At 40.1% G+C, this 288,358-nt stretch overlaps 1 protein-coding gene and 1 pseudogene across 1 annotated transcript; both read right to left on the reverse strand.

Moving 5' to 3' along the window:
* Window positions 1-16,987: 16,987 nt before the first annotated feature.
* LOC149263044 (uncharacterized) lies at window positions 16,988-18,084 on the reverse strand. Its single transcript, XM_089386999.1, has one exon. The coding sequence runs from the start codon at window positions 17,831-17,833 to the stop codon at window positions 17,180-17,182; it is 654 nt and encodes a 217-aa protein (XP_089243125.1). The 5' UTR covers window positions 17,834-18,084; the 3' UTR covers window positions 16,988-17,179.
* Window positions 18,085-18,277: 193 nt separating this feature from the next.
* LOC149263045 (uncharacterized) lies at window positions 18,278-213,593 on the reverse strand (annotated as a pseudogene).
* Window positions 213,594-288,358: the final 74,765 nt, after the last annotated feature.

Consider the following 288,358-nt stretch of genomic DNA (forward strand, 5'->3'; position numbering starts at 1 on the left):
TAATTTCATTTCTGCAAAGTACTTTCTTGCTAAAAAAAATCTTCCAAAAACCAACCCAAAAACATTTCATTTCATGCCTCATAGGAGTAGGGACAATTTAGGAAAATTCTTGCCAGATACCCCCACTGCATCCAACAGCCAACCTTCTCTCTTCTTCGGTGGCTGTGAACTCGAGGAACCTCTAGGTGAAAAACCTGACATATTTGAAGAACTTATAGGGGAAGAAGAAGAGGAAGAACCCATTCCTACTAAACCAATGGCTGAAAACCGAAATGACAGAGGAAATAGAGAGAGAATTGAGGGTGCCTTCCCCATCAGGGAAACCACGGGGACACTGAGATGAAGAATATAAGCCCCTCTGCTCTACCTCATTTCCATGGCCTAACCATAGAGGACCCTGACACTTTCCTATTTGAGTTTGCTATTATATGCCAAACCTATGACTACACAGATGATGAACAAAAGTTAAAACTGTTTCCATCTACCCTCAAGGATGCAACATTACGCTAGTTCATGGGTTTACCTGGAGATAACATCACAACTTGGGCTCAAATGTAGCGGTATTTTAAGAACAAATATAGGGACTACTGTAGGTCAAAGGATACTAAAGAAGATGTTTTAAGGATGACCATGGGCCAGGATGAATCCTTAGAAGACTACAAAGAAAGATTCCAGCTCAGTTACAAAAGGGCCAGGTGCACACTTGACCTTGAGTCACTAAATCTGGTCTTGCTTAGAGGAGTAAGGGAAGATCTTCTGGTTACCTTACATATGTTAGCAGGAGGAGATATCCACCAATTACCCTATGAGGATATCAAGATTGTATTTAGAAACCATTCTTGGACAACCAGAAAAAAGGGTATGAGTAGTCAACCTATGGCTAGTACATCATCTTCCAAGTCATCCATCAAGGGTGAAATTGGAAATATGCTGGAATATTTCAAATGTGAGATGCTACAAACCCTTGCCTTGCAATTGGATACCATGAACATAAAAAGGAAGCAAGAGGAAGAAGAGAGAGCCTTGGACATATTTTTTCCTAGATGCACCAGGAGGCATCTTAGGAACGAATGTCCATTGAACTGTATTGAGATTTTCTTGGTCTGTGAAGAAAACCACTCCACAGATAAGTGCTCTTCTTTACTCGGACTCAAAGCTGTATATCAAGGAGTTGAAGGGGTCACTGAACAGCTTTGTTACATCAACCAAAGGAGACCTCCTGGGCCTAGGCCATACCAACGGGGTATGCAAGGGTCATCCCATGCATATTAAAACCCCAACCAAACCACAACTATACCTTCTTGGGGACCCCCTACTCATCCTTCCTATTCTACATCCCCTCCTTGGTCCTATGCATATCAGTATCATTCCCAGCCAACCAACCAATAATTTCAACCTTATGTTCCACCACAACCTCAGTGGAATACCCCACAACAGGGGTAGAGGGCCCAATACAACAATGCTCCAGCTCTATTGCCTCCACCACCTTCCCAACCAAAACTTCTACAATCTGCTCCACTCAAGCAACCCCAAATGCCTGCGCAGCCAAATCCGAACCCGAGCAATAGGCAGGCTCAACAAGTATACAGTGGAGAGACATCATACCCAGCTTATGCTATATAAATCTAGGAGATCAACCTAAGATCTGGGAGAATTCTCCCGATAACCAACCTCCCTCTCCACATAGGGAGGTTGAGGAAGAAAGAGAGAAAGCAATCTTAAAGTAAATCCACCCTTTCCTGAGAGATTAGCCCAACCAATCTAGCCTACCCTAGAAGAACTTGAACTTCTGGGAGAATTGAAAAATCTATGTGTAAAGATCCCCCTTCTCCAAGCAATAAAAGATGTTCCCATTTACAATAAGTTGATTAAGGAGAAGTGATTCAAGCATCCAGAAAGAAGAAAAATGGATTCCCCTACCATTAATGTCATTGGGCAGTTGTTTGACTTAATGTCGGGGCAGGTAATATGTTTGAAATATTTGGACCTTGGAAGCCCTGTAGTATACATGCACATCAATGGCACCATTGTTCCACACACTCTGATTGATCTTGGTGTTATAGGCATTTTTGTGCCTCGCAGCATGGAGCATGAAATGTCAATAATTACAGGGATCCTCAGTCCCTAAACATGTTGTTCTTACCCCTAAAAGAACAAGGTCATCAAACAACAGCACTTCCAATCAGTTCTCCACCTGAAAACACTTCAAAACAGGCTAATTTTGGATCATGTCAGCTGCTCCACTGAGCATCTGCGCTGGAATGCAACTGCTCCTCCTTGTACCTGCGCTGGAAGTCAAATCTAATGAAGGCTACCTGCGCTGGGCGAGATTGGCCAAGTGGCACAGTCATTCTGCAAGGTGTCAACTGCCCAGGAAGCTTCCAAACTGACACTTGGTTCATGAGATTCGCCCTGTGATGAGTAAGAGGTACTTGATCACCATGTGTAAGCAAGGATCTCCAAGTGGACTTAAGAACTGAAGATTAACTGAAGAGGGAGAGGACACTAGTCAGCTCTATGCCAGCCTCAAGCTGACTCATCCTCTCTTCTTCTCTCCTATATATAGAGCTCTTCTATGAGGTCTAAGGAGGCTGGAATTTTGTGTAAAGCAAGGAGGTGCTGTTGGTTTACAGTTAGAGCCATTGGGTGATTGTTTTACTAGAGGTGAAGAGGAGAGTTCTTGCTGTTGGGGAGGTGCTGCTGGATTGGAGCCATCATTGGTTGTAACCTTCTCAGAACCCTGTTACTTCTATCAATAAAGTTTTGCATGTTCTCCTATATACTTGTATTGCATTGATGTATTGTATTTACATGTATATTTGATTCACTCTAATCCATGTATCAATTATGAGTACTTGTATCTTGTAGTTTCCTCTCTTGTTTTGTGCAGGATCTGTGTGTAGCTGGACCGGCAAAGAGAGCAAGGAGCTGGGAACAAGAGACAAAGAGAGAGGACAAGGATCGACTAAGCGAAAGACACCAGGTTGGTTAATCTTTCTTCATTCTCTCTGTACTTTCATAAAGGAAATCATCAAAACTTTACTTTCAGTTGTTGCTAAAGACTGTCACCTTTAGAGTAGGGATAGGGTCATCCGCATCGGATACTTTTCCCCACAACAAACTGGCGACTCCGCTGGGGAGCCTAGTATCTTGTTGGTGTTTGTAGTATTTTGCTATTCATTTCTTGAAGAAAAGAGTACCAAATCGAAAAGCTTTTGACTATATCAAAAGCGAAGTAGAGGGACTGCTACTCTTGCTCATTTGCTGAGCAAATTCAAGATTTAAAGAGCTAATCTACAAAAGACTCTTTACTCTTTGTGATAGATCTTCATCCTCTTGATCATCCCTTAGCCTGTATTTGACCTATAGTTTTTTATTTCAGCAAAAACAATGCATTTTTGAGCTTTTTATGACCCGGAATTCTTTGTAGACGAAACTCTCGTGAGTCAGTGCAGGCTGTCCACAGGCAGTCTGCATTACAGCGCAGGTGCTCCCTTCGGGAACTGCGCTGAGAGTCAAACTGGCAGACTAGAACCTGCGCTGGTCCAGTTAGCCATTGTCTTGCTCAGTTTTCCCATTGTGTCTTGGCCCTGTTTTCACTGATTTTTTGCTGATTGCTTGCTGGTCATTGTACTTGCTGTAGACCACTTCTCCTTGACATTATTCCGCCTCAGTTGTGTGATGGAACTGTGAATGTTCTTTCAGTATTTCTTGTTTCAATTACAGTTTCCCATTGTGAAAAGCGAACCAGTATAGCTGTGACCTCTTAGATCCTGAACTGTAAAAGTGTCTGTGTGATCTTATGAGCTAGTTTTATTACTGTTCATGGCTGTTTGAGTTTGTTTGTTTTTCACTTTATGGTTTGAATTCATATATTTTGAATGTTGAAACAAGTACTTGTAAAGCGTCTTTTCATTTAGACAAAGCTTGTTTGTTTACGCTTCAAATTGAATTCGAAATTCATACAACAGTTTTCCTTTTGTCTACATCAACATTAAAGGAAAAGAAAAGAAATACATGCATCTTGCATTTGCATTTTTGATAAGTTTGTGTGTCTGATCTAGAAGAAAGTGCATTAGTTTGTGCTTTGTGCTCTGTGTGGAAAGATATTGTTTTTCTCTCCCCTCAGTAGTTAGGATTTTCAAAGCTAAAAAGATTGTGAAAGCTTGCTTATCATTTTAGCTGCATTTAGGAATTTGTACCAATACATCTCGTGGTGATCCTGAAAGACAAACTGATAAACAAGATCAACTTAAAATATATTGAATGAATCTAAAAACGCATTGTAACATAACGCTCACAGTAGAGGTCTAGGTAGAGACGTGTTCCGACGTCGTTAAACATAGTGACTGTCGATCTCTACGAAGGTGGGTGATTCCTCCTGAGAGTCGATGGCACTAATACGGACTTGAGCTCCCGCGTACCGTCGCGTATATTGGGAGACCCCTATAGGCTTTTATCCTTTATCCTTAGGAAGCCGTGTCGACCGCCCTACTGATCGCGATGCAGTGAACACAACATTCACGAAGATCGACCACCCGTACCGTAAAACGTATTCTGTGGTTTCGCGAAAGGTTTGGCACACCCTCTGCCTAGATCTCCAGAGCAGTTTCTTTTGGCCTTTTTCAAACTCTATAACTGAAAAAGTCCGACCGAGCATTTGTCACTTCGGGCTCGTTAATACATCGAAGGCGACTAGAGTCATCTTTAGCTTTTTCTCGACTCTTAAAACATGAAAAAGCAAAGTTGTGTCTAAAAGCGTCTAATAAAATTCATTCAATACGGAAACATAATTCCCCTTTTTGTATTTTAGTTGATCAAGTAATCCGCAACCGTGGAGGAAAGTCAATTAAAACCCCGTCGTTCAGGGAGGCTTGCGAGTCAACCGCCTTTGTCTCCGGAACCGAGAGTAGTACGGACGAAGCGAACTCGCTTGACCAGGTCAAAATCTCCTTTTAAAGTTAGAACGGAAGTTCCAACAACATCTGAGATTCTGGTCACTCCCAATATTTCTGGAATCCCTGCCTCTATTGAAGAAGTTCAACAGCAACAGAAGGACAGTGGTACTGATCCTAGTCTGAAGACAAGTACTTGCATAACTGAACCAGTTCCATCTGAAACCGGTCCACAGAGTCTTGTTGTTCAAACAACTGTCGTTGTCGAAGCAACCCCTTCTTCGGCACCAGAAATCTTTTACGGACCTGACGGTCTTCCTCTTCCTCCTGGTCTGATTGCAATAGAGGAAATCGTAGAGGACCAGCAAGCAAATACTCCAATTCATTTTGGAGTAGGTACCCCTCTTTTCCCTTCTGCATCAGAAGTTTGTCTATCACCACCAGAAGTTCCTGAAGAATCGTTAGGAAGTTTATTGGATAGACTTAAAATGTCTGAACAACCGTCGACATCTAGGACTGTGCCAAATGACACAGCGATGGCAGAAGCTCCTGCTGTCACTCCAACGATGTTTGCCGGCATACCATCTGTCCCAACTAGTTCTCATCAACTAGAAGGAGTCCACCCAGGGACTATTATGACAACTTGGTCTGTTCCAGTTTGTTCTTCCGGTATAATACCCGGTAATTCTTATGTTGAAACTAGACAAATTGATCCCTTTGGGAATCATTTTGGGCCATCCAGTCCTCAAAGGCCATCTATACCCTTGAGCTCCGGATTGTTACCGTATGGGGGGCAATATGCCCTTTCACTTCCCCTTTCGGGGGGATACCCATACGGCAGTTTTCAACCACATTCAGGTTTGACTCAAGTAACGACGAGTGGTTGGGTACCTATGTTACCCCAACAACCAAGAGTTGTATATTCCATGCAACAATGTGTACCTATGTCTAGTATCCCGACGACGCCAGCAATTGTAACCGTGTCGCAAGTTCAATCGATGCCTGTTGTATGTCAACCCCAAGTTGTAATGCAACAGCCTATTGACCCTGCAACACAACCACAATCACCAACTGCCGGGATGACACAGATACAAACGGGAACCATAACCCCGCATCTTGGTCCGTCGGTTAGTGTCGCACAACAAAACATGGCTTCACAACCATGGATGGTGCAATACCAACAACCTCAGTTTCAACAGGTGTACCAGGGGTCTGAGCAACAGATCTTTGCAAATAGTGGGCAACCCTATATTCAGAATGGGTTAAACCAACCACTTTACAGTGGCCAAGCCCACCAACCATATCAGTCATATCAACATCAGTTGCATTATACTGGTGTGCAAAGACCTACTGCTCAGGCGATTCCATCATATCCTGGGTACGCCTCGCCAAACCTGAATCAGCAGTTGCCATTTGTGGCGACCTTAGAATTACCAGATTTACATCGATTGACAAACGATCCAATCGCCTATGCCCATTGGTGGCCAGCGATTCCTCACAAACTTCCTTCGGACATTCCTAAATTCAATGGAAATCCGGGCGAAGACCCGTCGAATCATGTGATGACATTCCATCTGTGGTGTTCGTCGAATACCTTGAATGATGATTCGATAAGGCTTCGTCTTTTCCAGAGGACATTGACTGGTCCGGCGGCCAAATGGTATATTGAATTACCTAGAGCCTCTTTCGAAAATTTTAGTTCCCTAGCCACGACTTTCTTAACACACTTTCAGTTACCCATAAGGTACGAAACTGGGACAGAGATCTTGACCAATTTCAAGCAGACAACAGCCACACATATATCTGATCATATACATGAGTGGCGTTGTCGTCGCAGAATGGTAAAAACCTATGTTCCAGATCAGCTATTAGCTGAGTGGTTTATAAAGTCACTTCTGCCGGCAATAACAGAAGATGTGGCCAAGGGAGGTGTCGTAACAGAAGAGCAAGTGATTGCTCGTGCTCAATATTTGGACTTAGTGTATACTCAGTCGGGCACGCTCTATGATAAGATACCTGATGCCCCCAGACCGGAATTTTCAATCCCTCCTCCTCCCGGATCGAATAGTGACTCTCATGGCGGTGATGGCGTGATTGGAACTGCAAACGCTAAGTCGACAAGGGATTCAAATAAGAAAGCCCGTAAGACTTCGAATCAAAAAGCAAATCAAGAGATTCTTGCTTCGGAGGTAAATGCTATATCTACGGATAAAGACAAAAACTCCAATCAACCAGGAAGCAAGAAGAAACAAAACAAAGGGAAGAAGAAGAAACAAGGTGGGTCATCTCCTCAAAAAACTTCTTCAAACCCTCCTGGGCAAGGGAAACAATTTCCTCCATGTCAAATATGCGATGAAAATCATTCAACAAAGAACTGTCCGTTCAACGCTGAGTTAAAGAGGTTCTTCAAAAGTTCCCAAACTTCAGCTGTGTTGACTGATCCATTTCCCACCCCAGGTCAAAATATGGTTGATAGTGGAAATGCTTCTCCGTCTCAAGTGCTTATGTTGTCGGTTTCTAAGCAAAATGATGCTTTGATCTCGACTAGGAATAAAGATTATGGGAATCCGCCGGTGTCGAACGACAAAGGGAAAGATCAACCCAGTAGTTCGACAACAACTTCGGCAGAAGTTGTACCCCCCCTCACGCATGAATTAACAATAAAGCCGCCTAAGGGAGTAGTCCACAAGTCGACATTCAATCCTCGCGCCAGAGCGGCGCAACACTATAATATAGTGGAGGATTTGGCCCAATCGCCTTCTGCTATGTCGACTCTTGAGGTACTACAAAATTGCCCATCCCAAAGACAGGCATTGTTATCAGCAATTGGTGGAGTGGATCCTAAAGATTCCAATCTTGTATCCTTTGATCACAAAGGATATGATCCTCAGTTACCAGCACAATTAGCTTTCCTTATTCAAGTGAAAGCACTCAACAAAACTGTTCATAGAACAATTATTGATGAGGGCGCATCAACATGTATCATGTCGATGAGTTGCTGGAAAACTCTTGGATCTCCAACCTTGTCGCGATCTTCGACGACATTGAAAGCATTTGACGGTAGGTCGTACACTCCGTACGGTATCCTAAATAACTTTAAGGTTGAACTAGGAGGAAAAACAGTAGAGATTGATGTTGAAGTCATTGATGGCAATCTTGACTATAACATCCTACTGGGAAGACCATGGATATATGCCATGGCAGCTGTAGTGTCGACATATTTTAGGAAGATCGCATTCCCGTTTGAAGGAGGGATTACGATCGTCGACCAACAGAATTTCCTCCTTAATGGTTCACAAGTTACTGGAAGCATTCCCCTGATCCATGGGAGCGACCATTCAATAAAAGATATAGGAGTAGGCTTGCTAAAAGATCCCACAATGATGGGAACTTTCACGTTGCCACCTCCTTTCCATGAAGGGAATATCCCGTTTGTAGCAACATGCAACATGGTATCTTCATCGAAGGTCGCAGAAGACAAAGTCATCATGGATCATCAAGTGGTATTGCCACCTAGCCCTATTGAAATATTGTAGCAATCAATGTTTCAGGCATGGGAGGCGAGCCCAAATGAACGCTCGTCAAGCGTTTGGGTAGATAGGTCCGAAGAATATGGTACCCCATTAGATCCATGGTCAAAAGTTCATGGGACTGACGAAGGAATCTTACAATCAATGATGATTGAGGGGGCACCATGGAATGATCACCACCATCGTTCCCTTCTTCCAGAATGTGAAGAAGAAACTCATCACGACCTATACCACCCTTCAGTGTTTGAATTCCTAACAAATACTGTAAATACGGTGGATTCAGAGAGAAACCTATCCAATATTGAAGAAACCATAGCCATAAAGTTCAGAAGTTGCCATGCATGTCAGATCTTTGATAGCAAAACCAGAAGACCGCCCGCACCCTTACAGCCGATAGTTGCTGTTGGGCCCTTCGCCAAGTGGGGCATCGATTTCATGCAATGTAACCCCACCTCGACCGGGGGGCATGGGTATATTATAGTCGCTGTTGACTATTTTACCAAATGGGCCGAGGCGATGCCTACATTGGATAACACTGGTGAAACAGCTGCCCTTTTCTTTTTTAATCATGTAGTCGCCAGGTTCGGCGTTCCGCAAGCTATAGTGACAGATCATGGATCGCATTTTCGCAATCACATGATGGTTGAATTAGCTGCCAAACTAGGGCTATCTCACGACAGCTCTACCCCATATTATCCACAAGCCAACGGACAAGTTGAGGCAATCAACAAAGTCCTGAAGCGTATGTTGCAAAGGATGATCGGGGTTCACAAAAGAAGATGGCATCTAATCCTGTACTCAGCATTATGGGCTTACCGAACCTCGGTAAAGAACGCCACTGGGTTCACACCATTCCAATTGGTGTATGGCCTGGAGGCAGTCTTACCGATCCAGTGCGAAATTTCGTCTCTTAAACTCGCAATTGACCTCCTCCCCAGAACCTCAGAAGAAGAGGCTCGTTTCCTGGAATTGATTCAGTTGGATGAAAACCGTCGTGACGCCGCTTTGGCGAACGAGGCCCATAAGAAACGAGTCAAAGCACAGTTCGACAAAAGTGTCAAACCTCGCAACTTCTCTGAGGGTGACTTGGTTTTGCTTTACAACCAAGAATCCGATAAATTAGGAGCAGGAAAATTTCAGTCCTTATGGATGGGTCCCTATATTGTTAAAAGGGTGTTAGCAAAAGGAGCCTACGAGTTAATGGATTATGACGGAATACCACTGGCGCAACCCCGTAACGGGTTGTTCCTCAAGCGTTACTATGCCTAAATAGTAACCTGAGTGCTTTTGTTGTATTTTGTTTTCGCTAAAATGTTTGTTTCGGTTAAGTAATCCACCCTTCTCGTTTGTTGCAGATGTCGAATTATTCTGATACATATGTGGGATATGCCGACGGAGCGAGTCGTAGTACGCGGAATTTGTCCTCCGCAGCCTGGGCCATTTTTGATCCAAGCGGCGAGTTAGTGAGTTTCAGAGGTGTGTGTATTGGACAATCAACGAACAATATCGCTGAGTATAGTGCGTTGATTGAGCTCCTCTCTGATACCATTGCTCATGGTATACGCCGACTAATTGTCAGGCTAGACTCACAACTTGTGATACTACAACTCACTGGTATATATTCAGTCCGCAATCCAGCTATTTATCGTATGTTTTTAAGAGTTAAGATTTTGGAAAGAGAGTTTGATTCAATTCAATACCAACATATTTCCAGAAACTTGAACACATTAACAGATTCATTAGCAAACTATGTATTAGATAGACATTTACAACATATATAAAAAGAGATGCATCGGTGCTATGTAAGTGGATCACAAATAAACTGAAATAAACTCCGAAAATCAAAATATATAAAGCTGTTTATAGTTTGTACATAATGTGCTGTAATCAAAACAAAATTGGTCATATGACCTAAAACTCAAAAAGATGCTAGGGGGCACCCTAGCCTAGTGGTGCTCATGAAAGTACGTCACGGTCTGTGCGATCATGCGCAAGAGACGAGTCCATCGTCTAGGCACGCCAATAGTGTGCCGCTGCAACTGTAAAGGTAACTCGTCAATCTGTACATCCGGAAGACCACGAGTAAGGCTCTCAACCTACTCCTGCACAGCTGCAAGTATCTCAGTATCACCAAGGTCGCGAATAACAACTCTCCTAGCAGGCTCTGCTGCTGGGGCAGCAACTGGCGATCGTGGACGAGCTACTAGACGAACAGGACCAACATCTGCATGCACCCAAGAGTTTGATCAGTTTTGGACAGTAAACATCATGGATAAAAACAATAAACAGTGATATGGTCAGAGATTTTACCAATAGCACCCCATTGCTCGCCATCCGGAAGCACCAAGTCCGGATCACCTCGGTAGTCCATACCCACATATGGATACTCAGAAAATGCCATCTCCTGACGCTCGAACCACCTAAAGAAGGACTCAGTGAATGTAATATGAGGTTGACCAGCATGCCGGGACATATGGTCAACCCACCTCTGCATGCGTGGCTCGGTCGGAGAAGGCACATCAAGCAAGATGTACTGAGGTTGCATCAATGGGATTTTCTCCAAGACAAAGGCAGTCAGTATAGAACCAAATCCAAAGTTCTTCAGCCCCCCGTCCTTTACCTTGGTCAATTGACTTTTCATCTGAACAAGTACTGCATCGCACCAGTTAAACACTTTCGGTTGGAGACACTCCAAGGCGTGCTGCATATAAGATCTGTTGGCAACATGTAAAGCTGCGCTACCGGCCATCCTACCAATAGTAAACAGAATGGACCTGAGAGACCTGTCAGTGATGTCACGGATGTTGATCTTGCCGTCTTTGCTCGACTGTGAACCTTCCCGGTAATACTGACGGATATAGTCTCTGGTGGAAGTAGTCCCTCGAGCCGTACCTGACAAAGAAATGGGGGCACCCCGCCTTGACAACCCAGTCAAGAAGTACATGTCCTCTATGGTCAAGGGGAAAGACTTCCCCCTAATCTGGAATACTTGGTTAACAGGATCCCAAGCATCAAGCATATACTGCAGTAAAGAAATCTGTGCTCTCATGCTAGAGATACGGAAGAACTTCAGCAGGCCACAGTTCCGAAGCGCGTTCACCGTGACTGGGTCATGGAGTGCAACCATGTCCTCTGCTTCATGTTCTCGTTCTCGCCATGTAAGGGACATTTTGTTCAAAGTTCCCTGCAAGCAAACAAGAGAAGGAGTAAGTTCCTGATTTTGATGAAAATCTGGCGAAAAAATCATCAAAAAACACATGCAAGGTCGGCTTTTCTAGGCCCAGCGCAGGCAGAGAGGCTTCCCCTCGCGCTGTAAGGCAGTCTGCCTTAAGGCTTCCTGAAATACAGCGCAATTTTCGAAAGGGGAACCTGCGCTGATGCCAGGGCGCCCTGATGAAACCCCTGGGGCTCAGAAACCCTGAAAAACATGCATGAAACTGAAAAAGGAAACCATGAAAATGAAGGGCTAAGGTTTAGCTCCTACCTGGTCCAAACGGCACCGAAAATCGTCCACAGAATCTCCCGGAATCAGCTGGTGAAAATCAAGGAAAAAGAGGCACCTCCAGAGCTCCAACAAGCAAAATGCAAATGAAATGGTAAATGAGAGGTAAAAACCCTTTTTATGACTTTTACACAGTTTAAAGTTAAATATTAGGGTTATAATCTCGTTTTCATGCAAATATTGTCCATTTCTAACAAAATTTGTTGCAGCAATTGAAGATGAAGTACTACATTTGAAAAGAGAAAAGCTAGTAAAAGTAAAAAATTAAATTTGACCATGAATCGAGCAGTTTTACCACGGAATTTATGCTCGTTAAAAAATAGAAAAGTGTGAGCAGAGTTTTTCCGCCAAAGTTCAAGCTCATTAAAAAATGAACCTATCTCGGTAAATAACCATTGCGATCGTAAAATTATAAGCCTTAAAAGCCTTGGTCGTGCTTTCATCCATCACCTCCATTTCATTTGGCCGATCGTTCACCCCCATATGTGTGTTTACCTATTTTGAGGAACAGCTGCGAAAAGTGATCTCACCTAGCCATCCTTGTGACACTACCGTGATTGGAAAAGTCCAATTTGTACCTGGAATCAGTTGCTATCCCTGTTTATCACTCGTTCCTCAAAAGACGAGTCTTCTTTGAGCTCTTTTCACTGACTCGTAAAATATGAAAAGTTTGCCGAGTTTTTGGCCTTCTAGCTCGTTAAACGACCAAAAGCTATCCCTCCTCTAGATTTTAATCTTTTTGGACCTGAGGGATTATTGCACAAAAAGATCGAGCGCTTGTCTTGGTCGGCTCGTAAAAGTACCGAATAGCCATCCCTTCTGTATTGTTTTATACTTTTTCGGACTTAGGGGATTAGATGACGAAAAAGGAATCATGGAGTTGACTTTCTGTACCTTTTCAGACTCTCTAAAAATGAAAAGGACCGAGTTTTCCTTGTCGTTAGACTCGTTAAAATGATTAAATAGCGACAAACTTGTCTTTAGACGAGAACGAGTTTCCCTATCGCTAGGCTCGTTAAATCATAGCGATGGGCTTGCCCGAAGGGTAGGTTATAGAACAAGCATATGTTATCCTCCTCAAGCTTGACAAAAATAAAGAGGTACTGGTCAGAAATGACTGGGGAAAAATTGGGAGAACATCAAAGTTTAATGGTAGCAAGTCACTCTTGAACATGACACTTTTCCTCCGTACCACATCGGGTTGGGTTGTCTCATTCACCGGTCTCATCACCATGGTCCTCGCCAAACCATCCACATTTGGGGTAATGCTACCAATCCATCGCATCGGTGTCGTTATATGTTCAAGAGGGGTCATTCTGAAAGTGTCAACCGTGTCCCATCCACTGCCATACATTATCCTTCATCCATTCATGATCGCCACCCTGAATCATATGTCACAGTTTGTTTTCACCTCCACTAAAATCATTAGCTCCGTTCCGTGTCATTGATGTGGGATTCAATAAGGCCCTCCTTTGACAGATCGCTTCTTGTCGACTTCAGCTCATTATCCAAGAAGTTGATCTAGGAACAACCCCATCAGTACTTTGAAGCTTGCATGCCTCAATGGCAAGTTTCTCACTTCCGGCGACAGGTATACATCAATGACCTTCGACCAGAAGATTTTGCGTGGCGTTCGACGCCAAGTCCTTTATTCACGCCACGTGAATTGTACTGCAGTACCTTGAGGGTCATCGTCATTATTGGTGATTCCTCTCGTGCTTGTTAACGGTTTTCATTATTGACCGGTAATCAAGCGATGTCTTTCCATGTTCGACTTCAGTGCAATTCTCACATGGATCGACTTGTACTTAGAGTGAAGATCGAACGAGTTTGAAGACCCCGGATCTAGTTTCATCCATCCGGGCTGCGATATATATTCGGGAAATATAAAAGCATTTGTCATGTACATCATTGCAACAGATGATCATCCTAGTCAAAGGATGATAATTTCAGCAGAAAATTATCAGTCTACCTTCAGACGATCGTCTGTCATATGTACCAAAATGTATTTATAAAAGCTGAGCATGGGAATGCCCGCCTCAGCTAGATCATGAAAATAGAATGAAAAATAATGTATTGTATTGTATTGTATTACAGGGCGCCTCCTCAGCACTGGAATGAACTTCGGACCCTCTAGATAAAGCATTTCACCCGATAAACGACCTCATACTTTAGGGGGCAACTGTTATAGGCATTTCTGTGCCTCGCAGCATGGAGCATGAAATGTCAATAATTACAGGGATCCTCAGTCCCTAAACATGTTGTTCTTACCCCTAAAAGAACAAGGTCATCAAACAACAGCACTTCCAATCAGTTCTCCACCTGAAAACACTTCAAAACAGGCTAATTTTGGATCATGTCAGCTGCTCCACTGAGCATCTGCGCTGGAATGCAACTGCTCCTCCTTGTACCTGCGCTGGAAGTCAAATCTAATGAAGGCTACCTGCGCTGGGCGAGATTGGCCAAGTGGCACAGTCATTCTGCAAGGTGTCAACTGCCCAGGAAGCTTCCAAACTGACACTTGGTTCATGAGATTCGCCCTGTGATGAGTAAGAGGTACTTGATCACCATGTGTAAGCAAGGATCTCCAAGTGGACTTAAGAACTGAAGATTAACTGAAGAGGGAGAGGACACTAGTCAGCTCTATGCCAGCCTCAAGCTGACTCATCCTCTCTTCTTCTCTCCTATATATAGAGCTCTTCTATGAGGTCTAAGGAGGCTGGAATTTTGTGTAAAGCAAGGAGGTGTTGTTGGTTTACAGTTAGAGCCATTGGGTGATTGTTTTACTAGAGGTGAAGAGGAGAGTTCTTGCTGCTGGGGAGGTGCTGCTGGATTGGAGCCATCATTGGTTGTAACCTTCTCAGAACCCTGTTACTTCTATCAATAAAGTTTTGCATGTTCTCCTATATACTTGTATTGCATTGATGTATTGTATTTACATGTATATTTGATTCACTCTAATCCATGTATCAATTATGAGTACTTGTATCTTGTAGTTTCCTCTCTTGTTTTGTGCAGGATCTGTGTGTAGCTGGACCGGCAAAGAGAGCAAGGAGCTGGGAACAAGAGACAAAGAGAGAGGACAAGGATCGACTAAGCGAAAGACACCAGGTTGGTTAATCTTTCTTCATTCTCTCTGTACTTTCATAAAGGAAATCATCAAAACTTTACTTTCAGTTGTTGCTAAAGACTGTCACCTTTAGAGTAGGGATAGGGTCATCCGCATCGGATACTTTTCCCCACAACACTTGGGGCTGCCATTAATGTGATGACCAATGAAACCATGCTCAAGCTCATCCTCCAAGGGTCATTGAGGAAGACCACAACAATTCTGCAACCTGCAGACCGTTCCACAGTCACCCCTGAGGGAATTGTGGAGGATGTGACGGTCTCCATTAACTCTTGGGAGTACCCTACAAATTTCCTAGTTGTCTAGCCTAAGGCTAAGATTACTTGTTACCCTCTCATCCTTGGGAGGCCATGGTTGGCCACATGTTATCTCAAAATCAGGCCCTGATAGGCTGCTATGATCAGGTAGACTTTAAGTAACTATTTCAAACCTACTTTAGGCTGAGGCTTAGCCTCCCCAACCTGAGAGGGCTCTCTCAAAGAATTAATGATATTTGATTATGATAAAGATGGCTAACTCTTGTGAAACAAAGGTAAAATGTGAGTGGTGGAAACACAATTAGCAACTATCCATTGGGCTTATGGAGTCAACATCATTTCAGTATAACAATGTTATCAACCTTACATAGAAGTCAGGGCATTCAGGATTCAACACATTTAGAACATACTAGAAACATATAGGACCACACAGTCTATGAATGTATACAGGAAATTAGAGCACCATGAGTGAGTTCTAAGTGATTACACATTCATACCACTGCAAATATTGGGAAAAGAACAATACAACACATTCTGAACATCGAATCCCTCCTGAGTCCTAAGAAGCAAAGCAAATTTTGTATTACTAAAAAAGAGTCTTTACATAAAGCCAAATATTAGAGCTTTTCTGAATAATTTTCCCCACCCTTATTACCTTGCTCTTTCTCCTATATATAGAGCTCTTCTACCTAACTGAGATTCCTCCTCAAGCATGAGGGGAACTCGAATTCTCCTTATCATGACACCTATTGACATATTAAACTAACTATTAAAAGCAACTTACTACTAATTGACAACTCTAGAAACCTAAAACAATTAGGATTCTAACTCTATATCATGCTGGTAATGGCATTAATTACAATCAAATCTCGTTCCCTGACAAGTGGTTTCCTTCAATTTAGCTGTGGTGGATGTTCGAAGCTCCTTACTGGTCCTTAATGTCTTATCCTTTTACCACTGCTGAGAAATAGGAAACTGCCCCTGTTTTTATGCTTTTGGTTTCCTCAAAGATATTCAGAAGTAATTAACCATGTTGATCTTCTTGAATTAGTCAACAATCTATTGGAGTGCCATGTCCTTCATGTGTTGTAAGCCTTTCCCATGTATATGTGTGATGACAAAAACTTCTTTAACGCTGATTGAAAAGTCTTCAAAATTTTGTCGACTGAACTTTAATTATGCAGCTACAGCAGTTTCGTAGTGCGCTACGAAACTGCTGTGTAATCACAAAACACAGTTTAACACCAAAATTTGACTGTCTTGAGCTTCATTATCTTGAAATGTCTCTTTTCATGTGCCCTGAAGCTTTTCAAACTGAATATATATATGGACCCCATTCTTCAAGGTATGTATGCAATATGCAACCTTGGCATTTGTGAAAGAATCTTCAAGTAACAAGGAAGAAGAGATGTATGCCAATCATTGGCAATGAAGACAACATCCTCCCCATAAGGTCCACTAAAGTGTTCACTGCTTGAGAGATTAAGAATCCTTGGAGCTTCAATAGCTGCCTGACATAAGAGGCTAAAACGAAGTTCATTGTCTTGGTAGTCCACCCCAGTATGTCAGATTTTTAGCATTAAAGAAAAATATATCAGGGCCCTTTTCAGTATAATGTTTCAGACTTCATGGGTAAGCCCTTTTCACTAAGGAAAATCACAATAAAAATCTCTAATATGTCATATTTGTTGTATTAAAGAAAAATATAAGGGCCAGGGCACTCGAAGGCCTTCTCAAAGGGTTGGGAAGAGACCCTTTTCAGTATATGTTTCGGACTTCATGGTAAGACCTGTAAACATAATTCAAATAAAGATTTGTTGTTGTCTCTAGCCATGAATTGACCATCAGCATGTTGCTTATAGTATTCATCTCTGACCATCAACATGTTGCTTATAGTATTCATCTCTGCGTCGATGTTGCTTACTGTACACAACCCAAAAGATAATTGAAAGCATTATACCAGTTGAGACGAGTGTTAAGCCAATGTAGACCCAGCGAAGATGTTGTCGAAGGCCAGGGCAATAATCCTCAATTATGGTACCAAAAGTTTCCCTCACAAACGTACAGTCCTGCAAACTCACGAGGAAAGAAGTGTAGTGATACAAACCATAGCTGATATTAATTGCTAGTACTAACTGTTTGTAAATATTTGGGGTTATCCAACCAGTTGTTGCACATATTCCAGATGATGAAACTGTGCATGTATAGTTTTTCCAGACCTGTGGTGCATTTGTGAGATTAACTTCTCCAGCATTGCATTTCCAATCATCCAGTTGGCCAGTGTAAGGGTTGCAAAGTGTAGGCACTAGAGGACCAGATTGATTATAATAAAGAGGGCCAACATTTGGCGGAAAGTTACTATTAGCAACAGTACCTAGCACCTTGTTCACAACTGTTACCACTTTACTGGTTACTGTTTTGCTCTGATTTAAAGATTGTTCAGCTGTTACCACATCTACACAAGGTAGAATGCGGTCAAGGGTGGTATCTTCATAAGGATGTGCAACCCACTCTTTCATGGCGACGCAGGCATCTCCAACCGCACTGTTTAATAAAACGAACACTCCACAAAGAATAAATGTTACCGCCACAAGAAACCATGCACCAAGTACCAAAAGTTAAACCAGAGTCTTGAGTCCAAGAATAGAAAATAAAAGTCCAAGAAATGCCAAAACCAACATTGCTGCAGCCACCACAATTAAGGTAAACCGCACATTCTCCAATACATCCTTTATTGTCCGAGAATTGTCTTTGGTTTTGGACTCCAGATCATTTGCTGCCCTTAATGATCTGCTCTCACTGGCCGTGCGTTGATGTCCACTGCTCATTGGACTACAAGGAAGCTTCTGCTCTGGCATTTGAGAACACAGAAGTGGAGCAATTACTCCTCTTATTTTCTCAATCCAATCCATACGATCTATTGCACTCTTGGCTTGGCGGTGATCGATTTTATTTGCCAGCTGTCATCTGTAAGGGGTGCCATTTAACCCAGCAATACCAATTTTGTCCATATCTTGAGAAATATAAGCCCAAAAGCCCAATCTTGAAAGAAAAATAAACTCGGACTAACACTAAACCTTTACAATCAAAATGATGTGAACAATTTTGAAATTGTTTCTTAGGTGATAACACCACAAATGCTGCTTACATTAGTTGCAGAGCTGGGAATATGACCATCAAGAATGGGCATATGTCCAAGTAGTTAGTCCTATACCCTCCTGCTCAACCTTCTCTAGAGCATGATTTACCTTTATGGTTGGAGGAGGAGGAAGAAGATGAGGCTTATTCAGCCCAACTTTATGCTTTGGAAGCAACCATAGGAGGAGGAAAACAAGATGAGGATGACTTAATTGAACACTTGCTCCAAAGTCCAACTCCTAGTTCATTACCATTAGAAGAAGAAGTAAGGGAAACCCAGAACAATCATCCAATTGACTTATGCTTGGCCAATTCCAACCCACTCCATGTCAAAACCATAGAATTTGGCCCAGAGAAAACTTTGAAAATTAATCCATCTCTTTCTGCTCTTGAAGAGGAAAAGCTATGCAACATGTTGAGAGAAAAATTATAAGCCTTCACTTGGAGTTACATGGAAATGAAGGGAGTACACCCCTCAGTGTGTACTCACCACATATACATCAAAGAAGGTTGCAATCCAGTTCGGAAACCACAAAGGATGACAAATCTAGCTCTTAAAGATATAGTCAAAGAAGAACTGCAAAAACTGCTAGATGTAAGATTCATTTACCCTATCTCTGACAGTGAGTGGGTCTCTCCTTTAGTGTTAGTTCCCCAAAAAAATGGTAAGTGGAGGATTTGTGTCGATTACAGGGAATTGAACAAAGCCACAAAGAAGGATCATTTTCCCTTACCCTTCATTGACCAAGTGCTAGATGGCCTAGCAGGGAAGACATTTTTTTCTTTCCTAGATGCATTCAATGGGTACAACCAAATCCAAATCTGCCCAGAAGACCAGCATAAGACCATATTCACCTATCCTTGGGGTACTTTTTCCTATAGGGTCCTTCCTTTTGACCTATGCAATGCTCCTGCCACTTTCTAGAGAGCAGTCTTGAGTATTTTTCTGAATTAGTACATGATGCGGTGGAAATTTATATGGATGATTTTACACCTTATGGATGTGATTTTCAAGAAGCCCTGACTAACCTAGGAAAAGTATTGCACAAATGCATTGAAATGAACCTGTCTCTTAGTCCAGAAAAATGTGAATTCTTAATGACTGAAGGGACCGTGCTAGGTCATTCAATATCTCAGCAAGGATTGCAGGTGGACCCAAACAAAATAGCAATCATCCAAAAGGTCCCACCTCCTCAAAAGCAAAGGGATGTCAGGAGTTTCTTGGGGTTAGATGGATACTACCGAAGGTTCATAAAGGACTTCAACAAGTTGGCCTCTCCTTTATTTTGGTTTTTGGCCAAAGATTTTGAGTTTATATGGTCAAAAAGCTATCAAGAGGCCTTAGACATTTTAAAGGGTAAGTTAACCACTACACCAATTCTTTGAGGCCCAAACTGGGCCCTCCCTTTTCATATTCATGTTGATGCCTCACACAAAGCCATAGGAGCAACCTTAGGTTAGGTAGAGGAGAAATTGCCCTATTCCATTTATTTTATTAGTAAAAACCTGTCAAAGGCTGAGCTAAATTATACTGTGACCGAAAAGGAACTCCTGGCTATTATGCATTCATTACAAAAATTTAGGCATTACATTACAGGCTATCAAACATTTGTGCATACTGACCATGCTGCAATCAAATATTTAATGGAAAAACCAGACGTGAATGCTATAATTATAAGATGGTTACTTTTATTACGGCAATTTGAGCTAACTATTGTTGATAAGCCTGGTAAGGAAAATGTCGTTGTAGAAGTTCTATCTAGGATGAATCTTCCTACAAGTGAAGAAGGAATGGTGGATGACCAGTTACTAGATGAGCATTTTTTTGCTATTTCAGTTCTCTCCCCATGGTTTGCTAATATAGCAAACTATTTGGTATTAGCATAGTTCCCACCTAACTTGCCCTCCAAAGAAAAGAGCATGATAGTTAGGAAAAGTGCCCCCTTCATGTGGATTGGTTTTCAATCTTGGCCCAGATCAAATATTGAGAAGGTGTGTAAGGGAAGAGGAAGTTTTTGACATCCTTCTGACTTGTCATGATGGGCCTTGTGTAGGTCACTTTGCAGCAAAGAGGACAACATTCAAAGTGTTACAAGTAGGATATTATTGGCCCAGTCTTCATCAGGATGTGAAAAAGTACATTAGTCAATGTGATCGATGCCAGAGGATGAGAAAGCCTACTCCAAGAGATGAAATGCCCCTATAGCCTCAAGTGACTTTTGAGCCATTTGACAAGTGGGGCATGGACTTAATTGGGCCTATCAACCCTCCTTCAAAGCAAAAGCAATAAATTATTGTCTTCACCGATTATTTGACTAAGTGGGCTGAAACTAAGGTGATTAAGGCAACAACAGAAGAGAAGGTGGCTGAGTTCCTAAGGGAGAATGTATTCTACAAATTCAGGTACCCTAGAGAGCTAGTCATAGGCCAAGGCAACTAGTTTACCTCCAACATGATTGAAGAATTGCTCAACCATCACAAAATCAAGCATTATTAGGACCTCCACTCCTTATCATACACAAGCTAATGGGCAAGTGGAGGTGACCAACAGGGCACTGGAAAGCATCTTAACCAAGGTAGTGAGCAACAACAGGAAGGATTGGGCAGAGAGACTAGCTGAGGCCACCTGGGCCTATAATACAACATGGAAGACCACCACTGGATTTAAACCCTATGAGCTAGTCTATGGGAAAAAGGCTTTGTTGTCCATTGAGTTTGAATATAACACATTGAGCATGGTAGCCCAACTGGATTTGGATCTCAGTCATGCACAAAAAGAAATATTGTTCCATTTGAATGGCTTGGATGAATTTAGAATGTAGGCCCTCCTACATACAAAGATATTTCAACTTCATAGGAAGATCTGGAATGATAGACATATTAAGGAGAAGCAATTTCAAGAGGGTAATTGGGCATTGTTATATGATTCTAGGTATAAATACTTCAAGAGCAAGCTAAGGACAAGATGGCTCAGACCTTATGTGGTGGAAAGATGCAATGATAATGGTTCAGCGCAAATTAGAACTATAGATGAAGAAGCCATTCCATTGCTTGTTAATGGACACCAATTGAAAATGTACAAGAGGCCTTTATCAAAGCAAGAGTTCGTTGACAATATCAGTAAAACAATGATGATGGTGGAGCAAGTTCCAGCTCCTCCCTCATCAAGTCACTGAAAAAAGAAAAAAAAAAAGAAAAAAAAATAAGGATTCAAGTGAAAACCTCCATGAGGAGCCTGAGTCCCATCTTTGGGTCGAAAACCTTCCTTGAGGCACCCAGGGAAAACATCTAGGGTGAAATCCTCTCTGAGGCAGCCTAGGTGTTTTTCAAAAAAAAGAAAAGAAAAAGAGATAAAAATATGTAATTGTTATTTGTAGGTGGATGAGAAAGACAGTCAAGGAGAAAAAAGAGGATCCAAAGGGAACCCTGCCTCACACATATCCATTTCCTCCACTCCTTACCATACATCACTCCATCATTTCTATCGTTTTCCACTCCATTGCTTCTATTTAGGCGAAGACTGTGTTTTATACAATCATCAGCTACAGGTCTTCACTAGGATGATCTAGGAGCTCCAGACAATAGACAACAAACAATAGACTCTAGACAGCAGACAACAAATAATAGACAGTAGACAACAGCCAACAAAGGAGGATTAAGAATGACCATGCAGCAAATAAACAATGCAGCACATTTGATCTTCAACAACTGTAGCATGGCATCGAGACCATAGGTAAGTATCCCACTCACTTGCTCATGTGCATAATTTGATCAAAAGTTGTAAAGGTTACGAGGTAGTTGGTTTATAAGTGAAAATGTGGCTAGTTAACTTCGCCACCTTCATTCAGTCATCACATACAAAACCGGGTGTCCTCTCACACGTGGCCGCAATCAACTCAAAGGCAGAGAAGGAGTAGGACAAGAAGTGGTTAACTACATATCTACGAGGTGGGAGATGATTACGAGGAGTGGAAAACAAAACATTATTTGCATTCATTCATGCATTCCACCTCCTCGAAACTCCCTCACTCAGGTCGCACTTATAACTCAGGCCACCCACCGGAAGCAAGGATCCATTGTTCTGCAAGAGAATTCCTACAGGAGCATGCAAAGGAACAGTCTATAGGAGCAGTCTACATGATACACAGAGGTAGTCTACAAGTTAGTTAGAGAGGGGTTCAATAGGGAATATCAAGAGAGTGTCCATTGCCACCATTCTAAAGAGGTAGGATCTAAAAATCCATTTCCATTTACAAGAAAATGGACTAGAAATGCTCTAAAAGCTAGTGGATATAACAACTGTGGGAGGTGAAATACATACACAGGAAACTTTGTTTCCTCCTGAATTTAAAATTCTCGTGTCATACCTCTCATTTCCTCTTCAAGCCTCACAAGCAAGATGACAGGAAGGTTTAACAAGATAGAACCCACAAACACTATGAGGATACACCAACACCCCCAAGGGATTAAAATCTTTATAAGACACCAATGGATGGGGTTTTTTGAAAAATTCACAGGGTATGATGATGAGGTGGCTCAAGAATTTTCTCATTCCCTCACTCCACATAGCAGAATCCATGCCACTATTATAGTTAGAGGGCTCACTATAGATCTCACCCTAGAGCTCATCAGTAGGGTCATCACACTTCCCCTAGGAATTCCATGGAGAAAAGAAGACAAAGCAGATAGTCAGGTGGCAAAAAGGAAATTCTTTTTAGAAGGTGAAGAACCCACAGAGGATAAAAATGGAGTAAGGAAAGATAGTTTGCTATACCTATGGAGTGAGGTAGGTTACCAACTCATCAAATATATCTCATGTGAGGGTAGATATAATGTTGTTTATGGATACCATTTTAGAATGCTTGAAGAATTAAGATTTGGGGTAGAAACACCAGTTCACCAAAGACTCAACATACCCTATTTCTTGATGCAATTACTCATAGGCTCCAACAACAAAGTAAAGGAATGGAATTCCCAATAATTGGCTCACCATGGGTTGATAAGGATCCTCATTGAGGATTCCTTCCAAAACCTCAGGATCCCTATAACATGGTCAGTCTTCAGAGACTTACCAGCAGAGGATGACATCAAAACCTTCACCTATGATGTTAGTCCTTCTGTCAGTGAGGAGGAGGCAAAACAGAAAGAAGAAGCTACAGATCTAGATGGGGATGAGATGGATGAAGAAGAAACTAATGCAGAGGAACATGATGAAGGAGAAGAGAAGGGGGATGATGATGAAACAGAGGAGGAAATCAAGGAAGAAACTGATGGAGATGAGAAAGAACATCAAGAGGAAGAAGATAAGAAAAATAGAGAGGAAGAAGGCATTGAAACGAAGCTCAAGGAAATGGGAAAAGAGATAAGTGGCTTAAGGGACAGAGAAGCAATAATGAGAGATCAAATAGAGAGGGAAAATGCATGGCTGAGAGGATAGCTGTAGGAAAGGGAAAAACAACTAGCATGTATGGCCAACCTCTCCTTGGAGGCCATCCAGTGTAGGATGCAAGCTAAATTCTATGCTCTTTACCTCAGATAGCAATGGCTTCAATTTTAGATTAAAACATTAGCACAAAGGGGCACCATGCCATTTCAGGAATACAGGCAGTTTATTGATCTTTGTGATCAAAGTACACTAGAGAATAGGGCCAAAATGGCTTAATTTTACTTGCACAACATGGCCCTCACAGACATGAATGTTTGGGATCCTAATGCTGAGCTAGGAGATCTGCAATTAATGTCTTTGGCATCATGGATGAACCATGAGGAGTCAAGGGCTACAGAGATGAAAATAATATTGGCTAGAGAGTAGAATGAACCTCTTTTTATCAGATCTGAACAATAAAATCCCAAGGCCCTAATCATCACCCATAATCTAATTGCAAATGATACTTAGCCGACACATAGATATCTTGCTGCCCAAGAGCAAGCAATTTCACATTTTGAGGATATGTTTAGGTTGCTAGGAGATGATAGTATGCATGCCTTCTCAAGGAGATGGAACACACTACCACACAACTTGAATATTAGAGAATATCACTCCCCTCAAAGGTTGAGAGAGGCACTCAACAGGACACCTATGCATAAGAAATCAATGCAAAGGTTGAAGGTCAATTGGATAGGCCTAAAACTTAGTCCACCACTACTACTAGGAATGATATAAGGAATAAAAGGAAAAGAGGCAGTGGGAAATAGTAGAAAGAAAAGCAAGCTTCTATTCACAAGAAGAAGAGACCACAGCAGAGGCATGGGATGTTAAAGAGGCTGCCAGAGCCATGAAGGACATGGAGATTGACTAAGTTGCTCAGAGGATGAGAAACACTTTCAGTAGGGGGGTGATGATGAGCCTCATCATTGGGTAATTATATTGGCCTTAAGTCACATCCTAGCTTAGTAAAACCAACTATTCTCACAACTTATTGCATACTTTTGATTATATTTTGTTTATGAGATGAGTTAGAGTTGGATATTTTGCTTTGTGGTCTAATGTGCATGTAATGCAAGATTAAAGGATAAAAGCAAGGAATTTTAGCAAAGACCTTGGTCAAAACTCGATCAGGACAAGGGAGAGGAATTATAGGAGGGAAATCCTCCTCATTTAATACCCCCCCATTCGAATATTCCTCCATCAGCTCGGAGTGCAACTAGCCAAATCATGAAGACTAGAAGGCAACCGAGCAAGTGGAAGTTAAAGAACCAATTTATCTCTAGTTTGGGAGCCGAGCCTCCCTAATTTTAAGGAATTCATTAGAGACTTCAGTCGTATAAGTAGAGAGGCCTAGGACCTCAGCAGGATTTAAATTTTATTCAGATTTTATTCAGACTTTCAATTGTAAAACTCTACTTTATTTTCGAGCTATAAGACTTGTGACAATTTTTGATTCTATTGTTTTGATAATAAGAATGAGTTTTGTTTTGAGCCAGAATTGAGTTAACTTAGAGGGCTGAAGCTCTTAGGTTAGGGCCCAACCCTAGCAGCTAAGGCTCCTCTTTATTGTACATGTATGTTAGCGTAGATTCATGGTTTAATCGTTCATTTGCTTAAGTAGTTGCATTTCCATTACAACAGTGTAACACATATATTCATGGTTTAATCGTTCATTTGCTTAAGTAGCTGCATTTCCATTACAACAGTGTAGCGTAGATTGGTTGTGTTTTAGTTTGCTTTCATTTGTGCCTTTTTCTTCAGTTAGCAGGTTATTAAGGATTATACCTGTAGATTTCATTTCACAACAACCCTGACCAACCACCATCAACCATGTGTCGCATAGCTTCTTCGTATTCATTTCAATGTTTAACTTTATGTGCTCCAAATCTCCACCATTGATATGTCTAGCTTGATCCGACAACTATCGCATCATCTCAATACTTTATGCACTCCAAATCTCCACTATCGATCTGTCTAGCTTGATCCAACGGCTATCATGCAATCTTACACGGATTCTTGCACGACCAATATCCCCCTAAGAGCACGCGAGAAAAGTGGTTTTCCCATGCTACATGTCATTCACTTAGGCTAATCGCGTGAAATTCAGAAGTACAACTTACAGCTCTTAGGGCGCGTGAGAAACTGCTTACCACATTTATTCATTTCAATGTTTGACTTTAGGTTCTCCACATCTCCATCGTCGATCTGTCTTTCTTGATCCAATGGTTGCCGCGTCACCTGATATCCAACTAACTTAGCCGATCTCCACCATTGATCAACCCCGCATGATCCAAAGGCTATCGTGTCATCTCGCGCGAATTCTTGCACGATAGATATCCGCCTGAGAGCACGCGAGAAAATTGGTTTTCTCGTGCTACATGTCACTCCCTTAGGCTAATCGCACAAAATTTTGGAATTCTACTTACAACCTTGAGGGCGTGTGAAAAACTACTTACCGCCTATGAAAACCCGCTCCATCATTCTGCACATTTTTCCCGCGCTAAAATCTCGCTGATCATCCTCCGTTAATCCTGTTCATCCATCTATTACTTAATCTCATGCGATAAGATCTCCACCGCTCATCTTCCAATTAATCTTGTTCGTCCATCTCTCGACTTAATCTCTCACGATAAGATCTCTGCCATTCATCTTCAGATTAGTCCTGTTCGCCCATCTATTCACTTAATCCCTTGCGATAAGATCTCCACCACTCATCCTCTATTAATCTTATTCGTCCATCTCTTCACTCAACCCCCTGTGATAATATCTCTGCCATTCGTCTTCTGTTAACCCTGTTCATCCATCTATTCATGTAATCTTCTGCGATAAGATCTCCGCCGCTCATCTCCCGTTAATACTGTTCCCAATCGATCCAATAGTTATTATGAACTTATACTTCATTATGTCCTCCTTTCACTGATTTCGATCTTCGCTTGCTCTTCCGCTTGACTCCTCGCATGCTTGATTTTGCCAAAACACCAAAAATGGGAAAACAGACTTAGTTTAGTTTCCTTGCTTACACATTAGTTTGGTTTGATGCTCTTTACTTTTGTAACTTAGATAACAACATTAAGTTAGTGTTGATTTAACAATTCTAATTAGTTTAGATGTTTAAATGGTTAATTAGGATATGGTGTGATTTAGCATTACATGTTGTTTTCTTCATTACTGCAGTAGAGTAGCTCTCTTAGAATATATTTGCTCTTCTTCCATCAAAGAATCAGGCTTCTTCTAACTCTATAGAAGTCTGGCTTGGTACCCTTGGGGTCTCTAGCCAGATGAATAAGTGACAATAGGCATGTTACAGATCCATTTGGGCACATCAAATACCAACATTCAGATAAGTGTTTTAGGGCTCATCAAACCCTAAATTCAATTGTTACATTCCCTAAACAAGTCACCCCTTTGAATGCCTCCTTCCTAGACAGTTTCACGACTTGAAGACATCCAGAAATTGCCTCTAAAGGGAACAACACAAGTAAGCCCTTGTGAAGGTGCACTGTAGAGCAGTTAAGTCCACTACCAAGGTGCTTTGCAGAGCACTTAAGCTTCCTTTCACCTGCGCTGGGCGAGAATGAGCAAAATTCACATAGGGTTTGGGGAATATTCTTATCTTTTGGAGTCATCTAGAAGTTTCCCTGTCTTATCAACTCCTATGAGCTTGAAAATGGATGAGGAATGAGTTAAGGAGCATCTTATACTCTCATTCCTTCCTCCATGGAACTAATTCTAAGTATGGAAGGCCATTCAATGTCACCATTAATGACAAAACCTCCTTCATCTTCCTATAAATTGACCACTCATCTAAGTGATCAGGGGCTGGATTATGTTGAATTGTAAGGAGATAATGCTGCTATGAGACTTGACTTTGGAGCAAATGATGTGATGCCACAAGCTTGTCTTGCTTTTGATGTGATGTGGATGGGATCCAAGCTGGAGGAATGACTTTGAATCAGACACTGATGGTTGTAATTCCTTCTTCTATCTAATAAAGTGTTTGAACCTTTTTCCATATGATGTGTTCTTTCATAATGCTTATATGTATGAATTTCTTTTGATTCCTTTCATTTATATTCAATGGATTGTATGCTTTGATCGGTTTTTGTCTTCTGTTGTGTTTACAGGGTAGTTCTCAAGCGGATTAAGTACGGGAAGGAGCGATAGAATCGATTCAAGGGAGACAAGAGGAAAGCGAAACTACAGGTAGGCCTTCTATCTTCTCTTCTTATCTATTGTTTATAGGAAAAGTCTAAAACACTTTAAACTGTTGTTTTAGGCACAACTAATTGTCTAGTGAATTAGTGTTTATTCGTAGATGCTAAATTCTCCAAAATAAATTGGCGACTCCACTGGGGAAACTATCACCTTTCCTAATTGCTTATTCACCACCTAAGACATCCTTGTAGACCCTACTTGTATTCATTGACTGTATTTCAACCCTTTTGCATTGAATTTTTGTGAAAAATAGAGGTTAGATGACTCTTGAGTGGCCTCTCAGAAATCAGCGCAGGCTTGGTCAGGGGACAGTGCTCTGTAGAGCACACTTGAGTGAGAGGCAGTGCTCTGTAGTGAAGTTAGGCCCTCTTTTACCTATGATGATCAACCTTATGTCAATTTCCCACCTTTGGAAAGTGTTTTTGCCAACTTTTCTTTGCTTCTTTGCTTGTTGATTGATCAATGAATGTCATGTCTCAGAGAACAAATTTCTGTCTCCTTGTCTAGCCTACTTTTACTTGATTGATTAATGTTTCTTAAATGTTTTCTTTGTCATTATTAGTCTATAGTCAAAGTTAGATATAGTTGATTAATCTTTGTTTGAAAGAAAGTTTCATAAAGTCTTCTCTTCCTTCGAATTTGAACTATCGTAAAAGTCTTCGTTCATATGAAAGATTGATTGATTGAATGTGCATATTTCCTTTTTGTTCATATTCACATTAAGGTAATTGAAAAGAAATACATGAATGTTGTATTTAAAATTTTTTTGAATGCTTGAAAGGAATAGCTAGGGAAATTTCATTAGTTGTGCGGTTTGATCTTTGTCAAAGATCTGATTGCTCTATCCCTACTAGCTAAGGATTTTCATTGCTAAATTGAATGAGAATAATGCTTATCATATTAGTTTCATTTTAGGAATTGCAAACATAAATCACGTGGTGAGTCTTGAAAGGAAAATTCTAAAGAAGATCAACTTAAAATTTATCAGAATTTACCTAATGGAGCATTGTCACCTAACGAAAAACATTTAGAGGTCTAGGCTAGAGACGAGTTTTGGCATCGTAAACCAAAGCAGCTATTGTTAACTTGTCTGCAATACATCCCGAGTGTGATACCTCATTCCACGTACGTGAGTATATCATAGCTTGTCCACATACCTTCGGGTATATAGGGCGGTGTTACAGTATGTAAAGTATATGGGAATGCTCTCACTATGCGGTTTTGCATTAGACAGTGGTTATACGGACTGGGCCTCCATGTACCTTCGGGTATATATGGGAGGAAAACTCTAGGTTGCTATCCATCCTTAGGTAACCAAGTCGGCCGCCTTGTACACTGGTTGAATCACTTACACATTATGATCAATAAGGAGAATTTACAATGCAAGATCTAAAGACCTATCTTTCCACAACGCCTGTGTTAGCTATTTTATGCGTCAGTTTTTTAGGTTAGAAGTAGAAACAAATACCGATCAGGGAAGGGCTAAAACAGAAGATCTATAAGATTCCATGCCATTTGAGAATGATCAAAACCCCAAGCCTGTTCGATCGAAGCCACTGCATAGAAGCCCTATCTATACGTGCGCCCTAAGCCCTCTGCCCTGCCAAAGCTCATATCTCTGGACCTAGACTATTATTTCCCGTTGACTCCATCCTCCCTAATGAATGAAAAGTCTTTCTCAATTAACGACGAGATTTCTTATCGTTTCTTGCATGTCCCTGAAAAAGTAAAAAGATTTCTCCAAATTTGATCGAATCGATCGAGGATATCATCATCTGTTAGACTCGTCCAAGACAATTTACTAATTGGCCGCCCTGATATGTCACAGAATTTTTCAGTAGCCAATAATTCAATTATTGGTATGGAAGCTTTAACTATTTATGGACTAGTTGTGGCCCTAGCGCTTCTATTTTTGAATCCCTTTGTTTAATCCTGAAAAAAAAAAGATCCTGTACTTTCCTTTTTCTTAGAGTGGATTGATGAAGAAGTTCCAAATCCATCCGAGGTAGAGCCCCACCCGAAACCTATAAATCTATCACTGATCCAACTAGGACACTTTTACAGGACGAACCCCAAAGGGAAACTGAGGATAAATGATAGCAGGTGATTGGATTCAAAAATTGTTCATATCGGATCATTGGTTCCGAAGATATAATAATATGGAGATGACATGATTGTTTGTCCGAAGCATGAACTAGTAATTGTTGTTTCTGATACATCATATTCATCTACTGGTACCAGTTCTATTTTAACTTATTGTTTTTTCTATATTACCTCTTTCTATACTATTTCATAAAAAACCCACATCTACCGGGCTATCTAATCCTGTTGACCAGACCATGCTCTTAGATGTTCAAGTTGACATAGAGAGAGCTTATTGCTTTAATAAAAATAAAGCATTTCTTCTCCTCCACTAGCCATGCCGTCTGTCTGGCAATTTGAAAAAGCTTCTGAGATGCCGCTCCGCTCCTCTATCAAACCTTCGTGTTAAGAGGGTTTTAGGCATAATAACCATCAAATTATTTACGACCTCAAAGGTATATTATAGGTAAGGTTAGGAAATATGGATACAGATCGAGCAGTATGCGCACACTCACTCTTCACCGCCCCTCACTCATCATAGCAAGGTATTATTCTTTCTTCCCATTCTTTATCACACTGCAATGAGACGATAGAGCCAACCCCCCATATCTGGTTTGGAGATATCCTCGGACACCTTCGGGTCCTTGGAGCCGCTCATATATCTTCCCGAGAGAGAGACAAGATTTATGGATGGAATAGTGGCTCGCCCACCCCCCTTCCCCGTAGCTCGGGAAAGGTATAACCTTCTCTATCTAATAGTAATAGTAGCTTCCTGGCCAAGGTGATAAATTTGTTATGGCCCTTAATTCATTTGTGTAGGTTATCCCTTACCTTCGAGCTCAGGTAATACCTTTCAGGACCAACCCGCCCCTAAAAAGGTGAGGGCCGCCATCAACTTTAGTTGCTCGCTTCCTCATTTAAGGGTGAGGGTGAGCCAGCCGAACTCTCGACTAAAAGGATAGGCCTCAAGGTCTAAGATGCCTACCCCCTCCTTATTTTCAGGCAGAGTAAGGCAGGCTTATGGTCGAGCCCCGTTGCCGGTCCTTTGGTCGAGCGGCTTCGCTCCTTTTCATCATGTCTCTTTCCATTTTAGGCAGGATGGACGGGTGCTCGATGAAATGAAGGGAGGTCCCCTAGTCATAGTCCCCATAATAACCAGCTGGTCATAGCCAATAGCCAAAGCCATAAGGTTATAGCGAGTCGTAGCCACTTGTAATAGCCAATGATAGACGGTAGTCCTTGTGAGTAGCTGTAGTAACTCCTGCTCTGTATCAATTGGTAAGGCTGCCACCGCTCAAGCTGTTGTCATTCGTCCGTACGTTGGACCATTTTTTGTGGGTTGGTCCGGTCTATTGCTCTTTCCTTGTGCATATTTTGCCTTAGGTGGATGGTTCACGGGTACAAACTTTGTGACTTCATCGTATTCTACTGGTCCTTATCATTCGAGCCCCTTTGCCGGTCCTTATCAGTCAAGCCTTCCCTAGCCCATTGAGTGCTCTACCCCGGGCCATATTATACGCACGCTCTATTGAAATATATTTCGAGGAAAACCAACTATATCCGATCTTGGTGGGGCTCGACTGATAAGGAGAGGAACTTTAGTTGCTCTTTAGTTACTTATTTGAGAGGGGCCACCCAATAATTTACTAATTATCCGCCCTGATATGTCACAAAATTTTTCTGTAGCCAATAATCCAATTATTGGTACAATCAGAACTATTGGTTCTCGGTTCACTAGGAGGTATTTTGTAGTTCACAGTTGCTTGGTAAACCTTTTGCCTAGATTATCCCTCTTTTGTTTTGTTCTGTTACTATAGAAATTCCCACTATAGATCACCTGATAATGCAATATACTAAAACAAAATACTAGATCTACTTCTACAATCAAACTTTGCAGAAGATTAATCAATTTGAGCTAGATCAATTAGAACAAATATAATAGAGAAGAAGAAATCATACACATGAAACACATAAGAATAACCTGGGGAAAGCCTTAGCCTAAAACCTCAACTCTGTATTATCATACAAGTGGAAAATAATCACAGAATTACACAAAGCCTTCGCTTGGAAGCCAACCAGATCTCAGTATAATCCCTCTGCTACTCATGGATAGTCAAAGGCCTCTCACAAACCTTCTCCTCTGCCCTCCAAGCCTCCTATTTTCTTTCACATTTTTTCTTGGGGTCCAGTGCTTCGACACATGTGAATTCCTACCTCACACTACTCACTTGGCCCAATAGTAACTGCGCAATCCTGAAAGAGATAAATCCTTTTGCATAGATGAGTTTCCTTTATAGGAAACTCATCTGATCCCTCCTCTGATCTCAACTGGGTCTCTGTCTGAACTGACATGCATGAGTTATTTATGAGAGAATACTCAGTTATCTGAAGTGCAACAGTTACATGCATGCAAGCATTAACTAACTGAACTCACATTAATTCAAAAAACTGTTTGAATTAATCTAACTGGACTTGACTCAGTTAACTGAGACAACTAATTACAACTCAATATTACAAATCATCCTTATCTCTTTAGCTGATGGATAAATTCCTCAATTAACAGAGAAATTGTTGTATGTCCCCACATAGACTTCATGTTTGATTTTCCTTAACTAATTAACTCAAGATGAATTAATTAATTAATTTACAAATAGCTGCTAAGATCAAATTCAAATTTTACTTCACTATTTTAGTTCAGGGACTAACTAAAATAGGAATCTATCCTGAACTCCTAAAAATAGCAATGCTATTTTTAGCACTTCCATTTTTCATTCCTTGTTGCTTAGTCCAGCAATGGTACATGAACTGCTATTTATAGCAATGCTATTTATAACACTTCTATTTTTAGCATTTCTTGTTGCCATTTTTAACACTCCCTCTCAATAAGAAAGGCATTCAACTCAAACCCAATCCTAAACCTTTGGAATGTTCTGCATGCAACACTTCTTCCAAGTGTGGACGCTCCAACAACTCTAGAAACAAAAAAACTCCCAACTGACCTCTCTGTTGGGATAGAACATACTCTGATGCTGAAGCTCCCTCTACCACTGACAAGTGCTCCCTCTATGAACTCTGAGCTCCTGCAACATCTCCATGCATCTCGCACCATTTCACACCCCTCTGTGCCATCCTGCATTGGTGCAACACTCTTTTGCATCTCGCATTGCTGCAGCCTGCTAGCTCTACACAGTCTTAAGACTTCTGTACTGTAGCTCTCTCTGTTGCTCCATCCGCATCTGTCTCTACCCAGTCATCCAGTCCTACTACTCCTCATCGGGGCTTCCGTAGCAAAGTTGAATCAAAGAGGTTGGGTACCTCAAGGATCCTGCCCCTATTCTAGCCTTCTTAGGACTGTCACTCCACATCGCCCCACCTCCGACCTGCAGGTATGGATGCATGTGATCCCTCTGCCCACCTGGCTCAAAATTTCCCCCTACTGGAGGCCTCTGCATGAATGGATGTCTCCAATCGATCTCCTCTTAGCTTCTCTAGTTGTGGCTACTCCACAAACTCCTGAAGCTGCTTCACCAATTGTGGCTCCTCCATAATTGTCTGAGACTTCTTCTGGCACTGCATGTTGAGAGGTAATGTACTCTCCCTCTCAACCACCAAGTATCTAACCTTTGCCTTGCTCCTCAAGGCTTTGCATGCTTCTTGTACCTCATGTGAATATAGGTTCTTGGATAGCATACCAACCTGTTTCATCTTTCCCGCTGTCACGAAATTTTCTGGAAAAAGAGTTGATTTTAAATTAGCGATATCTCCCTCGTCCAAACTCCGATTTAGCCGATTTTTTTTTTTGAATTTGAGTATTTTTCCACAAGGAATCCAGATATTCTATTTGTTTCTAAAAATTTTGCACAAATTTTTTTAGATATGCTCTGATAAACTTGGATTTGATACCATGTAGAAATTCCCACTGTAGATCGCCTGATAATGCAATTTACTAAAGCAAAATACTAGATCTACTTCTACAATCAAACTTTGTGGAAGCTTAATAAATTTGAGCTAGATCAATCAGAACACATATAACAGAGAAGAAGAAATCATACACATGAAACACAGAAGAATAACCCAGGGAAAGCCTCAGCCTAAAACCCCAACTCTGTATTATCATACAAGTGGAAAATAGTCACAGAATTACACAAAACCTTAGCTTGGAAGCTAACCAGCTCTCAGTATAATCCCTCTGCTGCTCATAGACAGTCAAAGGCCTCTCACAAACCTTCTCCTTTTCCCTCCAAGCCTCTTATTTACTTGCGCAGTTTTTCTTGGGGTCCAGTGCTTCCACACATGTGAATTCCCACCTCACACTGCTCACTTGGCCCAGTAGTAACTGCGCAATCTTGAAGGAGATAAATCCTTCTGCATAGATGAGTTTCCTTTATAGGAAAAATCCATCCAACTGATAGTACACTATCCCTCCTCTGATCTCAACTGGGTCTCTGTCTGAACTGACATGCATGAGTTATTTATGAGAGAATACTTAGTTATCTGAAGTGCAACAGTGACATGCATGCAAGCATTAACTAACTGAACTCACATTAATTCAACAAACTGTTTGAATTAATCTAACTGGAGTTGACTTAGTTAACTGATCCAACTAGTTACAACTCAATATTATAACTCATCCTTATCTCTTTAATTGATGGATAAATTCCTCAATTAATGGAGAAACTGTTGCATGTCCCCACATGGACTTCATGTTTGATTTTCCTTAACTAATTAAATCAAGATGAATTAATTAATTAATTTACAAAGAGATGCTATTCGAATTTTACTTCACTATTTTAGTTCAGGGACTAACTAAAACAGGAATCTATCCCGAACTGCTAAAAATAGAAATGCTATTTTTAGCACTTTCATTTTTAATTCCTTGTTGCTTAGTCCAGCATTGGTACTTGAACTGCTATTTATAGCAGTGATATTTTTAGCACTTCTATTTTTAGCATTTCTTGTTTCCATTTTCAACAGTTACTTTGATTAAAATAAATTTAATTGACCACGGATAACATCCTCCACACTCGCTCCTTAGTTGCTATTAGGTTGAAACATATGGTGACAAATCTAAAGTCTACTGATCAAGGAATTCCTTTTGATGGGAATCCTAGTCATTTTCCTCCTTTGGCTTGCCAGTATGGTTGTTTTCAACCTCCTTGGTTCAAAATGTCGTGATTTCTCCGCAATCGAGTACACCTCCAACTGGAAAAAATCAACCTCCAGTTGATCCTAAAGTTGACCCTTTGCCTTCTTCTTCAGTTGTTTCTTCCTCCCCTTCTTCGTCTTCGTCTGGTGAAAATATTGGTACAAGTAACCAGGTGGCTAAGAAGAAGAAGAAAGGGAAGAAGAAGAAGAAGAAGCAAATTCAGCAGAGGGGCAAACAAACAACCATTGCTTTGAATGCAACATTTGATGAGAAACCATTCGTCAAGCCTCATAAAGTCTGATATCCATGCAAACTTTGTGTGGGAGACCATCTTCTTCGAAATTGTCTTGATATCCCTCAGATCTTAGAAGAATGGTCTTCTCATTCACAACATCCTGTGTCATCAATTTCTCGAGATCATGTTGGTGACACACCATCAACTAGTGGTAGTAAAGTTCATGGAATGAAGGGAAAAATCAAGTTTCCCTGTAGGTTGTGTGAAGGGAATCACCCCATTCACCTTTGTCCCTATCTAGATGAAGCCAAAAAAGTGTTGGATAACCGTCTTGCTTCACCGTAGCGACTTCCATCTGGTTACAAGAGACTTTCCCTTAATTCTTCACTAGTTGATGAATTGACTGACCAAAATCAATCGTCGGTCAAACCCACTCTCTCTAAAAAGTGAATCCTATGAGTCCATACCTGACCCAAATCAACAAGTCGAGGTAAGAGTTGACCCGATTTCACCTTCAACTAATCGTACCTTTCCAGAAGAGAGTGAATATGATACCACTCAGGTTCTTTTGGTTTCTTCATATTCTAATGAGCTTGGGGGTAGTCCTCTTATTCCATCAAGACAGGAGGAAAATCTTACCGCTCTTGTAACTCAAGGGGTTAATTCTCCCGTTCTTACGATACCTCCTCTAAATAGTCTGGTCACTTCCTTTGATTGGAATCGACTGGCAGGATTCTATCTTCCTTCTTATGTGCCTTTTCAGATCATAGTACAGGTTTGTAATATGATTGTATCGGGCACTATTATAGATGAAGGTGCATCTGTGAGTATCCTTTCCTCAACTACTTGGCAAGCGCTCAGTTCGCCGCCACTTGTGCTTGTTACCCAGAATCTGTTGGATTTTAACAGAGGAACCAATTAACCATTAGGGATCCTTCCTCAGTTTCCTATTACTTTGGGAGGAAAAATCATTTATTTAAATGTGATGGTAGTCCCAGGCCCTTTAGATTACAATTTACTTCTTGGGCGCAACTATGTTTATGACATGGGAGATATTGTTTCAACACTCTTTTGAGTGATTTGTTTCCTGCATGAAGGCATAATTGTCACCATTGACCAGCTTTCATTTCCCGGTCCAAATATGGCTTCCAGTCAACCATCTTCCCTAAGTGGTCCTTTTGTACCAATGGTATCATCCCTGCCACGGGTCAATTATGTGGCAACCTGTTCCATACCTACATCAATTGATGATCAATTCAGTGATGCTGTACATCATGTATTGGGGGAATTGGAACCAGATCTCTCCTTCATGACCACTCATGAGTTGTGATCGAAAGGAATATGAGGATAGTTCCTTGTCTTGTGTCAACCTCCTTAAAAATGAAACCAAGGATATGAGGAGAGTTCCTTGTCTTGTTTCAACCTCGTTAAAAAATGAAACCAAGGAGTATGAAGAGATTTCCTTGTCTTGTGTCAAACTCGTTAAAAAATGAAACCAAGGAGTATGAGGTAGTTCCTCGCCTTGTGTCAACCTCATTAAAAAATGAAACAAGGAATATGAGGATAGTTCTTTTACTATGTCAACCTCATTAAAAAATGAAACAACTCCCATGAGCATAGTTCCTTGTCTTGTGTCAAGCTTGTTAAAAAATGAAACAAGGAATATGAGCATAGTTCCTTTTCTTGTGTCAAGCTCATTCAAAAATGAAACAAGGTCCTCTGGAGCAAAGTTCCAAGTCGAGTCTTTGATTAGATCTCATAAAATCCCAGTCAAGTCTTTCACTTGATCTCGTAAATGAACCTTCATTCCATCCACCTGATAGCCACAAGTAGTCTACTTAGGTGAATGTAATGAAGCTTGGGGGGCATGCATCTAGTGGTAAAATTAAGTTTCCCTGTAGGTTATGTGAAGCGAATCACCCCATTCACCTTTGTTCCTATCTGGACGAAGCCAAAAAGGTGTTGGATAACTGTCCTGCTTCATCGCAGCGACTTCCATCTAGTTAGAGGAGACTCTCCCTTTCATCATGCTAGGGGCATGTAAACCAATCTCAAGCATAGTTCTTTGTTTCAAGCTTGTGTAAAAATGAGAATGAATTCAAGCATAGTTCTTCATTTTAAGCTTGTGTAAAAACGAAACTAAATCCAAGCATAGTTTTCATTTCAAGCTTATGTAAACATGAAACTGAATCCAAAAACATTTCCCTATGGTTCAAGATTTTCTAAAAATGAATCCATTTCTATTTTAACCCTCATGATTGCCATTCTATCAGCCTCTTTCGTCAGATGAGCCTTGGTTGTTTTCATCCCATTTCCACCATCCCTTTGGTCAATCATATGCTTTCACTTGGTTGTTTTACCCTTTTTGAGGAATAGTTGCAATGAGTGGTATTATTAGCCAACCTCTTCACATAAATCAACATGTTTTGAGAAGTTCCCAAATCACCGGAACCAGTTGCTACCCTAGACACCACTCGTTCCTCAAAGTGGAGTCATCTTTAAGCTCTTTTTCGATTCTATAAACATGAAAAGATTGCCAACACTAAAGGTTTGGGTTTTGGGTCAATGCTACCAATTCACTTTAGTGTTGCCGACATGTTCAAGAGAATCAATCCAGTTAAAATCCATCTTTTGCAATACCATAAACCTTCATTTTCATGACCGCCATTCCTGAACTTTGTGTCGTCAGTCAAATTCCATCTCTAAAATCACTACACTCGTTTCATGTCGTTGATTTTGGATACATCAAGGCCCTCCTGTGACGAGTCACTTCTTGTCAACATCAACTTATTATCCAAGAAGTTGACTTAGAAACACCCATTCAATACCTTGAGGCTTGCATGCATCAATGGCAAGTTTCTCACTTTCGGCGATAGGCATACATCAATGGCCTTTGACCAAAAGACTTAGTATGGTGTTCGACATCAAATCATCCATTCTCGCCATGCAGAATGTACTGCAGTACCTTAAGGATCATTATCATTATCAGTGATTTCTCTCGCATCTGTTAACAACTTACATCATTGGCTGGTAATCACATGGTGTCTTCCCATGTTCGACTTCAGATCACATATGCACATGGTTAGACTCATACTTGAGTGAATGGTTGAATGAGATTGAAGACCCTGGATCTAGTTTCATCCATACGGGCTGCGATATTAGGAGTACTAAATCATATGTACAATGGCTTTACATTGATAGTCATTCCGATCATGGGTCTATATTTGTAGACGACTGTTTATGTACATGTAATGAAAGTTTATAAGATGAGCACGGGTATGCCTTCCCTCAACAATTCATGTAAAATAAAATATCATGATATATGTATTGTACTTGATGCAGGTCACCTTCCACTTCGATACCTCCTCATCACATCGTAAAGCATTTCATTTGACATTGGCATTTTTCTGACTTCATGCTTTAGGTGGTAGCTGTTATAGATCCATTTGGGCACATCAAATCCCAACATTCAGATCAATGTTTTAGGGCTCATCAAACCCTAAATTCAGTTGTTACATGCCCTAAACAAGTCACCCCTTTGAATGCCTCCTTCCCAGATAGTTTCATGACTTGAAGACATCCAGAAATTTCCTCTAGAGAGACCAACGTAGGTAAGCCCTTATGAAGGTGAGCTACAGAGCAGTTAAGTCCATTGCCAGGGTGCTCTGCAGAGCACTTAGGCTTCCTTTCATCTGCGCTAGGTGAGAATGAGAAAAATTCACACAGGGTTTGGGGAATATACTTATCTTTTGGAGTCATCTAGAAGTTTCCCTGTCTTATCAACTCCTATGAGCTCAAAAATGTATGAGGAATGAGTTAAGGAGCATCCTGTCCTCTCATCCCTTCCTCCACGGAACTAATTCTAAGTATGGAAGGCCATTCAATGTCACCATTAATGACAAAACCTCCATCATCTTCCTATAAATTGACCACTCATCTAAGTGATCAGGGGCTGGACTATGTTGAATTGTAAGGAGATAATGCTGCTATGAGACTTGACTTTGGAGCAACTGATGTGATGCCACAAGCTTGTCTTGCTTTTGATGTGATGTGGATGGGATCCAAGCTGGAGGAATGAATTTGAATCAGACACTGATGGTTGTAATTCCTTCTTCTATCTAATAAAGTGTTTGAACCTTTTTCCATATGTTGTGTTATTTCATAATGCTTATATGTATGAATTGCTTCTGATTCCTTTCATTTATATTCAATGGATCGTATGCTTTGATTGGTTTTTGTCTTCTGTTGTGTTTACAGGGTAATTCTCAAGAAGATTAAGTATGGGAAGGAGCGACATAATCAATACAAGGGAGACGAGAGGAAAGCGGAACTACAGGTAGGCCTTCTATCTTCTCTTCTTATCTATTGTTTATAGGAAAAGTCTAAAATACTTTAAACTGTTGTTCTAGGCACAACTACTTGTCTAGTGAATTAGTGTTTATCCATAGATGCTAAATTCTCCAAAACAAGGCAAGACCTTCACTTACTTGTGCATATAGCACTATCACCTCCAAGTTTGTACAAACCCTGGTTTGATAAGTAAAGCTGGTAGCCCAAGAGTTGCATCATCCTTGTTGTAATACTGGCGCTCATTAAGTTGCAGCAAGAACATGAACAATAGGGGGCGCAACATGCACTCACGGATGAAACTACGCCCGTACAAGTTATATATCCATTCCAAAAGTTGGCACAGAGAAGTTATGTTGAGCATTGTTGTTGATCGCATGCAAGGGATTCAACAACATGCATGTCATTGTGCACACACATGTGATCCAACCCATTCAACACTCACCAAGGCGAAGACAAGAAGAAAGTTCGACTGGAGCTGAGCATGTAGTTGACAGTTGATGTGCATGACCACCAACACACACTGGAAGACCAACATGGACACTATGCATCAGTGTGTTGCCGGTTTGGTTGCACCAAGAAGACCATGTGCATGCTAGTAGACGAGTTGGATGAAGGAGCCACACCAATGCACCCGGATGAAACAGAGGTAGGAGTTTGCTTCAACAAGATGTCACCATGGGGTGCATGCACACCAACAAAAACGACCAATCTTGGCATGAGCTCACCACCTTCACCATCACAAGCATGTTAAACAGTCGGTCTCACCACAACAGACCAAGCGTAAGTGATGTCTTGCATGGCTTGCTCAAGCCATTTTGTCTCACATGAGCACACGCGCATTGTAATGTAACGCTGTATCAAGTGGAAGTTCAAGTGTCAATAGTTGGATGTAACAGTCATAGAGTAGATGAAGAGTCATGAGGGTAAATGAACTGTCACAAAGGGGAATTTCAATGGTCACCCCACCCTTTGCTATAAATAGAACCTCATAACTCATTGTAGAGGCTTTTGGTCAGCCAAGCTTCTGATAAGACTATCTTGGGGAAAGCTTGGATAATATTGTAATGAGCCTTGGCTTATCCACTACTCAGAGCTAGTACATCTCTTTGGAGGAGCAGGTAGTTGTGGTTGTAACGTTCCACTATCAGAACTACTGGTTGGACATGGGTGTATTGTATGACTAGAACTTACACTTCTTAATATAACAAGAGCCAACATGTTTCATGCATATGTTGTATTGTATTCTATGCTATCTGGTTTACTCTAAATGATATATGTATTGGTTTTATTATGCATGCATGCATAGCTATCTGTGTATGTATGTATGAATCTTTCTAAAATGTGCTGTTGGTTTAACCATCACTTTAGATTGCTTGTTAACTTGCTTTCTAGCTTGTGATGCATATTCGCTCGTGTTTTCCCTTCCAACCCGCGTACTATTACAATTTTCCAAGGGGCACACTCATCTCAACCCCCGTGTGTTAGAATCTCTCATGCACCTTCCTTGGCTTGTTGTAGCTGTCACACCCTTGCTACCAACAGAGAAATCTTACTTGCCTCTGTGCAAAATCGTGATCAAGGCATTACCGTATGACCCACTGCTAGGACTCCTACACCAAACGGTCTGAGGTCTAATTGGGACTTCTTACTAGGGAGATCCCCTGACATTTCAGCAGGTCCAACATTATCAATAGGTATCAAAGCCCCTACAATCACATTATAACTAGTATTTCAAATTTGTCCCTCAGGAATTTAAAATTTGCGGCTTTAGTGTAGCAGTTTTTCTTTCAACGGTTTGAGATTGGAGTATGCTCTGGAGGGTAGCTCAAATTTCATAGCTTAGAAGGACTGGATGGAAGAAATGCTTAATGATAATGGAGTGCTTGAATACACTCATACTGACATTAAAAATACAACAACATCATATGCACAACACTTAGCTCAGTGGAAGAAGGACACTACAAGAGCCAGGAGGATCATCTTGGAAGGTGTGAGAGACCACGCGGTATCAAATCTCTATGGAAAAGAAACACCATATGCTATGTGGAAGACCCTCACTGAGCTATTAAAAAATAACAGTTATGCCAGAAAACTTGGTTTGATGAACAAATTGATGCTTGCAGACAAAGGGTATGAGGTAGTATTTAGAAATGGGAAGGCCTACCTTAAGCATTTTTCTTTAGGTCAGATCAAACAAATTAGTGTTAGGATTGAGAGCCTCTAGAAATTGGACGAAGATGCATGTACAACCTTGAGGAGCAAGGGAGAGATTCCTTAGAGTAGAGATATGATGGTTGAGCGAGAGCATGATAGAGCTCTCAAGATGGCACCTTCTAGTTTAGTGGGAGCAATTGCATCCATACCCCCAGGAGTGAGGTGGGGAAATCTAGAGCCTTAGGTCTGGAGTTGGAAATATTTGGGTAGGGTCTATATGAGAGCATCCATATTTGCAGTATACTTTCCTCATGGATCATTACCTTGCCACAGGGGTCCACAATATTCAGTAGCAAGATGATCAGTGTTAGTTGGAGCAGTGAAATATTGAGGAACAAAATGTAGTGTTGACAGTAAAGTAGGAGGCTCTGCAGTAGAGTCAGTAGCAAAGCAGATTTTCCAGTAGATAGTTGAAAAGACACAATTTATTCAATATGTTTTGGATGCTTCTTAGTTGCAATTTTTGTAGTAGTAGCAACAATAGCGAGAGGTAGTTCTAGAGTACATTCCACAGGAGCGAGATTAGGGTTATTCAAAGCCCTTTTGTTGCTAAGAGGGAGTGCTAGAAATTGTAGCAAGAAAAAAATTCAATTTTGACTTATGCCTTAGTGAAATTGAATAATTTTAATTCCCACATCAACAGGACAACTTGGTGGCAACTAACTTGTGTGACATGGCCCTTGTCTACTAGTTAGTTAAGTAAATTTGATTTATAGGCTAGAATTAAAGTTGTGCATGTAAAGATTTCTAGGATTTAGAAATCTAGTTAAGTTATTGTTAGTCGAACTTAGTTAACTAAGCTCAAGTATCTAGTTGAGTTAGTTGAAGGTCAATTGAGTAGTCGAATGGTTGTTAAACTGAATGATCTCTCAGTTAACTAGTCAATCAACTAAAAATAGACACAATCATGTATGGAATTAGAATTGCCTAGTTGGACTGGAGGAAAAGGCATGTTTGTATTTATATTTGTATACTGTTGAGTGTATAGTTATTTTTCATTGAGAAGGTGATCAATTCCTCAAGCTATTGCGGAAGGAAATAAGGAATTTCTCCTATTTTTTAGGGGATAATTCCTCCAGGATTGCACAAGGAAATAGGAGGTTGGATGAGGGTTGAATTGGCTAAGTGTTGGCCAAATAAAGTCAAGAAGTGAGAGAACAAGATTGTAGTGCAGGGTGTGCTTCAGAATTGAAGCAGGACAAAAGGGTTTTTCCCAGTTGGGTGCCCCTAGAAATCAGTATGTACTTGTGCTTTTACTTGTTGCATGTCAATCTAATTTGTGATTTCCATTCTACAGAATTGTAGAGTAGAATTGTGTCTCTTGTTTTTTTAGTTTGAAATCTTGAGCAGTTGCAATTTGTATCAGATTTCTACAATTTGTTTTCTTTTTATAGCTGAGGTAATTTTAAAAGTAAGGAGTCATTGGTAAATGACTAGGAGTTTTGTAGGTCGGCGAAACAAAAATCCTTATCAATTAGGTTAGTTGTAACCTAGAGAATGTTTTCTCCTTTAGATGAAACAACATTTCTTTGAGAAATGTATGTAGATGCTAACCAATTTATGAACTCAAAAAATTGATAAGTAGCAGGCGTTATAATATAATATAGACCAGACCTAATAAACCTGAAATAATCTTCCTTATTCAGAAAATGACCAAAATACTAAAATATAAACTCTTCAAAATCAAGGGGATCAAAAGAATCATGGATTTCACCATCAATATCCATCAATGTCTCTTTAGTGGATGGGTTGGGGTTTGTTGACCTTGGGGCTGACTTAGGGATATTATTTAATTTAACCATGTTGACAATGGAGGTTTAGAACATGGTCTAAATACTTAGTGCTAGTGTGAATGGATGAGGAGCTGAGGTGTGCAGGCTAGTAGATGACCTCAACATTGGCTATAAAGCTCTGAGATTTGAAAACGACAAGAAAATGATAGGGACAACCATTGAACAAACCCTTTTAACTCCCTTTCTCGAGCAAGAAAACTAATTAACCAATGGGTACGTGTGATAGGAAGATGATGTGATGAGTGACTGCCATGGAATGTGATGTGAGAAGATGAGGTTGTGGACAAAGAATTGACTAAATGTTTCACTTGGTAGGCTTTCCCGAGAGGTAGGAGGAACATGTGCTGCAAATTGGGGTCGGTTTCATGAAACCATAAACCACCTTGTGCCTCCCTCACTGGTGGTTTCTGAAAAATGCATTGGGGTTAGTGCAATAGATCGTGGCCATTGATTTCTTTATCAATAGGATTACAACCTCGCTTTGCATTGCCCCTCAATATTCTTAAAATGTGCGCAATTTGGTTGGGCGCAATCGCGTGTGGTGTGACTGCTAGAGAGGGTTGCACTTCACCAAAAAGCACTTCCTCAACATTTTCAAGGCCAAAGGACATCCAAAAAGTGATTCCAAGCAACCATATTGCGTTTTCAGTAGCTATGCTGCACTTTCAGTAGCCATGCTGCACTTTCAGTAGCCATGCTGCGTTTTCACTCCAAAATCCCTAAAACTTGTTTTCGAGGGTTCTCAAAGGCAATTGAAGTTTTCATTAGCGGTCTACAGGTAAGCTAAGTTCCCTTGATACCTCCTTTCAACTTTATTTCCTTGTTTCCATGGTGCATAGCCTCTGTTTACCCCCATGCCTTGTTTTTGGTAGTTTTCCTAGCTAGGACTGTATAAAAATTCCCTAGGCTAAATCCTTCCCAAATCTTGGCAACTCTGGGCCTAAGGATCTAGATCACCCCACCTCACTCCTAGGGTTATGGCTTCAATTTCTCCCTCTGCTTATGTTAATTCCCATTTTTCATCATCAAAATTTGGTAAAATAATTATATCATCAAGGTAAATCACCACAAGCTTATCCTTTTCCCCAATGAAGGCTATGTCAGTTTCCCTCTAAAATGTGGCACAAACATTCATGGAGCCAAAGGGCACTTTAGCATACATGAAAATGCCCCAAGGTGTTGTAAAAGTTGTCTTATTCTAGTCACATGGATACACTGCAATCTGGTTGTAACCATAAAATCCATCTATAATTGATAGCCTTGAAAACCCCACCACCTTTTTAAATCCATCTTGGTAAGGGATAATTGTCTTTCAGAGATGCCTTGTTAAGGTTTCTAAAATCCACACACAATCTTATGTCTCCTTTTTTTTCCTAACTGGGACAAGATTTTCAACCTAGTCTGAATATCTTAAAGGAACAATAATTTTGGTGTGAAGTAACTTCTTGATTTCTTTTTCTATTAAAGGAAGTAACAGGGGATTGATTTTTATAAGTCTATGCTTATATGGCTCCACTCTTGGTTTCAGTGGAATTTTAGGCTGAATAATATTTGTATTGTATGTGTTCAAATTTTCATACAACTAGGAAAAAATATTAGAATATTCTTTGAATAAATCTACATACCTTTGTGTATAATCCTTTGTAACCCCCTTGGCTAACTTGATCAATTTGGATTGTTGCTTTGTACCAATGTTATAGTCTTCAATATCTTCTTCCCAACTTTGATTACTCACCCTAGCTGGAACATTATTCACATCAAACAACCTTTCCAGTGGCACCATTCCTCTTGTAATTACATTACATTTCAATTGCATGATATTATAATCTGCTGTAAAATCTTTCCAAGGCAAATCTTCTTCGACTTCTTCCTGTTCATTCTCAGCCTCTTCTTCTTGGTCAATTCTTGAAGCAAAAAATTCACCAACTACCTCCATAAAATGTTTGATCTGTTCTTCATCTTCAAACACTTGCCAATACTTTATATTATTAGGTACAAAGAGTCTATACCTAACTTCAATCTCATATGTCAAGCGTGGATTTTGTGGAGGCTTAAATGTGTTTACTGCCACTACTAAGGAGTCTTCCAGTCTATTCTTCTCTCTCGGAAAGAACTGTATGTTGAAAGATAAGAAGAAATTGTCAATCAAATCTAAAAATTTGTTGCTATATGATCTCAGCCTTAGATGTTTGGTTTGACATTTCCCCTTTATTTGCTTTATGACCAACTCATAATCCCCATACACTGACAAGCATTCTATTTTCAAATTCTTTGCAGCTTGTAGTCCCAAAACTAATACTTCATATTCTATAATATTTTTTATTGTGTCAAACTCTAATTTATAAGAGAGAGGGATTACTACACCCTAGGGAGACACCAAAAAATGGCTGGACCATTTCCTTCCCTATAGTATGCTCCATCAAAAAACAATTTCCAAATGGGAACTCTGCATTGCTTCTGGTTTTGGTACTACTACTGGAATCTCCACATGAGTATATTCAACTATCTCATCATCTACTTCTAAAAAAAAAACAAGAAAAAACCATTTCCTGGCCATACAATGGGGAGTTATTTGGGTTACCTTCTTTGGTAATAGTTTTGATAAACCTTGATTATCTGTACAACCTTCGTTCTTCTCCACCAAAGACTGAAATTGTTGCATATGTGAGATCTAATTTGATGGATCCTCCAAATTTCATTCCCCAAGACTTTGACAGAAACATACCAAACCTTGTTGGAATATCAATGCTTATAATGTCCATCACTATACTTCTGACAGGAATCTGTGCCAAAATGACCACCAAATCTTTAATCACACCAAGACACTTTACTCTCTTGGAATCAAAAGAGTACAAATATTTATATGGTTTAGTGATTTGTAAACCAAGATGCTCCATGACGGTTAGAGGCATGGGATTGTAAGAATCCCTAAGTCCAACATACAATTGGGTAACATGAAATCATGAATCAACAATGTGATATAGAAAGGAGGAGCGATAGATCCTTGTTCTTCTACATGCGGTATAAACATCACAACAACTTTTCCTTCTTGTAAATTCACACTATCTTGAGTGGAAATTACTTGTGTTAAGTTCATAAAATCAACAATATGCTTTTTGTAAGCAGACTATCTTGCTATTTCTTCCAATGGAACAAATATCTTTACTTTCTCTAATTCCTTTTCAAGGCTAAAAGTATGCATGTGTTTTTTCCATTTTTATTTGTTCATCTACCTCCTTATTCTCCTGATTTTCCTGCTTTGACTTCATATGCTTCTTAGCTAGATGTGTTTGGCTAGACTTGGTTTGCTAGGATTGTGATTATTCTACTCTAGTTAATGGAATGGTATGGATGGGCTCCTTTCCTTTATCATTATCTCTTTGTGTATTTAGCTGGATTTGATCATCATTTGGTCCTGAATCCTGGAACTTTTCCTATATCTCATATCATATCTTTTATGTAATTCATCCTACATAAAATATGGAAAATTCTTACAATAAGCATCAATTTCTTCTTCATCTAATGGGGTATCGAGATTCACACCTTCTTCCTATGCTTCTACTCCTTCTTCTTCTTCTGACAATGTAGAATATTAGTTCTCCTGAAACTTAAGTGCTTCTTCTAAATTCTCCTTTGGTTCATCCTCTAGTATAAAGGTGGCTGGATTTGATCTTGTTGATCTTTCCTCTCCCTCTGTAAAATCTGCAGATGAGGCCTCCTAAATTGGGAATTGAAATTCCTATTTGGGCCCTGTTGGATTTCTCTAAGAGTTTCTAGTTATAACTTTACTAGCTTATTAGAAACATTTCTATTTTATTTAGTCATTTCATCCAACAACTTCTCTTGCATATCTTTCTGCTATTTTAAAGGACCAATTTATTCTTTCCCTTTTCTTCTGTCAACATGCTCTATTTTTGTTTTTAGCTTTCCAGCTATTGCTAGATTTACTTCCACCTCCAAATCATCAGTTTGAATTTGATCCAGGGTGGGAGATTTTCTTTCCCTCAAAGTAAAGCCAAAATCAGAATCAAAAGCCCTTGGAAATACTACCTTTGGAGCTACTGGTGGAGACTTGATTTCTGCTGGTAGACTATTGTAAATCTTGTTAAATATTTTTATAAACCCAATAACATCCTAATTGGCCCTTTTCTTTATTCCATTAAAATCCGTTAAGAAATACCCATGATATTTCTTCTCTCCCTGTTTTTGCATAATTTTTTTCTTCTAATTCCTCCATCTAGAGATTGTACAAACAAACTCATGACCATGTCAAGATAATCAACATTAATATTCTCAATGAATGGAAAAAATGTTTGGACATGGTTTTGAGCAGTTATTCCATCTCCTCTAGTGAAATGAGGTAAGAGCTTCAAATAATCTTCCGGCATGGGATTCATTAGCTATGGAATATTCAGAGGGGCATATCGATTAAGAAAAAACCTTGGGATTGCCATGTTCATATTCATTGAGCATAAAATAACTTACATTATAATATATTATCCATTAATTCATAAAAATTAATTAATTAAAATTAAATAGAAAAACATAAAAGATTTATAATCAAATTAAAATATAACTGATTAGGGAAAATAATAAAAAAATGTATTATAATAAAAATTATGTGATTATTCACCTTGAGCTGGTCGGCTCCCCACTTTGACAACATATCATATTTATAACCCCATTTCGCTTCTTTGTAGAATCAGTCATGAGGATGAGTCTTGTTCTAGACTCAAAACGTAGACATAAAAATGCATACTGTGGAATATCTGAGCCCACAATATCAAAAACCAAACCACAAAGATCTCAAAAACATTAAAGTCTAATACTGAGAAACATATGGGAGTAAGCTCAAAATCTGGTCTTACAAATTACTTCAGGTAGTGAGAATTGTTTCTATAAGAAGATTTGTGATCCATATTAAATGACTAAGAAGTCGAGATTCAGGTGAAGTCAAGATCCTAGATCTCCTGGAAAGGAATGGTCTCACTGAAAGTTCAAAGACTTGAAGTTACCATAAAGCTCAAGAACAACCACATCTTCTATGCCAGGAAGGCCATATCAAAAAGCACAGCCTTGTGCAGTTAAATCTTCTTAGTTACCTCATAGGTAGCATCAATACCTCTATGCATAGTATATCAACAGGTATGCTATCTCCTATACAACTCTGCATCTCTTTTGGCTTCCTTTCAGTTTAATATTGTATGATCCGTAAGCAGTGATTATATTGCAGCACTCATAAATTGATGACAGATGTATAGTCTTTTTCACAAACAGAGTTGTGAACAAGACAAACATTAGATTTTCTTGATTAATGATTTTTCCTTTATATTATCTATTAGTTAAAGATATTGGAGCTATTTTGTCCTTGGATTCCTAGATAAGGGTTATGGCATACTTGAAGTATTCAAAGAACAATTATTCTATTTTATCAAGCCTCTCCTGGATAAGGGTTATGGCATACTTGAAGTATTCAAAGAACAATTATTCTATTTTCTCAAGCCTCTGTCGTAAAGGAAGAGGAGCCAAAGAAACCTGAGAAATGGACTATTACCCTGCTCTCAATTGAAGTATCTATTCATTCTATTATGATAAGAATATGTGCTGACCAATGAAGTCAATGTAATTAAATTCATAGCTTGAACAGTGATGCAGTGAAAGCATAGATAACAAGGAAAATTCCCTTCCACTATGAGGAGAAACAATTTTCTTATCTTCAATGTCTTATCTTGAAGACCTATAGTAGAGCAGGGACACTACTATCAATTCTTGCAAAATCTCTCTGGATATCATGAAGCAAGTCAATATTTCTGAACCCAAGAAAGAAAATGATGATGAAGGTTGTAGTATGAGCAACCTTGAAAGTTTAAAAGAACCAGGACCAGACCCTTGCAATAGAATCCTCATTGAAGAAGGAAACTGAGAGGACACTGATATTGAATCTTTGGAGAAGGATGGTTGTACTTAGATACCTTAGGCATTTACATCATAGGTTAATAGCTATCATGAAGTAATTGGATGAAGGAAAGGATTTCTCTAGGACCATGAAGATGATTTTCTCTCTGATCTGAAGAAGAGAATTTCTGAATTTTTTTTACTCAATTGAAAAGTCTCATTTTTAAAATGACGAAGATCAGATTGATGAAGTCTGCATATCTACCTGAAGCAAAGCTTCATAGGGAGCCATTGAATCCTTGGTAAACTGTATAAAAGACTATGGCACTTAGACTAAAAGAAGAATTACAGGAAACGTAGCTATGACTTGGGCAAGGCCACTTTCTCAATATTTAAAGGGAGCAATGATTGAAAACACAGTTTTAATGATGTATGTCAATATAAGATATTCAGAACCAAGATGAAAATCTTTGATACACTATTTCCTGCACATAAAAGGCTGGTGAGATGGAGAATCTATTGATTTTTGGTTTTCTTGATAATCACCTATCACATGCCTCTAAGTCAAGATTATGGAGGTGCCTCATATATTAGATAGAAAGAAATTATCTACCAGAATATAAGACTCCATGAATATTCTGATACTGTCTCAGATAGTAGGATGCTGAGTAATACACCCAGTATTTCTTGAAGCTGAATGCATGGCTTATTATGAAGCCATTTGGTTGTTTAATCTCTTGCATAAGCTATTTGAACACATGCTGGAATCCACCGTTGTAGATTGCAGAATGGGATTCACCTTTTAGAGAATCATATTGTCCGCTATCACTTTATTCAGGATATGTTATAGCAAGGGACATTCTTGTTTATGGAAGAACACTACTAGGATTATGACATGTTAAATTACAAAATGGCTGGGTTTTATGATAAGTAGGCTTCCAGATGGACACTTTGCACCCTAAAAAGACAAGCTTAGGCTGTGATCTCCCTGGGTAAAGAGGGAATAAGATCACTCAATTATTTTCTTCATCAAGATATACAAGAAGCAGAGGATTTCTAAGTGCTGTCAAGATATCTGTTATATATACATCTATATACTGCTGAATAGAGTTATGAGTCTCCTATTGATCTAGTCCTGAATTTTAGAAAGAAACTTGGCACTATTCCTTATATGAAGGGATCCTTGATTAATATTGAATATTGAGCTCTAAGAACTCTTGGGGGTTTGGGGTACTTATTGAGTTATGAGCAACCATAGGGTGAGTCGTTGACCTTCCCCTATTGGTGCACTGTGTGCAAGGTGAGTGGTTCACCTTCCCCTTGTTGGAAATAATACTGAGAGGGGGGGTGAATCAGTATTATCAGATCAATCAATCTTTTCAATTTCATACTCAGAAACATATACGCTACTTCAATTAAGTGAACCCGCGTGTACACGCTACTGTGTCTAATGAAACTCGCGTATATCCAGAGATCTTATAATTCAGTTAGCTTAATCTTCAGTAAATGCATCAGATCATTATTAAGCATATTAACAGTAAACAGGTGCAGAATAACAGAACAGAACATCACACAAGAGCCACACACATGAACACAAAGATATAAGGTGGAAACCCAATGTGGGTGAAAACCACCTGCTGCAAGTCATCTCAATCTTCTTCTTAATAAGAAAATCCTTTTACAATATTTGTACTGGTGCAGTCTTATACCAGTACGGGAGCTACAACCCCCTTTGCTCTTGTACTAGCCGATCCATTTACTAGTACGCAGGCTGCTACCTGCTACAATGCTCCAAAGATCTCCTTTAGCTTTTGTACTAGCTTAGATACTAGTACGTAGGTGCTTGCCTACAATCTTCTCACCTCCAGGTACCACGTTTCATCAATTTTCAGACTGGATACACTGAAGCACAACACATAATCTGAAAGGCCACTTTTCATCCAATTTTCATACTGGACCCATAACTATCATTGAAGCTCAAAACAATCATCAAACTCTGAATCACTGAAACCCTGTTAACAACAGTCACCAGAACACAGAGCAGACACAGAACTCTGTAATAACCATCAGATCCATCTGCAACTTCAAATATCAAGCTTTACAATGTATACGCTACTTCGATGAATAAAACCCGCGTGTATACGCGCTTTTGCCAAAGTCAACCCGCGTACAGATCTAAAAATAATTTCTCATATCTTGCAGCTGTACCAGACATCAGTCATACTCATAACACTTATAGAATAATACATGCGTCAGTATGTAGATCTAGAATAAGCATCATAAAGATAGTTCATTTCAAACCATTTGATCCCGATCTCTCCTTAGATCTAGTTCTCCATCAACCGATGAGATCTCTCCTTAGCTCAGATTAAGCAATGCATCATCAACCCATAACCTGCATACTGGATCTCATACTTCTTCAGATATTCAAGACATTTCGGATGCACTTGCCTAATGATTTCCTTCTCCTTATATAGCCTTAGGCCTTGTTCAATACCAAGAGCCAAAACCATAGTAACACAATACCATCAACTTCAATACTAGGGATCGACACGCCCGTCGAGACACAATGGTCCGAAACCATAGGCACAACTTCCAAGGACTAACCGCCATGGACCAAAAGTACGTTTCCACATACACGCGCTTTTGCTGAAGCCAACCTGCGTGTACACGCGACTTGGGCTTAATGAACCTGCGTGTATGAACTTTTCTCTTCTTCTTATAGTCTGATCATCAATTCCTTGCTGCTGACCTTCTGTACTATGATTTGTCATCAGTGAGGTTTGCCATCAAGGACAACACTTATCTCATAATGCCAACAATCTCCCCCTTTGGACTTGATGGCAAAGCTAACTTTGTCATACTTAGAACTATCATCTGATTCCTTTGAGCTGTCCTCCATCAGTCACATCTGATATCTCTTCTGAAGATTCATCATCTGATTCCTTTGAGCTGTCCTCCATCAGTCATATCTGATATCTCTTCTGAAGATTCACCCAGTTATACTTAAGTGAGATATTCTTCTATGAGAGGGTTGCCATCAAGTACAATACATGCATCATAATGCCAACAATCTCCCCCTTTGGACTTGATGGCAACAACACCAAATCACTCTCCCCCTTTGACATCAAGGGCAAAGGGTGGACCAAGATATTCTCTTCCTTTGCTGAATCATTCCTCTGTCCATACTCCCCCTGAGTACCTGCTGAAATCTCTGAATAATCTCCCCCTTTGTATATGCCAAGGTGTACCAATCTGTCCATGCTCCCTCTGAGTACATGCTGAATCTCTGTGCCGCTGAAGTGTGCTATTCATGTTCTTCCTGACTGTAGGCAAGATCTACAAAAGATGTTCTTCAAGAAGAACATGACTCTATGCATCATGAAAGACCTTCCTATCACCAAAGACTCATACATACATCCATCTCTCAACTAAGTGAGGATATACAAACATTGACTCATCCACCCAACCAAGTGGGAATACATCAAAAGTTTACATATGACAACCAATCATATTGCATCAATCATCCCAGGCATAGTGGGGAAACCAAAATAGGCCGTTACATGACCTTGACACCATGAAAGAGATACCACAAAAGAGATATATGACATAGAGACATAAGAACTAGACCAAGACTTATGAAAGTCACAAATAACTGATATCGCCAGCATCTTGTCAATCACCATTCAGATCAGCAACCAAGAGATCCTTTTGTTCTTCCTCTGACTTTGATTCACCTGAAATCAACAACAACTTGTGAACTAGAACCAAAGGCTTCTAAGATAATGCCAACAATGCATCATTGGAAGATTATCTGCTCCCCCTGAACCTGTGCCAGATGATCTCTGTCAGACCTATATCAGACTTTCTGCAACCAACATCTGTCCCTGCTGATTTCCTTCAAATCTCCATATACGCGTTTGTATACACATAAACAAGCATATATACGCAGATATACCTTATGCAACACGCGTACACCATATACGCGACTATCCCCTTGTAAAACGGCGTATGCACGCGGATATCCTTTAAACAATACGCGTACACAAATTTCCATATCATCACCCTGTAAATGTCCTGTAGAGAATAGGTCATCAACCTATAACAAGGTATGTCTGCATCAATTCATCCCCTTGAACGGAATTCAGAATCATTCACATTGTATCATGTGTGAAACCACCATAGCCATTTCATCAAGCTCTACATGATCCAAGTATCATTACTTGGGAACATCTGCATCAATTAACATATGTAAGGATCAACCTATCATCATATAGATAAGAACTCATCACCATGTCTTCAATAAAGCAACTTTGAGTAGTCATCCATGTATCAGCGCTATGTATCTTGAGCTCAAGTTCTTTTGACAAAGATTCTTGATATCATCATCAGCAACAATCCTTATCCGCATGAGTGCCTGCATCATAACTGTATGATATTTATGCATATGACAACAGCAGTATATAAGTGACTCATCATCAAGTGAGGAAGATGTGTATTCAAGCTTTGTACTTCTCCTTGTTCTTATGAAGATCACCATGTAAGCACCATATATGCATCATCAAAGAATCAACCATAAATCTGATCTGAACATCTTCTATGTAATTCCAAGAATCATATGAGAGTTTATCATAGACAACTCACAATAGCAAGATATATCATTTAGCCATATAAGAATCATCACCAAGGATTATTAACCATAATGCCAACATTGAATTGCTAAAGGCATATGGTCCTCAACCTGTGCCATCTGTTAGATCTGATCAGCAATAAGCATCAAAACATCATCATCCTCAAGTTAGGATCAAAAACACTTCTAGACATCATACAAGTAACAAAACATTTCCACACATCCTCAGCAGACTGTAACCAATAGAGCAAATAATAGACTGAATCATATCAGATCTTTTTTTTTTGATCCTGTCCCCACTGCTTTTCCTCAGACTGACATATACGCGACTTTGCAGTGTCTAACTCGCGTATACACGCGACTTCCATTTAAGGAACTTGTGTATGAGATTCAGAACACTGAAGTTTTACATCTTCAGCTCCCCCTGAGTCTGATATGTCTGTGCTGTGTTGTGTCTCAGTACATTGTGCTGACTGTACTTCCTTCTTCCTCCATATCTTCAAGTGTGATGAGGTTTTCTTCTTTTGGTGTGATGTCCATCCTTTGTTCCTGCATTCCTTTGCTATATGTCCAGGCTTGTTACATGTATAACATCTTACATGTTTCATATTCCTCCTATAGCAATCAGCAGCTTTGTGACCATACATATTGCACGCAAAGCAATATCCATTAAAGTACCTTGATTGAGATGACCTGTCCGCATAATGGTCTTGAACTCTTCTTCTTCTACATCTAGCTGCAACATGTCCAAGATTATGACATACATAACATTCAACATTATTCATAGGAGGAGTAAAAGATTTTCTTTGAGGAGTTTCTTTCCTTGATTGTTGATGGGGTTGACCTTTCATCTCCTTGTTGGTCATCTTAGATTTCTCTTTAGAGTTCCTTGCCTCACCTTGTGAACTAGATTCACCTTCAACAGATTCATGGAAACCAAGACCAGTCTTGATAGCAGGGGACCTTTGACTACTAAGAATATCATCCAAGACTTTAGAACTATCTTGAAATTGTAAAAGCTTATCCTTTTCTTCTATTTTACCTTTCAAGATATTTACCTCAACTTGAAGTTGTTCCTCTTTTTCTAGACATTGCTTCTTTATGTCTTCTCCATCTTTCCTTCCTTCTTCCAACTGATGCCTTAGTTTGAGAATCTCCTTTTCTTGTTCTTCATTCAGATCCTGCTGCATTTGACGAACTCGGAAGGCACATTCTAGTTGAGATTTTAAGCTGGTGACTTCGTTTTCTTGTTTTGCAATAGCTTGGAGTAGATCTGTATTCTGTTTCTTTGATTCTTCAAGATCTCCTTTTAGTGAGGGGATTGTAGCTTCAAGATTTTCATAGTAGCTGGATCTATCTTTGAGTTTCTTGATGCTTGTGCTTCTTTCGTTGACTTCTTTTCTTAATGATGTCACTTCATGCTGCAATTTTTGACATTGGTCTTCCTTGTCCTTGAGTAGCTTTCTTACCTTGTTTCCTTCTTCTATTTGGGCCTTTAGTTTGGTAACTTCTTCTTTGAAAGCACATTCCCTTTTGTTCAATAGATCTTGTTGATCTTTAACTTTGTCTGCAAGCCTTCTAAACACTGCCTCTATTTGACACTTTTCTTGCTCACCCATAAAAGCATGTTCAGTAGTTTCACTATCACTTCCATCACTTTCACAAGGAAATATAGCAGGAACATCAGAGGATAACACATTCATACCTGATAATGATTCTGAATCTGATTCTGAATCTGAAGAGCTTCTTATACCTAATCCCCAATCGACTCTCCCACTGTCATAGATCTCTTGAGATGTCTTCTTCTTCTTATGAGCTTTCTTCTTAAGTTTCTTTCCCATTGATCCACGGATCTCCTTCAAGCGATCAAGCTTCTATCAAAGGACCTGCTCTGATACCAATTGTTGGAAATAATACTGAGAGGGGGGGTGAATCAGTATTATCAGATCAATCAATCTTTTCAATTTCATACTCAGAAACATATACGCTACTTCAATTAAGTGAACCCGCGTGTACACGCTACTGTGTCTAATGAAACTCGCGTATATCCAGAGATCTTATAATTCAGTTAGCTTAATCTTCAGTAAATGCATCAGATCATTATTAAGCATATTAACAGTAAACAGGTGCAGAATAACAGAACAGAACATCACACAAGAGCCACACACATGAACACAAAGATATAAGGTGGAAACCCAATGTGGGTGAAAACCACCTGCTGCAAGTCATCTCAATCTTCTTCTTAATAAGAAAATCCTTTTACAATATTTGTACTGGTGCAGTCTTATACCAGTACGGGAGCTACAACCCCCTTTGCTCTTGTACTAGCCGATCCATTTACTAGTACGCAGGCTGCTACCTGCTACAATGCTCCAAAGATCTCCTTTAGCTTTTGTACTAGCTTAGATACTAGTACGTAGGTGCTTGCCTACAATCTTCTCACCTCCAGGTACCACGTTTCATCAATTTTCAGACTGGATACACTGAAGCACAACACATAATCTGAAAGGCCAATTTTCATCCAATTTTCATACTGGACCCATAACTATCATTGAAGCTCAAAACAATCATCAAACTCTGAATCACTGAAACCCTGTTAACAACAGTCACCAGAACACAGAGCAGACACAGAACTCTGTAATAACCATCAGATCCATCTGCAACTTCAAATATCAAGCTTTACAATGTATACGCTACTTCGATGAATAAAACCCGCGTGTATACGCGCTTTTGCCAAAGTCAACCCGCGTACAGATCTAAAAATAATTTCTCATATCTTGCAGCTGTACCAGACATCAGTCATACTCATAACACTTATAGAATAATACATGCGTCAGTATGTAGATCTAGAATAAGCATCATAAAGATAGTTCATTTCAAACCATTTGATCCCGATCTCTCCTTAGATCTAGTTCTCCATCAACCGATGAGATCTCTCCTTAGCTCAGATTAAGCAATGCATCATCAACCCATAACCTGCATACTGGATCTCATACTTCTTCAGATATTCAAGACATTTCGGATGCACTTGCCTAATGATTTCCTTCTCCTTATATAGCCTTAGGCCTTGTTCAATACCAAGAGCCAAAACCATAGTAACACAATACCATCAACTTCAATACTAGGGATCGACACGCCCGTCGAGACACAATGGTCCGAAACCATAGGCACAACTTCCAAGGACTAACCGCCATGGACCAAAAGTACGTTTCCACATACACGCGCTTTTGCTGAAGCCAACCTGCGTGTACACGCGACTTGGGCTTAATGAACCTGCGTGTATGAACTTTTCTCTTCTTCTTATAGTCTGATCATCAATTCCTTGCTGCTGACCTTCTGTACTATGATTTGTCATCAGTGAGGTTTGCCATCAAGGACAACACTTATCTCATAATGCCAACACCCCTGTGATACCCCATGGTGGTTGACATGTGTGTAGGGTGAGTGGTTCACCATTCCCTATGATTGTGGACACATTTATGTAGGGTGAGTGGTTCATCTTCCCCTACTGATGACATATGCATAGGATGAGTGGTTCACCTTCTCCTGTGGGATATTAACATGATGAGTGGTTCAAATTCTCCTGTGGATACCCCAGCGAGAGATGCATATAGGCATCTATTGACATGTCAGCGGTATGTGGTTCATCCTTTCCCCACATGTAGGATGCTCATTCCCTGCGATTATTGGTTGACATGTCAGTGGGATGTGGTTCATCCTTTCCCCATGATTGATTGTTGTGCCTTGTGATTGCAGGACGTGGTTCTTCCTTTCCCTACATATGATTGTGATTTTTTATCGTAGGATGTGGTTTTTCCTTTCCCTACGTGTGATTGTGATGTGTGATTATAGGATGTGGTTCATCCTTTCCCTAGGTATGGTTGTGAGCAGGATGTGATACATTCTTTCCCTGCTATTTATTTAGTATCATCCTACCCATGTATTCTAGGACACATGGGAAGTACCTCTCATCTGGCCAATGAGTTGGTTAAAATGGGTAGGGACCATATCACTACTGACAGATGCATCGGGTACTGTTGTACTCCCTATGACTAGGATGCATGATGTTCTTCAACTTGATCTGGGATCAAGTCTGATTGAGGTTTTACCTCTAGACTGACTTTTCTCAATAGAGAGTGGTAAAGTCTTGTGACTCACTCTCGATAAATTATTCTTCATTCATTATTACATCAATGTTTAGCATAGTAGAGCAGAGATGGGATTTACAGATGGTTCATGGTGTCAGGATGGATTTATGATCAGTGACAGTGGTTGATGGTTTGATAGGTGGAATTATCTCTAGTTGAGAGGGAGTGTTAAAATTGGAAACTAGGGCCAAATTCCACTTTGGTCTTCTCCTTTGAGGAATATTGTTGTGGAATTGAATTCCTCTTTTTAGGAGGTCCAAAATCAACCTTAAGATCACCAAATTTGGATAAGGAAAAATATTTATTTACTTAAAAGAATTTCTACAAGTCATGACCTTATTAAGGCGGGAAAAAAGAAAATTTGAAATTCAAATTTGCCTCCAAAATGTTAAGGTCGGCTTCACCTCCATAAGGAAAAATTGTTATATATATAGGTGTCCTCCATTCTGATTAGACACATCAACTTGCTTGGATAAGGTCTAAGGAAGTCGAGGTCTTGATGGAGGTTGATGGACTATTTGTTTTTGGGTTAAGGGCTGAGATTCTTCATGATAGTTAGTCGCAGGTTTGGATGGATTAGTATGGGAACTTTGCTAGCTCAAGTTCTGTAGCAAAAAGGGAAGCCGAGGTTGTTTGGAGTAAGTGTGGGTCTATTTGAGAATGGTTCTGGGCTCAAGACTGCAACTTTGAATGAGGATTGATCTCACAATAAACCTTGAAGCAAGCCACACTTATCTAGGCCACTTCCAGCCAGACCAATCTCTATTTAGAAGGTCGAGTATCTTCTAAAGGAAGGTCATAGTCTGTTATGTTTGATCAACAAGCTGTATGGTCTGTTTTTGAATCTTAGGAGGTTAAGGGGCATCTAATTGTTGCAAGATTTGTTTGAAGGAAGGTCGCAGTTCATGGAAGGTCTATCGAGTATGAAAAGGGTGTTGTAGTTGATTGTGCTTGTGCCCTAACTAGTATTCAGAACTGCAGAGTAGAAGACTCCAACCCTTGGTGCCAAAGTTTCCATTTGATTGAGTCATCTTTGTGTTTAAGGGCTTTGATATAGGATCTTCATCTTGGCAAGTCAGTATTGACTTTAAATCATTGTACTCTTTCTCTCTCTCTACTGAACATTTGATGGTTAATAACAAGAATATTTGATCAAGTGTTTCCCCATCTTGGGGTTTTTCCCTGGCTTGTGCCATATTCTTGTGTTCTTCTGTCTTGGCTTGTCTTCAGCATTTATCATGTATGTTCTTTCATCAGTTACTATATGTGATTGTTAATGGATTAATGGGCAAATGGATGGATGAAGTAACTAACTGAAGAAAAGAACATGTTAACTCAAAATTAACACTTCTGTATTCCTTGAAAACATCCCAAAAATGGGTGGGGATACTGTCTAGGACCCAAGCACTTTTAGGGGACCATCCCCACATTCATGGTGAAATTTAAGGGACTTTTTGGGTACCCAATCAACCCATCCAAGAAGTTTAGGATCTGACCTTAGTCATGTCTAGCCAAAGATAATAACTATTTTGCTATGTTGCACAAGTATGTGTCCCTACATTTAAACCTTGGGTCCCAACTAAGCCAACATTGCACGAACTTTGGTACCCATTGCAAACATCTTGAAATAGGCAGGGATGCTATCATGGAGTCAAAGAATTTTTGGGGACTATCCCAACATCCCTTAATTTTTCAACTCATAGATATCCCTCCTGTTGTAGCTTTCTAATTGGGTTAAAAACTGGAAAAAAATTAAATAATGCCACTTGTATAACATGGATCCCATTCACTAAGAAAGAAGACTTATGTAATAAATCCTAACCTAAGTTAATTCTCTCATTTCATGCTTCATTTTACTCTCATTGAGAATCTCAAGTATACCTATGCACAAATTCATAGACATCCCTCATGTTGTAGCTTTCTAATTGGGTTAAAAAATGGCAAAATAAATAAATAATGCCACTTGTATAACATGGATCCCATTCATATAAGAAATAAGACCCAAGTAATAATGACCTGAAATTGGGCAGTAAAGGCTTCTTGTCAATCAACAAGAACCTCTCCCACTCCAAAGCTTATATATATTCACCAGATCTATGCTTATGATCGATAATTGCAGAATTAAAGTGCTTGAAAGAGGTGTATGTCTGTATTTGTTTTAAACTGTTCAAGTGCTTATGTATATTTTCTTATGCTGATATTTAAACACGCATAACAGTAAATAAAGCAATAAATTAACAAACACATAAGACAACAATATAATTAGGAGTTCACCCAAACCTCTTGGGCTACGTCTCTGTGAGATTTAGTCAACTCGACTAGGCTCTTTGGGATTATGGTAATCTTTCTTTTACAAGTTCCACACTCAACTCGATTGGTTTACGACTAAACCTATGGGTTTACAAAACCATTTTTATCCCTGGCCATTTGGCTCCCTGGCTCTCGGCTCTTGCCTCTAGCTCTCTGCTCTAGCTCTCGGCTCTGGCTCTAGCTCTGGCTCTGGCTCTCGGCTCTGGCTCTGGCTCTGGCTCTCAGCTCTGGCTCTGGCTCTCAGCTCCAGTTCTGGCTCTTCGCTCTGGCTCTTTGCTCTCATGAGCTTCTGGTTTCACTTGACCTCCAAGCGACCCTCTACTTTTGAGTCACCCTGACTTCGCAGACTACCTCCTATGGGCTTACACTCAGCATTCAAGAATCTTTGAGCCTCTTGGGCTTCTTAGCGCTTCTCTTGAGCATAAATCTGCCTCTCTGTGTTATTAGTGGTTCGCTCGACCTCTAAGCAAATCTCAGCAACCTTCAGCAGCCTTGTCAATTGAGCTCCCTATGCTTTTTTTAATTTGTCAGTTACAGTCACCTCCATCATTGAAGACCGATTGTTTCATTACAAGAATCTGTTTACAAATGGAAAGGAACCGGTGGGCATGGCCACCCGATTGTTTTGCCTTCCTCTGGCCCAAATAGCCAAATATCGCAATACACAGGAAAACGCATGCAAAACACATCATGGGCCTTAAGCTCGGATTTCAAATAATATGAAATCGTGTTTATAATCCTTATCGGGTCTGTGCCTTGATCGCATCTCGCAATTGCACGTCGCATGGTGCATTGGCCCCTTTGTATCATCACGATCTGATTTACCAACCTCCGATCACTCCGATCGGCACCTCATTGGCTATCGCCATTATCACTATATCGCTTATCAACGTATCGCAAATCACATTGTGTATGGTTAAACCCGAAGAAAACCCAAATAATGGAATACACGGGAAATATAAAGAAATCCAACGAAAATCTGCAAAGCCAGATTTTAAATGGAATTTAATCGCCCCTTTAATCCTATTGGGCCCATCCTCTAATCGCTTATCGCAATTGCAACAGGCAGGAGCCCCTTTGTATTGTGGCATCCCGATTCACCGATCACCGATCGCCAATCAACGCTATCAGCGCATCGCACATCGGCACTATCGCATATCGACGAGTCACATGGTCACGAGTCTTGGTCCTTCAAACTTCTTGATTACCAATCCATTTCAAAGGTCCTTCATTTGTCTGCACATCAGCATCAACATGTGAATCATCCTGAAACACATTAATCATGGAACCTTTCTTTCCATTCCTGCCATTTTCCCTTTCCACTTTCTTCAAGTTTCGTGGAAGCATTGTTGGATTCAAAGTCCAACATTTTTTAGCAGTATGTCCTTGCTTATGGTAGTAAGTGCAACACATGTGCATCTTCTCAACAACATTATTTGCCTTGTCCAATGGACCTTTGGCTTCTTGCTTCCTTTCCTTCAAAAGTTTCTTGTATGTGGCCATTCTCTTCCAACATCTAGAAACATTATGGTTTTCCAAACCACAAAAGGAACATGCAATTCTCTTCCCATGCTTATATGGAAATTTATCATTCTTAACATAATAAAAAGGAATATGGTTAAAACCAGATTTATACCTTTGTTTTTCACCTTGATTGCCTTCATGAGGAGGTGAATTAAATGAAAAAGTAGCTCCCTTTGGAACACCATCAACCTCTTCAATGGTTTCAGAGTTTCCACAACTCTCTAGTTCAAGTGTATGCTTATGAACACCTTCTTCCTGAAAATGATGTTTCAAGCTATTGCATTCTCCAAAAATACAATCTTCACACTCTTGAGGTAGAAGACCTGAAATGAAACTCCTTCTTGGAACTGTTTCAATTGTCTTCATGGCAACTTTGGAACTTTCTCCATAAGCTTGTCCATAGCCAAGATCCAAATAATTAGTCCTTTCCTCAACTATTATTGGCTCAACAATACCTTGTACATGTTTGCCCAAGACTTTTCCTTCATAGCCCATCTTGGACATTAACTTGGACCCTATGCCTCTTGTATGTTTCTCAAAAGAACCAAAATAAACATTCTTAGAAGAATTTGAAGACAAACAAGAATTTTTTACCTCTTCTTCAAGCTGATACTTGACCAAAGGCTTCTTTGGAAACAAGGAGCTGTGTCTCCGACTCATGCACCCTTTTCAGGTTCATATTTGCAATATGAAGTTGCCTCTCCATTTCCTACAATTTTTCAGAAAGCAACTACTTCTCTTCCTTCATGGAATTCAACTGCTCTCTAAGTATGATGCTCTTCCTTCCATCCTCATACATATCTCTCACCATATCCATCATGGTGAACAAGTCTTGTTTCTTGTCTTCACCAAAGACACTTGTGAAGAAAGAAGAATTTGAGGACTCACTTATAGAATTTGTCATTATTAGAATGAACAAAAGAACTTCAAACAAGATTAACAAAGAGATTATTCAAGAAACCTTTTGCAACAAACCTCTTGTGCTTCAAGGATTGCTTTGAGGTCCTTTGGGATAAGAAGAACGCCTTCAGCCCTTCTTCCTTCTTGTCCTCTCCTAGGCTTAGATATCAATAGATTTCCCTTCACCTCTGCAAACTCAAACAACAAACAGTTTACAAACAATCAAACAGAAAAATCCTTGCTACTGTTTGAAAACCTTTCAAGTCAAACAAGCATATAGATTTCTCTGTCAATCGAGCATCCTGATCTGATATCACCTACTCTAGTATATCTTGCTTTGATATAACCAATTATGGTATAACCTTCTTTGAAGGTGGGGTTTATCAACCTCGTGCTCTGATACTACCTGATCTGAAATGGGGCACTAAAGGCTTCTTGTCAATCAAAAAGAACCTCTCCCATGCCAAAGCTTATATATATTCACCAGATCTATGCTTATGATTGATAATTGCAGAATTAAAGTGCTTGAAAGAGGTGTATGTCTGTGTTTGTTTCTAAACTATTCAAGTGCTTATGTATATTTTCTTATGCTGATATTTAGACACACATAACAGTAAATAAAGCAACAAATCAACAAACACATAAGACAACAATATAATTAGGAGTTCACCCAAACCTCTTGAGCTACGTCTTCGTGAGCTCTAGTCAACTCGACTAGACTCTCTGGGATTATGGTAATATTTCTTTTACAAGTTCCACACTCAACTCCATTGGTTTACAACTGAGCATATGGGTTTAGAATACTATTTTTATCCCTGGGTGTTCGACTCTCTGGCTCTCAGCTCTTGGCTCTGGCTCTGGGCTTTGGCTCTCAGCTCTGGCTCTGGATCTGGCTCTAGCTCTGGCTCTAGCTCTCAGCTTTGGCTCTGGCTCTCAGCTTCGATTGGCTCTTGGCTCTAGCTCTAACTCTGGCTCTAGCTCTGACTCTGGCTCTAGCTCTGACTCTGGCTCTTTGCTCTCACGGGCTTCTGGTTTTGCTTGACCTCCAAGTGACCCTCTGCTTCTGAGTCACCCCGACTCCGTAGACTGCCTCCTCTGGGCTTACACTCAACATTCAAGCATCTCTAAGCCTCTTTGGTTTCTCCGCGCTTCTCCTGATCATAACTCTGCCTCTCTGTGTTATTAGTGGTTTGCTCAACCTCCAAGCGAATCTTAGCAACCTTCAACAACCCTGTTAATTGAGCTCCATGTGCTTTTTGTAATATGTCAGTTACAGTCACCTCCATCATTGAAGACTGACTATTTCATTACAAGTCTATTTACAAATGGAAAGGAATCGTGGGCATGGCCACCCAATCATTTTTCCTTCCTTTGGCCAAAAGAGCCAAATAACGAAAATACACAGGAAAACACACGCAAAACACATCATGGGCCTTAAGCCCAGATTTCAAATAATATGAAATCGTGTATAATCCTTATCAGGTTCATGCCTCGATCGAATCTTGCAATCACACGTCGCATGGTGCATTGGCCCCTTTGTATCACCGCGATTTGATTTATCGACCTCCGATCACTCCGATCGGCGCCTCATCGGCTATCGGCATTATCGCTATATCGTTTATCGGCGTACCACAAATCACATTGCGTATGGCTAAGCCTGAACAAAACCAAAATAATGGAATACATGGGAAATACAAATAAATCCAATGAAAATACACAAAGCCAGATTTCAAACGGAATTCAACCACCCCTTTAATCCTATTGGGTTCGTCCTCTGATTGCTTATCTCAATCGCAACAGGCAAGAGCCCCTTTGTATTGTGGCATCCCGATTCACCAATCGCCGATCGTTGATTAGCACTATCAGCGCATCACACATCGGCGCTATTGCATATCAATGAGTCACATGGTCATGGGTCTTGGTCCTTCGATCTTCCTAATTAGCGATCTCTGATCAGATCCTGACCATTGATCCCCGATCTCCAATCCGACGACTGATAGTCATTTTGGTTGCACAACTTGCACGGGGATTAAACGCCTGAAAAAGCAGTTTCCTCTCTCCTCCTCACTGCTACATGTCGGTTGGTGTATGGATTCGGGTGTAACCCTTCCAATACCATTTACCACTTGAAGCCTATCCGAAATACCATTTACTGCCCTCCTTCCGAAACTCAAAGGTTTAGCTTATTTTTCATAAACTCTTCAGATTCGCCTGGCTGAGAGTGCCCACGTACTTTTCAATGTAAAACATGCTTTATAAAGGTTTAGCACTTAACAAAGGTTTTTAGCGCATAAGGCTAATATTAACCCTTAGGCCAAATTTAATAAGAAATGCCTCCTTTTCTAAGGACATTGGGCAAATCTTCTTTTTACAATAACTCCTTCTTTCGGAGTCCGTTTTGGCCCGTTCAAATTGCATTGGATTCAGAATGAAACAATCTACGAAATGAGACTATTTTCAAAAGCATCCTTTGACTTTCATTTTTCCTCTATGAGGAAAATTCATAGACTTAGAAGTCTATGTTAGATCCATTTTGGATCAAATAAATCCTAACCTAAGTTAATTGTCTCATTTCATGCTTCATTTCACTCTCATTGAGAATCTCAAGTATACCTATGCACAAATTCCTTTGGTGATGCCATTCTTCCCTAATTCTCAGAGTCTCACATCTTACATCACTTGGCACATTATTATTTCTAAAAGTTCATATCTATTTAGTAGCCTAGTTCTATTTCATCATTCATGTGTATGTGTAAGCCCAAGGCATCTGCTCAACCAGTTGTTGCCAGAATTGATCATTTGGTTACTTCCCTGCCAACAAGTGTTCGCATAGAATTCCCTTCAGTAAGGTGGACTAGTCTATGCCAATGACTTTACTAAGGATACCATGTGTAAAGGTGGGGAAGCATCCCTTGGATTTCCCCATGAGATTTTCCTTGGGAATAAAGATAGATAGATATATGACATACCATGTTAATTGGGTTCATCTCGGGTGGTTGGGAGGAATGATTATTATCTTCCCCACCACCAATTCAATTCCTACAATTGACATCTCTCTCTCTCTCTCTCTCTCTCTCTCTCTCTCTCTCTCTCTCTCTTTCTCTCTCTCTCTCTCTCTCTCTCTCTCTCTCTCTCTCTCTCTCTCTCTCTCTCTCTCTCTCTCTCTCTCTCTCTCTCTATATATATATATATATATATATATATATATATATATATATATGACATAAAATGTCAATTGGGTTTATCTTGGGTGGTTCGGATGAATGATTGTTATCTTCCTCACCCCATGTTCAATTCCTGCAAGTGACATGCTGAAATTCACTGAGGGTGGGGTGCTTTGTTACATGGTAAAAAAATATACATATACATATATATGTATATATATGTGTGTGTGTTTGTATACACATGCATATCTTTCCTACAAAATTAGTTACAAAACAAAATCATGTACCCTAGGGCCTAGATCACCACAAGTGTTATTTTTAATATAATTCTTGTAAGATAATTTTTTACTAAGTTTTAGGGCTCAAATTCCAAATGCAAGCCCTATATTAATATGGGTTTTTTGGGGGCTAAGCACAAGGCACAGAAGTAACTCCATGCTTGTTAGGCACCCGCATTCTCACTGCAGCTAGGGAGGTCAACATCAGATGCTTACAATTTTTTGAAATCTAGCATAGATCCTTCTTAAACTCAAATCTATTTGAACCGCAAGGGATAAAAATAAAAACATGTGATAACCTCTCAACACTTATAGATCCGAGATTAAGATGGATCTACACTAGTTTATCTTTACACTAGCATTTATTTTACATTAGAGACTGGGCATCATCTTTTTTTTGTTTTAATTTATTCGACCCACACTTCCTCCCAAAAAAAGTTTTTAAAAAAGGAGTGATTGACCCTTCCTAAACCTTAATCCTAACCTATTTATGAACAACCGTGCCTTTTAGTTTGCATCACAGCCTTTTGGATTCTCATAGAACATTTGTGAGCTTATGAAAAATTTGTAGTTATGGCAAATACTTGAGAGTTTTTAACAGGAGCTCTTCTAATGGAAATTAGGAGCTCTGATTTGAAGTGTTTCTTGGGCTGATTTGGGGTGTTTCTTGACTGATTGGGATCTAGAATGCTTCTTGAATTGATTTTTTAAGCTGATCTTGGGATTAATTTAAAGTGCTTCTTAAAGCTGATTTGAATGTGTTCCTTAGTAGATCAGAGTGTTGATTCAAAGTTGTTATAAGGTTGAATTGGAGTGCTAATTCACAGATTCAAAATTGCTTTTGGACTTCCACTGCCAGAGTGTTAGTTTAGCTGTATGTAGCTTACAAAACCTTTCTTGTTCCAGCAGAGTATTGTACAATAGTACAACAACCATCATTTTGGCAGTCCGTAGAGCATTTACGAAGGCACACTAGCAATTATAGAGGAGATAGAGAGATGGAGGGCGCATGCATTGTTTTGGCATGAACACACCATCCTTTTTTAATTTCCAGATTATATGTTTTCCTAAATCATCAATTCATTCCTAATTCTGAGTTTTTGCTTTAATTAGTTTTGCATGCACTGTTAAAGGGGATAGTTCCCTAGACACTCATGCATGAGGATTTCAATCTAAGTTAAGCCAGGCAGATCTCTAGAAGGATGCATGCTTAGGAATAATTGCAAGTGTTGATAATTACCCAAGGATAATTGCAAGGATAATTTTTTAGAAAACTTCTGGCAATAGCTACTTAGTACATGTTTTCTTTTCTGACGGTCGCCCTGCAAATTAAACAAATGATCCCGTTGCAAAAGGAGATTGGCCTGGAAATGATTCTTTACACATCAAACTTCCATAAAATGCTCAACCCATCGAAAAAGGGAGACAAACGAGCTCAGAGAAATCCTAAATTTAATTTTTAAAACTCGCAAAACCCTAAATTTAATTTAAAGAACTCAACAAAACCTTATTATTTTTCTAAATGGAATAAATGGACCCGTATAGAGGAGGGGAAAACCTTGTATCGAATGAGGAATGAGATCAAAATGGTACCTTTGCTTGACCGTCGTGGTGGCTCTGGGATTCGAACCCACATCCGGCGTAACCTTGAAATCCTCTGTAACTTTCGAGGATATATCATTTGTCATACTGTGAATCTTGCAGACCTGAAAGTAGCAATGGAGAAGAAAAACAAGAAGGGTGCCACTGCTTTGTTGGAGAATGGAAAAATTCAAGGAGAAATTCATGTATGAAATACTCTGTAACTTTCAAAGATATATCATCTGTCATACTGTGAATCTTGCGGACCTGAAAGTAGCCATGGAGAAGAAAAACAAGAAGGGCACCACTGCTTTGTTGGAAAATGGAAAAATTCAAGTACATTCATGTATGAAGACATATTTGAAATTTTAGGGATATGCATTTTTTATCGAGTTTGTGTGAATGGTTGCATATGCTTGATGAAGCCCCACATTACTATTGAGGAGACAACTTTGGAGCATGGCCATCACGTGGTTTATGAGCAAATATTTTTTTGGGAAGCCTATAATAGAAGTATACAGTGTATTTAGTTTGTAGTAGAATTATATTAGTTGTATTTAGTTTGTAGTAGAATTATATTAGTTGTACTCAAAAGAAAGGATAGGATTTTGAGAGATTGGTGAATATAAATTTTATAAGGATAAAAATGTTGTTGGTGAAGGAAAAGTTGTTTCTTACTAACTCACTGAGTATGGTGGTGTAAAACCTTGCATTAAGGAGTGGGTTACAATGGGGTTAGCAAATATGAGAGTTCAAAGGACCAAATGATCTTCGAGGACATAGAGAAATTTGAACAATATTTGAGGAAGTAGAGATAACTAATTAGTAGTGATTGAACTAGATGTGAGCAAATGAAGAAGGCAATAAGGAGTTGCAAAAGGAGATTAGAGAGGAGGGAAGTAGTGAAGTGAGGGTGAGAGAGTTGGAGAATTTGAATGGGAAAGGTGAGTTGGCCAGCTGTTACACAACATTTTGTTACTATCCTTGTACTCCCCTTTCCTTGATGCTGGAGGACCTCTACAGTGAACCCTACATGCTTACCCTTCATGAAGAAACTCCCATTGTTTCCCTCTTCATGATAAGATCAATTCCCTTTTGTACCATTTCCCCTGAAACTTCTATTTTTCCTAGTTTACAAGACCGATGCTAATGACCCTTGTCCTCCTCGCACCGATATGCAGGGATTAGCACTATCCCTAGCACCAAATGGAGCATATATGGGACAAAAAACAACATTTTTATCTTTTTGTATAGATGTCCTAGGCACTGACCTCTTCTTAGCCAGAGGTTGTCTCTAGGGTTACAACATAGTGCATCCATGCTTGTATAAGGATGAGTACTACCATATGCAAGAGTCAAACATTATGAGAAAAATATCATATTTATGAAATTTGATTCCTATGTGAATCAAGTTTGGAAAAGAAAAGAAAAATGAAATAATTTGATCTAAATTATTATGATTAATCTCATGGAAATTGTATTCTTGTGATACAGGTGATGAGATGATGATCTATCTAGGAAGGGAAGGATGGATGTGAAGTTGAAATTCCTAGGACAAGGCCATTGTGGTGATACTGGAACCCTATGACTTACATTGATCACCATGAGTCATGTTATGACAAATGTGTTGTGTTATTTTGAGAAATATAGAGGGATGCCTTGGCTATAACACTGTTGGCTTGTGGGGGCCTGACCCAGGTTCAACGTTAGTTAGCCAAAAAAATCCCTACACTACTGGCCCTTTTGGCATCAGCTCGCGGAGCGTGGACTGAAGTCTCACCCGAAGCAGTATGGGGGGATATTGAAACCAAGTTTCTGCACGCTTGAGATGGATGTGATGTTGTTTTATTCTAGCTATACCTACCTTTGCACAGGTTGCTTAACCCTCTGTTCCACCCTACAGTACCTTCGCAAAAGGGTACAATCGTCTTCTGTGCATCCCTAACCAGGGGCTGAAGTCCTTTCGCGTTGCTAGGGTAGCGAACTGTGATATCTTCCTAACTAGGATAAGTGTTTATTATTAGATCTTAGTTAGCATTGCATAAACAGATGTTCCTACTTGTGGTCACTTATCCAACACAATTACATACATTCATGCATCATAAGTGAAATTTATACCCAATATAATAGATGCATAAACAGGAAATAAAGGTACAAAAATTGTAGAATACTTCTCTTTATTGATAATTCCAAATTATTATAGACTTGACCCACCCCGCGCACTCAGCTACAGGGGTCTGTACACTCAACTATGGAATTATAGGCCTCTGCACACTCAGTTGCAGAGCCTCTACCTATGCTATGACCCAAAACGTAGACTCTACTTAGAGCTATCTCTCATACATCATATCTTATTTCATTCTTCAATCTTAATCTGCTTTAAATACTTAGAGCTTAGCTCTATTTATACAATCCCATGGTCCACGGACCATGGGTAGATCTTCTACAGCCGACATTACATTTTCAAAATAAGGGAAAACAACCCTATGACTCTTTAACATCTACACGCTTCGTGACCACAAAATGCAGAGTCTTTACATTTGGATTACAAAATTGGATCAAAATCTGGGCTTTTAGCCCTAAAATTGTACTTGATGGATCCCATTCCCAACAGGCCCCCAACACAAACATCATGACTTGCTTTCGAGTCACTCTGTAGGTGAGGAGATCACAGCATGAATACCTCCAAGATTTGTTTGGTTCACCGCAACGTCGACAGTGCATTGAGCAGCCACCTGTTGGACTTCTTCCACTCGTTGTTCGGTGACTGCTTCTGAACTGATGCTCTGAATCTTTTGCTGAGCTACTTGCAGTTTCACAAGCCTCCCTTCAATGGAGGCTATGATCGCATAAGCCTCATCTATTCATGGATGTAGGCGTGCTTTTAAGACTGATTCCTTATGCCGAGCGACATCCACCTGTTCCTTGAGCGCCTTTGCCTCCTGCATCTGTACGAGCCTCTGTGTAAGGGAAAATGTCTACGCGGTCCCTTTTGCCTCATCATACCTTTGATGTAGCTCGCACACCTCTGTCTCCAGGCATTCTACATTCGGGTCCTCCTATAGGGTGGTTAGGACCTAGAATGACTGTTCAAATAGCTGCATGCAGTCTGCCACTGCACTGTCAACCACCGCCATTGCTGTTGTAATAATGGTGGTACGTTGTTCCCTGACTTCCAGCAGAGTTGAAGGCTGAGCCTTCAATTGCAGTTCTGCAATCTACAGGCTCAGCTCCAGCTGAACCCTGGCCATCTTTGCTCGAGCATCACACACCCCTGTGGCCAACTTGTGGACGCGCACCTCCACTGGTTCTTCTTCATGAATGTCCAACTTTGGGACCATCCGAGAGGGTTCCTCTACTACCTGCATAATTTTCTTATTCTTCTCCATTGCCTCATTACGCTGTAGGCCCAATTGCTCAATTTTGATGCACTACTCTCTCATCACCTATAGGGTGTGACTCTCCCGGGCCCTGAGTTCTGTGGTGACTCCATCCTATAAGAGGTAGAGCGTCTCCCAAGGGAGCGCAGACATGTTCAATCCTACCCCTTTCAAACTGCTAACTGTGGGCCTGTCGGCCTCTATCTCTGTAGTAAGTGCCCCATTTGGTAGCATTATCATGTTGGTCACCCTTGTCTGCAACATCTCCTCGGCAGCTGAAGTGCCGATAACAAGGCTGGTGGGCACTGTGCCAGCCTGTGGAGTGTGTACCTGCAACTCCTGCAACTCTGTCCAGAGAGCCTCGAATACCAACTGCTACTACTCTTTGAACTATTGGAGGGCCTCCACGGTGACATCCCTCACCATTTCTCCGATATCATGCAAATCCCCCTCAGTGAGGGTGATTGGGTCGAAAGATGTCTTTGATGCCTTTGTTTTCTTTCGTGGCATTGCTTACTCTCACGGTCGCAGATGCTTGAGTTGGGTGGATGTCATTTGCAGGTCCATTCCACCTTGTTCTATCTCTATTTCTACCTCAGTGCCGGGCGAAGGTGACTTCTGTCCTTCGCGCTCTTCTCCTCTTATGTTAGGGTCCCACCCTAACCCCCTTATTTATGTCATGGGATCACGTCATATTCAAGAGTCAATAAAGCCCATATTAATATTTGTAAGTGGTTAACCCGCAATTAATGACGGGACCACAGTTAGTTGCAAATGGGCGGTAGTATTAGATAGATGGTAAATGGGCGGTAGTATTAGATAGATGGTATTAATAAAACCCATGGTATTGGCCCATGGTATTGCATGTATGAGTCATATATAAAGGATAGAGACTCCCTGCGAGGAGTATCGTGTCTTGTTTTGTAATCGAGCTCTGCTCTATTGGAGGTTGCCCCCTCGAAGAGGCCTGTGAACATTTCTCTCTGAATAATAAAATCATTGCTATTCTATGCTCTGGGTATATTTTCTTCGCATATTCTATGTTCTCGGTATCTTTTCTTCACAAATTCTATGTTTGGGTATTACTTTGCAGGTTAAGAGCATAACAAGTGGTATCAGAGCACTTTCCAGGGCTCGGTGGGATCTCCAAATTTTAGCAAATTTTTTTTTGGCTAGAGACGTGTTCCGGCGTATTTAAACCACGGGATCTGTCGTTAAGCGCATAAACCTGTAGATTTGGGGAGGCATGCACGCAGGAAATAAAAGAGGTGGTCACGTCTGTTGGACTCCCTTGTAATCCCTGTGGGTACCCCTTCGAGTAGTAGCACATTAGACAGAACCGCGCACGGATTGTCTTCCACGTACCCTCTGGGTATATAGGAAGCCCCCTAGCTCCCTTGAAACCTCACCATAGATAAACCTTCGGCCGCCTTGTGGCTACAGTACACCAAGAATAGCACTCGGAGAGATTACTCGCTCGTACGATAGGGTAGTCGGGTTGTACGACTAAGGGTACGGTCGATCCTCCTTAGTTAGAGCCCTGAAACATTGGGCGAAGTACTACTGTCAGACCCTTATGTATATTGCGATCTGTAGCACCTGACACTCCTCAAGACCATAGTTCCCTTTCTATCGATGGATCACACATCACCTATTCCAGATCAGCAAGTGCAGCAGCAGCCGACATCAGTCCCGCAGCTCCATCAGATCAGCAGCAGCAGTTGTTCCACCATTCAGATCTCTCAGATCCACCAGATCAGAGTAGTTGTGAGGGTTCCTGTCCCTGGATATAATTTTCGCAGGACTTTTGGTGGCATTGACATTCTGAGGATTTGGCGACGGCAGTATTGATCAGGGAGTAAAACTCCGTTTCCGGGGCGCTTATTGGTGACCTAGCCCATCAGAATCAGGACGACGAGCTGAGCAAGGTGGTACCATTCAATTTCTTAGTAAAACTTTTTTAGGCGGTCCCAATTTTTCATCAGGTTGGTGTATGGTAGAAACTCGTGCTCAAGCGATGGCCAATGAAAGGATCGACAAAATTGAAGACCATGTGAACTCCCTCCAAACTGCGGTGAAGAATATCGAACTTGAGCTTAAAGGAATAAGTCACCAGATACATGATGCACTCCCAAAGGGCAAGGAGCCAGCCCACGAGGAGGTGTATAATGGTCATGAATACCATGAGGGTGAGTCTAGCCACTCTCATCACGTCTGGCACACCCATCCACCACCTAGTCAGTGACCTCCCAAGTTGGATATGCATAAATTTGACGGTTCTCACACGTCCGCATGGCTAGCACAAATGGAGCAGTATTTCCAATTGAATCATATCATAGATGAGGGGACTAAGCTTATGGTGGGCACCATGTACTTGGACAATGAACGATGGCAATGGAAGGAATGGCATCAGCGTTGCAATGGACATTTTTAGAATTGGGCCCAATTTGCCAAAACTCTTCGCAGTCGCTTTGAACAGGAATACTCTTTTTTGGGGCGTCTCACTAAGCTCCGACAGACGGGTACAGTGGAGGAATATATTACTGCTTTTGAAGCCTTAGCCTTCCGCACTAGGGGTCTCACAGATGAGTTCTACATGGAATGCTTTATCAGCGGTCTTAAAGAAGCCATCAAAGCTCACGTTCTACTCCACCACCCTCCCACATGGACAGAGGCTTGCCAGGTAGCCTGTAAGGTGGAACGTGCATTAACAGCCCAATCCAGCTGCCCCAACTTCCCCGCTAAAGGTCGTCCCTCACAGGCTCCCAATACGACTCAGACACTTAAGATTCAAAAGGTGTCACCTGCGGAAATGGCAGAAAGAAGTAAGCAAGGACTATGTTACTACTGTGATGAAAAATATTCCCCGGGTCATAAATGCAAAGAGCACAAGTTTTTTCAAATAGATGCCACTGGCTACAGCTCCATCGAGGAAGATCCACCACTTGAGGAACCGGAGGCGATCGAAGAAGATAACCAAAAGGAGATTGTATCTGATGAACCAATTATTTCGCTAAATGCATTGGTAGGAATTTCTTCCCCTCAAACTCTCAAAATCAGGGGTTTTCTTAAACATCGCCCAGTAGTAGTCTTGATTAATAGTGGAAGTACCCATAATTTCATCCATCAAAAGATCGCTGAAGCAGCACATTGTTTCATCCGGGCAGTTTCTAACTTCCAAGTCTAGATTGCAGATGGGGGCACAATGAAATGTGAAGGTCGCTGTGAAAATGTCAAAATTCAAATGGGGGATTATCAATTGAAAACCCACATGTTTGCAATACACATGGGGGGTTGCGACATTGTCCTAGGCGCGGAATGGCTCCGCACTCTTGGGCCAATCACAATGGATTTGCAGGAGTTATATATGAGTTTTAAGCAGAACAACTCCACACATAACCTCCGTGGACTACAGGCGGGAGCCCCCTCTATCATCAGCTCGCATAGGATGGAAAAATTGTTAAAAAAGGGCCATCATGGAGTGGTAGCTCAATTTAATGCCATCCAGGTAGTAGACACCATGTCTCTGCCAATTCATCCTGAGATGCAACAGATTTTAAATAAACATCGGACGATCTTTGACAAGCCTCATGAGCTTCCACCCTCGCGAGGGGAACATGATCATAGCATCACATTGGTTCCAGGGGCCCAACCCCCAAATGTGCGGCCATACAGATATCCGTTCACCCAAAAGAATGAAATAGAAAAAATCATCAAGGAATTGTTGGAAGCAGGTGTCATTCGTCCCAACATTAGTCCTTATTCATCCCGAGTAGTCATGGTCCTCAAGAAAGATGGGGAGTGGCGGATGTGTCCCGACTTCAGGGCCCTCAATAAGTTAACAGTCAAAGATAAATTTCCCATCCCGGTGGTTGACGATTTGCTGGACGAACTCAATGGGGCTCAGTTCTTCACTAAGTTGGATCTTCGCTCAGGCTACCACCAAATTCGCATGAAGGAAGTCGACATTCCCAAGACAGCTTTCAAAACTCATGAAGGCCATTATGAGTTCCTGGTCATGCCATTTGGTCTCTGTAATGCCCCCTCTACTTTTCAGAGCCTTATGAATCACCTCCTCAAACCATATCTCAGAAAATTTGTCCTTGTCTTCTTCGATGACATCCTCATCTATAGTGGCACTTGGGCGGCACATCTTCAGCATGTAGATCTACTCTTGCAACTGCTCCGCAGGCATAAATTATTTGTCAAGATGTCTAAGTGTTCGTTTGGCATGGAAGAAGTTGAGTATTTGGGCCACATTGTGGGGTGTGAAGGTGTCAAGGTGGACCCCAAAAAGATCCAGGCAATGCAAGAATGGCCTCAACCTAAGACCTTGAAAAGCTTGAGAGGATTTTTGGGTCTCACAGGCTATTATAGTAAATTTGTCCGCAACTATGGCCACATAGCGAAGCCCCTAACGCAACTCCTAAAGAAAAATTCCTTCTTCTGGAACGAGGAAGCACAACAGGCATTTACCGCTCTCAAAACCGCCATGTGTTCCACTCCCGTCTTAGCACTACCGGACTTCACCAAATCATTTGTCATTGAATGTGATGCTTCGGGAACAGGTATTGGAGCGGTCTTAATGCAGGAAGGGCGACCATTGGCCTTCACCAGCCAAAAACTAAGTGGGAGGAATCTGGGCCAATCTACCTACGAGAAGGAAATGATGGCCATCTTATATGCAGTCGAGACCTGGCGACCTTACTTGTTGGGGCGACGTTTCCAAATCCGCACAGATCATCACAGTCTTAAATATTTTTTGGAGCAACGCCCATCTTCCCCACAACAAAATAAATGGTTAGCAAAAATGCTGGGATATGATTATGAGATCATTTACAAGAAAGGGAAAGACAACAGGGTAGTAGATGCATTGTCACGCCAATTTGAGGAGGAAAGTACTTTGCTCGCAATTTCCCTCCCCATTCCAGACTGGATTGAAGAGGCTCGCAGGGAATGGTTTTCACATCCCGGGTTCTCCCAACTCATTTCTCAATTGCAGGTAGATCCTAATTCCAGCAAGGGCTACTCGTGGCAGAATGATATTCTTCGCTACAAGGACAGAGTCGTAATATCACCAACATCCACCCTCAAAAGTTGCATTTTGGCAGAATTGCACTCATCTCCCATTGCAGGACATTCGGGCTTTCAGAAGACGTATGCTCGCACCAGAAGATCATTTTTTTGGGCCGGCATGAAATAGGACATCCTTACTTTCGTAGCAGAATGTGATGTCTGTCAATGCCACAAAGGGGAAACCGTCAACACACCAGGCACATTACAACCATTGCCCATTCCGGCGTCAATTTGGATGGAGGTCTCCATGGATTTCATTACAGGTCTTCCAAAGTCTGGGAACAAGTCAGTCATCATGGTGGTTGTGGACCGACTGCCGAAATATGCTCATTTCTGCGCACTACCCCAACCATTTACACCAACTTTGGTTGCTCAAACTTTCATGGATCAGATCTTCAAATTGCATGGCATGCCCACTTCTATTGTGTCCGACTGCGACCCAATCTTCACCAGTAATTTTTGGCAGGAGCTCTTCAGAATACAAGGCACTCAACTCAAACTCAGTACTTCATATCATCCGCAAACAGATGGTCAAACCGAAGCCGTCAACAAATGTCTAGAAACCTACCTTAGGTGTTTCACTTCAGAAAAGCAACACCTTTGGGTACAGTGGTTACCTCTAGCGGAATGGTGGTATAACACCAACTATCATGCCACCACCAAAATGACTCCCTATGAAGCAGTCTATGGACAACTTCCGCCTTCCCCTACTTCTTATCTCACGGGGTGATCTAAAGTACAAGCCGTGGATCAACTCCTACAACACCGCGCAACCATGCTTGCCCATCTGCGCGAGAATCTTCATCAAGCTCAGAACCGTATGAAGCAATAGGCTGACCAACATCGCTCAGAGCGCCAATTTCAAGAAGGGGATTAGGTCTTTTTGAGGCTGCAACCATATAAGCAAACATCACTCAAAGACAAGGGTTGTCAAAAGCTCTCTCCAAAATTCTACGGACCATACCAAGTACTTCAGCACATTGGAGAAGTGGCTTACAAGTTGGCTTTGCCAACTACAGCAAAAATCCACCCAGTTTTCCATGTATCATGCCTTATGAAAGTGATTGGGAACAATTGCCGAGTTCAAACCAGTCTACCTGAATTGGACAAAGAAGGGTCAATCTGGCTTCAACCTGAACAGGTTCTATACACACGAGACAAGCACCTGTGCGGCCGCATGATTAAGGAGGTCCTCGTCAAATGGAAAGACACCTCTCCGGAAGATGCAACTTGGGAACCAGCCACTATTCTTCAGCAGTTTCCGCAGCTTCAGCCTTGAGGACAAGGCTAGTCTTAAGGGGGAGGGCATGTTAGGGTCCCACCCTAACCCCCTTATTTATGTCATGGGATCACGTCATAGTCAAGAGTCAATAAAGCCCATATTAATATTTGTAAGTGGTTAACCCGCAATTAATGACGGGACCACAGTTAGTTGCAAATGGGTGGTAGTATTAGATAGATGGTAAATGGGCAGTAGTATTAGATAGATGGTATTAATAAAACCCATGGTATTGGCCCGTGGTATTGCATGTATGAGTCATATATAAAGGATAGAGACTCCCTGCGAGGAGTATCGTGTCTTGTTTTGTAATCGAGCTCTGCTCTATTGGAGGTTGCCCCCTTGAAGAGGCCTGTGAACATTTCTCTCTGAATAATAAAATCATTGCTATTCTGTGCTCTGGGTATATTTTCTTCGCATATTCTGTGTTCTCGGTATCTTTTCTTCGCAGATTCTATGTTTGGGTATTACTTTGCAAGTTAAGAGCATAACATCTTATCTTCTGCTGCTTCGCCAATTTCGTGGTGTTGCATGCTTCTTGGGCCTTAGCCGTTGCTTCCTCCTTTCTGTGCTTCTTCGCCAGCTGCGCCATTCGGAGCTTTGTCTCTTCCTTCTTGTGCTGCGTGGTGGACCTATCCGTTTTCCACCACCAAGCCTGCTGGAGCATGCCACTCTGGTGGCCAAGACTCGAGGACTACAAAGATCACATCATCTGTCGCCAGATATGGGAGGTTATTCCATGTCTTTGTAGGGTCTTTCCACGCCCTGATAAAAACATGGTTGAAATCTGCTTTGAAATCTACAAAGCTCTTCAAACTGGCGTATACTATGGGCGACAACAATGACTTGCAATTGATCCCTATCAAGATATTCATCTCCATTAATACCCAAAATATATTGCTTTCTTTTATCCAATGTGTGTCCTTGGTCGTCCACAGCGAAGCGTACTTCATTGCCTCTGGAAGATTCTGTGCGACTGAAGGGAATTGGCTGTCTTTAGGTAGCTCCCATGCCATTAGTACGATCAACAACAGGAGCCACACGTAGTGAAACGTTTTGCCATGCTCATGTGCCTCGTGATAGTTCACAAGGAACTCACTGCATAAATAGTTTGCCCAGTTGAACTCGACTCCTTCTGCGCATTGGGCCACTAGTGCAATCATAGGCGCGGGAACCTCATCCGTGCGACACTTCCACATCACTTTCCCTGTTAGTATTTGTGTTGCGACCTTGACTATGGGGTTGTTAATGCTGGAGATGGAATATCCTCGCTTCTTCTTCTCCAACTTGAACTTCTTCTTCATTGCTTCTGCGAGGGAAAACTCGCCACCTTTTCCTTTTGAAATATTGGTTGGATCCTCCCCTGAGTAAGGTAGCCGTGTGATTCAGTGAATCAAGTGGTCTGTGATGGGAATGGGCTCCTACAGCCACAAACACCCATCATGCACCAAGTAGAGCAGCTGCCTGATGACAAAGACAGTCACTGGGGCATGGTGGTAATGCGACACCCAAAGTAGGTTTAACAACCCGACTTTTTCTACACCCCTGAGGCATTTGCATGGCTCCAATTCAATCATTCCAGCCATCGCATAAATCCATCGGTGCATTAGCTGCTCAGTCACTAAATGCGGGAATTTCTAATGATCCGCAAGTCCCAATCTTCAAACTTCAATATAGGAACTCACCCTAAGTGTGGTCCCTCAAAAATAATATCATCAGGGAGCAACGAAGTTTGTATAAAGCTCTTGCTCTCATCTATGTCCTTCGGAACTTTGGCTTTGCCCTTGCATGTAGGAACGTATTCTGGCAGCCTGGTAATAGGGTTCGCACCTTGGGTTTCAACTTCCATTTCTTCATCCTCCTCCTCCACCAGGATTTCTTTAGATTCATCCTCGTCAGCCTCCAAATTAATGGCCTTACCCTTTTCCTACAAGGTGAGCTTGGTCCTTTGTGGTTTTCATGGTGAGACGCGCATCGGGATAATAACCTACTTATCCTTCTTAGGTATCGGTGTTCTAGGTGATTTAGGTACCTCAACTATTATTCTGACACTCTTCAGGGCTTCTACTACCACAATTTCCTGTGCAGCTTCTTCGGCTGTCATGACTCTTGTGTCCATGGATTTTGCGGGTGCTGACATAGAATTATTCCATAATTATTGCAGTGTCTCTAGTAGTTGCTGAAATAATGAATTCACTTTCAGAGTCTCTAATAGGTCTCGGTTCATGTATACTTGAGCACGCAACAACTCAGTTCTCAACATGCCAAGTGTTTTTCGCTGGGTAGCCACTTGTAATTTATAGGGCCTTTTGAATCCAAATTTGACCGTTCCCCCCACATTCGGCCCATTAATGCTAGATTGGTGGTATATTTCCAAGAATCTAATCTGTAAAGTTTACCTTAAATTCCTTCCGCCCTCTCCATTTAGCCTCAAACCGGCCATCAAATTGTGAATAGTGACTTTAATGGTCACTTATCGACATACCTGCGCACGAGCACAATTGTCATCGTGTTGTTGTAGACCTTGTGACACTTTGCTACATCTCGAAGTCTTGAAATTGCGTAGCTCTCCAAACTAGGTAGTGTATTTTATAGTCCCGTGCTTCCTTCTAGCTACTTCGAGTGCTAAGACTATTCTTCTATCGACTATTTAGATGGTCAGGCCACCTGTGTATGGCTTCAAATGACTGCCATTCACTTTTCCCAGAAAGGGATCTCCATTCAACTTAACCAACTGGACCACGCCACCTTCAGTAATCTCCTTAATAACATATGGCCCTAGCCAGTGCATCCTAAATTTTCTAGGGAATTTATCAGACTTACTATCATACAATAGCAACAAGTCATTCACCTTAAAGGTGCACAACTTAATATGTCGGTCGTGCCATGCCTTTTCGCGTTGCTTTTGGACCTGCTGGTGAAATCCAGCCAAAAATATCTCTCCTTCGAGCTCATCCAACTGTGCGAGCCTCTCTTCCAGGGCTCCGCGATCTATCATACCTGTGAGCACTGCTATGTGTAGACTAGGCACAATTTATTCCATAAGCATCACCGCCTCAACCCCGTATACCAACTTAAAGGGTGTCTGTCCTATTAACTTCTTACATGTCGTCCGATAAGCCCACAATACTATAGGTAGATGTAGGTCCTAATCACTTTGCTGAGCATTGCATACCTTGGTCAACGCGGTCTCCAGTACTTTGTTGAACACCTCCATTATCCCATTAGCTTGTGGGTGATAAGGTGTGCTCTTTTGGTGATACACCTGAAATTCCTTTGTTAGTGTGCTAATTGTCTCATTCAGTAAGTGCGTACCTCGATCGCTCATCAAGATCTTTTGACATCCAAATCACTTCAGTACATTCTCAAATAGAAACTTTGCGACCATCACACTTGTGCAATCCTTCACTGGCTGCGCTTCTGCCCAATGAGTTAAGTACTCTGTCGTAGTGATATTGTACCTCGTGCCTGCCTTTCCTTGTGGTTGAACACCTCCATTATCCCATTAGCATGTGGGTGATAAGGTGTTCTCTTTTGGTGATACACATAAAATTCCTTTGTTAGTGCGCTAATTGTCTCATTCAGGAAGTGCGTACCTCGATCGCTCATCAAGATCTTTTGACATCCAAATCACTTCAGTACATTCTCAAATAGAAACTTTGCGACCATCACACTTGTGCAATCCTTCATCGACTGCGCTTCTGCCCAATGAGTTAAGTACTCTGTCGTAGTGATATTGTACCTCGTGCCTACCTTTCCTTGTGGTTGAATCAGTCCTACAAAATCTATTGCCCACTTCTCAAAAGGTTGCACGTCATTTGGTGATTCATAGGCATTTCATCCCTCTGCGATGGCCTGCCTGTTCCCTGACATACATCATACACCTTGCAATAATCTTTTGAATCCTGATGAAGGTTTGGCCACCACAAACTTGCGCGTAGAATCTTCTACACAGTTTCTATTCCTACATAATGTCCTCCTGCAACACCCCCATGAGTGTCCGCGAGGATGCTGATTTGTTCAAATTCAAGTACATACCTTCGTAGTATTTCATCATTCCTCATTTTGTATAGATTCCCAGCAATGATAGAGAAGTTTTCCACACACGCCACTAATTCCTTATTTTGTTGGACAGAGTATCCTTTCAGCGTAGTTCCAGTTGTTAAGAAGTGTATTATATCCTCGAAATGCCCATTCACAATGCGCACAACAAAGAGCTACATGTCAGGTAATCCTTCCTCCAAATTAGTATGTTTCTCCCTTGTCTCGATGGGTAATAGGCGGTCATGTCCCCCGTTCAATCGTTCAGGCTTCACAACAACTTCAAAATTGTACTCTTGGAACAATAAGAGCCATCTACAGATGCACCCCCCCAACATAGGATTATTGACTAGGTACTTCAACGTGGAGTGATCCGTATACATATTAGAGTGACCCCCTAGCAAGTAGTGTCGATACTTATGGAGTATATGGAATAGTTCTTCTCTGCTTTGGATAATTTGTGGCTCGCGAATGCGATAGGGTGGTCCAAGCCTTCTCCTCCATCCTGTGTTAGTACTTCCCCCAACGCTATACATGACGCATCAACATGTACATGAAATTATTTCTTCCAGTCCGGGAAGACTAGAATCAGTGTAGTAACCATCTTCTCTTTCAATATATCCAATCTTTTCTTACAGTCATCATTCCAATAGAAAGAGACATCCTTCTTCAAAAAAGTTTCCATTGACATGGTGATCTGGGCATAGCCTTTGATAAAATTTTTGTAATATGCCATATGCCCCAAGGTAGTGCACAACTGTTTCACACTACTCAACACTTCCAAGTTCAAAATCACAACGATCTTCGCGGGGTCTACCATGAACCCTTGTTTGTAAACCACATGCCCCAATAGGTTCCCAAAAGGAATGCAAAACAGACACTTCTTGAGTTTGAGTGCGATTTGGTATCTTCGACAGGTATTCAACATCAAGCGCAAGCTCGCTACATGGTGCTTAACTAGCCCAAATTCAGTCCAGGCATCAAAGTATACCTCCAGGAACTTATGAATAAATTCCTTGAATGCCGCAACAACCACACGTGAAAATATAGCAGGCACATTCTTCAACCTAAACAACATTACAATATATTGAAAGCAACCCCACTTAGTCACGAAGGTTGTCTTGCTGCTATTCTCCAGCGAAATTTTGATTTGGTGGTACCCCGAGAACCCATTAGTGAAGGAGTATGCTTCTTGGCCACCTACATTGTCCAACACTTCATCTGTGAACAGAATTGGGAAAGGATCATGAACGTAGGCTTTATTCAACTTTCTAAGATACATGCATATCCTTATCTCATCCTTCTTCTTCTTTTCTTTCACCACCATTGGGCTTACCCAATCAGACTCTTCCACAAGCTCAATGATGTCTGCTAATAGAATTTTTTCTAGTTCTAAGTAGACCTTCTCTTTGTATTTCGGATTTGGGCAGTAAGGCCTCTTCTTAATTGGCTTTGTGTCAGGTTTTAATATGATCTTCATCACTTCTAGATCTCTGATTATTCCTTTCAAATGCATAAACTTTGCAGGGAATAAGTCTTGGTATTCATGGAGAAATTCAACGACCTTATCCACCGTCGCGTTGTCCCAATCTTCGCGAACTTGGGTTCTGCCTCCGTACCAATGTTCACATGTCTAGTTTTCACTGGCACGGTTATATTAGGGTTCTCAATCTATGGCCCCTGAACATCGTGGTGGCCTTCTGTCTCTGGAATGTTAATCTTCTGTGGATCCTCGTCCTCTTCTTTAGTAGTTACATTATAACATTCCAGCGCGCGACTCAACTGAGTAGCCCATTCAGGCTGCGTCAAGTCTAAAGGATCCTGCGATATCCTAAAGATGGCTGCTTTCACCTCTTGTAGCACTTCATCAATACCATCAAACCCGTACTCAAAAGTAAATGTCATCATGAATCCTTCCTATAGGATATCACATTCACCTGTCCCATGGAGAAGATCTATTTCTACATACCAATTCATTGGTATAACATCCAGGGTATGACAGAATAGGTGAACCCACTCAGGTTGTGGCTTTTCTCCATAAGCCTGCGTCCATTTGGCCAGATGCATGCACGGATCATTCTGCCCATCATACTTGTTTGTCAGTTGCATCTTAGGCTTCCCAAATCATGTTCACATCGTTTTCCTACATTCATGCTAATCATCAAAACTCCATTTTCCTGGCACTTCCATTTTGAATGCATCCAAAAAGATATCTACCTCATTCAGTCCATCATATGTAGGTAGATTTCTTACCTCTGACGACACACAATGCAGTGACCTGGTCATCATATTGCAATTCATCGTAGTTACTTCATGTAACCGATTCTACCAATGTTCTATATACTCATCAAAATCCGAAGTGTAGGAGCTCTTGTGCTCCCATGTAATCCTCCCATCTGTGGTAGGATTCACCCAGTCTTGATCTTGTGCTGTTATCTTATAGATGCAGTCCAAATCATCATCACTGTCATAATTGTGGACTGCGTCTATATAACATGATCCTTCAACAGAATCCAGGGGTATTATTACGCACAATGATTTCCTCTCAAAGATCATCTTTCGCTTCTTCAGATTGACTACCCCATTCATATCAGTAGCCCAGTCAATTCCCAAGAGCACAGGGTAGGGATTGCTGTCATCAACAATATCTATTACTTCAAAATCTACCAGCACGCTCGCTCCCTCAATATCCACGGTCACTCCCTGCAGCTGCCCCATGGGTATTATTTTCTTTTGATTCACCATCCTTAGCTGAATTGGATACCATTGTAGCACAGGTCTCCCCATTCGCTCCCATGTTTTCTTTGGTAGAACGTTCGCATCTGATCCCAAATCTAGAATGACTTGATCCATTTAGTATTCTCCGATCTGCGTGGTGAGTCTCATTTCACGCCCCGTCCTTATTTTATGCTTTCCGATCTTGTGGACTACATGTGGTTCACCTAACGTAGTCCCAACACATCTATTGATAAGTTCTTGTAACCATTTCACATCCTTACTATTGCGCAGTAACTTCATATAGGTTTATAGGAAAGTTGTGAGCATAGAGGGGTCCATCTCCTGCTCAGGCTTATCCTTGCTTCCTGAAGTGGAGGCCTCAGTAAAGCTCTTCTTAGCTTCCATGAATGCTTCATGAGTGTGCTCCAAATCTAACTCAACCTCTTTCGCCAGGGCTTTGCGAACTCATGTATTGTCTTCCGGCTATTTCCCCTTGTCATCCCCTATCACAATTCCACTCCGTAGCACTATATTTACGTTTGGGTCTTCCTCACATGGCTCAAACCTCATCATCTATAGGTTCTGAGTTGGGGGAGAAGGTAGCGCCCCTTTGTCACGTATCCTAGCTATTAGCATAGGACAATCTTCTGTTTCATGATCAAACAACTTGCAATACTTGCACGACGGGCGCGTTGGATTAGTGAAATCATGGGCATAGTGTCCTGGCCCTCCACAATTGTAGCAAATCAACTGTCTAAGACCTATAACAGGTCCTCCTTCACCTTGGCCTCGTCCATGCCCCTGGAATCTTGTCCGTGCCATCCTGCATTCTGGTCAAGGGGACACGTTTTGGCTTGAACCCTATAGGTGGGAGTTCTATCCATCATCAATTCATAGCTCCTACAGGTATGCTCATCATGTCCTATCGATCTACAAAAGTTGCAGAACAACTGTTGCAATGTTTGCACATACTTCTATAGCAAGTGATAGTTATCCATGGCATGTTTTCCGGTTACCTGATAGATAGCACACCATAAAGCAGGTGTCGCGCTAGGTCCTGCTTGAGATTCTAGCCTTAAAGGCATTGGTCCTCCTCCTACAAGGTAATTTGTAAAGACCAGGTAGTGGTCTTTGTCATGACCTTGACTCTTGCATTTCAAACACCATACCTCCTCACGCACCTCTGGCCGAACCGTCCTATCCTGCTTCAAGCTTTGCATATCTAGGCACAGATTCTGCAGCTGCACATGTATCTGCTGAACTCCTAGATTAGGATCTTGCATCGGAGTCTCATGTAGTCTCATGGAAATCTCCAAGGCCTCTGCCTAAGTTGTTAGCTTCTGCTGTGACAACACGCTCCTTAATTGGGGTAGTAGCGAAGCCACAAACCACTGCGATGTTGTCCATCTGTCAAATTCATATTGGCTTCGTGGATTTGACACTTTAATCTTTGATCTAATTCCCACAGTGTCTCGCTTGGTTGCATCATGATTTCTTTGAATCCCACAATCGACAACGAATCAGACTTAGGCTTGCTAAATTCCCTTTTTAGTGCTACTTGGATGTCTGTTACTCTCGCATTCGGGTTATCGTTGGAGTACTTAATATACCAAGTTAGTGCACGATCCTACAGAGTGCTAACCAGTGTCGCTTTGTTTATGTGGTCATTTGTAACACCTTGAGCTTCCCATATAGCCCTTACAACAAACCAGAATTGGTTCAGATCCTCATTTCCCAAACCTTTGAACAAAGGAAACTTCACTGTGTTTTCCATACTAAATTGCAGTGGTAGTGGAGGTGGTATGGGTGAAGTTGGAGGTGATGGTGATGAAGATGGAGGTGGTGTGGGTGGAGACGGTATTCGCGAAAATCCTTGTCTTATCAACTGAATAGCACTTCGCAAAGAGACCTTCACTATCCCTTCTTCATCCCCTCGCGGAGGTGAAATCAAGGGGCTATACTTCGGACCCTTATTTCCTTCGTTTCTGTAACTTTTTCTGCTTCGCGTAGTCCCAAACATCAAGGTAGTTGTATAACCCATTTTTCCCACAACAACATTGTAATCCAAGTATTCAAAGATTTTACGTACTTACCTCAAGGTCCTTTGAAAAATCGTCACTTTGCCTCACTATAGCTGATTGAGGTGTCCATTGTGAATTCAGTAAAAAATCCTCGTATGATGTGATCGAGCCAATGATCGACAACACGCGTGATCTTATCCCCTGATGCTTCCAACCTTCGCACTAGCTTCGGGGTCCAAGCAATAGGACCGTCAAGTTTCCACCTTCCTTAGCTATTTGCTAGCTTTGCGATCCACTCGTATAGCTCAGTGGGAAAGGATGTGAAATTTTTTTGTGGATCTCCATATACAGGTATTGGTCCAACCACTATTCTTTTGACAGTCGCGGGTTTATGCTCTCTTGCGCCACAAACTCGTGAATCATTCTGTCCAACCAGCCTTCGATTTCTTTGTTAGTTGGATTCTAGTGATACAAAATCACACATCTCTCATGCAGATTCCTGTCTTGACAAAAGAACCATTTGTTGGTTTGTGGGGGCCTGACCCAGGTTCAACATTAGTTAGCCAAAAAAATCACTACACTACTAGCCCTTTTGACATTAGCTCACGGAGCGCAGATTAAAGTCTCACCTGAAGCAGTATGGGGGGACGCTGGAACCAAGTTTCCGCACCCTTGAGATGGATGTGATGTTGTTTTATTCCATCTTGTTACAGGGAAAAGTGTCTATGTAGAACTGCTAATCCCACTAAGGTGTGGTAGCTACCTTAGAAACAAACAAAGTAAAGCTACTTTCATTTTTCCTTTATGAAAGATAGATGAGAGAAGAATAAAGGAGACCAACCTCTGTCTTGTGCTTGGCTCCTAGTTCGATTCATCTCTCTTCTGATAGTCCTTTGCTACTTGCTTCCTTGTACACCCAGCTTCACAGAGTACCTGTAGAATCAAAGTAGCATAACACTATACAAGAACATGGTCAGTTTACATCTAATCCTAGATTGTTTATGATAATAGATCCATATTTTGTTACAGGGAAAAGTGTCTATGCAGAACTGCTAATCCCACTAAGGTGTGGTAGCTACCTTAGAAACAAACAAAGTAAAGCTACTTTCGTTTTTCCTTTATGAAAGATAGATGAGAGAAGAATAAAGGAGACCAACCTCTGTCTTGCGCTTGGCTCCTAGTTCGATTCCTCTCTCTTCTGATAGTCCTTTGCTACTTGCTTCCTTGTACACCCAGCTTCACAGAGTACCTGTAGAATCAAAGTAGCATAACACTAAACAAGAACATGGATCTATTATCATAAACAATCTAGGATCAGATGTAAATTGACCATACAAATGCATAAAACATAAATGACACAAGAGTATGGAGGAAAACTTGAACAACTTTTATTGATAATCAAGAAAGGGCCAAGAGAGTTACAACCAATTGCTCTGACCCAGCATCATCCTCTCAGCAAGTAAGCCCTTCTTCACCTCATGCAAAGCTTAGATCACCCAACACTATGATGTTGCCTCAAGAAACCAACAACAATTCCTTACAAGATGCAAAATTCCAGCCTCTGGATCTCTGGGATGAGGGATCCATATATAGATATCTGTAAGGGAGATGAGTCAGCTTGTGATTTGATTAGTGTCGTCCCTCTGATAGTTCTTGCTTCCACTTGGAGATTTATGATCTCTTACTCATCCTTGGTCGAATTCAGAGAGGCAAGTGTCATAGGAGAAGTTTCTGGAAGATTCCATGCCTCTCCACCTCGCGGATTGACACTGCCATTTGTCACCTCTCACCCATCGCACCCCATAGAAGGGCTTTTTGAAATGCAACGCACCCACAGAGTGTACTTAGGTGAGATGCAACGCACTTTGCCTATGGAGCAGGTGAAATGATCCTGTTTTGACCAGTTCTGAGTAGTTTTTCATGGAGAACTTCTAGGAGAAGCTGTAATCAGTTGACCTTGTTCCTTTAGGGGTTAGAACAACACTTTTAGGGACTTAGGAGCCCTTGGTTTATGGACATTTTATGCTTGGGGTTGCAGTGCCAAAAAATGTCTATAACAGTTTCCCCCTAAAGCATGAGGTCGTTAATCTTTTTGATGTCGGGTGAAATGCTTTATCATGAGGATCCAAAGTTCTTTCAAGCTGGGAGGAGACCTGTAATAAGATACAATACAATACATTATCTTAATAATATTTTCATGATATAGCTGAGGCAGGCATTCCCATGCTCAGCTTTATAAATTCATTTTCATGTACATAGGACAGACAATCGTCTGAGTGTAGACTGATGATTCTGGTAGAGACATCATCCCTTTGATTGGATGATTATCTGTGTAGCAATGATGTACATTTGATGTCTTTATTTCCCTGAATATATATCGCAGCCCGGATGGATGAAACTAGATTCGGGGTCTTCAATCTCGTTCGATCTTCACTCGAAGTACAAGTCGATCCATGTGAGAGATGTTTTGGAGTCGAACATGGAAAGACATTGCCTGATTACCAGCAAATGATGTAAGCTGTTAACAGGCGCGAGAGGAATCACTGATAATGATAATGACCCTCAAGGTACTGCAGTACAATTCATGTGGTGTGAATAAAGGACTTGGGGTCGAACACCACGCAAAGTCTTTCGGTCGAAGCCATTGATGTAAACCTGTCACCAGAAGTGAGAAACTTGCCATTGAGGCATGCAAGCTTCAAAGTACTGAAAGGGGTGTCCCTAGATCGACTTCTTGGATAATGAGCTGATGTCGACAAGAAGCGATAAGTCATAGGAAGGCCTTAATGAATCCCACATCAATGACACAAAATGGAGCAAATGATTTTAATGGAGGTGAAAACGATCTGGTGATATAATGTTCAGGGTGGCGGTCATGAAAGAATGGAGCGTAAATGTATTGCAGCGGGTGAGACACAGGTGAATCCTCTGAGTGACTTCTCTTGAACATATCGGCGATACTGACATGATGGATTGGTAGCATTAACCCCAAATGTGGATGGTGTGATGGGACCATGGTGATGTGACCGGTGAATGAAACAACCCAACCCGACTTGGATGCGGAGTGAAAGTGTCATGTTCAAGAGCGACTTGCTACCAACAAAGTTTCTTCAAGTTTTCTTCCCAATTTTTCCCCAGTCATTGCTGACCAGTACCTATTTATTTTTGTCAAGCTTGAGGAGGATAACATATGCTTGTTCTATAATTTTCCCTTCGGGAAAACCCATCGCTATGTTTTAACGAGCCTAGCGATAGTGAAACTTGTTCTTGTCTGCTATGGACAAGTTTGTCGCTATTAGGTTTTAACGAGTTTAACGACAAAGATAACTCAGTCCTTTTCAATTTTAGAGAGTCTGAAAAGGGACGTAAAGGAAACTCCAAAATCCCTTTTTCGTCATCTAATCCCTTAAGTCCGAAAAAGTATAAAACAATACAGAAGGGATGAATTTTCGATACTTTTAACGAGCTGAACAAAACAAGCGCTTGATCTTTTTGTGTAATAATCCCTCAGGTCCAAAAAGATTAAAATCTAAAGGAGGGATAGCACTTCCGGTCCCTTTAACGAGCTGGAGAGGCCAATGGCTCGGAAATCTTTTCATATTTTACGAGTCAGTTGAAAAGAGCTTAAAGGAGACTCGTCTTTTGAGGAACGAGTGATAAAATTGGGTAGCAGCTGATTCCAGGTAAGGTTTGGAATTTTCCAATCACGACAGTGTTACAAGGATGGCTAGTGGGATCACTCTTCGCAGTTGTTCCTCAAAAGGGGTAAACAATCAAATGGAGGTGAATGATCGGCCAATACAGAGTGGAGTTGATGATGGGAACATGACCAAGGCTTTAAAGGCTGAAGTACTACATTCACGATGATTATTTACCAGGAATTGGTTCATTTTTTATTGAGCTTAAATGCTGGGGAAAACATTTGCTCATTGCTTACGTTTATTTTTTAACAAGCATGAAGTCCGTATTAAAACTACTCGATTAATCCAATCGTATAATAAGAATGTCTCATATATGAAAAAGACAATTTTTAGAGTTTTGCCCCACATCCTTTCTTTATGCAAGTTAGGAAACGACCAATCCTACGAGTTTAAAGGGTTAGAGGACCTACAAATTTAAAAAAATAAATGGTCGCTCTTCGCTTGCACGCCAAAAGGTTTGCATGCCCCCAGGTATCAAATAAAGCTTCAAGGTCACCTTTTATTCTACTGACAATACATTTGTTTTATCAGGAAAGGTCTACCTCTTTCAGGTTACCAAAGATTGTTCTATTCACAGCGCAAACAAAACACTTCTTCGGCGATGTCTACCGAAATAGACAAAGGCGAGCGGTGCAGACGCCTCCACCCACATAACTTTGACGAGGGAATCTTATTCCAGTCTAACCCCCTTTTCCAATCATGGATGGGAGTACAGACTAGTCATATATCTCTCGCGGAAACCTACCCTATACCCAAAGTTTTCCTGCTGAAGCAGACCAGGGTGCATGCCCCCTGGGTTTCAGTCATGTCCCCCGAATCACTCGCACTCATCAGGTGGACGAACTGGAGATTGATGAGACATTCCTTGTGTGAAAAGACCATTCAGGGATGGTATATGACTATTTGCTATGCGTGATCTGGGAAATGAAAGCTGGTCTACGATCTTGACCACTCTTCCTTCGTGCGGAAAACACATTACTCTAAAGAGTGATGAGACAATGGCTCCCATGCAATAAATATAGTCTCTTCCAAGGAGTAGATTATAATCGAGGGGTCCTTGGACTACCATTACGTTCATATGAACGGTTTTCCCTCTCAATGTTATGGGCACATTGGGAAGGATCCCTAACAGTCGACTGGTTCCTTTGTCAAAGCCTGTTAGATTTCTCATCTCAAGAAAAAGCGATGGCGAACCAAGCGCTTTCCAAGCAGTCAAGGAAAGGATACTCACAGAAGCCCCTTCATCTATGATGGTACCAACCACAACCATTATATATATTTGAGCAATGATTCGGAATGGTACACTAGCCGGTAAACGGGGTTTGCCTAGTTGATTCCAGTCAAAGGAAACAACTAGGTTGCTTGGAGGTGGGACCGAATAGACGATCGGGTACAACTCTGACAAACTTCCTTCCCGCGGTAAAGGAATGGGTAAATTGCCCCCATGTTCATCGGAGTCTGTGCTTACAAAAAGAATTTGGACGGTGTCTGTAGGGGCCTGATTCCTATTATTAGAGTCTCAATCTATAATACACTAACAAATCTATTTTCCTACTGTTCTAAAAGTAAAAAAAGAACTTGCTGACCTTCTTACATAGATTTAAACATTCAACATCTTATCACTTTATCATAAGTAACATAATTTAAGGTGAGCATTCCATTGATATCAACTTAACAAGAGTGGTCCATGGAAAATACCTGTTCCGGCGGTTGATGATGATACCTTTGTCTTATAGCTCCTGCTGAACGTTCCTTCTCACCGACCCAATTGGATTTACCTCCCAGCCAACTAGGAAATAAATTCCTAGCCCAGGAAACCTCCACAAATTCCCTAGCCCTCCGTGCCCAAGTCCAACCAGATATAGTGTGTCCTTAAGAAGAATGTGCAAAACTAGATAATGATACTTTCCTCCTCTCAAACCCAAGAAACCTCCACAGGTTTCCAAGGTCTCCCAAAATCATAACAAGGCCAAACAATCACAACCAACCCCCCCACAATCCTAAGCAAGACTCCAACCCCCCCACAATCCTAAGCAAGACTCCAACCCCCCTTTTCTTCCTTCCCTCTTCCCTTTTTATACCCTCTTTCCTCAACCACCTCTCATTAATGTCATTAAATTCTCATCCATCCTTAGTTGAATTCTCTTCTCCCAAGTAAGCTAGGAGTACAATTGGAATTGTGACATGAATATAAAATTGAGAATTTAATGGGAAAGGATCATGTCTTCTCCCAAGTAAATCTAAAAAGTACATTTGGGAATGTGAAGTGTAATTACATGGAGAGGACCATGTATTCTCCTTAGTAAATGTGAGGGTACATTGGGGAATGTGAAATGAATAAATATATATTGATGATAAGATGGAGAGGACTATGTCTTCTCCCAAGAAAATGTGAGGGTACATTGGGGAATGTGAAATGAATACATATATTTTGAAATAATGGAAGAAGACCATATCCTACATAATATTCAATTTGAGAAGGTAAGTGGGGAATTTGAATAATGGAAATCATAAATTTATATTAGACCAATATTTCTCAATATTTTCAGATAATGAAAATATTAACAAAATTTGTAGGATAAGATTCAAGTGGGGCATTACATACACCCCTCCTTCAGAAAACTTCGTCCCGAAGTCAGAATGAAAAGGTACAAGGAGTTTGAAAGCATAGCAAACCAGAGAGAGTTATAGCATTAAAATTCGATAAGTCAGACAATGACATTACTTCCCATCAAGAGTCTCCAACTGATCTATATCTTCCTATCCACCCTGGCCTACTTCCGTTCCCGCCCTATCCGTCCTCTGCTGCCTTATCAGTGGCAAAGGCCATACTGACCACTGATAAAACCGACATGGTGGGAGCGTCGAATGCCTCGACCAAACTTTCCCCAGCAGGAATCTGGCAATCGTCATCACACGTCTAGGGGGAGCATTCAGCTGTCCTCCCCACGATTCCAGGTTTCGGAGGATACACGGTGGGAAACCCCTCCACCCCTCCTTCAGAGCACAGAACACACTACAGAGCTGGTTGGACTTGTCATCGAATAATCCAGTCAGGTCATCTTGCCACCTGTCATTTGCATTTTACTCATGTCATAAGAGTGCATATCAAGTAGATACCAAATGTAATAGAACAATGTACATCATACCTTTCCTCATTGGTCGTCTCGACCTCCCCCAATGGAATGTTAGATCTTGGTTATCATACGGTTCTTTCCAATCTGTAGTTTAGTTCTCATCCATGCATATATATAACCGCAAAATAGATATAGATACATGATCTTAAACACCATGTTTATTAAACCCAGTGTCCATGTGTCAATTTTTGTTGTTCATACTGGAATTAAATCTTACATCAGATAAATCATAATTTCACTAAGTCATTGATTAGATAAATCATATATATATAAGCCTATATGATGCAATAATAACTCTGACAAGTCATGCACTAAATAAATTATAACCAAGTAAGTCATACATTTGGTCATACATCCAACATTTCCATCATCAATACCAAATCCATCAATTGATTTTCATGTGTCCAACCAGATGTATATAATGTTCACAAATAACAACATGGAACTGCAAAAGAGAACCTTAACATAGGTGGCTATCTACGTTAAAATGGGCATCATAAATGCTCATGTGACATCCTTGTGGAACCCCTCAATAACAATTAGAGTTGAAACAGATTCAACTGTCCATCATGGAAAATAGAATTTGAACCCGTATATGCTATAAGGTGGTACCAAAACCAAAATAATAGCAAGCAACAGATTAGTGCACTATCAATTCCACTAGGAGGTGCTAGTATAAGTTTTATGCATATAATTCCTTTAAAACCTTAATGAAAGTTTTATGCATATAATTCCTTTAAAACCTTAGTGAATATAAAATTCCCACTCTTCCAATTTGATGGTTTTTTTTTTTTTTTTCATCTTCCAACCCATTTAGTTAATCTTGAAAATAAAAGACTCCAAACTTCAGAAACTGTTTCCCAACATGATTTTCATACTTTTTTTTTTTTGTAAATTGAGAGGAATGTCCTCTAAATGTCAAAAGGTTCAAATTTATTATATATTTAATCACTGTTTACTAGTACTAAAACAATCTCATGATATATATTGCAGCTCACAATATGATCAGACAAATGAGAAATAATTAAATGAACGGAATAATTGCCTTTGCCCTGTTGCTATTAGTATTTCCCCTCTAAATGGCATCGCATTTCTAAAGATTCCTACTCCTTTCATAAGTGGCTAGCGACCACAAAAGTTGCAAAGAAATTTGAGGGTCCTTTTATCCAAAACTAGAGACACATTATTTTTCACGACATTTTTATTCAACACTAGAATAAGGGTAAAAGTGTATCCTAATATTTTCACTAGTCTTTTATTGACTAAATAAGCTTCCATTCTAAAATCCCAAATTCTCTATGAATTGATCTTCTCATTTAATTTAAGATCATAAAAAACAACTGTCAGAGTAAGCCTTACACAAGCCCATAGTATTCAATCTATATTTTCACTAGAAAATTCTACCCCACTAGACTATCTTTGTCAGGCATCCATCTGTTATGCACCATGAAATAATTGTTGGCATCCTCTTTTCCTCAACCTTAGGTTATATCATGTCAACCCATTTTTCTTTGGATTGTTTGCTTGCTGGTTTTATTGTTTTTCTCTGTTACCTGTACCTATTAATTATTAACTAATTTCTTGATTACTTTCTAGATTTCTCCGTCTTAGTAAACAAAAAACATGACAAAGCATACTTAGTTACAAGACTAGGCTTAATATGTATGGATTAGAAGCAACCATTACATTGAATCTCACCATGCTAGATTGATGCATTCTAGTGAAAATCGATTTTTGGAGAAGTTCAATTCAATTAAGAACACTTTAACCAATTAATCATGCCTGAACTATCAAATGGTAAGGATAGTACTGGATCACTTAGGGAAAACTCTTGGCATGTTTTGGGCTTCGTAGTAACTCAAACCACTCTATACTATATCCCTATGTTTAAAGTAGAGGGTATTTAAATGACACATGCTAGTCAACAGAATTCATGAGCATTACAACCATAAACTAAATTTCTATAATTAGGTCTTCGTTGTGACATCGTCACTATATTGCAGATCTGGTGTCTCCATTTATAGGTTATAATAAGCTTAACAAACTCATCTACTTATAGGTTCCAAGAAGCTTAACAACCTCATCTGCTTATTTCTATAATCATTCATCTATAGAAAGCATGCAATGTTTAAAATTTGTACAAAGATAAAACTTATAATGGCCTTGGTGGGCTTAATGGTTAAGAACATGTATTTCCTTGTAAGAGGTCATAGATTCAAATCTAGAGGGAAGTAGAAAAGGTAAACCTCCACAGACTTTAGTAGTCAAATCACTGCAAGGAGGTGGATCGCTTGTCCCATAAACAAGGGGTCTCATAAACCAATTTCGTGTCTGGCTTGGCCATGACCTATTATTATTATTATTATTATTATTATTCAAAGGGAGACTCTAGCTCTATTTGTAAAATTTATTTGACGCATGCATAACATCAACATAGAACCAACTTGTAGTAGAAGTATGTTGAAGATCTGTTTTAATATAAAGCCTCTTTCTCACTTTTGAAGCCATGAAGGTACGAGGGAAACAATCTTCAAATGTAATGACGCTGGGATAATCACAAAGGACTCCTAGCTTCTTTGGAGATGAGCCTAAGCGCGTTGGGTCAACAAGTCATGCTATATATGGGAGCCTTTAAATGTAAAGAAGCTGGAAAAAATACGAAAGACTCCCTAACTTCTTTGAAGATTGGCCTTAGACGATTGGGTCAATATAACATACCATATACAGGAGACTCCTCGGATCCGAAGATGTGTCCAAGCCTAGTTGATATCCCTTAACTGTAGTCATCTTAGTCTAGCCAACAAAAGACCAAATTATTTTCATGACATGAAGACGGTTAATCACTTGAAGATGGTTGTTTGGAGAACAACTTGAAGATAAATATAATCTTGTAAGGATATTGTCACCGTGCAAGACTGTCAAATGAGGAGATTAATTAACTGGAAGACAACTGATCCCATGGTGATGGAGGTTTGAACTAGAATTTGTCAAAACAATCAATAAAAATCAATAATATTCAAAATTGCAAGAATGCGAGCTAGCTCCTATAGATAGCAACACTTAACAGAGTCCAGTAGAAATTTAACTACTTTTAGCTCCAGTTTCCTTAGACCTAGAAAATCATAACTAGCTACTAGATTCTTAAGTGATAATATATGACTGGAAATGCTAGAAAGTCTTCTTCCCTAAACATCAAATCCAAGTTGTTTAATGGCTGCAAACCCCTGAACCCTTCCTAATATACCAACTCTGCCAGCTGCCCATTGACTTCTTTTTTTTAATCTTAAAAATTTATTTCAGGACTGAATTTATTCTTATTTAAAGATGTTTGAGAGGTCTTTTGTTTTTCAAATCATTTTTTTTTTCTAAGAGGGAATGCCCATGTCTTCTCTAGGGTTCCATTAGTGCCTTCTAATGTTTGACTACTAATAATCATGGTTCTTTATTAGTGGAATCTTCAAATTTACTAGATAAAACATTTACTGATGATAGTCATCTGAGCTTGAAACATAGGTTTCTGGATAGACCTAAGACAGTGACAATCATTAATAGGGTTAAACCCTTTAGATATCCATGGCTCCAACATTCTCCAAATTTATCTACATATCCTATCTTTTCTAGAGGATTTGCAGGTTTTCATGGAAATACATACTCTGTGTTATCAGTGCTTCAGGATATTAGACGTGATCAAGAATATTCAAATTGTTATCCCTTGAACCATGTGACATTAAAGATCTGGATGAAACTAGATCCTCTCCATTGACCCAATCATGATGAAGGACATCTAATTATTTGATTGAAATTGTACAAGATTTCTCTTCCACATATGAAGAAAAATCTGTTTGCGTCAACTTCCAATGTCACTCCTTCAAAGCAATCATGCATGGCTACACATTCAACTCAAGTGCATGGCTACACATTCAACTCAAGTAAAAGGCATTATGTCTGACTTCTTGTCAACATAGTTGTGAGACCTTGGGTATTCCATCAAAGAACCCTAAGAAGAGATACTAAAGAGGTGATCGCTATAATTCCACCATCAAGTTTCACTTGTTTTGTAAGTGGAATTGTTATGCCCATAGAAAGAGTGGTCATCATCTATTGCTACCCTTGCTTTCCAATCAAGTACCAAATCAAGGATTTCTTTATCAATGTAATTTGTAATGTTTGTAACGTCTTAATCAACAAGGTCAATTTCAGCAACAATTTTGCAAGCAAAACTCATGGTTGTATCCTCTTCCACATAAAAAAAGAAATATATATATATATATATATATATATATATGCAGATGCTAGTTGATAGAAGTAGAAAAGATAAATAGTCTTAAAATGCAATGTGCTAGTCGGGTTAGGATTTAAGATCTGCTGGCAGGTCCATGGTTTACCAGTGCAATATAAAATTCATCACCTTTTGTGCCCATAATTCATATTTTAAGAACATTGTGTTATGTTCTCCCTTCTTGCCTTTGATAGTGGAATTTATGTTGTGAGACATATTATCCCATCTAAAGCATGAGAGCACATGTACAACATTTTGGTGTTTCTAATTTTCATAGGGGGCAGAAATCCCATTCTTGTTATACACTTGCACAAAACATTAGATTTGGCGTGCTTTATGATGAACATTTTGAAAAGCTTCAATGTTAGGCTCTCTTAATAATGGGCCGAGTTCCCCCACATCACCTCTGTAGAAATCTAATACAGAAAAGGAATATTCTAAGCCATGCTCATCAGTTTGGAGAAATGGGTCCATTAAGAGCTCCATTACAAGAAGGCTTCTAGAAATAGTGGCCAAGCATTTCTGAATAAATTTTCTCACTTCAAGATCCTTCACTTTGTATAGAGCTGCTAGTTTTTACTCCTTAGTATCGATTCAAGAACTCCAATTTAATCCCAAAATTCTTGTATAAACAATAGCTAAACCAGGTAGTTTCTAAGCTGAAACTATAAATGATGAAAACTTCTCAATTTCTCATTTGATAGAAAACTGGGAAAAATTATTAATCAAAATATTATCATCTTATACATTATGCTCTAAAATGTTGGACATAGAAAAAGGTGACAATGAAGAAGCTCAATTCAGGGCTACAATGGAGTAACTGAAGAATGGATTAAACATGTTACATGATGGCATTGTAAGTCCTATGTTAAGGAAAATTACCTCACATTTAATTCAGCTATGAAAATGTCTCCAAAATAATCTTGAATTCGATCCAACCAGAAAGCTGAAGTTCCTGCTTGGCTGCAGATACCAGGAGGACCTGTCCTCAGCAAAGATACTGACACTTGCTCTCAACTAGCAGTTGAATAGTCACATGAGAAGAAACCATGAAATTACAATATTGTAATAGTGCATGAATGGAAACAGCTTATTTGGCGAGAGCCACAGCAAGAACAGAGACCCGCGAACAGTCTGCTCCGCTCGCTTCAAGTTATGCACATAAAAGAGTGTAGTAGTGGCTGACTTTAGGCCGAAAGTAATCACAAAAAACAGAAAGCCAAGGGCTCATTTCCTCTTGAACATATTACAATTATCCGTCAATGGGTCCTGATAACTTGATAATTAGCATTCGTGTTGTTGAGCTTGAAGCACTTCAGTTCCTCGGTCACCAATCCAAGAAGTAGAATATGACACCATCTCTGGTATTTGAACCCCCATTTATACACCTCCAGATCCAAACCATTTCAATGGAGAATATCACATGTCCCATGTTTCACAGACACTGGCATTCATAAGTGCCTATATTCGAGTCTTGTGGGTTGCAGAACATGTCCAAAGAGAGATGCCAAAAAAACAAACACTTTGTGTAAAAGCATTGGAAATTCTCCATGGAGGTTTACACATTGGAAATTCTCCATGGGGGAGGTGATGAAGGAGCTCAAATTCAGACACACTAAGACTAAAAGCTACATAAGAGTGAAAGCCCTAATGACAATGTCAAACCCCAAATTCGCTAAATCAATGTCCCTCTCAATGCTTTTTGAATCCAGAACAAAACCTATACTTTTTAATTCCTAGCGTGGTTGAAAACACCCACGATAGCCACTCAGCCACTCAAAACAAGTCTCTCATGAAGCTCCTTAATCTAAATTTTAAGTGGAAAAATCCCTTTCTAGAAGGCCTCAGCATATCTCATCATTCATCCATCTCCCAATTAGAACTGATCAGCCAACATCCTGCACAACCCATTTAACCTTAAAATGCACATTGTCCAATTCATGGAGCAGAGCAGAGCAGAGGAGGACCCTGTTAACTTCCTCTTATCAATCACTTCGTCTTAAAAACAAAATTGGTCTGCAAAGTGAGCATTGAAGCAAAACCCCACAGACAAAAATAGCAACAACGTTGCTTCCATATATATGGCAGCCAACGGGAAACCAAAATTCTCCTCGTTTACCCAAATGATAGAACTACAATTCCCTAGCCTGTCTCTCTATTGCCCTCGTCTATTTAGCGTCTATTTAGTTGTTCATCTTTCTCCATTATGGCTTCAAAGTTCAATGCATTCGCAACGAATGTTTTGGGACCTGATTAAATTGTTCTTGTCGATGCATTCCTTGGTAGCGCCACCCAACTCCTTAATATGAACTTAACGTGTAAACATCCCGTTCTACTAACGTGTAAACATCCCTTTCTCTAACAAGGCAGACTTTACAGTCGCTGTGAATACTGTAATATGATTTAATCTTAAACATAAAAGGAGGTAATGAGCTATTTATATGAATGATCACTGATATCCCTCATGTCAGAAAGTTGCAAAAAGGGACTATAAAGAGGAACAAATGTGGCCCCCTGAGCTTGATAACAAGCCAAGGAAAAAAGATAGAACTGTGCTCCCACTCTAAATCTCGGCAGTTCTTTAGCAAAGGATAAGCATATTACATATTTAGCCACAAGATTCCTTTCTATTTTACAATTGGCTTTTCCTGTTGTAATGTCCAGACTCATTACCTGTCTTTTGTTATTTGAAGATGTGACTGTATGTATTTCTTTATTTTTTTAACATGTCATGCACCAGCATCTTAGACTATTATTCAATTAAGCCTAATATAGATACTCATAATGAGATCATACCTGCCAGTAAGTAGAAGCCACAAGGGTGTTTTTCATAGCCAAACATTTCTCTAAGTTCTTCACCATAAAATTTGTATACAAGAATGCCTAGGAGTGCAACAACCACTTGAACGACAATGAAAATGGCTGTGTGATCTCTTATAACAAGAAGTTGAAACTTCAACCTTGACCACCATCGATCAGGTGGTACATTTGCACACAAATAGAACATTTCCCTGCATTCAGTATAGTGGGAAAAAGCAAATCCCTCCTTGGCCACCTTCGAGTAGTAAAGACATGATCTATGCACAACTTATGGGTGCCTCTACAACAGCATGGTGCAATCAAATATTCACCTCCAGTATCAAGGAAAATCCGACATTGTGGTTGGTCTACATTTATTGATTCATTGTCTTCGTCACTACTTCCAGTAATTTTAAGACCCGTATGTACAAGGGATATATCACCTAATAATAATTCGTCCTCACTTGTGAAGTTGTCCCTATTATCACTATAAGAAACAGTTTCCCGAGATAAAATGGGCTCAGTATCCCTTAAATCTTCATTTTCATTTTAAATTCCTCTAGTCATCATAAGAGGACATCCCAGAGGAGTATGATTATCTGAAGATATGCTTAACTTTGGAATGGTGATCTTTTAGAATCCATCAAAGATCAAGTACATGAAGCACAGGGTAAATAGTTCAGGAAATAAAGGACCTGAATCTCGTAGGCATTTAACTTTTATGTGCATATGTAGTTCTGGTTTGTTAGAATTAAAATGATAAAGGGAAAGGAATGGAAAAAACTAGTGTCGAAACCGGCTTAGACAACCATATTTGACTGCGATCTGGGCAAGGCAGGGAACTATGCCTTATAAAATGCATTTAGACGAATTGCAGCGGGGCACGGATTCTGTCCCACAAAAAAGCTTCAAATGGCTTCATTAATTGACATGGATCCCCTCCCCTCATTTTTTAATTGATCCTCCAGTGATTACTTCCTGTGCATGTGTTTTTGCTCGAATTTTAGCCCGATGCAAATACTTCGTGTGGAGATTGGGAAACCATTTTAAGTAGTCGCTCAATATTACTACTAGGTCCCTGAAATTAATGAGATCCAGGTAATTCGCCTTAATTCGCTTGTACGGAGCCGTAATGGTGCTCATTTGCTTCGTCTTAGATTTGTCTTCATTTCAACCTTCTCTGCTAAGAGAACTAAAGCAGTGCTTGCTTCAGCTTGCCAACTTTTATGCAATCAGAAAAGCTGATGAGCGGGTTGAGACTCGCAGCTACAATCCCATCGGTCTATGTTGTATTCAGAAAAATAACCTCTCCGGTTCAAATGAGCTCAGGGTTGCGTACCATCTGAAAGGGACATTCAATCTCAGAGAATTCCACCACGCTGTCAATAGCTTGTGCGCAGATCATTTTATTCCAAGAGCTAAGGCCTTTGAATGCTCACAAATTTATGACCAAGGTATACTTTTGATAAGTGAGGGATTGTATTCTTGGGGTCCTGAAACTATCAGCAGGAAGATAATTATGATCAGCGACTTTTTCATGGAAAGTGTTGCATCCTTCTGAAAAACAGTGACAGATGTGTGACACGAGTAGATGATCTGAGTGTGCTGGATATAGAAGATTGAAAGGCACTTAATTTATTTGTAAGCCTAATTTGATTCTGTTGTATGGTCTTAAAAACGACAACACAAACAGGCATCGCGCTCCCATTGGTGCTGGGTAGATATTGCAATTGGGATTGGGACGTCATCAGCGTTATGTTCTGTATTTTTTTTTTTTTAGTCTTGTATTTTGTTTGAAGTCGTAGCCTCATGTAATTGCAATGACACAATTCTTTTAAGCTGCCGGTAGACCGAGAACCCAATTGCGAGCTATGATACCATTCAAACTTACTTTCTATAGACTGTAACAACGACCATAATGGAAGGGATCCACTCAACTGAGGAGCATATGGCAACGTATCAGCAGATGAAATGGGAGAATCAATGAAAATGACACAATTCTTTTAAGCTGCCGGAAGACCACAGTGATGTCAGGAGAGGATACATGCAAATGCACAATGGATTAGATAGCTATGGAGTCAAACATATAGTAGCAAATCGATCTTTGCAGCATTGGAGTTGAAAATAACTGAATCGGGAAAAAGAACATAAGTATACATGCAAGTGGATTCTCGTTTGGGTTGGGTAAGTATATCGGGCCAGTTCTGTTAGGCTTCTCTGCGGTCACGCAGTGAGCCAGTGTCAGCAGTAAACAACTTCCTATGAATGCCAAATTTAGCTTTCAAAAGAAATAATATCATAGTCTGCCCCTTTTACTTGGAATCCATTCAATTAGCAGATAAGCCAAGCCCTTGTAGCAACGCAATCAACAAGCATCAGTAGGATCAAAAAACAACAAGCATTGACAGCACCCTGGTACCACACATTTTGAGGGGAATAAAAACACACTGAAAAGAATGATAAAGACAAAGCAATCTGGAAAGTATAAACTTACAAGATGACTACTAGCACCAGGATATAAGGATTCAAGCACAAACTCCAACATATTCAAAATCGGTTCATGTACTAATCCCATTACCATGCAAGTGTGTTCAACCGATTGTACTATGCTTCTCTCGATTCATTTTATAATTGTATAGTAATATTTAGTTCATAGGAAAATTGTACCCAAAAATAAGCAGGTGTACACCCTCAACAAGTTGTCTTCCATTAAAAAAAAACGTTATGAATGTTTATATTTATTGTTTCTCAGACATCACATTTCATAAAATAAGTCATAATTGTATTAAACACACTCATGGTATTAAACACATTTTACTAAATGCAAGAGTTCATTTGTTTTGCGAGACAGATTGACACCTCAACAAGTTTGATTTCTTGATTTCCAAAAACATGTGTTGTCATATCCCTAGGTACTATGCCATTGGACTGCTGTTGAAACATTTTGACATTCTAATTTTCTGGATTTTCAACCATTTAGTAAGAAATTTGATTATGGAACAACTATTTAGTGGGCTTTGGGTCCAGATTTTGAACCAAAGCTTTGATACCATGTGTAGGGGCCTGATTCCTATTATTAGAGTCTCAATCTATAATACACTAACAGATCTATTTTCCTACTGTTCTAAAAGTAAAAAAAGAACTTGCTGACCTTCTTACATAGATTTAAACATTCAACATCTTATCACTTTATCATAAGTAACATAATTTAAGGTGAGCATTCCATTGATATCAACTTAACAAGAGTGGTCCATGGAAAATACCTATTCCGGTGGTTGATGATGATACCTTTGTCTTATAGCTCCTGCTGAACGCTCATTCTCACCGACCCAACCGGATTTACCTCCCAGCCAATTAGGAAATAAATTCCTAGCCTAGGAAACCTCCACAGGTTCCCTAGCCCTCCGTGCCCAAGTCCAACCAGATATAGTGTTTCCTCAAGAAGAATGTGCAAAACTAGATAATGATACTTTCCTCCTCTCAAACCCAAGAAACCTCCACAGGTTTCCAAGGTTTCCCAAAATCATAACAAGGCCAAACAATCACAACCAACCCCCCCACAATCCTAAGTAAGACTCCAACCCCCCCACAATCCTAAGCAAGATTCCAACCCCCCTTTTCTTCCTTCCCTCTTCCCTTTTTATACCCTCTTTCCTCAACCACCTCTCATTAATGTCATTAACTTCTCATCCATCCTTAGTTGACTTCTCTTCTCCCAAGTAAGCTAGGAGTACATTTGGAATTGTGACATGAATATAAAATTGAGAATTTAATGGGAAAGGATCATGTCTTCTCCCAAGTAAATCTAAAAAGTACATTTGGGAATGTGAAGTGTAATTACATGGAGAGGACCATGTCTTCTCCTTAGTAAATGTGAGGGTACATTGGGGAATGTGAAATGAATAAATATATATTGATGATAAGATGGAGAGGACTATGTCTTCTCCCAAGAAAATGTGAGGGTACATTGGGGAATGTGAAATGAATACATATATTTTGAAATAATGGAAGGAGACCATATCCTACATAATATTCAATTTGAGAAGGTAAGTGGGGAATTTGAATAATGGAAATCATAAATTTATATTAGACCAATATTTCTCAATATTTTCAGATAATGTAAATATTAACAAAATTTGTAGGATAAGATTCAAGTGGGGCATTACAGTGTCATCCTTGTTCTCTTCAGTGACTGTATCATTTGAAGATGGAACCTCTGAAGGCAAGACCGGGTCAACTGCCGCCTCGACCTTTTGACTTTCTTCTGGTATGGGTTCAGATGGTTTGTCTTCAATGATAGACACTTCGGCCGACCACCTAGGCGGGTTAGCCGGATTTTCAACTAGTGACGGACTCGACAAGAGTTTTTTATATCCAAGAGGAAGTTGTAACGGTGAAACCGGACGATCGTCCAAAACTCTTTTAGCCTCATCTAAGAAGGAACAACGGTGGACAGCATGGTCGCCTTCGCACAGTTTACAAGGAAATCTATATTTTCCTTTTTGTCCTGGGGCTTCACTTTCACTAGTCGACGGTGTGTTTTCAACATGATCATCAGAGGTTGACGACATCGGGTTGTGCAAACGAGGAGACCAGTACCTTAAGATCCGAGGGATGTAGGGAAAATCTCTATGATAGTGGTCTCCTTTTCAAATGACACCTGGCGATTTAGGCCTGGTCGGTGCAATGTGTGGATTTTCGCTAGACGACGCTTGGTTGCCCCTTCTCGCCTTTGGCTCCTTCTTCTTCTTCTCTTTCTTCTTCTTTTCCTTCTTCTTCTTTGGTACTTGATTTTTGGCTTTATCAGCCCCATCAAGTGAAGAGGAAGGAGGAGAGGAAGAATTGGAGGAAGTAGAGGGTTGGGGGGTAACTCTGGAATCGTCTAATTGCTGACTCGATTGTTCAGGAATTGTGGTGTTCTGAACGATAGAGGTTGAGAAGAGCCATACGGGCAAGCTGATCGTCAATCCTGGAAGTGACAATGTGGCCATATGGGGTGCACCAACATCTCCCTAAGAGGAGAAGGGACTAGGATTTCCTCCAAGGGGAATTCCTTGGTTGGTGGATTCCATTTTCTCAACCTAAGATCAACGTAGGAAAGGTGATGATTATTCCATTTAAAATAAATTTTAGACGCTTTGACACAACTTGTTTTTTCAATTTTTAAGAGTCAAGAAAAAACAAAAGATGACTCTAGTCGCCTTCGATTTTTAATGAGCCTGAAGTGACAAGTGCTCAGATGGACCTTTTCCGTTAAGGAGTCTGAAAAGGAACGAAAGGGAATGCTATGGAAATCTAGGTAGAGGGATTACCAAACCAATCACAAAACTACAGAATACGTTTTATGGTACGACAATCAATATTCCCGAATGCTGTGTTCAGTGCATTGCGATCGATAGGGCGGTAGATACGACTTCCTATGGATAAAGGATTAAGCCTATTGTGGTCTCCCAAAATATACTCGACGGTACGTGGGAGCACAGGTCCGTACTGGCACTTATCGTCTCAAAGTGGAGGAATCACCCAACCAACAGTGAGAACAATAGTTACCAGGCTTTACAACGCTGGAATACGTCTCTAGCGTAGACTTCTAGATGTTGTGCATTAGGTTCCAAAGCGTTGTTAGATTCATTAAATTTATTTTATAGTTGATCTTGCTTAAGAAATTTTCCTTTCAGGTTCACCGCGTGATGTAGATGTACAATTCCTAGAATGCAATCTAAGATGATAAACAGCCTTTTATCTTCTTTGTGCAATGAAAATCCTAGCTACTAAGGAAAGAAAGACAGAATTCTTTCAACAAAGAGCAAAGAGCACATATTATATGCACTGTCCTAAATCAAACCAATCAAACAGTCTAAATGAAAATGCACATGCATGTATTTGTTTTCAGCCTTCTTAATATGTGAATGATAAAAAGAAAGCTAATGCGCCAATCTGAATTACTTTTCAAGCGACAATTACTAACAAGTTTCTTTTCAAAATAAAAAATGAAGATAATGACAACACTTTGCGATTTGGAAATGAATACTTGCTTTCGACACTAGAAAAACTACAAATTCAGATCAAATACAATAGTAACAGGGTAATCGACTATCAAGAGCAATCAAACTCTCTTCTATGACTGAAAACGAAACTTGCGACACTTTCAAATCAAGAAACGACAATACAATTACGTTACCTTTTGCAAAGGAGAACTGAAAATGACTCAACAAATACACAAAAACATTTATAGTTCTTTGCACAATGGAGGCGAAATAACAACAAGGAAAGGGGTTTCAAACAGAGATGTACTGACCATAGGTAGAAAAACTCATGAATAGAACTGAAAAGAATGAACAGAAACCAACATTCAGGAACAATGTCTAGTCTCATCAGCGCACCTGTAACACAGTGAATTTGAAATGCAGCGCACCTGTTACACTAGGGAAGTGCGCTGAAGTTCAGATTCACAGAACAGAGACTACGCTGGGCCAGAGACGAGACTTTGCTTGGGTTTTGGGTCACAGTTTGCAGTTCAGTTCAGGGATTTTGGTCGAGCAAGTGGTAATCATTAAATCAACAATAGGGGTAGATCTAAAGAGGTTACTAGAGCCACCACAAGGGCAATTAGAGAGCTTGTAAATCAGTTGTTTAATTCATAAACAAAACCCAGAGATTGACTGAAGCGGCATTTATCTACTTTGCATTTGCATAGCAAGTGCAGTTCGAAAGCTACCTGGCTCAACTTCAGGCTCCGTCTGTAAGTTTATAAAGTAAACAACAAGATAGATAAACAAACAACCTAGTCTTTCCCCAGTGGAGTCGCTATTTTGTTACAGGGAAAAGTGTTTATGCAGAAATGCTAATCCCACTAAGGTGTGGTAGCTACCTTAGAAACAAACAAACAAAGTAAAGCTACTTTCATTTTTCCTTTATGAAATATAGATGAGAGAAGAATAAAGGAGACCAACCTCTGTCTTGCGCTTGGCTCCTAGTTCGATTCCTCTCTCTTCTGATAGTCCTTTGCTACTTGCTTCCTTGTACACCCAGCTTCACAGAGTACCTGTAGAATCAAAGTTGCATAACACTAAACAAGAACATGGATCTATTATCATAAACAATCTAGGATCAGATGTAAATTGACCATACAAATGAATAAAACATAAATGACACAAGAGTATGGAGGAAAACTTGAATAGCTTTTATTGATAATCAAGAAAGAGCCAAGAGAGTTACAACTAGTTGTTCTGACCCAGCAACATCCTCTCAGCAAGTAAGCCCTTCTTCACCTCATGCAAAGCTTAGATCACCCAACACTATGATGTTGCCTCAAGAAACCAACAACAATTCCTTACAAGATGCAAAATTCCAGCCTCTGGATCTCTGGGATGAGGGATCCATATATAGATATTTGTAAGGGAGATGAGTCAGCTTGTGATTTGATTAGTATCTTCCCTATGATAGTTCTTTCTTCCACTTGGAGATTGATGATCTCTTACTCATCCTTGGTCGAATTCAGAGAGGCAAGTGTCACGGGAGAAGTTTCTGGAAGATTCCATGCCTCTCCACCTCGTGAATTGACACTGCCATTTGTCAATTCTCGCCCATCGCACCCCATAGAAGGGCTTTTTGAAATGCAACGCACCCACAGAGTGTACTTAGGTGAGATGCAACGCACTTTGCCTATGGAGCAGGTGAAATGATCCTGTTTTGACCAGTTCTGAGCAGTTTTTCATGGAGAACTTCTGGGAGAAGCTGTAATCAGTTGACCTTATTCCTTTAGGGATTAGAACAACACTTTTAGGGACTTAGGAGCCCTTGGTTTATGGACATTTTATGCTTGGGGTTGCAGTGCCCAAAAATGTCTATAACACATCTATACCTGCATTCGCACAGGTTTCTTAACCCTTTGTTCCACCCTACAATACCTTTGTGAAAGGGTACAATCGTCTTTTGCGCAACCCTAACCAGGGACTGAAGTCCTTTCGCGCTGCTAGGGTAGTGAACTGGAATATCTTCCTAACTAGGCTAAGTGTTTATTATTAGATCTTAGTTAGCTTCATGTAAATAGATATTCCTACTTGCAGTCACTTATCCAACACAATTACATACATTCATGCATCATATAAGCATTATAAGTGAAATTTATACCCAATATAACAGATGCATAAATAGGAAATAAAGGCGCAAAAATTGTAGAATACTTCTCTTTATTGATAATTCCAAATGATTACAGACTCGACCTGCCCTGCGCACTCAGCCTCAAGGGTCCGAACACTCAACTGTGGACTTCTAGGCCTCTGCGCACTCAACCGCAGAGCCTCTACCTACGTTATGACCCCAAACCTAGAATTCTACTCAGAGCTATCTCTCATACATCATATCTGATTCCATTCCTCAATCTTAATCTTCTCTAACTACTTAGAGCTTAACTCTATTTATACAATCCCATGGTTCATGGACCATGGGCAGATCTTCTACAACTGACATTACATTTTCAAAATAAGGGTGGACTACCTTATGACTCTTTAACATCTACGCGCTCCATGACCACAAAATGCAGAGTATTTACATTTGGATTACAAAATTGGACCAAAGTTTGGGCCTTTAGCCCCAAAACTATCCTTGGGGGATCCCACACCCAAAAAAGACTCCATAATTTTCAAGGCTCTTCTTGTGCAAAGAATCCTTACAAAGAAATTTATCACCTAAGGGACTAAGGAGGTTGAGAAGGGGATGGTTGAACTGGAAGGTGTATGATTGGAAGGAAGGAGAGAATTGAATGAATTGGTTTTAAAATATTCACGTACATACTCATTAGGATCATGAATGCATTGGTTGTGTCCAAGAAAAAAATGAGCTAAACTTGTTCCCGTGTGGAAGCCTTGTGAAGAAATAGAAAACCATGCAAGATTGTGCTGGAATGCTAGGAGGTCTAGGGGTAACTAGACAATGAAAAATGAATGACATTGAATGAAGAATAAACTAAGGACATCATGATTGTTGCTAATATGAAAGTGGCAGATCCTTATTTATTTTATGCATATAATGGTTCTACAGGTAATAGAACAATAAGGACTATGTTTTAAAGGGGGATGGGATTGTTACACCCCTTTCATTACCCCAGATTTTGTAATGTAATTAAGAACATATAATTCTAGGGTGGAAACATTGATGCTATAATGTAAAGCTCTACTATATGATGTAATGTTTATTTTTATTAATAAAAATGTTAGAGATGAATAAAGGGGATGGCCAATAGATTATGATGCCTTGGGGAGGGGGAAAACTTGACTTAAGAGGAAAATATACCCTGGGTGAATATTTCTATTTGATGTGATGGTAGTCTTCCCAGGAAGTTGAAAGGTTTGGAAGATAAAAGGTCAAGGTGTAATTATAAACATAAGAGGGTGGAGAAATCAAGGGGTTCTTCTTGGTTCTTAAGCTTCTAATTTTTCTCTCTTTTATTACTCTCTCATAAATCTCTTTCTCACTTAGAAATATCAAATTTAAAAAAAGGATTGGTGATAGAAACCATATAGGTTAATACCTTATGACTAGTTAAGAGATGTGAGTGAAAAATTATGTGGAAGGAAATGAATGTGTTGCAACACTTTTTCTTTGGACTAGGTAGCTCTGAGGACCAGGAATGGTCTTGGTTGTGTGTGGAACATAGAGCACTGAAGAGGGGAGGGCCAAGGGACTACATATATCAGAGAAGGAATCCCTTGTGTTATATATACTTTCATGCTATTTTTGTTAATGTGAGTATGGTCAAAGATGGAATGGGTAGCTGTTGAGTTTTCCTGAATGTATGTGTGTGAAGGAGAATGATCATCACATATGGTGTTAAAATCTGGTCTGAATTTGAGTGTGTGAAACACACATGACTTCTCCTCAAGGAATCAATATTTGGTAGGGGGTGGAAAGCTATGAGAAATACTGCAGCGTAGCTGAGCCTATGGTTGGGTGGAGAGTGGCTTGACCTTCTTTAGTTCCATATTGCAACATGTTTAACTCAAGATAAGTATATCTCATGTATGATTATTTAATTACTCTTTTTAGAAAGTCTATATGTACATGAATTTACCCTTCAACAAATTTATCATAGATGTAGCAATTATACTATTTGGCTGCAACTTTTTATATGTAATAAATTTGGTAATAACATTGGTTGAGGAAAATAGGTTTCCTAAATTCTTATTTAAACAAGTAATGTTGGAATTTCTACTATAAATTTTCTTCTAGGAGGTTCCAAAAATTGAAACTTGGACCATAGTGAGGGGAAATCCCATTAATCCTTTGGTATAATTTTCAAATATTGGATCACAAAATTTTAGGAAATATGATCAAAGGAAGTTGAACTTCCTTAATGCTCCTAAACTCATGCATTAAATAAATCATGTTGAAATTTCTTGTATAACTTTTCTTCTCGAAGGTTTTAGAAGCTAAAACTTGGAAAACAGTGAGGGGAAATCCATTTGATCATCTGGTTCAACTTTCATATCTTGGGTTATGATATTTTAAGAGATATTATCATAGGAAGTTGAGCTTCCTAGATGATCATAAAATCATGCATCAAGTAGGTCATGTTAGAATTTCTACTCTAACTTTTCTTCTAGAAGGTTCCAAAAACTGAAACTTAGACCACAGTGAGGGAAAATCCAATTAATCATCTAGTTTAGTTTTCAGAACTTGGACTATTATATTAGGATATATTGCCTAAGGAAGTTTATACATTGGTTTGCATACAAAGTATTTGAAGAAATGCCTAAATGGTTTACTGATTCATTGCATACAAGATGTTTGATGAAATGCCCTGATGAAAATGCTATTTTGTGGATGGGGATAGTATTTCTATATATTAACATTGTTGTATGATAATACTATTGTAGCTAATATATTCTTATTTTCATGCAAATCATTTGAATAAATATGTTAAATATGTTTTATTACAGTTTGCATACAAACTATTTGATAAAATGCCTTAAAGACAAAAATCAAAAGTTGCATGATTGAGTGGCATATTTTAGTTAGTATGTTATAAGTGGAAGCAAAACAATGTTTATTATTTGATTTCATACAAAAATTTTGACAAAATTTGTATAAGAAAAAGACCACTTAATTGGTTGTATACAAAGTATTTGAAGAAAGGTTTACTTGTAAAGTGTTTGACAAAATGTATGAGAGATGAAAATAAAGTTTTTGCAAGTATGGTTAGGATAAATTTAGTAGAGGTATATGAAAAAGTGGTATACGAGTTGATTTTTAAGCTCATGAAGAAGAAAACGTTTGATACCTCGTATCCTTAGCGGAGCATTAAGTTATCAGGTATGTTATAATATAAAGTTTCAAAAATAGAAAAAATATAGTGATTGCATAAATAACTTAAACTACAAATTACACTACAACTATGATATGAGTATAGGAAGTACATGGCTAAGTAGGAGGCCATACCTCCTTTGTTAGAAATTGTAGCAAGAAAGGCTAAATTTAACTTGTGCATTAGTCAAATTTAGTAATTTGATTTTCCACATCAGCAGGATGACATGGATGGTAGTTATCTAGAGTGACATGGCCTTGTTTACTAGTTATTTCAGTAAATTCAAGTTATGGGCTAGAAGTAGAGTTGTGCATGTAGTGATTGCTAAAATTTAGCAATTCAGTTCAGTTATTTTCGGTTGAACTTAGTTAACTGAGCTTAAGTACTTAGTTGAGTCAGTCGAAGGTCAGTTGAGTAGTAGAACTGTTGTTAACTTAGTGATCTCTTAGTTAAACTAGTCAATTACCTAAAAATAGCCTAGACATACATGGCATTCGAATTGCCTAGCTGAAGTGGAGGAAAAGGCACATTGTAATTATCAATTGTATGCTAGTTGAGTGCACATGCTTGGTAGTTAAGCAGGTGAATCCTTCCTTGGAAATTACACAAGAAAATAGGAGGAAATTCATATATTTTAGGAGATAATTTTCGCAAGGAAGTAGGAGAAAGTGCAAGCCTTGAATTAGCTAAGTGTTGGCTAGAGTAGGATAGTCAGCAGGAGAACAGGTTTTCAGTGCATGGTGTACTTAAGATTCGAAGCAAGACATTGTAATAGTTTCTCATTGTCATCTGTTTAATGAAAAAAAATGGAGGGGTTTTTCCCAGTTGGGTTCTGATGAGCCTCATAAATGGGTAATTATATGGGCTCATTTTACCTCCTAACTTAGTCAAATCAACCATTCTCTTAGCTTATTGTATGTTTTTCTGATTATATTTATGCTTATAGGGTGAGTTGAGTTAGTTATGATGCCATGTGGTCTAACATGTATTTAATGCAGATTATTGATGGATTTCGAGGTCAAAGTCAAGGATCCAGTGGTCAAATTGCAACAATAACTTGAAGTAGACAGAGGATAGGACTTATAGGAAGGAATCCCCCTCATTTACTACTCCTCACTTTGAATTCCCCTTCATTCAGCTCGGAGTACAAGCAGCCGAATCATGCACTAGAAGGCATCCAAGCAAGTGGAGGATGACTGATAGTTATCTTGATCTTTGGAAGCCAAACCTCCCTGATTTTAAGGAAGCTGTTGGTAGCTTTAGATGTATAAGTAGAGAGGCCTAGGGCCTCACTAGGGTTGGCTTTTTTTCTTGTGTAAACTCTACTCAAATTTCAAGCTTATTATTTTGTGATAGCTTCATGTAATCTTGCTATTGTTTTTATAATGAAGATGGAATCCTTTTTGAGCTAGCTTTGAGTTACCTCAGAGGGCTAAATCTCTTGGGTTAGGGCCCAATCCAAGCAGCCAAGCCTCTCTTTACTTGTATTTGTATGCTTTACTTCAGTTTGTAGATTAATTTGCCGTTAGATATATTTCTTTTATGGTTAAGAATAGGTAGCTTTTGATGATTTAGTAGTTTGCTTCCATTTGTGCTTTCTATAGTAGGTTAAGCAGTGATCAGAGTAGATTCAAAAGGCTAGCAACAATGCCTTGGCTTCTCTTCCTCCCTCTGGGACCATGATTTGAGGGAAAGACTCTCTTGCTACCCAAAAAACATAGATTTTCCTCATTCCTAGGACTGCTAGTGTTTGTAGCTCTCTAGTAGATTGATAGTCTAGTTTTTCTTTGCTTTAGATCTCCTTTATCATGTTCACTTCCTGATTTACAATAGTCCTTTTGCATGCTTTCCTTTCTTACAACATTTCCTAGCATTTCCTTCTATACATCATAGTTTAGGCCATTAATATGTCTGGTTGTTCACCTAAGGGTTCTTCTTGATTGCAGCCACCAAAGAAGAGAGAAGGTTGGCTGTGTGAAGCAGTGGGGGTGTTGGGCAAAATTTTTCTTGAGTTATCTCTATTCCTACGAGGCATGAAAGGAAATATTTTTAGTTGGTTTTTGTTTCTTTTTCCCCACACTGAAAGTACTTGCAAAAACTAAAATTGTGTTTCAACAAAACAAATTGCAACTAGCTGAAATGAACTTGTTGAATGGAAATTTTCAAAATTGAAAAGGAAAGCAAGGAAATGCAGAACTAAAAGAAAAGAAATGACTAGTCTACTTTTTCCAAAATAAACTATTAGCAGAATGTTGCAATAGGAAATAGAAGAAAGCAGTAATCACATAATACTCTAACGCTTCCCTGGCAATGGCGCCAAAAAGTGGTGAGAACTAGTGTTGCAGCAAGAATGCTGCAGCTCCTGGGCTACCAACTTTACTTTTATCAACTCGATAGTTCATAACAAACTTGGAAGCGTCGGTGTTGTATGCACAAGTACTAGTTCTCACTGCAGGTTGTCACTTGATCAGCCAGTGCAAGATCACTAGGAGCTCAAGCCAACTTTTATAGATTTCAGAAGAAGCTCTATGTGTGATGAAAGGAAAGAAATATTACTCTATAGATGTTATTCTACTGTAGAAAGGAGAAAGACTGGAATGTAAAGCAAAACCTAGTAAACCCTAATTAACAAGCTAATTCTACTTTTTCCAAAAACACTATGAAAACCATGAAAGAAATGCCATTACCTACTCAAGGAAGTAAACAACATATAACCATGCTATTTATGGAAGTAAATAAGCAAAAAAATATATTTGGATTTTTATGTGTTTTTATGTGAATTGAACATGAATCTAATTTATTATGTGTAAGTGTGGCAGCGAATAGGTGGCATTAGAGGGCAGTTTTGGAGCTTGGGAGGATATAGGATGGTGTGGATGGGTCCTAGAAGGTATTAGGTGGCCTTCTGGAGGCTTTTCCCACACTCAGCCTTCAAAAGAAAGCCTACAGGAAAAACTACAGGAGGATACATGAAAACTACAGGAGGAAATAGAGAGATAATAGAGGGTACTTTCTCCATTCGGGAGACCAATGGGGACACCAAAATGAAGAATATAAGTGCTTCAGCCCTACCTCACTTCCATGGTCTAACTACAGAAGATCCTGACACCTTCTTGTTCGAGTTTTTTGTCATCTGTCAAACTTATGACTATGCAGAAGATGAGCAAAATTTGAAATTGTTCCCTTCTACTCTCAGGGATGGAGCACTGTGTTGGTTCATGGGATTATCTGGCAATAGCATCACAACTTGGGCTCAGATGTAGTAAGCCTTTAACAACAAGTATCGAGACTATTGTAGGTCAAAAGATACTAAAGAATAAATCTTCCAAATGACCATGTGAAGTGATGAGTCCCTGGAAGACTATGAAGAGAGGTTCCAACTCAATTACAAAAGGGCCGGGTGTATACTTGACCTTGAATCTATGAAGTTGGTCTTGCTCAGGGGAATTTGGGAAGACCTTTTAGACACCCTCCATCTATTGTCCAGGGGAGACATCTACCAACTATCCTATGAGGACATAAAGATGGTTTTTAGAAACCATTCTAGAGCAACTAGAAAGAAAGGTAGGGGAGTCAACCCATAGCCAGTGCCTCTTCTTCCAATTCATCCATTAAAGGTGAAATTGGAAACATGCTGGAAGACTTCAAGAGTGAGATGCTGCAGAATCTTGCCATGCAAATGGATACCTTACATATCAAAAGAAAACAGACTTCAAGAGTGAGATGCTGCAGAATCTTGCCATGCAAATGGATACCTTACATATCAAAAGAAAACAAGAGGAAGCAGAGAGGGCTTTGGCCATTTTTTGCCCTAGATGCACTAGGAGGCATCCTAGGAATGAATTCCCATTGAACTATATAGAGGTTTGTTCAGTCTGTGAAGAAAATCATTCTACAGATAAGTGCCCTTCCTTGCTCGGATTTAAAGCTGTATACCAAGGGGCTAAAGGAGTCACTGAACAGATCTATTACATAAACCAAAGGAGGCTGCCTGGACCTAGACCATACCATCAGGGGATGCAAGGGACATCTCAGGTATACTACAACCCCAACCAAGTCACCTCCATACCTTCTTGGGGCCCCTCTGCTCATCCTTCCTGGTCCACGCCTCCTCCTTGGTCCTTTACATCTCAATATCATTCCCAACCAGCCACCCATTCATTTCAATCCTATGCTCAACCACAAACTCAATGGAATGCATCTCATCGGGGGTGGAGGCCCCAATACAACTCTTTTCCTGCTCTTCTGCCTCCACAACCATTACCTTCTACTCCACCAAGGCAACCCCAAATTCTTGCCCAGCCAAATCCGAACCTAAACAACAGACAAGCTCAACAAGTGTATAGTGGGGAACCATCATGCCCAACTTATGCTGTGGAGATTCAAGAAATTAACTTGCGATCTGGGAAAGTTCTCCCATATAGCTAGCCTCCACCAAGGGAGGTTGAGGAAGATAAAGAGGAAAGCGAACCTAAAGCAAATCCACCCTTTCTTGAGAGACTATCCATGACAATCCAGCCTACCCCAGAAGAGACTGAAATCCTGGGAGAATTGAAACATTTATGTGTGAAGATACCACTTCTCCAAGCCATAAAAGATGTGCCCATCTACAATAAGTTGATCAAAGAGAAGTGCTTTAGGAATCCAGGAAGGTGCAAGAGAGATTCCCCAACCATCAATGTCATAGGACAACTGTCCGACCTGATATTGGGGTAGATAATCTGTCCAAAATATCTGGACCCTGGAAGCCCAATAGTTGATGTCCACATCAATGGCACAATGGTCCCACATACCTTGATTGATTTGGGAGCTGCCATTATTGTGATGACAAAGGACACAATGCTCAAACTTAACCTCCAAGGCTCCTTGAAGAAGAGCACGATAGTGCTGCAGCTAGCAGATCGCTCCACAGTGACCCCTACTGGGATTGTGGAAGATGTGATGGTCTCCATTGATTCTTAGGAGTACCCTATTGATTTCTTAGTTCTCCAGCCAAAGGCAAAGCTCACTGGGTATCCTCTCATTCTAGGAAGACCTTGGTTAGCTACAGTCGATGCCTACATCAGCTGCCGAGCTGGTAACATGACCATAAAGAACGAGCACATGTCCAAGAAGTTAATCCTATATCCTCCTACCCAACCCTTGCTAGAACATGATCTACCTCTCTGGTTGGAGGAGGAGGATAAGGATGAAGTTTATTCTACACCATTGTGTACATTAGAAACCGCTATGGGGGGAAACCGCAAGATGAGGATGATATGATTGAAAATTTGATTCAGAATCCACCTCCTAGTGCATCACCATTAGAAGACATAGTAAGAGAAACCCAAAACAACCCCTCAACTGATCTCTGTGTGGCCAAACCCACTCCTCTCCATGTTAAAAATATAGAGTTCATCCTAGGAAGAACATTGAAAATCAATCCATCCCTATCTACTTCCCAGGAGAAGGAGCTATGCAACATACTGAGAAAACATCTAGATGCCTTCGCTTGGAGTTATAAGGAGATGAAGGGAGTGCACCCTTCAGTATGTACTCATCATATATACATCAAGGAAAACTGCAAGCTAGTCAGGTGTTTCTGGGAAAACTAGTCTCTTTTCGATCTGCTAGTCCCACTAGGATTGGTAGCTATCCTAGAAACAAACAATGAAAGCAATTTGCAATTTCCTTTATGTGTGATAGATAAGAGAGGAACAAAGGGACCAACCTGGATCTTCTGCTTGACTCCTTTCTTGATCTCTCTCTCCCTTGATAGAGCTTGCACCTCTTCTCCCACTTATCTCGCTCAATGAATACCTGTGGAGACAAAGTGACAAAACACCATCAAAGCATCTCGATCTATTATATCATAAACAATGTAGAATCAGAAATACATTGATCATATAATGGCATTCACAAATAACAACATTCACAAATACACGATTGTATGGAGGAAAACTCAAAGAACTTTATTAATAGTAGAAGGGAGAATTACAACCCAGTTTTCTGATCCAGCATCATCCTCCCAACATCAAAGCCCTCTTCACCTCATGAAAAGAAAGATCACCCAACAATACAATGTCTTTTCTCAAAGATAAACTTTCAGCACTTCCTTACAAATTAAAAAATTCCAGCCTCTAGATCTCTCAGATGAGGGATCCATTTATAGATGTTTGCAAGGGTATGAGTCATCTCTGGGTTTTTGATTAGTGTCATTCCACTTGTTGTTCTTGGTTCCACTTGGAAATTTCTTGTATCTCTTACTCATCTCTGGGCGAATTCAGAGAGGCAAGTGTCATAGGGGAAGTTTCTAGAAGATTCCATGAGCATCCACTTAGCAAACAGTCTCTGACATTTGTCCATTCTCGCTCATCGCACCCCACAGAAGGCCTCTTCAGTATGCATCGCACCTGGCTAGTGGAGTAGTCAGTATGGTCCAGTTTTGGCCAGTCCTGAGTGGTTTTTTAGGTGGAACTTTTGGGGAATGATGTAGTCAGTTGACCATGATACTTTAGGGTATGAAACAAAACTTTTAGAGGTTAAATAGCCCTTGGTTTATCGACATATAAGATTTGGGGTTGCAGTTCCCAAATATGTCTATAATAGTTGCCCCCTAAAGCATGAAGTCGTAAATCTTTTGATGTCGGGTGAAATGCTTTAACACGAGGATCCGAGGTATTGGAACAGGAAGGTGACCTGTCTAAGATACAATACAATACATCATCATCATATTATTTTCATGATCTGGCTGAGGTGGGCATTCCCATGCTCAGCTTTATAAATTCATTTTCATGTACATAGGACAGATAATTGTCTGCAGTTGCAGACTGGTTCTTCTTATGAAGAGTCATCTTCCCTGGCTTAGATGACTATCTGTGCAGCTTCTGTGTACATTTGATGTCTTTATATCCCTGAATATATCACATCCTAGATGGATGAAACTAGATCCGGGGTCTTCAAACTCGTTCAATCTTCGCCCGATGTACAAGTTGATCCATGTGAAAAGATGTCCTAAAGTCGAACATGGAAAGACATCGCCTGATTACCAGCCAATAATGTAAGCTGTTAATAGGCGTGAGAGGATTCATCGATAATGATAATGACCCTCAAGGTACTACAGTACAATTCATGTGGTGTGAATATATGATCCGATGTCAAACACCACACAAATTCTTTCGGTCGAAGGCCATTAATGTAAACCCGTTGCCGGAAGTGAGAAACTTTCCATTAAGGCATGCAAGCTTCAAAGTACTGAAAGGGTTGTTTCTAAGTAAACCTCTTGGATAATGAGTTGCTGTCGACAATAAGTGACCTGTCGTAGGAGGGCCTTAATGAATCCCACATCTACGACAGGAAATGAAGAAAATGATTTTCTGGAGGTGAAAAACGATCTGACGATACAAGGTTCAGGAATGGCAGTCATGAAAAATGGAGGGTGAAGATATTGCAGTGGATGAGACATTAACTGGATGGTGAATTATATGAATGAATTCCCTTGAACATATCGGCGACAGTGAGATGGATTGGTGTGTTAACCCTGAAAATGGATGGTGTGGAGGACCAATGGTGATATGACCAGTGAACGGAATAACCCAACCCGACTCAATCATGGTGATGGAGTGAAAGTGTCATGTTTAAGAGTGACCTGCTACCATAAAATTCTTCAAGTTTTCTTCCCCCTTTCCCCAGTCATTGCTGACCAATACCTCTTTATTTTTGTCAAGCTTGAGGAGGATAACATTTTCTTGTTCTATAATTTTCCCTTCAGGCAAACCTGTCGCTATGTTTTAGCGAGTCTAGCGACAGTGAAACCCGTTCTTGTTTGGGTGGACAAGTTTTTTGCTATTATTTTAACGAGTTTAATGACAAAGACAACTCGGTCCTTTTCATGTTTAGAGAGTTTGAAAAGGGATGAAAAGAAAACTCCAGTAGTTCTTTTTCGTAGCATAATCCCTTAAGTTCGAAAAAGATTAAAATAATACAAAAGGGATGACTTTTCCGATCACTTTAGCGAGCTGGATAGGCCAATTGCTCGACAATCTTTTCATATTTAGCAAGTCTGAAAGGGGTTTAAAGTGGACTCGTTTTTTCGAGGAACGAGTGGCATTTCAGGGTAGCAATTGGTTCTGGGTGAGCTTGGAAATTCTCAAAACATGGTGATGTGAAGAGGGTGGCTAACAAGACCACTCGTCGTAGCTGTACCTCAAAATGGTAAACAATCAAGTGGAAGTGTATGATCAGCCAAACGGATGAAGGTGATGGAGGGAACACAACCAAGGTTCAAAAGGCTGATATAATTGCAATCACAAGGGTTATTTACTGAAGATGGGTTCATTTTTTAACGAGCTTGAACTCTGGGGGAACATATGCTTAGTGGTAGGTTTATTTTTGAATGATCTTGAACCATACGATAACATTTCTCATCGCCTTTTTATGTAGGCTAGAAACGACCAAATTACAAAGCTAAAAAAAAACACTAAAAAGCTAAAGGAACTACTGAGGTTAGGTAGGATGGTTTCATCAGCTCGTTTAGACAAAATCCTTCCTTTGCTTTGTCCGCAGAATAGACGAAGGTGAACGGTGTGTTGGACCAATCACCTGACGTCAGGAGCTAAAAAACTAAAAAGCTAAAAAATCTAAAAAGATAAAAATGAAATTGGTCATTTTTCGCTTGCCTAAAAAGGTTTGCATGCCCCTAGGCATCAAAAGAGAGTCTCCAGGTAACCATATGGAAACTCACTGTGGTTAAGCAGGATGATTTTCTGTCAGTGTTTAGACAAAACACTTCTTGCACTTTGTCTACAAAATAGACGAAGGTGAAAGGTGTCAAAGATCAATCACATAACTCACAGGGAAACTTATTTTTTTGGCTGGGTTCGTCTGCCAAATAGACAAGGGTGCATGAACCCTAAGAATTTTTTCTTTCACCAGACTACTCGCGGTAATTAGGTGGACGAAATGAAGGTTGAAGAGACACTCTTGATGCAAGAGGACCATTTAGAGATGATGTTTGACCTGAAGCTATGTTTGAACTGGGGAACGAAAGCTGATCAACAATGACAACTTTTCCTTCATGCGGGAAACACATCACTTCAAAGAGTGTTGAAATAGTAGCTTCCATGTTGTAAACATAGTCACACCCAAGGAGTAGATTGAAATATAATGCTCCTTGGACTACCATCACGTTCAAGTGAACGATTTTCCTTCTCAAAGTTATTGGAAACTTGGGAAGGATCCCTAATGGTCAAGTGGTTCCTTTATTAAAGCTTGAAAAATTCTGTGTAACATGCATAAGTGATGGAGAACCAAGCGCTTTCCAAGCATTTGAGGAAAGGATACTCACTGAAGCTCATTCATCTATGATAGTACCAAACACAATCATTTTGTAAACTTGTACTATGATTCAGAATGGTACATTATAAGGAAGGTGAGATCTTGCTAGTCGATTCCAATCAAAGGAAGCAATTAGACTGCTTGGAGGGGGTACTGAATAAACGGGTGAAATGAACCCTTGAGTAGCGGGAATTGGGGGATTCTCTTCTTATTGTGAAGGAATGGGTGGATTGCCCCCAAGTTCATCGGACTCTAAATTGACAACAAGAATTTGAACAGTATCGTTCTCACTCTCTTTGGGAATGATATCATCTGAAGGTGGATCTTCTGAAGGCAAGACTAGGTCGATTGCCATCTTGACCTGTTGACTTTGGTCTGGTGTGGACTCAGAAGATTTACTTTCAACGATAGGTGTTTCGACCAACGGTTCAGTTAAGTTAGTTGGATTTTCAACTAGTAAAGGACTAGGGGAAAGTTTCTTGTATCCAGGTGGAAGTCGTTGCGATGAAGCATGATGGTTATGCAAGACTCTTTTGGCCTCATCCAAAAAAGGACAACGGGGAAGACGATGGTCCCTTTCACATATTCCACATGGAGTTCTGACCTTTCATTTTTGTCCATGAATTTCATTTTCACTAGTTGATGGTGTGCTGTCAACATGATCACTAGAGGTTGATGACATTGGATGGTGCGAATGAGTAGACCATTCTCTCAAGATCCGCGGAATTCAAGGACAATCTTGTTGAAAATGGTTTCCTTCGCAAATTAGACAAGGATATTTTGGAGATTTAGTGTGCGGATTGTCACCAGATGATTCGTGGTTGCCCCCTTGCTTAACTGACTTCTTTTTTTTCTTCTCCTTTCTTTCTTCTTCTCAGGCACTTGGTTACTAGCATCACTATTTTCACCAAGCGAAGATGAAGAAGGGGAGGGAGAAATAAATGAAGAGGAAGGTGAAGGGCCAACTTCAGTATCAATTGGATGCTGATTCGATTGCTGAGGAATCACGTTATTTTGAACCACAGATGTTGAGAACAACCACACTGGTAGGCCGATAGTTAGACCTGGCAAAGACAATGTGGCCATATGAGGTGCACCAATATTTCCCCAAGATGTAAAAGGGCTAGGAATCCCCTCAAGAGGGATTCCATGATTAGTAGACTCCATTAACTCAACCTAAGGTAAACGAAGGAGCAGGGATGTTATTCTGAATGAAATAAATTTTAATGACGCTTTGACACAACTTTGCTTTTTCAAATTTTAAGAGTCGAGAAAAAGCTAAAGATGACTCTAGTCCCCTTCGATTTTTAATGAGCCTGAAGTGACAAGTGCTAAGATGGACCTTTTCTTTTAAGGAGTTGAAAAGGAACAAAAGTGACTACTCTGGAAATCTAGACAGAAGGATTACCAAACCAATCGCAAAACTATAAAATACACCTTGGTGATAAATTAAAGAGAAATTACGAAGGACTTATATATGGTAGTCAATCTTCCCGAATGTTGTGTTCAATGCATTGCAATCGATAGGGCGGCAGACACGGCTTCCTATGGATAAAGGATATAAGCCTATTGTGGTCTCCCAATATATACTCGATGGTACAGGGAGCACAAGTCCGTGCTAGCACTTGTTGTATATAAGAGGAGGAATGACCCAACCTTTGATGAAAATGATAGTTACTAGATTTTACGACGCTGGAACACGTCTCTAGCCTATACCTCTAGATGTGTTGCGTTAGGTTCCAAAGCGTTGTTAAGTTCATTGAAATTTATTTTAGAGTTGATCTTGCTTAGAAGTTTGTCTTTCAAGGTTCACTACATGATGTAGATGTAAAATTCGTAAATATGCAATCTAAAATGATAAACAATCGTTGTTTATTTTTAGTAAGAAAATCCTAGATACTAAGGAAAGAAGGTTACGATTCTCTCAAACAGAGAGCAAAGAGCACACACTAAATGCACTTTTCCTAAATCATTTTTCGCACACAGTCTAAATGAAAATGAAAATGCCTGTATTTTTTTTTTCCCTTTAATGTGAGTAATTCGAAAAAAGGAAAACTAAGTATAGATCTGAAATATTTTCTTCAAAGCGAAAATTCGATAATTTCTCTTCAAAATGAAAGGAAGACTAAATGACACTTTTCGATTTTGAATAGAAGATGCTTTTGACACTTCAAAATATCAACAAATCAAATCAAATACATGACAAAAAGTTCAATCGACTATCCAAGGAAGGAAGACTCAATGACACTTCTCTTTTTGATACAAAACGATAGTTATGACACTTTTTTGCACGAAAACCATAGTTCGATTTAAGCAACTTTTTGACAAAGGATTGAAAATGATGGCCAAATACATAAAAAAATTTGCTAATCCTAATCAATGGAGGTTGAACTATGTAAAGCAAGGAGGCTTCAACAATGAGATATTGTTCATAAGCAGCAAAAAAATTGAACAAAGCTGAAAACAAGGAAAAAAAACCCAAATTTCAAGGAGAGAAATAGGACTACTCAGTCATCGCACCTGTGCTTCACAGAAACAGGGATGCATCTCACCTGCTACACTCAGGAAGTGCGATGCATAATGGCTTCTAGTGATAGACAGTGCGATGTTCCAAGGGAGCGCAATTGAGGTGGGTTTTGGTTCAAATTTGCAGTTGAATTCAGTGAGTTAGGCTGAGCTATTATGGAAAGCAAAGAAAAAAGTACAGGGGTATGATCTTGGGAGGTTATTGAGCTACCAACAGGGCATCTAGAATGTTTTTAAGTCAGATGTTCAAATCATAAACTAAACCGGAGATAGACTGAAGCAGCATTCATCTACTTTGCAATTGCAGAGTAAGAGTAGTTCAAAGGCTATCTGGCTAACTTCAGGCTCCGTCTGTAGTTTATAAAACAAAAAATCAACAGCAAAAAAACAAAATATTCGATCCCCAGCAGAGCCACCATTTTGCTTCTGGGAAAAATAGTGTCTTTTCAATCTGCTAGTGCCACTAGGATTGGTAACTATCCTAGAAACAAACAATGAAAGCAATTTGTGATTTCCTTTATGTATGATAGATAAGAGAGGAACAAAGGGACCAACCTGGATCTTTCGCTTGACTCCTTGCTTGATCTCTCTCTCCCTTGATAGAGCTTGCACCTCTTCTCCCACTTATCTCGCTCAATGAATACCTGTGGAGACAAAGTGACAAAACACCATCAAAGCATATCGATCTATTATATCATAAACAATGCAGAATGAGAAATACATTGATCATATAATGGCATTCACAAATAACAAAATTCACAAATACACGATCGTATGGAGGAAAACTCAAAGAACTTTATTAATAGTATAAGGGAGAATTACAACCCAGCTGTCTGATCCAACATCATCCTCTCAACATCAAAGCCCTCTTCACCTCATGAAAAGCAAGATCGCCCAACAATACAATGTCTTTTCTCAAAGATAAACTATTAGCACTTCCTTACAAATTAAAAAATTCCAGCCTTTAGATCTCTCAAATGAGGGATCCATTTATAAATGTCTGCAAGGGTGTGAGTCATCTCTGGGTTTTTATTAGTGTCATTCCACTTGTTGTTTTTGGTTCCACTCAGAGATTTCTTGGATCTCTTACTCATCTCTGGGTGAATTCAGAGAGGCAAGTGTCATAGGAGAAGTTTTTGGAAGCTTCCATGAGCATCCACTTAGCAAACAGTCTTTGACATTTGTCCATTCTTGCTCATCACACCCCACAGAAGGCCTCTTCAGTATGCATCACACCTAGCTAGTGGAGCAGGCAGTATGGTCCAGTTTTGGCAAGTTCTGAGTGGTTTTCAGGTGGAACTTTTGGGGAATGATGTAATCACTTGACCATGATACTTTAGGGTCTGAAACAAAAATTTTAGGGGTTAAATAGCCCTTGGTTTATTGACATATAAGATTGGGGCTGCAGTGCCCAAATATTTCTGTAACATCAAGCAACCTAAAAGGAGGATGAACCCAACACTTAAAGATATTGTTAAGGAAGAATTGCAGAAATTGCTTGAGGTAGGATTCATATATCCCATCTCTGATAGTGGATGGGTCTCTCCTTTGGTGCTAGTGCTAAAGAAAAATGGTAAGTGGAGAATCTGTGTTGACTATCGGGAATTGAACGAAGCCACTAAAAAGGACCATTTTCCTTTACCTTTCATAGATCAAGTGTTAGATGGTCTGGCAAGGAAAAAGTTTTTCTCCTTCCTAGATGGGTTTAGCAGGTACAATCAGATTCAAATCATCCCAGAAGACCAAGATAATACCACCTTCACTTGTCCTTGGGGTACCTTTGCATACCGGGTCCTTCCTTTTGGTTTGTGCAATGCTCCAACCACTTTCCAAAGAGTGGTATTGAGTATATTTTCTAAACTAGTTCATGATGCAGTAGAAATATACATGGATGATTTTACTCCTTATGGCTTTGACTTTCAGGAAGATTTATCTAACCTAGGAAAAGTTCTAGATAAGTGTATTGAGATGAACTTGTCCCTCAGTTTGGAAAAATGTGAATTTTTGATGACTGAAGGGACCGTGCTAGGTCATGCAATATCTCAACAAGGACTGCAGGTGGACCCCAACAAAATTGCCATCATTGAAAGGGTCCCACTTCCTCAAAAGGTGAGAGACGTCAGAAGTTTCCTAGGCTTAGCTGGATATTGCAGGAGATTCATTAAAGACTTCATCAAGATAGCCTCTCCTTTGTTTTGCCTCCTAGGCAAAGATGTTGAGTTCATATGGTTAGAAAACTGTGAAGAAGCCGTAGATATCTTGAAGAGCAAGCTAGTGACTGCCCCAATTCTCAGAGGCTCAAATTGGGCCCTACCCTTTCACATTCACACTGATGCCTCGAACAAAGCAATAGGAGTAGCCTTAGGACAAGTTGATGAAAAGTTACTTTATGCCATATACTTTATAAGCAAAAACTTGTCAAAGGCAGAGCTAAACTATATAGTGACCGAGAAGGATCTCCTAGCTGCCGTTCATTCCTTAAACAAATTCAAACATTATATCACAGGCAATCAAACCTTTGTGCACACTGATCATTTTTCCATTAGATATCTAATGAACAAACTGGACGTAAATGCTCGCATTATTAGATGGTTTCTTTTACTGCAACGGTTTGATTTGACAGTTATTGATAAGACTGGTAAAGAGAATGTTGTTGCTGACTTTTTGTCTAGATTAAATTTGCTTGCAGGTGAAGAAGGAATGGTGGATGACCAAATTCCAGATGAACACCTATTTTCTATATCAGTACTCTCTCCATGGTTCACTGATATAGAAAACTACTTTGTTTTAGCACAGTTCCCACCACACCTATCCTCAAAAGAGAAGAGTAAGATAGTAAGGAAAAGCGCCCCTTTCACTTGGATTGGAGGAAATCTCTTCAAACTTGGCCCAGATCAGATCTTGAGAAGATGTGTCAGGGAGGAGGAAGTCTTTGACATCCTCCTGACCTGTCATTATGGGCCTTGTGGAGGTCATTTTGCAACAAAAAGAAATGCCTTGAAGAAATTGCAAGTAGGCTACTACTGGCCCACTATTCATTAGGATGTGAGGAGATACACGAGCCAGTGTGATCGGTGTCAGAGGATGGGGAAACCCACTCCAAAGGATGAAATTCCCATGCAACCTCAAGTGACCTTTGAGCCATTTGAGAAGTGGGGCATGGAATTTGTGGGGCCTATCAACCCCCCTTCAAAGCAGAAGCAATACATCATTGTGTGCACTGACTACATGATAAAGTGGGTAGAGTCAAAAGCAATCAAAGCAGTGATAGAGGAAAAAGTAGTTGAGTTTTTGAGAGAAAACATATTCTACAAGTTCGGGTATCCAAGAGAGTTGGTCAGAGACCAAGGCAGTCAGTTTACTTCCAGCTTGATTGAAGACCTACTCACACATCATAAGATCAAGCACAGGACTTCCACCCCTTACCATCCAAAAGCCAATGGGCAAGTGGAGGTCACTAACAGAGCATTGGAAGGGATCCTAACCAAGGTAGTGAGCAACAGGAGAAAAGATTGGGCAAATAGATTAGTTGAGGCCACTTGGGCTTACAAAACAACATGGAAGACCACCATCGGGTTCACACCCCATGAACTGGTCTATGGGAAGAAGGCTTTGCTGTTAATAGAGTTTGAATTCAATACCTTAGGATGGTAGCTCAGCTGGACCTAGACCTCATCCATGCACAGAAGGAGAGATTACTTCAGCTCAATGGAGTTGGATGAATACAGATTACAAGCCCTTCTCCATACAAAGGTAGTTCAGCTTCAGAGAAAGATATGGCATGACAGAAATATCACAGAGAATAAATTCCAAGAGGGATATTGGGCACTACTCTATGATTCAGGATACAAGGATTTCAAAGGCAAGTTGAGGACAAGATGGCTGGGACCCTACACTGCGGAGAAATGTAATGACAATGGTTTGGTTCTTATCAGAAGCATTGATGATGAAGCCATCCCCATGCTTGTCAATGGATATCAGTTGAAAGTCTACAAGAAACCCCTCTCCAAGCAAGAGTTGATTGAAGATTTGAATAAATAGTGATGGTAGTGGAGCATGTCTTAGCTTCCAATTCACCCACTCACTAAAGGAAAAAAGAAAAATAAGGACTCAAGTGCAAACCTCCATGAGGCACTTGAGTCCCATCATTGGGTTGAAAACCTCTTTTGAGGTGGCCCAGTGATGTCAAAAAAAAAAAGGGAAAAGGAAAAGAATAAGATCCCTGGGTGAAAACCTCCCTTGGAGGCACCTAGGGCAGGCAATTAAGGTGAAAACCTCTCTGAGGTGCCCTAGTTGTTTAAAAAACAAAAGAGAGAGAAAGAAAAAGTGAATTTTTATTGCATTGCAGGTTGGAAGGAGGACTACAGGGAGTAGAAGAAGGTGCCAAGGAGACCATGAAATTCCTACCAACATCCATCTCATCTTCTCCACACCTTCCTCCATCATTGTTGGCATCTCTTCCACCCCACTGTACCTCTTCTTCCAAAACTGTGTTTTCTACAGGAGGCTCCTGTAGGAATTACAGAGAGCCAAAAGTGTCTACAAAAGGCAGTTTGAGGGACCAGGAAAGCTTCATGAGGAACCTATAATCCCTCTTACGATCTCCAAACCTCCTTGCCATCATTTCCAAGCCTGCATCACACTCCAAGAATCATTATTAATTTTTTCCCTTTCCAAGAAAAAACACAGAAAAAACAGTTTTTTCAGTTTTGAAAAAAAAACCAAAAATAAAAGGAGAAAAGGCACCATCAACTTCACCTGAAGCTTACCTATTATCCCTCCATATTTATCTCCACCTCTGGCATCATTCTTGAGCTCAAAGAAAGGGAAATAGCTGAAGTTTCAAGGGGAGAAGCAACTATAGGAGCTCCTGTAGGAATTTCTGTAGCAGCTGATCCCATATAAGTCCAGCACCATGTTATAGACATTTTTGGGCATTGCAACCCCAATCATAAATGTCCATAAACCAAGGGCTCCTAAGTCCCTAAAGGTGTTGTTCCAACCCCTAAAAGAACAAGGTCAACTGATTACAGCATCTCCCAGAAGTTCTCCATGAAAAACTACTCAGAACTGGTCAAAACTAGACCATTTCACTTGCTCCATGTTCAAAGTGCGTTGCATCCCACCTGAATACACACAGTAGGTGCAATGCATGTTGAAAATCCCTTCTATGGGGTGCGATGGGTGAGAGTGGACAAATGGAAGGGTCAATCCGCAAGGTGGAGGAGCATGGAATCTTCTAGAAACTTCTCCTATGACTCTTGCCTCTCTGCATTCACCCACGGATGAGTAAGAGATCATCAATCTCCAAGTGGAATCAAGAACTATCAGAGAGAGGACACTAATCAAATCTTAGAAGCTGACTCACCTCCCTTGCAAACATCTATATATGGATCCCTCATCCCAGAGATCCAGAGGCTGGAATTTTGTATCTGGTAAGGAAGTGCTGTTGGTTTCTTGGTGTAACATCATAGTGTTGGGTGATCTAAGCTTTTTCATGAGGTGAAGAAAGGCTTTGTTGCTAAGAGGATGATGCTGGGTCAGAACAATTGGTTGTAATCCTCTATGCTCTTTCTTGATTATCAATAAAGCTATTCAAGTTTTCCTCCACATTCTTGTACGATTGATGTTATATGCATTTGTGTGGTCAATATATATCTGGTCCTATATTGTTTATGATAATAGATCTATGTTCTTGGATAGTGTTATGCTTCTTTGATTCTACAGGTGCTCTTTGAAGCTGGGTAGACGAGGAAGCAAGTGGTGATGACCTATCAGAAGGGAGAGGAATCAAGCAAGGAGCCAAGCGCAAGATAGAGGTTGGTCTCCTTATTCCCCTCTTATCTATTTCTCATAAAGGAAAACGAAAGTAGTTTTTAGTTTGTTTGTTTCTAAGTTAGCTACCAGCCTTAGTGGGACTAGCAGCTTTGCATAGACACTAGTTTTCCCGATAAAAAAATGGCGACTCTGCTGGGGAGCGAATAGATTATTTGTTTATCTACATTTGTTTACTTTATAAACTTACAGACGGAGCCTGAAGTCAAGCCAGCTAACCTTCGAACTGCATTTGCTATGCAAGTGCAAAGTAGATCAATGCTACGTTAGTCTATCTCCGGGTTTTGTTTATGAATTAAACAGTTGATTTACAAGCTCTCTAATTACCCTTGTGGTGGCTCTAGTAACCTCATAAGATCTACCCCTGTGATTGATTTACTGATTACCACTCGCTCGGCCTAAATCCCTGAACTGAGCTGCAAACTGTGACCCGGAACCCAGCTAAAGTCTCGTCCCTGGTCCATTGCACCGTGTCTTCTTTGAAACCTGAATGCATCGCACTTCCTGAGTGTAGTAGGTGCGTTGCATTTCAGTTTCCCTGTGCTACAGGTGTGCTGATCAGACCACTTCTGCTCTTAGATTTTGGCTTCTGTGTTCATACTTTTCAGCTTTATTCAGGAGTTTTGCTGCCTGTAGTGAGTACACCTCTATTGAAACCCCCTTTCCTTATCGTTATTCCGCCTCCATTTTGCAAAGAACTGTAAATGTTTTTATGTATTTTTGAGTCATTTTCAGTTCTCCTTTACAAAGAAGTAGTGTAATTGTAATGTCGTTTCTTGATTTGAAAGTGTCGCTAGTGTCGTTTTCAGTCATAGAAGAGAATCTGATTGTTCTTGATAGTCAATTACACTGTTACTCTTGTATTTTATTTGAATTAGTAGTTTTTCAAGTGTCGAAAGCAAGTTTTCAATTCCAAATAACAAAGTGTCGTCATTGTCCTCATTTTGTTTTGAAAAGAAGCTTGTTAGTAATTGTCGCTTTGAAAAATAATTCAGATTTGCGCTTAGCTTTCTTTTTATCATTCACACATTAAGAAGGCTGAAAACAAATACATGCATGTGCATTTTCATTTAGACTGTTTGTTGGTTTGATTTAGGACAATGCATATAGTGTGTGCTCTCTGCTCTTTGTTGAAAGAACGCCATCTCTCTTTCCTTAGTAGCTAGGATTTTCATTGCAAAAAGAAGATTAAACGACTGTTTATCATCTTAGATTGCATTTTAGGAATTGTACATATACATTACACGGTGAACTTGAAAGGAAAATTTCTTAAGCAAGATCAACTATAAAATAAATTTAATGAATCTAAAAACGCTTTGGAACCTAACGCACAACATCTAGAAGTCTAGGCTAGAGACGTATTCCGGCGTCGTAAAGCCTGGTAACTATTTTTTTCACTGTTGGTTGGGTGATTCCTCCACTTTGAGATGACAAGTGCTAGTACGGACTTGTGCTCCCACGTACCGTCGAGTATATTTTGGGAGACCACAATAGGCTTTATCCTTTATCCATAGGAAGCTGTGTCTCCCGCCCTATCAATCGCAATGCACTGAACACAACATTCGGGAAGATTGACCGTCGTACCGTAAAAAGTATTCTGCAGTTTTGCGATTGGTTTGGTAATCCATCTGTCTAGATTTCCAGAGCAGTCCCTTTCGTTCCTTTTCAGACTCCTTAAAGGAAAAGGTCCATCTGAGCACTTGTCACTTCAGGCTCATTAAAAATCGAAGGCGACTAGAGTCATCTTTTGTTTTTTCTCGACTCTTAAAAATTGAAAAAGAAAGTTGTGTCAAAGCGTCTAAAATTCATCTAATTCAGAAACATACTTCCACTTGATTTTTAGTTGATTGAGTAATCCGCAATCGTGGAAGAAAGTCAATTGAAACCCCGTCGTTCGCGAAGGCTTACAAGTCAACTGTCTTTGTCTCTAGAGTCTAAACTGTTACGGACAAAGCGAACTCGTTTAACCAGTTCCAAATCCCCTGGTAAAGTTAGAACAAGTGTTCCAACACCATCGGAGAATCTGGTAACTCCAAACATTTCTGGTATCCCTGCCTTTACAGAAGAAGTTCAGCAGCCACCAAAGGATAGTAGAACTGATCCTAGTGTGAAGTTAAACACTTGTGTTACTAAGCCAGCTCCATCTACAGCTGATTCAGAAGGTGTTATTCCCCAAACATCTGTCGCTGCAGATTCTATACCTTCTTTGGCACCAGAAATATTTTACGGACCTGACGGTCTACCTCTTCCACCTGGTCTGATTGCTATAGAAGAGATTGTGGAGGATCCTCCACCTAGTACTCCATCGCGATTTGGAGTAGGGATCACTCTATACTTCTTCGTCAAAAATTAGTCTACCGCCATCCGAAGCTCCTGTAGAATCACTAGGCAATCTTTTGGATAGACTAGAAATGTCTGAACAACCGTCGACATCTAGGACTGTGTCATCTGACACAGCGATGACAGAACTTCCTGCTGTCACTCCAACAATGTTCGCCGGCATACCATCTGCCCCAACTAGCTCTCAATTGCTAGACGGGGCCCACTCAGGGGCTATTTCGACAGTATGGTCCATTCTTGTTTGTTCATCCGGAATAGTATCCGGGAACTCTTATGTTGAGTCTCAGCAAATTGATCCTTCAAGGTGTCAAATTGGGCAGTCCGGTCCTTAAGGGCAAACAATTCCTTTAAGTACTGGATTACCGCCGTATGGGGGGGAGTATGGGGGGCCTTAGAATGCCTTGAACCAAAGGTGTTCAACTGGTGTGATGCAGTACTCTTTGTGATGAAAGAACAATTGACCAAGGTGAAAAACGGAAGATTGAAGAACTTTGGGTACGTTTCTATTTTGACCGCTTTTGCCTTGGAAAAGATCCCACTGATGCAACCGCAGTATATTTCACTTGGTTTACCTCCACCGATTGAGCCACGGATAAAGAGATGGGTCGACCATATGTCCAGACATGCTGGTCAGTCTCAGGTTTCCTTTTCTGATACCTTCTTTAGGTGGTTCAATCGTCAGGAGATGGTTTTTTCCGAGTATCCATATGCTGGTATGGATTTCCAGGGTGACCCGGATTTGGTACTGCCGGCTGGCAAGCAGTGGGGTGTTATTGGTAAATTCTTTGACCATATCTCTGTTTATCATTTCTCTTTATAATGTCCTTGTGCTTTATTCTATCAAGACTAATCAAAACTCATGTTCTCATGAAGATGTTGGACCAGTTCGGCCAGTAGTACGCCTGAGAGTGCCAGCTGCCGCTCCAGCAGGAGAGGCTGTGGGAAGGCTATGTTACAGGGAAAAGTTTCTATACAGAACTGCTTATCCCACTAAGGTGTGGTAGCTACCTTACAAAAAAACAAAGTAAAGCTACTTTCGTTTTCCTTTATGAAAGATAGATGAGAGAAGAATAAAGGAGACCAACCTCTGTCTTGCGCTTGGCTCCTAGTTCGATTCCTCTCTCTTCTGATAGTACTATGCTACTTGCTTCCTTGTACAATCAGCTTCACAGAGTACCAGTAGAATCAAAGCAGCATAGCACTATACAAGAACATGGATCTATTATCATAAACAATCTAGGATCAGATGTAAATTGACCATACAAATTCATAAAACATAAATGACACAAGAGTATGGAGGAAAACTTGAATAGCTTTTATTGATAATCAAGAAAGAGCCAAGAGAGTTACAACCAGTTGTTCTGACCCAACATCATCCTCTCAGCAAGTAAGCCCTTCTTCACCTCATACAAAGCTTAGATCACCCAACACTATGATGTTGCCTCAAGAAACCAACAACAATTCCTTACAAGATGCAAAATTCCAGCCTCTGGATCTCTGGGATGAGGGATCCATATATAGATATCTGTAAGGGAGATGAGTCAGCTTGTGATTTGATTAGTGTCTTCCCTCTGATAGTTATTGCTTCCACTTGGATATTGATGATCTCTTACTCATCCTTGGTCGAATTCAGAGAGGCAAGTGTCACGGGAGAAGTTTCTGGAAGATTCCATGCCTCTCCACCTCACGGATTGACATTGCCATTTATAACTTCTCGCCCATCGCACCCCATAGAAGGGATTTTTGAAATGCAATGGACCCACAGAGTGTACTTAGGTGAGATGCAACGCACTTTGCCTATGGAGCAGGTGAAATGATCCTGTTTTGACCAGTTCTGAGCAGTTTTTCATGGAGAACTTCTGGGAGAAGCTGTAATCAGTTGACCTTGTTCCTTTAGGGGTTGGAAGAACACTTTTAGGGACATAAGAGCCCTTGGTTTATGGACATTTTATGCTTGGGGTTGGAGTGCCCAAAAATGTCTATAACAGTTGCCCCCTAAAGGATGAGGTCGTTAATCTTTTTTGATGTCAGGTGAAATGATTTATCATGAGGATCCGAAGTTCTTTCAAGCTGGGAGGAGACCTGTAATAAGATACAATACAATACATTATCTTCATAATATTTTCATGATCTAGCTGAGGCGGGCATTCCCATGCTCAGCTTTATAAGTTCATTTTCATGTACATAGGACAGACAATCGTCTGAGTGTAGACTGATGATTATGGTAGAGCCATCATCCCTTTGATTGGATGATTATCTATGCAGCAATGATGTACATTTGATGTCTTTATTTTCCTGAATATATATCGCAGCCTGGATGGATGAAACTAGATCCAGGGTCTAAAATCTCGTTCGATATTCACTCGAAGTACAAGTCGATCCATGTGAGAGATGTTCTGGAGTCGAACATGGAAAGACATTGCCTGATTATTAGCCAATGATGTAAGCTATTAATAGGTGCAAGAGGAATCACCGATAATGATAATGATCCTCAAGGTACTGCAGTACAATTCACGTGGTATGAATAAAGGACTTGGCGTCGAACACCACGCAAAATCTTTCGGTCGAATGCCATTGATGTAAACTTGTCGCCGAAAGTGAGAAACTTGCCATTGAGGCATGCAAGCTTCAAAGTACTGGAAGGGGTGTTCCTAGATTGACTTCTTGGATAATGAGCTGATGTCGACAAGAAGCGATCCGTCATAGGAGGGCCTTAATGATCCCACATCAATGACATGAAACGGAGCAAATGATTTTAATGGAGGTGAAAATGATCTGGTGATATAAGGTTCAGGGTGGCGGTCATGAAAGAATGGAGCGTAAATGTATTGCAGTGGGTGAGACACAGGTGAATTCTCTGAATGACTTCTCTTGAACATATCGGCGAGACTGACGTGATGGATTGGTAGCATTAACCCCAAATGTGGATGGTGTGATGGGACCATGGTGATGTGACCGGTGAATGAAACAACCCAACCCGACTTGGATGCAGACTGAAAGTGTCATGTTCAAGAGCGACTTGCTACCGACAAAGTTTTTTCAAGTTTTCTTCCCAATTTTTCCCCAGTCATTGCTGACTAGTACCTCTTTATTTTTGTCAAGCTTGAGGAGGATAACATATGCTTGTTCTATAATTTTCCCTTCGGGAAAACCCATCGCTATGTTTTAATGAGCCTAGCGATAGTGAAACTCGTTCTTGTCTGCTATGGACAAGTTTGTCGCTATTAGGTTTTAACGAGTTCAACGACAAAGATAACTCAGTCCTTTTCAATTTTAGAGAGTCTGAAAAGGGACGTAAAGGAAACTCCAAAATTCCTTTTTCGTCATCTAATCCCTTAAGTCCGAAAAAGTATAAAACAATACAGAAGGGATGAATTTTCGATACTTTTAACGAGCCGAACAAAAAAAGTGCTCGATCTTTTTGTGTAATAATCCCTTAGGTCCAAAAAGATTAAAATCTAAAGGAGGGATAACACTTCCGGTCCCTTTAACGAGCTAGAGAGGCCAATGGCTCGGAAATCTTTTCATATTTTACGAGTCAGTTGAAAAGAGCTTAAAGGAGACTCATCTTTTGAGGAACGAGTGATAAAATTGGGTAGCAGCTGATTCCAGGTAAGGTTTGGAATTTTCCAATCACGACAGTGTTACAAGGATGGTTAGCGGGATCACTCTTCACAGCTGTTCCTCAAAAGGGGTAAACAATAAAATGGAGGTGAATGATCGGCCAATACAGAGTGGAGGTGATGATGAGAACACGACCAAGGCTTTAAAGGCTGAAGTACTACATTCGCGATGGTTATTTACCGGGAAATAGTTCATTTTTTAATGAGCTTAAACGCGGGGAGAAACATTTTCTCATGACTTATGTTTATTTTTTAACGAGCTTGAACTATGTGCTAAAACTGCTCGATTAATCCAGTCATATAATAAGAATGTCTCATATATGAAAACAGAAATTTTTAGAGTTTTTCCCCACATCCTTTCTTTATGCAAGTTAGGAAACGACCAATCCTACGAGTTTAAAGGGTTAGAGGACCTACAAATTTAAAAAATAAATAGTCGCTCTTCGCTTGCACGCCAAAAGGTTTGCATGCCCCTAGGTATAAAATAAAGCTTCAAGGTCACCTTTTGTTATACCGACAAAACATTTGTTTTATCAGGAAAGGTTTACCTCTTTCAAGTTACCAAAGATTGTTCTATTCACAGCGCGAACAAAACACTTCTTCGGCGGTGTCTATTGAAATAGACAAAGGTGAGACAATCCACTCACATAACTTTGACGAGGGAATCTTATTCCAGTATAACCCCCTTTTCCAATCATGGATGGGAGTACAGACTAGTCATATATCTCTCGCGGAAACCTACCCTATACTCGAAGTTTTCCTGCCGAAGCAGACCAGGGTGCATGCCCCCTGGGTTTCAGTCATGCCCCCCGAATCACTCGCGCTCATCAGGTGGACGGACTGGAGATTGATGAGACATTCCTTGTGTGAAAAGACCATTCAGGGATGGTATATGACTATTTGCTATGTGTGATCCAGGAAATGAAAGCTGGTCTATGAGCTTGACCACTCTTCCTTCGTGCGGAAAACACATTACTCTAAAAAGTGATGAGACAATGGCTCCCATGCAATAAATATAGTCTCGTCCAAGGAGTAGATTATAATCCAGGGGTCCTTGGACTACCATTACGTTCATATGAACGGTTTTCCCTCTCAATGTTATGGGCACATTGGGAAGGATCCCTAACGGTTGACTGGTTCCTTTGTCAAAGCCTGTTAGATTTCTCATCTCAGGCAAAAGCGATGGCAAACCAAGCGCTTTCCAAGCAGTCGAGGAAAGGATACTCACAGAAGCCCCTTCATCTATGATGGTACCGACCATAACCATTCTATATATTTGAGCAATGATTCGGAATGGTACACTAGCCGGTAAACGGGGTCTGCCTAGTTGATTCCAGTCAAAGGAAACAACTAGGTTGCTTGGAGGTGGGACCGAATAGACGACCGGGTACGACTCTGACGAGCTTCCTTCGTGCGGTAAAGGAATGGGTAAATTGCCCCCATGTTCATGGGAGTCTGTGCTTACGAAAATAATTTGGACGGTGTCATCCTTGTTCTCTTCGATGACTGTATCATCTGAAGACGGAACCTCTGAAGGCAAGACTAGGTCAACTTCCGCCTCGACCTTTTGACTTTTGTCTGGTATGGGTTCAGATGGTTTGTCTTCAATGATAGACGCTTCGGCTGACCACCAGGGTAGGTCAGCTAGATTTTCAACTAGTGACGGACTCGGCAAGAGTTTTTTATATCCAGGAGGAAGTCGTAATGGTGAAACCGGACGATCGTCCAAAACTCTTTTAGCCTCGTCTATGAAGGGACAACGGTGGATGGCATGATCGCCTTCGCACAGTTTACATGGAAATCTATATTTTCCTTTTTGTCCTCGGACTTCACTTTCACTAGTCGACAGTGTGCTTTCAACATGATCATCAGAGGTTGACGACACCGGGTTGTGCAAATGAGGAGACTAGTCCCTTAAGATCCGAGGGATGCAGGGACAATCTCTGTGATAGTGGTCTCCTTTGCAAATGACACATGGCGATTTAGGCCTGGTTGGTGCAGTGTGTGGATTTTCGCTAGACGACACTTAGTTGCCCCTTTTCGCTTTTGGCTCCTTCTTCTTCTTCTCTTTCTTCTTCTTTTCCTTCTTCTTCTTTTCCTTCTTCTTCTTAGATACTTGATTTTTGGCCTTACCAGCCCCATCAAGCGAAGAGGAAGGAGGAGAGGAAGAGTTGGAGGAAGTAGAGGGTTGGGGGGTAACTCTAGAATCGTCTAATTGCTGACTCGATTGTTCAGGAATTGCGGTGTTCTGAACGACAGAGGTTGAGAAGAGCCATAATGACAAGCCGATTGTCAATCCTGGAAGCGAAAATGTGGCCATATGGGGTGCACCAACATCTCCCCAAGAGGAGAAGGGACTAGGATTTCCTCCAAGGGGAATTCCTTGGTTGGTGGATTCCATTTTCTCAACCTAAGACCAACGTAGGAAAGGTGATGATTATTCTGTTTAAAATAAATTTTAGACGCTTTGACACAACTTGTTTTTTCAATTTTAAAGAGTCGAGAAAAAACAAAATATGACTCTAGTCGCCTTCGATTTTTAATGAGCCTGAAGTGACAAGTGCTCAGATGGACCTTTTCCATTAAGGAGTCTGAAAAGGAACGAAAGGGACTGCTCTGGAAATCTAGGCAGAGGGATTACCAAACCAATCGCAAAACTACATAATACTTTTTACGGTACGACAGTCAATCTTCCCGAATGCTGTGTTCAGTGCATTGCGATCAATAGGGTGGCAGACACGACTTCCTATGGATAAAGAATTAAGCCTATTGTGGTCTCCCAAAATATACTCGATGGTACGTGGGAGCACAAGTCCGTACTGGAACTTATCGTCTCAAAGTGGAGAAATCACCCAACCATCAGTGAGAACAACAGTTACCAGGCTTTACGACGCCGGAATATGTCTCTAGCCTAGACTTCTAGATGTTGTGCGTTAGGTTCCAAAGCATTGTTAGATTCATTAAATTTATTTTATAGTTGATCTTGCTTAAGAAATTTTCCTTTCAGGTTCCCCGCGTGATGTAGATGTACAATTCCTAAAATGCAATCTAAGATGATAAACAGTCTTTTATCTTCTTTGTGTAATGAAAATCCTAGCTACTAAGGAAAGAAAGACAGAATTCTTTCAACAAAGAGCAAAGAGCACACACTATATGCACTGTCCTAAATCAAACCAATCAAACAGTCTAAATGCAAATGCACATGCATGTATTTTTTTTCAGCCTTCTTAATATGTGAATGATAAAAAGAAAGCTAATGTGCAAATATGAATTACTTTTCAAGCGACAATTACTAACAAGTTTCTTTTCAAAATAAAAAATGAAGATAATGACAACACTTTGTGATTTGGAAATGAATACTTGCTTTCGACACTAGAAAAACTACAAATTCAGATCAAATACAATAGTAACAGGGTAATTGACTATCAAGAGAAATCAGACTGTCTTCTATGACTGAAAACGACACTTGCGACACTTTCAAATCAAGAACCGACAGTACAATTACGTTACTTTTTTGCAAATGAGAACTGAAAATGACTCAACAAATACACAAAAACATTTACAGTTCTTTGCACAATGGAGGCGGAATATCAGCAAGGAAAGGGGTTTCAAACAGAGGTATACTGACTACAGGCAGCAAAATTCATGAATAGAACTAAAAAGAATGAACACAGAAACCAAAGTTGAGGAACAATGCCTAGTCTGATCAGCGCACCTGTAACACAGTGAACTTGAAATGCAGCGCACCTACTACACTCGAGAAGTGTGCTGAATTTCAGATTCATAGAACAGAGACTGCGCTGGGCCAAAGACGAGACTTTTCTTGGGTTTCGTGTCACAGTTTGCAGTTCAGTTCAGGGATTTTGGCCGAGCAAGTGGTAATCAGTAAATCAACAACAGGGGTAGATCTAAGGAGGTTACTAGAGCCACCACAAGGGAAATTAGAGAGTTTGTAAATTAGTTGTTTAATTCATAAACAAAACCTGGAGATTGAATGAAGCGACATTTATCTACTTTGCATTTGCATAGAAAATGCAGTTCGAAAGCTACCTAGCTCAACTTCAGGCTCTGTCTGTAAGTTTATAAAATAAACAAAAAGGTAGATAAACAAACAACCTAGTCGCTCCCCAGCGGAGTCGCCATTTTTTTACAGGGAAAAGTGTCTATATAGAACTGCTTATCCCACTAAGGTGTGGTAGCTACCTTAGAAACAAACAAAGTAAAGCTACTTTCATTTTCCTTTATGAAAGATAGATGAGAGAAGAATAAAGGAGGCCAACCTCTGTCTTGTGCTTGGCTCCTAGTTCGATTCCTCTCTCTTCTGATAGTCCTTTGCTACTTGCTTCCTTGTACACTCAGCTTCACGGAGTACCTGTAGAATCAAAGCAGCATAACACTATACAAGAACATGGATCTATTATCATAAACAATCTAGGATCAGATGTAAATTGACCATACAAATGCATAAAACATAAACGACACAAGAGTATGGAGGAAAACTTGAATAGCTTTTATTGATAATCAAGAAAGAGCCAAGAGAGTTACAACCAGTTGTTCTGACCCAACATCATCCTCTCAGCAAGTAAGCCCTTCTTCACCTCATACAAAGCTTAGATCACCCAACACTATGATGTTGCCTCAAGAAACCAACAACAATTCCTTACAAGATGCAAAATTATAGCCTCTGGATCTTTGGGATGAGGGATCCATATATAGATATCTGTAAGGGAGATGAGTCAGCTTGTGATTTGATTAGTGTCTTCCCTATGATAGTTCTTGCTTCCACTTGGATATTGATGATCTCTTACTCATCCTTGGTCGAATTCAGAGAGGCAAGTGTCACAGGAGAAGTTTCTGGAAGATTCCATGCCTCTCCACCTCGCGGATTGACACTTCCATTTGTCACTTCTCCCCCATCGCACCCCATAGAAGGGATTTTTGAAATGCAATGCACCCACAGAGTGTACTTAGGTGAGATGCAATGTACTTTGCCTATGGAGCAGGTGAAATAATCTTGTTTTGACCAGTTTTGAGCAGTTTTTCATGGAGAACTTCTGGGAGAAGCTGTAATCAGTTGACCTTGTTCCTTTAGGGGTTGGAAAAACACTTTTAGGGACTTAGGAGCCCTTGTTTTATGGACATTTTATGCTTGGGGTTGCAGTGCCCAAAAATTTCTATAACAGGCTATCCTTCGCGACCTCAATGTGGCCGAGACTCTTTCAGCATTACAGGATCAGGTCAAAGGCCTCACTCTCGGTATTCCAGATGTGAGGATTGACGAGCTGCCTCTGAGGTTGCAACGACATACTACTGGTGTGCCAAGTCGATGGACTAGGCTTTTACGCATGATTGCACAGGCGGTGACTTGTTATCACCAGCATCATTAGACTAGGGTGCCCCCTAGCGTTTTGAGTTTTGGGTAATTTGACCAATTTTTGTCTTGGTTACAAAACATTATGTGTAAACCATAAACAGTTATATATATATATATTTTATTTTGGGAGGACAACCATACGAGAGTTCACAACAAAATTCAGGTTATCCTGGAATTACATCTAGTGGTTGGGTGCCAATACTGCCTCAACAACCAAGAGTTATATATTCGATGCAACAATGTTTACCTATGTCAAATATACCAACCATGCCGGCTATTGTGATGGTGTCACAAGTACAAGCGTTGCTTGTTGTATGCCAACCTCAGGTTTCTTAGGTTGTAATGCAACAACCTATTGTCCCTGTGACTCAACCACAATCGCCAACTAGTGGAATGACACAGGCCCAAACGGGTACAATTACCCCTCATCTTGGTCAAACGGTCAGTATTGGACAACAGCACATGGCTTCGCAAACATGGCTGGTGCAGTACCAACAACCGCAATTCCAACAAGTATACCAAGGATTTGAGCAACAAATCTTTGCAAATAGTGGGCAGCCGTATATTCAAAACGGTCAAAATCAACCATTCTACAATGGTTATGCCCATCAACCTTACCAAAGTTACCAACATCAAATGCATTATGCTGGTATGCAAAGACCAACTGCTTAGGCGATTCCATCTTATCCTGGGTATGCTTCGCCAAACCTGAATCAACAGTTACCCTTCGTGGCAACTTTAGAGTTACCAGATCTAAATCGGCTAACGAATGATCCAATTGCTTATGCCCCTTGGTGGCCAGCGATTCCGCATAAACTTCCGCCAGATATTCCTAAATTTAATGGAAATCCGGGTGAAGACCCGTCAAATCATGTAATGACATTTCATCTGTGGTGTTCATCAAACACCCTAAACGATGATTCGATTAGGATTCACCTTTTTCAGAGGATATTAACTGGTCTAGCAGCAAAATGGTATATCGAGTTACCCAGAGCATTGTTTGACAACTTCAGCGCCCTAGGCACAAACTTTTTAACCCATTTTCAGTTACCAATAAGGTACGAAATGGAAAGAGAACTTCTTACCAATTTCAAGCAAACAACGGCCACTCACATATCCGACCATATTCATGAGTGGCGACGTCGTCGTAGAATGGTAAAAATGTATGTTCCTGATCAACTTTTAGCTGAATGGTTTATTAAGTCATTATTACCTTCCATTACAGAAGATGTGGCAAAAGGAGGAGTCGTCACTGAAGAGAAAGTTATTGCTCGTGCGCAATATTTAGACTTGATTTATACTCAGTCTGGCATGCTCTACTATAAAATCCCTGACGCTCCCAGACCGGAATTTTCCATCCCTCCTCCTCCTAAATCGAACAATGACTCTCATGCAGACGATGGTGTGATAGGTACGACAAGCACGAAATCGACAAAGGCTACATCTAAGAAAGCTCGTAAGATTTCTGATCAAAATGCAAAAGAAGAACTTCTCACCTCGGAAGTAAATGTTGTCTCGACTGATAAAGGCAAAGAAACCAAGAAACCAGGAGGCAAGAAGAAAAAAAAAAGGAAGAAGAAGAAACAGGAGGAATCATCACCTGAAAATTCTTCTGTAAACCCTTCTGGAAATAGGAAACCAAATCATCTATGCTTTATATGCGATGAGGGTCATTGGACATCAGATTATCCATATAAAGCTGAGCTTAGAAAATTCTTCAAGAATACAAAAACCTCGGCAGTATTAACTGATCCGTTTCCGAATCCAGGAAAAAATATGATTGCTAGTGACAATGCTTCCCGATCCCAAGTACTTATGTTGTCCGTTTCGAAGCACCAAAATGATGCTTTGATATCGACAATGAATAAAGATTACGGGAATCCACAGCTGTCAAACAACAAGGCTAATGATCAACCTAGTAATTCGACAACAACTTTGACCGAAGTTGTGCCACCCATCATTCCTGAGCTAACGATAAAGCCACCAAATGGAGTAGTACACAAATAGACATTTAATCCTTGTGCCAGAGTAGCACAGCATTATAATATAGTAGGGGACTTGGCCCAATCGCTGTCCGCTATGTCCCCCCAAAAGCAAGCTTTATTATCAGCAATAGGTGGGATTGAACCAATGGATTCCAATCTTGTGGCCTTTGATCATAAAGGTTATGACCCTCAGTTATCAGCCCAACTAGCTTTCCTTATTCAGGTGAAAGCCCTCAACAAAACTGTTCATCAAACAATTATTGATGAGGGGGCATATACATGTATTATGTCGATGAGTTTCTGGAAAAATTTAGGCTCACCACCCTTGTCGAGATCGTCAACGATGTTAAAAGAATTTGATGGATGATCATACACTCCATACGGGATTTTAAGTAACTTGCATGTTGAACTAGGGGGAAAAACAATAGAAATTGATGTTGAAGTAATCGACGAAAACCTTGATTACAACATCCTATTGGGAAGTCCCTGGATTTATGCTACGGCTGCAGTGGTGTCGACATACTTTAGAAAGATTGCATTTCCCTTTCAAGGAGGAATTACAATCGTCGAGCAACAAACATTTCTCCCCAACAGTTCACAAGTTACGGGAAGAATTCCAATGATCCATGGAAGCAATCATTCACTTCAAAATATTGGAGTAGGCCTCCTAAAAGACCCTGCCTTAATGGGTACTTTTGCCCTACTGCCTCTGAGTAATTTGGCGGAAGTAGCCACAGTGGAAACCTGCAATATGAAATCTTCTCTATCTAATGGATTCGGAAGATTCCTAAACATTTTGTCAGCATGGATCATCGCCATTTTAGAAATATTGTAGCAATCAATTTTCTTGGCCTGGGAGGCAAACCCAAATCAACGCTCATCGAGTGCTTGGATAGATAGGTCTAAGGAATATGGCACCTCTTCAGATCCTTGGTCGCATATACATTCTACAGACGAAGGAATCATTCAATCAATGATGATAGGAGAGGCACCATGGGAAGATTACCACCATCGCTCCCATCTTCCGGATTACCATGAAGATTATTCCAGCAACCTTAATCATCCTTCAGTATTTGATTTGCTATCAAATACTGTAAATACGGTGGATTTCAAGGATGGTTCTTATCTCGTGTCGACTTCGTTAAAAAATGAAATAGGGAGTCATGAGGATAATTCTTTTACTGTGTCAACCTCATTAAAAAATGAAACGACTCCCTTTCCAAAACGAGTCTTTGATTACGATCTCGTAAAATCAAAGTTGAGTCTTTCGAAGATCTCAAAGGAAAACCTTCATTCCAACCACCGAGATGAATGCAATGAAGCTTGGGGGGCATGCACCTCGATTTGCGTTATTATGCTGGGGACATGCAAACTTATCACGAGCAGTGTTACCGCATGGTTCAAGCTCATTAAAAAATAAACCTGCCATGAGCAGTGTTACCGCAGGGTTAAATCTCGTTAAAAAATAAACCCGCAAGAAGTTTTAACGTGGAATTCAAGCTCGTTAAAAAAAAAAAACATAAGCAATGAGCAAGTGTTCCCCCAGCGTTTAAGCTCATTAAAAAATGAACCATTTTCTGGTAAATAACCATCGTGAATGTATTATCATCAGCCTTCTGAAGCCTTGGTCATGTTCTCATCATCACCTCCACTCTGTATTGGCCGATCATTCACCTCCACTTGATTGTTTACCCCTTTTGAGGAACAGTTGCGAAGAGTGATCCTGTTAGCCATCCTTGTGACACTACCGTGATTGGAAAATTCCAAGCCTTACCTGGAATCAGCTGCTACCCGAATCTAACACTCGTTCCTCAAAAAACGAGTCTCCTTTAAGCTCTTTTCAACTGACTCGTAAAATATGAAAAGATCACTGAGCCATTGGCCTCTCCAACTCGTTAAAGTGACTGGAGGTGCTATCCCTCCTTTAGATTTTAATCTTTTTGGACTTGAGGGATTATTACACAAAAAGATCGAGCGCTTGTTTTGTTCAGCTCGTTAAAGATATCGAAAATTCATCCCTTTTGTATTGTTTTATACTTTTTCAGACTTAAGGGATTAGATGACGAAAAAGGATTTTTGGAGTTTCCTTTACGTCCCTTTTCAGACTCACTAAAATTGAAAAGGACCGAGTTATCTTTGTCATTAAACTCGTTAAAATTGAATAATGACAAACTTGTCCATAACAGACAAGAACGAGTTTCACTATCGCTAGGCTCGTTAAAACATAGCGATGGGTTTGCCCGAAGGGAAAATTATAGAACAAGCATATGTTATCCTCCTCAAGCTTGAAAAAAATAAAGAGGTATTGGTCAGCAATGAATGGGGAAATTGGGAAGAAAACTTGAAGAAACTTTGTTGGTAGCAAGTTACTCTTGAACATGACACTTTCGCTCTGCATCCGAGTCAGGTTGGGTTGTTCCGTTCACTGGTCACATCACCATGGTTCCGTCACACCATCCATATTTTGGGTTAATGCTACCGATCCATCATGTCAGTGTCACCGATATGTTCAAGAGAAGTCGCTCAGAGAGTTCACCTAAGTCTCACTCGCTGCAATACATTCATGCTCCATTCTTTCATGACCGCCACCCTGAACCTTATATCACCAGATCGTTTTCACCTCTATTAAAATCATTTGCTCCGTTTCCTGTCATTAATGTGGGATTCACTAAGGTCCTCCTATGACGGATCGCTTCTTGTCGACATCAGCTCATTATCCAAGAAGTCGATCTAGGAACAACCCTTTCAGTACTTTGAAGCTTGCATGCCTCAATGGCAAGTTTCTCACTTCTCGTGACAGGTTTACATCAATGGCCTTCGACCGAAAGATTTTGCGTGGTGTTCGCACCAAATCCCTTATTCAAACCACGTGAATTGTACTGTAGTACCTTGAGGGTCATCATCATTATCGGTGATTCCTCTCGCGCCTGTTAACAGCTTACATCATTGGCTGATAATCAGGTGATGTCTTTCCATGTTCGACTCCAGAACATCTCTCACATGGATCGACTTGTACTTTGAGTGAAGATCGAACGAGATTGAAGACCTCGGATCTAGTTTCATCCATCCGGGTTGCGATATATATTCAGGAAAATAAAGACATCAAATGTACATCATTGCTGCATAGATAATCATCCAATCTAAGGGATGATGGCTCTACCAGAATCATCAGTCTACACTCAGACGATTGTCTGTCTCATGTACATGAAAATGAATTTGTAAAGCTGAGCATGGGAATGCTCACCTCCGTTAGATCATGAAAATATTATGAAGATAATGTATTGTATTGTATCTTATTACAGGTCGCCTTATAGCTTGAAAAAACTTCGGATCCTCATGATAAAGCATTTCACCCGACATTAAAAGATTAACGACCTCATGCTTTAGGGGGCAACTGTTATAGACATTTTTGGGCACTGCAACCCCAATCATAATTTTCCATAAACCAAGGTCTCCTAAGTCCCTAAAGGTGTTTTTCCAACCCCTAAAAGATCAAGGTCAACTGATTACAACATCTCCCAGAAGTTCTCCATGAAAAACTACTCAGAACTAGTCAAAACTAGACCATTTCACCTGCTCCATAGTCAAAGTGCTTTGCATCCCACCTAAATACACACAGTAGGTGCGATGCATGTTGAAAAGCCCTTCTATGGGGTGCGATGGACAAATGACAGGGTCAATCCGCAAGGTGGAGGAGCATGGAATCATCCAGAAACTTCTCCTGTGACACTTGCCTCTCTGCATTCACCCAGGGATGAGTAAGAGATCATCAATCTCCAAGTGGAATCAAGAAATATCAGAGAGAGGACACTAATCAAATCTCAGAAGCTGACTCACCCCCCTTGCAAAAATCTATATATGGATCCCTCATCCCAGACATCCAGAGGCTGGAATTTTGTATCTGGTAAGGAAGTGTTGTTGGTTTCTTGGTGCAACATCATAGTGTTGGGTGATCTAAGCTTTTCATGAGGTGAAGAAGGGCTTTCTTGCTGAGAGGATGATGCTGGGTCAGAACAATTGGTTGTAATCCTCTTTTCTCTTTCTTGATTATCAATAAAGCTATTCAAGTTTTCCTCCACATTCTTGTATGATTGATGTTATATGCATTCGTTTGGTCAATATATATATGGTCCTATATTGTTTATGATAATAGATCTATGTTCTTGGATAGTGTTATGCTGCTTTGATTCTACAGGTGCTCTTTGAAGCTGGGTAGACGAGGAAGCAAGTGGCAAGGACGTATCAGAAGGGAGAGGAATCGAGCAAGGAACCAAGCACAAGACAGAGGTTGGTCTCCTTATTCCCCTCTTATCTATTTCTCATAAAGGAAAATGAAAGTAGTTTTTAGTTTGTTTGTTTCTAAGTTAGCTACCAGCGTTAGTGAGACTAGCAGCTCTGCATAGACACTAGTTTTCCCGATAACACACCAACAGCGGGAGAGTGCACATCTGTAGGTTGAAAAGGCACATGAAGCTCAACTCCAGCAAAAGAAGAACCTACAAAAACACAACAACACTTCAGCAAGCAGAGACAACATGCATGAAGGAAAATGAAGGCATGCAACAACACCTCACAGTCGATGGCAGCAAATACACTTGGATCACAGGTAAGTAACTAAGTTACTCCTATATTTGCATCTGTGTAATTAGAAATCATACGAAGGCAACGAGATGATTGAAATCAAAAGAGGAAAAGGTGGCTAGTTAACTTGGCCACCTTCATTTAGTTGACTGCACTTAACCGAGATGTCACCCACACGTGCACACAGTGAACTCAAGCAAAAGATGCCAAGGACAGGTAGTGGGAGGAAGAGTTAACTCCGATGCAATAATGAGGGATGATTATGAGGAGGGGCCATGATGACCAAGTAGGTGGGGACCAATGGTCCTAATTCGGGCAACGTACACCTTGCCAGCTCAGCACTCATAATCGAAAATATCCATAAAGGGTAATGAGCACTCCTCCCCGCGCATTCTCACCACCTTTTCTTCATTTCCTCCTCGTAACTTAGCCACACAACAGTCTTCTTATGCCCCCACAACCTTGTAACTACCATCCTCCATCGATTTCCTCCATATTCTTTCTCTCGGAGTTTTCTACAGGAGCACCTATAGGAAATCTATAGGAGCACCTACAAGAAATCTACAGGAGGGACAGCGGGCTTCTACAGGAGGGGGATGGAGTCATTTTGAAGGGAGGAAATGTGATTTTTGGCACGAATTTCAGTATGAAGAGGTAGGGTTCATGAATTCCCTCTGATTGTATATCAAAATGTGAAAGAGTGGTCTCAAATTGAAGATAAACCGAGTCTTTAAGAGGGTAGGAGATACATAAAAAATTTCTGTTTATTTAAAAAAAACACAGTCTCCTCTATTTCTCTGTTTTTCTCAAAATTCTTTGTCTCCACCTCTATATTTGGTTTTTCAAAAGAAGTACAGGCAGTAAGACAGGGGGGTTTATGAGAAAAGAGTCCACTAACTCCACTAGGCTCCATGCACATCCTCAAGTGGTGGAAATATTTACAAGGGCAAGCTTGATGAATTTCTTTGAGAAATTTAGAGGGTTTGATTAGGAAATTGCCCATGAATTTTCTCTCTCTCTGGTCCCTCAGACAATAACTCATGCTACTGTAACCATTAGAGGCCTCTCCATTGAAATAACCCCTGAATTCATCAGTAGGGTCACTACCCTTCCTCTTGGGTTGCCTTGGAGTAAAGATGAGAAACCAATTGGCCAGGATGCCAAGAAGAAATTTTTCCAAGATAATGAAACCCCTGTTGAAGAAAAAAATGGAATTAAGAGGGCTAGTATACCATATCCCTAGGATGAGGTTACCTACCAAGTGATCAAATACATTTCTTGTGAGGGGAGGCACATCATTGTCTATGGATATCATTTCAGAATCCTCCATGACTTGAGATATGGCATGAATACGCTGGCACATCAAAATCTCAGTATCCCTTACTTTCTCCTTCAGTCCCTCATTGACTCCAGCACCAACGTACAAGCAAGAAATTCATAGCAACTATCTCACCATGGCCTAATCAAGGTCCTAGTAGGAGAAGCCCTCCATACCCTTACATTCCCTATAGCATGGGAAGTTTTCAGAAATATGACAGCTGAGGATGACATCAAGGCATTAACCTATGATGTCAGTCCTACTGTCAGTGAGGAGGGAGAACAACAAGGAGGAGAAGGTGAAGCCAGTGGTAGCATAACAGAGCAAGAGAGGGAGGAGGAAAGAGAGGAAATCTAGGAGGAGAGAGTTGAAGGGACAGAGCAGGAGGAATAAAAAGAGATAGAAGAGGGAGAAAAGGAGGTAGAGAGGGCAGAGCAAGGAGAAGAGTCCCCTAAAACTTTGGAAAGAGAAGAAACAACTGCCCTCACTATCCTTAGTACACCAATCAAGCAGAAGCAGAAGAGGAAAAGAAAAACCTCCATGTATTTCAGGGCAAGGAAGAGCACAAGAATTAAAATAGGCAAACCTCAACCCTCCTCAAAGATTCCCATTAGCATTGAAGATTCACCATCTGCCAAGGTGAAAGAATCTCCTTACAAGACACTTATAACCTATGAAAGGGGGACTACAAGATCTTCTACATGGAAGGGAAAGGTAGTTCTACAGGACCCCAAACTAGACCTCTAGGAGGCTGAAACAATCCTACATGAGACATTGTCCAAACTACAGGAGACACACAAGCTTGAGAAAAACATAGGAGGATAGCTAGAGGTGAAGGAGGAAGAAAAAGAGGTACAAGAACCTGACCCCCACCCTAATCTTGCCTCCTATTACAATCTACTTGAGGGAGGTAGGATAATACCATAGAAATTTTGCAATTCCATTATTTTTATAATTGGATAAAGAGAGAGTGAGAACACATAGGTGGATGCAGATAGCCAAGTCCAAATGGGTTGAGGATGTTGTCCATATGGAAAAAAAACTCAGGGAAATGGGCAGAGAATTGAGTGTTCCCAGAGACAGAGAAGCCATTACAAGAACCCACCTTCAAAATGAGAATGAATTACTAAGGAGGCAGCTGCAAGAGAAAGAGACTCATTTGGCATACATGGCCAGCTTATCCATGAAAGAATTACAATGCAGAACACCAGCCAAATCTTATGGCCTCTATCTGAAGGATCAATGGCTTCAATTCCAAATAAAAAATTTGGCACAAAGAGTCACAATTCCTTTCCAAGATTACAGGAAGTTCATGGATTTGTGTGACCAAAGCACCTCAGAGGATAAAGCAAAGATGGCCAAGTTATACCTACACAACATGGCCCTCACAAACATGAATATGTGGGACCCCAATGCCAAGCTAGGGGATCTGCAATTAATGGCCATGGCCTCATGGATGAATCATGAAGAATTGCGGGCACCAGAAATGAACTATTGATGATAAGAGCTGAGCCATCAGATCCTATGTCACTCATTAGCACACACAAATTGCTCGCTAATGACCCTCAAATTTCCCCTAAATATCTGGCCAATCAAGAACAAGCCATTGCACACTTTGAAGATATGTTTAGGCTACTTGGGGAGGACTGTGTGCATTCATGCATGATAAGATGGAACACCCTACCCCAAAGTCTGCAGATCAAGGAATACCATTCCCCCATGAGGCTGAAGGAGGCATTAATAAGAGTGCCAATGTACAAGCGCTCCATGCAAAGGCTGAAGGTCAACTGGATTGGCCTCAAACTGAGTCTTCCACTCATATTAGGCATGCTAGAAGGCAAAAGAGAAGAAGAAGAGGAGAAGCAATGGAAGGACATAGATAGGAATGAAAAATTTTATGGAGAACATAAGTAGACCACATCAAAAGCTTGGAATGCTAGGGAGGCCACCAGGGCCATAAAAGATGAAGAGATTGACTAGGTTGCTCAGAGGAGGAGCAACACCTTCAGTAGGGGGGTGATGATGAGCCTCATAAATGGGTAATTATATGGGCTCATTTTACCTCCTAAATTAGTCAAATCAACCATTCTCTTAGCTTATTGTATGATTTTCTGATTATATTTATGCTTATAGGGTGAGTTGAGTTAGTTATGATGCCATGTGGTCTAACATGTATTTAATGTAGATTATTGATGGATTTCGAGGTCAAAGTCAAGGATCCAGTAGTCAAATTGCAGAAATAAATCGAAGTAGACAGAAGAGAGGACCTATAGGAAGGAATCCCCCTCATTTATTACTCATCACTTCGAATTCCCCTTCATTCAGCTCAGAGTACAAGCAGCCGAATCATGCACAGAAGGCAACCGAGCAAGTGGAGGATGACTGATAGTTATCTTGAGTTTTGGGACCCAAGCCTCCATGATTTTAAGGAAGCTATTGGTAGCTTTAGATGTATAAATAGAGAGGCCTAGAGCCTCACTAGGGTCAGATTTTTTTCTTGTGAAAACTCTGCTCAAATTTTGAGCTTATTATTTTGTGATAGCTTCATGTAATCTTGCTATTGTTTTGATAATGAAGATGGAATCCTTTTTGAGCTAGCACTGAGTTACCTTAGAGGGCTGAATCTCTTGTGTTAGGGCCCAATCCAAGTAGCCAAGCCTCTCTTTAATTGTAGTTTTATGCTTTACTTTAGTTTGTAGATTAATTTGCTGTTAGATATATTTCTTTTATGGTTAAGAATAGGTAGCTTTTGATGATTTAGTAGTTTGCTTCCATTTTTGCTTTCTGTAGCAGGTTAAGTAGTGATAAGAGAAGATTCAAAAGGCTAGCAACAGTGCCTTGGCCTCTCTTCCTCCCTCTGGGACCATGATTTGAGGAAAAGACTCTCTCGCTGCCCCAAAAACACAGATTTTCATCATTCCTAGGACTTCTAGTGTTTACAGCTCTCTAGTAGATTGATAGTCCAGTTTTGATTTATTTTAGATCTCCTTTATCACGTTCAATTATTGATTTACAATAGTCCTTTTGCATGCTTTCCTTTCTTACAACATTTCCGAGCATTTCCTTCTATACATCATTGTTTAGGCCATTTTAATGGAAAACTATGTTTTTCCTAAGATGCACTCACTTCATTGGTTGCTTGATTTTCTTGCTTGAATGTCAGTTTCTATGTAGCAAATATCTTCTAGTAGTAGGCCAACTTACCAGAAATCACACCCTCCATCTGATCCATGCCCTATAGGTCTCCCAAAAATCACCTCAATTCTGCCCTAGTTTCCTTCATTTTTCATAGAAATTCTTCCTCTCTCCTTGAGCAAACCAAATCATATTTCTCTCTCCTGGTGACTCATGGTAGACCTTAGGTGCCCTAACACCTCATTCCAACCTTCATCCACCTTTTCCACCCACTCCCACACCCTCAAAATAGTGAAAATTTCTCTCGGCCTCCTCCTGTAGGCCTCTTGTAGTTTCCCTATTTTCCTCCTGTAGTTTTCCTGTGTCCTCATGTAGTTTTTCCTATAGGCTTTCTTTTGAAGGCTGAGTGTGGGAAAAGCCTCCAGAAGGCCACCTAAGACCTCCAAGGACCCATCCACACCATCCTACATCCTCCCAATCTCCAAAACTGCCCTCTAATGCCACCTGTTCGCTGCCACACTTACTCACAATAAATTAGATGCATGTTGAATTCACATAAAAACACATAAAAATCCAAAAATATGTTTTTTTCTTATTTACTTCCAGAAATAGCATTGCTAGATATTGTTTATTTCCTTGAGTAGGTAATGACATTTCTTTCTTGTTTTTCATAGTGTTTTTGGCAAAAGTAGAATTAGCTTGTTAATTAGGGTTTACTAGGTTTTGCTTTACATTCCAGTCTTTCTCCTTTCTACAGTAGAATAGCATCTGTAGAGTAATATTTCTTTCCTTTCATCACACATAGAGCTTCTTCTGAAATCTATAGAAGTTGGCTTGAGCTCCTAGTGATCTTGCGCTGGCTGACCAAGTGACAACCTGCAGTGAGAACTAGTACTTGTGCATACAAAACTGACACTTCCAAGTTTGTTACGAACTACCGAGTTGATAAAAGTAAAGTTGGCAGCCCAGGAGTTGCAGAATTCTTGCTGCAATACTGGCGCTCACCAGGTTCATCTGTAAAATCATTGCGTTCTTGTGGTTTTGATGGTTTCATGTCATTTCACGTGTTTCTAAATTATGATTTCCATTTCGCAAAATAGTAGAGGAAATTTATAGTCTCTTTATTTTAGTTCAATTTCATCAGTATTAGTAAATTTCTATGGATTTCTACATGGTTCTAAATTTCTAAATTTCTATGAATTTAGTTCAAAGATTTCAATTTTCAGATCAATGAAGCAATTTTTCTTCCATGCGGTATTGTAACTTTTTTGACGCCCTTTAAAAGTTTCAAAATTTTTTAAAATTTTCTAATTAAGTTTCACGCTAGATTTTTCTATCATATGAAAATTTTTGTGACGAAATGGTTTTTATAAGATGTTGGGTTACGTTTATTTATAATTATAATTTATAAATAAATTTAATTTTATAAAAATCTAATCTTATATTTTTCATAAAATCGTTTATTTAAAATATTAATTTTATGCATTAAAAAGCATTGGGCTTGGGTCCCAATATCCATGTCTAGATCAGGCTCACATATGCCATCAAGATCCACTAACCGTTGAGTATCAAAGCCCACCAATGACAAGCCAACTTTCAATACACAAGTGACAAGCTAACGAAAGGGCCCATGAGAAGCATAAGGAGTGCACTACACGTTATGTTGGAAGACTTCACACACACACACACACACACACACACACACATATGGGAATGCACTACACGTTACGTTGGAAGAATTCACACACACACACACACACATATGCCCTGTATTTCTTTCATAAGGAGAATATGGGATATATATCCCATGCAAACCAAAGCGTTGATGTTCATATTAACTAGGTGTCAAGAACATGCCTTATGCCATGCCAACTCTAAGTGTAAATATGTTAAAATACACGGGGATTCCTGCAAGTGTTAGATTGAGTGTCCAAGTGCCAGTTGATTCAAGTGTCTATTAGTATCAAATGCCAACTGTCAATTTTGATTTCTACAAGTGTGAAAATGCAGAGTACTCAAAGGGGTTTCTGTTTCACCTTATTCTTTCCAGATCAATTGGGGACATGGATATTAGTGAATTCATTATACCTATATCTTATTTTAAATAGATTGAGCTCTCAAATGTTGGAGATATATTAAAAATTTCCTCTGATGGTGTATGGGATGCACTATCCTTTGAAAAAGTTGCAAAATCCTTGCAAGTAACAAACAGTGATAAGAGGTTCCTACAAAATCAATGGAGATAATTTAATTGCAGACCCCCCCCAGGATTTTTGACATTTAACGGAGGAGGGGGGTCCGCAATAAGTTTTATTTCCAAAGAAAATTCTAATTATGTGGTGCCTTGTAATGAATTGCAGGGGGTCCCTCCCAAAACCACTTCACAACTAGCACCCCTCCCGCAAACTGCTTTGAAAAAACCACCAGGGTTAAGTTATCACAAAATTTTCATAAGCCTTCAACTAGTTATTAATTTGGGGTTTCCCTTTTAGTGTATGGTTTTGCAATGATCTCAACTCAAGTCTTTTTGAGAAGCATTTCGATGATAGATGGATAAATCATTGAGTGAAATTTGAATGAAAGTTTGGATAGAGATTGAGCTAAGAAGAAAATGAGAGATCAAGGTGAAAGATTAAATGAAATTGTGAACGCTACCAATGATGGTATTTCTTTTTATGAACAATAAGAACTATGAAATAAGCCTATAGGAACAACTAAAGTTTGGGCCTTCAACACTATCCGAATCTTCTCATTTATCAGTGTTGTTGTTGTTAGAGACAATTATAATCTTAACAGATCCTACGCTCCCTTGGTATGGAAGTACTATGGACTATATTTTGTGGAAATATACATTTTTTCATGAACAAATCCTCTCTGTGCAAGGCATTCAAACCAAAATTCCTACAAGTGGGATGTGTCATCTAATTGATCACAATATGCAGATGAATTTTACAATACAAATTTTGTCCATTCTTTTGCTATGGAGGCGATCTCCAAATCTGAAGTAGGTTGTGTTGAGTTAAGGTCTTTGGCCATGCTACACTCAATAGAAAACACATGTTCTACCAAGTTTCCACACTCGACTTCCTCCAGATACATATTCACAGTTTCCTAGTCATGCTTGCACACTTGGAATGTCTACAAGTAAACTAAGGTGTTCATACAACAACAAACTCAAAATATGGAATTCATGCCACTATTACAACATGGCTAAGGACTATTACTAACTTATATTTCATTAATTATATTCATTTTTTAAGTTTGAATCACTTATTGATAGTATGGATCCTGCAAAGATAACTTTCAACATGTAAAAACCATTGCTAGTGCTTTTGTCTATTCTGGCCAGTTGTTTGAAGAATGCCTAAGAACAATATTGGATGTTTGTGGATAGAACCTACAAAGTCATATAGTGGAGTTCAAAAATTTTACAAGCACTTGGAACTAGAACCAAAATAAAAAGGGAAAGCATGTGCACCTGTGAGCTTATGATGAGGAGGAAGTTGTAGAAAGAGATTATGATCTTGCTGCCTTTAAGTATTGGTGACTTGAACTTACTATTTTTAGGAATGATTATTAAACATGGTTGAGTTGGCTCATGTCATTATACTAAAATGAAAACAAAAGGGCTTCTTTCTATCGAGTTTTGGGATTGTTCCAATTTGGAGAACTACAAGAAGCAATTGAACTCATGTACTATGGGAATGCAAAACGCAAGCTTATGCAAGGGAACACTCCCGCACTCACTTCCATTGGAATTATCAAGGTATTAGCGAATATTTTGTTTGATTCTTGTGTTCTAGCATGCTTGGAAAACCTTGAAGCTTTCCCATAGATAGAGAAGGAGGGAAATGAAATTCTTGGTATCAAGAATTATTTGGGAGAGTTCAATTTAGGATAATGGAGTTGCGAGTCTAAGAATGATTTGCACAGTCTCTTCTATGGTTGTCTTTTATCTCTTGTGAAGTTTTTCATGCAATCCACTAACAAAAATATTGGTAATGAATTTTTTGAATATAGAGGATCGTTGATTGAAAAAATGCTCGACAAATGGGCAATCTAAATTGGATTCTTGAAATTTTTGTTGAAGGAAAAATAGAATAATTATTTTTTTAGAATATGGACTAAATAGTATTGACCCTGCTTAAAGGAGATTAGCAGGTTTCTAGGAGAAACTTTAACAACCTCCAGATTCTAAGGCAAAAGATAAGAAAGTAAATGATTAAGGCAATTTTGAGGCAAGATTCAAGTAACCAATCACATTTCTTCAAGTAGACAGTCCAAAACATTTGGCAAATGAAGATAGCAGTTCCAAATTTGGTGGAAAAGTGTCCAAAAACTATTGATTTTACCAAATTTGAAGACATCGAATCAAATTTATTGAAAAATATTTCAAGGAAGTAAAACATCACTCATTAAGAGTAGATGGTAGGGCATTTGTCAACAAAGGATAAGTATTTTATTATTATTATTATGAAGAATCCAACATTTCCAGTAAATTATACATTTGGTGGCATAATTTTCCATGCACAAAATCAACAAGTAGGATTGGTTAAGTATATCGAGGAAGAGGATCAACAAATAAAATGGCTAATTCCATATTTCCTGCAACAAAGTGAATATTTTATTTATTTTTGGTTTATATAGATTGATTTTATTTCCGTAAAATTTGTAGAAAATTAGATGTTATTTTTAAGTTTATTATTAGGATTTTATTCTTGAAATCTTGGAATAGCTTCACAACTGTAATTCTCTATATATGTTTTCATTTTAATTGTAAAAGGGTTGGCTTTTGATGCCAAAATCATGCCATTTTTTGTAAAGGCTTCTATTGCAGAATTTCAAACTAAAGTTTGCTGGCTCGAGTTCATGAAAAATTGTATTTCTTATGTATGTATTTTCCAATGATTTCATAGTCCCTTTATTCATATGTTTGAGGTAATATAGAAGTACTAGATAACTCTAGATCGAGTTTTTATCTCCCCGATAGCAACTGCAAAGTTATTATCATTACTGAGAGTAGCTAATTGAATAGTTTGTTTGGATTAGTACATTTGCATCATTAAATTATTTCCTTCTATCGTCTCTTAAATGTATTTATGTGGGTTATAGAGATCATTCTATACACATCTTCTCTTTTTTAGATGATTAAGTATTCAGGGATGATACTTGGTTATGTAATTTATTTTCTATCCCTCTGCCAAACTCTTTCAAACTATGTTATTCTATCATAGATGAATGTTGGAACTTTGATTAGATCTCTATAGGTAGGTTTTTATTTGTTAACTAGGGATTTGTCACTCAGTACAAACCACCCTCTAAGAAACCCCTAAATCTAGCCATTGGGCTTCATAGGTTGCAGTTATTCAGTGATAGTGAACAAAATTAAAAATCCTCATAACACTTGAGGGATCCCCCTTTGGTATGAGGGCCAGATTGAACCTAAAAATTGGTTGAGTTGGTTTTTCGGCATAGTTTCGTAGACAAGAATTGCCTTCAAGAAATAGATACAACATTTGGCGTTGTTGCTTGGGAGAAAAGTAATGAAGATATCTATCCCTGGAGAATGATAGTTGACTAAATATATTCTTTGTTGGTAAACAAAGACTAGAAATTTGATATTGGTTGCATTTCTTTCACTTGGTAGCTCCACTTTGTCTGTATGGAAATTCCACTAGGTTACCAATTCCATTGGTTTGATATGTCAGCTACATTCACTGTTGTGTGTGCTGAGAGCTTTATAATGATTTCCTTTAGCAGTATATCTTTCTTCCTCTTGGCAGTGATCATAAACTTTAGACATCAACAAAGGATGCAATATTCAGAATTCATTTGAAGTATAAGAAGCTCATGGAATTTAATTTTCATATTGTAAATATTTTTCATATCTTCAATTGCTGGCAAGGTGGTTTGTTAGTTAACATAATTTTCACCTGGTTGCACTGGAAGAATGACTACACCTAGCAGTGCAACATTTCAATTTAATAAGTAGTGATGTGTGAATATATAAGCTCGGTTTTCAGATTCAGTGTGTAGTAAATCAGTTAGTTATGGTGTGAAATTTATAAATGGGATTTATTTTCAGTGGTTTATTGATTGATTTAGTTTATAACAACAATATTTTTCATAATTCACTATTCAATGTGTGGTTTTCAGAATAAATCAGTTTTAGTTTGTAGTTTGGATTGCTTAGATCACAAGTTGCAGGTTATTGAAAGGAGAATAATTTATTCTTGTAGACTATTGATTCCATAGTCCAATGGATTAGGCATTGTTGTGTTTGTTTTCATTTGTAGTAGCTCGTTGTTTGTTGATTAACAAAAATTATTTCAAATCAGAGTAGGTTAAAGGTTTCAGTTTGCAGATGCAACTTCAGTCTACAGATTTTTATGGCATGAATCCATGCCCAACACTTAAGGCAAATGCTCTACTAGATCTTTGCATCCCGCAGGGGGAAGCAGTCCCCAGTTGGGGCCGATGTTGTAACTTTTTCTAACCCACTTTAAAAGTTACAAATTTTTTCAAAATTTGCTAATTAATTTCATCGCCAAATTCTGAGGCATATGTAAATGTCCGTGATGAAATGGTTTTTATAAGCTTTTGGGTTATTTTTAATTATAATTATAATTTAAAAAAAGGTTGTAAAAGCCTTGTAAGTAATGTTGAAAAATGTAGCAAAAAATTCTCAATTTGATTTTTCCTTGATTAAATTGAGAAAATTCAAATTCCACATTACCAGACAACTTGGATTATGTTAAATTGTGTGACATGGATTTTGTCACCAAGTTTACTAAGTAAATTTGAGTTGGAGGAGTTAGATTTCAGTTATGCATGTGTGATTTCTAATTTGTAACAATAAAGGCTAGTTATCTCAGGTTGTTTCCAGTTAAACTAGTTCTAAATTTTGGAGGAACTAGTGGAAGGTCAGTTAAGTAGTGGTACTTTAGTCAAAATTAGTGATCATCCAATCAATTGATCAATCAACCCAAAATAGCTAGTGCATGTAGAGAATTTGAGTTACCCAGTTGAGGTGGAGTTCCAAGGAAGTGTAACATCGGTTGTAGACTAGTTTAGAGTGTATGGGTGTTACATGCATTCAAATGATCAACCTAAGAAAATTTTCAATTCAATTAGAGGAATTTCCTAAATAATAGGGGCTAATTCCTCAAGGAACAATGCAAGGAAATAGGAGCTGAAGCCGAGGAAAAATTTGACTAAGTCTAGGTCAGAGGCCTTTAGTGAGCATAGAGATAGGTTGTGCACTTGTAGGGTGAACTCAATTGAGAAAAGTGATTGTAATACATCTCTATTTATTTGATTAATGCAAGCATGCATTGGGGATTTTAGGATATTGCTTTCCAAAAATAAAAATACTTGTTGCATGTGTGTTATTTCGTCTTGCAAGACTGAGATTTTTGTTCTAAATTGTGAATTAGTGTCCTATAGAGCAGTAGAGTAGGTTTGTGTCTTATGATTTTGATTAAAACTTCATGAGAATTTGTAAAATATACAACCTAATTTATATAGGTAATAAACAAAGATAAGAGGTGCCTACAAAATCAACAAAGATAATTTAATTGCAGACCCTCTAGGATTTTTGACATTTAACGGAGGAGGGGGGTACACAATAAGTTGTTTTGAAGAAACAACTTATGATTACGTAGAACCTTGTAATCAATTTCAAGGGGTCCTTCCTAAAACCACTTCACAACAAGGACTTGTTCCACAAACTACGTTGAAAAGCCACCATGGTTAAGTTATCACAAATTTTTTGCAAGCCTTCATTTGAGTTTTAGTTTGGGGTTTCCTCTTCATTGTATGGTTTTTCAATGATCTCTACTAAAGCCTTTTTAAGAAGAATTTCGATGATAGATGGAAAAATCGTTGAGTGAAATCTGAATGAAAGTTTGGATGGAGATTGAGCTAAGCAGAAAATAATAGATCAGGATGTAATATTAAATGAACTAGTGAATTTTATCAATGAAGATATTTATTTTTATGAATATGTTGACGGTGCTAGACCCGCCAACATGTTAGGGGATAACCCTGGTAAGAAGTCCCAATTAGACCTCAGACCGTTTGGTGTAGGAGTCCTAGCAGTGGTTCATATGGTATCACCTTGATCGCGGCTTCACACAGAGGCAAGTAAGATGTCCCTTTTGGTAGCAAGGGTGTGACAGCTACAACGAGTCAAGGAAGGTGCATGAACAGTTCTAACACATGGAAAATGGGGTGAGGGTGCCCCTTGAAAACCTGTAATAGTACTCGGCTTGAAAGGGAACACACGAACAAAGATGCATCACCAGCTGGAAAGAAAGATAATGAGCAATCCAAAGTGATGGTTAAACCAATCAACACATTTTAGTAAGATTCATACATACTGATACAAAATATTCCATACATGCATGCATAAGCAAACAAATAAACATATCATTTAGAGTAAACAAGATAACTGGAATACAATATGTCATATGCATGAAACGTGTTGGCTCTATTATATTAAGAAATGTAAGTTCCAGTCATACAATACATCCATGCCCACTCACTAGCCCCACCAATGGAACATTACAACCACAACCGCCTACTCCTCCAAAGAGATATACTAGCTCTGCCTAGTGGAGAAGCCAAGGCTCATTACAATATTGTCCAAGCTTTTTCTTAGATACTCCTATTGGAAGCTTGGCTAACCAAAAGCCTTTACAATGAGTTATGAGGGACTATATATAGAAAAGGGTGGTGTGGCCCTTGACATTCCCCTTTGTGATAGTTCAAATACCCTCGTGACTCTTCATCTACTTTATGACTGTTACATCCAACTATTGACACTCGAACTTACACTCGACAAGACATTACATACAATTTGCGCATGTACCCATGTGAGACAAAATAGGCTTGAGCAAGCCATGCAAGACATCACTATGACTCGGATAATTGTTGGAAGACCATCTCTTCGACATCCTCATGGTGGTTGATAGTAGCGAATTGATGCCAAGCTCGGTAGTCTATGATGGTGTTTGTGTACTCTAAGGTGACATCTTTCTAGAAACAAATTCTTGCCTCCCTAGCATCTAGGTACACTACACAGGCTCCTTTGTCTAACTCTTCTGATAGCATGCACATCGTTATCTTGAGTGAATCCGGACCAACAACATACTTCTGCATGGTGTCTGCATCAATCACCAAGTCTGGGATGGTGGCTATGCACATCAACTCATCAAAGTATGAGTCAAGGTCCAGTCTAACTTGTGCCTTTGAGTGTCCCAACAGATGGGATCACATGTGCGTGCACAACAACATCCATACTCCTGAATACACGTGCATGGGAAGCCTATAGACTAGTGATGAGTTGCAGGAGATCTTAATAGTTTCGAATCTAACTCTGGATGCGTGCCTTCAGCTCGACCGCTCTAGGCTTCATCATCTTAGGCAAGTGTAGTGGGGCTCCCTTGTATCTCATTGTCCATGTTTGCATGTGATCCAGGTTCGGGTGTGACAAAGGACCCCTCCAAGACCTTTTGCTTTCATGATGTGTTAAATTGCATTTTAAAAGAACATCAATGAATACATCTGCATGTTGTAAAGAAGAGGAACATGACAATCATCAGCACATGAAAACATAAGTTGTTGATAACGAAGTTCATCCAAGAGGGACTACGTCTCCAGGCCCCGATGTCAGGATGGTGTAGGTCGCTGCATTAAGTGTTGTCAATAGTGATGATGTACATAAGAGGTGATGTCGTTATCATACAAGGAAAATGCCATCACGCAGGAGTGGCTCTAAGAGATGTTCCGCTACATGAAATCTCAGTCAAAAGGACTCCTATCAGTATGACATAAACTCATGCATGATGAGCATCCCGCCAACATGGCCTAAAATAGATCTCAATGTAAACATGCATGGCGACACATGAGTATACCATAACCATTTAAAAAAGGGATCTCAAACAAAACATGACGAATCGTGACAACAAGTACATTACACAACAGATTCTACATCACATCAAGCAGGGATCATGAGACAAGTAAGAAACAGGATCCCACATCAAACATCAAACTGGGATTTGTGCAACATAATGCATAGCAAAAGAAGTACATGAACGCACTGCATATACCTCACATCCAGGAGCCATTTGAAGAAGAGGATGTCAATCTGTTGAAGATGTTCATGCCATCAACCTCGTGGCATCGAATTGCATGGAAATGACTCCTTGCACATGAATGCTGACACCTGCATTTCACTTAGAAAAATGGCCAAAAAATGAAATGAGCAAATGGAAAATCTGAATGCACGATCAAATTTGTGGCATCGAATAGTGCAAAATTGACTGTCAAATTTCTGAATTCTGAGAAAGTGAAAATCTGGGGCTTAAGGAATCTTTTAGATTCCCCTTAGATTCCTCAAAGATTCCCTCCTCCGGGTCCTCTGCAAATATGCTGCTTAGATCAAGAAAATGACTGTGCCATCAGGTTTGTGTCACTGAGAGGTGTAAGATCAACATAAAATTTGTCCAATTTGGACACTGCAAAAATTTCACCCTCCTGGAAATTTCGCTCAATCATGGTTCCCTGCAATAAGTTAATAAAAAAAACTACCTTGGTTTCCATGCATGCTCCTCTGATCCTCCATGCTATGGGTGCACTAAAAAATGAGGTTTATATTAAATTTCTAGGTGGATTTACCAAGGAAGTCAGTTAGGAAAATTGGTATGAATGTCGAATTTGGTGGAGGAGGTCGGGTGGTCAAACCCTGACTCCTCCATGTTGGAACATTTTTTTGTTTTACAAAAACCGCATTTATATTTTTAGACAGACACATTAATGGTTGATGGGGTTGGGTCCGCCTTGGGTGGCCCGCCCCTTAACCTCCACTGGTTGATTGAGTGGGAGCCCTCATATGTGGTAGGAGGGCGCATTAATGGGCGTGTGCTTGTTTGTTTGGAGGTTTATGTGTGGTAACATGGGGCCACCACATGGTGGCAGGCTAGCCAACATGGCTGGCACGGGCTCGATATCCGCCAGCCTCCTCATTACAATGAATAACGTATGGAGAGGCGTGGGGTGGTGGGGGTGGTGGCACACCACCTCCCTTTATATATATATTTTTGTTATATATATATATATATATATATCGTGGGGTGGTGGGGGTGGTGGCCCACCACCTCCCTTTATATATATATTTTTGTTTTATATATATATATATAAAGTGATTTTGGAAATTCTCGACATTGACCAAAGGAGTTTTTTTAACAAGGCAACAATTTTCCCCAGAATCCGGCTAGAGTTGGCCGGATTCCGTCCGTCGGAAAAATTCTAAGTTGTGTCTCCATTAACCTGCTTAGTCAGCAAAAGTCAACCAAAATTTTGACTGCCTCTATCTTCCTCATCTAGACTCGAAATTGATGAACCGTTCACACCAACATGATCATGACAATGAGATATTTAACATGAAACTGGCTTGAGCATAATCCAATTTTTTTTATTTTTGACCCTTCCTGAGTCCTCCTAGACTTCTATAGGTGTCTAGAGCCACCTGGATCAATCCTCTCCATTAAGGAGCTTTTAGTCCTCCAAAATCATGAAAAATAACCTACAACTTCTCTATACCTTTTCTACATCACAAGCATATTGAAATGTCTCGCTTCCATCTCCTTCACATTTTTTCTTCAGAGCCTTAAGCAACGAGCCAGCACCTACAATATTTGCAACTTGTAGTACATTGTTTTTGCAAATTACATGCTTGACTTTTATGACCAACTAATGACCCAAGCATCCCATACTTGCCACGGGTTTATAACACATACTTGGTGGTCAAGTTTACATCAAGATGGACACAATACCCCAGCTACGAAAACAAGGCCAACATATCATTGTTGCTCCAACATGTTAGGTTCCTATACCAATAGGAGTCATAATTTCGAATGACTAAGGTTAAGCCTTGTAATATTGTACATACCTTTGCTTTCTGCAATTTTTTTCCATATTAAAAAATTAAAAAATGTAAAGAGGGTATGTCCTAAAAGAAATATCAAAGGACAAAAAGAATAAGAGAAGGTCAAAAAATGAAAACATATGAACCCCCCAAAAAAAAGGAGACCATGAAAGTGTGCAAGTATAAATGCCACTACTATTTACTTTTATGCATAATAATGATTGTGTGCAACTTGTCATTCATGCCACAATCCATGGTAATCAAACTCTTTAATCTTGATTATATCATGCTTTGAATTTTATGTTTATAGTTAGAGAATAAAATCTAACCAAGCAGTTTAATCTTGGCAAATCATTAGATAGGTAGAGAAAATAAAAGGAGCTCATCGTTTAATCTGAGCCCTTGGATGATATAAGGTTAGAATTAGATATATTATTTTTCAAAAGAAAAAAGGGTTGTCACACGGAATGAGTCGATCTTGCGGACAAGATAGACCTTCCTAGAATCTAAAGAAGACCTAATGACAAGCAAACCAACCAGACACTATCTTTCTCTAAATATGCTTTAATAAACAATAGCAAACAAGTGTTTTTAGGGCCTACCTTAGGTCCAACGCTAGCTTGTGGATGCCCTCGCTCCTTCGATCCAAATGAGCTCCTTTTCACGAATCTGCAAACACAAACAAGGCAAACAAATTAAATAGCACCTCAAAAGCCAATTGGATAAAACATATTTAACATGAAAGTCAAGGAGTCCATGAAACAAATAACATAGGATACTTGTTGAGAAAAATGAGTTTGATTGTATTAATTCAAAAGAAGAAGAACTTTACAACCTTTGCCTTGACGCTGTACAAGCTCCTCCCAGGGTCCAGCAAGAAGTCTCCTCTACTTTGACAAGTTTCACTCACTCCCCAATGAAGCCAAAAAAATGTGTGAACTCTCCTCTTGAGCTCAACTAGGAAGTCTTGATTTCACCAACATTTACCCTCAAAAATGTTCAGCTTCTAACGTCCTTAGCAACCAGCCCAATGCTTGTATTTATAGTGCAATGGAGGGAGGTTACTAGGTCCTCCTTCAAAGGGATAAAGGCCTTCTTCAAAGGGATAACTCCTCTCATCAAGGGATTAGCTCCTTCTCTTTTGGGATGCATGAACCACCTCAGAGCGAACAATCCACGTCAAAATTCCTTCTAGAAACCTCTAGAATTAACCCAAAGTGAGTTTTTTAAGATAAAACTTGCGCCTTTTGACTTTCACAGGGGTCCGCACCTACACCGTTAGGGAAAGAGTGGGCAGGTCTGCAGTTTTTGTACACAGAAGGTGCGAGACCGCAGGTGACCATGAGAGAAAGTGCGGAACCAGAGTTACATTGATTTTTTATGTCTTTCTCTCATTTCCAAAGCTTGATTTGAAGAGCTGAGGTCTGAGACTTGCTTAGGAGGACAGTACAAGTGATGATAGACCCATACTGACTGCAAATAATCATGGTGACGATATTTTTGTGTAACAGATTGCCCCCTAAAGTGCGAAGACTGTAGTAGATGAGGATTTCATTTATCATTTAGGAAGAGTGAAGTACTTTATCATTTTGAGGATGATCTTGTGGAGAACCCGGTTGGAACCTGTAAAAACATTCAATGCAAAATATATATATGAGATCATATCATCACTGAGGTAGGCATTCCCATACTCAGATTAAAACTGACTAGAAAAACTAACTACTGCTCTGATACAGGAATGATATTGTAAAACATCACAAGTAAAGACTCATGTGGACATAGTATGGATGCAACCATCTTTTTATGAAAAGTCCATTATATAATGAATACAAAATTCCTTGCAGCCTGGATTGTGGAAACTAGATCCAGGGTCTTCATCTCTACTTCCCGAAACAGTACGATTCTATCCATGCAAATGAATGTGTTGATGTCGAACATGGTAGAAACCACTTGATTACCAGTCAATGATGTAAACCGTTAACAAGTGTGAGAGAAAACACCAGTAATGTCAATGGCTCTCAAAGTACCCAGTACAATCCATGAGATGCGAATAAATGTGTTGATGTCGAGCATGTCACAGAATCCTTTGATCGAAAGTCAATGATGTAAACTGTCATCAAAGGTGAGAAGCCCGCCATTGATGCATGCAGATCTCAAGGTACTGACGATTCCTAGATCATCTTTCTAGATAATGAGCTGATGTTGATAGAAAGTGATCCGTCGTAGGCAAGCCCACAACACGAAATCATAGATCAAGTTGAAGAAATTTAGTTGCAAGAACTGACTCAGGGATGGTCAAGATGGATGACAGATATTTTGCAGATCAATGGCTTATTGGCAGTGACCTCTTGAACACATAACGACACGACAGATGGTTTGGTGATAATTGACCCAAAGTTAATACCCAGAAAACAGCTGAAGACTTTCAATGTGGTTTGATCAACTGTTAGGCAAAGGATTTCCCAACCCAGGTGAATGAAAGTGTCGTGTTCAAGAGTTGTTACAAAGTATGACAAACAAGCTCATTTTTCTCTCTTTTCCCCCACCATTTCTGGCAAGTACCTCTTTATTTTTGACAAGCTTGAGGAGGATAAGATTTGCTTGATTATAAGCTCATCCTTTGGATGAGTCCAACTTAGTTTAAATTCGAACCCTAAGAAGGAGTGGTTCGTTCCTGTTTGTAATTGAACAGGTCCTTTACTGTGAAATTTTAACGAGTCCAGTATAGGAGAAACTCGGCGTTTTTCAATTTTAGAGAGTCTGAAAAAACTTGAGAAGACTCCAGGGTTGACCTTTTTCGTAAATTTGTGTCTCCCAAGCCCGAAAAAGTATAAAATAATACTTGAGAGAACCACTTGATCTTTTACGACCAAGGATTACTTTTTGTCATTAGTGCCTTTGACCCGTAAAAGTAAAAAAGCGATCAATGACACGTCGTTTTATAACCAATATCGAATTTGAAACGACAAAAATCCGGCAATCTTTTCATGTTTTTACGGTCGGAAAAGCGCTGTAAGTGGACCGTCTTTTAATTCCGTTTTAACGAGTTCAAAAGAAACACTCGGCGATCTTTTCATGTTTTAGGAGTCAGAAAAGAGCTTAAAGATGACTCTACGTGTTTTTCCGTCGGAAAAGATAGATTTCGCCTGAATAATCCTTTATTCTGCACAAAAACACAAACATTACTCATACCTGTTTGAAATGGATAAAAATTTCGCAAAATACCTTTTCAAAGTAAAACATAAACAAATTTGCAATTTATTTACTCAAAAAACTTATAAAAAGGGTCTTTGTCAATTCATTTTTACCATTTGAGTTTGGGTGAGAAAATAATGCTTTTGCTTAGAAAACTTCCCGTGAAGATTGCGGAAAATCCAACTGTCGGAATCGAGCACCGTCTTCTCCAGGTAATCCACATCATCCTACTCTTCATTTTTAACTGTTTAATTTTTTGTTTTAGTCCTTTAATTCATTTTTGGGAGGGTTTTTAGGCACAAAACCCGCACGCAGGGGCTCGCAGGTTTACCATTGCGGGCCTGCGGACCCTGACTTTTTCTCCATTGGGAAAAAGCTCGGGGTCCGCACCTTCCGTGTAGACAAAGTGCGGTCCCACGCACTATGTCTAACCCGGAGGGTGCGTACCCCGCCGCAAGGGTTTTGAACCCAAAAATTCTCAAAAATGGACCAATCAAAATATTTTCTAGCAATTTAATTAATCTTTATACTTGATGCAGAGAGTACATCATGCTAGATTGGCGTGAACGAGAGCATGAGGACGTGGATTCTGCCGCATGGAATCATTAGCCTTCACTTGATGCTTTGAGGGCGTGCGGACTGTACAAATTCTGGGCCATTCCTGGCATGAGGGCTCAGGTGGATTTCTTATAGTGGCTGGTTGACAGATGGAGCATACAGGACCAGTGCTTCTTCATTGGTGGCCACCAGCTCGAAATCGAGCCAGCGGACATTTATTTCTTGACTGGTTTGCCTAAGAGAGGCAAAGACTTGACTCTGCACGAGACTAGGCCAGGTGGCCAATCTGTCGATAGCCTCCTGCTAGAGTACTACAACAACCAGGCTAGAGACAAAGGGATAGACATAAAGACCATATCCCGTCCTGAACTCATGGTGATTGCATTTACTGTCACCAGACTTTGCGGAGCTGCCGCATTACATATTGCCACCGGATCCCAGATGCGTATGGTAGTTGATTGCTTTCGAGGCACCATCTTCAACTGGTGCGATGCCGTGTTGGCCAATGTAAAAGGCCAACTGACCAGGGCCAAGAACGGACGACTAAAGACCTTTGGTTATGGGGCTTTGGTCATGAGTTTTGGCCTGGAGAGGGTTCCTATGCTGATCCCACAGCACCTTACTGTTGGAGCTGGGCTTCCTCGAGAGCCCAAACTGATGCGATGGGTCACAGTCATGGCCCGTCACCCAGACGAGAGGACAGAGGTTGCTCGATTCAAACCTGAGTATTTCCAATGGCTAGAAAACCAGGTCTTTTCCATTCAAGACTTCCCTTATGCTGGGATAGATTTTCGTGGTGACCCAGGCATGGCTCTTCCACCAGGAGAGCAGTGGGATGAGTCAGGTAAAATCCTTTCCAACATTTTTCCTATTATAATTTTTTTTTATTTTTCCATCGTCTCAAAACTGATAGTAAAAATTTTAAAATGCAGATGTGGGTCCATAGGGACCAGCCGCTCTTCGGCCTTTCGAGAGGAGGCAACCAGTTGCACCCGTGCCAGCCCCACAGGACGAATCAGCAGAGGTTTTGGCCGAGTTGGAGGGTCATCTCGAGCACTTGACAGGAGATATTCCTGAGACCACTATAGACGACATTCCTCGTCGACTTCAGCGCTATGTGATTGGAGTCCCGGGACCTTTTAGGATGTTCCTTTGCAAGGTGGCCCGTGCAGTGGTTTCTTATAGAGATCATCACCAGTGATAGGATGATCGCCTATTGTGGGCACATGTGACATTTTTGTGTTTTGTACTTATCATTTTTGCCGATCATAAGGTGTTTTTCAACCTATGATCGAAGACGATGTATTTTTTGACACACTCCTATATATATATCACTATTACCGGCTTATCTTGTTAATCATGTTATGGAATGATTTTAAATTTACATGTATGATTATTGCAAATGTCTATTTAACATTCGAGAAGCAATTGCATCTGCTAATGTATTTAAAGACCTTGGAATATGTTGATATTCAATATAATCAAACTCACGTTCCAAGAGATGCACTCTCAAAAATAATCTTAATAACACTGGATTTCTAATGGCATACACTCTATTAAGCTGTAATACAACGAGTTTAGAATCTAACCTCACTATCAAACTCTGAATCCCAAATGAAATAGATTCAGACAATAACTCAATCACTGCACTGTACTCGGCAATGTTGTTTGTTGTTTGACCGAGGCTTACCCCATGCATAGATACTAACTCGTCAGAGGGCGAATAGATAACCCAAGCCGCGGAAGAGATGTTCTGTGTATTACGAAAAGCACCATCAGTGAAACCAATGTATGTTTGGAGAGGCATCGACATCTACAATATCAAGAGTAAAACCAAGATAATCAGGATTAATGACGAAAAAACACTCTCTAAGCTAAGAACACTGTTAAACTAAAACACACCAGCTAGAAAGAAAAACTATCCTAACTAAAAATCTCCATACCCGTTCTTTTAAGCATAATACCTCTTCAAGTAAAGGCCATTTCTGGGTTTACCCAAAGAGTCCTCATCAAAGTCTACCAATTCATAAGCCCCTTTGGCTAGCTTTCACTTGACAACATAGGGCCATGCCACATAGGAACGAATTTTCCAGCGCCTAATTTATCATTAGCTTGATCATAAACTAAGACTAGATCCCCTTCCGAAAAATTTCGAGGGGTCACATTTCGATCATACTGAGCTTTCATCCATTTTGCGTGAGTCTCGATCGCCAATGCAGCATCACGTTTATTCTCATCTAATTGAGCCAAGTATAACAAACACTTTTCCTCTTCGGAAGTGGCTGGAAGTAACTCGATGGCCATTTGCAGTGACGGGATTTCACATTCAATGGGTAACACGGCTTCCAAACCATAAACTAATTGGAAAGGAGTGAACCCTGTTGATGTTTTTACTGAAGTTCAGTATGCCCAAAGCGCTGAAAATAGAATGTTGTGCCAATTCGACCGATGAATCCCAATGATTCGTCGGATCATGATAACTAAAACTTTGTTTGATGGACTCAACCAGACCATTCGCTTCTGGATAATAAGGAGTTGAACTATCGTGACGTAAACCAAGCTGGCCTGTAAGTTCGGTCATCATAATGTTTCGAAAATGACACCCATGATCAGTGATTATCGCTTGTGGGACACCAAACCTACCAATTATATGATTGAACATGAAAATTGCAGCTGTCTTGCTATCTGCCTCGAATGTAGGCATCACCTCGGCCCACTTAGTAAAATAATCTACCACAAGGATGATATACGCATGCCCCCCAACCGAGTGAGGGTTACATGTAATAAAATCGATACCCCATTTGGCAAAAGGACCAACGACAATTATAGGGTGGAGAGGAGCAGGTGGAGCGCGCATCTTACAATAAAAAATCTGGCAATTGTGGCATTTTCAGACCACAGTAATACAATCTTTAAATAAAGGCGGCTAGAAGTATCCAGCGCGCAATATCTTTTGGGCTGTGGCAAACCCAGACATATGATTGCCACACGCTCCAGAGTGACAGTCATTTAGAACCCTTTCAGCTTCCTTGTGAGTTAAGCAACGTTGAAAAACAGAGTCCGCCCCACGGTGATAAAGAGTATCTCCAATAATTCTGAATTGTTGGGACTGGAATCGAATTTTCCAACGTTCTGACCTTGAAATTTCTGGCTGAAAGGATTGGGTCTAGAGATAAATGATGATATCCCCATACCATGGATCTAAAGTGCTGATTAGAAACAAGGATTCATTCGCAATGGGCTCCTCCGCCACAGTTTCTGTGTCAGCACGTGGGAAGTCACACGCTAACTCTGCAAAAACTAAAGATTTCTTAGACTTAGATTTCTCAAATTCCAAGTCGAACTCTTGGAGGATAACGATCCATTTAGAGTACTTGCCCCCTAGCAATTGCTTGGTCAAAATGTAGATCATAGGGTTGCAATCCGAAATTACCGTAGTTTTACGTAGTAAAATGTAGTGACGAAAACGTTGGACAGCTTGAACGGCTACCAATGCCAATTTCTCCACATGTGAGTATTTTAGCTCAGTTGGATTTAACGTTCAACTAAGGTAATATATCACATGTTCAGTTCCTGATTCATCTTCCTGAACTAAGACCATTCCAATGGTGGAATGAGAGGCGGCGAGATACAAGAAGTAATCTTAGTTGTAGTTGGGAGGATGCAACAACAGTGCATGGGTCAACGCGCGTTTGAGTGCATCAAAAGATTTCTGAGCTATCTCATCCCAATAGAAGTGCTTCAACAACCGGGTAAAACCCTTTGTAACCTCGGCGTAGTTAGGAATGAATCGTCACAAAAAGTTTTCCTTCCCCTGCAAACTTTGGAGTTGGCGAAGACTCAAAGGAGGAGGCAATTTGATGATAGCTTCGACCTTCGAGGGATCAACGCGAATGTCGGCTTTCGAAACTACAAATCCCAGCAATCGACCTGTTTCTATACAGAAGACACATTTGTGTGGGTTCAACCGAATACGATAATGCCTACACCTCATAAAGATTGCTCGTAAATGGACGAGGTGATCAGCTCGATGTAAGGAATGAGTAGGCAAGTCATCAAGATAGGGTTGCACAATGTGCTTGATGTCATGAAATGCATAAGACATCACCCTTTGAAAAGTTGCTCCAGCATTCTTAAGCCCAAAAGGTAATTTGCAATAAGAAAATGTCCCCCATGGACAAATGAAAGCCGTTTTTGGTTTATCGGCAGGTAAAATGTTGATTTGATTGTATCCGGAAAAACCGTCCATAAAGGAGAATATTTCGCTTCCGGCACAATCATCAATGATTTGATCGATATAGGGGGTTGGGTAATTGTCCTTTGGACAGGCTCGATTAATGTCCCTATAATCGATGCATATTCTTATTGTTCCCTGCTTTTTGTTAACCGGAACAATATTCGATACCCAATCCGTTAATGGGATCGGATAAATGAAACCTGCTTTCAACAGTTTTTCGACTTCTAATTTAATTGCAGCAGCTTTTCGTGGGTGAATCTGACGCAAACATTGCCGGACGGGTTTAGCGTCAGGGTAAGTCTTGATCTCATGAACAACAATCGCGGGATCAATTCCTGGCATTTCCTCGTAGGACCAGGCAAACACGTCGCGAAATTCTTGAAATATGGCCTTATATAATTGAATTTCGTCATCTGTACACGAGGCACCTATATGAATGTTCTCAAAAATTCCAAGCTTAATCGAAATGTCAATAGGAATAGTTTGAGAGATGTTTCCCAAATTTATCTCTGAATCGGGATGTTTCATTGGATTCTGAGGTTTTGCTAGTCTAAATGCATCCAAATAAAATGAAGAAAATATGGTATGGTAAGTAATGGGTAAGTAGAAGAAAGGTTGTTGAAGTATAAAGTTGATTGGATCAAAACACATGCATCATGCTTAGACATATATTTCAATATGTATGATCAATTATGGAAGCAAAAGCAAAGGTTTTCAAGTTGATGTGATTAACTCCCCTTCATTCATTTTCCCCCTTACTTACTAATTTCCTATCTACAAGTATGTTCTAATACTTTAAATCCTTTAAATCAAAGAGGCTCAGAGCATTTCTCTGACTTTTGGTGGGATCGGACCCTCGATTTAATGACTTATGGACATCAAGTGTTAGAATATCCTTCATAAAAATCATCCCCCTTCACTATCCTAACAAAACCCCTTTTCCTAAGGTTAAACTTCATTTGCCTAGGAAAAGTAAAAACCCCCATGTAAATTTAATTTCACTCAAAAGACCCACAAAAGTATTTTATCCTAAGTATCAAATGTATGTGAATAAAATGTGAAAATTTTACATTTATGCTAAGGGTATGCTCACTCCGCTCATTTCATATTAATTTTTAACTTTATTATATAAATCCCCATATACCTTTTCGCATATATTAATTAAATCCCCTATATAAATATCCAAACCCTTAGTTTAATTATAAACTATACCATTTACCCCATATCCTGAAAAATAGATAAATCTCGTCATTAAACCTCACTCGATTGATTAAACCCGTGATTAAGTCTTAATTAATCTCAAACCACCGAAGTTTAAAGCACTGGGCTCCCCCGAAGCCCATGCTCTTATCACCCACACACCTCCCTCACCCAAATGCCATCCGAACACCATCCCCCTCATCTGACGGTCCACAGTCATATCGGTTGCACCCAACGGCTGACCTTTACCTGCCCGATGAGGTGGTTTTCTCCGCCCCCCCAACTGTTACGTGTCGATCGATGGAGTAGATCAGGTGATCCCTCCAAAATACCGCTTGACCCTCATAAGTGGTGCGATGGCCTAGGAAACTGCCTCCTCGCTCAACTCGATAAACCACCTACTGCTCATTCAAAAAATTGCTTGCCAAAAAGTGACCGTTGCTTAATAAAAGGCCGAGAAGCCCTCTTTTTTTTTTTTTTTTTTTTTTTTTTTTTCGCTCGAGCTCTTTGAAAACCTCTGCAAACCAGTGCGACACATGAAATTAACCCCATTTCAGTCCTCAAAGAAGCTACGAAGACCACCCTCAAAGCTCTCAGATCCCTTTCAACCTTCCGTTGTCATCTAGAACACAGTTTGAAGTCAATTCACCTAAACTTTAGGTATTTGTGAACAAATTACCAGCCACCCTTCGAATTTGAAAATGCTCTATATTTAAAAGTATTTTAATTAAGTAAAATTAATTAGAATTACTTTAAATTCAAACCACATACCCAAGCCCTTCTCAAATTTTTCGAATTTCCTTCCAACCCTCTGATACAACCCTACCTTGCCAAATTCAAATCCACAAGAACTGAATTATGGTTGCCCCTATCTCCATGGATGTTAGACCTATCACAACTCTCCATTTGGACCTAGACCACCTCCCCCTGCCAGACAAAGATTTTCAAATCAGAGATACAAGTGCATATGAGGTCCTGCTCAAACTTCATTGTTTGAGTAGGGACAAATATCTGAACCATTATGATGACATTGGTCTTTGGGAATCTAATTTTCCCAAATACCAACTTCCCCAAGTACATGTTTTTCCTGAAATTTTCCATTTGTACCATACCTGTTACATTCCCAGCCAGAGAACTTCAACATCTCCAGACACAGGAAGTCTTGGAAAACCAAACCAGACATGAAGAGTTGATGGACTTAGTCCTGAAACTCAATGATCAGTTGAGGGAGACAGAGAAGGAATTGGACACTTTAATTCAATTGAAGCAAAGTGATATTTCCACTACATCTGTAAATGTCATCCCAATAGTCTCAACACCTGTTCCTTCTACATTGGCAGCCTCACTGGCTCCCACAGCTCCTATAGCCATAGCAGAACAAGTTCTAACACAACCTACATCAGCAACAGGTACATCAGGTGAGGAAGAAGCAAAATTCATTAGAGCTATGGAGGAAATGTCCATACAGGCTACAAAAATGAATAAGCTGAAAGAAAAGGTGACAAGCTTGGAAACCGATTGAAAGCTTGCCAATCATGCACAAGGAAGAAGTTCAAAAGGTTTCCAGAATGACTGAAAGAATAAAAGCCATGGAAAGGGACCTAACATTGAAAGAACCTCTTAGACAAGCTAAGGAACTGCTATGGGCCAATATCATTGACTTTGTCAATGATATTTGGCCATCTATTCACGTAAATTTTGAGTAGATAGATTACATAAAGATGGCTACAGAAGCCATCAAAAAGGTAAAAGAGGAATTGGGAGAGTTACCCAAAGATGCCACCAGAATCATCCAATTCCTTAACAGTAAAAATAGATATGAGCTTTAGGAATTGGAAATTGAGGACAGGACTGAAACAATTTTGGAAGTAAGGAAGGTCGTTTCCAAGAGAAACTTAATGTTAAACTTGGAGAACAAGTGCCAGAATATGCAGGTAGCTGTTGATAGATTTATAGCTAAGTTTCAAATTTTGAGAAGAAAGGGTTACCGAGTCTCGTAGTCATAAATGACAAGCTCATGACACAGCAGGATTACAACAACAAAATCAGAGAGCTAGCAAAAGAATAGGCTAGTACATCATTAGTCAAGGCATTTCCAACAGGCAAAGTGCTTTATCAAACATTTGAAAACTTGTTTTACCTCCAGCGTGAGGTAAAACACTTGTTTGTCAATAAGCCTAATTTTGCCAAGTACACCGAGGCATATGAAATATACAGAAGGATGTTGAAGATCCAACTACTTGATGATGAGACATGGGAGAGATTGACTGATTTACTGTGAGAAATATGCAGTAAAAAGGTTAGTGTACAGTGAAAGTAAAACAACCAGGTGAAAAGATGAAGACAGGTCAACAGAGTCAAAGAGTATCAAACGCAAGCCAAAAGTAAATGAAGATTCCAGCATGAAAGATCAAACAACAAAGAAGCACAAAGGGATAAAATCAAACCATAAAGGTGAGCAGTACCAAAATAAATGGGACAACATGAAGTAGTTCAATAGTTGTCTCTATCTTCTTGCAAGAAGATATTTTTATTTCCTAGATTAAATCTCAAATTAGTTTGAGATATTTTGTAATAATTTTTGTATAAATACTTCACAATTTGAAGTATGTAGGTGTGTATTCTTAGACATTTCTATATAATTTTGATCAAAAGGATTGAAAAGCTATTGTATCATTGACTGAGCCAGCAAGCTAGATTAATGAATAAAGACAAGATATTTCACAGGATTCATGTGTTGAGCGAAGTGCAGACAAGTATTTTATTATGTTATCGTTATCTTTCTTAAAGTTTTTCCACAATCTTTAATGTATTTCTGAATCTGAATGCTATAACTGGAACAATATCTCAGAATTTGTTTAATTACACTCTATTTTAATAGTTATGCATATAAATGTTTTCTACTGATATCTAAGTTAAGGAATTCTTAATTGCTCCTTAGTTTAGGTTGTTTCTTGTTAATCCAGATCAAAGGATTCTTAATTGCCCTTTTCTTTCGATTACCCTCTATTCCTCATTTATATCTCGGTCTGGGAACCCTTAATTACTCTCTCACCCTGATTAAAACCATTTCACCCCCCTGTTCCAAAGACCTACACTTTCGTTTGCTAGCTTGCCCTTTGAATATTCCCTTTAGTGAGTTGATCCAATTCTAATGCCCTTCTGTTGATTCCATAGCCAAATGGTTTAAAGACATCATTCTGTCCATCTGTTTCAAGGATCCCACCACCTATTCTTGAATATAAATAAAAAACCCCAGAACATTCATAATTAGCCTGAAATCCCAGCAAACAAAGCTAAATCATATAAAGAGAGCCCTCTCTGAGCCTAGGTTGGTTAGAGCCTATGCTCCAAAGTTGGTTTGTGGTTACCTCGGTCATTTTCTTTCTTCTAATAACTTCTAGAGAAATTTCTGAGTGATAACACAATAAGTGATGGAAAACACATCATCACTGCAACACATGATTTACAAAGATAAGGCCAAACACTATTTTCTTTGACGAGTGATGGAAACATGACCACACTTTCATAGTTTATCATGCAACTCAAAATAAGACCAGACATCATTGTTGCTGAACAAGTGATGGAAAACACATCATCACTTTTACATTTTAAAATGAAACAAACGATTTACAAAAGAATGACCGTGACAAGCTAACATATATAGAAACCATTTTTCACTTATCAATGTGAATGGGTTGCCTCCTTGTGGCAGTTTTTCTTGTCAAACAACTGCTTCACCTGGTTCCTACACCGACACTTTGTCTTTGAGGCGCTGCTCTGGATGGAGCCTCCAAAATGTCGTAATGATTACAATACATATTCTTCCTCCAGATCTGCTTAACATGTTTCTTTACCTGCTGTTGAGAGGGTCTTTCATGCCTCCTCCTTTTGGGTGATTCTATTCTTTTCCAACACTTAGAAAATGTATGGTTATGTAATCCAAAAAAGGTACATGTTTCTCGATGCCATGTTTTACGCTCATCATTAACAACATGATTATAATTGAAATGAACATTCGAATGTCGAGAGTGGTTATACCTTTCCTTGTTGTCTCTAGTGTACGCATGGCGATGAGAGCTTGCCTCACCTCTTTCCCTGCCATGGGATGATGGGGATGGGTTCCCAGCATTCTCTTTCCTCGGTGATTTTGATGATGTCTTGGAAGAATTTGACACCTTCGAGCATTCTCCCTCGGTGTATCTCAAGCCTACAAATCGAGATCTCGACACATCCTCCAATGGTTGAGTTATGCCTTGGTTATTAACACCAAGTTCTTTTTCATCCTCATACCTTGTCCTGGTAAGGAGCCTCATGTTTGTCCTTGTAATTGGGATATCAACATCTCCAACAGAAATCATACTATGTGAAGACGAAACTGAAAGGCAATCAACATCTTTTACCTCCTCTGTCGATTTGGAAAGAAGTGATGAGGGCTTCTCATCATCTATTGTTGGTGGTTTTCTAGTTGTCTTGGCACATTTGCCAACTTCCTTTCTGACATACCAAAGTCCTATCTAACGAGGTAATTCCTCTACTTTGATGGGGTTGACAATGCCTTGGCCATTAATGCCCAAGCCTTTGCCTTCATACCTCATTTTCTTCAATAATTTGGAGCCAATTCCTATGGTATGATTTCAAAAACAACGAAATCATCATCATGACACATACATGAATTTAAAGAACTACTTTTTACCTCACATGGGTCACGCTGTAGCTTTTCCAAGGCCTCATCCTTTGCTTGCAGCTATCGTAACAAACTATGTTTCTGCTCTTTCTCTTCTTGTAGAAGCATCTTCAATTCAGTGTTATCTGTTTGAATACTTCGGTTGTTCTACTTCAGTTCTTCCAGAGCCTCTTCCATGGCTTGCAACTGAAGCTACAATTGCTCCTTTTCCTCTGTCTCTTTTTGTAGAGTTTCATTCATTATTTCCACCCTTTTGAAAATTTTGAGCATGGTATCGTACATCGCTTTTTCATCCTTTGTCGCTGCACATTCCACTATTCATGCTTGCAATTCACATCCACGCAAAGATCACTCTGAAACCACTTGATCCAGGTCTAGGTGTGACAAAGGACCCTTCCGAGACCTTTTACTTTCGTCATGTGTTGAATTGCATTTTTAAAAGAACATCAATGAATACATCTGCATGCTATAAATAAGAGGAACATGGCAATCATCAGCACATGCAAACATAAGCCGTTGATAACAGAGTTTGTCTAGGAGGGACTATGTCTCTGGGCCCCGATGTCAAGATGGTGTAGACTGCCGCATTAAGTGCTGTTAATAGTGATGATGTACATAAGAGGTGATGTCACTATCATATAAGGAAAATGCCCTCACACAGGAGTGGCTCCAAGAGATGTTCCGCTGAGGTAACTCTCAGTCAAAAGGACTCCTATTAGTATGACATAAACTCATGCATGATGAGCACCTTGCCAACATGGCATAAAAGGGACCTCAATGTAAACATGCATGGCGACACATGAGTATCCCATCAACATTCAACAAAAGGATCTCAAACAAAACATGATGAATCATGACAACAAGTACATCACACAGCTGATTCCGCATCACATCAAGCAGGAACCATGAGACAAGTAAGAAACAGAATCCGACATCAAACATCAAACATGGATATGTGCAACACAATGCATAGCAAAAGAAGTACATGAACACACTACATATACCTCACATCTAGGGGCCATCTGAAGAAGAGGATGTCAAACTGTTGAAGCTGTTTGTACCATCAACCTCGCGGTGTCGAATCGCATGGAAATGACTACTTGCACATGAATTCTGACACATGCATTCCACTTAGAAAGGTGGCCAAAAAATGAAATCATAAAATGGAAAATATGAATGCACCATTATATTTGTGGCATCGAATAGTGCAAAATCGACTGTCAAATTTTTGAATTCTGAGAAAGTGAAAATCTGGGGCTTAAGGAATCTTTTAGATTCCCCCTAGATTCCTCAAAGATTCCCTCCTCCGGTTCCTTTGAAATTCTATTGCTCAGATTAGGAAACTAACTGCGCCATCAGGTTTGTGTCGCTGAGAGGTGTAAGATCAACATAACATTTGTCTAATTTGGACATTGAAAAAATTTCACCATCATGGAAATTTCGCTCAATCATGATTCCTTGCAATAAATTAATTAAAAAAAACTACTTGGATTCCGTGTGCACTCCTCTGATCCTCCATGCTGTGGGTGCACTAAAAATGATGTTTATATTAAATTTCTGGGCGGATTTACCAAGGAAGATAGTTAGGCGGATTGGTATGAATGTCGAATTTGGTGGAGGAGGTCGAGTGTCAAACCCCGACTCCATGTTGGAACATTTTTTTGTTTTACAAAAAACGCATTTATATTTTTAGACAACTACATTAATGGTTGATGGGGTCGGTTCCACCTTGGGTGGCCCGCCCCTTAACCTCCGCCTGTTGATTGAGTGGGAGCCCTCATATTGTTGGGTGTGGAGCCTGATTATCTTCTATACTCAAAGGTATCGCCACATACGACCCCAGCTCGAAATGGGGGCAGAAACGCCGCCCGTAAAATGTTCGCTGCAGGGGGGGTCCAGGGGGGGGCGGCTGCAACCTTTGGGAGCCCCCCCTGGCGGGGGGTTTCGGCGGCAGCGCCCCCGAAGCTAAAAACAGCTGTAAAATTGCCTTGTAAAAGTATAGTAATTTCTAGTCAATCTGGGCCGTTCATTAAGCGGATGATCTGACGGTAGAACTTATGTTTAGTTTAGGGTTTTTTGCCCTAGAAGGCAACCCCTCTCTTTGTATGAGGGTATTGTATTTGAGGCTGTGTGATAGATGTGTATTCTGTGAGTGAGAAACAGAGAGGTGAGACTGTGAGAAAAAACAGAGGATATTACAGCGGATTTTCTATAGGTTGTGTCTCTTCATTTTGCTGGATAATAAAAAGGAAGGACTGGCTGTTCGGGGTGGATGTAGCCCAAACTGGGTGAACCACGTATATCTGTGTCTCTCTTGTTTTGTGTGTTTTCTGTGTTTATATTTCTGCAATATTTTATGTGTTCCATTGCTCCGTAATATATAATTTTCTAACAACTGGTATCAGATCCGAAGGTCTATTTGGCTGATAAACTCGCAGGAAAGAAGGGTTCCTGGTTCGAGTGGGAGCAATGGCGGAAGATGGTAAGTTTAGGGTCGAGAAATTTAACGACCAAAACTTCTCGCTGTGGAAGATGCAGATGGAAGATTATCTGTATCAGAAAGATCTATACCTACCATTGGGCAGAAAAACAAAGATGCCAATGGGTATGAAAGACGAAGAATGGAACCTTCTCGATAGAAAGGCACTCGGAACAATACGATTGTGCCTTGCTGCGTCAGTCGCCTTCAATATTTCGAAGGAAACCATGACAGCGGGTTTGATGCAGACGTTGTCGAAACTATATGAAAAGCCCTCGGCCTCAAACAAGGTATTTCTTATGAAACGGTTATTTAATATGAATATGTCGGAAGGTGGATCTGTTGCAAACAATTTAAATGATTTTAATACAGTTACAAGTCAGTTAAGTTCTGTAGGGGTAAACTTTGATGATGAAGTTAGAGCTTTGTTATTCTTGTGCTCATTACCAGAAAGTTGGAATGGTTTGGTAATGGCCATTAGTAACTCTGTTTCTGGATCTAGTACTTTAAAGTTTGATGATGTTGTCGGTGCTATCCTTAGCGAGGAAATGTGACGGAAAAGCTCTGGTGAGACATCGGGAAATGCTTTGAGTGCAGAGTCTAGAGGAAGAAAAATGGAAAGAGAAAAGAGCTCAGGATATCGTAGTAAATCAAGGAAAGGCAGATCCAAGTCCAGATCGGGGATAGTGTGCTGGAAATGTGGAAAGAAAGGACACCTAAAGAAAGACTGTAGATGTCGGAAGGGAAAAGAAGGAGATGCACAACAAGAAAACAATCATGAAGCAAATGTGACAGGTGAGGTGTTACAAGATGCTTTGATTCTTTCTTTTGAAAATATTACTGATTCCTGGGTGGTAGATTCAGGGGCTTCATTCCATGCCACACCTGATAAGAAATACTTTCATGACTATGTTCAAGGAGATTTTGGACAAGTTCGTCTGGGTGATGATAAACCTTGTAAAATCGTTGGAATGGGTAAGGTTCTTGTAAAACAGCAGAACGGAAACCAATGGCTATTAAAGGAGGTAAGGCATGTTCCAGATCTAAAGAAAAATCTGATTTCAACAGGGCCGTTAGGTGGTGAAGGTTGTGTGACAACTGTTAGCACTTGAAATTTCACCTCAGGCTGAAAAGGCAAACCTCAAAGCTACATCAAACCATTCAGCCTCGTAGCTAGCCCTACGGGGCAGGAGAAGGCTCGCTCCGGTCAATCTTGGTAAATTTTCAATAGGATGAGATGACCAACAATGTAACACTGATATTAGGCTAGTAAACTGGTTATAAAGGTTGATTTTGGGGGGTTTTTGGGGTTTTTGGTGGCAAATTGAGGAGCTGCAATTTAGGGTGCGGGGATTGGACACAGTTTCTGCAGGGGGGTCTTTGGGGCGAGGTAGGAGCCTGTATTGATGTCTTTAGCTGAAGTGGATGATTAGGAAGAAAGATAAGAAGGCTAAAGAGAGCAAACAATGAATTTGAATTCTCTTTAGACAGTAGAAAACATAGAAATTAAACAAATTTAAAAGTAGAGCATGGCAAACATGAATTCTAACTTTATCACTTCATTTGTTTAATATGCAGCAGTATAGAAAGGAAATGAATCACATAACAAAGCTTACAATAACATGGAGAAACACACCATCAACACATGAGTCCACAAGAATCCCAAAGATGACTGCAAAACCCTGGTCTTCCTTAGCCAAAAATTGCAGAGATACAAGTGAAATAATACAGTGATAGCTTCTCCCTCAAGAGTCCAACCATGAAAATGAGCAAGAAAGTACATAATATAGATGATCTAACCTCTTTCCCTACCTCCATGGGTCGATCTCACTATCCTAGGAGCTGTTTGAACCACTTCTAAACTAAGCACTAGAAAATAGGCAGTCAAAACAACTTGCCTCTATAAACTTGGAAACCAGTTCATATATTCAATTTTTACCCTTTACATGCAAGAATCTTCTAGAAGAGTTAAAAAAGAGTAAAAATATCCAAAAAGTTTCACAATTACATCCAAGAGGACCACCATCCACCTCAAAAAGTCAAACTGGAGCCAAACTGCGTTTTCTGGGTTGAACTGGTCAAATCTGGCAAAGTTTCCTCAACGGGTTGCGCACTTTGGAGCTTTTTTTGGAGGCCTTCCCGGTGTTAGAATGAGGTGCAGGATAGCTCGTTGGAAAGGTCTCTGAGTCTACTTTCCAACCCAACTAGAATTTTTGGATTTGGAGGTCATTTGCCCAGTCAAAAGTCAATTCTCCAAAGACTGCTTCTGCAACTCAAAAAAGGGGCAGAAAGTCAAATTTTGCTTGTATTTTGACCTTTTGGAGGCCCAAAACTCCATAAAAACTCAAGTCCATCCATAGGCATGTGTAACTTTGCATGAAAAATCTAAAAATGCTGAGTTTTTGCAAAACGGAGCTACGATGATAAAGGGTCTCACCGGGGGTGAGACCCGTTGAGGAGCCAAAACCTGTAAATTTCCAAAAAATACCAAAATTACCCAAAATTCTCAAAAAATTTTGGGATTTGTGCTGTAGCTGATGCTAGTGAGTGCCATGATCTTTGAGGGATGCCTCAGCCAAGATATGGAGTGGATTGGTCTTCTTCCTCCACCTAAGAGCCTCAGACAACCTCCTTTGGAACATTTTCATCTTGGCTTTGCATACATGCATTCTTGCCCAATAGTGATTCTTCATGTTTCTCAACAGCTTTTTCTCTTGGTTGGCCTTAGCCAATAGCCTCTCTAAGTGGGCATTCTCCTGAATGAGCAGTGACTCTGGGTCAGCAGGCAATGGATCACCGCCTCCTACGGTTCAAGACTCGGTCGCTACGAATCCTCCATAGCTCATCAAGTGCCTTCTCCTCCTCTAGTTGTGTGTTCCGCTGCTCCAGGTAGGTGATGGTCCATTGAGTACCCTCAAGTCTCCTCTGTAAAACATCATTTTCAGCCTTAAGATGCTGAATGATCTCCTTCGCCTCTTGGCTAGGAGAACTGACCTCGAGATCAATCACCGGATCCTCATGAATCATGGGCTCTTTGCCCCTCTGCAGTACCTGTGCTAATGAAGAAAGTGAGGCCCCTTCCACCTGATGTGGAGATAACACTCGCTGAGCTGAAGATGAAGGCGAGACCCCTTCCACCTGCTGTGGAGATAGTACTCGCCTAGCTGCTGCAAATAAGGCCCTTGGGCCTTTCTGATAAGTGACCAAAGGAGTGGAGCTGACATGTCGGGTGACGGGAGCATCAGGCTGCTGAGATGGTCCTCCCTCCTCATGAATGACCTCCTGATGTGGCTGAGGTGGCACTGTGAAAAACTCACGGGAGATGAACTCCTCCCATGAGATGCCCTGCTGTGTCAACTGATGCAATACTACTAGCTGAATCAAACCATAATGGCAAAGGCTCCTGTACTGCTGGGCCGGGGTCTTCCTCTGCAACATGGGAACCATCCTCTGAATGTTATGAAACAAGAAGACTGGGATGTTCAACATCCTCACTCGGGTGAAATGCATCAAAAGGCGAATGTGATATGAATACACCTGTGAAAATTTTCCCTCACAGGTAAAATAATGCATAATAAGCCTCATGAGGGGAGCATACTCACTCCGGAGAAATCTGAATGTGAAAACACCCGTCAAAAGTCTCACAAATGATGGCCGGACATAGGGCTCAAAGTGAACAAAATCAAGCAACCTGCGCTTAGGCCACACCTCACCCACATTTGGTATCCCTGTAGCCTGTGAGATCACCTCAGGTGTCAATGTGAAGTTCACCCCTGCCAGAGTGACATGTCCATCATGGAGGTGTAAGACAAACAAGTGGGCCAACTCTCTATGATGTTGAATCTGAGAGATCCTCTCACAAAATTGATAGCAAGACATGTACTGGAAGCAATTCACTGCCAAAGGACAGGCCTGTAATTCTGCCAAAGAAGTAGGCTCCTCCCGCTTATGATGTCCTCCCTTACCCCCTCTACGAGGCCTCCTCTGTTCCTCAACCTCTGTAGATGATGAATGGTCATCACTTTGCTCATAAGTTTCGGTTTCTGACATGGTTTTGGAGCAAAGTGGACAAACTAAACTGCTGTCTCTGCCTGCAAAAAGTGCTGAAATCTATGCTGTTTCAAGGGGAACCAAACATGAGGGAAATGTTAGGGGAGGGAACTTTTAAACCAGGAATGGGAATATATAAAAATAACAGGGAGTTTTTAAGGGAAATTTTGCAAATCATATTCATATAGGAACACATATTTGTAATAGGGAAATCATTTGCAAAGAGTATTACATATGGGAAAAAACATGCATACAAGTGAACATGGGAACATATGCATACATGTTTAATAGGGAAAAACAAAAGGGAAACCATACACCACACATGTTGACATTTTATCAACAGTTTTTGTTATCTTGCATATGCATATGGTAGAGGGGAATTAGGGTTTCACTTTGTTTTGTTTTTGATGCTTTGGGAGAGGGGTAGGGTTTTTAGTTTTAGTGATTTAGGGATGGGAAGGGGATTTGTATGTCATTTATAAAATAATCATGGGAAAAGGAAATGTACATATGAGTGTGGGCAAAAGGAAAGGGAAAGGAAATCAACCGAAGGGAAAAAACAACTTGAAACATCATAAAACCCTAGCACAGTTTGCATATGAATATGGCAGTCATATAAGTCTTTTTCATTTGCATAATTTGAGTCTAAAATCATAGCATAGGGGCTTACATTCATCATCAACCTCAAATACAATGTGTAAAGACCCTACCTCGAGCAACTTAGATGATTTGAAGAGAAATTAGGGAATTCCTTTGAGGTTTGCAGGCCAGCGGCTCAACGGGTCGCGCAGGCCTCCCAACGGGTCGCGCCCGTTGATTTTTTGAACTGCTGGAGCGCTCTGGACGGGTCGCGCACCGCCCAACAGGTCGCGCACCTCCTTGAACGGGTCGCGCACCACTCTGCTGCCCGAAATCACTGTAATTTCGCTCCTTTCTCCAATCACTCTCTCAAAACCTCTCTTGCAAGCTTTAGAATGCACAATGAGAGTGAAAGGAGGGAATATGACCTTTTATAAACTTCATTTGAAAAAATTTCATCCATAAACCCACTTTATAAAGTTTATTTTGACACTTTTTAAAACACTGATTTTTTGGTTTCCTTTATCCTGAATTTGACTCTTTGAGTGCTTTGACTTGATTCTTTTTGCAGGTAGATCATCTGAAGGACTGTGGCAAGGGGACCAGGGTTATTGCTACCTTTTTGAAGACTTTTTGGAAATTTATTCTTTTTACAAAAATTTAACATGACCTTGGCTTTAAAAACAGAGTTTTTAAATCCAAGGTTAAAAATGAACTGTACATGATGAGAATATCAAAGAAACATGATTACAATCCTCTCTCTGGCTTGTTGGGCACTCAAGGACTTTCAAAGATATGACCTTGCTGAGACAAATGACCAAAACCCTAGACCTAGGACCTTTGACCTTAAGACAAAACAAGACAAGCTTGAAAAACTAAATGACTGATATGACCTGATCCAGCAAAGCCAAGAGGGGTATAAATAGACCAGCTCCTCCATCAGGGTTATGGCATGCCTAACGGGATGCAAACTTTGACACTGATGAGACACCTACTAATGCAAATGCAAAGAGCTTTGATCACTGATGGAGGGCTTTCAGGACCGACACTAACAACAACTTTCACAGATAAAGCTTGGAAGGTCACCAAAGGAGCCCTGGTAATAGAAAAAGGCGAAAAGGTTGGTACATTGTATTTATGCAATGGTATTTCTAACTCTGTTAATGCTTTAACTTCCAAAGGAGAAAATGCAGCATTATGGCATCATAGGCTCGGACACATGAGTGAAAAGGGGATGAAGATTCTTCACTCAAGGAATTTGTTTCCAGGTTTGAAGAATGTTGATTTGGACTTCTGTGAGAATTGCATTTATGGAAAACAGAAGAGAGTCAGATTTCTCAAAGTTGGGAAAGAAAAGAAGAATGAAAAATTAGAGCTTGTGCATACAGATGTATGGGGACCTGCTCAGGTATCATCTCTTGGTGGCTCTCGTTATTATGTTACTTTTATTGATGATGCAACTAGAAAAACTTGGATTTATTGTATTAAGAATAAATCTGATGTATTTTATACTTTCAAGAAATGGAAAGCTTTGGTTGAGATTGAGACAAGAAAGTTATTTAAGTGTCTTAGATCAGACAATGGAGGTGAATATTGCAGCAAAGAGTTTGATAGGCACTGTTCAGAGCATGGAATTCGCAGAGAGAAGACAGTTCCAAGAACACCACAAGAAAATGGTGTGTCAGAAAGGATGAAGAGAACAATCATGGAGCGTGCAAGGTGCATGAGATTGCATGCAGGATTGCCTTTACAGTTTTGGGCAGATGCTGTAGATACTGCTGTTTATCTAATAAATAGAGGGCCTTCAAGTTCCTTGGATGGTGGTGTTCCAGAGGAAGCATGGACAGGTAAAAAGGTAAACTACTCTATTTTAAAGCCTTTTGGTTGTGAGGCCTTTGTCCATATTGATAAAGAAAATAGAACAAAGCTTGAGGCAAAGTCAAAGAAATGTACCTTTATTGGATATGGTGTTAATGATTTTGGTTATCGCTTATATGATTACGAAAATCACAAAATCATTAGGAGCAGAGATGTAATATTCAATGAAAAGGTCTTGTATAAGAATCAGTTACAGGAAAAGAAACAGGAAAAGGAAAACAAGGAATACGCAGTTTTTGATGAAATCCCTGAAAAAGTAAAGGTGCCTGAAAATAATAATAATCAACAACCACAACAACAGCAACCACCACAACAACAACAGGCACCCGAAACACCTGAAAGTGGTGTTAGAAGATCTACCAGGATAAGTAGACCCCCTGAACGATACTCTACTTCATTATATTATTTATTGCTGACTGATTCCGGTGAACCCGAATGTTATGAAGAAGCAATGCAGGTTGAAAGCAGGAAGAAGTGGGAGGTAGCCATGGAAGAAGAGATGGACTCCTTAATGCATAAACAGACTTGGGATTTAGTCAGGTTGCCTGTAGGAAAAACGACATTGAAGAATAAATGGGTTTACAGGCTGAAGGAAGAAGATGGAGGAAAACAGAGGTATAAAGCTAGACTTGTGGTGAAGGGGTTTGCATAGAAGAAAGGTATTGATTTTGATGAAATATTTTCTCCTGTTGTTAAAATGACTTCAATCAAAACTATTTTAAGTCTTGTAGCAGCTGAAGATTTGCATCTTGAGCAGTTAGATGTAAAGACAACCTTTCTCCATGGGGATTTGGAGGAAGAGATATATATGCAGCAGCCACAAGGATATGAGGTGAAAGGGAAGGAGAAACTAGTGTGGAGGTTGAAGAAGAGCTTGTATGGCTTAAAACAGGCTCCAAGGCAGTGGTATCTAAAATTTGACAAGTTTATGTCTAAACAAGGTTATACTAAATGTCACTCTGATCATTGTGTTTATTTGAAAAAGCAAAATGATGACAGCTATATTATATTGTTATTATATGTAGATGACATGCTTGTTGCAGGATCTAACATGCAGGAAATAAATGTGCTCAAAAGAAAATTGGCAAATTCATTTGCAATGAAGGATTTGGGAGCTGCAAAACAAATCCTTGGTATGAGAATAACTAGAGACAGGAAAAATTGTAAATTAACATTGTCTCAGAATGAGTACATACAAAAGGTGTTGAAAAGATTTAACATGCACAATGCAAAACTAGTTAGTACACCTTTTGCTAGCCATTTCAAACTTAGCAAGGAAATGTGCCCAAAGACCCAAGAAGACATGGATTATATGTCTAAAGTTCCATATGCATCAGCAGTTGGAAGCTTAATGTATGCAATGGTCTGCACAAGGCCTGATATTGCACATGCAGTGGGAGTTGTAAGCAGGTACATGAACAATCCAGGAAAGGAACATTGGATGGCAGTGAAATGGATTCTCAGATATTTGAAAGGTACCACAAATCAAGAATTTGTTAGACTCTCTCATAAAACAATAATAAATCCAAAATAAATTAATTAATTAAATATTCCAAGTTAGGAATTTGTGCCTAACTGTTGGGTTGTTCCTCTAAGATAGGAGTTAGTTTAGGTAACTCCTATATTGGTGTGTCTGGTGAGAAATTATCTCAACCAAAGGAGAAATTATCTCAACCAAAGATGTCCAAGATAGAACGCACTATCTTGAGACCAATATCTCTCATCTATTTATTTGTAACACTATTTCAATTATTTGGATGTCAGAATGAGAGTGAGAGAGAATACATGAGGCTTCAGCCTTTTTCCGTCAATATTGTGTCTCTGATTTTTATATGTGTTTTTCTGTAATGTGTCTGAGTTAATGTATTCTTTATTATGTGGTATCGGAGCTAATGGTTTGCTCTTTGGGAGTAAGGTATTTTGCAGATTCTATTAATTTTTTTGATGCTGGAATATATGCCCATACCGGAATTTAATGTAAATTTGGAAGGTATTTTTTTTTCAATATTGAAAGCGTTGAAGATCTGGCGTTGAAGATCAGGCGAATTCCCTAATTGTGTAGTGTCATAAAGCAAGATTGAAATTGCGTCGGATTGTTTGTTTTGCGTGAATGCGCTTGTAATTCAAATAACGCTAACGATAGGTGACGATGAAGGAATACTAGACAGACTCTTCCTCACTTCTTTTGCAAGAAGCTGCCTGTATAGCTCTGCTGCTCTTGATGTATATTTTGATTCAATCTTCCCACCTTCAGTCCAACCATGTTGCTTAAAGAATAATTGTGCACGGCCATTATCATCAAAGCTCATCAATTTCAACTGCTCCATGGTCCATGTATCGAGATTCGTAGACCTGTAAGCACAAATTTCTGCAGACGCATTTGACTATCTGCATCAATAGCCTTCTTATCTTCATCAAAGAATTGGGAAGATGATATGGATTTTTCACCTGAAAACTTCCATTGTGCCTCACCAGTTTCTTCAATCTGAGGTTTAGAGCGGTTGGAATTTCCAGATTTTCGACTCCCTGAAGTACTGAAATCAGAGAAGAAATCCACACTAGTGGATGGTGCCAAAACATGACCAGAGGAAGACAGACCATCTGAATTGAATGTTGATTGCTCTTCAGCATAAGTAAAACGAGATGTTCGAGGTGCCGACTGTGTTAGGAACAGTAAAGCTTCTGTTAAATTATAAGTTTTACTGTTGTTTGTGCGGCTAATGGACGAGATTTGTATTTTGGTTGATCGAGAGAGGTAGCGCAACATGATATATCATTGTGCATATATATTGATGCAGACTTGCAGATCTATGTGCGCCTGAGTCGATTGGTGCTAATATGAATCCATACAAATGTGAAAATCACCTTTTTTTGCACGTTTTCAGTTTACTTGAATGCCCAAAGTCATAGCTTGTATGAAATAGTGTAGTTTTATACTGTTATTAATCATCACCATTGCAGAATCCACAATGAAGCCGTTGCCGTATACAAACTACAATTGCCAGGAAAAATAAAGAGAAGCAGTGCAAAGAATCCAGCGTGGAGTTCAGTTTCAAGAAATGAACCACGTGGAAGTGTAGCCAACAGTGAATCACCGTGAGGAGAATCAACATTGTAAGTGAATTTCTGAGGTGGAGTCGTCGATATTGGGTTGCAGTTGCAGTTGCTAGAAGCTGCGGAGGACTATGTGTGGAACTTAGTTGCGTGAGGTGTGCGTTGTTTGATGTCTCTGCATTGGATCGGCTAACATGTCTGCGTCTTTTTTTTATCGTTGCAAGTTATGCGTTGCTCAAAGTATACGGTGAAAAGTTTTTGAAAAGACACATTGTATGGTACGTCTATTTTTATATGCATAAAGGGAGTGGCACATACATTTTTACATACATAAGCAACGTGAATTCAAGTGATTTCATAAAGTTTTCATAATTATTTTTTGAATGGGAAGTATGTAAAGGCACTTTTTAAAGAGTGATCATAAATTGTTTTCGGAGAGATAAGGAGTGGAATATGGTTGAGTGGAGTTAAATGCATAAGTCACGTTGGGTAAGGAAAAGGTAAAGTTGTTTATTAAATTGTTTTTGGAGAGATAAGGAGTGGAATATGGTTGAGTGAAAGTTAAGCTGAGCTGAAATTGAAATTGAAAAGTGTATTTTTTTAATTATAGTGTTTTTTTGGGAGAAATAAGGTGACCTTTATAAAAATAGTTTTTAAAGCTTTGTCATGGAGTAATAAGGGTGATATTTTGTATTTGGAGTGATAAGGGAAAGTTGTAATTCAAAGTATTGTCGTGTCATTATCCATTCAAATTTTGAAGACGAGTTGTTTTAAGCATTTGTCAGCTTGGCATTATCATTGCTTCAGATGTACTTCATGATTAATAAAGATATCATTTTTTGGTGTTGATGTGTCCTAGATCCGCCCGAAATTGAATAAGGGGATCTTAGGTACACGAAGAGTGTGTTGATGATGGTGCATGCTTCATGTTTTTTGCTTATGATTTGTGTCTAGTTTTGACACATAAATGATCTCATTTCATGTACACATAAAATACAATGCCAGCAAGCACAACACCTTTATCGAAATAGTTGCAAGGAAGGATAATTAAGCTTCACACATACAACAACTCATCAAAGTTTTCAACATCGACATTCTACTTCAACAAGCAAATTCAATCAAGTTAATGAATTTGTAAACATCACTGTTTCAAAGCAAAGTCTACATCAACATTCTTGCAAACAAATTTAGGAACTTGTGAATCAAATTCCAATTGAATTGTACGGGTGCATTCTCGGTTGAAATCGACACCCACGTTTTGATTTGTTCATAAGTTAAGCACGTTCATTCTCTTCAACTTAGTCAAATTAAGACAAGTGAATTCCTTGTTTTCTGTGAGTCATTAAACCCATTGTAAGCTTTTTTGGGTGCATTTTCGACAGTGTTCGACACCCTTCTTTTAAGCAGACTCTATTGAATGCACGAATTTACATTCTAAAGCAAATAAGAAACAAGTTCACATCCCCTGCAAGCGAGCGTGAATTCCAGAAATTTCTAGCAAGTGTTCTCAGCCGGTACAATAAGCAACAAATCAAGCGAGCGTGCCATTCAAGCAAGCGAGCCTGTCATCCAAGTAACAAAATCAAGTTCAACAGTTCAAAGCACGACATCTTCGACAAGAGAGCCTGACTTCAAGTGCGAAAGTTCCGATGGCGCAACATATTCAGTTGTTAAACATTCTTCACAGTTTGATCATCTCCAGTGAGGAAGACATGGTGCACGTTAGCAAAAAAACTCTTGCTGATATTTCACGGCATCTACAGCAAACGCATGAGACCATTGAGTTTCTTCAGCTTGAGTCCCTACTTCAAAGGAATGAATTGCAAGAAAAGTCTTTGAATGATCCAGATGATAAGTCATTCATCCCAACAACTTCAAGTGTCGAAGTTGTTCATGATCAAAATCAAATTTCTTCCAAACCCATCATCAAGCCCTGGGAAGAAATTCAAAATAACAAGAATAGACGTGGCTTAGGATATGTCCCTGATGACACCACCTTACATATCTCAGATTCTTCCAAGCCAATTAAGTTCGTGAGTGCAGGATTTCTTGAACCACTCACCTCAGCAAGTTCTGAGAAAGATGCAGTCCAACAGAATTGCATGCAACCTGAAGTTGAAGTCCAACCGAAGTGTTCTCATTGTCAAAGAACCGGTCATATGGAAGATCAGTGTTTTGATCTCCATCCATGTTGCCATTGTGGCAAGCCCAATCATTCCTCAGCAAAATGTCGCAACCAACAAAAATCAGGCAGATTGAAGATACATTATGAATGGATTGATCCTTGGGAATGGTCATCCACAGTCAAACGGTTGTCTCAGTTCTACAACCGACTACATTCACACATAGTGCAGCCAGCAGTGAATCGATGATGGTACTCTCATGCAGTTGAATGAGGGAGTACAACAGTGAAACTCTCCTACACCTGAAGGGGGGGAGTTCAAATATATTTTGAAGATTGTCTCTCCTTTCAGCTGACAAAGGGGGGAAAATGTCAATGAAATTGACAAGTGGTTGTCAGACTGAAAGTCTCGACAACATCAGCGAAGCAGCCAGTGGGCATCTTCATCAGCCAGTGGGCATCTTCATCAGCCAGTGGGCATTTGTCATCAGCAGTGAGCATCAGCAAATTCGCCAGTGGGCGATCGACAGCCAAAGCAGCAGTGAGCCGCTTTCATCATAGAAAAAGCAACATTTAGTTGTTTTTCGACATCTTCAGCCAGTGGGCGTTCATAATATTGTGTCAGTGGACACCGGATGCTGTTTTCAAGCAAAGGACAGTTGGATTCTTTATTAGCATTATGCTTTGGTGGTTCAAACATCTCCCTACAAGGATATGTTGATGCAGATATGGCAGGTGACAGAGATAACAGGAGGAGCACTACAGGATATGTATTTACTGTTGGAGGAACAACTGTCAGTTGGGTTTCAAAAATCCAAAGTGTTGTTGCACTTTCAACAACAGAAGCAGAGTATGTTGCTGCTACAGAGGCTAGTAAAGAAATGATTTGGTTACAAAGGTTTATGGGTGAATTGGGTAAGGAGCATGATATGGGCACGTTATACAGTGATAGCCAAAGTGCCATTCATCTTGCAAAGAACTCAGCGTTTCATTCCAGGACTAAACACATACAGCTCAAGTATCATTTCATACGATCAGTGTTGGAAGATGGAGAGTTGAAGCTGGAAAAGATACACACTAGCCAGAATCCTGCAGATATGCTACCAAAAGTTGTAACCAGGGAGAAAATGAGAATATGCTTAGTTTTAGTTGGTCTTCAAGGATGACGATGAAGATGAGAAACAACCAGGTCCAAAGAGGAGTCATTGTCCAGCAAATGGAGTAGCGGTGGAGTTGCTACAATCAGTCTCCAAGTGGGAGATTGTTGGGTGTGGAGCCTGATTATCTTCTATACTCAAAGGTATCGCCACATAGGACCCCAGCTCGAAATGGGGGCGGAAACGCCGCCCGTAAAATGTTCGATGCAGGGGGGGTCCAGGGGGGGTGGCTGCGACCTTTGGGAGCCCCCCCTGGCAGGGGGTTTCGGGGGCAGCGCCCCCGAAGCTAAAAACAGCTGTAAAATTGCCTTGTAAAAGTATAGTAATTTCTAGTCAATCTGGGCCGTTCATTAGGCGGATGATCTGACGGTAGAACTTATGTTTAGTTTAGGGTTTTTTGCCCTAGAAGGCAACCCCTCTCTTTGTATGAGGGTATTGTATTTGAGGCTGTGTGATAGATGTGTATTCTGTGAGTGAGAAACAGAGAGGTGAGACTGTGAGAGAAAACAGAGGATATTACAGCGGATTTGCTGTAGGTTGTGTCTCTTCATTTTCTTGGATAATAAAAAGGAAGGACTGGCTGTTCGGGGTGGACGTAGCCCAAACTGGGTGAACCACGTATATCTGTGTCTCTCTTGTTTTGTGCGTTTTCTGTGTTTATATTTCTGCAATATTTTATGTGTTCCATTGCTACGTAATATATAATTTTCTAACAACTGGTATCAGAGCCGAAGGTCTATTTGGCTGATAAACTCGCAGGAAAGAAGGTTTCCTGGTTCGAGTGGGAGCAATGGGGGAAGATGGTAAGATTAGGGTCGAGAAATTTAACGGCCAAAACTTCTCGCTGCGGAAGATGCAGATGGAAGATTATCTGTATCAGAAAGATCTATACCTACCATTGGGCGGAAAAACAAAGATTCCGATGGGTATGAAAGACGAAGAATGGAACCTTCTCGATAGAAAGGCACTCGGAACAATACGATTGTGCCTTGCTGCGTCAGTCGCCTTCAATATTTCGAAGGAAACCACGACAGAGGGTTTGATGCAGATGTTGTCGAAACTATATGAAAAACCCTCGGCCTCAAACAAGGTATTTCTTATGAAACGGTTATTTAATATGAATATGTCGGAAGGTGGATCTGTTGCAAACAATTTAAATGATTTTAATACAGTTACAAGTCAGTTAAGTTCTGTAGGGGTAAACTTTGATGATGAAGTTAGAGCTCTCTTATTCTTGTGCTCATTACCAGAAAGTTGGAATGGTTTGGTAATGGCCATTAGTAACTCCGTTTCTGGATCTAGTACTTTAAAGTTTGATGATGTTGTCGGTGCTATCCTTAGCGAGAAAATGCGACGGAAAAGCTCCGGTGAGACATCGGGAAATGCTTTGAGTGCAGAGTCTAGAGGAAGAAAAATGGAAAGAGAAAAGAGCTCAGGATATCGCAGTAAATCAAGGAAAGGCAGATCCAAGTCCAGATCGGGGATAGTGTGCTGGAAATGTGGAAAGAAAGGACACCTAAAGAAAGACTGTAGATCTCGGAAGGGAAAAGAAGGAGATGCACATCAAGAAAACAATCATGAAGCAAATGTGATAGGTGAGGTGTTACAAGATGCTTTGATTCTTTCTTTTGAAAATATTACTGATTCCTGGGTGGTAGATTCAGGGGCTTCATTCCATGCCACACCTGATAAGAAATACTTTCATGACTATGTTCAAGGAGATTTTGGACAAGTTCGTCTGGGTGATGATAAACCTTGTAAAATCGTTGGAATGGGTAAGGTTCTTGTAAAACGGCAGAATGGAAACCAATGGCTATTAAAGGAGGTAAGTCATGTTCCAGATCTAAAGAAAAATCTGATTTCAACAGGGCAGTTAGGCGGTGAAGGTTGTGTGAGAACTTTCACAGATAAAGCTTGGAAGGTCACCAAAGGAGCCCTGGTAATAGCAAAAGGCGAAAAGGTTGGTACATTGTATTTATGCAATGGTATTTCTAACTCTGTTAATGCTTTAACTTCCAAAGGAGAAGATGCAACATTATGGCATCATAGGCTCGGACACATGAGTGAAAAGGGGATGAAGATTCTTCACTCAAGGAATGTGTTGCCGGGTTTGAAGAATGTTGATTTGGACTTCTGTGAGAATTGCATTTATGGAAAACAGAAGAGAGTCAGATTTCTCAAAGTTGGGAAAGAAAAGAAGAATGAAAAATTAGAGCTTGTGCATACAGATGTATGGGGACCTACTCAGGTATCATCTCTTGGTGGCTCTCGTTATTATGTTACTTTTATTGATGATGCAACTAGAAAAACTTGGATTTATTGTATTAAGAATAAATCTGATGTATTTGATACTTTCAAGAAATGGAAAGCTTTGGTTGAGATTGAGACAGGAAAGAAATTGAAGTGTCTTAGATGAGACAATGGAGGTGAATATTGCAGCAAAGAGTTTGATAGGTACTGTTTAGAGCATGGAATTCGCAGAGAGAAGACAGTTCCAAGAACACCACAAGAAAATGGTGTGTCAGAAAGGATGAACAAAACAATCATGGAGCGTGCAAGGTGCTTGAGATTGCATGCAGGATTGCCTTTACAGTTTTGGGCAGATGCTGTAGATACTGCTGTTTATCTAATAAACAGAGGGCCTTCAAGTTCCTTGGATGGTGGTGTTCCAGAGGAAGCATGGACAGGTAAAAAGGTAAACTACTCTATTTTAAAGCCTTTTGGTTGTGAGGCCTTTGTCCATATTGATAAAGAAAATAGAACAAAGCTTGAGGCAAAGTCAAAGAAATGTACCTTTATTGGATATGGTGTTAATGATTTTGGTTATCGCTTATATGATTACGAAAATCACAAAATCATTAGGAGCAAAGATGTAATATTCAATGAAAAGGTCTTGTATAAGAATCAGTTGCAGGAAAAGAAACAGGAAAAGGAAAACAAGGAATACACAGTTTTTGATGAAATCACTGAAAAAGTAAAGGTGCCTGAAAATAATAATAATCAACAACCACAACAACAACAACCACCACAACAACAACAGGCACCCGAAACACCTGAAAGTGGTGTTAGAAGATCTACCAGGATAAGTAGACCCCCTGAACGATACTCTCCTTCATTATATTCTTTATTGCTGACTGATTCCGGTGAACCCGAATGTTATGAAGAAGCAATGCAGGTTGAAAGCAGGAAAAAGTGGGAGGTAGCCATGGAAGAAGAGATGGACTCCTTAATGCATAACCAGACTTGGGATTTAGTCAGGTTGCCGGTAGGAAAAATGACATTGAAGAATAAATGGGTTTACAGGCTGAAGGAAGAAGATGGAGGAAAACAGAGGTATAAAGCTAGACTTGTGGTGAAGGGGTTTGCACAGAAGAAAGGTATTGATTTTGATGAAATATTTTCTCCTGTTTTTAAAATGACTTCAATCAGAACTATTTTAAGTCTTGTAGCAGCTGAAGATTTGCATCTTGAGCAGTTAGATGTAAAGACAACCTTTCTCCATGGGGATTTGGAGGAAGAGATATATATGCAGCAGCCACAAGGATATGAGGTGAAAGGGAAGGAGAAACTAGTGTGGAGGTTGAAGAAGAGCTTGTATGGCTTAAAACAGGCTCCAAGGCAGTGGTATCTAAAATTTGACAAGTTTATGTCTGAACAAGGTTATACTAAATGTCACTCTGATCATTGTGTTTATTTGAAAAAGCAAAATGATGGCAGTTATATTATATTGTTATTGTATGTAGATGACATGCTTGTTGCAGGATCTAACATGCAGGAAATAAATGTGCTCAAAAGAAAATTGGCAAATTCATTTGCAATGAAGGATTTGGGAGCTGCAAAACAAATCCTTGGTATGAGAATAACTAGAGACAGGAAAAATCGTAAATTAACATTGTCTCAGAATGAGTACATACAAAAGGTGTTGAAAAGATTTAACATGCACAATGCAAAACCAGTTAGTACACCTTTTGCTAGCCATTTCAAACTTAGCAAGGAAATGTGCCCAAAGACCCAAGAAGACATGGATTATATGTCTAAAGTTCCATATGCATCAGCAGTTGGAAGCTTAATGTATGCAATGGTCTGCACAAGGCCTGATATTGCACATGCAGTGGGAGTTGTAAGCAGGTACATGAACAATCCAGGAAAGGAACATTGGATGGCAGTGAAATGGATTCTCAGATATTTGAAAGGTACCACAAATCAAGCATTATGCTTTGGTGGTTCAAACATCTCCCTACAAGGATATGTTGATGCAGATATGGCAGGTGACAGAGATAACAGGAGGAGCACTACAGGATATGTATTTACTGTTGGAGGAACAGCTGTCAGTTGGGTTTCAAAAATCCAAAGTGTTGTTGCACTTTCAACAACAGAAGCAGAGTATGTTGCTGCTACAGAGGCTAGTAAAGGAATGATTTGGTTACAAAGGTTTATGGGTGAATTGGGTAAGGAGCATGATATGGGCACGTTATACAGTGATAGCCAAAGTGCCATTCATCTTGCAAAGAACTCAGCGTTTCATTCCAGGACTAAACACATACAACTCAAGTATCATTTCATACGATCAGTGTTGGAAGATGGAGAGTTGAAGCTGGAAAAGATACACACTAGCCAGAATCCTGCAGATATGCTACCAAAAGTTGTAACCAGGGAGAAAATGAGAATATGCTCAGTTTTAGTTGGTCTTCAAGGATGACGATGAAGATGAGAAACAGCCAGGTCCAAAGAGGAGTCATTGTCCAGTAAATGGAGCAGCGGTGGAGTTGCTACAATCAGTCTCCAAGTGGGAGATTGTTGGGTGTGGAGCCTGATTATCTTCTATACTCAAAGGTATCGCCACATAGGACCCCAGCTCGAAATGGGGGCGGCAACGCCGCCCGTAAAATGTGCGATGCAGGGGGGGTCTGGGGGGGGGTGGTTGCGACCTTTGGGAGCCCCCCCCTGGCAGGGGGTTTCGGGGGCAGCGCCCCCAAAGCTAAAAACAACTGTAAAATTGCCTTGTAAAAGTATAGTAATTTCTAGTCAATCTGGGCCGTTCATTAGGCGGATGATCTGACGGTAGATCTTATGTTTAGTTTAGGGTTTTTTGCCCTAGAAGGCAACCCCTCTCTTTGTATGAGGGTATTGTATTTGAGGCTGTGTGATAGATGTGTATTCTGTGAGTGAGAAACAGAGAGGTGAGACTGTGGATTTGCTGTAGGTTGTGTCTCTTCATTTTGCTGGATAATAAAAAGGAAGGACTGGCTGTTCGGGGTGGACGTAGCCCAAACTGGGTGAACCACGTATATCTGTGTCTCTCTTGTTTTGTGTGTTTTCTGTGTTTATATTTCTGCAATATTTTATGTGTTCCATTGCTCCGTAATATATAATTTTCTAACAACTGGTATCAGAGCCGAAGGTCTATTTGGCTGATAAACTCGTAGGAAAGAAGGTTTCCTGGTTCGAGTGGGAGCAATGGCGGAAGATGGTAAGTTTAGGGTCGAGAAATTTAACGGCCAAAACTTCTCGCTGTGGAAGATGTAGATGGAAGATTATCTGTATCAGAAAGATCTATACCTACCATTGGGCGGAAAAACAAAGATGCCGACGGGTATGAAAGATGAAGAATGGAACCTTCTCGATAGAAAGGCACTCGGAACAATACGGTTGTGCCTTGCTGCGTCAGTCGCCTTCAATATTTCGAAGGAAACCACGACAGAGGGTTTGATGCAGACGTTGTCGAAACTATATGAAAAACCCTCGGCCTAAAACAAGGTATTTCTTATGAAACAATTATTTAATATGAATATGTCGGAAGGTGGATCTGTTGCAAACAATTTAAATGATTTTAATACAGTTACAAGTCAGTTAAGTTCTGTAGGGGTAAACTTTGATGATGAAGTTAGAGCTCTGTTATTCTTGTGCTCATTACCAGAAAGTTGGAATGGTTTGGTAATGGCCATTAGTAACTCCATTTCTGGATCTAGTACTTTAAAGTTTGATGATGTTGTTGGTGCTATCCTTAGCGAGGAAATGCGACGGAAAAGCTCCGGTGAGACATCGGGAAATGCTTTGAGTGCAGAGTCTAGAGGAAGAAAAATGGAAAGAGAAAAGAGCTCAGGATATCGCAGTAAATCAAGGAAAGGCAGATCCAAGTCCAGATCGGGGATAGTGTGCTGGAAATGTGGAAAGAAAGGACACCTAAATAAAGACTGTAGATCTCGGAAGGGAAAAGAAGGAGATGCACAGCAAGAAAACAATCATGAAGCAAATGTGACAGGTGAGGTGTTACAAGATGCTTTGATTCTTTCTTTTGAAAATATTACTGATTCCTGGGTGGTAGATTCAGGGGCTTCATTCCATGCCACACCTGATAAGAAATACTTTCATGACTATGTTCAAGGAGATTTTGTACAAGTTCGTCTGGGTGATGATAAACCTTGTAAAATCGTTGGAATGGGTAGGGTTCTTGTAAAACAGCAGAATGGAAACCAATGGCTATTAAAGGAGATAAGGCATGTTCCAGATCTAAAGAAAAATCTGATTTCAACAGGGCAGTTAGGCGGTGAAGGTTGTGTGACAACTTTCACAAATAAAGCTTGGAAGGTCACCAAAGGAGCCCTGGTAATAGCAAAAGGCGAAAAGGTTGGTACATTGTATTTATGCAATGGTATTTCTAACTCTGTTAATGCTTTAACTTCCAAAGGAGCAGATGCAGCATTATGGCATCATAGGCTCGGACACATGAGTGAAAAGGGGATGAAGATTCTTCACTCAAGGAATTTGTTGCCGGGTTTGAAGAATGTTGATTTGGACTTCTGTGAGAATTGCATTTATGGAAAACAGAAGAGAGTCAGATTTCTCAAAGTTGGGAAAGAAAAGAAGAATGAAAAATTATAGCTTGTGCATACAGATGTATGAGGACCTGCTCAGGCATCATCTCTTGGTGGCTCTCGTTATTATGTTACTTTTATTGATGATGCAACTAGAAAAACTTGGATTTATTGTATTAAGAATAAATCTGATGTATTTGATACTTTCAAGAAATGGAAAGCTTTGGTTGAGATTGAGACAGGAAAGAAATTGAAGTGTCTTAGATCAGACAATGGAGGTGAATATTGCAGCAAAGAGTTTGATAGGTACTGTTCAGAGCATGGAATTCGTAGAGAGAAGATAGTTCCAAGAACACCACAAGAAAATGGTGTGTCAGAAAGGATGAACAGAACAATCATGGAGCATGCAAGGTGCATGAGATTGCATGCAGGATTGCCTTTACAGTTTTGGGCAGATGCTGTTGTTTATCTAATAAAAAGAGGGCCTTCAAGTTCCTTGGATGGTGGTGTTCCAGAGGAAGCATGGACAGGTAAAAAGGTAAACTACTCTATTTTAAAGCCTTTTGGTTGTGAGGCCTTTGTCCATATTGATAAAGAAAATAGAACAAAGCTTGAGGCAAAGTCAAAGAAATGTACCTTTATTGGATATGGTGTTAATGATTTTGGTTATCACTTATATGATTATGAAAATCACAAAATCATTAGGAGCAAAGATGTAATATTCAATGAAAAGGTCTTGTATAAGAATCAGTTGCAGGAAAAGAAACAGGAAAAGGAAAACAAGGAATACACAGTTTTTGATGAAATCACTGAAAAAGTAAAGGTGCCTGAAAATAATAATAATCAACAACCACAACAACAACAACCACCACAACAACAACAGGCACCCGAAACACCTGAAAGTGGTGTTAGAAGATCTACCAGGATAAGTAGACCCCCTGAACGATACTCTCCTTCATTATATTATTTATTGCTGACTGATTCCGGTGAACCCGAATGTTATGAAGAAGCAATGCAGGTTGAAAGCAGGAAAAAGTGGGAGGTAGCCATGGAAGAAGAGATGGACTCCTTAATGCATAACCAGGCTTGGGATTTAGTCAGGTTGCCGGTAGGAAAAATGACATTGAAGAATAAATGGGTTTAGAGGCTGAAGGAAGAAGATGGAGGAAAACAGAGGTATAAAGCTAGACTTGTGGTGAAGGGGTTTGCACATAAGAAAGGTATTGATTTTGATGAAATATTTTCTCCTGTTGTTAAAATGACTTCAATCAGAACTATTTTAAGTCTTGTAGCAGCTGAAGATTTGCATCTTGAGCAGTTAGATGTAAAGACAACCTTTCTCCATGGGGATTTGGAGGAAGAGATATATATGCAGCAGCCACAAGGATATGAGGTGAAAGGGAAGGAGAAACTAGTGTGGAGGTTGAAGAAGAGCTTGTATGGCTTAAAACAGGCTCCAAGGCTGTGGTATCTAAAATTTGACAAGTTTATGTCTGAACAAGGTTATACTAAATGTCACTCTGATCATTGTGTTTATTTGAAAAAGCAAAATGATGGCAGCTATATTATATTGTTATTGTATGTAGATGACATGCTTGTTGCAGGATCTAACATGCAGGAAATAAATGTGCTCAAAAGAAAATTGGAAAATTCATTTGCAATGAAGGATTTGGGAGCTGCAAAACAAATCCTTGGTATGAGAATAACTAGAGACAGGAAAAATCGTAAATTAACATTGTCTCAGAATGAGTACATACAAAAGGTGTTGAAAAGATTTAACATGCACAATGCAAAACTAGTTAGTACACCTTTTGCTAGCCATTTCAAACTTAGCAAGGAAATGTGCCCAAAGACCCAAGAAGACATGGATTATATGTCTAAAGTTCCATATGCATCAGCAGTTGGAAGCTTAATGTATGCAATGGTCTGCACAAGGCCTGATATTGCACATGCAGTGGGAGTTGTAAGCAGGTACATGAACAATCCAGGAAAGGAACATTGGATGGCAGTGAAATGGATTCTCAGATATTTGAAAGGTACCACAAATCAAGCATTATGCTTTGGTGGTTCAAACATCTCCCTACAAGGATATGTTGATGCAGATATGGCAGGTGACAGAGATAACAGGAGGAGCACTACAGGATATGTATTTACTGTTGGAGGAACAGCTGTCAGTTGGGTTTCAAAAATCCAAAGTGTTGTTGCACTTTCAACAACAGAAGCAGAGTATGTTGCTGCTACAGAGGCTAGTAAAGGAATGATTTGGTTACAAAGGTTTATGGGTGAATTGGGTAAGGAGCATGATATGGGCACGTTATACAGTGATAGCCAAAGTGCCATTCATCTTGCAAAGAACTCAGTGTTTCATTCCAGGACTAAACACATACAACTCAAGTATCATTTCATACGATCAGTGTTGGAAGATGGAGAGTTGAAGCTGGAAAAGATACACACTAGCCAGAATCCTGCAGATATGCTACCAAAAGTTGTAACCAGGGAGAAAATGAGAATATGCTCAGTTTTAGTTGGTCTTCAAGGATGACGATGAAGATGAGAAACAGCCAGGTCCAAAGAGGAGTCATTGTCCAGTAAATGGAGCAGCGGTGGAGTTGCTACAATCAGTCTCCAAGTGGGAGATTGTTGGGTGTGGAGCCTGATTATCTTCTATACTCAAAGGTATCGCCACATAGGACCCCAGCTCGAAATGGGGGCGGCAACGCCGCCCATAAAATGTGCGATGCAGGGGGGGTCTGGGGGGGGGGCGGCTGTGACCTTTGGGAGCCCCCCCCTGGCAGGGGGTTTCGGGGGCAGCGCCCCCGAAGCTAAAAACAGCTGTAAAATTGCCTTGTAAAAGTATAGTAATTTCTAGTCAATCTGGGCCGTTCATTAGGCGGATGATCTGACGGTAGATCTTATGTTTAGTTTAGGGTTTTTTGCCCTAGAAGGCAACCCCTCTCTTTGTATGAGGGTATTGTATTTGAGGTTGTGTGATAGATGTGTATTCTGTGAGTGAGAAACAGAGAGGTGAGACTGTGAGAGAAAACAAAGGATATTACAGCGGATTTGTTGTAGGTTGTGTCTCTTCATTTTGCTGGGTAATAAAAAGGAAGGACTGGCTGTTCGGGGTGGACGTAGCCCAAACTGGGTGAACCACGTATATCTGTGTGTCTCTTGTTTTGTGTGTTTTCTCTGTTTATATTTCTGCAATATTTTATGTGTTCCATTGCTCCGTAATATATAATTTTCTAACAACTGGTATCAGAGCCGAAGGTCTATTTGGCTGATAAACTCGTAGGAAATAAGGTTTCCTGGTTCGAGTGGGAGCAATGGCGGAAGATGGTAAGTTTAGGGTCGAGAAATTTAATGGCCAAAACTTCTCGCTGTGGAAGATGTAGATGGAAGATTATCTGTATCAGAAAGATCTATACCTACCATTGGGCAGAAAAACAAAGATGCCGACGGGTATGAAAGACGAAGAATGGAACCTTCTCGATAGAAAGGCACTCGGAACAATACGGTTGTGCCTTGCTGCGTCAGTCGCCTTCAATATTTCGAAGGAAACCACGACAGAGGGTTTGATGCAGACGTTGTCGAAACTATATGAAAAACCCTCGGCCTCAAACAAGGTATTTCTTATGAAACAGTTATTTAATATGAATATGTCGGAAGGTGGATCTGTTGCAAACAATTTAAATGATTTTAATACAGTTACAAGTCAGTTAAGTTCTGTAGGGGTAAACTTTGATGATGAAGTTAGAGCTCTCTTATTCTTGTGCTCATTACCAGAAAGTTGGAATGGTTTGGTAATGGCCATTAGTAACTCCGTTTCTGGATCTAGTACTTTAAAGTTTGATGATGTTGTCGGTGCTATCCTTAGCGAGGAAATGCGACGGAAAAGCTCCGGTGAGACATCGGGAAATGCTTTGAGTGCAGAGTCTAGAGGAAGAAAAATGGAAAGAGAAAAGAGCTCAGGATATCACAGTAAATCAAGGAAAGGCAGATCCAAGTCCAGATCGGGGATAGTGTGCTGGAAATGTGGAAAGAAAGGACACCTAAATAAAGACTGTAGATCTCGGAAGGGAAAAGAAGGAGATGCACAGCAAGAAAACAATCATGAAGCAAATGTGACAGGTGAGGTGTTACAAGATGCTTTGATTCTTTCTTTTGAAAATATTACTGATTCCTGGGTGGTAGATTCAGGGGCTTCATTCCATGCCACACCTGATAAGAAATACTTTCATGACTATGTTCAAGGAGATTTTGTACAAGTTCGTCTGGGTGATGATAAACCTTGTAAAATCGTTGGAATGGGTAGGGTTCTTGTAAAACAGCAGAATGGAAACCAATGGCTATTAAAGGAGATAAGGCATGTTCCAGATCTAAAGAAAAATCTGATTTCAACAGGGCAGTTAGGCGGTGAAGGTTGTGTGACAACTTTCACAAATAAAGCTTGGAAGGTCACCAAAGGAGCCCTGGTAATAGCAAAAGGCGAAAAGGTTGGTACATTGTATTTATGCAATGGTATTTCTAACTCTGTTAATGCTTTAACTTCCAAAGGAGCAGATGCAGCATTATGGCATCATAGGCTCAGACACATGAGTGAAAAGGGGATGAAGATTCTTCACTCAAGGAATTTGTTGCCGGGTTTGAAGAATGTTGATTTAGACTTCTGTGAGAATTGCATTTATGGAAAACAGAAGAGAGTCAGATTTCTCAAAGTTGGGAAAGAAAAGAAGAATGAAAAATTAGAGCTTGTGCATACAGATGTATGAGGACCTACTCAGGTATCATCTCTTGGTGGCTCTCGTTATTATGTTACTTTTATTGATGATGCAACTAGAAAAACTTGGATTTATTGTATTAAGAATAAATCTGATGTATTTGATACTTTCAAGAAATGGAAAGCTTTGGTTGAGATTGAGACAGGAAAGAAATTGAAGTGTCTTAGATCAGACAATGGAGGTGAATATTGCAGCAAAGAGTTTGATAGGTACTGTTCAGAGCATGGAATTCGCAGAGAGAAGACAGTTCCAAGAACACCACAAGAAAATGGTGTGTCAGAAAGGATGAACAGAACAATCATGGAGCATGCAAGGTGCATGAGATTGCATGCAGGATTGCCTTTACAGTTTTGGGCAGATGCTGCAGATACTGCTGTTTATCTAATAAACAGAGGGCCTTCAAGTTCCTTGGATGGTGGTGTTCCAGAGGAAGCATGGACAGGTAAAAAGGTAAACTACTCTATTTTAAAGCCTTTTGGTTGTGAGGCCTTTGTCCATATTGATAAAGAAAATAGAACAAAGCTTGAGGCAAAGTCAAAGAAATGTACCTTTATTGGATATGGTGTTAATGATTTTGGTTATCGCTTATATGATTACGAAAATCACAAAATCATTAGGAGCAAAGATGTAATATTCAATGAAAAGGTCTTGTATAAGAATCAGTTGCAGGAAAAGAAACAGGAAAAGGAAAACAAGGAATACACAGTTTTTGATGAAATCACTGAAAAAGTAAAGGTGCCTGAAAATAATAATAATCAACAACCACAACAACAGCAACCACCACAACAACAACAGGCACCCGAAACACTTGAAAGTGGTGTTAGAAGATCTACCAGGATAAGTAGACCCCATGAAGGATACTCTCCTTCATTATATTATTTATTGCTGACTAATTCCGGTGAACCCGAATGTTATGAAGAAGCAATGCAGGTTGAAAGCAGGAAAAAGTGGGAGGTAGCCATGGAAGAAGAGATGGACTCCTTAATGCATAACCAGACTTGGGATTTAGTCAGGTTGCCAGTAGGAAAAACGACATTGAAGAATAAATGGGTTTACAGGCTGAAGGAAGAAGATGGAGGAAAACAGAGGTATAAAGCTAAACTTGTGGTGAAGGGGTTTGCACAGAAGAAAGGTATTGATTTTGATGAAATATTTTCTCCTGTTTTAAAATGACTTCAATCAGAACTATTTTAAGTCTTGTAGCAGCTGAAGATTTGCATCTTGAGCAGTTAGATGTAAAGACAACCTTTCTCCATGGGGATTTGGAGGAAGAGATATATATGCAGCAGCCACAAGGATATGAGGTGAAAGGGAAGGAGAAACTAGTGTGGAGGTTGAAGAAGAGCTTGTATGGCTTAAAACAGGCTCCAAGGCAGTGGTATCTAAAATTTTACAAGTTTATGTCTGAACAAGGTTATACTAAATGTCACTCTGATCATTGTGTTTATTTGAAAAAGAAAAATGATGGCAGCTATATTATATTGTTATTGTATGTAGATGACATGCTTGTTGCAGGATCTAACATGCAGGAAATAAATGTGCTCAAAAGAAAATTGGCAAATTCATTTGCAATGAAGGATTTGGGAGCTGCAAAATAAATCCTTGGTATGAGAATAACTAGAGACAGGAAAAATCGTAAATTAACATTGTCTCAGAATGAGTACATACAAAAGGTGTTGAAAAGATTTAACATGCACAATGCAAAACCAGTTAGTACACCTTTTGCTAGCCATTTCAAACTTAGCAAGGAAATGTGCCCAAAGACCCAAGAAGACATGGATTATATGTCTAAAGTTCCATATGCATCAGCAGTTGGAAGCTTAATGTATGCAATGGTCTGCACAAGGCCTGATATTGCACATGCGGTGGGAGTTGTAAGCAGGTACATGAACAATCCAGGAAAGGAACATTGGATGGCAGTGAAATGGATTCTCAGATATTTGAAAGGTACCACAAATCAAGCATTATGCTTTGGTGGTTCAAACATCTCCCTACAAGGATATGTTGATGCAGATATGGCAGGTGACAGAGATAACAGGAGGAGCACTACAGGATATGTATTTACTATTGGAGGAACAGCTGTCAGTTGGGTTTCAAAAATCCAAAGTGTTGTTGCACTTTCAACAACAGAAGCAAAGTATGTTGCTGCTACAGAGGCTAGTAAAGAAATGATTTGGTTACAAAGGTTTATGGGTGAATTGGGTAAGGAGCATGATATGGGCACGTTATACAGTGATAGCCAAAGTGCCATTCATCTTGCAAAGAACTCAGTGTTTCATTCCAGGACTAAACACATACAACTCAAGTATCATTTCATACGATCAGTGTTGGAAGATGGAGAGTTGAAGCTGGAAAAGATACACACTAGCCAGAATCCTGCAGATATGCTACCAAAAGTTGTAACCAGGGAGAAAATGAGAATATGCTCAGTTTTAGTTGGTCTTCAAGGATGACGATGAAGATGAGAAACAGCCAGGTCCAAAGAGGAGTCATTGTCCAGTAAATGGAGCAGCGGTGGAGTTGCTACAATCAGTCTCCAAGTGGGAGATTGTTGGGTGTGGAGCCTGATTATCTTCTATACTCAAAGGTATCGCCACATAGGACCCCAGCTCGAAATGGGGGCGGCAACGCCGCCCGTAAAATGTGCGATGCAGGGGGGGTCCTGGGGGGCGGCTGCGACCTTTGGGAGCCCCCCCCTGGCAGGGGGTTTCAGGGGCAGCGCCCCCGAAGCTAAAAACAGCTGTAAAATTGCCTTGTAAAAGTATAGTAATTTCTAGTCAATCTGGGCCGTTCATTAGGCGGATGATCTGATGGTAGATCTTATGTTTAGTTTAGGGTTTTTTGCCCTAGAAGGCAACCCCTCTCTTTGTATGAGGGTATTGTATTTGAGGCTGTGTGATAGATGTGTATTCTGTGAGTGAGAAACAGAGAGGTGAGAGTGTGAGAGAAAACAGAGGATATTACAGCGGATTTGCTGTAGGTTGTGTCTCTTCATTTTGCTGGATAATAAAAAGGAAGGACTGGCTGTTCGGGGTGGACGTAGCCCAAACTGGGTGAACCACGTATATCTGTGTCTCTCTTGTTTTGTGCGTTTTCTGTGTTTATATTTCTGCAATATTTTATGTGTTCCATTGCTCCGTAATATATAATTTTCTAACAACTGGTATCAGAGCCGAAGGTCTATTTGGTTGATAAACTCGTAGGAAAGAAGGTTTCCTGGTTCGAGTGGGAGCAATGGCGGAAGATAGTAAGTTTAGGGTCGATAAATTTAACGGCCAAAAATTCTCCCTGTGGAAGATGTAGATGGAAGATTATCTATATCAGAAAGATCTATACCTACCATTGGGCGGAAAAACAAAGATGCCGACGGGTATGAAAGACGAAGAATGGAACCTTCTCGATAGAAAGGCACTCGGAACAATACAGTTGTGCCTTGCTGCGTCAGTCGCCTTCAATATTTCGAAGGAAACCACGATAGAGGGTTTGATGCAGACGTTGTCGAAACTATATGAAAAACCCTTGGCCTCAAACAAGGTATTTCTAATGAAACAGTTATTTAATATGAATATGTCGGAAGGTGGATCTGTTGCAAACAATTTAAATGATTTTAATACAGTTACAAGTCAGTTAAGTTCTGTAGGGGTAAACTTTGATGATGAAGTTAGAGCTCTCTTATTCTTGTGCTCATTACCAGAAAGTTGGAATGGTTTGGTAATGGCCATTAGTAACTCCGTTTTTGGATCTAGTACTTTAAAGTTTGATGATGTTGTCGGTGCTATCCTTAGCGAGGAAATGCGACGAAAAAGCTCCGGTGAGACATCGGGAAATGCTTTGAGTGCAGAGTCTAGAGGAAGAAAAATGGAAAGAGAAAAGAGCTCAGGATATCGCAGTAAATCAAGGAAAGGCAGATCCAAGTCCAGATCAGGGATAGTGTGCTGGAAATGTGGAAAGAAAGGACACCTAAATAAAGACTGTAGATCTCGGAAGGGAAAAGAAGGAGATGCATAGCAAGAAAACAATCATGAAGCAAATGTGACAGGTGAGGTGTTACAAGATGCTTTGATTCTTTCTTTTGAAAATATTACTGATTCCTAGGTGGTAGATTCAGGGGCTTCATTCCATGCCACACCTGATAAGAAATACTTTCATGACTATGTTCAAGGAGATTTTGTACAAGTTCGTCTGGGTGATGATAAACCTTGTAAAATCGTTGGAATGGGTAGGGTTCTTGTAAAACATCAGAATGGAAACCAATGGCTATTAAAGGAGGTAAGGCATGTTCCAGATCTAAAGAAAAATCTGATTTCAACAGGGCAGTTAGGCGGTGAAGGTTGTGTGACAACTTTCACAAATAAAGCTTGGCAGGTCACCAAAGGAGCCCTGGTAATAGCAAAAGGCGAAAAGGTTGGTACATTGTATTTATGCAATGGTATTTCTAACTCTGTTAATGCTTTAACTTCCAAAGGAGCAGATGCAACATTATGGCATCATAGGCTCGGACACATGAGTGAAAAGGGGATGAAGATTCTTCACTCAAGGAATTTGTTGCCGGGTTTGAAGAATGTTGATTTGGACTTCCGTGAGAATTGCATTTATGGAAAACAGAAGAGAGTCAGATTTCTCAAAGTTGGGAAAGAAAAGAAGAATGAAAAATTAGAGCTTGTGCATACAGATGTATGGGGAGCTGCTCAGGTATCATCTCTTGGTGGCTCTCGTTATTATGTTACTTTTATTGATGATGCAACTAGAAAAACTTGGATTTATTGTATTAAGAATAAATCTGATGTATTTGATACTTTCAAGAAATGGAAAGCTTTGGTTGAGATTGAGACAGGAAAGAAATTGAAGTGTCTTAGATCAGACAATGGAGGTGAATATTGCAGCAAAGAGTTTGATAGGTACTGTTCAGAGCATGGAATTTGCAGAGAGAAGACAGTTCCAAGAACACCACAAGAAAATGGTGTGTCAGAAAGGATGAACAGAACAATCATGGAGCGTGCAAGGTGCATGAGATTGCATGCAGGATTGCCTTTACAGTTTTGGGCAGATGCTGTAGATACTGCTTTTTATCTAATAAACAGAGGGCCTTCAAGTTCCTTGGATGGTGGTGTTCCAGAGGAAGCATGGACAGGTAAAAAGGTAAACTACTTTATTTTAAAGCCTTTTGGTTGTGAGGCCTTTGTCCATATTGATAAAGAAAATAGAACAAAGCTTGAGGCAAAGTCAAAGAAATGTACCTTTATTGGATATGGTGTTAATGATTTTGGTTATCGCTTATATGATTACGAAAATCACAAAATCATTAGGAGCAGAGATGTAATATTCAATGAAAAGGTCTTGTATAAGAATCAGTTGCAGGAAAAGAAACAGGAAAAGGAAAACAAGGAATACGCAGTTTTTGATGAAATCACTGAAAAAGTAAAGGTGCCTGAAAATAATAATAATCAACAACCACAACAACAACAACCACCACAACAACAACAAGCACCCGAAACACCTGAAAGTGGTGTTAGAAGATCTACCAGGATAAGTAGACCCCCTGAACGATACTCTCCTTCATTATATTATTTATTGCTGACTGATTCTGGTGAACCCGAATGTTATGAAGAAGCAATGCGGGTTGAAAGCAGGAAGAAGTGGGAGGTAGCCATGGAAGAAGAGATGGACTCCTTAATGCATAACCAGACTTGGGATTTAGTCAGGTTTCCTGTAGGAAAAACGACATTGAAGAATAAATGGGTTTACAGGCTGAAGGAAGAAGATGGAGGAAAACAGAGGTATAAAGCTAGACTTGTGGTGAAGGGGTTTGCACAGAAGAAAGGTATTGATTTTGATGAAATATTTTCTCCTGTTGTTAAAATGACTTCAATCAGAACTATTTTAAGTCTTGTAGCAGCTGAAGATTTGCATCTTGAGCAGTTAGATGTAAAGACAACCTTTCTCCATGGGGATTTGGAGGAAGAGATATATATGCAGCAGCCACAAGGATATGAGGTGAAAGGGAAGGAGAAACTAGTGTGCAGGTTGAAGAAGAGCTTGTATGGATTAAAATAGGCTTCAAGGTAGTGGTATCTAAAATTTGACAAGTTTATGTCTGAACAAGGTTATACTAAATGTCACTTTGATCATTGTGTTTATTTGAAAAAGCAAAATGATTGCAGCTATATTATATTGTTATTGTATGTAGATGACATGCTTGTTGCAGGATCTAACATGCAGGAAATAAATGTGCTCAAAAGAAAATTGGCAAATTCATTTGCAATGAAGGATTTGGGAGATGCAAAACAAATCCTTGGTATGAGAATAACTAGAGACAGGAAAAATCGTAAATTAACATTGTCTCAGAATGAGTACATACAAAAGGTGTTGAAAAGATTTAACATGCACAATGCAAAACCAGTTAGTACACCTTTTGCTAGCCATTTCAAACTTAGCAAGGAAATGTGCCCAAAGACCCAAGAAGACATGGATTATATGTCTAAAGTTCCATATGCATCAACAGTTGGAAGCTTAATGTATGCAATGGTCTGCACAAGGCCTGATATTGCACATGCAGTGGGAGTTGTAAGCAGGTACATGAACAATCCAGGAAAGGAACATTGGATGGCAGTGAAATGGATTCTCAGATATTTGAAAGGTACCACAAATCAAGCATTATGCTTTGGTGGTTCAAACATCTCCCTACAAGGATATGTTGATGCATATATGGCAGGTGACAGAGATAACAGGAGGAGCACTATAGGATATGTATTTACTGTTGGAGGAACAGCTGTCAGTTGGGTTTCAAAAATCCAAAGTGTTGTTGCACTTTCAACAACAGAAGCAGAGTATGTTGCTGCTACAGAGGCTAGTAAAGAAATGATTTGGTTACAAAGGTTTATGGGTGAATTGGGTAAGGAGCATGATATGGGCACGTTATACAATGATAGCCAAAGTGCCATTCATCTTGCAAAGAACTTAGCGTTTCATTCCAGGACTAAACACATACAGCTCAAGTATCATTTCATACGATCAGTGTTGGAAGATGGAGAGTTGAAGCTGGAAAAGATACACACTAGCCAGAATCCTGCAGATATGCTACCAAAAGTTGTAACCAGGGAGAAAATGAGAATATGCTCAGTTTTAGTTGGTCTTCAAGGATGACGATGAAGATGAGAAACAGCCAGGTCCAAAGAGGAGTTATTTTCCAGCAAATGTAGCAGCGGTGGAGTTGCTACAATCAGTCTCCAAGTGGGAGATTGTTGGGTGTGGAGCCTGATTATCTTCTATACTCAAAGGTATCGCCACATAGGACCCCAGCTCGAAATGGGGGTGGTAATGCCGCCCGTAAAATGTTCGATGCAGGGGGAGTCCAGGGGGGGCCGGCTACGACCTTTGGGAGCCCCCCCCTGGCAGGGGGTGTCGGGGGCAGCGCCCCCGAAGCTAAAAACAGTTGTAAAATTGCCTTGTAAAAGTATAGTAATTTCTAGTCAATCTGGGCCGTTCATTAGGCGGATGATCTGACGGTAGAACTTATGTTTAGTTTAGGGTTTTTTGCCCTAGAAGGCAACCCCTCTCTTTGTATGAGGGTATTGTATTTGAGGCTGTGTGATAGATGTGTATTCTGTGAGTGAGAAACAGAGAGGTGAGTCTGTGAGAGAAAACAGAGGATATTATAGCGGATTTGCTGTAGGTTGTGTCTCTTCATTTTGCTGGATAATAAAAAGGAAGGACTGGTTGTTCGGGATGGACATAGCCCAAACTGGGTGAACAACGTATATCTGTGTCTCTCTTGTTTTGTGCGTTTTCTGTGTTTATATTTATGCAATATTTTATGTGTTCCATTGCTCCGTAATATATAATTTTCTAACACATATAAGGTACAAGGGCGCATTAATGGGGGTGTGCGTTGTTTGTTTGGACGTTTATGTGTGGTAACATGTGGCCGCCACATGGTGGCGGGCCAACGCACATGGTTGGTGTGGGCTTGATACCCGCTGGCCGCCTCATTATAATGACTAATGTATGGAGAGGTGTGGGGTGGTGGGGGTGGTGGCCCACCACCTCCCTTTATATAGTTTTTTTGTTTTATATATATATAAAGTGATTTTTGAAATTCTCGACATTGATCGAAGGAGTCTTTTTAACAAGGAAAAAATTTCATCCAGAATCCGGCTGGAGTTGGATGGATTCCGTCCACCGAAAAAATTCTAAATTGTGTCTATATTAACCTACCTAGTAAGGAAAAGTCAACCAAAAACTTGACTGCCTCTATCTTCCTCATACAAACTCGGATTGACAAACTATTCACACTACCACGATCACGATGACAAGATATTTGACATGAACCTAGTTCAAGCATAATCCAAACACTTTTATTTTTGACCCTTCATGAGTCCTCCTGGACTTCTGCAGGTGTCTGGAGCCACCTAAATCAACATGTAGTCAACAACAGCATGCACATTCGACAAGATATGTGCTCTTCTAGCACATCACTGCTGCCAACCATTGAGGTGGACAATTTCCTTATGCACGGTACCAAACTTTGAATACAATGATCGCATGAATGTGTCAAGGGACAATACTTCATCCAGTATTGCCTTCTTCAACTCTACTCGGGTGGATGCTGCAACCAATTCTCCTCCCTGCTTGGTTATCTGTAGATCCTTAGCCATTCTCTCGTTCTCAACTATCATGAAGTGAACACTTGAGCTAGTGGCTTCGGCATATGCTCTAGTGGAATCGGCCAATGCTGCTAGATGTTTTCCCACGTCAGACATGATCACTCGTTCCTCAAACTGTGTAGGAAATGTATGATCATCTAGAGTCGACACTCTGCGAGATTGCACAACTCTATGTTGGGACTCATCAAATGAGATGTTGTGCATCTCTCCCTTTGGATTGTCTCCAAGGATTTCAGTGTCTCCTTGGTCGCTTGGGACTTGCTCCTCTTCTAGATGCAGTGAAGCTGGTGGGTCAACCTCTTGGTGATGAGGCATGAGGTCGATATCTTTCTCTAACTACTATTTCTCCGTATCCGTATCCATCTGTTCAAGTGCTTTATCTATCTCCTTAGCGAAGTCTTTCTCCTGCGACTGTTCACCCTGTCTGCTTGGTGCCAGCTATTCTGATGAGTCTACTACCTGTACAGATGCATTTTCATCTATCTGTACATGTTGCGCCCCTTGTTGTACATGTTCCTATTGCACTTCCTTCTCTTGTCTGTGCAAATCCTCTTCCTTTCGGAGTTTCTCCTTTAACTCATGCAACTCCTTCTATGTTTCCTCCATTCTCTATTTTTCTCTTTGCGTTTACACGTTCCTCTTGTCATGCTATTGACTCTTCACCTCTATTGCTAAAGTTTTTTTCTGCACAAGTGGTTCTGCTCAGAATTTGTAGCTTTGTTCCTCCTCCATGCTATTGACAATCTTCTTGTTGCCCTTGTCATGCACTGGTATGTTTAACTCTGCTGGTGCTGCTGCTGGCGCTCTCTGGGATATTGCTTCACACTGCTTTATTAACCATTCCACAGTGATTCCGACCAGTTCATTGGGCCTAGAGAAGCTGGAACAATATATCCATGGGTCTTCCTCCACCCAATGACATGCCCTTTGGATCCAAGTAAACTGTACTCTCATGCAATGGTCTTTCACAAGACAATGTGGGTCATACAGATTGTAACTTCGGGAATTGAATGGATATTTCTTCATCTCCTCCGCGTCGACATCTACATGCTTGAAAGTTCATATCTCGTATAACCCAATCTGTAATGGAAGAGCGGGCAAAGGTGCCTTCTTCTTCGGGTGCAACCTGGCTCACAATCCTGCCGATATGTGATATGATACTTCCTGCATGACGAGTTCATGCAAGGCAAACTTCGGTAGAACATGCAAAGGCTTCTTCTCACTATACATCCGCATGAAGGTGTTGTATGGTGAGGCATACCAATCTTCTCTAATGATATGTGCCTCCATTGCTGCCTTCAACATGTAGGGTGGATCCTGTTCAAATATCATCTTGTACACCAGGGTGACAAAATGATTGGAAAACTATGTGATAACTCCTTAGAAGCTGCATTCAGACAAAATCTTACAATAAGTGTTCATAGATGTCTCCACTGATGTCCATGCCCACTTCAAGCCCACGAACTCCTGACGGGAACAAATTGCATCCAAAATGTAAGCGGACATGTAGATTTCTGCTTGCATACCTTTGGGTAGCTGTTGAGCTCTTGTTACCTATTCCTTCAGCTGGTGAGCCAACATGTTAGATCAGTTGCATGCTTTGCCTTCTTTGGTCAGTTGGTCCAATGCAATCACCCAACTCTATGGGAAGGTTTCCATGCTTTCTTGGCCATATAGACGACATGAAAAAGTAACCAAGTATTGATACGCCTTCCGTAGTATCTTCGTCTTGTTGACCATGTTAGGTGTCATCCTGAATTTAGTTGGCTCCTTCACCCAGTTCTTCAAGATATCTCTGGAGTTGGCATTGTTGCTAGGTAAGATGAAAGGTGTCTCCATGGTGATCATGGGCTTCGACATATGATACATTTTTTCATAATCCTATGCCCTGAAGGTAGCAATCTCTTTCCCACTGACACTTCTCAATGTCATCGTCTCGGGGTCAGTGTGCGAGATGATCCAGTGTATCATGTCCACGCACCGGGGCATGAGATACCTGCATGCAATCCGGTACAAGCCAAACTTGTGAATGTTCACATAGACTTGGCCGTCTTCTAGGTATTCCCCAAATGTCCCTGCAAATGCATCATTGAACTCTTTCCATTTCAACTTGATTTCCTTGTCTACAATTATCTTGGTACCTTCATAAATAGACAAACTTGTAGACACTCGCTCAACTGGTTCTCTAGTTGCACTTCCATTAGTGTCTTTTGATCCTGCCCTCTTGGAGGCCATTGATCCTGAACTGTTGAGAGGCGGATGAACACCTGCTAGATTTGGAGACATAACGACATGCATGGCAAGAAATACGTTAGCTAAAACCAAATAAAACTTGAGGAATGACATGCAACATACCTGGGGGTTGACTGGCAAGGATTGTGTAATTATTTTTGGGAGGCTGGGACCCTGGCTACTAGAACTGTGCAAAAGGTTGTCTGGGCCATCTAGAGGCTAGTTGGCTATTGGAATTGCACAATGTGCAATCCAGGCTGGCCTGTTGGCTGCTGGAATTGTGCAATACACAATTTCTGCTGGCAATGGTTGTAGGCCTAGTGACTTCATTGCACAATTTTCTGGGCCAGTAGTCACTGCCCCTCAGAATTGTGCGATGCAATATTAGAGGACAGTCACTGAGCAGGAAGGTACATTTTCTGAGAGTTAGGTAGAGCCTTCCCTCTAAGGATTACACAATGTTGTCTTGGTGAGGCAGAGTCCAGGCCAAGGCTGCCTAGACCCACCAATGGGAAACTTGTTGTAGCAGGTACAACCAACCTCCAAATTTTTTCCTTAGCTTCATTTTGGAGCCTCCCCACCAACCTTTCATAGGAGCATGTCTTGCTTCATCAAGTACACAAGATTTAGTGATTTTCTTTTAGAATGAAAGCCTATCCATCAGAGCTTGCTACATTCCCCTCATAGGCTATTCCTCCGGCCTTGATCCAGCTACAGGCTAAGAAAATCCCTCAAGAAATTACGCAATTTTGGAGGGAAACCAACCTTCCCTCAATAAATTGCACAATTCTATCTGGCAGCCTACTAGGCTCCAGAATTGTGCAATTCTAACAGTCAGGCTTCATCCATAAAATTGTTCAATTCTTCCCAGCATGGTTGCTTAGCACAGAATTTGTACAATCCTAGGGCGAAATCAGTTGCTTTGCCCAGAAATTGCACAAATCTTCTCGGCAGCCAGCCCAAATCCCTTCCAAAAATGCGCATTTTCTCCTAGTAGTTGAGAAAACTGTTGCATGTTCAGTTGACTTGACTGGTTCCCTCCAGGACTAAGCAAAATTGATTTCCATGCATGGGCTGCTTCTCCCAAGGCAGCATGCAAAGGCATCCCTTGATTCAGGGATCTATTTTTAGTAGCTGGAGGTTGCATGCAAGGATCATTTCGAAAACCTCCCACCAAGTGTCGCTCTTCCTAGATTTGTGGAAGGCCCTGCACGAATCACCTATGGAGTTTTCATAGCACTTCTGTCTATTCATGTTTGAAGCCCCGAAAAGTTTGCTGAAATTTTAGTATCTCATGGGTAGATTCAAATACTGCCTTGTACAATTTTTTAATCCCAAGAATAAGTTCAAGCTTAAACCCCACTCAACATACTTCGGTGATGGAGTTGTGCAATCACAAATGGACATGATTGTTGTCACAAATGATTGTCTGCCATCCCATCATCAAACAGCTCCACCATCGCAGAGTGATGTGGGAGAGCATGCACACACGTCTATTCAAACATCACATCCTCCCGACATTGTCCTTTTTATTTTTGCACATACTTGGTTGTGAGTTCCATACCTCGTCACCTGTATTTTGTACCTCAACCTCCATCTTCGAACTGGGATAATCCTCCGGATGACACTGTCTTGTGTTCTTCCATTCCAGACTCTACACCTATTTGGAATGAAGATCGATCTATCGATGGAGTTGGTGTTGCACAACCAACATGCAGTGAAATTCATAAAGAGAATGAATGGGAGCTTGAACATCCACTGGCAGGAGAGGACCATCCCTGTCTATTCGTACCTCCTCCGTTTTTTCCTGGCCTCCTTGGTGATCCTGCCATCCCTGATTTTTCATGTGTATCTCTGTCCACGGAAGAACCCATTGTTAATCATTCGCAAGATAGTGGATGTTAGTCCATTATCTGACAATGGAGAGGACCGATCATTATTTGAATGTCCACTTGACTTTTCATCTATCTTTTCCGGAAACATAGAGGATGAACATTATTGCTTCTCATATACCCCTCTGTGCGATTCATCGAACCATGAGGATGCCGACCAACATCCTGCATTTTCTAATCTTAGTTGTCATGATCTCTTCACCCCATCATCCAATCACAATGTTTATTCACTCTTTGTTAATCCATCTAAGACAATGGTCTATGATGATCCATCTGTCAACGAAGATGAAACCCCCTAGATTGTCGAGGCACTTCAGCCCGAGCTAATGGTTATGTCAAGCCCTTGCTGTCCTGAGGTTGGTTTCACTTTTGATAAGGAAAATTTTCAAACATGCCAGGCTCCTCATCACTCATCTATATGCATTGAAGATCAATCTAACACTCTGATTTCACTTCCTCCACTTGAACTACACGATCCCATTGCTCATGCATTGGAGGAATCTTAGTCAACAAGCACACTTGTGCAATGTAGGTGGTCTACGTTCCTCACATATGCTTGCATATCACAGTTAAGAGTGTGCGTATGATTAACATCTGCACACATTGTCACACAACATCATGGTATGTCCATAGACTGCATGTCATGCACTTTCACTCATTTTTGTTTTGTGGACGCTTGTAAGCTCAGAGTGTGTCTCTTCTTCATTGTTGTATCTTTCACAGCTGTTGGTCCACAAGACCATGTTGCTCGAGGACCATGCCTTCACCAACATGGGTCAAACAATGCGCCAGTGGCTGCATTGGAAATATCACTTCACGTGATCAGGCCCATGCACCATTAGCTTAGGAGTAGGAGTAGCGTTTGCTTTCAGTTTGCTTGCTTGCATGCTTGTTTTCTTTCTTTCTTTTCATGTTTGTTTGTCTGCTTGCTTGTTTTCTTACTCACATTTCTTTTTCATTTTCTTCTGCTTCTTCTTTGCTTTGTTGTTTGTTTTCTTGTTTTCATTCATAGGTTAGTTTGGCATGAAACCATGCATGACTCTTGAAACAAGCTAGGTAAATTTCAAGAGGCCTTGTGTAGCTATCACTACTTGGTTATCTGCCATCCTATCTCTATATGAAGATCTTGTTACTTTTAGTCCATGATACATCGATGGAAAATACATACTGTTCGAAGTGAACCTTGGTGAAAACATAATGCTTGCGGGCTAACTAGTGTCACCTACTCTAGTGGCTTGTTTTTGGGTTAACCCTTGTCAGCTAAGTCAAGTAGAGTAAGGTGAGGGGGAAAACCTTAAAAGGCATGTTAGAGGTATAATAAACTACTTCTCTATAGGAACAACCTATTCTGCTCTCACTAAGTCGGGATCCCTCTTCCATGTATGAAATGAATAATTGCTATGCACAGTTATGAAAAAATGAAAAAAATGAAGAATGAATAAGGCAAAAGAAGAGAAAGGCTTCTCGTGTAGAGAGGTGATGCAAGTAACTCCAGCGGGTTATTGATTGGGCTCACTGGTAGCAGAGCCATGCTTGTGTTCCTATGTGACTCTGTCGGGGTACTATCCAGGCCTACTGGCAGCGGAGCAACACTAGAGATGAAACTAAGATTCTGATGACTATACTGCTTGTGCATGAACATACCCCTCAACCCCAATCGAAAGAACTATGTTTCCTTGGCTTGGAATTTGTGTCAATCAACCAAGATCTTGGTAGATGCTACATCTTACAATTAAGCTAGTGTGGAAACCAAGATGAACTGAGAACTGAACAATACTTTTGGATGTGTTAGACTTGGTTTTCACGAACAAGGTCCATTTAGAGAGCTAGAGTTCTACTAATGTGTCACAAAGTGTTGTAGTGGCTACAACCACCCTCCAAAATTTTTCCTTAGCTTCATTTTGGAGCCTCCCCACCAATCTTTCACAGTAGCATGTCTTGCTTCATCAAGTACTCAAGCTTCAGTGATTTTCTTGCAGAATGACAGCCTGTCCATCAAATCTTGTTGCATTCCCCTCATAGGCTGTTCCTCTGCACTTGGTATAGCTGCAGGCTGAGCAACTCCCTCAGGAAATTGTGTAATTCTGGAGGGCAGCCTGCTAGGCTCCATAATTGTGCAATTCTACCAGTCAGGCTTCATCCAGAAAATTGCGCAATTCTCCCCAGCATGGCTGCTCACCCTAGAATTTGTGGAATCCTGGGAAGTAGCTAGCTTCTCTTCCCAAAAATTATGCAAATCTTCTAGGCAGCTGCCCCCAATCCCTTCCAGAAATGCACATTTTCTCCCAATAGTTGAGTAGCCTCTTGCATGTGCAGTTGAGTTGATTGGTTCCCTCTGGGACTGAGCAAAACCGATTTGCATGCATGGGTTACTTCTCCCAAGGCAACATGAAAATTAATCCCTTGATTCACGGATATAATTTTGGCAGGTGGAGGTTGCATGCAAGGATCATTTTAGAAACATCCCATCAAGTGTTTCTTTTCCTAGATTTGTGGCATGCACGTCATGCCTTCGATTTTATCAAAACTCATGAACCAGACACTACAAAGCTCATTCCTCACATCAACCTTGCATCTTTGACATCCCACATTGCATCCAGGAGTCGTCGGCACATTAAGCTCAATAGTTGGGGTAAGTCGCCTTCCATGTCATGTGTTGCATTTTTGGTTCTTTTTGTGTTTCACTTCGTATGAATGCTATCTTCTTGATTTCAGTGAGCGCTTACTGTTGTTTTGATACATACTAGCTTGTACTAGCACTCTTTCAGTTTTTATTAACATCCAACTGCTGTCACATGCATGAAATTGTTTTTCACAAATGGTCATTGATTCAGCGACTTGCCTCACCCACATGCATGTTGTTCTATTTTCTGGATCTTTCTTTCACTATCTACATGCATGATAATTCACTCATGCTTACACTTATTATTGCCATGCATTCGCATTCACATTCACTTTTAGTTCCCCATTGGTGGGTCTAGGCAGCCTTGGCCCGGACTTTGCCTCACCAAGACAAAATTGCACAATCTGGGGAAGTAAGGCTCTGTCTTCCTCTCCAGAAATGCACATTTATGCACATTGACTATCCTCCAGTATTGCATTGTGCAATTCTGAGGAACAGTGACTACTGGCCCAGAAAATTGTGCAATGCAATCATTGAGCCTGCCACCATTGCTAGCTGAGATTGTGCATTGCGCAAATCCATCATTCAGTAGTCAGACTGGACTATACATTGTGCAGTTCCAGTAGTAAGTCAGACTCCTAATATCCCAAACTATGCCTTGCACAGTTTTTCTAGTTAGTCTCCCAACCTCCCGACGGAAATTGCACAACCTTCATGATCAGTCACACAGGTATGTTGCAAGTCAGTTATCAAGTTCATTTTGGTTTTGGATTGACAAATTTATTTTTGTGAGTGTTTCCATGTCTCTAGGTATCAAACGTGTTCATCTGCCTCTTAGAAGCACAGGTACAATGGTTTCCAGGAGAGTAGAGTCGAAGACACTGTTCAGAGCACACTTGGGGATGCAGTTGATCAAGTGTCTATGAACTTGCCTACCCATGAAGACATTAATTTGTTCGTAGACAAGGATATCAAATTATGATGGAAACAACATCACAACAAGAAACACCATGAACAGTAGCTGAAGGTAGCATACCAGATGCAATGAAAGCAAGAGAAAGGTTGTTGACAACACAAAGGTAGAACAAAGTTCCAAGATCAAGCATATCTACTTGTGGTGAAAGAAACTTTGGAGACTCAAGCTATGAGGTGACGACGCGACATGAAGATCACAAGAAGGCAGAGAATGGAATAGAGAAGGAGTTGCATGTGATCAAGTAAAAAATCAAGGAAGAACAAGAGCTGCATAGACAAGAGAATAAGTTGTAGCAAGAACAATTACAGCAGGTGGCACAACATACATAGACTGATGAAACTGCACCCATACAGGTTATAGATTCATCCGAACAATTGTCATGGAGCATACATGGTGAGTGGTGTTGTTGATCACATGCAAGGGAATTCAAAGACATGCATGTTATTGCGTGCACACATTCGATCTAACCCATTTGGCAAACTCACCGAGGCAAAGAGAAGAAGCTAGTCCAACTGGAGCTGAACATGTAGTTGACATTTGATGTGCATGACCACCAACAAACATTGGAAGATCAACACAAACACTATGCATCAATGTGTTTCCGCTTCAAATGCACTCAAGAAGACCATGCGCATGTTAGCAGACGAGTTGAATGGAGGAGCCACACCAGTGCACCTGGATGCAACGGAGGCAAGAGTTCGCTTCAGCAAGATGTCACCATGGAGCTTATGCACACCATCACGAGCGACCAAGCTTGGCATCATCTCATCACCTTCACCATCACAAGCATGTTAGAGATTTGGTCTCACCATAATGAATTGAGTGTCAGTGATGTATTACATCGCTTGCTCAAGTCGTTTTGTCTCACATGGGAACATATGCATATTAATGTAATAGCTTGTCAAGTGTCGATAATTGGATGCAACAATCATAGAGTAGAGGAAGAGTCATGAGGGTAGATGAACTGTCACAAAGGGGAATGTCAAGGGTCACCCCACCCTTTGCTATAAATAGAACCTCATAACTCATTATAAAGGCTTTTGGTCAGTCAAGCTTCGATAATACTATCTTGGAGAGAGCTTGGACAATATTGTAACGAGCCTTGGCTTCTCCACTGCGCAGAGCTAGTATATCTCTTTAGAGGAGTAGGCAGTTATGGCTGTAATGTTCTGCTGTCAGAACTAGTGGTTAGACATGGATGTATAATATGACTGGAACTTGCACTTCTTAAATAATAGAGCCATCACGTTTCATGAATATGTTGTATTGTATTATATGCTATCTGGTTTACTCTAAATGATATATGTATCCATTTACTTACGCATGCATGTATAGCTATCTGTGTATGTATGTATGAATCTTTTTGAAATGTGTTATTGGTTTAATCATCACTTCGGATTGCTAGCTAACTTGCCTTCCATGTTGTGATGCATCTCTGCTCGTGTGTTCCCTTCTTAACTACGTGCTATCACAGGTTTCCAAGGGGCTCACTCATCTCAACCCCCATGTGTTAGAACCTCTCATGCACCTTCCTTGGCTTGCTGCAGCTGTCACACCCTTGTTACCAACAAAGACATATTACTTTCCTCTATGTGAAATTGCGGTCAAGGCATTATCGTATGACCCACTGCTGGGACTCCTACACCAAACGGTTTGAGGTATAATTGGGACTTCTTACCAGGGAGATCCCCTTACATGTTGGTGGGTCTAGCACCGTCAACACAATTGAAAGAAAATGTGAAAGTGAATGCATGGTGATACTGAGTGTAAGTAGGAGTGAATGATTATGCTTGCAAATAGTGAATGGAATATTTAGAAAATGGAACAACATGCACGTGTGTGAAGCGAGTCGCCTAATCGACGATTGTTCATGAAAAATAGTGTCATGCATGCAACAATAGTGAGATGCTAATGAAAACCGAAATGGTGATAGTACAAGGTAATATGCATGCAAACGACGACGAGATTTCATAGAAATCAAGCGAATAACACTCACATAAGCCAAAACACAAAAAGTGACAAAAATGCTGCAAAAGACAAATTAAGAGGACTGACCCGTGAATAATTGAGCTGGATGTGTCAAAGACTCCCAGATGTGATGTGGGATGTCAAAGATCCAAGATCGATGTGAATAAGCGAGCTCTGAAGCGTTGAATAAATAAGTTTGACGCTCATGACGCGCATGCCACAAATATAGTAAAAAGCGACACTTGGAGGAAAGATTCTAAAACAATCTTTGCATGTAACCTCCAGCTACTAAAAATAGCTTCCTAAAATCTAAGGATGCTTTTTGCATGTTGTTTTTTCTATTTTGGGAAAAAGCAACCCATGCAGGAAAGTCAAGTTTTCTCGGTCCCCGGTGGAATCGGTCAACCCAATGGCACATGCATGAGCCTGCTTAGCTGAGGGGAAAATTTGCGCATTTCTAGGAGGGAGTTGGGCTAGTTTCCCAGAAGGATTGTGTAATTTCTAGGATAAGCAATCGACTTCTGCCTAGAATTGCGCAATTTCTAGGCTGAATATCTTACTGTTGCATAGAATTGCATAATTTATGGGTTGAGCAGTCCTGCTTGTACAGATTGCGCAATTTTTCCAGTGAAGGTTGATAGGCAGAATTGCGCAATTTGGAGCACCGCAGGCTGCCAGACATGATTGCCTAATTTCTGTAGGGAAGGCCAAGTCCCCTCCAAAATTGCATAATTTCTTCAGGGAGATGCTCAACTTGCAGCTGGACCAAGTCTAAAGAAGCAGCTTGTGAGGGGAATGCAACAAGCTATCATGCACAGGCTGGCAATCTGCTAGAAAGTACTAAAGTTTGTGTACTTGATAGTGCAAGACATGCTGCTGAGGATGGTTAGTAGGGGTGCTCCAAAATGAAGGTAAGGTAAAATTTTGGAGGGTGGTTGTAGCCGTTACAACACTTGGCGACACACTGGCAGAACTCCAAATCTTTGAATGGATTTTGTTCGTGAGAAGCAAGTCTAACACCTCTAGAAGTATTGTTTAGTTCTTAGTAATTCTTGGTTTCCACACTTGCTTGATTGTAAGATGTAGCATCTACCAAGCTCTTGGTCGGTCAACACACATTCCAAGCCAAGCTAACACAATTGTTTCGATTGGGGTTGAGGGCTATATTGGTGCACAAGAAGTATTATAGTCATCGGAGTCTTAGTTACATCTCTAGTGTTGCTGCGCTTCCAGCAGACCTGGACATTACCCCAACAGAGTCACACAGGAACACAAGCATCGCTCCACTTCCAGCGAGCCTGGTCAGTACCCCGGTGGAGTTACTTGTGTCAACTCTCTGTGCAGGAATCCTTTCTCTTCTTTTGCCTTATTCATTTTCATTTTTGAAAATTTTCACTTTTCATTTTCAAAACTGTGCATGACACTTATTCATTTCAGAGGTGGAAGCGGGATCCCGACTCACTCAGAGCAGAAGAGATTGTTCCTTCATATAAGTAGTTTATTATATACCTCTGACTTACTTGTTAAGGTTTCCCCCCTCACCTTGCTCTACTTGATTGAGCTGCCAAGGGCTAACCCAAAAACAATCGACTAGAGTAGGTGACACTAGTTAGCATGCAAGCATTGTGTTTTCACCAAGGTTCACCTTGAACAATACATATTTTCCATTGACGTATCACAGATTGAAGGTAACAAGTTCTTATATAATAGAGCAGACAACAGATAACCAAATGTTGATAGTTGTACAAGTCCTCTTGTACTTTACCCAACTTGTTTGAAGAGTCACACACGATTTCATGCGAAACTAACCTACAAGCGCAAAACAAGCAAACAAACATAAAGCAAAGAAAAGGAATAAGTAAATGTGAAAGTGAAGAAAGTAAGAAAACAAGCATGCAGAAAAATAGACAAAGAAAGGAAAGTAAGCAAACAAGAGAGTAGACAAATAGACAAAGCAAAGGAAGTAAGAAAACAAGCATGCAAGAAAACAACCAAAAGAAAACACTACTCCTACTCCTAAGGTAATGGTGCATGGGCCTGACCATGTGAATTGATACTTCCAATGCAGGCATCGACGCATTGGTTGAACCATGTTGGTGAAGGCATGGTCTGTGAGCAATCCGGTTGTGTGAACCATCAAAGAAGAAAGATACAACAATGAAGACAAACACACTCTATGTTTCAATGTGTCCACAGAACATAAGTGAGTGAAAGTACATGATGTGCAGTCCGTGGACTTGTCACGGTGCTGTGCGACACTGCTTGCAACTGTGAAGCATTCGCATACTCTTGACTGTGACATGCAAGAAAATGAAAGAAAAAAGGACAACTTATGTCATGCATGTGTGCTTGCAATGTAATATTCCTCCAATGCATGAGCGATGGGATTGTGTAGTTTAAGTGGAGGAAGTATGATTTGTGTGTGATATTGATCTTCAACGCATACAGATGAGTGATGAGGAGCCTTGGGTGGTTCAACAATTTCCTGATCAGAAGTGAAACCAACGTCAGGACAGCAAGGGCCTAACATAACCATTAGCTAGAGCTGAAGTGACTCGATAGTTTGTGGGGTTTTGAATTCGTCATCAAATAGATCACCATAAATAGGTGCCTTCAAAAAAATGACTGTGATAGAATCATCATTATGATCGAATATGGGAGTAAATAGATCACAACAACTACGATCAGAAAAATCAATGATTTCATCGGCATCCTCATGATCTGATAAATCAAACAGAAGGGTAGATGAGAAGTGGACAAATCCATCCTCTGTGTTTCCAGAAAAGGCAGATGAAAAGTCAAGTGGATTTTCAATGAATAATTTATCCTCTCCATTGTCGGATGATGGATTGAATTCGGTGTGTCTCGTGAGTGATCAACAATGAGTGCATTGTGATGTAGGTAATGTTCCCTCTGTGGACAGAGGCAACCCCTCTAGCCCTAAAGTGGGTCTAGTCACAACAAGACAAAACAACAGCTAATTTCCTTAAACAGTCATTGTTGAAAGAGCCTACCTCAAACTGGTGTTCGATGGAGTCTTTGTTATGTTGTTTCAGCTTTTGTTTCCTTCTCCTTGATGAGCGATTCACCTGAAACAACACAAGAGAACAACAGAACACATAATAGAGCACAACAATTAACTATTCACTTACAGAGTCCAGGAACCATAAGCTATCAAATATATTTTACAAATGAAATATGAAATCACCATTTATTTTATTAATATGAGCAAAAGCAAAGCTTACAACCAAGCCTTGATGTCGCAAGCTCCTCAAAAGGGTCCAGTCAGTATGTCTCTTCAAGAATTCGCTCTCAAAAGGGTCTCCCAAAAGGCTGATAACTCTCTCTCTCACTCAAAAGCACTAGTATAAGGCTAAGGCAATCCACAACCAATTGCTAGACTATCAATAACTGACATTGCAAACTATCAATCTCACACCAAAACTAGCTAATTTGCTCAATACCAAAATCTAGCTGATCATAGCAATGGGGAATGCTTTTATAAGAGGAGGAGCCTCCATAAATGAGAGAGAGGGAGATTATCTCCATGTGAGGTTTCTCAAAAGGTGGAACCACCATCCCAGGGGAGGAAAGGCGAACTTCCTTGACCCAACAACTAGTTCTAGGACCACCCAGAAGCATTATGTTTGAACTAATTCACCATATCTAGGTCGTCATGAGTCAAACACTAGGACTCAGAGACGATGTCAAGGGCAACAATGTATTCAGAGCTATCATCCCAAGAAGGATATTGATGAATTGCGACAAGCCCTAAAATTCGATTGTCGCAGAGAACAAATGTACCCCTGCAATGATGTCGCGATGTTTTAGTTCATTACAGGAAACCGTCACAGGCAGAACGAGGTTTACTTGTGACGATATTGAAACATGGTTAAAAAGGGTCAATCTTCAGGATTAAGGAGCATTTTTTAATATTCTTGAATGATTGGGAAGATGTGGACACATTTGTTTGAGTTATGACATAAAGAATATGTCGCTCAGGGATTGACTTCATTTGAGATTAGGGGATACGGGGCCAGGGAAAAATTATTGTGTAACAGATGCCCTCTAAAGCATAAAGGTCGAGAGAGTGGGAAGGGTGAAATGCTTTACGAAACCAAAACTGAACCGGAATACCATCGTGGAGACCCTGCAGGCACAAGTACAACTTATATCTCTGATAGTTTAAGAAATACATGTAGTCTAGGCATGGGTGTAGCCATCCAAAAGACAAATAGAATTGGTATGTGGTATGGATGCAACCATCCAGTCGATAAGACCATAGAAAAATATAAGTATGGTCGCAGCCATCCAGAAAGACTCAGGTATGGTTGCAACCATCCAATCAAAAAGTCATGTATACAATCACGAACCATTACACACAACCCGAACTTATGTAACTTAGTCTGGGGTCTTGAATCCAACCCGATCATAGTACAATTTATAATATGTGAACAGATGTGCTGAAGTCGAGCATACTAGGAAGTCGCTTGATTACTAGCCAATGATGTGAACCATTAGCAAGCGTGAGGGAGACCACCAGTAATGTCAATGGTTCTCAAGGTACTGCTAGTACAATCCACAAAGTGTGAAGAATGATATGGAGTCGAACACTTGTGGAATCATCCGATCGAAGACCAATAATGCAAGCCTGTCATGAAGTGTGAAGAACTTGCCATTGAGGCATGCAAGCTCCAAGGTATTCGAAAGGAATCTCTAGATCAACTTCTTGGATAATGAGCTGATGTCGATAGGAAGCGACCCATCGCAGGAGGGCCATAATGTTTCCCACATCAACAACATGAGACAAGGAACAAGATGAAGATAGATGAAACAGAGAATTAGAGGAGGATGTAAGGGTGCAAACTGTAGAAGGATTAAACTCTTGAACATATCGGCAACATGACTCTGGAATGTGGTAGCGTTTTGGTACCAAGGGATCGAAGGTATTGCGGAGACAACAAGGATAAAATGGAATGAGGAAAAATGACAAACCCAAACCCTGGAAGGCCAATGACGATGTGAGGATACCCCAAACTTGGCGAGAAGAAAAATTGTTGATGTTCAAGAGTGACTAGCTGCTGTAGGTAACCAACATAATATTTCCAAATTCCCCCCCCACCATTGCTGGCGAGTACCCCAATTATTTTTGAAAAACAAGCTTGAATTGGATAGCATATGCTTGCAATATAAGTTCATCCTTTAGAAAAATCCAACCTAGTGAAATTTTAACAAGCCCTAGGGAGGAGAAGCTCGGGTCTCATCATGGTGGTGAGTCCAATGTCGTCAGGGTTTAACGAGTCTAACATAGGTAAAACTTAGAGTCTTTTTAATATTTAGAGAGTTTGAAAAAGACACGAAAAACAAAACTGCAGGTGGGCCCTTTTCGTAAGTTTGTGTCTCTCAAGCCGAAAAAGGTAGAAAACGATACTTGAGAGAACCACTTGACCATTTCGGTCAAGGATTACTTTTCGTAAATAGTGTTTCCAGTTTGAAAAATTAGAAAACTTACTAGAGACATGACATTTCGCAACCATGAATGAGCTTGAAACGACAAGGGCTCGACCATCTTTTCTTTCTTAAGTGGTCGGAAAAGAGCTGAAAGTAGACCCCCATTTTTATTCTCTTTAACAAGTCAGAAAAGGAAAAATACTTGGCAATCTTTTCATCTTTTACGAGTCAAAAAAGAGCTTAAAGGTGACTCATGAGAAAAATTTTCGGTATTTACCAAGCATGTATCAATTAGTACCCACACCTGACACACATGTTCCTGCACAAAGAAACCCAAGCATAAGACCCATTCCACAAGAATACACGATTAATGTTCAAACCTAAGTCAAAACCCTAAAAACCATAGTCAAAACCCTAAAAACCATAGCTAAAAACCCAAAAACTATAGTCAAAACCCTAAATTTTAAAAAAATGGCTATAACAAGGCATATGGTAAAACATAATTCACTTTGTTTTAGTTTTAACCATGGTAAAACTCCAAACAACGCGTACCTTGCGAAATTGAGTTGTCGATTTCTGGAGCTGTGCCAGTTCATTGCATTCCAAACCTTCTCCAACTAAGTATTTTGTCTTTTCTTTTGTGTTTTGAGTTCATTTTAACTGTAATTTCAACGTTTTGGCTGAGTTTGGAAAGAATTTTTGTTTCAAAAATTCACCTCGGTCGTCGTAGGTTTCCCCCTCGGGGTTGCGACGACCACAAATTCCAAATGGGCCAAAATTGGGATCGTCGCCGGAAAGTGATGTACTCCTGCGATGATTCAAGAAATTGTGAACTGTTCTAATCAAACTGTCCCAACTGTTTTAGAAACATCTGTGACGAGCGCGGAAAACACAAAAAAATCATTTTTACACCATTGTGGCATATAAGAATGGGTTAAACGACTTCTAGTAAGAGAATGTTTGTTTGTGCAGGGTGAAAAATGGAATTCTCCTGGCAAGAACGCACACATGATGAAGATGACGAGAGAGGGGCAACTGATCCTCAGTGCTTGCATGTCCTCCGGAACTGCGGACTGCTAAAATTCTTCCTAACGCTGCTATTGAGAGCGCAATTAGACCTCCTAGAATTCTTAATTCGATCATGGAACCCAACAGAGGGTAAATTCATCATCTGAGGGCAGGTGGTTGAGTTTGACACCACAATTATATATTTTCTAACTGGTTTATTACAACAAGGGGAGAGACCTCGCATGGGCAGTGTGCGAATCACCAGAGAGTCCTTAGACATGTTGACTGCATGAGCGTGCCCAGGGGCCCGAAAATCACCCACTAGTGGTAAGTTACATATTCCCATAGTGAATGATCTGTCACTGCGTGTGTTGTTGTTCACGATCACAAGGGACACTGGTTCTTAGGTTCAACATGAGGCAGCTAAAACACAACTGCGGTTGGCTTTAGATTGCCTCAATCCTACTATGTTTGACTGGGCAGAGGCCGTGTCTCTGAACATGAAGAGGCAGTTGACCAAATGCCAGAGAGGCAAGACAAAGCAGTTTGGGTACGGTTCGATTCTGATATCGCTCATGCTGGAGCGGGTACCCATAGTTCAGTTACAAGACATGTGAGTGGGGTGGTCCGGACCACGGGAGACCCAAATAACTCGGTGGGCTCACGTGATGCTGCGAGAAGGCAACGGCCAACCAGTGTCATGGGGTCCTGACTTCATGGACTAGCTACATCGTCAGTAGGTGGTGGTTGAGGATTGGCCTTATGTAGGGATGGATTTCAGGGGAGACCCAGACATGCTGCTTCCGCCTGGACAACAGTGGGATGAGAGAGGTAAAATAATTGGTTTGACCGTCAAACTTTTTGTATTTTTGTTTTTTATTGTTTTTGGATTTTAAATGTATATGCCCTAATAATTATTCTCAACTTTTGCAGATATTGGACCTGAGAGATAGGTAGGCATTGCTCCTACAACTCGAAGGGACAACAGAGAGGTTGCCTTACCACCTCCAGGTGGAGGTGCGAAGGAGGAGATAGCTCGGAACCTGGAGGTTTGGATGAGGGGATCCTTCATTACAGAGGGTTTGAGGAGATCCCGAGAAAGTACCAACGACACACCACGGGTGTGTCGAACAGGATTCACAAACTACTCAGACGAGTAGTTCAGGAATTGGTCTGCTATAGAGAGCAGCACCCACAATAGACTCCTAGGTTTCATTTTTTGGTGTTTTGAGAGACATGTGTCTCGGATTGTAACTTGAACATATACATTATTTTTTGGACATATACATTTTTTTTGAACGCCACAGTGTGTAACACACGATATACAATTATCTATGTTTTATTATTGTCTCTGAATACTTGCATATAATGTTTATTATAAATTGTGTAAATGTCTCTCTAATACATGATTTGCCAATGTATCAGTTAACGTATTTAGCCTTCTAGGAATGTGTTGATATCTAATGTAATCAAAATTTATTTCTAGTAAGCGGACATGTAAATACAATCTTAAAATCCGAGGATTTCTGATGGAATAACACCCGTTAAGCTGAAGAACGAAAAGTTTGGAATCCAGGTTCATAATCAATGCGCGGATATGGAGGTCAACAACCTCAGCCAGTAACTCAATGACGACATTGTATTCAACGACATTGTTTGTGGTATACCCTAGACAATCACCTCGAAGGTTTGCTAACTCACCGTGAAGATCATAGATCACCCATGTCGTGGAGGAAAGATTCCGGGTACTACAATAGGCACCGTCAGCGAAACCGATATAAGGTGCAATAGAAATCTACACAAGAAGTGAAAGACACAATAAGCAGAAAATGCTTACACACCAAGCCAAACAAGTACAAAAATGAAAAGCACACTTATGTACACAGCAGATGCATGAAAGACTCATGCATAATATTTTTTAAGATAAAGCCCATTCCGGGGCTTATCTAAAGGGTTTCCTTCAAAGTCAATTAGCTCATAGGCCCCTTTTTTCAAAACGCATTTCACAATATAAGGCCCATGTAACATAGGTTCGAATTTTCCTGCCTCCAGCTTATCATTCGCTTGATCGTATAGCAGGACTAAATTTCCCTCAATGAAAGTGTTGGGCTTCAAAATGTCATACAAATATCACTAATTACCATGCATTTTTCACCTATGCTTCCATTATATCACTCATTATTCACTACCATGTCACTTCATTTTCCCTATTGTTCATCATTAATGGGTCTCATTTATATCTTCCAAATATTATTTATTTTCAAGCATTTTTAAGAGAAATTATTGATTAAATATTAGAAAATAATATATTTTACTTAATATATGGAAACTAGATTGTTTTTGTGACATGTTTAGGAACAAAGGAAGCTTCCAAGACACCTTTATGTGGCCTTGAATGATCAAATTCGTATTTAATAAGATAAGCCTCATGGAGAAGATCAAGGACAAAAGGGGGTTATGTGTCTAGATGGTTGAGAGATGTATGGAACTAAAGAGAAATTAGTGGATCATCATTATGAGTTTGTTATCTCATCCCATTGTATAAATAGGAGTACAATCTCCTCCATTTGTAATTTTAGAGTTCCATTTGTAATCTTAGAGTTAGTTTGTACATCATGATGGAGATTTTGAAATAAAGAATCATACTTTGATTTTGTTGCTTCTGCATTTGAGTCTCCTTTGAGGTGGTGTGCTTGTGGAGTTATGGAGGGCCCCCATTGCCTCACTTGCATGCTTATTTTAGGTATAATTTAATTTATTTTTTTATTTAATTTCAACTTTTAAGTTTTTGTTAGATGTCCTAATATTGGAGGGAATCTTAAAATTCATGTGTTCTTGTAAGAGAACCATATGATCTTGACGAATGTTAGATATAGGTTTGTTTAGTTGTTGGAAGAGATCTTGATGAATGTGTTCTTGTAAGAGAACCAATAGATCTTGGACAAATTAGGAATCTCTCTAGTTTGTTTAGTTGTTGGAAGAGATCTTGACGAAAGTGTTCTTGTAAGAGAACCAATAGATTTCGGACAAATTAGAAATCTTTCTAGACCTATAGGTGGCACTTCTAAGTTTACCTTCCTGGGTTGACATTAATTGAACTCTGATTTGCATCCACATTTTATACCAAACATTTTGGCACTGTTGAAGGGGAATTGCAACTAGAAGGATTTAATAATTATTTTATGCATTTGTTTTTATGGACTAATTTGTGCAACTTGGTGATAGCAGGATCATAAAGGAGTTCAAAGTTTGGAGCATTTTTTATTTTCACACATAGTTAATTTAAATTTGGTTTTTATTTTAAAACCCGTCATTTCTCACTAATCCATATACGGATGAGGAATTTGATAATGTTAAACAGGTACTTCTTGGAGAGCAAGGACAATAACCTTGAGCCAACTCTAAGAAAAGTTACTTACATATTTGCAAATCATAAGTTAAAAATTTTAAATCGTGATGTGAGCATGTTCAAACTTTTAATTCATAGATGGCTTGATTGGAAGCATTCTTTTACCTAGGAAATAAAAAAATTCTTTCAAGCAAGTTAGATAGAATAAATTAGGAAAATAAAATGAGATCTCAACAAAAGTTTTTAGTATTAATCTCATTAGAAGTTTTTAGTCTTATTTTCAAAAATAAAAATAAATCATCATGAATAAATGAATAAATTCAGTGGCATAGTAAGCACTACTTCATCATCACATTTCTATATCTTGTTTCTGTATCACGAGTAATCCAGGAGCTTGATTATCGGAAAGCTTTGTCTTTCGAGAGTCTAAACGCCCCCGTGACATTGAAGAAAGAGTGTAAATAATGTGAGGTTTGATCGCAGATCTTAATTGTGTTTATTATTTATCCACGCTAACCTGCAGAAATAAAATTAATTCAAGAAATTAATATGCTCTCTTCTACGCTACAAGCGATCAAGAAGATCAGAAAATCTATTGAATTATTAAAAAAAAAAATCTCACTAGAAATTTAATTTCAGATCTGCTACCCATAGTTTGAGTCATAATAAATCTTCTCTTGTAGAAATCTGTTCATTTTCAGTCACTGTCGCCAGATCTCTCACTGCATTCCAAAAATATTCCTCGTCAATCTCATCTTCGTATGGTTAATCGTCTTGTTCATCATATGCCCCTTAGGTGGAAAAATCTCAAACCATGATGCTCGCAACAGCAGGCATATGCTTTCTTCAAGCATGTAATTGTGCATGCTCCCATCTAGTGCTCTATACACATACAACGAGGAGAAACAGTGCTTGCATTGAGGACACCAAGGATTGTCCACGTAAGAAGCCCATCGAAGGATGCATGATACGCAGTAATTCTGCCCACACCTTTTATCTGAGTAGTCTCTTCATCCTCATTCAACAAGCCACAACCTTCACTACCAGCAAAATCCGTAAGAGTCTGTGGATTTAATTTAAAAAAAAAACCGTTTTTTTCAAGCAGATACCAAAATAGGGTCCCAAAGAACTAAAATATCCTCTCAAACCGTTAGGAATCCAAGGAAACAATTTTTGGATTATGAAATGCATTTCGTTTTGAAAAAAACCCATGTCTTCATTTTTCTTGATTTGTTTTGGTTTGATCACAAAACGTGATTCAAAACGATGTGTCAAAACTGCTGTGTCTTCTAGTAATGCATAACAAAATCTCATCCTTATGGCGATGCAACCAGAAATCCATGCCTACTCCCACAACTGCACACGTGATAATGAGAAACAAAGACAGAAACAGTCTCCCTATTCATATGGAATTCCAATCTACTTCATTTTGATGGTGCACCTAAGCTATTCAACATGGCTTTGATCTCTTGACCAACATAAACTACGACTCCAAGAGCCCAAGAAGTATTTTTCAGTGCACAACCTCACAATTTGATGGCTCAAGTGAACATTTAAATCCCCATCAGTGTCGAATAATCCTCCCCAAGTGCCTTTGCCACCACATCCACTCTTTTTGGGATGACCATTTTTGGCTGAATGCGAACTTTGTCGTGATGCTTGCCTACAGTGCACCTACTAGATCAGGTTTCACGTGAAGTTCCTATCCAGACCTTGGGGAGATGGAGGATTTTAGGGATTGCACCGAATCCCCACTCAGGTACACAACTCGCAGAAGCTCTCGTTGCAAAACTTGATGTATTCCATATGCCTTCAATTTCATGCTTTGCGTTTTCTTTTGCATTTGTTTTGCTTTCCTTTTGATTTGATTTGATTTGCATTTACTTTTGTATTTAATTATATATTTTTAGTTCTAATTATAGTTAATGCTTGTTATGGTTGTATATTAATATGTTAATTGTATTAATATGTTGATATAATTGTATTAATTGTTATAAATGTAATTTGTTGTATATAATTGTTGTTATCTAATTTTAATGGTAATTTGCTATGTTATAATATATGATTGTATTAAAATATTGCTTTATAATGTTAGGTTCTATCATTTTTTACAAATAAAAAAATTGTTATGTTTTTTTTAGATAATTATTGTTTGAAGGATTTAAAGGGTGAATATTGGCATAAAAAAAACTTTGGTGGTTTGTAAATTGAGAGAATCATGAGAATTACAGAAATTGGTTGGTACAGGTGCAATTTTTTTTTTTTTTCTTTTAAATAACAAAAACTCTTTCCACAAAAGTCACATAGGTTTGAAAATAAATAATGGAATACTTGGAAACAAATTTTGAAAATTGATTTATTAAACATTTGGAAGATTCTATAGATGATGATTATCTTGTTTCGATAGCTTCAAGTTGGCATTAAATTCATAACATCTTTCTGTTGAATGCTTTTATGTGACATGCTAATATGCAAAACACAACAGATTTTTCTAATGCCAAGCTTTTCGCCGAGCACATTTCATGAGTTATCTGACACAAACAGGCAGTATACCTTTTCATGGTTATTTTTTTCGATTGATAATATCATGAATTGAGTTAATTTCAACGCTTTGATTTTCCTTAAATCTGTTTTATTTGGTATGAAATTTTTGCGTAAGAATCATGAAGGAAATGTGCAATTCTTCTTGAACACACTTAATTTTTCTTTTGCCAAGTTTTTTTACAGGTTACAGGATAATCAAGTGATCATTAAGGAGATAACATTGTGATGACAATTAGTCTTCCAAAGACTAAATTCATGAAAAATTATAAAGACAAATCCATGTCCACAACCACTACGCTGCACCTCCCTTTTTGAAAAAGAATTTGAATTCCACCAACTGTAAATCCATAAAGCATGACATTTCCATATCCACTTTTCACAGCAAGAGTTCTTATTCATACACCATGCATTTCCTTACATCCATTCCTTACAAGCTTATTGTCATTTTCCTTGTCATTACCATTACCCTTCATTTCTGCCAATAAAACCCGGCTTCTATGGATATCATTGAGTCAAAGTCCTAGAGTCTAATTATCTTTGTAAAAACACCTGGAGGCTTGCATGCCTTAATGGTAAGTACTCTTGTCAATGAACAATGAGATTACATTAATATCCCTTGTTTTTTGGATCTTGTAGGTGACTCGACCACGACAAATTTATTCGTACCTACAAAGATGTGTTAGGCATCCTGACTCCCATTGGAATCAATGGTGGGAGCTCTTGTGTTGGCTAGGGGCATTCATTAACAACCACTAAGTCAACAAATTCTTGCTATGTTCAACACCGACACGTTTATTCACATAGTAAGATTTGTGCCATCGAGCGTTGAAGACTTGAAGACCCATAATTTTTAACAGATGAAGCAGACTTCCATTCATTATTTTTCCATTTGGCATGACTTGAGGACAAGTCAATAAATAAGGCTGGGGGGGATGTAACTTCTATATTTTGTATACCTTCAAAGCCTTATACATTTTCAGCCATATTAAGCAAACTCATCAAATTCATCACACTATCCAGCAGAAGATCCAATAGCAGATACGACAATAAAGATCCATCTTTCATCCACAACTTGCAGAAGAAGCTTCAGACCAGAATTGTAGCAGCCAAACATGCATGATTCATCCACTTCTTTAGGTAAGTAAGGTATGATGTTTTCTAACCTTTAATCTTCAAATTATTTTTAGATGCTAAAATGATGATATTTGGAAAATATTCCACTATTCCACTATTCCCTTTCTCATTAAAAATTGCCAAAAACCATTAGTTGGGGGGGAATTGCACACTTATTTTCTTTCTCTCATTCATATTACATCTTAACCCACATAGTCTTCCCACAATAAAAACTACTACAAAATGATGAGCATATTAAATGACTTCTTAAAAATGATTGATCTCAACAAAGTAAATAATGATTGTAACACAAGAACCAATCATTAAAAAGAGATCTCAACAACGGAAATAATGATTGTAACACAAGAACCAATCATTCAATGATGCAAATGCTTTGCAAAAACAAAAGTTATCAAAAGATGTGCAAAGTTAAAATGAAGTCCATGATTGAAATATGGTTGTTACACAAGAACCAAACATCTTGTAAAAAGAATCTCATCTAAGAATCAAATCAAATAAGTCATTGTAGTAGCTTGCATGAGGACATGCAAGAGCTTCAGTTGGGGGGTATGTCGGGCTTCAAAATGTCATACAAATATCACTCATTACCATACATTTTTCACCTATGCTTCCATTATATCACTCATTATTCACTACCATGTCACTTGATTTTCCCTATTGTTCATCATTAATGTGTCTCATTTATATCTTCCAAATATTGTTTATTTTCAAGCATTTTTAAGATAAATTCTTGATTAAATATTAGAAAATAATATATTTTACTTCATATATGGAAAGTGGATTGTTTTTGTGACATGTGTAGGAACAAAGGAAGCTTCCAAGACACCTTTATGTGGCCTTGAATGATCAAATTCGAATTTGATAAGATAAGCCTCATGGAGAAGATCATGATCTCATGGAGAAGATAAAGGACAAAAGGGGGTTATGTGTCTAGATGGTTGAGAGATGTATGGAACTATAGAGAGATTAGTGGATCATCATTATGAGTTTTTTATCTCGTCCCATTGTATAAATAGGAGTACAATCTCCTCCATTTGTTATTTTAGAGTTCCATTTGTAATCTTAGAGTTGGTTTGTACATCATGATGGAGATTTTGAAATAAAGAATCATACTTTGATTTTGTTGCTTCTACATTTGAGTCTCCATTGAGGTGGTGTTCTTGTGGAGTTATGGAGCGCCCCCATGGCCTCACTTGCATGCTTATTTAGGTATAATTTAATTTATGTTTTATTTCATTTCAGCTTTTAAGTTTTTGTTAGATGTTCTAATATTGGAGGGAATCCTAAAATTCATGTGTTCTTGTAAGAGAACCGTAGGATCTTGACGAATGTTAGATATAGGTTTTTTTAGTTGTTGGAAGAGATCTTGACGAATGTGTTCTTGTAAAAGAACCAATAGATCTTGGACAAATTAGGAATCTCTCTAGTTTGTTTAGTTGTTGGAAGAGATCTTGATGAAAGTGTTCTTGTAAGAGAACCAATAGATTTGAGACAAATTAGAAATCTTTCTAGACCTATAGGTGGCACTTCTAAGTTTACCTTCCCGGTTTGACATTAATTGAATTCTGATTTGCATCCACATTTTAGACCAAACAGAAAGAATGAGGATTAATAGTCTGATCGAAGTGAGTTTCCACTTTCTTCTTCTATGCTTCGATGACTAAAGAAGCAAGTCAATGGGTCTCATCTAGCCGCTCTAGATAAAGAAGACGTTCTTATATAGGAGTATTATTTAGGAGTAATTCGACAGCTAACTTGAGAGAAGGTATTTGGCATTCAATCGGAAGGGTAGCCTCCAGACCATAAACAAGTTGAAACGGTGTGAATCTGGTTGCATCCTTCACTAAGGTATGGTAGGCCCATAAGGAAGAAAACAACATCAAGTGCCAATTAGACTTGTGCATTCCAATAGTACATTGAAGCATCATAACCAACACCTTATTGATGGCTTCGAATTGGCCATTGGCCTGAGGGTAATAAGGCGTCAAACTATCATGACGCAAGCCTAACTGGGTTGTTAACTTAGTCATCATATGACCATGGAAATGAGAACCGTGATCAATAACAATAGCCTGAGAGACTCTGAAATGAGTAATCACATGATTGAATAGGAATTGTGCAACTGTCTTACCATCACTGGATAATGTAGGCATCGCTTCGGCCCATTTTGTAAAATAATCAATGGCAACGATAATATACCCATGCCCCCTAGTCGAGCGAGGGTTACAGGTCATAAAATCTATGCCCCATTTAGAAAAAGGGCCAGCGGTAATGACAAGATGCAAAGGGGATGGTGGTGCACACATCTTCCATCAGTAAATTTGGCACGCATGGCAGGAATGGACATCGAGAATGCAATCCTTAAAAATAGAGGGCCAAAAGTAATCAGCATGGAGGAATTTTTGGGAAGTAGCATAACCAGACGTATGACCACCACATACGCTAGAGTGGCAATCATTTAAGACCCTTTCAACTTCCTCAAACATCAAACAATGACAGAGAACTGAATCAACGCCGATATGGTACAAAGTGTCTCCAACAATATAATAAGGCTGAGAATGGTGGCGAATACATCGCTGAGCATCCTTAGACAAATCAGGATGGAAAGAAGACATTTAGAGATAGGGATAGAGGGTACTGATCAAGGAAAGAGTGTCATCCAGGATGCGATCCTCTATCTGAGAGGGAGCGGTAGCAGATGGTAATGAGAAAATCAACTTAGCGAAGACGAGTGACTTCAAGACTTGGTGGTAGTAAACTCCAAATCGAACTCTTGAAGGATAACGATCCATTTCGAGTACTTTCCCCCTAGAAATTGATGTGACAAGATGTACGTCATCGAGTTGCAATCAAAAATCACTATTGTCATATGCAACAAAATATAATGATAGAAACGTTGGACAACCTGAATAGCCGCCAAGGTGAGCTTCTCGACATAAGCATATCGAGTCTTAGTGTCAAGGAGGTTGCAGCTAAGATAATAGATAACGTGCTTGGAACCATCATCATCATCTTGAACCAAAACCAGTCCAATAGTGTTGTCGGAAGTAGTGAGATAAAGAGTGTAGTCACGATGGTAGTTAGGTGGATGCAATAAGGGAGAAGAAACAAGAAGTGCCTTGAGTTGCTCAAATGACTTTTGGGCAATGTCATCCCAAACAAAGGGAGTGTCACACTTAAGGAGACACATATAACCTTTAGCAATCTCGCGTAGTTAGGGATAAAACGACATAGGAAATTGAATTTTCCCTGCAAACTCTGCAACTGATGCAAAGAAGCAGGGGCGAGAGATTCAGTATAGCTTCAATTTTGAGGGGATCGAGATGAATTCCCTCTTTAGAGATGAAAAACCCGAGAAGTCTACTAGATTCGACGTAGAAGACACACTTATGTGGATTGAGATGAATATGGTAATGTCTACAATGAAGAAAAATCTTGTGGAGGTGGTTCGGATGGTCAGAACATTTAGTTGAATGAGTCAGAAGGTCATCTAGATACGGCTGAAAAATGTGTTGGATGTCATGAAATGCATAGGAAATTTCTCACTGGAAGGTGGCACCGACATTATTAAGGCAGAAAGGAAGCTTCTTGTAAGCAAAGGTACCCCACAGTCAGATGAAGGCAGTTTTGTGTTGATCAGCAGGCGAAATATTAATTTGGTTGTAACTAGAAAAGACGTCCATAAATGAGAAAATCTCACTCCTAGCACAATTGTCAATGCACTGATCCATAAAGGGTGTAGGATAATTATCCTTTGGACACGTGCGATTGATGTCATCGTAATCAACACAAACCCTAATAGTGCCTTGCTTTTTGGTCACAGGGACAATATTAGAGACCCAGTCAGTCAGTGGGATATGGTAAATGAACCCTGCCTTGAGAAGTTTTTCAACTTCTCCTTTAATAGCCGCGGATTTTCTCGGGTGCACAGGGTTTAAATGTTGTCAAATTGGTTTGGCACCAGGATATGTAGGTATCTTGTGTACCATGATACTAGGGTCAATACCGGGCATTTCTTCATATGACCAAGCAAACATGTCGCGAAACTCTCTAAAAAGATTAGTGTAAAGTTGAATCTCTTCTAGAGTATAAGTAAATCCAATGTGGATATTCTCGACATTCCTCGGTTTGACAGAGATGTTGATGGGCATAGGCTACGTAATATTCCCCATATTTCCTTCAGAAAAAACTTCATGAATCAGGATAGGCATTTGAAGCGGTTGAGAATTAATACAGGAAGTAAACTTCTCTAGACATGTAGTCATGGCCTCATGGCTTGGGAGAAATGAGGAACGATGGTGATGATCGAACCAAGGAGGATCCTCAAAAGACATAGTCTCTAAAATTGCTTCATCGGAAGGAAAAGTCCCTTGCAATGGATCTGAAGAAATAATATCTCCGAGCCAAGGGGATTTCACATACATGTCGAGAGATCTTCTCAATGGAGCAAGGTTGGAGGATGAAACCGATGCTCAAACAATTTCAACATAGTTAATTTCGGTGGGACGCAATGGCATAACGTCACCCTACGAGTCTACCTGATTGACGGGGGAACCACCTAGGGATCAAAACAAATAGAAATCATATTAATGGGGGCAACGTTGGGAGGTGGGAGCGAAAAGACACCCTTAAGGGCAGGATCTTTGAAGAGTCCAGCGCCCACACTTTCATAGGGAATAGTGGTATGCTCCACAAATGGGACATTGCCATCCGAAGAAGAAGAGGCAAAGAAGGAAAGTTGATCAACTGTGACAATTTTCCCTTGGTGGGGAAAACGAAGTACACGAAATAAAGATGAGGCTACAGCGTGCATGGCGTATGTCTAGCTTCGACGTAGCAAAAGGTTGTAAGTCAAATTCGCGTCAGCAACTTTGACTTCAACCTGAGTTGTCTTCCCCTCTAGAGTGATAGGCAAGTGCGGGAGGATACCAAAGGGATGAGAATCTCTTCCATCGAAGGCTTCAAAAGTATTAGGAGATTGACTCAATAACGAGGAACTGATGGCCTTCTAGAAATCAACAGACATGATGCAAGTGGAGGCGCCCTCATCAATAACAGTACGATGAATATTCTTCGAGTTAATGATGACTTGGATGAGGAAAGAAATCTGATGAGGAAATCATGGTATGTGATTGTCAATATCGAAAGTAATTAAGTCTGAATTGGCCAGGTCAATGCCACCAATGGCTGATAATAGAGACTTCCTTTGCGAGGGACAATTCTGGAGGACTTCCAAAGCGGACATAGCCGAAGGGGCTTGGGCTAAGTCCTCAACAATGCTATAGTGCTACGCAGCACGAGCATTGGGGTTGTAGGAAGATTTCCAGAGCACTCCCTTGGTAGGAGGTCGAATGACAGACTCAGTGCTAGGTCGTTCAATATGGAGAGGTGTTATCGGGAAATCTAGTGTCTATGTAGAGCCGCTAGTCCCACTAAGGCTGGTAGCTACCTTAGAAACAAACAAACTAAAACTACTTTCATTTTCCTTTATGAGAAATAGATAAGAGGGGAATAAGGAGACCAACGTCTGTCTTGCGATTGGTTCCTTGCTCGATTCCTCTCCCTTCTGATAGGTCTTTGCCACTTGCTTCTTCATCTACCCAGCTTCAAAGAGCACCTATAGAATCAAAGCAGCATAATACTATCCAAGAACATAGATCTATTATCATAAACAATATAGGACCAGATATATATTGACCACACAAATGCATATAATATCAATCATACAAGAATGTGGAGGAAAACTTGAATAGATTTATTGATAATAAAGAAAGAGCAAAGAGGATTACAACCAATTGTTCTCACCCAGCATCATCCTCTCAGCAAGAAAGCCCTTCTTCACCTCATGAAAATCTTAGATCACCCAACACTATGATATTGCACCAAGAAACCAGCAACACTTCCTTACAAGATACAAAATTCCAGCCCCCTGGATCTCTGGGATGAGGGATCCATATATACATGTTTGCAAGGGGGGTGAGTCAGCTTTTGAGAGTTGATTATTGTCCTCTCTCTGATAGTTCTTGATTCCACTTGGAGATTGATGATATCTTACTCATCCCTGGACGAATGCAGAGAGGCAAGTGTCACAGGAGAAGTTTCTAGAAGATTCCATGATCCTCCACCTTGCAGATTGACCCTGCCATTTGTCCACTCTCACCCATCGCACCCTATAGAAGGGATTTTCAAGATGCATCAGACCTACTGTGTGTACTTAGGTGGGATGCATTGCACTTTGACCATGGAGTAGGTGAGATGGTCTAGTTTTGACCAGTTCTGAGCAGTTTTTCATGGAGAACTTCTGGGAGAAGATGTAATCTGTTGACCTTGTTCTTTTAGAGGTTGGAACAACAATTTTAGGGACTTAAGAGCCCTTGGTTTATGGACATTTATGGTTGGGGTTGCAGTGCCCAAAAATTTCTATAACAGTTGCCCCCTAAAACATGAGGTCGTTAATCTGTTGATGTCGGGTGAAATGCTTTATCATGAGGATTTGAAGTTCTTTCAAGCTGGAAGGCGACCTGTAATAAGATGCAATACAATACATTATCTTCATAATATTTTCATGATCTAGCTGAGGCGAGCATTCCCATGCTTAGCTTTATAAATTCATTTTCATGTACATAAGACAGACAATCGTCTGAGTGTAGACTGATGGTTCTGGTAGAGCCATCATCCCTTAGGTTGGATGATTATCTGTGCAGTAATGATGTACATTTGATGTCTTTATTTTCCTGAATATATATCGTAGCCCGGATGGATGAAACTAGATCTGGGGTCTTCAATCTCGTTCGATCTTCACTCAAAGTACAAGGCGATCCATGTGAGAGATGTTCTGGAGTCGAACATGGAAAGACATCACCTGATTACTAGCCAATGATGTAAGATATTAACAGGCACGAGAGGAATCACAGATAATGATGATGACCCTCAAGGTACTGCAGTACAATTCATGTGGTGTGAATAAGGGACTTGGTGTCGAACACCATGCAAAATCTTTCGGTCGAAGGCCATTGATGTAAACCTGTTGCCGGAAGTGAGAAACTTGCCATTGAGGCATGCAAGCTTCAAAGTACTGAAAGGGTTGTTCCTAGATCGACTTCTTGGATAATGAGCTGATGTCGACAAGAAGCGATCCGTCATAGGATCCGTCATAGGAGGGCCTTAGTGAATCCCACATCAATGACACAGAACTGATCAAATGATTTTAATGGAGGTGAAAACGATCTGGTGATATAAGGTTCAGGGTGGCGGTCATGAAAGAATGGAGTGTGAATGTATTGCAATGAGTGAGACACAGGTGAATTCTCTGAGTGACTTCTCTTGAACATATCAGCGACACTGACATGATAGATTGGTAGCATTAACCCCAAATATGGATGGTGTGATGGAACCATGGTGATGTGACCAGTGAATGGAACAACCCAACCCGACTCGGATGCGGAGTGAAAGTGTCATGTTCAAGAGTGACTTGCTACCGATAAAGTTTCTTCAAGTTTTCTTTCCAATTTTTCCCCAGTCATTGCTGACCAATACCTCTTTATTTTTGTCAAGCTTGAGGAGGATAACATATGCTTGTTCTATAATTCGCCCTTCGGGCAAACCCATCACTATGTTTTAACGAGCCTAGCGATAGTGAAACTCATTCTTGTCTGTATGGACAAGTTTGTCGCTATTCGGTTTTAACGAGTTTAATGACAAAGATAACTCGGTCCTTTTCAATTTCAGAGAGTCTGAAAAAGGGACGTAAAGAAAACTCCAACAATCCTTTTTCTTCATATAATCCCTTGAGTCCGAAAAAGTATAAAACAATACAAAAGGGATGAATTTTCGGTACTTTTAACAAGCCGAACAAAACAAGCGCTCGATATTTTTGTGTAATAATCCCTCAAGTTCAAAAAGATTAAAATCTAAAGGAGGGATAACACTTCCGGTCCCTTTAACGATCTGGAGAGGCCAATGGCTCGACAATCTTTTCATATTTTACGAGTCAGTTGAAAAGAGCTTAAAGGAGACTGATTTTTTGAGGAACGAGTGATAAATATGGGTAGCAGTTGATTCCAGGTAAGGTTTGGAATTTTCCAATCACGGAAGTGTCACAAGGATGGCTAACAGGATCACTCTTCGCAGCTGTTCCTCAAAAGGGTAAACAATCAAATGGAGGTGAATGATCGGCCAAAACAAAGTGGAGGTGATGATGAGAACACGACCAAGGCTTCAAAGGCTGATGGTAATACATTCAAAATCGTTCGGTTCATTTTTTAATGAGCTTAAACTCTGGGGAACATTTGCTCATTTCTTATGTTTACTTTTTAACAAGCTTGAATTCCGCGTTAAAACTGCTTGATAAAATGGTCATTGATTGCCTTGATTTTACCATTGACAACTTTGTTATTTCAAAGGTTGTACTACCTCCTCAATTGCTTCATCAAACTAGTTAGAAATGAACAATATATGTTTGAAAAATGAGTTAAAACACTAATATTTTACTTGAATTACATGAAAAGTAATTTAAAAGTGCCTTTTACCTCTCAGTTTACCATTTCATTTGAAATTTGGTTTGTTGGAGCTTTGGAGGTGATTTCCCCCTTGATTTTCACTAGCTGCTTCTGGGAGATTTTGTGGATGATTCTCGGCGCCGTCTGGACCAGGTAGGAGCTAAACCTGAGCTCTTTAATTTCATCCTTTCCATTTTGCATTCTGAGCATGTTTTTTGGTTTTTCTGAGCCTCTGGGGTTTGAAAAACTCGCCCTGGCTCCATCGCACCTCTTCTACATCGAAAGGTGCGATGCATGCTGGCTTGGCCATTGGCCATTCAACATGAATCCCACCTAGAACACTGTTGGGGGTGCGATGGGCGCAAAGAGGGCCATTTATGCACAGTTTTTCATGGAAATTTTTGCCTGTTTCTCACCAAATCAGGACCTTGACTCTTCTCTTGTTTGTTTCAGAGATTCATTGGAGAAAAATGCCTGTTACATGGCGAGAACGTGAGCATGAAGAAGAGGACATGCTTGCTTTACATGATCCGGTTACGGTAAATGCACTGCGGAACTGTGGCCTGTTCAAGTTTTTCTGCATCTCTTGCATGAGGCAACAAATCAACTTGTTGCAATATTTTCTTGATGCATGGGATCCTACCACCCAGGTGTTCCAGATTAGGGGCAATTCCATCCCCTTGACTGTCGTGGACATCTATTTTTTGACCGGCTTATCAAGGCGGGGTGCCCCTATCTCATTATCAGGTTCGGCCCGTGGGGGTGAATCTGTGAGAGATTACATTCGCAGGTATTGTAGAGAGGGATCTCAGCCGAGTAAGGACGACAAGATCATTATCCGAGATGTCACTGACAGGTCCCTGAGGACCATTCTATTCACTTTTGCTAGACTGGCTGGTAGTGTGGCACTTCACGTGGCCAACAGGTCTTATATGCAGTATGCCTTGGAATGCCTCGAACCAAAGGTGTTCAACTGGTGTGATGAAGTACTCTCTGTGATGAAAGAACAACTGACCAAGGTGAAAAATGGAAGATTGAAGAACTTTGGATATGGTTCTATCTTGACAGCTTTCGCCTTGGAAAAGATCCCGCTGATGCAACCGCAGTATGTTTCACTTGGTTTACCTCCACCGACTGAGCCACGGATGCAAAGATGGGTCAACCTTATGGCCAGACATGCTGGTCAGTCCCAGATTTACTTCTCTGATACCTTTTTTGAGTGGTTCAACCGTCAGGAGATGGTTTTTTCCGAGTATCCATATGCCGGTATGGATTTCCGGGGTGATCCGGATTTGGTACTGCCTACTGGCGAGCAGTGGGGTGTCATCGGTAAATTCTCTGGCCATATCTCTGTTTATCATTTCCTTTTATAATGTTCTTGTGCTTTCTTCTATCAGGACTAATCAAAACTCATGTGCTCATGCAGATGTTGGACCAGTTCGACCAGTAGTACGCCTGAGAGTGCCAGTTGCCGCTCCAGCAGGAGAGGGTGCGGGAAGGGCTATCCTTCACGACCTTGATGTGGTCGAGACTCTTTTAGCATTGCAGGATCAGGTCGAGGGCCTTACTCTTGGTATTCCGGATGTGAGGACCGACGAGCTGCCCCTGAGGTTGCAGCGACATACTACTGGTGTGCTGAGTCGGTGGACTAGGCTTTTACGCATGATTGCACAGGCGGTGACTTGTTATCACCAGCATCATTAGACTAGGGTTCCCCCTAGCGTTTTGAGTTTTGGGTCATTTGACCAATTTTGTCTTGGTTACAGAACATTATGTGTAAACCATAAACAATTATATATATATTTTTGATTTTCAGAGTTTTATTTTGGTTAAGTTACATCATCTTGATGCAAATACTGATGAAATGCTTCTTTTTATAAATGTTGCAAATGTCTATCTAACACATAATTTGCCAATGAGTCTGTTAATGTGTTTAAGTTTCTGGAAATATGCTGATATTGAATAAAATCAAATTGTCTTTCCAAAATCTTGACCCTTAGGAACGTACGTAGATAGCCGCATTTCGGATGGAGTAGATACCAGTGAGTTGTAGTATGATGAGCTGTGAGTCTAGCCTGATGACAAGTCGGCTTATGCCATGCATGATGGCATTAGAGAGAAGTTCTATCAACACTCTATATTCAACGATGTTATTTGTTGACTGACCAATACATACCCCTCTGAAACTTACTAACTCGCCGCTTGGATCAAAAATGGACCAAGCCGCAGAAGATAGATTCCACGAACTACGACTCGCTCTGTCGGCATATCCAATGAAAGATTCCAATAGGTTCGACATCTGTGACAAATGTAAAAAGTGGATTACTTGAACAAAACAATTACTCTTAGCGAAAACAAAAATGTAACAAAAGAATATAGGTTACCACACTGAATCATGCGTAGTAACGCTTAAGGTACAACCCGTTACGGGGTTGCGCCAGTGGAATCCCGTCATAATCCATTAACTTGTAGGCTCCTTTTGATAACACTCACTTAAAAATATAGGGGCCCATCCATAAAGACTTGAACTTACCTGCTCCCAATTTATCGGATTCCTGCTCATACAGTAAGACCAAGTCACCTTCTGAGAAGATACGGGGTTTGACATTCTTGTTGAACTGCGCCTTGACTCGTTTCTTATGGGCTTCATTAGCCAAAGCAACATCATGATGGGTTTCATCCAATTGGATTAGTTCCAAGAAACGAGCCTCCTCTTCTGAAGTTCCGGGGAGAAGGTCGATTGTGAGTTTGAGGGACGAGATTTCACACTGAACTGGTAAGATTGCTTCTAGGCCATACACCAGTTGAAAAGGTGTAAACCTGGTTGCATTTCTTACCAATGTTCGATATGCCCATAAAGCTGAGTACAGGATCATGTGCCAACTCCTTTTGTGGACTCCAATCATCCTTTGCAGCATCCGCTTCAGGACTTTGTTGATTGCTTCAACTTGTCCATTGGCCTGCGGGTAATATGGAGTAGAGCTATCGTGGGACAACCCTAATTTGGTAGCCAATTCAACCATCATGTGATTGCGAAAATGCGATCCATGATCTGTGACTATAGCTTGTGGAACGCCAAATCTGGCGACTACATGATTGAAAAAGAAAAGGGCAGCTGTTTCACCAGTGTTATCTAATGTAGGCATCGCCTCGGCCCATTTGGTAAAATAGTCTACGGCGACTATGATATACCCATGCCCCCCGGTCGAGGTGGGGTTACATGTCATGAAATCAATGCCCCATTTGGCAAATGGCCCAACAACAACTATTGGTTGCAGAGGTGCGGGTGGTTTTCTGGTTTTGCTATCGAAAATTTGACATGCATGACAAATTCTGACTGTGGTTATGCAATATTTGAACATTGTTGGCCAGAAGTATCCTGCTCGTAAATTTTTTTGCACTGCAGCGTAACCAGATTGATGCCCCCCACACGTGCCAGAATGGCAATCATTCAAGACTTTTCAGCCTCCTCGTGGGTGAGGCACCTCCTCAGAACTGTATCGACACCACGACGGTAAAGTGTATCACCGACGATCATGTAGTCTTTTGATTGGTATCGAATACGTTTCTGTTCCGAGCGAGAGATATTAGACCTATATTTTTGGGTTTGGAGATAGATGATTATATCTCCATACCACTTATTTCTTGAAGATATCAGAAACAAAGATTCATCCATGATGGTTTCTTCGGATGTTTCATCGTTGGACGACGATGGGAGATCGCATAGTAATTCCGCGAAAACCAGGGATTTCTTTGATTTGGATTTTACGAATTTCAGATCAAAATCTTGGAGAATTGCTATCCACTTTGAATATTTTTCCCCCAGCAACTGTCACGACAATATATAAGTCATGGGGTTGCAATATGACAAAATGGTAGTTTTTCGAAAGAGGACATAGTGTCAAAATCTCTGTATCGCTTGAACAGCTGCAAGAGCTAGCTTTTCAACATTGGAATACTTGCTTTCTATATCATTTAAGTTCCTACTCAAATAATATATAGGATGTTAAATTTTGTTTTCTTCTTGAACTAAAACCATTGGGATGGTTGTATCCGCTGCAGCCAGATACAGGTTAAAGTCTTTTTCATAATCAGGAGCATACATTAATGATGCTTTCATTAGGGATTCTTTTAAAGAATCAAAGGAAGCTTGCGCTACCTGATCCCAGATGAAGGGCACTTCCTTTTTCAATAGACGTGTATAACCTTTAGCAAGTTCTGCATAATTTGGAATGAACCTCCTCAGAAAGTTTGCTTTCCATTGGAGTTTCTGAATCTGAAGCAAATTTGAAGGTGGAGGCAAATTTATGATTGCCTAAACCTTACATGGGTCGAGACGAATCCCGTCTTTTGAGACTACAAAGCCAAGAAAATGACCAGAACTGACACAGAACACACATTTGTGTGGATTGAGTCGTATCTTATAGTGTCGGCAACGTAGAAATATTGCTCTCAAATGCTGCGGATGATTGGTCCGCTTCCGCGAATGAGCCGGAAGGTCGTCGAGATAATGTTGAACGATGTTTTTGATGTCATGGAAGGCATAATTCATTGCCCTCTGAAATGTTTCCCCTGCATTATTTAAACCAAAGTGTAATTTTCGATATGAAAATGTGCCCCACAGACAGTCTTTGACTGGTCCTGTGGGCGGATATTTATTTGATTATACCCGGAGAATCCATCCATAAATATGAAAATATTTCACATTCGAGGCATTCATCAATTATCTGGTCAATAAAGGGTGTAGGGTAGTTGTCTTTCGGACAAGCTTGATTTACATCCCTATAATCGACGCACACTATAATTGTTCCTTGTTTTTTCATCACAGGAACAATGTTCGATACCCAATCAGTTAGAGGAACTGGGTAAATAAAACCAGCATGGAGAAGTTTCTCAATTTCTGCCTTAATGGAAGCGACTTTCTTGGGGTGCAGTTGCCGTAGCCATTGTCGTACCGATTTGACATCTGGATACATCTTGATTTCGTGTTCAACTATACTCGAGTAAATGCCTGGAATTTCATCATATGACCAAGTAAATACATCTCTGAATTCGTGAAAAAGAGCGTTATATATTTCCAGTTCTGAAGGAGAACTTCATTTGCCAACATAAATATTTTCTACAACATTCGTTTTGGTCGAGATATTTATGGTGATAGTCTCTTCAATATTGGACAAGTTTCACTCGGAATCCACCGTGTTTACAGTATTTGATAGGAAATCAAAAACTGAAGGATGATGAAGGTCATCAGGAGTATCTTCTTGACAATTTGGAAGATGGGAACGATGGTGGTAATCTTCCCATGGCGCTCCTTCAATTATCATTGACTGAATAATTCCTTCGTCGGTGTAATGCACTTGTGACCAAGGATCTGAAAGGGGTGCCATATTCCTTAGACCTATCTATCCAAATGCTTGATGAGCGTTGATTTGGGTCTGCCCCCCGTGCCGAAAACATTGATTGCTACAATATTTCTATTGGGCTTGGAGGCAATACCTACAGATGATCCATGTTAATATCATTCTCTGAGATCTTTTGAATCGAAGATATCATATTGCAGGTTCCTGTCGTCGCCACTTCCGCTAGATTGATTGGCGGCGAGAGGGCAAAAGTCCCCATTAATATAGGGTCTTTTAGTAGGTCTACTCCGATATTTTGAAGCGAATGGGGGCTTCCATGGATCATCGGAATACTTCCCGTAACTTGGGAACTATTGGGGAGAAATGTTTGTTGGTCGAAGATCGTAATTCCTCCTTGAAAAGGAAATGCAATATTCCTAAAGTAGGTCGACACAACCGCAGCCATAGCATATATCCATGGTCTTCCCAGTAGAATGTTGTAATCGAGGTTTCCGTCGATTACTTAGACATCTATTTCTACTGTTTTCCCCCCTAGTTCAACTTGCAAGTTACTTAGAATACCATATAGGGTATATGTTCGTCCGTCAAATGCTTTTAATGTCGTCGAAGATCGTGACAAGGTTGGAGATCCTAAAGTTTTCTAGCAACTCATCGACATAATACATGTAGATGCCCCCTCATCAATAATTGTTCGATGAACAGTTTTGTTGAGGGATTTCACTTGAATGAGGAAAGCTAGTTGAGCTAGTAACTGAGGATCATATCCTTTGTTATTAAAGGACACAAGATTAGAATGCTTTGGGTCTATCCCACCTATAACTGATAATAAAGCCTGCTTTTGGGATGGGCAATTCTGCAGTACTTCAAGTGTCAACATAGCAGATGGCGATTGGGCCAGATCTTCCACTATGTTATAATGCTGTGTTGCTCTGGCACGAGGATTAAATGTCGACTTGTGTACTACTCCCTTTGTTGGTTTTATTGTTAGCTCTGGACTGATGCGCGACGCAACTTCTGTCGAAGTTGTTGTCGAACTACTAGGTTGATCTTATCCTTGTTGTTCGACAACTGTGGATTCCCATAATATTTATTCCTTGTCGATATCAAAGCATCATTTTGCTGTTTCGAAACCGACAACATCAGTACTTGGGACGGGGAAGCATTTTCACTAGCAACCAGATTTGTCCCTAGATTTGGAAACAGATCAGTCAATACCACTGAGGTTTTTGAATTCTTGAAGAATATTTTAAGCTCAGCTTTATGTGGAAAATCTCTTGTCCAATGATCCTCATCACATATTAAGCATGGACTTTTTGGTTTCCTATCTTCAGGAGGGTTTGCAAAAGAATTTTCAGGTGATGATTCCTCCTGTTTCTTCTTCTTCCCTTTGTTTTTCTTCTTGCCCCCTGGTTGCTTGGTTTCTTTGCCTTTGTTAATCGAGACGACATTTACTTCCGAGGCGAGAAGTTCTTATTTTGCATTTTGACTGGAAATATTACGTGCCTTTTTAGATGTAGCCTTTGTCGATTTCGTGTTTGTTGTACCAATCACGCCATCGCCAACATGAGAGTAATTGTTCGATTTAGGAGGAGGAGGGACGGAAAATTCTGGTCTAGGAGCATCAGGTATTTTATCGTAGAGCGTGCTAGACTGAGTATAAATCAAGTCTAAATATTGTGCACGAGCAATGACTTGCTCTTCAGTGACGACTCCTCCTTTTTCCACATCTTCTGTAATGGAAGATAATAATGACTTAATAAACCATTAAGCTAAAAGCTGATCAAGAACATATGTTTTTACCATTCTATGACGACATCGCCACTCATGAATATGATCAGATATGTGAGTGGCCGTTGTTTGCTTGAAATTGGTAAGAAGTTTTGTTCCCGTTTCGTACCTTATCGGTAACTAAAAATGGGTTAAAAAGGTTGTGGCTAGGGTACTGAAGTTGTCAAACGAAGCTCTGGGTAACTCGATATACCACTTCGCTTCTGGACCAGTTAACGTCCTTTGAAAAAGGTGAAGCCTAATCAAATCATCGTTTAGGGTGTTTGATGAACACCACAGATGAAATGTCATTACATGATTCGACGGGTCTTCACCTGGATTTCCATTAAATTTAGGAATATCTGGCGGAAGTTTATGTGGAATCGCTGGCCACCAAGGGGCATAAGCAATTGGATTGTTCGTTAGCCGATTTAGATCTGGTAACTCTAAAGTGCCACGAAGGGTAACTGTTGATTCAGGTTTGGTGAAGCATACCCAGGATATGACGGAATTGCCTGAGCATTTGGTCTTTGCATACCAGCATAATGCATTTGATGCTGGTAACTTTGGTAAGGTTGATGGGCATAACCATTGTAGAATGGTTGATTTTGACCGTTTTGAATATACGGTTGCCCACTATTTGCAAAGATTTGTTGCTCAGTCCCTTGGTAAACTTGTTGGAATTATGGTTGTTGATATTGCACCAGCCATGGTTGTGAAGCCATGTGCTGTTGTCCAATACTGACCATTTGACCAAGATGAGGGGTAATTGTACTTGTTTGGGCCTGTGTCATTCCACTAGTTGGCGATTGTGGTTGAGTCGCAGGGACAAGAGGTTGTTGCATTGCAACCTGAGAAACCTGAGGTTGGCATACAATAGGCAATGCTTTTACTTGCGACACCGTCACAATAGCCGGTGTAGTTGGTATATTTGACATAGGTAAACATTGTTGCATTGAATATACAACTCTTGGTTGTTGAGGCAGTATTGGCACCCAACCAATAGATGTAATTCCAGCATAACCTGAATTTTTTTGTGAACTCACGTATGGTTGTCCTACCAGAGGAGACACTGAAAGGGTATATTGCCCCCCATACGGCGGTAATCTGGTAATCAAAGGAATTTCTTGTCCTGGAGAACTGGACTGCCCAAATTGACACCCTGAAGGATCAATTTGCTCAACATAAGAGTTCCCGGATACTATTCCGGATGATGAAATAGGAACGGACCATACTGTCAAAATAGCCCCTAAGTGGGCCCCTTCTAGCAATTGGGAGCTAGTTGGGACAGATGGTATGCAGACGAACATTGTTGGAGTGACAGCAGGAAGTTCTGCCGTCGCCGTGTCGGATGACACAGTCCTAGATGTCGATGGTTGTTCAGACATTTCTAGTCTATCCAAAATATTGCCTAGCGATTCTACAGGAGCTTCCGATGATGGTAGACTAATTTCTGATGAAGAAGGATATAGAGTGATCCCAACTCCAAATCGCGACGGAGTACTAGATGGAGGATCCTCCACAGTCTCTTCTATAGCAATCAGACCAGGTGGAAGAGGTAGACCGTTAGGTCCGTAAAATATTTCTGGTGCTGAAGAAGGTATAGAATCTGCAGCTACAGATGTTTGGGGAATAACACCTTTTGAATCAGCTGTAGATGGAGCTGGTTCAGTAATACAAGTGTTTACCTTCACGCTAGGATCAGTTCGACTGTCCTTTGGTGGCTGCTGAACTTCTTCTGTAAAGGCAGGGATACCAGAAATGTTTGGAGTAACCGAAGTCCCCAATGGTGCTGGAACACTTGTTCTAACTTTACCAGAGGATTTTGAACCGATTAAACGAGTTCGCTTTGTCCGTAACAATTTCGATTCTGGAGACAAAGACGGTTGACTTGTAAGCCTCTGCGAACGACGGGGTTTCAATTGAATTTCTTCCATGATTGCGGATTATTCGATCAACTAAAAATCAAGGGGAAGTATGTTTCCAAATTAGATGAATTTTAGACGCTTTGACACAACTTGTTTTTTCAATTTTTAAGAGTCGATAAAAAACAAAAGATGACTCTAGTCGCCTTCAATTTTTAATGAGCCTGAAGTGACAAGTGCTCAGATGGACCTTTTCCTTTAAGGAGTCTGAAAAGGAACGAAAGAGACTTCTCTGGAAATCTAGATAGAGGGATTACCAAAGCAATCGCAAAACTGCAGAATACTTTTTACGGTACGACAGTCAATCCTCCCGAATGTTGTGTTCAGTGCATTGCGATTGATAGGGCGGCAGACATGGCTTCCTATGGATAAAGGATAAAGCCTATTATGGTCTCCTAATATATACTCGACGGTATGTGGGAGCACAAGTCCGTACTGGCACTTATCGTCTCAAAGTGGAGGAATCACCCAACCAACAATGAAAACAACAGTTACCAGGCTTTATGACACCGGAATATGTCTCTAGCCTAGACTTCTAGATGTTTGGTGTTAGGTTCCAAAGCATTTTTAGATTCATTAAATTTATTTTACAGTTGATATTGCTTAAGAAATTTTCCTTTCAGGTTCACCGCATGATGTAGATGTACAATTCCTAAAATGAAAACTAAGATGATAAATAGTCATTTAATCTTTTTTTTTGCAATGAAAATCCTAGCTACTAAGGAAAGAGAGATGGCGTTATTTCAACATAGAGCAGAGAGCACACACTATATGCATTGTCCTAAATGAAACCAAAAAACAGTCTAAATGCAAATGCACGTGCATGTATTTGTTTTCAGCCTTCTTAATGTGTGAATGATAAAAAGAAAGCTAAGCACAAATCTGAATTATTTTTCAAAGCGACCTTACTAACAAGTTTCTTTTCAAGACAAAATGAGGAAAATGACGAAACTTTGCGATTTGGAAATGAAAACTTGCTTTAGACACTTGAAAAACTACTAATTCAAATCAAATACAATAGTAACAGTGTAATCGACTATCAAGAACAATCAGATTCTCTTCTATGACTGAAAATGACACTTGTGACACTTTCAAATCAAGAAACGACAGTACGATTACGCTACTTCTTTGTAAAAGAGAACTGAAAATGGCTCAAAATACATAAAAACATTTTACAGTCCTTTGCACAATGGAGGCGGAATAATGGCAAGGAAGGGGGTTTCAACAGAGGTGTACTTACTACGGGCAGCAAAACTCTTGAATAGAGCTGAAAAGAGTGAACACAGAAACCAAATCTAGGAGCAGGAAAGGCCTTGTCTAATCGGCGCACCTGTAACACAGTGAACTAGAGATGCAGCGCACCTACTACACTCGGGAAGTGCGATTCATCTAGAATTCACAGAAGAGACAGTGCGCTGGACTAGAGACGAGACTTTAACTGGGTTCCGGGTCACAGTTTGCAGCTCAATTCAGGGATTTAGGCCGAGCAAGTGGTAATCAGTAAATCAATCACAGGGATAGATCTAAAGAGGTTACTAGAGCCACCAAAAGGGCAATTAGAGAGCTTGTAAATCAAATTTTCAATTCATAAACAAAACCCAGAGATAGACTGAAGCAACATTGATCTACTTTGCACTTGCATTGCAAATGCAGTTCGAAGGCTAGCTGGCTTAACTTCAGGCTCCTTCTGTAAGTTTATAAAGTAAACAAATGCAGATAAACAAACAATCTATTCGCTCCCCAGCGGAGTCACCATTTTTTATCGGGAAAACTAGTGTCTATGTAGAGCCGCTAGTCCCACTAAGGCTGGTAGCTACCTTAGAAACAAACAAACTAAAACTACTTTCATTTTCCTTTATGAGAAATAGATAAGAGGGGAATAAGGAGACCAACCTCTGTCTTGCGCTTGGTTCCTTGCTCGATTCCTCTCCCTTCTGATAGGTCTTTACCACTCGCTTCCTCGTCTATCTAGCTTCAAAGAGCACCTATAGAATCAAAGCAGCATAACACTATCCGAGAACATAGATCTATTATCATAAACAATATAGGACCAGATATATATTGACCACACAAATGCATATAATATCAATCATACAAGAATGTGGAGGAAAACTTGAATAGATTTATTGATAATCAAGAAAGAGCAAAGAGGATTACAACCAATTGTTCTCACCCAGCATCATCCTCTCAGCAAGAAAACCCTTCTTCACCTCATGAAAATCTTAGATCACCCAACACTATGATATTTCACCAAGAAACCAGCAGCACTTCCTTACAAGATACAAAATTCCAGCCCCCTGGATCTCTGGGATGAGGGATCCATATATACATGTTTGCAAGGGGGGTGAGTCAGCCTTTGAGAGTTGATTAGTGTCCTCTCTCTGATAGTTCTTAATTCCACTTGGAGATTGATGATCTCCTACTCATCCCTGGGCGAATGTAGAGAGGCAAGTGTCATAGAAGAAGTTTCTAGAAGATTCCATGATCCTCCACCTTGCAGATTGACCCTGCCATTTGTCCACTCTTGCCCATCGCACCCCATAGAAGGGCTTTTCAAGATGCATCAGACCTACTGTGTGTACTTAGGTGGGATGCAGCGCACTTTGACCATGGAGTAGGTGAGATGGTCTAGTTTTGACCAGTTCTGAGCATTTTTTCATGGAGAACTTCTGGGAGAAGATGTAATATGTTGACCTTGTTATTTGACTTAAGAGCCCTTGGTTTATGGAAATTTATGATTAGGGTTGCAGTGCCCAAAAATGTCTATAACAAGAGGGCCCGAACTAGATGAAGGAACATTTGAAGGGACTTCAGGTTCCTTTCTGGTGGGTGGAGGATATTCTTTTGATCGAGTACTTATATGAATGGGAATAGTCCTGATCTGAAAATCACTTGTGAGTGATCTCGGATAATTAATGCAGGTATTACAGACCCATGTACTGGTGTGTGTGTCTATTATCTTAGGTAATGGATCGATAATATTGCAAAATAAACAGACACTGGAAAATAGTAAGAGAAACACAGTAAGAAAATGTAAAACACAACAATTTAATAAGGAGTTCACCCAATCCTCCTGGGCTACGTCTCTTGGTCCAGCTTTCAATGGTGGCCTTCTTTTATTGTGTCTTTAAGTAGAGCTTTTACAATGAGGAGCTCAATGTGAGTCTCCTATAGCAGATGAGTAGGGTGGTACTTAGATTCCCCAAGCCACTAGAGTCCATAGACTCCCCCTTACCAAGTCTCGACCTCAACTGGTCTTAATGGGATGAGTCCAATTTGGTACTCAGTTCCCGGCAGATATCCTCACATGGATTGCTTGAACCTCTCAAGCCTTCTTGGTTCTGTCTTCTCGATGCTACCTTAGCTCTACAGGTCAGCTTGACTTCTGTTCTCTATTTCTTGCTTCACTCTCTATTCTGTCTCTTCTGTCCTCACCATCTTCTTTCTTTGCTCTTTGTTTGTTCATGGCTTAAAGCCAATCCATCCCTTGACTGTTCACTTCCTCTTCCGTCTCTTCGGATCCCCTACCACTATCCACTTGGAATTCCCTACTTCTGTGTCATCGCCACTGTGTAACGTTTTACAGGAGGTGGCCACTTGTCTCCTTACAAATTGAGCACAAGCTCTTCCTTGAATGGTCATTATTTCGGTTACTTTGTGAAATGATTCATCTGCTAGCTCAACAGTCAAATTGGACTTCAAACCTTTATGCATCGTAGCTTATTTCTCCCTCCAAATCTGGTCTCCCATCAGGTGCAATCTCTGCCATTAGATCTGGGGCCTCCAGATCCTACGGTTATCACTTTTATCACACGGTTGACTTGTTCGAATGTTAGCCCACGATGAGAGTGGTTTTTTCTCTCATATGTCAGACACACATCACTCGGTGTATGGAATTGCTTGGTCCTCTGACAAATCCACTTACCACCCAAAGTGCCTTCAATATTCCATCGGTTTTGGAGTGCGGGACCCACCTTCTGTTTTAGTGCTTTTCCTATGGTTTTCTTGTTTCCCTTGTGACCGAGTGCTCGGGGCTTTTCCTTCTCGAGGGGTTTTTCCCAGCAATGCGCGATTAGCGCTTTGCACTAATCCTGCATTAGAAACAGCCTCCGTTTCTGGGTTTGAGCCTCCCAACTGCCATTTTTGCTCCATGCACAGTCCCTATGGGCCAATGGTCAGCGTGCTTTGACCAAAGGTCCTCGTTGCTCCATGCTGGCTGCAATTTTCCATTATACAGAGGTTATTTCTGATATCTCGTTGCCTACAAGATTTTGAAGTCTGTCATGATTTGAAATAGTCATAGAACTCTGATAATTTTCATGGATCCAATTCGGATCATGGCCTTCCCACTGAAAAAGCTTTTGGACCACCAAAAGTTGGTTTTCAAGCATCGACTAAGTGAGGGTACAATTGTCTCACTTATCCAATCTCTATCCACTTTGCACTTCTCGGCTTTGAACCCTTGAGTCCAACTCTAAGGTACTCAACATCTCCCCTGTGCGTTGTTCTTACCTTCCTGTCCAGAACTGTGTCTTCCTACAATTCATTAAGATATTCAGGTAGTAGGTTGTCAATAGAAGGTAATTGAATCTCTTCTTCAGGATCTTTAATTAATGAAGGTTCAAACAATCTCAAGCTATCTGCATTTATGACTGAGTAGATGTGCACGTACGCTAGTAGATCAAGGCGAAAAGCATTCTCAACAATTTTCTCAAGTATCTTGAAAGGTCCATACTTGATAGGCTTTAGCTTTTTACCTTTAGCTTGCATTCTATCCTTGCTGATATACAGCCAAACTTGATCACCAACTTGGAAACTATGCTCCCTTCGATGCTTGTCATGCCTTGCTTTGTATTTGGCCTGGCTCTTTTCCAGCTGTTCCTGTACTGCCTGGTGAATCTCTTGGATTTGTTCAATGAACCCAGTTGCCTTGTCCACATCGTTGTGTCCCTCAACTATTGTGTTCTTACCAAAGACAAAATCCAAAGGTGACTTGGGTGTAAAACCAAAACATGTCTCAAAAGGAGATCTCTATGTAGAAGAAAGTTTTGCTCGGTTGTAAGCATGCTGCACATAACACAAATGTTCATCCCAAAGCTTAGGATGCTTGCTACAATATCCCCTGAGTAACTGGATCACTTTCCTATTGACTACTTCTGTCTAGCCATTGGTTTGTGGATGGAAAATTATGTTTTTCTTCAGTTTGGTGTCCATCAGTTCCCACAGACTTGACCAAAACTTTCCCACAAATCGGGTGTCTCGCTCAGATATAATGGAAGTGGGTAATCCAAAATGAAGCCATACATGTTGAAATAACAGTTTTGTAGTTTGTTCAGCTGTAATCTATTTATTACAAGGTATCAAAATACACATTTTGCTAAACCTATCCACAAAAACATAAAGATAATCATGACCTTTCCTAGATTTAGGCAGTCCTCCAACAAAGTCCATGGGAACAGTTTCCCAAGGATGAGAAGGAACTGGTAATGGAGTGTACAAGCCTAGTTTTCTATTGTTGGGCTTGCTTTTAGCACACATAGTACACCTTCTTACATATCTAGAAATTGTCTCATTCATTTTTGGCCAATAACAAAATCTTTTTAGCTGTGCAACTCTTTTACTTACCCCAAAGTGACCTGATATTAGAGAAGTGTGTGTTTCTAGAATTATCTTTACTCTTTCAGTTTGTGGAATGCATAACTTCCCACAATGATATAGGAATCGGTCCTTAATATGATAATCCAATTCATCTACTCATTTGCTTTGACTTAAAGTCACATATACATCCTTAAAGTCTATATCTTCAACATATTGTTCAATGTAGCTCTCATGTAACACAAAATTATGCTTAAGTATAGTAGATGCATTTATAATGGGTCTAGATAACATATCTGCAACTTTATTGTGTATGCCCTTTTTATATCTGATGACTAAATGAAACTATTGTAGAAAACCCATCCATATATAGTGTCTTGATTGTTGCAACTTAGTTTGGAAGTGTAGATATTGAAGTGGTTGATGATCAGTATGTATTACTGTCTCTTTGCCCATTAAGTAATGTTTCCACTTTTTCACACTCTGTACTAATGCATAAAATTCTTTATCATATGTGGGATAGTTAATTACTATAGAATTAAATGTCTCAGTATGATAACATATGCGTTTACCATGTTGTATCAACACTGCTCCCATGGCATAGTCACTGGCATCTGTTTGGATCTCAAAGGGTCTTTGAAGATCAGGCAGTGTTAGGACTGGTGTTGTACTAGTCTTTTCTTTCAAGGTGTCGAAGGCTTTCTACTATTTTCCTTCCCACTGAAACACCTTGTTCAATCCTGTTAAAGCATGTAAGGGAGATGCAATTAAGGAAAAGTTAGAAATGAACTTTCTCCAATATTGTGCTGCTCCTAAGAAGCTCCTAACTTCTGTAGTAGATTTGGCTTTAGGCCAGTTTACAATGATTGCCACCTTAGAGGGATCTATCTTCAATTCACCACCCCCTACTATATGTCCCAAATAATTCAAAGATGTTTTGCCAAATTCACATTTTGAGAGTTTAACATAAAGTTTTTCTCTTTTCAAAACATCTAGTGTCTGCTTAACATGCTTTAAATGTTCTTCCCATGTTTTGCTAAATATCATAATTTCATCCAGGTACACAATAACAAAATCATCAAGAAAAGGTCTGAGTACATCATTCATTATTCTCATGAAAGTAGTAAGAGCATTAGTTAAGCCAAAAGGCATAACCAACCACTCATACAATCCCTACTTTGTTTTGAAAGCAGTGTTCCATGCATCTTGTTCTGCAACTCTGACCTGATGATATCCATTATGCAAGTCTAACTTGGAAAAATAAACAACTTCTTTCAATTGATCTAATAGATCATCTATGCGAGTAAGGGGAGAACCATTTTTTATTGTTATCTTATTCAATGCTCGGTAATCAATGCACATTGAGCCATCTTTCTTTCTTAACAAAACAATTGGAGATCCACATGGTGATGTGCTAGGTTTGATGAACCCCTTCTCGAGCAACTCCTGCACCTGCTTCTTGATTTTTGCATTCTCTAAAGCGGACAACATGTACATTCCAATGTTAGGCAATGGAGCATCTTGTTGCAAATTAATTTCATGCACTATTTCCTTTTTGGGTGGCAGACCTTTAGGTTTTGGAAACAAGATATCATACTCTAAAACAACTTTTTCTAAATAAACTCGCTATTTAGCATCATAGCCCTCAAATACATTGGTTTTATCAGGTTTCTTTTCCTTTACAACCATAAGTAAAAATTGTTTGCATGAATTTATCATTTGTTTCATTTGCCCTAAGTTTATGAGAGTGTAATTATTCTTGAGCTTATGAGATCTTACAAAGTATTCGATTCCATCTCTAACGAGTAGATACTTGTTCTCAGCTCTATAGAAAATAGCTTTTCTGTCATACAAGTAAGGACTTCCTAAAACAATTCCACATATATCCAAAGAAATTATGTCTAACTCAACCTCATCTACAAATGCTGACCCAAAAGAAAACTTGAGTTTACATTGTCTAGTCACTTGTAGCTGTGCTTTATCATTTAACCATCCTAATGGGTATGGTTTCTTGTGAGGTGTGGTCAGTAATCCCAACTTCTTTACAATTGCTTCAGAAATTAAATTTACTTGTGAGCCACTATCAAAAAAAGTATCAATCTTTTGATGTTTAGAAATAACTTGAATATGGAAAAGCTCATGTCTTTTTCTCTCATTTTCTTCATAAATAGTAGATTGTGCAAAATTACTAGTAGATGCTTCAGAATTCTTACCTTTTGTACCTGTGGCTGCAATGGTTGTTTCATCTCCTGAGTCCAACCCCAAATATTTCTAAATAGTTGCAGCAGTCTTCTTCTTCTTGCCCTCGAACTTCTTAGGTCTCAACTCCGGATGCAGAATCCAACAGTGCTCACCGTCATGCCCACCCTTCTTGCAGTGAGTGCATGAAGATTTGCTTTTCTGTGCAGTATTAGCCTTCCTTGCTTTCCATTTTTGTTTTTTTTTCTCCTTATTCTTTCTTGCAGTGGGTTGGGATGATTCCCCGACTTCTGGATTTCCATTCTTTCTTGTAGCTTCTAGATGCGTAGCTTGAAAAAATACCTCATCTATACTAGTGGGATTAAACATGAAGACAATGTGCCTCATGTAACTGTGTAGACCACCGATGTACTTCAACAGAGTCTTAGGTGAGTCTAATGAGATTCCTAGAATCAATGCTCTCTTCCTAACTTCTTGGGTGTAACCTTGTACACTTTTCCCTTTCAACTGTTGAAGAGTTTGCCAGCTCATCATGGCTTGCTGCATGTAGGCCAGTGGATAGAACTACTTTTTGATTGCAGAAAAAAATTTACTCCAGACAGAAAGAGTCTTACCATGTCTCTTCATGTTAGCTTGGGTCCTGCCTTCCCACCAAACCAAGGCAGTGCCTCCAAGGCGTAGGCTAGCCAGCTGAATCTTGCTCTTGTCTGAATCAATACTTTGCACTTTGAAATAAACATCAATTTGTCTGATCCAATTGTCCAACTTTTCTGCATTCAACTCTCCATCATATATTGGTAAATCAAATTTAACATCTACAACTCTCCATCATATATTGGTAAATCAAATTTAACATCTAGTTTAATTAAATATGTCTTCTTTTTATGTTCAGGGCTATTAGGAGGTGTGAGAAAGCTTTCTTCTTTCCCTTTGTCTTTTGAGCAGTCATGGAGGAGAGACTCTTCTTCCCCTTTATCTTGTTTGGAGCCTGATGAATCTTCATATTTGTGTTTTCTAAAGTCCTTATACAATTCCTCTACCATGGACCTTATGGCCAGGAAACTATCTATAAATTGAGGGTCTGGCCCCACAGAACCTTCCTCCGACATTGTCTTCTGAGGATAGAATCTTCTAATTTCAGGGTTTTGTTTTGACCAACTCTCCTTCTCCAAATTTGAGCTTTGATCTAGTTAGCATTCAACAGCTAAATCCAACACAAGCTTTTCTAACCTTAACAACCTAGGCAAACTGATACCACTTGATCAAAAAATCACTTGTGAGTGATCTCAGTTAATTAATGTAGGTATTACAGACTCATGTGCTTGTGTTTGTGTCTATTATCTTAGGCAACAGATAGATAAGATTGAAAAATAAACAGACACTGGAAAAAAGTAAGAGAAACACAACAAGCAAATGCAAAACACAACAATTTAATAAGGAGTTCACCCAATCCTCCTGGGCTACATCTCTTGGTCTAGCTTTCAGTGGTGGCTACAACGCACATGGCGTATGTCTAGCTTCGACCTAGCAAAAGGTTGTAAGTCAAATTCGTGTCAACAACTTTGACTTCAACCTGAACTGTCTTCCCCTCTAGAGTGATAGGCAAGCGCGGGAGGATACCAAATGGACGAGAATCTCTTCCATCGAAGGCTTCCAAAGTATTAGGAGATTGACTCAATGACGGGGAACTGATGGCCTTCCATCAAGCAATAGACATGATGCAAGTGGAGGTGCCCTCATCAATAACAGTACGATGAGTATTATTCGAGTTAATGATGACTTGGATGAGGAAAGCAATCTGATGAGGCAATCACGGTATGTGATTGTCAATATCAAAAGTAATCAAGTCCGAATTGGCCAGGTCAATGCCACTAATGGCTGATAATAGAGACTTCCTTTGGGAGGGACAACTTTGGAGAATTTCCAAAGTGGACATAGCTGAAGGGGCTTGGGCTAAGTCCTCAACAATGCTATAGTGCTACGCATCACAAGCATTGGGGTTATAGGAATATTTTCAGAGCACTCCCTTAGTAGGAGGTCGAATGACAAACTCAGTGTTAGGCCGTTCAATATGGAGAGGGCCTGAACTGGATGAAGGAACATTTGAAGGGAGTTCAGGTTCCTTTCCGATGGGTGGAGGATATTCTTTTGATCGAGTACATATATGAATGGGAATAGTCCTAATCTGAAAATCACTTGTGAGTGATCTCAATTAATTAATGCAGCTATTATAGACTCATGTGCTGGTGTGTGTGTCTATTATCTTAGGTAATGGATTGATAATATTGCAAAATAAACAAACATTGGAAAATAGTAAGAGAAACACAACAAGGAAATGCAAAATACAAAAATTTAATAAGGAGTTCACCCAATCCTCCTGGGCTACGTCTCTTGGTCCAGCTTTCAATGGTGGCCTTCTTTTATTGTGTCTTTAAGTAGAGCTTTTACAATGAGGAGCTCAATGTGAGTCTCCTGTAGCAGATGATGCTTAGTAGGGTGGTACTTGGATTCCCCAAGCTACTAGAGTACACAGACTCCCCCTTACTAAGTCTCGACCTCAACTTGTCTTAATGGGATGAGTCCAATTTGGTACTCAGTTCCCGACAGATATCCTCATAGGGATTGCTTGAACCTCTCAAGCCTTCTCGGTTCTGTCTGCTCAATGCTACCTTAGCTCTGGAGGTTAGCTCGACTTTTGTTCTCTGTTTGTTGCTTCACTCTCTATTCTATCTCTTTTGTTCTCAGCATCTTCTTTCTTTGCTCTGTGTCTGTTCATGGCTTAAAGCCAATCCATCCCTTGACTGTTCACTTCCTCTTCCATCTCTTCAGATCGCTTGTCGTTGTCTACTTGGAATTCCCTGCTTCTGTGTCATCGCCACTGTGTAATGTTTCATAGGAGGTGGCCACTTGTCTCCTTACAAATTGAGCGCCAGCTCTTCCTCGAACGGTCGTTACTTTGGTTACTTTGTGAAATGATTCATCCGCCAGCTCAGTGGTCAAATCGTACTTCAAACCTTTATGTTCTGTAGCTTATTTCTCCCTCCAAATCTAGTCTCCCATCAGGTGCAATCTCTGTCGTTAGATCTGGGGCCTCCAGATCCTACGGTTATCACTTTTATCGCACATTGACTTGCTGAAACGTTAGCCCACGATGAGAGTGGTTTTCTCTCTCAATCACCGGGCACGCATCACTCGGTGTATGGAATCACTTGGTCCTTTGACAAATCCGCTTACCACCCGAAATGCCTTCGATATTCTGCCAGTTTTGGAGTGCAGGAAACACCTTCTATTTTAGAGATTTTCCCACAGTTTTTCGGTTTCCCTTGTGACCAAGTGCTCGGGGCTTTTCCTTCTCGAGGGGTTTTTCCCACTTTGCGCTAATCGCGCATAAAAAAAACCTCCGTTTCTGGGTTTGAGCCTCCCAACTACCATTTTTGTACCATGCATGGTCCCCATGGGCCAACGGTCAGCGTGCTTTGACCGAAGGTCCTCGTTGCTCCATGCTGGCTACAATTTTCCATTATACAGAGGTTATTTTTGATAGCTTGTTTCCTACAAGATTTTGAAGTCTGTCATGATTTGAAATAGTCATAGAAATCTGATAATTTTCATGGATCCAATTCGGATCAAGTCCCAGCCATAAAAACTTGAGAGCCAAAAGTGGAAGAGGACTGAGGTTGATCGACCACCATTTGGGTTTGTTGAGTGGGAAAAGTCTCTTTAAGCACAACAGGAGTTCCTAGAGTCCCCTTAAGCAAACGACTAACTTCAGACTGTCTAGGACAGTCTTTAGTGTAGTGATCCTCATCATAGATGAGACAAGGGTACTTGGGTTTGCGTTTAGTACCATCATCGGCTGGAGGCTTAGGAGTGTCCTGCTTTGGTGGATCGGCTTTATTTTTTCATTTCCCCTTTTTCTTACCTTTCAAAGCTTGATCTACCATAGTGGACTGGACGACATTGACTTCAGAGGTTTTACTAGTATTAGATGTGGCCTGAGAAGCATTTTAACTAGGAGAAGTAGATTTTTGCTTCGCAGGGGTCACGGAAGACTTTCGGGAGGATGAAGTAATGGAACTGATAACACCATCGACAGATGGTGTTGACAGAGCCTTAGTAGTTCCAGGTCGCGGAGCATCAGGAAAGTAATCATACAATGTACCAAATTGGGAATAAACCAAATTGAGATACTGAGCACACGCAATAGCTTGATCTTCAGTAACACAAGCCCCCATGGAAATATCTCAGGGTATCAGACCAAAAAATGAGGTAGTAAACCAGCCAGTCAGAAGCTGATCAGGGATCCAGAACTTAATCAAACGACGCCGCCTTCTCCATTCGTGAATATGATTAGAGATGTGTGTCGCTATGTCCTGTTTCAAAGAAGCAAGGAGGTGTGTTCCTGTTTCATAATGAATCGGAAACTGAAAGTGGGTAAGAAATTCCATTGCAAGTGAATTGAAATCCTGGAAAGTTCCACGAGAAAGTTCAATATACCATTTCGCGGTGGAACCAGTGAGAGTTCGTTGGAAAAGTCGGAGGAGGATAGAATCGTCAAGTCATGAGTTAGATGAACACCAGAGGTGATAAGTCATGACATGCGCTTGAGGGTTCTCTCCATATTTACCATCAAATTTAGGACAATCATTGGGAATTTTGGTTAGAACTAGTGGCCAATATGGATTATGAAGGATCAGATCATTCGTCAGCTTGGAGAAATTAGGCAGTTCCAAGGTTGCCAGAAAAGGTAATTGAGGATTAAAGGACATCGTAGGCTTCTGATAAGAGCCAACATTAGGGTTCCATCCAGCTCCTGGTTTCCCCCATGGGTTCTGTCCATAAGGATTTTTCCCATAAGGGTTTTTTCCATAAGGATTGTAAGTATAACCTGATGGTTGTCCCGGGTTTTGACCACTAGCAACCCATTGGTTACCAGCCTGACTAACAGGGGCAGCATAGGGCTGCTAGAAATTTTGATAAGTATTGACCTGTGGTTGCTGATAATTTTGATACGGAGTAGCCTGAGTTTGCCCTTGGGGTTGCTGAAGTGCTTGGAGACCGTATTGCGGCTGAGCTCCAAACTGTGCCTAAGGCCCAGGTTGCATTTGATAAATAGGTCAGGCTTGAAATCTAATTTGAGTTTGGAGACCAGGTTGAGTCTAGAGTCTAGCCTGAGTCTGGAAACTAGGTGGGGCTTGAGAAACACTTAATGTTTGAATGCCTAACTTATTGAGAGATGGATTGATTTGACCGGACTGATGTCCTTGTTGAAACTGGGGTTGACCCAACTGGTTAGAAGGCTGGCCTTGTTGGTGTGGAGGTTGACATATTTGCCTAGAAGGTTGAATTTGTTGGGTAATAAGTTGACCTTGCTGAAACTAAGGCTGGCCCATTTGACTAGAGGGTTGGCCTGGCTGAACAGTAGGTTGGCCTTTCTGGATCTTAGACTGACCTAGTTGACCAGAGGGTTGACCTTGCTGGGCAATGGGTTGGCCTGGCTAGAATTGAGGCTGACCTGGTTGACTAGAAGGTTGACCTTGTTGGGCAATGGGTTTGCCCTCCTAGAATTGAGGCTGACTTGGTTGACCAGAAGGTTGCCCTAAATAAACAAAAGAGGACCTTGCAAGGGCCGAAGGTTGTCCCTGTAAAGGTTTTCCTTGTAGGCCTGAAGGTTTCCGTTGATACGGTTGCCCTTCATAGGGTTGCCCTTGAAAACTGGAAGGCTGTCCTTGTAAAAGTTCGCCACCAGGGTAGGCAGTATGAGACCAGGTAATGGATAACGGAACAAACACTTCAACCGTAGGTTTAGGGGGGAGGGACCTAGTGTGATAAATATGGGCCCCCCGAGGATCATAATAGTGCAACAGATTATGCAGATAGGACGGTGGTTGGGAGCCCAGAAGGTTATGAATCAGGTTTTGAAGAGCAAACATATATTTCTCATATGACCACCCTGCTGGAATGACACAAGAAGAAAGTGGGATATTACCCATAGGGTTAACGAGTCCGAATGCCGAGGATGAAGGACCACCACTAGCAGGTTCAACAGAAGGCCCAATAACAGTGGTAACCACCGAGGATGCAACAACGACACTAACAGTGGGAGCTGTAGAGGCCACACAAACAGTGGGCCTTGATGGAATAGACGTGACTGATATGTCATGGATCTAAGGTATGAAAGGCCCTGAAGTCGGGGTGATAGCACGTGACCACACAGAACTCCGATTTAGAGACATGGAACTCATGATGTCTAACAAGGCATGATAGTGCAACGGTAATGACACGCCAAGAGGAGTGCTAAAAAGGAAACCTTCTGAGGGAAGAGGAATTTCTCCACTTGACACAAGGTTCTCTTCACTGGTAACGAGGCTCGTCTCATCCATGTCGGAAGAAGACATTTCCATTGAAACACCCGGGGGAGTAAACGGGAAGTCTTCTTCTGAAGGTTCCCAAAGAGGATTCCAATTGATTTCAAAAGGCTCCCCTCCCGAAGCTCAAGAGTCAAGAGGTTGAATACTTGGGATAATGGGAAGGGTACCACCAACAACTGATACCTCAGAAGAGACAAGGGATGTAGAGTCTTCGTCGCTTGTTAAAGAGGATGGGATCAGTGAGTCTGCCAGGATGGGTTAACTATAAATACGAGAAAAAGAGATAAAACGAGTAGGGTTGCAACTCTACGTGAACCAAGAACACAGGCAAGATTAATAGGTAAAATGTGAGCGTGGATAAATAAATTTCATGACATAGGAACAAAACTTGACCTTTTCATGTTTAAAGAGTCGAGAAAAAGGACAAAAGATGACTCTAGTTGCATTTGAATGTTTAATGAGCCTGAAAGGACAAGTGCTCAGATGATCCTTTTACTTTTAAGGAGTCGAAACGGAATGAAAGTGACTACTCTGGAGTACCAGACAAGAGGTTTGCTAGACAAATCACAAAATTGCATATACACCTTGGTGATCAAATGAAAGAGAAATGACCAAGGACTTTCCGTACAACAGTCAATCTTCTCGAATGCTATGTTCGGTGCATTACGATTCGTAAGGCGACAGACTCAACTTCCTATGGATAATAGGATGATAACCTAATGGGGTCTCCCAATATATACGCGATGGTACGAGGAGCACAAATCCGTACTAGTACCTATTAGATCAGAGAAGGAGGAACCACCCAACCTTAGTGAAAGAAATGGTAACTAGGTTTAACAACGTCGGAGCACGTCTCTAGCCTAAACCTCTAGATAAGTGTGGATTAGGTTCCAATGCGTTTTTAAGTTCATTCAATAGATTTTAAGAGTTAATCTTGAATTAAGTTTCAGTTTTCAGGCCCTACCAAATGTATTTCAACAATTTCTAGGATGCAACTACAATGAGTAAAACACCATTCCTTTCGATGAAAAACTACCTAAATGAGGGTAAGCAGTTCATTTCCAAGCGAACGCAGACCATGACAAGAAAATGCAAGAAAAACGGTGCATGAAGGCAATCCAAGCACTAGGAAACACAATGCATCAATGCACTTATCCCGCAACTACTAATGAAAGATTTGAAATTTGCTTCTAATTTCTCAATCATGAAAATTTCAGTAATGCAAATGCACTTTCACTTTCATATGTTGTATGAATGCAATATTTTTTATTTTTGGAATTTAATGACAAACAAGAAAATGCAAGCCTGACTGATCCAAACAAATGTAATCTATGTTTGATAGTGTGGAAATCAAATCAATATGAGAAACTGGTTCAATAACCAAACACTACAGACCAATTAGAAAGAAGACAAGTAGTAGAACAACTTCAAGAAAATCAATCAGATGGTTGTGGATGAATCTTGGATGGATGAGTAACCCAAAAAAATGACTTCTTGATGAAACCTTAAAAAGATTTAGGTCACACAGCCTGAAAACACAAGACTCAGATAAATGAAACCAAGGAGAAAGTGCCTTAACAAGATACAGTCAAAACAAGTGTGATAAGAGACAAGAGATAGTAGGGGACAAGCAGTACTGGCTGATCTAGGAGGTAAGGTTGTGAAAAAAAACCTTACAGGAATTGTCGCAAGGGTTGAACTAGCAACCTGAGATGAAAGCCAAATCATCGCAAGCACAAAGCTAGCAAGTGAACGACGTCGTTGCAAGAGTACACCTGTCTTCGACGATGGTCTGATTTTCAGCAATCATCGTAGCTGTATGACCGGATATCCACAACGTACATCTTGATCAAAGAGGACAGGTGCAACTCGTTGCAGCTGTTAAGAGCTAAAAAATGATGATCTCAATTAAGAGGCAAAACAAAGCAAAAACACCTGAAAGACACTAGAATTATCTCTCTGACAGTGAGAGGGACTGCCAGATTTACCCAAGTAACCTAGAAAACTGATGTCTCAGCCCCAAAACCAAGAGACATATGTAATTCAATAAAAAAAATCAAGAGAAAAACAAGAGACAACACACAAAGGACTACCCAACAGAGTCACAACTTGTGATGTAGGTAATGCTCCCTCTATGAACAGAGGCAACCCCTCTAGCCCTGGAGTGGGTCTAGTCATAGAAAGACAAAACAACAGTTAATTTCCTTAAACAGTCATGGTTGAAAGAGCCTACCTCAAACCAGTGTTCAATGGAGTCTTTGTTACGTTGTTTCAGCTTTCGTTTCCTTCTCCTTGATGAGCGATTCACCTAAAATAACACAAGAGAACAACAAAACACATAATAGAGCACAACAATGAACTATTCACTTACAGAGTCAAGGAACCATAAGCTATCAAATATATTTTACACATGACATAGGAAATCATCATTGATTGTATTAATATGAGCAAAAGCAAAGCTTACAACCAAGCCTTGACGTTGCAAGCTTCCTCGAAAGGGTCCAGTCAATATGTCTCTTCAAGCATTCACTCTTAAAAGGGTCTCCCAGAAGGCTAATAACTCTCTCTCTAACTTAAAAGCACTAGTATAAGGCTAAGGCAATCCACAACCAATTGTTAGACTATCAATAATTCACACTACAAACTACCAATCTCACACCAAAACTAGCTAATTTTCTCAATACCAAAAACTAGCTGATCATAGCAATGGGGAGTGATTTTATAAGTGGAGGATCCTCCATAAATGAGGGAGAGGGAGCTTATCTCCAAGGGAAGTTTGAACCACCATCCCAGAGGAGGAAAGGTGAACTTCCTTGACTCAACAACCAATTCCAGAACCACCCAGAAGCATTCTGTTTGAACTAATTTGCCATATCTAGGTCTTTGCGACTCAAACATTAGGACTCAGAGATGACATCACAGGGTAACAATGTATTCAGAGCTATTGTCACAAGAAGGATATTGAGGACTTGCAAGGAGCCCTAAAATCCAATCATTGTAGAGAACAGATGTACCCCTGCGACGATGTTGCAATGTTCTAGTTCATTACAGGAAACCGTCGTAGGCAGAACGAGGTTTACTTGTGAAGATCTTGAAACATGGGTAAAAAGGGTCAATTTTCAGGATTAAGAAGCATTTTTTAATCTTCTTGAATGATTGGGAAGATGTGGACACATTTGTTTGAGGTATGACACAAAGAAGGTGTCGCTTAGGGATTGACTTTATTCGAGATCAGGGGATACGGGGCTAGTGAAAAATTACTATGTAACATGCATCCATAGATGAAGATACATTGCGAAATCATGAATGGCAGGTGCACCAAAGATGTTAGGAAAGAACGGAGGGGGGATCAGACAAAAGGGAGTCATCCTTTGCTGAGCATTGATGCTCAAGCTCCTAGTCATACTCTTCATGAATGACATCGCATGTTGGTTGTGAAACACCAACTCTGTCAAAGGCATGATCCTCGTTCACAACAACAGTAGAGTCTGAAGTGGAAGAACACAATACAATATCATTCGGAGGATCATCCGAGTATGAAGACGGAGGTTGTGGTACAAAATGAATATGACAACTCAATGGACTTACAACCAAATCTACGTGAAAATTAAGTGAAGTGATGTTGGGAATATATGATAGTTGAACAGATGTGTGTGCCTATTCTCCTGCATCACTCTATAGTGGTGGAGCTGTTTGATGAGGGGATGATGGGCAATCACTTGTGACAGTGATCGTATTTGTCCATGATTGCACAACTCCATCACTGAAGTATGCTAAGCAAGGCTTGGGCTTATATTTCCTTTTGGGATTGATAGATTTGATAAGACAGTACTTAAACCTGTCAATGAGATACTGGAATCTCATTTGGCTTCTCAGAGCTTGAAACTACAAAACACAGAAGCGGTGCCAAAAATCATCAGGCAATTCATGCGGGGCCTTCCGTTGTTGTAACAGTTTTTGGTCAAGGTGTTCTGGATCAAAATGTTGGAAATTATCTTCAATGAGATAAATAAATGCTCAATTGAGTGCACGTTGTTAGCCAGTAGGATGTAGAGCCACCGCTCTGGGGATTTGTGAAGTGCATGTGCAAGCCGCATACAGGCCTGTTCATCAGAACATCCATCTTCCTCATCAAGCATGGCAAGGAATTCATGTAAGAACACAAGATAGGCCACTTCGCCTTCACCATTATATGTGTGTCAAGACAAGAGATAAAAAAAACTCCTCATGATGTGAAGAGGTTTGACATGCGAAAAACATTGTGGAGGGTTGAGTGTGTAAGACTCTATGATAGATGTGAAAAGGTTCAAAACAAGATGAGAGGAAACAACTTGTCATCTAGTCCTCCTTCTAGCGCCAGAAATTTTGACGGTGCTAGACCTGCCAACATGTCAGGGGATCTCCCTCATAAGAAGTCCCAATTAGACCTCAGACCATTTGGTGTAGGAGTCCCAGCAGTGAGTCGTACGATATTACCTTGACCTCCGTTTCGCATAGAGGTAAGTAAGATGTCCCTGTTGGTAGCAAGGGTGTGATAGTTGCGGAAAGTCAAGGAAGGTGCATGAATGGTTCTAACACATGGAAAGTGGGGTGAGTTCGGCCCTTGGAAACCTATAATAGTACTCGAATTGAAAGGGAAAACACGAGCGAAGATGCATCACCATCTGGAAAGCAAGATAGCGAGAAATCCAAAGTGATGGTTAAACCAATCAACACATTTCAGTAAGATTCATACATAGTTATATAGAATAGTCCATACATGCATGCGTAAGAAAACAAATACATATATCATTTAAAGTAAACAAGATAGCTCGAATACAATATGACATATGCATGAAACATGTTGGTTCTATTATATAAAGAAGTGTTAAGTTCTAGTCATACAATACATCCATGTCCACCCGATAGCCCGATAGCAAAACGTTACAATGACAACCACCTGCTCCTCCAAAGAGATATACTAGCTCTACGCAGTTGAGAAGCCAAGGCTCATTACAATATTGTCCAAGCTTTCTCTAAGATAATCCTATTGGAAGCTTAGCTCACCAAAAGCCTTTACAATGAGTTATGAGGGACTATATATAGCAAAGGGTGGGGTGGCCCTTGACATTCCCCTTTGTGACAGTTCAACTACCCTCATGACTGTTAATCTACTCTATGACTGTTACATCCAACTATTGACACTTGAACTTACACTCAACAAGACATTACATACAATATGCACATGTACCCATGTGAGACAAAATAGGCATGAGAAAGTCATCCAAGACATCACTATGACACAAACAACTATTGGAGGACCACCTCTTCGACATCCTCATGGTGGTTGACAGTAGCGAATTGATGCCAAGCTTGGTAGTCCATGATGGTGTTCGTGTACTCTAAGGTGACATCTTTTTGGAAATGAACACTTGCCTCCATAACATCCTGGTACACTGCTTGGGCTCCTTTGTACAACTCATCTAATAGCATGCACATCATTATCTTGAGTGCGGTCGAACCAAAAACATACTTGTGCATGGTGTCTGCACTGAATACCAAGTCTAGGCTGGTGGCTATGCACATCAACTCGTCAAAGTACGAGTCAAGCTCCATTCAGACCCGTGCCTTTGTCTTCGGCTAGGTGAGTGTCCCAATAGATAGGATCGCATGTGCATGCACAATAACATCCATACTCCTAAATAGACATACATTGGAAGCCTATAGACTAGTGATGAGCTGTGAGAGATATTCATAGTTCTAAATCTGACTCCAGATGTGTGCCTTCAAATTGATTGCTCTGGGCTTCATCATCTTAGAAAAGTGTAGTGGGGCTCCCTTATATCTCATTGTCCATGTTTTCATGTAATCAACAATAACAAGTAAATTTGACAAGGTACGTGCTCTTCTAGCACATCGCTTCTGCCAATCGTTGATATGGACAACCACCTTATGCAAGGTACCAAACATACAACGTCTACATGACTGTGTCAAGGGACAATACTTCATCTAGTATTGCCTTCTTCAACCCTGCTCAGGAGAATGTTGCAACCAATTCTCCTCCCTACTTGTCTGTCTGAATCTCCTTATCCATTCACTCATTCTTAGTTATTAGGAAGTGAACACTCGAGCTAGTGGCTGCGACATATTCTCTGGGGGCATCGACCAATGCTACTGGATGTGTGCACACGTTAGAAATGATCACTCGTTCCTCAAACTATGCAGGAGATGTATGATCATCCAGATTCGACACTCTGCAAGATTACACAATTCTATGTTGGGACTCTTCGAATGAGATGTTGTGCATCTCTCCTTTCAGAATGTCTCCAAGGATTTTAGTGTCTCCTTGGTCACTTGGGACTTACTCCTCTTCTGGATATGGTGAAGGTGGTGGTTCAACTTCTTAGTGATGAGGCATTAGGTTGATACCTTACTCTAACTCCTATTGCTCCATATCCATATCCATCTGTTCAAGTGCTTGCTCTATATCTTGAGCAAAGTCCTGATCCTGTGACTGTTCACCCTCTTTGGTTGGTGCCAACTGTTATGATGAGTCTACTACCTGTGTGGACGTATTTTCATTTGTCTGTACATGTTTCACCCCCTGTTGTACATGTTCCTGTTGTGCTTCCTTCTCATGTCTGCGTGGCTTCTGTTCCTTCCAGAGTTACTCCTTCAACTCATGCAACTCCTTCTCTGTTTCCTCCATTCTCTATTTTTCTCTTTGCCTTTGTACGTTCCTCTTGTCATGTTGTTTCCACCTCACCTGTATTGCCAAAGCTGATTTCTACACAAGTGGGTCTGCTTAGAACTTGCATCTTTGTTCCTCCTCCATGTTGTTGACAATCTTCCTCTTTCCCTTGTCACGCACTAGTATGTTTACCTCTACTACTTGGGCTCTTGAGGATGCTGCTTCACATTTCTTTATTAACCATTGCACAACGATGTTGATCGGTTCATTGGGCCTATAGAAGCTGTAACAATATATCCATGGGTCTTCCTTCACCTAATGACATGCCTCGTGGATCTAAGTAAACTATACTCTCGTATAGTGGTCTTTCATAAGATAATGCAGGTCATATGAATTGTAAGTTCGGGCGTCGAATGGATATTTTTTCATCTCCTTCGCTTCGAAATCCACATGCTTGAAAGTCTGTATCTTGTATAATTTGATCCACAATGGAAGAGCAGGCCAAGGTGCCTTCTTCTTTTGGTGCAGCGTAGGTGACAATGTGCAGAGATGTGATGTGATACTTCCTGCTTGATGAGTTTGTCCAAGGTAAACTTCGATTGAGCATGCGGAGGCTTCTCCGTGCTGTACATCTGTATGAAGGTGCCGAATGGTGAGGCATACCAATCTGCTATATCGATCAGTGCCTCCATTTCTGCCTTCGACATGCAGGGTCGATCCTGTTCAAATATCATCTTGTACACCGAGGTGACAAAATGATCAGACATTTGTGTGATAACTCCTCTGAAGCTGCATTCGAACAACATATTACAATAAGTGTTCACCGAGGTCTTCGCCGATGTCCATGCCCACTTCAAGCTTGGGAACTCCTAATGGGCACACATGGCATCCAAAATGTAAGCGGACATGTTAAGCTCTTGTTACTTGTTCCTTTAGCTGGTGAGCCAACATGTTGGACTAGTTGCATGCTTTTCCTTCTCTGGCCAGTTGGTCCAATGCGATCACCCAAATCTGTGGGAAGGTTTCTGTGCTTTCTTGGCCATACAAATGACATGCAAAAATGACCAAGTATTGATATTCCTTTCGCAGTATCTTCGTCTTATAGACCTGGGTGGGTGTCATTCTGAATTTAGCCGGCTCCTTCACCTAGTTCTTCAAGATATCTCTGGAGTTGGCATTGCTGCTAGGTAAGCTGAAGGGTGTCTCCATGGTGATCAAAGGCTTCGACATATGATACATCTATTCATAATCCTGTGCCATGAAGGTAGAAATCTCCGTCCCACTAACACTACTCAATGTCATCGTCTCGGGGTCAGTGTACGAGATGATCCAATGTATCATGTCCGCACATGGGAGCATGGGATACCTGCATACAATTGGGTACAAGCCAGACTTGTGGATGTTCACATAGACTTGGTGATCTTTGAGGTCTTCCCCAAACGTTCCTGCAAATGCATCATTGACCTCTTTCCATTTCAGCTTGATTTCCTTGTCTACAATCAACTTGGTATCTTCATAGATCAGAAAAGTTGTAGACACTCACTCAATGGATACTCCAGTTGCACTTCCATCAATGTCTTTTGATCCTGCCCTCTTGGAGGCCATTGATCCTAAACTATTGAGAGGTAGACGAACACCTACTAGATATTGAGATATAGCAACATGCATGGCAAGAAATTTGTCAACTAAAACCAAAGCAAACTTGAGGAAGGACATGCAATATGCCTGGGGATTTTCTGGCAAGGATTTTACAATTATTTCTGGGAGTTCAGGAGACTGGCTACCAGAAATTTGCAAAAGGAAGTCTGGAGGTTGGTTGGCTGCTAGAATTGTGCAATGCGCAATCCAAGTTGGCTTGCTAGCTGCTGGAATTACGCAATGCACAATTTTTGCTGGCAATGGTTGTAGGCCCAGTGACTTCATTGCGCAATTTTCTGGGCAACAGTCACTGCCCCTCAAAATTTCACAATGCAAGATTGGAGGATAGTCACTGGGAAGTAATGTGCATTTTCTGAGAGGAATACATGGCCTTCCCTCTCAGGATTGTGCAATGCTCTCTTGGTGAGGCAGAGTCCTGGCCAAGGCTTCCCAGACCCACCAATGGGAAACTAAAATAAAATGTGAAAGTGAATGCATGGTGATATTGAGTGTAAGTAGGAGTGAATGATCATGCATGCAAACATTGAATGGAAGATTTAGAAAATGGAACAACATGCATGTGTGTGATGCGAGCTGCCAAATCAGCGTACGTTCATGTAAAACAATGTCATGCATGTGACAACAATGAGATTCTAACGGAATCTGAAATGGTGCTAGTACAAGCTAATATGCATGCAAATGACAACAAGCATTCACAAAAATAAAGCAAACAATACTCACACAAGCCAAAACACGAAAAGTGATAGAAATGTTGCAAAATATAAGTTAAGAGGACTTACGTGTGAATAGCTGAGTTGGATGTGTCGAAGACTCCTGGATGTGCTTTGGGATGTCAAAGCTCCATGATCGATGTAAATAAGTGAGCTCTAGAGCGTCAAATAAATAAGTTTGAGACTCATGATGCACATGCCACAAATCTAGGAAAAAGCTACACTTGGAGGAAAGATTCTAAAACGATCTTTGCATGTAACCTCCAGCTGCTAATAATAGCTCCCTAAAATCTAGGGATGCTTTTTGCATGTTTATTTTTTATATTTCGGAAAAAAGTAGCCCATGCATGCATGTCAAGTTTTCTTGGTCCCGGGTGGAATTGGTCAACCCAATGACGCATGTAACATCCTAGTCAGCTAAGGGGAAAATTTGCACATGCCTGGGAGGGAGCTGGGCAGGCTACCAGACATGATTGCGCAATTTCTTTAGGGAGCTTCTAAACTTGCAGCTGAACCAAGTCTGGAGAAGCATCCTATGAGGGGAATGCAAAAAGCTATCATGCACAGCCTGGAAATCTGCTGGAAAACCACTGAAACCTGTATACTTGAGAGTGCAAGACATGCTGCTAAGGATGGTTGGTAGGGGGAATCCAAAATGAAGCTAAGGAAAAATTTTGGAGGGTGGTTGTAGCTGCTACAAAAGAATAGTAGGAACTACAAAATAAGCTCAGGGGAGTAACTAAAGTTTGGGCCCTCAACACTAGTTGGATATGCTCATTTACCGATGTTGTTGTTGTTACAAGCAATTATAATGTTAACAGATCCTATGCTCCCTTGGGCTAGAAGCATTATGGACTATATTTTGTGGACATATAAATTTTGTCATGAACTAATCCTCACTGCGCGAGGTATTCAAACCAACAGTTCTGCAGGTGGGATGTGCCATCTAACTTCTCACAATATGCAGATGAGTTTTCCAATACAAATTTTTTCCATTCCTTTCCTATGGAAGCGATTTCAAAATCTGAAGAAGGTTGTAATGAGTCAAGCTCTCTAGCCATGCTATGTTCAATAGAAAACAAATGTTCTACTAAGTCTCTGCACTCTTCTTCCTCCAGTTACATCTTCACATTTTCCTAGTCATGCTTGCATGCTTGGCACTGTCTACAAGTGAGGTGAGGTGTTCATACAACAACATAATTGAAATATGAAATTCATTCCACTTTTGAAACATGGATAAGGACTATTACAAACTCATATTTCATTAATTATCTTATTTTTTGAAGTCCAAATCACTTTTTGATAGTCTGCATCCGCAAAGATAACTTTCAATGTGCAAAAAACATTGCCAGTTCTTTTGTCTATTCTGGCTAATTGTTTGAAGAATGCCTCTGAACAATATTGGATGTTTGTGGAAAGAACCTACAAAGTCCTATAGTAGAGTTCAACAATTTTACTAGCACTTGGAACCTAAACCAAAATAAAAATGGAAAGAATGTATACCTATGAGCTTATGATGAGGAGGAAGCTGCAATAAGAGTTTTTGATCTTGCTACCTTTAAGTATTGGTGACTTGAGCTTACTATTTTTAGAATGATTATTAAACATATTTGAGTTGGCTCAGGTCATTATACTAAAATGAAAAGAAAATGGATTCTTCTTGTTAAGGTATGGTATTGTTCCAATTTAGATAACTACAAGAAGCAGTTAAACTCATGTACCATGGGAATGAAAAACACAGGCTTATGTAAGGGAACACTCTTGCACTCGTTGCCATTGGAATTCTCAAGGTATTAGTGAATATTTTGTTTGATTTTGGTGTTTAGGAATTCCTGAAAAAAATTGAAGTTATGCCCTTGATAGTGAAAGAGGGAAATGAAACGCTTGGTATCAAAAATTCTTTGGGACAATCCATAATAATGGAGTTGCGAGTCTAAGAATGATTTGCACAATAGATGCTATGGTTTCCTTTTCTCCCTTGTAAAGTTTTTCATGCAAGCCACTAACAAAAATCTTGGTAATGAAAATTTTGAAGATAGAGTATCATTGATTGAAAACATTGCTCGACAAATGGGCAATCTAAATTGGATACTTGAAATTTTTGTTGAAGGACAAATGGCATAATGCTTTTGTTAGAATATGGAGTAAATAGTTAGAACTATTAGAGATATTAGAGATATACAAGCAAAGTTTGATGTGATATGAAGTTAGCTGTGCTATTACAAAATTGTTCATGACCTTAGGAAAATTCCAGATACTTTGTCCTAGTGAAGTAATATATAACCTTCTGCAAGCTTGGTTGTAACCATAGGTTGATGAACTTATTAGTCATAAGATCAGTGAATAAAAGATTAGGTGATAGAGAATTTGGAGGAGAGGGAAATCGAGGTTTTTCTTGAATACTTGTATAAGACTTAGAGTGTTCTGATGGATTTGAATCATGTTGCAAGAAGTAAATAGAAGTAACACTATTCAAGGTACACTACTTGTCAAATTCCCTGCAATAAAATTAGTGAAGAGAACCATTGTGGAAGGAATTATTGGCTCCAAGTTTAATTCAACATCAAAGGCAGCAAAATCTTTATGCAGATTCAAATATTTTATAGCTCGATGGAAATATAAAGGATAAAAGGAAGCATTTTTATGATTATATGGAAATTTCTAAAGATTTGAAGAAATATTTCAAGTTACTATACGAAGTGAACTTCAATGTTTGGAGAGAAGTTTGATTTTATATTGAATTACTTTCATGCCATAAAGGATACCAAGTTATTTAAAATAGAGGAACATGATTGATACATTGCAGAGATGAGATGGCTGTGAATTATCACCTTGAATAAGATCATTTTCTATTTGTCGTAATTGTGAGACCCATTCACTATATGTGTCACTTTAATAGATAATAATAATAACTAAATGGAGCAAGCACCAAAAGTAACAGTATTGAAATGGATCGAAGGTATTGAAATGACGTCAGAGGATTGATTTATTACAAATGGAATAGGCAGAAAATTGTAGATGGGAGAAGTGAGTTAGATTCCATAACAAACACCGCTTTGAAAATCATTAACTCTGGTAAAAAATGAGAAATATTTTGAGCATGGATAGTAAATATCAAGTGAAGAATACAGGTGGTAGTGTTGACCCTGCTTAAAGGAGATTAGTAGGTTTCCAGGAGAAGCTTCAACAACCTCTAGAATCTAAGGCAAAGGATTAAAAAGAAGAAGATTAAGGTAATTTTGAGGCAAGATTCGAGTAACCAATCCAATTTCTTAAGGAGGATGGTCCAAAACAGGTGGAAAATGAAGACAACAGGTCCAAATTCTGTGGAAAAGTGTCCAAAAAACTATTGTTTTTTCCAAACTTGAAGACATTCTATCAAATTTCTTGAAAATTATTTCAAGGTAGTAAAACATCACTCAATAAGAGTAGATGGTAGGGCATTTGTCAACAAAGTATAAGTATTTTATTATTATTATTATGACCAATCCAAAATTTCCAGGAAATTATACATTTGGTGGCAGAATTTTCCAGACAGAAAATCAACAAGTATAATCAGTTAAGTATATCCAACCAAAGGATCAACAAATCAAATGGCTAATTCCAATTTTCTTGAAACAAAGTGAATAGTTTACCTATTTTTGGTTTATATAGACTGTTTTTATTTCTAGAAAATTTGTAACAATTTAGATGTTATTTTGAAGTTTATTATTAGCATTTTATTCTTGAAAGATTTCTTTAGCTTTAGGGTTGTAATTCTCTATATATGCTTTCATTTTATTTGTGAAAGGGTTGGATTTTGATGCCAAAACCCTGCTATTTTTTGTAAATACTTCTATTGCAGAATTTTCAATTAAAGTTTTCTAGCTCTAGTTCATGACATAAACTGTTTCTTATGTATGTCTTTTCTAGTGACTTAATAATCCGTTTCTTCATATGTTTGGGAATATAGAAGTACTGGGTAAGGCTAGATCATGTTTTGATATCCCTAATATCCCCTGCAAAGTTATTATCATTAATGAGAGTAACTAATTGAAAAATTAGTTTGGATTAGTGCCTCTGCATCATTAAATTATTTCCTTCTATCATCTCTTAAATGTATTTATATGGGATATAGAGAGTCTTCTATATGCATTTTTCTTGTTAGATGATTAATTATTTAGGGAGAATACTTCGTCATATAATTTCTCTTCTATTCCACTACCAAACTATTTCAAGCTATGTTATTCTATCATAGCCAAACACTGACACTTTGATTAGATCTTGTAGGTAGGGTTTTATTTGTTAACCAGGGATTTGTGACTCATCAGGAACCACCCTATAACAAACCCCTAAATTTGGCCATTGTGATTCATAGGCTTCTTTTCATTGACAATGAACAACATTAAAAAGGATCGGAACACTTAAGGGAGCTCCCTCTGGTTTGAGGGCCAACTTGAACCTAAATATTGGTCAAGTTAGTTTCTCAGCGCAGTTTCACAACCAAGAATTACCTCCGAGAAATAGATAGAACATGTGCAAAAATGTCTTTCAATTAGTTGAGATTGGAGTATTCCCTGGAGGGGACCTGTTGATGCCTCGAAAATCGCTGCATCAACATCGGGGATAACCACCCAGTCCGGACCTTAAAGGCAACTCCTTTTCCGTTAGGTGTGGTGGCTTCGACTGGATGTAATGGGACTAGTTTCCCAATGATTGGTAAATAGGATGGATAAAGGATTGATTCTCTAATATATAATGATAATGGATGAATGATTTAATCTAAAAGTAAAATTATAAACAATTATCCTATCCCGGGAAATTGCTGCTTTTAGCGTAACTTTTGATGGTCTTCATCCACAAAAAGGCATATAGATTACTCTTGTTGGCAAACAAAGATATTTATTCATATGATAATTACTAAGCCCAAATAGTTGAACAAAGCAATCAAGCAAACATTATTACACTATTCCTCATATATATCATAGACATAGATATGATTGAAAGAATAACAGTCCTTAGACATTCAATAGTGAAAAGTACAAGGATTGTTGTTAAAACACATACATATATTCAATGATAGCAAAATTTAAACAAATGTCGATTCACATAAAAGAATGACACAAGAGCATAGATAATAGTACCATATGTTATTTGAATCACTCCCAATATCAATCGCATTCAAATTCCTTCTTCTAACTTAGAAACACTTCCACAAAAGGCAATAGTGCACATGTCATCAAAGCTTTCTTCGTCAAAATTCATAATACTGGCCTAGTCTTCATAAAAAATAGATCAGAAGCACAATATTGTGACTTACTGATTTGAGTTTATACAAAAACCGAGGACCCTTTATAAATGCATGAAAGGGCCTATAAATACTAATTAAGCTAACTAATTACAAAATAAAAGTGATATTTAATTGGTACAACTATATTATGAATATTTCCTCAAAATCAGATTGTCCTCAGTCAGCAGCATGATTCATTATTTCGGATGATCTCCCTTCGGCTTGAGCTAGCAGATATCTAGCATCGGTTGCAATTCTGGAGGGTGACTTAGACGAGAATTCAGTTGGGCTAAATATATGGCATCTTGGATCTCGGGAATCATGCAACTGATGGCATCAATTAAACATTTTAGTGTGGCCCTCTGACTGTATGGCTTAATTAAGAAAAACCAAAAGGCATCCCAAGTTAAACTTTGGATGCCAGTGATTAGTCTTCAATTCTTTTCCAATTCCTGATTGCATGTTTGTTCCAAGGCTTTCGCCGATGTCAATTTACCTAGATTACACTGTGAAATAATGTTAGACAGATAAAGAGTGGCATTGATCAATTCAATTAAATTGCTAGTAGATAACCGAAATATTGAGGTTTCTCTTTCTACCTTCATTAGTTGTGACTGCCATTCTAGGAAAAGGATGTCTTTGTGTGACTCTAGAATTTTGGGCAGATCCACAGCTTGTCCTTCACGGGAGTCTTTCCAAGGAAGAAAGATGGTTAAGGTCTCATCGGTCTGTTCTAAATCCTGCCTAGCTTCAACTAATTTATCAACTATTGATGTAGTAATCTGATAAAGAAGCTCAACCAGAGAAATGTTATGACATAGCAGTTTTAGCTGCATAATAAATGTGTTATTGATTTGTAGAGCTTTGGTTCTGAACTCTGCTACTTGAGGAAGGTTCCTGAACTTTTCTACTTCTTGTGACAGTTGAGCGATTCACTCATCCTTAGTGTTTCTCATTTGTTCATTCATCGCCTTTAATCTGGCCATTGCTTCGGACAATTCCTTTTGTTTCTGTACTACGCTCAAGTCTATCCTCTGTTTCTCTTTGAGAAATTGCTCATTTAATTGGTTGTTTGTCTGTCGTTGTATTGATAGTTGTTGTTCTAATTGTTCTATTTTTCGCTGTGCTTCAGACACCTGCGACTGCAATGAACCAATCATTTGATCTTTTTCCTTAAGGAGATTGCTTACTTCCGAGGCTTTATCCATGGTGGCTGCCAAATAAGCTCCGACATACTGAGAAAGTTTTGTAAGGTCATCAGAAGGGTTCAATTCCTCCTTCCACACCACATTAGCCATCTCTGCTTGATCTGGCAAAAGGGAAGATTGATCAAGTCTCCTCCTTTTCCTCTGTCTTTTTACCACAACCCTGTGTTTGGGATTGTAAAAGACATCTAATGGTGGTATGCCTTCTATCTATAAAACAATCTAATCGGATGGATCTTTAGGAATTATTTCCGCATCTTTGCTAGTGGGTAGGCTGCTGGTTTCTTCAATTGGAACCGTAGTCGTGGTCGTTTCTTGACTGACTGTTACTTGGGGTGTGCCAAATCCTTGTGAAGTCTTGGGATTGCTTATAATAGAGTCAAATTGTTGCCACTCTTTGAGGAGTTTGGGATCAATTTGAGTCTCTAAATCAATAACTTCACTGTCCTGCTTCTTTTCTTTATCCTGCTCTATTTCTTGCTCTGTTTCCTTTTTTTGGCTCTTTTCCCTTTTCGAGAATTTTCTCTGTAGCAGGAGGCTCGTCAATACTCTTCTTTTCAGGCTTGCTTGACTTAGTTGTTTGTGTAGTAGCCAATAAGTCCAGAGGCAGAGTTTTCAACCTCTGTTCTCTGAGCCTATTGAATTCTACTAGTCCTCCATCATTATATTTCATCTTGACCAATGTTTTAACCTGAGAAAATGATTCTACTGAAGAAAATAGGTCGTCAAATTCATCTTTTTCATGGTCAAACTTAGTAAGTTTGGCCTGTTCAAGCACATTATAGGAAACCTTCCGGGGATCGAATTGCCTGTTAGGGATGGTCGCAAGATTGAGCATATTTATTTTTCCTGTCTCCTTCTCAGCATGTTTGTAATCAAGTAGAGTATAAACACCATATCTCAAATGGAATATAGGCCATGACTGCTTTTTAGAAGTCCTAAGAGTTTTGGATGTTCCAGCGGTTGTTATTTGGTAAGCTAACTATCGTGCCAACAGTTTATCAGGTACATATAGTACATGGGGTCTTGTTAGGCTACCAAACACCCTTATATATGTGAACTTATCTTCCTCGAACCAATTACCCACAGCAGCCAAGTCAACTTCTGCCTCCTCGAAAATCCTTGGGGGCAGGCTTATCAAAAATGGCATAATAGATAGGCAACAAGAAACCGTTACAGATTTGATATAAGTGGTCTTTATAATGTGCCTTCCATAACATCTGATGATAGATGTGGATTGGCTTAGGGTCCTGTGGCGTCCACCTCCACCCAAGTATCGAGTATTCGGAAGCAAGCTCCTTGAGCTTGGTATGACACCTAGAAAAGCCATTTTCTAAAAGAAAGTTATCCATTTTGGCATACCAAGCTCAAGGAGCTTGCTTGAGACCATAAAGGGATTTCTTAAGTCCACATACAAGGCTGGAGTCTGTTTGTATAAAGCCAATAGGTTGTTCCATATAGATTTCCTCATGCAAGTCCCCATGCAAGAAGGTGGAATTAACATCCATCTGATGGACTTCCCATTTGAAAGAGGCAGCAAGGGAAAGAGCAAGGCGGATAGAGTTCATTTTGGAAACAGGGGAGAAGGTTTCAGTATAGTCAATGCCTTCAATTTGTGAAAAACCTTTAGCAACAAGATGAGCTTTATGTTTATCAACTTTCCCATCTGGTCCATACTTGGTTCTGTAAACCCATTTTCATCTAACAAGTTTTCGTCCCTTTGGTAGAGGAACAAGATCCCATGTATCATTTGCCAATAATGAATGATATTCTTCATTCATAGCTACTTCCCAATCTGGATGGCCTGAAGCTTTTGCAAAGGTGTCAGGATCATAATTCACTGAAGCTTGAGCTAGTAAAGAAGAGGTTCTATCAAACTGAGAACGTGTACGTCGCTGATCTGTAGGATCACCGACAAGATCACCTGCTGCATCCCGAGTAGCACGGACCCATTTTGGAAGCTGAGGAGCTGAAGGAGGATCCTGAGAAGGTGGGGGAGGATTTTCATCCTCGCTTTCATCATCTGAAGAAGAAATATTTTCAAAAGTAGAAGAGATAGGGAGAGGTGGCACATCCGCCGAACTAGGCTCGTAGGCCGATATATTTTCAGCAAACTTTACATCTCTTCTAATGATAACATTTTTGGACTTAAGTGGAATAAGTCTATATCCTTTGACATCTTCAGAATATCCAACAAAAATACATTTTTCACTCTTAGGTTCTAAAGCTTTATGTTTCTCATCTGGAATATGGGCCCATGCTTCACTTCCAAAAACACGAAAGTGACTTACATCTGGTTTAATTGAGCTCCATGCTTCTTTTGGAGTAATATTCTTTAAAACCTTAGTAGGAGTGTGATTTATTATGTAATTTGCACAGTTAATTGATTCTGCCCAATAATTAAGACTAAGTCCTTTAGATTGAAGCATAAAATTAGCCATTTCCTTTAAGGTGCGATTCTTCCTTTCAGCTACACCATTTTGTTGTGGAGTATATGGAATAGTATGTTTCATTTGAATTCCATTCTCAGTGCAAAAGTTGATGAATTTGTTGTTAACATATTCTCCGCCATTATCAGATCTTAGCTTAAGAATTTGATGTCCAGATTGTTTTTCAACAAAGGCCTTAAAGGCCAAGAACATGTTAAATACTTGACTCTTGAGTTTTAATAAGTATACCCAAGTGCGTCTGGAGAAATAATCAATGAAAGTTAAGAAATACTTGTAGCCAGAGAATGAAACAACTGGAAGTGGACCACATAAATCACTATGCACGAGCTGTAAAGGGGCTGAGGCGTGCCAAGAGGCACGTTTTTCAAAACTGTCTCGATGATGTTTTCCAAGTACACATCCAGAACAAACACCATCTCTGCAAGATACCATTAGAAGACCTATCACCATATTTTCTTTACATAGATTCTGAAGAGGAGGATAGTTTAAGTGACCAAATCACTCATGCCAAAGTTTGCTCACTTCATCATTATGAGCAACAAATACTGAGGGAAGATTTAATGACCCAAAGTTGTGAAACTTATACAACCTTGTAGAATCATCAGCAATGGCAGTAGCTAAAATCTGTCTAGGATCTCTTAGGTCCTTAATTACAACATCGTGAGGTGAAAATTCAACGATTTTACCTTCACCTGAATGAGTTATCTGATATACAGATAGAAGGTTGCAAGATAAGGTTGGAACACATAATACATCATTAAACTGACCATTGTCTATATGAATAGTTCCAGTCCCTACAACACTAAGAGATCTATCATCACCAACATATATATTTTTGGTGTTACAATCATTTAAAGAAGAAAACATGGCTTTGTTTTTGGCCATGTGATAAGAAGCTCCAGAATCAATGAGCCACTCATGAGAATGAGAAGAAGAAGATACATTTAGTGCATAGCCAGACCGAGATGCTTGACAACCACATGCAGAAAGTGCCATTCCTGAAGATGAAGTTGAAGTTGAAGAGTGCTCCAAATGGATTTTATGCTTCTTCATTACTGCTTCCAAGGCTTCCATCTTCTTAAAGCATTTGGATTCTAAGTGGCCATCTCGATTACAAAAGTTGCAATGTTTATCAGTCTTCTTCCCTTTGTTTTTATTTGTCTTATCATTTTGTTGAAATGATTTTTCATTTTGAGGTTGAAATTGCTTAGGACCCTTGTTTGGTTTAGGACCATTCCTTTTAGGATACAACTTCTTAGGATTCTTTGGATTTGGTTGCTGCTGGGTGGCTAACACTTTCTTAGAAGAGTTTCCAAGATTAAGAAGACCAAGGTGTAAGAGTTTTTCTTGTTCTCTTATTAAAGAATCACAAAAAGAATCAAAGGAAGGGGACTTGTAGTCTTGTCCTTGAGAAATGAAGGCTTCTCTTGTAGAATGGAAGGTGGAAACAAACACAGAGTAGGCTGGTCCCAACTTAGTAAGAATGGAATAAATAAGGTTACTATCTTCTTTCTTAACCTTAACACCTTCCAAGGGAAGTCTAAGAGTTATGAACTTGGACAAAAAATCTTCAATGCAAGAAAAATTATTGGGGTCCAATGTAAGCAACTCATTTTCAAGTTGATGGGCTCTAAGTTCATTTTTTATTCCAAAAACTTTATTAATCTGTTTCCATGCTTCATCAGGAGTATCAAGTTCTACAATATGGAATCTAAGATCTAGAGAAATAGACATACCTATCAACCCACGTGCTTGATCTTGCCTATTTTCCCATTTAGATGCCTTATATTCATCTTTCGGTTTGGTTTCTTGGCCTGAGGCTATTCTGTAGAGACCTTTACTTCTAAGTAAATCCACAATGTAGGACCACCATTGGAAGTAGTTGGTTCTGTCAAGAATAACTTTGCATGGACTTTCCATTTTAACAGAAACTGAAGCTATAGATGCTAAAACTAAGTGTTACAATGGAAAGATCTCGAAAAATTAGGCTGTTTAAAAAAAACGGT

The sequence above is a fragment of the Pinus tabuliformis genome, chromosome 6 (assembly GCF_031772625.1).
Source record: "Pinus tabuliformis cultivar Carrire ecotype Pingquan chromosome 6, CPIR1, whole genome shotgun sequence".
Classification (NCBI taxonomy): Eukaryota; Viridiplantae; Streptophyta; class Pinopsida; order Pinales; family Pinaceae; genus Pinus; species Pinus tabuliformis.

What these genes read in the sequence shown, in the direction of transcription:
- LOC149263044 (XM_089386999.1), bottom strand. Translation starts at nt 17,833, where the DNA reads ATGAAAGAGTGGGTTGCACATCCTTATGAAGATACCACCCTTGACCGC.